This window comes from Oncorhynchus kisutch, linkage group LG21, assembly GCF_002021735.2.
Source record: "Oncorhynchus kisutch isolate 150728-3 linkage group LG21, Okis_V2, whole genome shotgun sequence".
Classification (NCBI taxonomy): domain Eukaryota; kingdom Metazoa; phylum Chordata; class Actinopteri; order Salmoniformes; family Salmonidae; genus Oncorhynchus; species Oncorhynchus kisutch.
In genome coordinates this window covers 26,458,127-26,729,845 of record NC_034194.2, presented here as the reverse complement: position 1 = coordinate 26,729,845, position 271,719 = coordinate 26,458,127, and the positions used below count along the sequence as shown (strand labels likewise).

Sequence of the window (271,719 nt, the reverse complement as noted above, 5' to 3'; positions counted from 1 at the left end):
ATCATTTGAGTCAATTGGAGGTGTACCTGTGAATGTATTTCAAGGCCTACCTTCAAACTCAGTGCCTCTTTGCTTGACATCATAGGAAATTCAAAAGAAATCAGCCAAGAACTCAGAAAAATAATTATAGACCTCCACAAGTCTGGTTCGTCCTTAGGAGCAATTTCCAAACGCCTGAAGGTACCACGTTCATCTGTACAAACAATAGTACACAAGTATAAACACCATGGGACCATGCAGCCGTCATACCACTCAGGAAGGAGATGCGTTCTGTCTCCTAGAGATGAACGCACTTTAGTGCGAAAAGTGCAAATCAATCCCAGAACAACAGCAAAGGACCTTGTGAAGATGCTGGAGGAAACAGGTACAAAAGTATCTATATCCACAGTAAAACAAGTCCTACGTCGACATAACCTGAAAGGCCGCTCAGCAAGGAAGAAGCCACTGCTGCAAAACCGCCATAAAAAAGTCAGACTACGGTTTGCAACTGCACATGGGGACAAAGACCCTAATCTTTGGAGAAATGTCCTCTGGTCTGATGAAACAAAAATAGAACTGTTTGGCCATATTGATGATCGTTGTTTGGAGAAAAAAGGGGGAGGCTGCAAGCCGAAGATCACCATCCCAACCGTGAAGCATGGGAGTGGCAGCATCATGTTGTGGGGGTGCTTTGCTGCATGGGGGACTGGTGCACTTCACAAAATAGATGGCATCATGAGGTAGGAAAATTATGGGGTTATATTGAAGCAACATCTCAAGACATTAAGTTAGAGAAGTTAGAGCTTGGTCGCAAATGGGTCTTCCAAATGGACAATGACCCCAAGCATACTTCCAAAGGCAAAATGGGTTAAGGACAACAAAGTCAAGGTATTGGAGTGGCCATCACAAAGCCCTGACCTCAATCCTATAGAACATTTGTGGGCAGAACTGAAAAAGCATGTGCGAGCAAGGAGGCCTACAAACCTGACTCAGTTACACCAGCTCTGTCAGGAGGAATGGGCCAAAATTCACCCATCTTATTGTGGGAAGCTTGTGGAAGGCTACCCGAAACGTTTGACCCAAGTTAAACAATTTAAAGGCAATGCTACCAAATACTAATTGAGTGTATGTAAACTTCTAACCCACTGGGAATGTGATGAAAATAATAAAAGCTGAAATAAATCATTCTCTCTACTATTATTCTGACATTTCACATTCTTAAAATAAAGTGGTGATCCTAAGTGACCTAAGACAGGTCATTTTTACTAGCATTAAATTTCAGGAATTGTGAAAAACTGAGTTTAAATGTATTTGACTAAGGTGTATGTAAACTTCCGACTTCAACTGTACATTGTACACTTTCTGCCTGTGGACATCTGTTCTACAATGTGCAAGCAAAAGTGAGAAAGAGTGTGGTGTTCCTTTCACCTCTACAGTTAGGTAGGACATTAGAATGAGTCAAAATTCACCCAAGGCTGAAATCGGCAAAAGAACGTTGGCTAAGCTGGATAACTTTCGCGAGCCCACAGCAAATGAATGGAATCCAACGTTCGCAGAGCCTGTTTTCACTGGAGTGATGCTTAGAATTCCATTTCACCTAAATGGCACCAAAAAATGTATCCCTTTTTATTTTACCACTACAATCTGTTCTTAGGACAAAACTCAAAAATAAAAACCTGTGTAGAAAGTTAACATCCTCACCTTGATGGTGCCAAGTGTGCTTATGTCTGCATAACGAGGAAGATGGAAAAAATGGCAACTTCAGACTATTTCTGGTCTGGTGTTTGATGAAAAATTTTTAAATTTAAAAAATGTTGTGTGTCCAGCCTACTATAGTGGCATCCAGTTTAAACCAGGCCCATCTCCAACTACACTTGATCCCTGAATCCACTTGTTTAACAAGCAACGCCTCATTTTCACCTAATTCTGTTATTCTGAAAATGAACCACATACTGTAGAGGGAAAACAGTTAACAGATATTGCTTAGTTCGTTAGCTAGTTAACATTTCACACAGATTGCCAGGGTCCAGTATAACTTGAGGAACGGCAAGGAGACGTATACCAGTTAATACTATAGTGAATTGGTTAGGTTACTAATGTTAGCTGATCTGGTGTTGTAATGTTAGCTAGCTAACGTTAGCTGTTTGACTCTATTAGCAAGCAAATTTTCACGCCATAAACTCAATTATTTGATCAGATAAGTTGGCTAATGTCGCTCAACATTTCTCTGGCTAGATACGGATCATTCGATCGATCGATACTTAACAATGCTAATACTTGTTCCACCACACTTTCTCCCTCACCTCAAACTTTCCAAATGCCAGTAGTTTTTCGGTTACAGCTCATAAAGTATGATTCATCACCTTCTCACCCCTGTCTCCGTGGTCAGGCTTCTCCCCTAACGTTACCTCTTCGTTATCGTTCAGGGGACGCGCTGCTGTAACTGTTAAGCTGCCTTTCCAGAGCACGCTGATTCTGTAACTAGTAAATTGGTTCTCTTCTTTCTTCAGTCGCGTGTTGTGCTGCATTCTGTTGTTATGTGAACGATTGGGTGGGCCTTGGATACAGCAGCCAGAATCACGTAGGTCACCTATTTGGATTAAAATGGCAAATTTTGCCAAACGGTGACTAGTCTGCATCCCTGATCTCTTTCCTGTTTCAGCTTGTTAGCCTCTTTTCCTTCCCTTTTCCCCATTCTGTCCCTCCCCCCTAATACTCTTCATTCTCTCTATTCCTAAATGTGTTGAGTCCATCCCTCCCTCTTTCCACTGTTGTGTTGTGCTCAGCAAGTGAGCGAGATGGAGAACAGGGCAGTGCTGGCACTGCGGGCCCTGGTTCCTCTGTCTCCCATGGCCCTGGTTCCTCTGTCTCCCACGGCCCTGGTTCCTCTGTCTCCCACGGCCCTGGTTCCTCTGTCTCCCACGGCCCTGGTTCCTCTGTCTCCCACGGCCCTGGTTCCTCTGTCTCCCACGGCCCTGGTTCCTCTGTCTCCCACGCCCTGGGGCCTCTGTCTCCCACGGCCCTGGTTCCTCTGTCTCCCACGGCCCTGGTTCCTCTGTAAGACTCACTATCTGGAGGTGGACATGTAGCTCCCTGCAGCTACTGTTCTGCCTGGATAGAGCTGCTGACAACATCCATTGCAAGGCCCTGGAACTGGGAGGGAGGATGCTCTGTATAAGGAGTAAGGTATGGGTGTATAATGACACTGGGTGAAGCTACAGGCGCAGGTGGATAGATAGCTCATTTGAATCATTATGTAGTCATGACGGACTGAGGTTCCTAAATGAATCTGAGCGAGAGAGAAACAGAGATGAGAGGGAGAGATATTGTGTGTGTATCTGTCTACATACAGTTCGTTGTTGATCTTTGCTTGACAGCCATTTTCATGTCTTTGTCACGTTCTGACCTTTATTTCCTTTGTTTTGTATTTATTTAGTATGGTCAGGGCGTGAGTTGGGTGGGCAGTCTATGTTTGTTTTTCTATGATTTGGGGATTTGTATGTTTCGGCCTAGTATGGTTCTCAATCAGTGGCAGGTGTCATTAGTTGTCTCTGATTGAGAATCATACTTAGGTAGCCTGGGTTGCACTGTTTGTTTGTGGGTGATTGTCTATGTTAGTTGCTTGTGTCAGCACAGGTCTCATTTATAGCTTCACGGTCGTTATTTGTTTTTGTATTCAGTGTTCAGTACTTTATTTAATTAAATATTCATCATGAACACATACCACGCCGCATTTTGGTCCTCCGATCCTTCTCGCCTCTCCTCTTCAGATGAAGAGGAGGACGACCGTGACAGTCTTGCCTTACATTTTCAAGACAATTTAAATCAAAACTCTAACTAGGCCACTCAGAAACATTCAATGTCGTTTTGGTAAGCAACTCTAGCACAGGCTGCTGAGGGAAGGACGGCTCATAATAATGGCAGGAATGGTGCAAATGGAATGGCATCAAACACATGGAAACCAGGTTACCATTACACCAATTCCGCTCCAGTCATTACCACAAGCCCGTTCTCCCTAGTTAAGGTGCCACCAACCTCCTGTGAACTCCAGTGTAGAGTTGGCCTTGTGTTTTAGGTTATTGTCCTGCTGAAAGGTGAATTTGTCTCCTGGTGTCTGTTGGAAAGCAGACTGAACCAGGTTTTCTTCTAGGATTTTGCCTGTGCTTAACTCTATACCATTTAATTTTACCCTGAAAAACTCCCCAGTCCTTGCTAATGACAAGGATAGCCATAACATGATGCAGCCACCACCATGCTTGAAAACCTGAAGGGTGGATTTGCCCAAAAAATAACACTTTTTAATTTAGGACATAAAGTACATTCTTTGCTTTTTTATGTACAGGCTTCCTTTTTTAAAAACTTTATAGTGACTGGATGTATTGATACATCATCCAAAGTGTAATTAATACATTCACCAAAGTCCAGGCTGTAACACAACAAGCCAAGGGATGTAAATACTTTCTGACGGCACTGCTTGCTTGATTGTGTGTGAAAGTGTTTGTGTGTGTGCGTGCACAGTACATGTGTTTTATTGTGCACTGTGTTGGCATGCTGCATTCCTCCCCCCTCCCCCTCCCTCTTTCCTCTCCTGGGCACAGATACAGAGACAGAGACTGCGTCCCAAATGGCACCCTATTCCTTTTAAAGTCCACTACTTTTGACTAGGGCCCAGTAGTGCACTACCAAGGGAATATGATGCTATTTGGGAAGCCGCCAGGGACACATAGACAAAGAAGAGCCTCAGCAGCAGGCTCAGATTCTTTCATCACTGTGATCCTCACATCTGCTGGCCTGGCTTTACCCACAATGCTTTAGGATGCACAACGCCTCTAGATGGGGAACACAAAGGCTGGCTGAGCAAACAGACTCACAGAAACACACAGACAGACATATCTAGCATAGCATGTCTTTGTAGTGTGCATGTCACCCAGAAATCTGATACAGCACACTGTGCTGCTTGTATGTTTGTGTCACTGACTGTGCAACTGTGTATGTGTGTCATTATGTGAGCATCCAAGTGTGTGTGTGTGCACGCACGTTTGTGTGTGTTGGTTGGTTCTTCTATCCTTGTAGGGACCTAAAATCCCCAAAGGTCCTCACAAGGATAGTAAAACAAGAAAAATACTCCCCCGTGGGGACATTCCCCACGTTCACATGAGGACAATGGCTATTTTAAGCTTAGAGGTTAAGGCTACAATTAGGGTTAGGTTTAGGGGTCAGGGGTTAGGTTTAGGGTTAGGAGTTTGGTTTAGGAGTCGATCATTAGAAAAACCATTTGAAATTATGTTAGCATAGCTGAAAACTGTTGTCCTGATTAAAGAAGCAATAAAACTGGCCTTCTTTAGACTAGTTGAGTATCTGGAGCATCAGCATTTGTGGGTTCGATTACAGGCTCAAAATGGCCCAAAAGTTTTTATTTCACCTTTATTTAACCAGGTAGGCTAGTTGAGAACACCTTTATTTAACCAGGTAGGCTAGTTGAGAACACCTTTATTTAACCAGGTAGGCAAGTTGAGAACAAGTTCTCATTTACAATTGCGACCTGGCCAAGATAAAGCAAAGCAGTTCGACACATACAACAACACAGAGTTACACATGGAGTAAAACAAACATACAGTCAATAATACAGTAGAAAACTAAGTCTATATACAATGTGAGCAAGTGAGGTGAGATAAGGGAGGTAAAGGCAAAAAAAGGCCATGGTAGCGAAGTAAAAACAATATAGCAAGTAAATCACTGGAATGGTTGATTTGCGTTGCTTGCTCCTCCCAAGTCCAATCCTCCTGGCCACGCTGCTTGGTCCATTTGTGGTGGGATCTTCTGTCATGCTCGTTATAAGGATGAGACCAAGGTGCAGCGTGGTAGGCGTACAATTATTACTTTTAATGAATGAACACCGAACAAAAACAACAAAACGAAGTGTTCAGCTATACAACTAGTTCTGACAGGCAACTAAACATAGACAAGATCCCACAACTAACAATGGGGTAAATGGCTACCTAAATATGATCCCCAATCAGAGACAACGATAAACAGCTGTCTCTGATTGGGAACCATATCAGGCCAACATAGAAATACAAATTCACCTAGATGACCCACCCAACTCACCATCCAACCAACACAGAGAAAAACCAGCTTACTATAGTCAGGGCGTGACATACTGGTGTGCAAAAGTGCAGAGAAGTAAATAAATATAGTCTCCAGCTTAAGCGATTTTTGCAATTCGTTCCAGTCACTGGCAGCAGAGAACTGGAAGGAAAGGCGGCCAAATGAGGTGTTGGCTTTGGGGATGATCAGTGAGATATACCTGCTGGAACGTGTGCTATGGGTGGGTGTTGTTATCGTGACCAGTGAACTAAGATAAGGCGGAGCTTTACCTAGCATAGGCTTATAGATGACCTGGAGCCAGTGAGTCTGGCGACAAATATGTAGCAAGGGCCAGCCAACTGGAGCAAACAGGTCGCAGTGGTGTGTGGTATAAGGTGATTTGGTAACAAAACGGATGGCACTGTGATAGAATGCATCCTGTTTGCTGAGTAGAGTATTGGAAGCTATTTTGTAGATGACATCGCCGAAGTCGAGGATCGGTAAGATAGTCAGTTTTACTAGGGTAATTTTGGCGGCGTGAGTGAAGGAGGCTTTGTTGCAAAATAGAAAGCCGATGGCAACTGCTCTTAAATGCTAGTCAAACTACAGTGCGGCAAAAAAGTATTTAGTCAGCCACCAATTGTGCAAGTCCTCCCACTTAAAAAGATGAGAGAGGCCTGTAATTTTCATCATAGGTACACTTCAACTATGACAGACAAAATGAGGGAAAAAAATCCAGAAAATCACATTGTAGGATTTTTTATTAATTTATTTGCAAATTATGGTGGAAAGTAAGTATTAGGTCACCTACAAACAAGCAAGATTTCTGGCTCTCACAGACCTGTAACTTCTTCTTTAAGAGGCTCCTCTGTCCTCCACTCGTTACCTATATTAATGGCACCTGTTTGAACTTGTTATCAGTATAAAAGACACCTGTCCACAACCTCAAACAGTCACACCAAAGAGACACCAAAGAGCCAAAGAGACCAAAGAGCTGTCAAAGGACACCAGAAACAAAATTGTAGACCTGCACCAGGCTGGGAAGACTGAATCTGCAATAGGTAAGCAGCTTGGTTTGAAGAAATCAACTGATCTGGGGCTCCACGCAAGATCTCACCCCGTCGGGTCAAAATGATTACAAGAACGGTGAGCAAAAATCCCAGAACCACACGGGGGGACCTAGTGAATGACCTGCAGAGAGCTGGGACCAAAGTAACAAAGCCTACCATCAGTAACACACTACACCGCCAGGGACTCAAATCCTGCAGTGCCAGACGTGTTCCCCTGCTTAAGCCAGTACATGTCCAGGCCCGTCTGAAGTTTGCTAGAGAGCATTTGGATGATCCAGAAGAAGATTGGGAGAATGTCATATGGTCAGATGAAACCAAAATATAACTTTTTGGTAAAAACTCGACTCGTCGTGTTTGGAGGACAAAGAATGCTGAGTTGCATCCAAAGAACACCATACCTACTGTGAAGCATGGGGGTGGAAACATCATGCTTTGGGGCTGTTTTTCTGCAAAGGGACCAGGACGACTGATCCGTGTAAAGGAAAGAATGAATGGGGCCATGTATCGTGAGATTTTGAGTGAAAACCTCCTTCCATCAGCAAGGGCATTGAAGATGAAACGTGGCTGGGTCTTTCAGCATGACAATGATCCCAAACACACCGCCCGGGCAACGAAGGAGTGGCCAAAAGGAATGGGCCAAAATACCAGCAACAGTGTGTGAAAACCTTGTGAAGGCTTACAGAAAACGTTTGACCTCTGTCATTTCCAACAAAGGGTATATAACAAAGTATTGAGAAACTTTTGTTATTGACCAAATACTTATTTTCCACCATAATTTGCAAATAAAGTCATAAAAAATCCTACAATGTGATTTTCTGGATTTTTCCCCCTAATTTTGTCTGTCATAGTTGAAGTGTACCTATGCTGAAAATTACAGGCCTCTCTCATCTTTTTAAGTGGGAGAACTTGCACAATTGGTGGTTGACTAAATACTTTTTGCCCCACTGTAAATGCATGCTCTTCAACCAATCGCTGCCCGCACCTGCCCGCCTGACTAGCATCACTACTCTGGATGGTTCCGTCTTAGAATATGTGGACAACTACAAATACCTAGGTGTCTGGTTAGACTGTAAACTCTCCTTCCAGACTCACATTAAGCATCTCCAATCCAACATTAAATATAGAATCGGCTTCCTATTTCGCAAAAAAGCCTTCTTCACTCATGCTGCCAAACATACCCTCGTAAAACTGACTATCCTACCGATCCTTGACTTCGCCGTTCTCATTTACAAAATAGCTTCCAACACTCTACTCAGCAAATTGGATGTAGTCTATAACAGTGCCATCTGTTTTGTCACCAAAGCCCCATATACCACCCACCACTGCGACCTGTATGCTCTTGTTGGCTGGCCCTCACTATATATCCGTCGCCAAACCCACTGGCTTCAGGTCATCCATCTAAGCCTTTGCTTGGTAAAGCTCCTGCCGTATCTCAGCTCACTGGTCACCATAGCAACACCCACCCATAGCACATGCTCCAGCAGGTATATTGCACTGGTCGTCCCCAAAGCCAACACCTCCTTTGGCCGCCTTTCCTTACAGTTCTCTGCTGCCAATGACTGGAACGAACTGCAAAAGTCACTGAAGCTAGAGACTTATATCTCCCTCACTAACTATAAGCATCAGCTGTCAGAGCAGCTTACCGATCACTGCACCTGTACACAGACCATCTATAAATAGCCCATCCAACTACCTCATCCCCATATTGTTATTATAATTTTTTTGCTCTTTTGCACACCAGTGTCTCTACTTGCACATCATCATCTGCACATCTATCACTCCAGTGTTTAATTGCTAAATTGTAATTATTTTGCCGCTATGGCCTATTTATTGCCTTACCTCCCTAATCTTACTACATTTGCACACACTGTATATAGACTTTTCTATTGTGTTATTGTGTTATGTAGGTTTGTCTATCCCATGCGTAACTCTGCGTTGTTGTTTTTGTCGCACTGCTCTGCTTTATCTTGGCCAGGTTTCAGTTGTAAATGAGAACTTGTTCTCAACTGGCCTACCTGGTTAAATAAAGGTGAAAATAATAAAAAAATTAAATAAGGTTTAGGGTAGGGATTAGGGAAAATAGGATGGACATTTATTTTAGGTCCCCAAGAGGATAGAATAATGTGTGTGTGTGTGTGTGTGTGTGTATGTGTGTGTGTGTGTGTGTATATGGGCTTAGGGAAAGCAGTGTTTTTAAACCAGTACCCCTCAATTCCCACTCAGTCCCAAGTGGCTTCCCTGATTGAGACGTCAACAGAAAAAACTAAAAACTCTTTATTTTTATCTCTCTAAGCAACTATCCCTCCTCACCAGCTGTCTGTGGTTAGAGTAGACCATTAAAGACTGCTTCATTAAAAACAGCTATCATGGGATAATGAGGGAGCATGGTGCTAAAACAAAGAAAATACACAGAGAGTGAAGAGTGAACACAGTAAACAAAGAAGGTTGTTTGTTTGAAAGAGAGAGAGAGAGAGAGTGTAAGAGAGAGAGAGTGTAAGTGTGTGTAAGAGAGAGAGAGAGAGTGTAAGAGAGAGAGAGAGAAAGTGTGTGTAAGAGAGAGAGAGAGAGTGTAAGAGAGAGAGAGTTCAAGAGAGAGAGTGTAAGAGAGAGAGAGTGTGTGTAAGAGAGAGAGAAAGAGAGAGAGAGAGTGTAAGAGAGAGAGAGAGAGTGTAAGAGAGAGAGAGAGAGTGTAAGAGAGAGAGAGAGAAAGTGTGTGTAAGAGAGAGAGAAAGAGAGTGTAAGAGAGAGAGAGTTCAAGAGAGAGAGTGTAAGAGAGAGAGAGTGTGTGTAAGAGAGAGAGAAAGAGAGAGAGAGAATGTAAGAGAGAGAGAGTGTAAGAGAGAGAGGGAGTGTGTGTAAGAGAGAGAGAGTGTAAGAGAGAGAGAGAGTGTAAGAGAGAGAGGGAGTGTGTGTAAGAGAGAGAGAGAGTGTAAGAGAGAGAGAGTGTAAGAGAGAGAGGGAGTGTGTGTAAGAGAGAGAGAGAGTGTAAGAGAGAGAGAGAGTGTAAGAGAGAGAGGGAGTGTGTGTAAGAGAGAGAGAAAGTGTAAGAGAGAGAGAGAGTGTGTGAGAGAGAGAGAGTGTAAGAGAGAGAGAAAGTGTAAGAGAGAGAGAGTGTGTAAGAGAGAGAGAGAGAGTGTGAGAGAGAGAGAGAGAGAGTGTGTAAGCGAGAGAGAGAGTGTGTGTAAGAGAGAGAGAAAGTGTGTGTGTAAGAGAGAGAGAGTGTGTAAGAGAGAGAGAGAGTCTGTGTGTAAGAGAGAGAGAGAGAGAGAGAGAGACAGATTGTGTAAGAGAGAGAGTGTGTAAAAGAGAGTGTGTGAGAGAGAGATAGAGTGTGTGTGTCAGAGAGAGTGTGTGTGTAAGAGAGAGAGGGGGGGGTGTAAGAGAGAGATAGAGAGAGTGTGTGTAACAGAGATAGTGTGTAAGAGAGAGAGAGTGTAAGAGAGAGTGTGTAAGAGAGAGAGAGAAAGAGTGTGTAAAAGAGAGAGAGAGTGTGTAAGAGAGAGAGAACGTGTGTGTAAGAGAGAGAGTGTAAGAGAGAGAGAAAGAGTGTGTGTGCAAGAGAGAGAGAGAGTGTGTGTAAGAGAGAGAGAAACAGAGTGTGTGTGCAAGAGAGAGAGAACGTGTGTGTAAGAGAGAGCGTGTAAGAGAGAGAGAAAGAGTGTGTGTGCAAGAGAGAGAGAGAGAGAGTGTGTGTAAGAGAGAGAGAAACAGAGTGTGTGTGTGCAAGAGAGAGAGAGTGTGTAAGAGAGAGAGAAAGAGAGTGTGTGTAAGAGCGAGAGTGTGTAAGAGAGAGAAAGAGAGTGTGTGTGTAAGAGAGAGAGAGAGAAGCAGAGACAGATCCTTACCAAGTACAGGCTGAGTGACCACCGATTGGCAATAGAAACCGGCAGACATAAAAAGACATGGCTACCCAAAGAGGAGCGTATATGTGGTCACTGCACGACAGGGGAGGTAGAGACAGACATAAAAAGACATGGCTACCCAAAGAGGAGTGTGTATGTGGTCACTGTACGACTACGGAGGTAGAGACAGACATAAAAAGACATGGCTACCCAAAGAGGAGTGTGTATGTGGTCACTGTACGACTACGGAGGTAGAGACAGACATAAAAAGACATGGCTACCCAAAGAGGAGTGTGTATGTGGTCACTGTACGACTACGGAGGTAGAGACAGAGATGTAAAGACATGGCTACCCAAAGAGGAGTGTGTATGTGGTCACTGTACAACAGGGGAGGTAGAGACAGAGATGTAAAGACATGGCTACCCAAAGAGGAGTGTGTATGTGGTCACTGTACGACTACGGAGGTAGAGACAGAGATGTAAAGACATGGCTACCCAAAGAGGAGTGTGTATGTGGTCACTGTACGACTACGGAGGTAGAGACAGAGATGTAAAGACATGGCTACCCAAAGAGGAGTGTGTATGTGGTCACTGTACGACTACGGAGGTAGAGACAGAGATGTAAAGACATGGCTACCCAAAGAGGAGTGTGTATGTGGTCACTGTACGACAGGGGAGGTAGAGACAGAGATGTAAAGACATGGCTACCCAAAGAGGAGTGTGTATGTGGTCACTGTACAACAGGGGAGGTAGAGACAGAGATGTAAAGACATGGCTACCCAAAGAGGAGTGTGTATGTGGTCACTGTACGACTACGGAGGTAGAGACAGAGATGTAAAGACATGGCTACCCAAAGAGGAGTGTGTATGTGGTCACTGTACAACAGGGGAGGTAGAGACAGAGATGTAAAGACATGGCTACCCAAAGAGGAGTGTGTATGTGGTCACTGTACGACTACGGAGGTAGAGACAGAGATGTAAAGACATGGCTACCCAAAGAGGAGTGTGTATGTGGTCACTGTACAACAGGGGAGGTAGAGACAGAGATGTAAAGACATGGCTACCCAAAGAGGAGTGTGTATGTGGTCACTGTACGACTACGGAGGTAGAGACAGAGATGTAAAGACATGGCTACCCAAAGAGGAGTGTGTATGTGGTCACTGTACGACTACGGAGGTAGAGACAGAGATGTAAAGACATGGCTACCCAAAGAGGAGTGTGTATGTGGTCACTGTACGACTACGGAGGTAGAGACAGAGATGTAAAGACATGGCTACCCAAAGAGGAGTGTGTATGTGGTCACTGTACAACAGGGGAGGTAGAGACAGAGATGTAAAGACATGGCTACCCAAAGAGGAGTGTGTATGTGGTCACTGTACAACAGGGGAGGTAGAGACAGAGATGTAAAGACATGGCTACCCAAAGAGGAGTGTGTATGTGGTCACTGCACGACAAGTGAGGTAGAGACAGAGATGCACTTTCTCCTTTACTGTGACAAATATTCCTCACAAAGAGACTCATTATTCACAGAATTGATGACATTTATTCCAAATTTGAATTTATTAAACCCAGAGGAAAAACTAAGAATACTCATGGGCGAAGGAGCAATGGCTCCTCTTGCAGCCAAATATGTATTTTCCTGCCACAGCCTGAGGGACACTGAATAATAACATCTGCATAGTAAACAGTAACTTACTTATTATTACTATTATTGTTATTACTATTATTATTGTTGTTTATCATTCCAAATAGTAGTGGTAATAATGATGGTAGTTGTAGTTGTAGTAGTAGTAATGATAATGGTAGTTGTAGTAGTAGTAGTAGTAATGATGATGGTAGTTGTAGTAGTAGTAATGATGATGGTAGTTGTAGTTGTAGTAGTAGTAATGATGATGGTAGTTGTAGTAGTAGCAGTAGTAATGATGATGGTAGTTGTAGTTGTAGTAGTAGTAATGATGATGGTAGTTGTAGTAGTAGTAGTAGTAATGATGATGGTAGTTGTAGTTGTAGTAGTAGTAATGATGATGGTAGTTGTAGTAGTAGTAGTAGTAATGATGATGGTAGTTGTAGTTGTAGTAGTAGTAATGATGATGGTAGTTGTAGTAGTAGTAGTAGTAGTAATGATGATGCTAGTTGGAGTAGTAGTAGTAGTAATAATGATGGTAGTTGTAGTTGTAGTAGTAGTAATGATGATGGTAGTTGGAGTAGTAGTAGTGGTAATGATGATGGTAGTTGTAGTAGTAGTAGTAGTAATGATGATGCTAGTTGTAGTAGTAATGATGATGCTAGTTGTAGTAGTAATGATGATGCTAGTTGTAGTAGTAGCAGTAGTAATGATGATGGTAGTTGTAGTAGTAGTAGTAGTAGTAGTACTGATGATGGTAGTTGTAGTAGTGGTAATGATGATTGGTAGTTGCAGTGGTAATGATGATGGTAGTTGTAGTAGTAGTAGTGATGATGGTAGTTGTAGTAATGTTAGTGGTAATGATGATGGTAGTAGTAGTAGTGGTAATGATGATGGTAGTTGTAGTAGTAGTGGTAATGATGATGGTAGTTGTAGCAGTAGTAATGATGATGGTAGTTGTAGTAATGATGATGGTAGTAGTAGTAGTAATGATGATGGTAGTTGTAGTAATGATGATGGTAGTAGTAGTAGTAATGATGATGGTAGTTGTAGCAGTAGTAATGATGATGGTAGTTGTAGTAATGATGATGGTAGTAGTAGTAGTAATGATGATGGTAGTTGTAGTAATGATGATGGTAGTAGTAGTAGTAATGATGATGGTAGTTGTAGTAATGATGATGGTAGTTGTAGTAATGATGATGGTAGTAGTAGTAGTAATGATGATGGTAGTTGTAGTAATGATGATGGTAGTAGTAGTAATGATGATGGTAGTAGTAGTAGTAATGATGATGGTAGTTGTAGTAATGATGATGGTAGTTGTAGTAATGATGATGGTAGTAGTAGTAGTAATGATGATGGTAGTTGTAGTAATGATGATGGTAGTAGTAGTAGTAATGATGATGGTAGTTGTAGTAGTAGTAGTGATGATGGTAGTTGTAGTAATGTTAGTGGTAATGATGATGGTAGTAGTAGTAGTGGTAATGATGATGGTAGTTGTAGTAGTAGTGGTAATGATGATGGTAGTTGTAGCAGTAGTAATGATGATGGTAGTTGTAGTAATGATGATGGTAGTAGTAGTAGTAATGATGATGGTAGTTGTAGTAATGATGATGGTAGTAGTAGTAGTAATGATGATGGTAGTTGTAGTAATGATGATGGTAGTTGTAGTAGTAGTAGTAGTAGTAGTACTGATGATGGTAGTTGTAGTAGTGGTAATGATGATTGGTAGTTGTAGTGGTAATGATGATGGTAGTTGTAGTAGTAGTAGTGATGATGGTAGTTGTAGTAATGTTAGTGGTAATGATGATGGTAGTAGTAGTAGTGGTAATGATGATGGTAGTAGTAGTGGTAATGATGATGGTAGTTGTAGCAGTAGTAATGATGATGGTAGTTGTAGTAATGATGATGGTAGTAGTAGTAGTAATGATGATGGTAGTTGTAGTAATGATGATGGTAGTAGTAGTAGTAATGATGATGGTAGTTGTAGTAGTAATTTTGTATTATTATTTACTACAATTTTATATTGTTATTTGTTAGAGAGAGAGAGAGAGAGAGAGAGAGAGAGAGAGAGAGAGAGAGAGAGAGAGAGAGAGAGAGAGAGAGAGAGAGAGAGATGTAATGATGATGGTAGTTGTAGTAGTAGTAGTAGTAATGATGATGGTAGTTGTAGTTGTAGTAGTAGTAATGATGATGGTAGTTGTAGTAGTAGTAGTAGTAGTAATGATGATGCTAGTTGGAGTAGTAGTAAGTTGAAACTTATGTATGTGTAATGTTTACTGTTCATTTTTGTTGTTTTTCACTTTATATATTCACTTTGTATGTTGTCTACCTCACTTGCTTTGGCAATGTTAACACATGTTTCCCATGCCAATAAAGCCCTTGAATTGAATTGAATTGAATTGAGAGAGAGAGAGAGAGAGAGAGAGAGAGAGAGAGAGAGAGACAAAATGCAGTGCTATATGGCCCTAAATCGACAGTACACCGTGGCTAAATATTTGACCATGGTTACTGATCAAAACTTTAGAAAAACAAAGTGAGACTGGTCAGGCTGATAGCAGGGCCATTAGGTTGTCTGGTCAGGCTGATAGCAGGGCCATTAGGTTGTCTGGTCAGGCTGATAGCAGGACCATTAGGTTGTCTGGTCAGGCTGATAGCAGGGCCATTAGGTTGTCTGGTCAGGCTGATAGCAGGACCATTAGGTTGTCTGGTCAGGCTGATTGCAGGGCCATTAGGTTGTCTGGTCAGGCTGATAGCAGGGCCATTAGGTTGTCTGGTCAGGCTGATAGCAGGGCCATTAGGTTGTCTGGTCAGGCTGATAGCGGGGCCATTAGGTTGTCTGGTCAGGCTGATAGCAGGGCCATTAGGTTGTCTGGTCAGGCTGATTGCAGGACCATTAGGTTGTCTGGTCAGGCTGATAGCAGGGCCATTAGGTTGTCTGGTCAGCCTGATAGCAGGGCCATTAGGTTGTCTGGTCAGGCTGATTGCAGGGCCATTAGGTTGTCTGGTCAGGCTGATAGCAGGGGCCTGACAGCACACAGAGAAGATGGAGGGAGAGGGGAGATCAATCAGGTGGAGGAGGACAGCAAAAGAGATATGGACTACAGGGAGGGAGGAGGGGAGCGAGGGAGGAAGGCAGAGAGGACAGAAATAAGGCCTTAAGGGCAGTCTGAAGGACGACCTTATAAGGTGTAGGCTGTCAGTGTGTGTGTGTGTGTGTGTTTTGTGCGTATGTGTGTGTGTGTGTTTTGTGTGTGTGTGTGTGTTTTGTGTGTGTATGTGTGTGTGTGTGTGTGTGTGTGTGTGTGTGTGTGTGTGTGTGTGTGTGTGTGTGTGTGTAATCCTGTGAAGATGCTTATGCACCTGGCTAGAACACATTTCCTCTCCACTCCTAACCCCAGCAGTGATGCTGCTACATACATCCCAGCAGTATCCTTTCTCTCCCTTCTCTACACCTGACCTAGTTATACCCTTCATCCTGCCTCTCTTTACATAGCTTACCCACATACAACCACTCTACCATACTCCAATCTGAATGCACACACACACAACTAACCCTAACACACACACATTCCCAACACAGCCACAACACAGTCACACACCAGGGTTTCAGTTAGGAAAATGTGTGGCAGACATTTGACCGGAAGCATTTTCATTTACAGGACATTTGAGAACTTTCCCGGACCCCTATGCATTAGGGCGTCCACCCATGTTGTTCAGAATGACAGAAATCACATTTAGATTATGGTCATGCATATTAACAGAACATGCTAGTCAAGGATGCAACGATGTGCTGTCCTTTTTAGCAAATTCTGATGTGCACTTCGACCATGTTAGAATAACTGTCCACATGTACTTTTCCTCAGCCAACAAGATGAGTAACGAACAGGAAAATCACTAGCCTATGTCAATCCACTATAGTAGAGAAGTTTAGTCTACCTATTCTATTGGTCAGCTTGCTGAGAAAGAAATAGCCTATTCCAAACAGACTCTGGGACAGTTGTGGGACGATAGATCCCAATTTCATACAACCAGTAGGCCTAGGATACATAAAATCAACTTTTAAAAGCCATTAGTCTGATGCTACAGATCAGAACGTTCAACTTAAAATGTTGATAAATGATTATTTATTCACATGATAAACACAGCAATGCACACAAGGCAGTAGGCTACGTGTGAATGTTCTTTCCATGATGCAATTAGCGGGACAACACTGTTGTCAAAAGGGCATCGCACATGCAGGCGGTTTCATGTGACAGGAAACTAAATATCTGCTAGAACTGTAGAAAGAGGGAGATCTGAACATGCAACAACTAGCATGGGTTGATAATATGACTAGGATTGTGCCTTTGGCTACTGGACAATGAAAGAAAGTTGATATAAAATAATTGCCTCCACGGACATGGTCTGATTTTGGCTATTTTGAAGCAAGGGAAGACATGCCTCATAATATGTATTAAAACATTTATGTTTAAAACAATGAAATATATGTTTTCAAAATGCATACTGCCTCCAGCTCACTGCAAAGCGGTGTGTGACACACTGATGAACCCTGCCGTCAGTTGCCTATGCATTTGCTATTTGAGATGCGGTAGCAGCAGCTCTCACGCTGTCTGACAGACTATCTGTGTGCTATACGCGCGTGATAAATAAGATACACTACATGACCAAAAGTCATGACCAAAAGCTCTCTCATCCATTTATATGCAGATGATACAGTATACTCAGATGGTCGTTTTAAATGCTCTACAACAAATCTTTCTTAGTGTCCAACAAGCTTTCTTTACCCTTAACCTTGTTCTGAACACCTCCAAAGCAAAGGTAATGTGGTTTGGTAAGAAGAATGCCCCTCTTCCCACAGGTATGATTACTACCTCTGAGGGTTTAGAGCTTGAGGTAGTCACCTAATACAAGTACTTGGGAGTATGACTAGACAGTATGTTGTCCTTCTCTCAGCACATATCAAAGCTGCAGGCTGAAGTTAAATCTAGACTTGGTTTCCTCTGTCGTAATCACTCCTCTTTCACCCCAGCTGCCAGACTAACCCTGATTCAGATCGGCAGGTAAGGCTGCTCTCGAGCGGCTAGATGTTCTTTACCATTCGGCCATCAGATTATCCACCAATGCTCCTTATAGGACACATCACTGCACTCTATACTCCTCTGTAAACTGGTCATCTCTATATACCTGTTGATTGATACTTATTTATAAAACCCTCTTAGGCCTCACTCACCCTTATCTGAGATACCTACTGCAGCCTTCATCCTCCACATACAACACCAGTTCAACCAGTCACATTCTGTTGAATGTCCCCAAAGCGCACACATCCCTGGGTCGCTCCTCTTTTCAGTTCGCTGCAGCTAGCGACTGGAACGAGCTGCAACAAACACTCAAACTGGACAGTTTTATCTCAATCTCTTCATTCAAAGACTCAATCATGGACACTCTTACTGACAATTGTGGCTGCTATGTGTGATGTATTGTTGTCTCTCCCTTGTTGACATTTGTGCTGTCTACTGTGCCCAATCATGTTTGTACCATGTTTTATCCTGCTACCATGTTGTCTTGCTACCATGTTGTCATGTTGTGTTGATACCATTCTGTGTTGTCATGTGTTGCTGCCTTGCTATGTTCTTGTCTTAGGTCTCTCTTTATGTAGTGTTGTGTTGTCTCTCTTGTTGTGATGTGTGTTGTGTCCTATATTTATATTGTATTTATTTATTTAAATCCCAGCCCCCGTCCCCGCAGGAGGCCTTTTGCCATTTGGTAGGCCGTCATTGTAAATAAGAATTTGTTCTTAACTGACTTGCCTAGTTAAATATAGGTTAAATAAAAAAGTAGAAAATAATTTTAAAAAATTGCTGTGGGGACTTGCTTCCATTCAGCCACAAGAGCATTAGGGAGGTCTGGCACTGACATCACCTCAAATTTGATTTGATTTGACGTTGGGCGGTTAGGCCTGGCTCACAGTCGGCCTTCCAATTCATCACAAAGGTATTCAATGGGGTTGAGGTCAGGACTGTGGGCAGACCAGTCAAGTTCTTCAACACCATTCTTGACAAAACATTTCTGTATGGACCTTGCTTTGTGCACAGGGTCATTGTCATGCTGAAACAGGAAAGGGTTTTCCCCAAACTGTTGCCACAAATTTGGAAGCACAAAATTGTCTACAATGTCATTGTATGCTGTAGCGTTAAGATTTCCCTTCACTGGAACTAAAGAGCCTAGTTTAAGCCAAGAAAAACAACCCCAGACCATTATTCCACCTCCACCAAACTTGACAGTTGGCAGTATGCATTCGGCAGGCAGTGTTCTCCTGTCATCTGCTAAACCCAGATTCGTCCGTCGGATTCATCACTTCACTGTCCAATGGCGAGTCCAATGGCGGCGAGCTTTACACCAATCCAGCCGATGCTTGGCATTGTGCATGGTGATCTTAGGCTTGTGTGCGGCTGCTAGGCCATGGAAACCCTTTTCATGAAGTTCCCGACGAACAGTTCTTGAGGTTGCACGGTAGTGAGTGTTGTAACCGAGGACAGACCATTTTAATGCGCTACGCACTTCAGCACTCAGCAGTCCTGTTCTGTGAGCTTGTGTGGCCTACCACTTCACGGCTGAGCCATTGTTGCTCCTAGATGTTTACACTTCACAATAACTGAACTGACAGTTGACCGGGGCAGCTCTAGCAGGGCAGAAATTTGACGAACTGACTTGATGGAAAGGTGGCATCCTATGACGGTGCCACGTTGAAATTCATTGAGCTCTTCAGTAAGGCCATTTAAAAAAAAAAGTAACCTTTATTTAACTAGGCAAGTCAGTTGAGAACAAATTCTTATTTACAATGACGGTCTACACCGGCCAAACCCAGACAACGCTGGGCCAACTGTGCGCCACCCTATGAGAGGGCGCACAGTCGGTTGTGATACAGCCTGGAATCGAACCAGGGTTTCTGTAGTGACGCCTCAAGCTCCGACATGCAGTGCCTTAGACTGCTGCATCACTCGGCAGCCCCTACTGCCAATGTTTGTCTATAGAGATTGCATGGCTGTGTGCTTGATCTTATACACCTGTCAGCCAGAAGTATGGCTGAAAGAGTTTCAGGGCTTTCTACATACTTTTGTATATATAGTGTACATAGTGAATATACTTCACACACGCACCAATTTAATTCCACTAAATTATACAAATGTACCTATAGACCAATTAGCATGACCAGTCAAATGTATTTCCATCAATGAATGGGCTAAAAAGCATTATGGATTTTTTATTTCTCCTGGACAACTGGCTATTTTTACACACACACACCCTTCCTAACCTTGTGTTGATGTAAATCCTCAATGGTTCTATTCCTTTGAGACCCCTCTATCTTCTACGTCCCCTCCTCCTCTCAGTGACCTCTCTCTATCTCCTCCCCCCCGCCGTGGCGCCGCCTTCACTCATTCCCTCTCATCCCCCTCTCCTTCTCTCACTCTACAGACTCCTCTCTGTCTCTCTCACTGACAACACACCCACACAGACCACTACCCAGCATTACTGCGGTGGAGAGGTTGTGTGTGTGTGTAGTGGGGGATGAAACATACCTCTTGCAGGAAACAAATCTTTAGCCACTCCTATTACCATCTTTAGCCACTCCTATAACCATCTTTAGCCACTCTTATAACCATCTTTAGCCACTCCTATAACCATCTTTAGCCACTCCTATAACCATCTTTAGCCACTCCTATAACCATCTTTAGCCACTCCTATAACCATCTTTAGCCACTCCTATAACCATCTTTAGCCACTCCTATAACCATCTTTAGCCACTCCTATAACCATCTTTAGCCACTCCTATAACCATCTTTCTTTATTCAATTGTTTTTATTAGGATCCCCATTAGGCGACGCCAATGCCAGCAGCCAGTCTTAGAGGATCCTAGTAAATCTAATTACATCAAATCCTAGAACCGTCCATCTCTGTCACCTCTCTTCTGCTCTTTTTACTACTTCTCCATTTACCACCACTTCTACTTCTCTCTCCATTTCCCTATTTCATTGCTGTATTATCACAGTAAATCCTGCTTTTCTGTGATGATTATATTGTCTTTTAATGATTATTGTGTGGAGTCTAACAGCAAATACTGCAACTCTCTGCAGCTGGAGAACTAACCTGCAAACAGTTGGGCCATTTTAACCTCTGCTCAGACAGTCTGACTGGAGTCTAACAGTCTAACAAAGTCCTAACACTCCACTACTTTTACTGTAGTGCCCAGTTTTCTTCAGGATAGCCCCCCCCCCCCCCCCCCCCCCCCCCCCCCCCCAAGGTGAGATAATGCCATGCTACTCGCCCTTTCAATGTATGTATGTGTGTGTGTGTGTGTGTGTGGTGTGTGTGTGTGTGTGTGTGGGTTATTCTATCCTTGTAGGGACCTAAAATCCCCAAAGGTCCACACAAGGATAGTAAAACAAGGACAATCATCCCTCGTGGGGACATTTACCACATCCACATGAGGACAAAGGCTATTTTAAGCTTAGGGTTTAGGGTTAGTGGTTAGGAGTTAGGTTTATGGTTAGTGTAAGGGGTTAGTGGTTAGGAGTTAGGTTTAGGGTTAGTCTAAGGGGTTGGTGGTTAGGAGTTAGGTTTAGGGTTAGTCTAAGGGGTTAGTGGTTAGGAGTTAGGTTTATGGTTAGTGTAAGGGGTTAGTGGTTAGGAGTTAGGTTTAGGGTTAGTCTAAGGGGTTAGTGGTTAGGAGTTAGGTTTATGGTTAGTCTAAGGGGTTAGTGGTTAGGAGTTAGGTTTAGGGTTAGTCTAAGGGGTTAGTGGTTAGGAGTTAGGTTTAGTGTTAGTGTAAGGGGTTAGTGGTTAGGAGTTAGGTTTATGGTTAGTGTAAGGGGTTAGTGGTTAGGAGTTAGGTTTATGGTTAGTGTAAGGGGTTAGTGGTTAGGAGTTAGGTTTAGGGTTAGTGTAAGGGGTTAGTGCTTAGGAGTTAGGTTTATGGTTAGTGTAAGGGGTTAGTGGTTAGGAGTTAGGTTTATGGTTAGTGTAAGGGGTTAGTGGTTAGGAGTTAGGTTTAGGGTTAGTCTAAGGGGTTAGTGGTTAGGAGTTAGGTTTAGGGTTAGTCTAAGGGGTTAGTGGTTAGGAGTTAGGTTTAGGGTTAGTCTAAGGGGTTAGTGGTTAGGAGTTAGGGTTAGTCTAAGGGGTTAGTGGTTAGGAGTTAGGGTTAGTCTAAGGGGTTAGTGGTTAGGAGTTAGGGTTAGTCTAAGGGGTTAGTGGTTAGGAGTTAGGGTTAGTGATTAGGAGTTAGGGTTAGTGTAAGGGGTTAGTGATTAGGAGTTAGGGTTAGTGTAAGGGGTTAGTGGTTAGGAGTTAGGGTTAGTGTAAGGGGTTAGTGGTTAGGAGTTAGGGTTAGTGTAAGGGGTTAGTGGTTAGGAGTTAGGGTTAGTGTAAGGGGTTAGTGGTTAGGAGTTAGGGTTAGTGTAAGGGGTTAGTGGTTAGGAGTTAGGGTTAGTGTAAGGGGTTAGTGGTTAGGAGTTAGGGTTAGTGTAAGGGGTTAGTGGTTAGGAGTTAGGTTTAGGGTTAGTGTAAGGGGTTAGTGGTTAGGAGTTAGGTTTAGGGTTAGTGTAAGGGGTTAGGAGTTAGGAGTTAGGGTTAGTCTAAGGGGTTAGTGGTTAGGAGTTAGGTTTAGGGTTAGTCTAAGGGGTTAGTGGTTAGGGGTTAGGTTTAGGGTTAGTCTAAGGGGTTAGTGGTTAGGAGTTAGGTTTAGGGTTAGTGTAAGGGGTTAGTGGTTAGGAGTTAGGTTTAGTCTAAGGGGTTAGTGGTTAGGAGTTAGGTTTAGGGTTAGTCTAAGGGGTTAGTGGTTAGGAGTTAGGTTTATGGTTAGTCTAAGGGGTTTGTGGTTAGGAGTTAGGTTTAGGGTTAGTCTAAGGGGTTAGTGGTTAGGAGTTAGGTTTAGGGTTAGTGTAAGGGGTTAGTGGTTAGGAGTTAGGTTTAGGGTTAGTCTAAGGGGTTAGTGGTTAGGAGTTAGGTTTAGGGTTAGTCTAAGGGGTTAGTGGTTAGGAGTTAGGTTTAGGGTTAGTCTAAGGGGTTAGTGGTTAGGAGTTAGGTTTATGGTTAGTCTAAGGGGTTAGTGGTTAGGAGTTAGGTTTAGGGTTAGTCTAAGGGGTTAGTGGTTAGGAGTTAGGTTTAGGGTTAGTCTAAGGGGTTAGTGGTTAGGAGTTAGGTTTAGGGTTAGTCTAAGGGGTTAGTGGTTAGGAGTTAGGTTTATGGTTAGTCTAAGGGGTTAGTGGTTAGGAGTTAGGTTTAGGGTTAGTCTAAGGGGTTAGTGGTTAAATCAAATCAATCAAATCAAATTTTATTTGTCACATACATGGTTAGCAGATGTTAATGCGAGTGTAGCGAAATGCTTGTGCTTCTAGTTCCGACAATGCAGTAATAACGAACAAGTAATCTAACTAACAATTCCAAAAAAACTACTGTCTTATACACAGTGTAAGGGGATAAAGAATATGTACATAAGGATATATGAATGAGTGATGGTACAGAGCAGCATAGGCAAGATACAGTAGATGATATCGAGTACAGTATATACATATGAGATGAGTATGTAAACCAAGTGGCGTAGTTAAAGTGGCTAGTGATACATGTATTACATAAGGATGCAGTCGATGATATAGAGTACAGTATCTACGTATGCATATGAGATGAATAATGTAGGGTAGGTAACATTATATAAGGTAGCATTGTTTAAAGTGGCTAGTGATATATTTACATCATTTCCCATCAATTCCCATGATTAAAGTGGCTGGAGTAGAGTCAGTGTCATTGACAGTGTGTTGGCAGTAGCCATTCAATGTTAGTGGTGGCTGTTTAACAGTCTGATGGCCTTGAGATAGAAGCTGTTTTTCAGTCTCTCGGTCCCAGCTTTGATGCACCTGTACTGACCTCGCCTTCTGGATGACAGCGGGGTGAACAGGCAGTGGCTCGGGTGGTTGATGTCCTTGATGATCTTTATGGCCTTCCTGTAGCATCGGGTGGTGTAGGTGTCCTGGAGGGAAGGTAGTTTGCCCCCGGTGATGCGTTGTGCAGACCTCACTACCCTCTGGAGAGCCTTACGGTTGAGGGCGGTGCAGTTGCCATACCAGGCGGTGATACAGCCCGCCAGGATGCTCTCGATTGTGCATCTGTAGAAGTTTGTGAGTGCTTTTGGTGACAAGCCGAATTTCTTCAGCCTCCTGAGGTTGAAGAGGCGCTGCTGCGCCTTCCTCACGATGCTGTCTGTGTGAGTGGACCAATTCAGTTTGTCTGTGATGTGTATGCCGAGGAACTTAAAACTTGCTACCCTCTCCACTACTGTTCCATCGATGTGGATGGGGGGGTGTTCCCTCTGCTGTTTCCTGAAGTCCACAATCATCTCCTTAGTTTTGTTGACGTTGAGTATGAGGTTATTTTCCTGACACCACACTCCGAGGGCCCTCACCTCCTCCCTGTAGGCCGTCTCGTCGTTATTGGTAATCAAGCCTACCACTGTTGTGTCGTCCGCAAACTTGATGATTGAGTTGGAGGCGTGCATGGCCACGCAGTCGTGGGTGAACAGGGAGTACAGGAGAGGGCTCAGAACGCACCCTTGTGGGGCCCCAGTGTTGAGGATCAGCGGGGAGGAGATGTTGTTGCCTACCCTCACCACCTGGGGGCGGCCCGTCAGGAAGTCCAGTACCCAGTTGCACAGTGCGGGGTCGAGACCCAGGGTCTCGAGCTTGATGACGAGCTTGGAGGGTACTATGGTGTTGAATGCCGAGCTGTAGTCGATGAACAGCATTCTCACATAGGTATTCCTCTTGTCCAGATGGGTTAGGGCAGTGTGCAGTGTGGTTGAGATTGCATCGTCTGTGGACCTATTTGGGCGGTAAGCAAATTGGAGTGGGTCAAGGGTGTCAGGTAGGGTGGAGGTGATATGGTCCTTGACTAGTCTCTCAAAGCACTTCATGATGACGGATGTGAGTGCTACGGGGCGGTAGTCGTTTAGCTCAGTTACCTTAGCTTTCTTGGGAACAGGAACAATGGTGGCCCTCTTGAAGCATGTGGGAACAGCAGACTGGTATAGGGATTGATTGAATATGTCCGTAAACACACCGGCCAGCTGGTCTGCGCATGCTCTGAGGGCGCGGCTGGGGATGCCGTCTGGGCCTGCAGCCTTGCGAGGGTTAACACGTCTAAATGTCTTACTCACTTCGGCTGCAGTGAAGGAGAGACCGCATGTTTTCGTTGCAGGCCGTGTCAGTGGCACTGTATTGTCCTCAAAGCGGGCATAAAAGTTATTTAGTCTGCCTGGGAGCAAGACATCCTGGTCCGTGACTGGGCTGGGTTTCTTCCTGTAGTCCGTGATTGACTGTAGACCCTGCCACATGCCTCTTGTGTCTGAGCCGTTGAATTGAGATTCTACTTTGTCTCTGTACTGGCGCTTAGCTTGTTTGATAGCCTTGCGGAGGGAATAGCTGCACTGTTTGTATTCAGTCATGTCACCAGACACTTTGCCCTGATTAAAAGCAGTGGTTCGCGCCTTCAGTTCCACACGAATGCTTCCATCAATCCACGGTTTCTGGTTAGGGAATGTTTTAATCGTTGCTGTGGGAACGACATCTTCAACGCACGTTCTAATGAACTCGCACACCGAATCAGCGTATTCGTCAATGTTGTTATCTGACGCAATACGAAACATCTCCCAGTCCACGTGATGGAAGCAGTCTTGGAGTGTGGAGTCAGCTTGGTCGGACCAGCGTTGGACAGACCTCAGCGTGGGAGCTTCTTGTTTTAGTTTCTGTCTGTAGGCAGGGATCAACAAAATGGAGTCGTGGTCAGCTTTTCCGAAAGGGGGGCGGGGCAGGGCCTTATATGCGTCGCGGAAGTTAGAGTAACAATGATCCAGGGTCTTTCCACCCCTGGTTGCGCAATCGATATGCTGATAAAATTTAGGGAGTCTTGTTTTCAGATTAGCCTTGTTAAAATCCCCAGCTACAATGAATGCAGCCTCCGGATAAATCGTTTCCAGTTTGCAGAGAGTTAAATAAAGTTCGTTCAGAGCCATCGATGTGTCTGCTTGGGGGGGGATATATACGGCTGTGATTATAATCGAAGAGAATTCTCTTGGTAGATAATGCGGTCTACATTTGATTGTGAGGAATTCTAAATCAGGTGAACAGAAGGATTTGAGTTCCTGTATGTTTCTTTCATCACACCATGTCACGTTGGCCATAAGGCATACGCCCCCGCCCCTCTTCTTACCAGAAAGATGTTTGTTTCTGTCGGCGCGATGCGTGGAGAAACCCGCTGGCTGCACCGCTTCGGATTGCGGATTGCGGTTAGGAGTTAGGTTTAGGGTTAGTGTAAGGGGTTAGTGGTTAGGAGTTAGGGTTAGTGTAAGGGGTTAGTGGTTAGGAGTTAGGTTTAGGGTTAGTCTAAGGGGTTAGTGGTTAGGAGTTAGGTTTAGGGTTAGTCTAAGGGGTTAGTGGTTAGGAGTTAGGTTTAGGGTTAGTCTAAGGGGTTAGGAGTTAGGTTTAGGGTTAGTCTAAGGGGTTAGTGGTTAGGAGTTAGGTTTAGGGTTACGGGTTACAGAAAGTGTTAGGTTTGGGGAAAATAGGATTTTATTTTAGGTCCCCACAAGGATTAATGTAAATGAATTTTATGTCCCCATGAGGATAGACAAAAATAATGTGTGTGTGTGTGTGTGTGTGTGTGAAATAGAGATATTAATTGTAGTGTTATTGTTCTCATTCTCATTATTTGTTGTAAAACTATTAAAATTATCATTATTATTTCCTTATTACTAACTAGTATATTCCTGTATATTCTATTGTATTGTATTGTATAACAGTCTAGTATATTCCTGTATTGGACCATCATTGTTATGTTACTTTGACAATGGAAGTGTTTTACTTTCCATATCAATAAAGTAGATTAAATTGACATTTGAATTTGAAAGAGGAAGTGTGTGTGTTGTTCCAGCCTGTAACCCATGGAGGAGGTGTATGACAGGGTGAATCCTTACCAGTCCCAGACAGTGTGGAGTCCCAGCATGGAGGGAGTGTATGACAGGGTGAATCCTTACCAGTCCCAGACAGTGTGGAGTCCCAGCATGGAGGGAGTGTATGACAGGGTGAATCCTTACCAGTCCCAGACAGTGTGGAGTCACAGCATGGAGGGAGTGTATGACAGGGTGAATCCTTACCAGTCCCAGACAGTGTGGAGTCCCAGCATGGAGGGAGTGTATGACAGGGTGAATCCTTACCAGTCCCAGACAGTGTGGAGTCACAGCATGGAGGGAGTGTATGACAGGGTGAATCCTTACCAGTCCCAGACAGTGTGGAGTCACAGCATGGAGGGAGTGTATGACAGGGTGAATCCCTCTAAAGCAGACTGGATTATTAGATCACCCCCAGCATTACATTAGCACAAATATATGGAGGAGGAGAGGGAAGAGGGGGAGAGGAAAGAGAAGGATGAAGATGAGGGGAAAGTAGAAGTGGAGGAGGAGGAGAATGTGTGGAAGGTTTTAGGATATCTATAGGTAGGTCACTAATACAGCTATAGCTAAAGTGAATACAAGAACAACTGCAAGAAGGCAACACCTCCACACACAGCACTGATACATGGCATGCTTAAATATTTAAGTTAAGGGACCTTTAAGTCATGCTCGGGAATTTTGGCGACTACTAAGTATTAATTAAACCTCCCGCTTTGGGCTGGGTGTGTCAATGTGTAGTTCATACATGCATTATCTATGAATATAAACACTGTCTAGCTTGAAAGCATCAGTTTTTCTGGAAGCTGTGCGGCGCCATTTCCCCTACATTTTCACCCACGTGGACCAGCCCCCTAGCAATTAGAGTTCTAGCCAATGAGCTTCAGCCCCTCGCCATTTGAGTGACAGCTAGCAAGATGCACACACAGCAGAGCGAGAGAGAGAGCAATGATGTGGTGCAAATATGTGACGTTGTACCCAATTTTCGGGGACCATTTTTGGCTTGTGAGTGATGCTTTCTGAACTCCTGTCTAAAAAGTATACAAAGGCACCAGAGAATCTCTTTAAGTATTGGTCTGTAAACGAATAAACATTATTGTCTCTTACCTTTAAGTTACAATCTCTACTACACCCCCCTCCTCCATTGCATGGGTAACGGTCTATTGTGTTAACAGGCTACCCCCCCCTCCCCCTACGCGCGCACACACACACACACACACACACACACACACACACACACACACACACACACACACACACACACACACACACACACACACACACACACACACACACACACACACACACACACACACACACACACACACACACACACACACACACAGATCTTCCATACAAACTCAGAGTTTTACAGCTTTATTATCTAAGACACAGTGCAGAGGACAGTCCAGTGTACTTCATCTATAGACCTCTAGCGCTCCAATCCAAGCTAGAAACACCCCGTTGGCCCATGGGAAATCGATGCCTCAGAAGAGTGGTATTAGCTTACTACTACACTCCTTCTCTCTCTATCTGTCCCTCTCTCTCTCACGTTCTCTGTCCCTCTTCCTCACTCTCTCTCTCTCTGTCCATCTCTCTCTCGCGTTCTCTGTCCCTCTTCCTCTCTCTCTCTATCCCTCTCTCTCTCATGTTCTCTATCCCTCTCTCTCTGTCCCTCTCTCTCACATTCTCTGTCCCTCTTCCTCACTCTCTCTCTATCTGTCCCTCTCTCTCTCACATTCTCTGTCCCTCTCCCTCTCTCTCTCTCTGTCCCTCTCTCTCTCACATTCTCTGTCCCTCTTCCTCTCTCTCTCTATCCCTCTCTCTCTCTCACGTTCTCTGTCCCTCTTCCTCTCTCTCTCTCTGTCCCTCTCTCTCACGTTCTCTGTCCCTCTTCCTCGCTCTCTCTCTGTCCCTCTTTCTCTCTCTGTCCCTCTCTCTCTCACGTTCTCTGTCCCTCTTCCTCGCTCTCTCTCTGTCCCTCTTTCTCTCTCTGTCCCTCTCTCTCTCACGTTCTCTGTCCCTCTTCCTCGCTCTCTCTCTATCCCTCCCTCTCTCACATTCTCTGTCCCTCTTCCTCGCTCTCTCTCTCTGTCCCTCTCTCTCTTGCGTTCTCTGTTCCTCTTCCTCGCTCTCTCTCTATCCCTCCCTCTCTCACATTCTCTGTCCCTCTTCCTCGCTCTCTCTCTCTGTCCCTCTTCCTCGCTCTCTCTCTCTCTCTGTCCCTCTCTCTCTCATGTTCTCTGTCCGTCTTCCTTGCTCTCTCTCTCTGTCCCTCTCTCTCTCACATTCTCTGTCCCTCTCTCTCTCACATTCTCTGTCCCTCTTCCTCACTCTCTCTCTCTGTCACTCTCTCTCTCATCCACTCTCTTTGTATCCCTTTATCTCTCTCCCTCTCTCTAGAACCTGTTTTACCTGACATACCTACCCATGCCCCCCGACAGACAGACAGACAGGCATTATCCCTCTCCTTTTTATTATGCCACTATAACATAGCACATATACCTGGATATCTGGTTTCCCCACAAAGCCAGGCCATTGTGTGAGGCAGGGCTAAGTGAAACAGTGGAGGCTGGTAAGAATGCCTATCATGGGGGCTTATTGCGCCTGCCGAGGAGGGCAGCGGAGCGGAACGAAGGGTTGGTTAGTACAGTGTGGACTGTGGAGCTGCTGGGATGAAAAATGACACTGTCTCACTGCGGCCTGTTCATCTAATAAGGTCATTAAGACTGGATGGGGCTGGCAATGGTTCACACGCACGCACGCACACACACACACACACACACACACACACACACACACACACACACACACACACACACACACACACACACACAAAGAGAGGACTGGAAACTGGAAGGAATGAATTTACCCTGATGAGGAAGAATCAATGGTGGATGTGTAAAGAAAGGTGTGTCAAGACTGAGTGTCTACGTGTAAGGACTACTGTATGAGTGTGTGTGTGTGTGTGTGTGTGTGTGCGCGGTACTCACGCTCCTCCTCTTTAGGATCTAGCTGTGTGACGCTGATAGAGAGGCGGTCCACGCGCTCCTGCAGGGAGTTGACCCGGAAGGAGAAGGAGTGGGCCTCGTTGAATAGCTCCCCAAACAGGTCCTCTGCATACTTACCTGTTACAACACACACACACTTATTACACACACTTAAATATAATAGAGTAATAGAGTCAGGCATAATGAAACCTGCTTATCAGCAGAGAGGAAAGAGAGAGGTAGCATGATTACCTAACAGAAACATGTGTGGGCGTGTGCGACAACATGTTTTCTGTGTGTGTGCGTGCGTGCATGTGTGCTGTTTAGCTGTGTATGTGTGCAGTGTGTGTGACTCACTGAGGCTGCTGAGCTGTCGTATGACGTTAGCTAGGGACACATTGGTCACACACTCCAGCTCATTCTTAATGGCCCGCGGCAGCACTGTGTGGCACAGGTGCCTGGGCTCGATACTCCTCTTCACCAACGGCATCCTGGGAGACCACGGCTACCACACCTGGAAAAAGGAGGGAGGGAGAGAGAGAGGGGGGGGTTTGAGTTATAACATCCTGAATACCTCCACTACACAGAGAGAGAGAGAGAGAGCAAGTTTTTGTTGTTTTTCACTTTATATATTCACTTTGTATGTTGTCTACCTCACTTGCTTTGGCAATGTTAACACATGTTTCCCATGCCAATAAAGCCCTTGAATTGAATTGAATTGAGAGAGAGAGAGAGAGAGAGAGAGAGAGAGAGAGAGAGAGAGAGAGAGAGAGAGAGAGAGAGAGAGAGAGCTCCTTCATTTTGTCAGGAACATATACAGGATGCTACCCTCTGCAACTTCAAATAAAAACTCAAAACCTACAACCTGATTTTGGACGGAATTACAGAATCATCTGGAATGTTTACAACTACCAAGGATTATTATTCTATACAGCAAATTCTCTGGAAAAGAACAGAAACCTGAAAACACCATCCAACCTGGAACTGAGTGAGTAATGTTTAGTCTGAAACTATATTTTAAGTCCAAAAGCCAAGAAGAAAAATACACTACATTACTTTATAAGGACTGAATTCTAACATCATTCTGCCGAGCTTGATACAGCTTCAAATAGCACTGACATGTCAAGTGAGAGGTGTCAAAGCCCTTTAGCCCAACAATGGCAGGAGAGTCAAACAGTCTACTCCAACCAAATGGAGAGGCCTTAGAAGCTTCCTCCCGCTGTTCAGAGGTAATTAAAATACAGTACCCTGTGTATGTAAAGAATGATAAGGCAAAAAAAGATTACAAAATGAAGCTCCTTATGGAAAATCAAGAGACACTTTTTGCTGACAATTACAAAAATGGGAACATTAGCAGCCTCATCTTCCACACAAACCATCCCCTGGTATGGCACAGTGCTATATTAGCACACTACCCCCTTGTTAAGAGAGGGGGGGTTAACGAGGGGTGGAAACTCAGGATACTTGACAACGAGGACTCTGACTCTGAGCTAATATAAATCTCTATAAGTCTGGAACATGATGGTACAGGGTAACCCCAAACAGTTTCAGCTGGACTTTCACCTAATTAAAGAATTAGCCCAGCAGGAGAAGCTCTCCCTTGAGAAAGATACCCCAACCCCGGGCGGGTCAGACCAGACCTCTTCATTATATAACTCCACAGACGAGCCACCCCCAGCGGAAAGTCAACCTCCCAGCACAGAGTACTACCCTCTCATTGAAATCAAGGATAAATTCACCCAGCTGGAGGTAAGGCAGGTGGAGCTGGAACAGCAGGTGATTACACTTCAGTCAGCACAGACCCAGACAACAGTCCAGCACAACAACACCCCCTCAACCAGACCCGGAGAGCTGGAGGTAGAGAGAGACATATCTGCACTATGGACAGTGGTGAGACAACTTCAACAGGAGAAAGAGCAGGAGCAGGAGCAGGAGCAGAACAGAGCACTAGAGGAGAGGATCAGACTGCTGGAGGAGAGGTTGAGGGGGATGGAGGAGAGGGTGAGGGGGACGGAGGAGAGGTTGAGGGGGATGGCGTGTGACAGAGAACAACCCACTAGAGAGGTGGCCACCCCCACAGAGAAGCTAGCAGAACAGCCCACCTCAGCACCAGACAAAAGTCTCGACACCATAGCAGAACAGTCCACACCAGAACTTACCATAGTGTCGACATCACAGCAGAACAGACAAATGAAGAACCCCAAGCCCAGCGGCTCTCACCCCCTCTGAGCACCCCACCCTGTCAGCCACCCTGATAGCCCTTCTGACAACCCCCCAACACCCACTGAGGGCATACACAAGACACAGATTGTACTCCTTATGGACTCAAATGGGAAATATATATATAATAATTTTTCCTTCTTCTCCCAAACCCAGTGTGTCTAAACTCTGGTGTCCAAACACCCAGCGCGCCCTAGACCTTCTGTCTGAGGACCAACTAGGTTCACCTAGCCACATAATAATACACACAGGCACAAACGACCTGAAAGCACAGCAGGAAAGGGTGGCCACAGCACTGAAGGGAATGATTGATTAAGCTTCTTCTACTTTCCCCAAAGCACAAGTGGTTATCTCTACCCTGCTACCACGAAAAGACATCCACCCTGCCACAATACAGCGGGTAAACGCAAGTATATCCCGTGACTGTGCCTCAAAACCAAATGTTTTCCTGGCCCACCACTCCACCCTGGACTTGAACAGCCTCTATGACCAGGTCCACCTCTAAAAGGCAACAGTGCCCACCTTTGCCCGAACTCTAAAGGGCATCACTCTCAAACGCAGCCCAAACACTTCACACAGGAGGAACAGATCAATAGACACCCTCCCAGACCTGCGGGACCCCCCCCCCCCCTCCCAGACCTGCGGGACCCCCCCCCCTCCCAGACCTGCGGGACCCCCCCCCCCTCCCAGACCTGCGGGACCCCCCCCCTCCCAGACCTGCGGGACCCCCCCCCTCCCAGACCTGCGGGACCCCCCCCCCTCCCAGACCTGCGGGACCCCCCCCCTCCCAGACCTGCGGGACCCCCCCCCCCTCCCAGACCTGCGGGACCCCCCCCCCCCTCCCAGACCTGCGGGACCCCCCCCCCTCCCAGACCTGCGGGACCCCCCCCCCCTCCCAGACCTGCGGGACCCCCCCCCCTCCCAGACCTGCGGGACCCCCCCCCCCTCCCAGACCTGCGGGACCCCCCTCCCAGACCTGCGGGACCCCCCCCCCCCTCCCAGACCTGCGGGACCCCCCCCTCCCAGACCTGCGGGACCACCCCCCCTCCCAGACCTGCGGGACCCCCCCCCCCTCCCAGACCTGCGGGACCCCCCCCCCCCCCTCCCAGACCTGCGGGACCCCCCCCCTCAACATCCCCCACACCCCCCCCTCCCAGACCTGCGGGACCCCCCCCCTCAACACCCCCCCCCCCCCTCAACATGGAAGTCACACATACGCCCAGGTAGTGAGCGGGCAAACAGGCCCAACCCTCACACTTACACTAGCCCAAGCCAATGGCATGTAAGCAGATGCTCAGCTGGCTCTGCTCCCACTTACTGGCCTGAGGCCAAACCACAACCAACAACATTGGACACTTTATGGAACACAAAGGCTTCACTATATCATCCTGGAATATCCAAGGCCTGAGGTCATCTGCCTTTGCCCTAAAGTGCAGGAACCTCGACTTCACCAAAGAAATCGGTAATACAGACATTGTCATCTTGCAAGAAACCTGGTATAGAGGAGACGGACCCACTGGTTGCCCTCTAGGTTACAGAGAGCTGGTAGTCCCATCCACCAAACTACCAGGTGTGAAACAGGGGACTCAGGGGGTATGCTAATTTGGTATAGAGCAGACCTAACTCACTCCATTAAATGAATCAAAACAGGAACATTTTACATTTGTCTAGAAATTCAAAAGGAAATTCTTAACAGAGAAAAATGTCCTCCTGTGTGCTACCTATATCCCCCCCACTACAATCCCCATACTTTAATGAAGACAGCTTCTCCATCCTGGAGGGGGAAATCAATCATTTCCAGGCCCAGGGACATGCACTAGTCTGTGGCAACCTAAATGCCAGAACCGGGCAAGACCCTGACACCCTCAGCACACAGGGGGACAAACACCTGCCTGCAGGTGACAGCATTCCCTCCCACATATGCCCCCCTAGGCACAACTACAACAACATAACCAACAAAAACGGGTCACAACTCCTGCAGCTCTGTCGCACGCTGGGTATGTACATAGTCAATGGTGGGCTTCGAGGGGACTCCTATGGTAGGTACACCTATAGCTCTGTCGCATGCTGGGTATGAACATAGTCAATGGTGGGCTTCGAGGGGACTCCTATGGTAGGTACACCTGCAGCTCTGTCGCATGCTGGGTATGAACATAGTCAATGGCAGGCTTCGAGGGGACTCCTATGGTAGGTACACCTATAGCTCTGTCGCATGCTGGGTATGAACATAGTCAATGGTGGGCTTCGAGGGGACTCCTATGGTAGGTACACCTATAGCTCTGTCGCATGCTGGGTATGAACATAGTCAATGGTGGGCTTCGAGGGGACTCCTATGGTAGGTACACCTATAGCTCTGTCGCATGCTGGGTATGAACATAGTCAATGGTGGGCTTCGAGGGGACTCCTATAGTAGGTACACCTATAGCTCTGTGGCATGCTGGGTATGAACATAGTCAATGGTGGGCTTCGAGGGGACTCCTATGGTAGGTACACCTATAGCTCTGTCGCATGCTGGGTATGAACATAGTCAATGGTGGGCTTCGAGGGGACTCCTATGGTAGGTACACCTATAGCTCTGTCGCATGCTGGGTATGAACATAGTCAATGGTGGGCTTCGAGGGGACTCCTATAGTAGGTACACCTATAGCTCTGTCGCATGCTGGGTATGAACATATTCAATGGTAGGCTTCGAGGGGACTCCTATGGTAGGTACACCTATAGCTCTGTCGCATGCTGGGTATGAACATAGTCAATGGTGGGCTTCGAGGGGACTCCTATGGTAGGTACACCTATAGCTCTGTCGCATGCTGGGTATGAACATAGTCAATGGTGGGCTTCGAGGGGACTCCTATGGTAGGTACACCTATAGCTCTGTCGCATGCTGGGTATGAACATAGTCAATGGTGGGCTTCGAGGGGACTCCTATAGTAGGTACACCTATAGCTCTGTCGCATGCTGGGTATGAACATAGTCAATGGTGGGCTTCGAGGGGACTCCTATGGTAGGTACACCTGTAGCTCTGTCGCATGCTGGGTATGAACATAGTCAATGGTGGGCTTCGAGGGGACTCCTATGGTAGGTACACCTATAGCTCTGTCGCATGCTGGGTATGAACATAGTCAATGGTGGGCTTCGAGGGGACTCCTATGGTAGGTACACCTGCAGCTCTGTCGCATGCTGGGTATGAACATAGTCAATGGTAGGCTTCGAGGGGACTCCTATGGTAGGTACACCTATAGCTCTGTCGCATGCTGGGTATGAACATAGTCAATGGTGGGCTTCGAGGGGACTCCTATGGTAGGTACACCTATAGCTCTGTCGCATGCTGGGTATGAACATAGTCAATGGTGGGCTTCGAGGGGACTCCTATGGTAGGTACACCTATAGCTCTGTCGCATGCTGGGTATGAACATAGTCAATGGTGGGCTTCGAGGGGACTCCTATGGTAGGTACACCTATAGCTCTGTCGCATGCTGGGTATGAACATAGTCAATGGTGGGCTTCGAGGGGACTCCTATAGTAGGTACACCTATAGCTCTGTCGCATGCTGGGTATGAACATAGTCAATGGTGGGCTTCGAGGGGACTCCTATGGTAGGTACACCTATAGCTCTGTCGCATGCTGGGTATGAACATAGTCAATGGTGGGCTTCGAGGGGACTCCTATAGTAGGTACACCTATAGCTCTGTCGCATGCTGGGTATGAACATAGTCAATGGTGGGCTTCGAGGGGACTCCTATGGTAGGTACACCTATAGCTCTGTCGCATGCTGGGTATGAACATAGTCAATGGTGGGCTTCGAGGGGACTCCTATGGTAGGTACACCTGCAGCTCTGTCGCATGCTGGGTATGAACATAGTCAATGGTAGGCTTCGAGGGGACTCCTATGGTAGGTACACCTATAGCTCTGTCGCATGCTGGGTATGAACATAGTCAATGGTGGGCTTCGAGGGGACTCCTATGGTAGGTACACCTATAGCTCTGTCGCATGCTGGGTATGAACATAGTCAATGGTGGGCTTCGAGGGGACTCCTATGGTAGGTACACCTATAGCTCTGTCGCATGCTGGGTATGAACATAGTCAATGGTGGGCTTCGAGGGGACTCCTATAGTAGGTACACCTATAGCTCTGTCGCATGCTGGGTATGAACATAGTCAATGGTGGGCTTCGAGGGGACTCCTATGGTAGGTACACCTATAGCTCTGTCGCATGCTGGGTATGAACATAGTCAATGGTGGGCTTCGAGGGGACTCCTATAGTAGGTACACCTATAGCTCTGTCGCATGCTGGGTATGAACATAGTCAATGGTGGGCTTCGAGGGGACTCCTATGGTAGGTACACCTATAGCTCTGTCGCATGCTGGGTATGAACATAGTCAATGGTGGGCTTCGAGGGGACTCCTATGGTAGGTACACCTGCAGCTCTGTCGCATGCTGGGTATGAACATAGTCAATGGTAGGCTTCGAGGGGACTCCTATGGTAGGTACACCTATAGCTCTGTCGCATGCTGGGTATGAACATAGTCAATGGTGGGCTTCGAGGGGACTCCTATGGTAGGTACACCTATAGCTCTGTCGCATGCTGGGTATGAACATAGTCAATGGTGGGCTTCGAGGGGACTCCTATAGTAGGTACACCTATAGCTCTGTCGCATGCTGGGTATGAACATAGTCAATGGTGGGCTTCGAGGGGACTCCTATGGTAGGTACACCTATAGCTCTGTCGCATGCTGGGTATGAACATAGTCAATGGTGGGCTTCGAGGGGACTCCTATAGTAGGTACACCTATAGCTCTGTCGCATGCTGGGTATGAACATAGTCAATGGTGGGCTTCGAGGGGACTCCTATAGTAGGTACACCTATAGCTCTGTCGCATGCTGGGTATGAACATAGTCAATGGTGGGCTTCGAGGGGACTCCTATGGTAGGTACACCTATAGCTCTGTCGCATGCTGGGTATGAACATAGTCAATGGTGGGCTTCGAGGGGACTCCTATGGTAGGTACACCTGCAGCTCTGTCGCATGCTGGGTATGAACATAGTCAATGGTAGGCTTCGAGGGGACTCCTATGGTAGGTACACCTATAGCTCTGTCGCATGCTGGGTATGAACATAGTCAATGGTGGGCTTCGAGGGGACTCCTATGGTAGGTACACCTATAGCTCTGTCGCATGCTGGGTATGAACATAGTCAATGGTGGGCTTCGAGGGGACTCCTATAGTAGGTACACCTATAGCTCTGTCGCATGCTGGGTATGAACATAGTCAATGGTGGGCTTCGAGGGGACTCCTATGGTAGGTACACCTATAGCTCTGTCGCATGCTGGGTATGAACATAGTCAATGGTGGGCTTCGAGGGGACTCCTATGGTAGGTACACCTGCAGCTCTGTCGCATGCTGGGTATGAACATAGTCAATGGTAGGCTTCGAGGGGACTCCTATGGTAGGTACACCTATAGCTCTGTCGCATGCTGGGTATGAACATAGTCAATGGTGGGCTTCGAGGGGACTCCTATGGTAGGTACACCTATAGCTCTGTCGCATGCTGGGTATGAACATAGTCAATGGTGGGCTTCGAGGGGACTCCTATGGTAGGTACACCTATAGCTCTGTCGCATGCTGGGTATGAACATAGTCAATGGTGGGCTTCGAGGGGACTCCTATAGTAGGTACACCTATAGCTCTGTCGCATGCTGGGTATGAACATAGTCAATGGTGGGCTTCGAGGGGACTCCTATGGTAGGTACACCTATAGCTCTGTCGCATGCTGGGTATGAACATAGTCAATGGTGGGCTTCGAGGGGACTCCTATAGTAGGTACACCTATAGCTCTGTCGCATGCTGGGTATGAACATAGTCAATGGTGGGCTTCGAGGGGACTCCTATGGTAGGTACACCTATAGCTCTGTCGCATGCTGGGTATGAACATAGTCAATGGTGGGCTTCGAGGGGACTCCTATAGTCGGTACACCTATAGCTCATCTCTTGGCAGTAGTACTGTAGACTACTTTCTCACTGACCTCAACCCAAAGTCTCTCAGAGCGTTCACAATCAGCCCACTGATATCCCTATCAGACAGAAAATCTCAAATAGAAAACCGAAGAAAATGAGCAAAAATGACAAATGGTTTGATGAAGAATGCAAAAGAAGAAAGAAATTGAGAAACCTGTCCAACCAAAAACATAGTGACCCAGAAAACCTGAGTCTAAGCTTTCACTATGGTGAATCACTAAAACAATACAGAAATACACTATGGAAAAAGAAGGAACAGCACGTCAGAAATCAGCTCAATGAAATTGAAGAATCCATAGACTCTAACCACTTCTGGGAAAATGGGAAAACACTAAACAAACAACAACACAAAGAATTATCTATCCAATATGGAGATGTCTGGGTAAACCACTTCTCCAATCTTTTTGGCTCTATAACAAAGAATAAAGAGCAAAAACATATACAGGATCAAATACAAATCTTAGAATCAACTATTAAAGACCAGAACCCACTGGATTCTCCAACTACCTTGAATGAGTTACAGGACAAAATAAAAACCCTCCAACCCAAAAAGTAATGTGGTGTTGATGGTATCCTTAATGATACCATCAAATTCCAATTGGCTATACTAAAACTCTTTAACATCATCCTGGCATGTTCCCCAATATTTGGAACCAAGGACTGATCACCCCAATCCACAAAAGTAGAGACAAATTTGACCCCAATAACTACTGTGGAATATGCGTCAACAGTAACCTTGGGAAAATCCTCTGCATTATCATTAACAGCAGAATCGTACATTTCCTCAATGAAAACAATGTACTGAGCAAATGTCAAATAGGCTTTTTACCAAATTACTGTACAACAGACCATGTATTCACCCTGCACATCCTAATTGACAACCAAACAAACCAAAACAAAGGCAAAGTCTTCTCATGCTTTGTTGATTTCAAAAAAGCCTTCGACTCAATTTGGCATGAGGGTCTGCTATACAAACTGATGGAAAGTGGTGTTGGGGGTAAAACATACAACATTATAAAATCCAAGTACACAAACAACAAGTGTGCGGTTAAAATAGGCAAAAAACAAACACATTTCTTCTCACGGGGCCGTGTGGTGAGACAGGGATGCAGCTTAAGCCCCACCCTCTTCAACATATATATATCAATGAATTGGCGCGGGCACTAGACAGGTCTGCAGCACCCGGCCTCACCCTACTAGAATCTGAAGTCAAATATCTACTGTTTGCTGATGATCTAGTGCTTCTGCCACCAACCAAGGAGGGCCTACAGCAGCACCTAGATCTTCTGCACAGATTCTGTCAGACCTGGGCCCTGACAGTAAATCTCAGTAAGACCAAAATAATGGTGTTCCAAAAAAGGTCCAGTCGCCAGGACCACAAATACAAATCCCATCTAGACACCATTGCCCTAGAGCACACAAAAAACTATACATACCTTGGCCTAAACATCAGCGCCACAGGTAACTTCCACAAAGCTGTGAACGATCTGAGAGACAAGGCAAGAAGGGCATTCTATGCCATCAAAAGGAACATAAAATTCAACATACCCTAAAAATACTTGAATCAGTCATAGAGCCCATTTCCCTTTATGGTTGTGAGGTGTGGGGTTCGCTCACCAGACTTCACAAAATGGGACAAACACCAAATTGAGACTCTGCATGCAGAATTCTGCAAAAAAATATCCTCTGTGTACAACGTAGAACACCAAATAATGCATGCAGAGCAGAATTAGGCCGATATCCATTAATGATCAAAATCCAGAAAAGAGCCGTTAAATTCTACAACCACCTTAAAGGAAGCGATTCCCAAACCTTCCATAACAAAGCCATCACCTACAGAGAGATAAACCTGGAGAAGAGTCCCCTAAGCAAGCTGGTCCTGGGGCTCTGTTCACAAACACAAACACACCCCACAGAGCCCCAGGACAGCAGCACAATTCGACTCAACCAAATCATGAGAAAACAAAAAGATAATTACTTGACACATTGGAAAGAATTAACAAAAAACAGAGCAAACTAGAATGTTATTTGGCCCTAAACAGAGAGTACACAGTGTCAGAATACCTGACCACTGTGACTGACACAAACTTAAGGAAAGCTTTGACTATGTACAGACTCAGTGAGCATAGCCTTGCTATTGAGAAAGGCCGCCGTAGGCAGACATGGCTCTCAAGAGAAGACAGGCTACGTGTATCTGCACACTGACCACAAAATGAGGTGGAAACTGAGCTGCACTTCCTAACCTCCTGCCCAATGTATGACCATATTAGAGACACATATTTCCCTCAGATTACACAGATCCACAAAGAAGTTGAAAACAAACCTAATTTTGATAAACTTCCATATCTACTGGGTGAAATACCACGGTGTGCCATCACAGCAGCAAGATTTGTGACCTGTTGCCACGAGAAAAGGGCAACCAGTGAAGAATACACACCATTGTAAATACAACCCATATTTATGCATATTTATTTTCCCTTGTGTACCCTTAACCATTTGTACATCGTTGCAACACTGTATATATACGTAATATGACAATTGTAATGTCTTTATTGTTTTGAAACTTCTGTATGTGTAATGTTTACTGTTCATTTTTATTGTTTATTTCACTTTTGTATATTATCTACCTCACTTGCTTTGGCAATGTTAACACGTTTCCCATGCCAATAAAGCCCCTTGAATTGAATTGAGAGAGAGAGGGAGGGAGGGAGGGATGGAGGGAGGGGGGAAAGGGGGGGTTGAGTTATAACTGGGCTGGACAATATGCTCCCCTCTCTCTCTCTCTCTCTCTGCCTGCTCAGCCATGCTAATGTCATTAAGCCTGGTAGCCCCAATTCACACAAACACACACTGCCAGACACATGCTGCAGAAAACAATTCACCCCCACACACACCGCTGAAGACAATTCACCCCACACACACCGCTGAAGACAATTCACCCCACACACACCGCTGAAGACAATTCACCCCACACACACCGCTGAAGACAATTCACCCCACACACACCGCCAAAGACAATTCACCCCACACACACCGCTGAAGACAATTCACCCCACACACACCGCCAAAGACAATTCACCCCACACACACCGCCAAAGACAATTCACCCCACACACACCGCTGAAGACAATTCACCCCACACACACCGCCAAAGACAATTCACCCCACACACACCGCTGAAGACAATTCACCCCCCCCCACACACTGCCAAAGACAATTCACCCCCACAAACACCGCCAAAGACAATTCACCCCACACACACCGCTGAAGACAATTCACCCCCCCCCACACACTGCCAAAGACAATTCACCCCCCCACACACCGCCAAAGACAATTCACCCCACACACACCGCCAAAGACAATTCACCCCACACATACCGCCAAAGACAATTCACCCCACACACACCGCTGAAGAGAAATCACCCCCCCACACACTGCCAAAGACAATTCACCCCCACAAACACCGCCAAAGACAATTCACCCCACACACACCGCTGAAGACAATTCACCCCCCCACACACTGCCAAAGACAATTCACCCCCCCACACACCGCCAAAGACAATTCACCCCACACACACCGCTGAAGACAATTCACCCCCCCCCCCCCCCCCCCCCCCCCCCCGACACACTGCCAAAGACAATTCACCCCCACACACACCGCTGAAGACAATTCACCCCACACACTGCCAAAGACAATTCACCCCCACACACACCGCTGAAGACAATTCACCCCCCCCACACACTGCCAGGGACAATTCACCCCCCCTACCTTCCCACACACTGCCAGGGACAATTCCCCCCCACACACTGCCAGACACACCAGTGGGCAGCATGGCTACCAGGATAGACACTTCCACTGTCTGTCACCTCTCCATGGCTACCAGGATAGACACTTCCCCTGTCTGTCACCTCTCCATGGCTACCAGGTTAGACACTTCCACTGTCTGTCATCTCTCCATGGCTACCAGGTTAGACACTTCCCCTGTCTGTCATCTCTCCATGGCTAACAGGTTAGACACTTCCCCTGTCTGTCATCTCTCCATGGTTACCAGAATAGACACTTCCCCTGTCTGTCATCTCTCCATGGCTACCAGGATAGACACTTCCCCTGTCTGTCATCTCTCCATGGCTACCAGGTTAGACACTTCCCCTGTCTGTCATCTCTCCATTGCTACTAGGATAGACACTTCCACTGTCTGTCATCTCTCCATGGCTACCAGGTTAGACACTTCCCCTGTCTGTCACCTCTCCATGGCTACCAGGTTAGACACTTCCCCTGTCTGTCACCTCTCCATGGCTACCAGGTTAGACACTTCCACTGTCTGTCATCTCTCCATGGCTACCAGGTTAGACACTTCCCCTGTCTGTCATCTCTCCATGGCTACCAGGTTAGACACTTCCACTGTCTGTCATCTCTCCATGGCTACCAGGATAGACACTTCCCCTGTCTGTCATCTCTCCATGGCTACCAGGATAGACACTTCCCCTGTCTGTCATCTCTCCATGGCTACCAGGTTAGACACTTCCCCTGTCTGTCATCTCTCCATGGCTACCAGGTTAGACACTTCCACTGTCTGTCATCTCTCCATGGCTACCAGGATAGACACTTCCCCTGTCTGTCATCTCTCCATGGCTACCAGGATAGACACTTCCCCTGTCTGTCATCTCTCCATGGCTAACAGGTTAGACACTTCCCCTGTCTGTCATCTCTCCATGGCTAACAGGTTAGACACTTCCCCTGTCTGTCATCTCTCCATGGCTAACAGGTTAGACACTTCCACTGTCTGTCATCTCTCCATGGCTACCAGGTTAGATACTTCCACTGTCTGTCACCTCTCCATGGCTACCAGGTTAGACACTTCCCCTGTCTGTCATCTCTCCATGGCTACCAGGTTAGACACTTCCCCTGTCTGTCATCTCTCCATGGCTACCAGGTTAGACACTTCCCCTGTCTGTCATCTCTCCATGGCTACCATGCTGCTGCTAAAACCCCAACTCAAACACGTGCATGCAGAAAACATGCCCACTAGATACCTAGAACCCAACTGGCTACTCTTACAGAGCATTTACTCAGGTAGGGATGTAGGATCTTAATTTAAGCCAGTTTGCTATTATGTGGATTATAATGAATCGTCATTTTTGTAGGAGACAATACATTTTTCTTAAAGGAAAAGCCATTTTAATCTCAAAAACACTACAAGTTTTACATTTCCTGCATTGCATGAAAGTTCTCCTACGACAGGACTAGTCTTACACTGCATTTTCCCCCTCTGACACAGTTCTCTTCAATCAAGAATCCCCATGTAACTAAATGGGTAAATAATTACACCAAAACAGAGGGAGGAACATGGAGAGAGGGGGAAGGAAGAAAGGTCCAAACTTAGAAAAGGAAGAATAGATCCATTTACAAGCAAAGTGCCGGCTACATTTAAAGTAAGGGAACCTAGAGGACAGGCATTTGAACAGCAGACTCTCTCTGTGACAATGGTAGTCTATCATGTCCAACCAGCCATCCTCTCCCTCCCTGACATGAATACATCATAATGACATTAATGAATGAATCAGCTCTGTAATCAAGGCAGACACACATGTGTGATAGAGTGGAGAGCAGGTGCAATGGAAATCTGAAAGACCCGCTAGTACAGAAACACACGTTAGTACCAACCATTATTCGATGTATTTGAATATACTTTAATTCAACGCTGATGCATTTCTGTAGAACTCTGTAATGATGTTACAGCCATGGAGCAAAGGAATATCACTGAGCGCCTCCCCACAAAGTAGGCCAGAAGAAGCCATAGAAGCAATAGCAACTAAGCACACAGTTTATGGGCTAGTGGGAAGTTAAATGGTTTGTTGATGTGAGTCACGTTAGAATCCTCTTAATATAACTCCACCGCCTCCATATAGGGTAATGATAAACCCTCGTATTTCTCTAAGAGGGCTTTAAGCTCCATCAGATGTACTTCAAACTATACTGTGAGTGACGTATTCTTTAAAACTATCAAACCCGCACGAGAGCACCATATTAGCTCAATCTCCACTCAACTACAAGGCTACACCTCCTCTACCCTCCTCTCATCAATACCCCTCCGTCTCGCCCTCTTGATTGCTTACACACACACGCGCACACACACTTCCTGTTGTGCCACCCGTTGACCCTGTGACCTTTTCCAGGACCCTGCTGCCAAGGTGTTTTTGGTTACAGATGCTAAGAGACCATTTTCTGCTCCGTCAACCTCCATATACTATATCTGCTACTGCATTTCCTAATGTAATGTACGACCAACACATAGCACAGTGAAGGTCGCTCATACACACACACACATACACACACACACACACACACACACACAAGAACAGGGTGACTAATGTGCCTGCTAATGTATATCCTATCTCTCTTCTTGTCCTCTCCTCCCAGTCCCTCCATCTCTCCTTCTCCTTTCTCTCTTCTTGTCTCCTCCTCTCCTCCCAGTCCCTCCATCTCTCCTTCTCCTTTCTCTCTTCTTGTCTCCTCCTCTCCTCCCAGTCCCTCCATCTCTCCTTCTCCTTTCTCTCTTCTTGTCTCCTCCTCTCCTCCCAGTCCCTCCATCTCTCCTTCTCCTTTCTCTCTTCTTGTCTCCTCCTCTCCTCCCAGTCCCTCCATCTCTCCTTCTCCTTTCTCTCTTCTTGTCTCCTCCTCTCCTCCCAGTCCCTCCATCTCTCCTTCTCCTCTATAAAGGAAAGCAATGGTTGATGGTGTGTTATTGTACTCAAGAGGATGACAGCAGAGAGGATGACAGCAGAGAGGATGGAGAAAACATACATAAAGGCTGTCAGATAGAGCGGGAGAATGTGGACACAAATACAGAAACACCCGGGATGCGATGGATGGACCTTTCAACAGAGATTAGAGAAGCTTTATCCCAGTTCTTACTAACTAGAGAGAGAGAGAGAAGGAAAGAGAGGTAGAGAGAAATTAAAGGTGGGGAGAGGGGGGGGGGCTTGAGGAGAGATAGACATTGTATGTGATGATTTCTGCATCAATGCTGGCTCTTTGGTTGGACAGCAATTGACTGATGGTGACTCATATATCCTCAGGTAGGGAAAGCTGACAATTTCTCACACACATCACATGTCATATTGCTCCACTAGGACAAACACACACACACATGCACAGACAGACACACACACACACAGACATATACACACAGACATATACACACAGACATACACACACAGATATATACACACAGACATATACACACACACACACACACACACACACAGACAAACACACACAGACATATACACACATACATATACACACAGACAGACAGACACACACAGACATATACACACGGACAGACACACACAGACATATACACACAGACATATACACACATGTATACACACAGACATATACACACGTATACACACAGACAGACATATACACAAATGTACACACACCGACAGACATATACACAGACATACTGTATACACACGTACACACACAGACATATACACACACGTACACACACAGACAGACATATACACACAGACTAGAGGTCGACCGATTATGATTTTTCAACGCCGATACCGATACTGATTATTGGAGGACAAAAAAGGCAGATTCCGATTAATCGGCCGATTTAATTTAAAAAATATATATTTTTAAATGTGTGTACACAATTACAACAATACTGAATGAACAATGAACACTTTTATTTTAACTTAATATAATACATATTATGGGCTTTTGGATGGGTGTTCTTAAGGTGATTCCACAGGTTGGTGGTATTTTTTGATTTAGCCGTTGCTGACCGATCTTTGTCACAAATAAGACGTTGCTGACTGATCTTTATCACAAATAAGACACCTTGCTTTCCCTGGTGCCAATTCCATGTAATAGTCCCCACACTGGTGCTCTGCTTTTCTCTGCCATCTGTAAAACACACACACAGCTCTGAAGTGACAAATACTCTCAACTGTTTGAATAAAAATAGAGTTTAAGTTACCCGTTGTCACGCCCTGGCCTTAGTATTCTGTGTTTTCTTTATTATTTGTGGTTAGGCCAGGGTGTGACATGGGTGATTGTCTTTGTCTTGTCTAGGGGTTTTGTAGATTGATGGGGTTGTGTTCAGTGTAGTATTCTAGGTAAGTCTATGGTTGCCTAGAGTGGTTCTCAATCAGAGGCAGGTGTTTATCGTTGTCTCTGATTGGGAACCATATTTAGGCAGCCATATTCTTTGGGTATTTTGTGGGTGACTGTTTCCTGTCTCTGTGTTTTGGACCAGTTAGGACTGTTTTGGTTTTTCCACGGGTTCTTATTTTGTATATGTATATTGTTCACGTTATCATCTTTATTAAAGATGTTCAATCATAACCACGCTGCATTTTGGTCCTCTTCTCCTTCCCAGGAAGAAAACCGTAACACCTGTGATGAATGTTGAAAACAAAAACTGTAATTTCTATATGCAGGAAATCCTATTTTAATAATGGACATGGTAAGAATTGACTACCAAAGTGCGAGTCATAATTCCCATGACACCTAGCAAAATCTGAAAGGCGGTTCCTTCATTCATTTATTCCATAGGATATTTTTGGATTCACTTAAAATAAGGTCTGTGTGTTTCGTGTAGGCTTACACCACCTTGACAATTTTATAACTGTAGATATCCATAGGAAAAGGTAACTCTGATCAATATTGGCTAAATATAAGCGAAGATCTTTTTTTTTGTAGAGTGGATTTATGAAAATATTTTGACAAACGTTACCTTATCCTAGTGAGATTTACACGGGTATCAAAACGCAGAGGCGGTTTAAGCCTGAACGAAACACAGACCTTATTGGAAGTAGATCAAGACATTCTGTATGGAAGACATGAACAAAGGCAGTTTAAGCCTGCACGAAACACAGACCTTATTTGAAGTAGATCAAGACATTCTGTATGGAAGACAAAATAAAACGAAGGAACCCCTTTCAAGTTCAGCAGCAAGTTATTACAGGAATTAGAACGCGTCAACTATTTCTCTCTAAATCATATACCTTTGACTATTACGAGCCTGCTGCTGCCTACCACCCCTCAGTCAGACTGCTCTATCAAATATCAAATCATAGACTTAACTATAATAAACACACAGAAATACGAGCCTTAGGTCAAATCCGGAAACTATCACCTCGAAAACAAAACGTTTATTCCGTTCCGTATTTTATCTAACGGGTGGCATCCATGAGTCTAAATATTCCTGTTACATTTCACAACCTTCAATGTTATGTCATAATTACGTAAATTCTGGAAAATTAGTTTGCAAAGAGCCAGGCGGCCCAAACTGTTGCATATACCCTGACTCTGCGTGCAATGAACGCAAGAGAAGTGACACAATTTCACCTGGTTAATATTGCCTGCTAACCTGGATTTATTTGAGCTAAATATGCAGGCTTAAAAATAAATACTTCTGTGTATTGATTTTAAGAAAGGCATTGATGTTAATGGTTAAGTACACATTGGAGCAACGACAGTCGTTGATTGATTGTTTTTTATAAGATAAGTTTAATGCTAGCTAGCAACTTACCATGGTTTACTGCATTCGCGTAACAGGCAGGCTCCTCGTGAGGCAGGTGGTTAGAGCGTTGGACTAGTTAATTGTAAGGTTGCAAGATTAGATCCCCCGAGCTGACAAGGTAAAAATCTGTCGTTCTGCCTCGTTCCTATGCTGTCATTGAAAATAAAAATGTGTTCTTAACTGACTTGCCTAGTTAAATAAAGATTAAATAAAGGTGGAAAAAAAAATGTAATCGGCAAAATCGGAGCCCAAAACTACAGATTTCCGATTATTATGAAAACTTGAAATCGGCCCTAATTAATCGTCCATTCCGATTAACCGGTCGACCTCTAACACAGACAGACATATACACACACGTATACACACACACACAGACAGACATATACACAAACGTACACACACAGACAGACATATACACATGTATGCAGACATATACACACACGTATACACAGACACAGTGCTCCTCTGAGACACCCCCCCCTTTGACAGCTCTGTCATGGGTTCACATGAGAAATTATTGATTCATCTCCTATCTCATCTGCTCTCTGAGAGGAGGAGGGGGAGGGAGGGAAAAGAGGGGGGGAAGGAGGAGGAGGAAGGGAAAGGCAGAGGGGGGAAGGAGGATGGTAGGAATGAGGAGGGAAGGAGAGGGAGGAGGGTGGGAATGAGAAGGAGGGGATGGAGGATGAGGAGGGAAAGGAGGAGGTGGCAGACTAAATCACTTTTTTGCCCGCTTTGAGGACAATACAGTGCCACTGAGACGGCCTGCAACCAAAACATGCAGCCTCTCCTTCACTGCAGCCAAGGTGAGTAAAACATTTAAACGTGTTAACCCTCGCAAGGCTGCAGGCCCAGACGGCATCCCCAGCCGCGCCCTCAGAGCATGTGCAGACCAGCTGGCTGATGTGTTTACGGACATATTCAATCAATCCCTATCCCAGTCTGCTGTTCCCACATGCTTCAAGAGGGCCACCATTGTTCCTGTTCCCAAGAAAGGTAAGGTAACTGAGCTAAACGACTACCGCCCCGTAGCACTCACTTCCGTCATCATGAAGTGCTTTGAGAGACTAGTCAAGGACCATATCACCTCCACCCTACCTGACACCCTAGACCCACTCCAATTTGCTTACCGCCCAAGTAGGTCCACAGACGATGCAATCTCAACCACACTGCACACTGCCCTAACCCATCTGGACAAGAGGAATACCTATGTGAGAATGCTGTTCATCGACTACAGCTCGGCATTTAACACCATAGTACCCTCCAAGCTCGTCATCAAGCTCGAGACCCAGGGTCTCGACCCCGCCCTGTGCAACTGGGTACTGGACTTCCTGACGGGCCGCCCCCAGGTGGTGAGGGTAGGCAATAACATCTCCACCCCACTGATCCTCAACACTGGGGCCCCACAAGGGTGCGTTCTGAGCCCTCTCCTGTACTCCCTGTTCACCCACGACTGCGTGGCCACGCACGCCTCCAACTCAATCATCAAGTTTGCGGACGACACAACAGTGGTAGGCTTGATTACCAACAACGACGAGACGGCCTACAGGGAGGAGGTGAGGGCCCTCGGAGGGTGGTGTCAGGAAAATAACCTCACACTCAACATCAACAAAACTAAGGAGATGATTGTGGACTTCAGGAAACAGCAGAGGGAACACCCCCCTATCCACATCGATGGAACAGCAGTGGAGAGGGTAGTAAGTTTTAAGTTCCTCGGCATACACATCACAGACAAACTGAATTGGTCCACCCACACAGACAGCATCGTGAAGAAGGCGCAGCAGCGCCTCTTCAACCTCAGGAGGCTGAAGAAATTTGGCTTGTCACCAAAAGCACTCACAAACTTCTACAGATGCACAATCGAGAGCATCCTGGCGGGCTGTATCACCGCCTGGTACGGCAACTGCTGCGCCCACAACCGTAAGGCTCTCCAGAGGGTAGTGAGGTCTGCATAACGCATCACCGGGGGCAAACTACCTGCCCTCCAGGACACCTACACCACCCGATGTTACAGGAAGGCCATAAAGATCATCAAGGACAACAACCACCCGAGCCACTGCCTGTTCACCACGCTATCATCCAGAAGGCGAGTGCATCAAAGCTGGGACCGAGAGACTGAAAACCAGCTTCTATCTCAAGGCCATCAGACTGTTAAACAGCCACCACTAACATTGAGTGGCTGCTGCCAACACACTGACTCAACTCCAGCCACTTTAATAATGGGAATTGATGGGAAATGATGTAAAATATATCACTAGCCACTTTAAACAATGCTACCTAATATAATGTTTACATACCCTACATTATTCATCTCATATGTATACGTATATACTGTACTCTATATCATCTACTGGATCTTTATGTAATACATGTATCACTAGCCACTTTAACTATGCCACTTTGTTTACATATTCATCTCATATGTATATACTGTACTCGATACCATCTACTGTATCTTGCCTATGCCGCTCTGTACCATCACTCATTCATATATCTTTATGTACATATTCTTTATCCCCCTCCACTTGTGTGTATAAGACAGTAGTATTGGAATTGTTAGTTAGATTACTTGGTTATTACTGCATTGTCAGAACTAGAAGCACAAGCATTTCGCTACACTCGCATTAACATCTGCTAACTATGTGTATGTGACAAATAAAATTTGATTTGACATAGGAATAGAGATGAGAGCCTTTAAAGGACTAATCAGGGTTGATTCATTACAACTGCAATCACCATTTCTAATGTCTCCTTCCTTCTTCTTGCTCTTCTTCAATCTGCAGTCTTTCCCTAGTGCCCCAACCTCCCACTCCCCATCTACCTCCCACTCCCCATCTACCTCCCACTCCCCATCTACCTCCCAATCCCCATCTACCTCCCACTCCCCGTCTACCTCCCACTCCCCATCTACCTCCCACTCCCCATCTACCCCCCACTCCCCATCTACCTCCCACTCCCCATCTACCTCCCACTCCCCATCAACCTCCCACTCCCCATCTACCTCCCACTCTCTATCTACCTCCCACTCCCCATCTACCTCCCACTCCCCATCTACCTCCCACTCCCTATCTACCTCCTACTCCCCGTCTACCTCCCACTCCCCATTTACCTCCCACTCCCCATCTACCTCCCACTCCCCATCTACCTCCCACTCTCTATCTACCTCCCACTCCCCATCTACCTCCCACTCTCTATCTACCTCCCACTCCCCATCTACCTCCAACTCCCCATCTACCTCCCAATCCCCATCTACCTCCCACTCTCTATCTACCTCCCACTCCCCATCTACCTCCCACTCCCCATCTACCTCCCACTCTCTATCTACCTCCCACTCCCCATCTACCTCCAACTCCCCATCTACCTCCCACTCCCCGTCCACCTCCCACTCCCCATTTACATCCCACTCCCCGTCTCGTCTACCTCCCACTCCCCATCTACCTCCCACTCCCCATTTACCTCCCACCCTCTATCTACCTCCCACTCCCCATCTACCTCCTACTCCCACTCCCCATCTGCCTCCCACTCCCCATCTACCTCCCACTCCCCATCTACCTCCCAGTCTCCATTTACCTCCCACACCCCATCTACCTCCCCGCACCCCACCCCATCCACCTCCCAATCCCCATCTACCTCCCAATCCCCACCTACCCCCTACAGCGCGTCTGTAGAGTGCAGGGCCCTCCTCTCTCTCGGCTCATTGCACTCTGCACAATATGGCAACAAGGGGAGCACAATATGGCAACAAGAGGAGCTAATGAATCCTAATGGAGTATTAACTCACACACATGGCAGCACAATGGAACATGGGGCCACACATAAGGGGCCAGGTCAAGGGCCATTATACAGGGCCGACACAGAACACAGAGACAAGCGTCCCTCATGCCTCTGCGCCCCTTATGTCCATATTAACCACATTTACATTTGAGTTATTTAGCAGATGCTCTTATCCAGAGCGATTTACAGAAGCAATTAGGTTTAAGTGCCTTGCTCAAGGGCACACTGACAGAACGTTTCACCTTGTCGGCTCTGGGATTTGATTACTGGCCCAACGCTCTTAACCACTAGGCTACCTGCCACCCCCAGAAGCATGAGGTAACCAAGTATCTGTAGCTCAGCTCCTTGGAGTGGCCTGTTCAGCACCCATACTGTGTGGAATGGGAGACAGGGGTACAGAGGGGGGTAGAGATGGGGGTAGATAGGTTGGTAGAGAGGGGGGTAGTTAGGGGGATAGATAGGGGGGTGAAGATGGGGGGTAGAGAGAGGCAATAGAACACAGAGCTGTGGATTTACAGGCTAGCAAGGGATTGAACTTCGCTCTGTCTGCTAAATTAGAAAATAACTCAAATCTAAAATGTTGTTTCTGATGCTAAAAATAGCAGGCCAATCACAACACAAAAAGCACCATGGTAACCAATCACAAATCCCAGTAGAACAGCAGCAGCCAATCGCAGGGGTTGAGATCAAAACCATGAACAGTCCCACAGCTGGTTAAGATTAGTAAGAGATCCTCAGCGGAGGTCACCCACAGCTCCAGAACAAAATAAAAGAAAATGAAAAGAAACCCTGTTTCTCTTTCAGACTTTTCTGAAAGTCAAAACTTTTTGAGAGGGACAAGTCAGACCCGTATGTCCTTTGGCTGCTTCAAGATGAGATCTATTTCATGTGGAAACTCAGGGGACCAGTTTGGGGAAAAAATGATTCTGGTGGTGCAACTTCTTTTTTGTTATTCTAATGAAGAAAAACTACATCTCTAAGCTGCTATTTGTATCTCATTTTCTCTCTCATTAGAACTTCGGCTCTTAAAACTGTTTTTTTCTGCTCCTTCAGAACTTCATCTGTTTTTCTCTCTTCCATAGGAGATAAGAAAGTGCTTGAGCTGGTCTGTCTGTCTGCCTCCCTGGCTCTGCCTCTCAGATTGATTCGCAGTGATCCGTCCTTGAGAAGGTTGAAAGACACATTGATGTGTCAAAGACATAAATAAGTAAATAACGGGAGGAAGGTCTGGTATCAGAGCAGAGCCCTTAGTCCTCAGAGAAGACAAGCATTCTTATCAGAGCCCACACCTGACTCTCTGACACATTTGTGTGTGTGTGTCTGTGTGTGTATGCCTCCCCCACTCCCCTCCCGCGGCGGACCATGATGCTTTGCTACGGCTGCTGCTGGTGAGGATGAGCTGTCAAGAGTTGGATCCGCTTGACTGGAGTCCTGATGCCTCTGACAGAATAGAGCACAGTCCCGCATGGTGAGGGGTCCCACACACACACACACACACACACACACATATTACTTGCATCACACACACATGCACGCATGCTCGCACAAAAACACAGGCATCACTTGCAACATGTACGCATGCACACACTCATACACTATCTGAGCCCACTCCCCACTCCAAAAACCTAACCTAGCCAAACCTAGCCTAGCCAAATCTAACCTAGCCTAACCTAGTCAAACATAACCTAGCCAAACATAACGTTGCCTAGCCAAACCTAAAGTAGCCTAGCCAAACCTAGCCAAATTTAACCTAGCCAAACCTAGCCTAGCCAAACCTAACCAAACCTAGCCAAACCTAGCCTAGCCAAACCTAACGTAGCCTAGCCAAACCTAACCAAACCTAGCCAAATCAAACCTAACATAACCTAGCCTAACCAAAACTAACCTAACCAAACCTAGCCAAACCTAACCAAATCTAACCTAACCAAACCTAGGCTAACCTAGCCTAACCAAACCAAACCTAGCCAAACCAAACCTAGCCTAACCAAACCGAGCCAAACCTATCCTAGCCTAACCTAACCAAATCTAGGCTAACCTAGCCTAGCCTAACCAAACCTAACCAAACCTAGCCTAACCAAACCTAACCTAACCTAGCCAAACCTAACCAAATCTAAGCTAACCAAACCTAGCCAAACCTATCCTAGCCAAACCTAACCTAACCTAACCTAACCAAACCTAACCCTATTGTCCACTTCCCTTCAGGAGACTGCAGATCACATTGGAAGCAGTTAGCATGTGGCATGTGCCAGACTGCCTACCAATTAACATGCCACACCAGTCGCCCCTTCAGCGGTGAGATGGCACCTTGCAGGCCCTCGACAGTGAGGTGCTAAAACACACAACCAACCTCTGCTGTCAGTCAGACTCAAAATAGGGCCTACACTCTGGCTAGCGACAGCACAGTGACAGCCTGGCAGTTAGCTAGGCCTGCTGTCTCAGACACAGCTACAGTGAGACTCTGGGTATCTCTACCCCCCATGGAGGAATATGGAATACCTACAGAGGCACTGGTCTTAATTAGACCCACATTATAATTAAGCTTATTTGCGAGACAGTCAGTGCTCTTGCAAAAGCTCTGATTAGATGCTCAGAAAATAGCTATCTTTAAGATGTAAAATCTTCCTGCCAATGAAACTGAAGGGCAACTGCTGAAGTTGAACAGATATCAAGCAGCTCCTGGCATCCAGAATGTTCCCCTGACCCTTTCTCTCCCAATAACCATTTCTCACATACAGTGAGCGTGATAGGCGATACTAGAGACAGTGATCAGTCTAGATACCTGTGCTGCTGCTCCAGTTTCAACTGTTCTGCCTTATTATTATTCGACCATGCTGGTCATTTATGAACATTTGAACATCCTGGCCATGTTCTGTTATAATCTCCACCCGGCACAGCCAGAAGAGGACTGGCCACCCCACATAGCCTGGTTCCTCTCTAGGTTTCTTCCTAGGTTTTGGCCTTTCTAGGGAGTTTTTCCTAGCCACCGTGCTTCTACACCTGCATTGCTTGCTGTTTGGGGTTTTAGGCTGGGTTTCTGTACAGCACTTTGAGATATCAGCTGATGTACGAAGGGCTATATAAATACATTTGATTTTGATTTGATTTGATTTTGAATGATACGCAGCGTTTCAGCCTTTTAACATGAAACGGGATCAGTCGAGGCAAAGCCATTAAGAAACATACATTTTCCCCACTTTGAGATCTTCCACTAATTATTCACAGAGTAGTTGTGTCAACACCAGTGGTGAATATGTCTAATGAACATGTCACACCCTGATCTGTTTCACCTGTCTTTGTGCTTGTCTCCATCCCCCTCCAGGTGTCGCCCATCATCCCCATTATCCCTTGTGTATTTATACCTGTGTTCTCTGTTTGTCTGTTGCCAGTTGGTTTTGTTTGTAGAATCTACCATCGTTTTGTTTCCCTTTTCCTTGCGCCTGTTTTCTAGTTTCCCGGTTCTGACCGTTCTGCCTGCCCTGACCCTGAGCCTGCCTGTCGTCCTGTACCTTTGCTCCACTACTCTGAATTACCGACCTCTGCCTGACCTGACCCTGAGCCCACCCGCTGTTCCGGTGCCTTACACCGTATCTGGATTATTGACTCGACCTGTCGTTTGCCTGACCCTGTTTAAAGAATAAACTTCAGTTTCTTCAACACTGTCTACACCTGGGTCATACCTTAAAACGTGATAGAACAGAGTAGTTGTGCCAACACCAGTGGTGAATATGTCTAATGAACAAACAGACTGGGAGAGTATCTGCTGCATGAACAAAAACCCCAACATCATAAATAATGAAGGTCCTGGTCTTCAATAATAGAAGCAGTATGATGCTCAGCCTCTGACTGCGCGTGCACACGCATACGCACACGCACGCACACACAGTATGATGCTCAGAGTCTCAGTGTTTAGCTGTACTTGTTCCTCTGTGGGGAAACTTCATTATATCCCTTGTAGTCTCCTTTACTGTTCACACACACAATCACACTCAAGTGAAGCAGCAACCCTCCTCCCAACACACACACACAATCACACTCAAGTGAAGCAGCAACCCTCCTCCCAACACACACACACACACAATCACACTCAAGTGAAGCAGCAACCCTCCTCCCAACACACACACACAATCACACTCAAGTGAAGCAGCAACCCTCCTCCCAACACACACACACAATCACACTCAAGTGAAGCAGCAACCCTCCTCCCAACACACACACACACACACAATCACACTCAAGTGAAGCAGCAACCCTCCTCCCAACACACACACACACAATCACACTCAAGTGAAGCCAGCAACCCTCCTCCCAACACACACACACAATCAAACTCAAGTGAAGCAACAACCCTCCTCCCAACACACACACACAATTACACACAAGTGAAGCAGCAACACTCCTCCCAACACACACACACACAATCACACACAAGTGCAGACACACACATACTTAAGAATGCACGCATATACACACGAGTGCAACCCCCCACCCCCCCGCACTCTGAGGACAGAAGTGCTGTGTAAGCCAGCATAGCTCTTATGAAGGCAAAACACCTTGGCGTGAAACAGACCCTGGCCAAACGAAGCTCTGGCACTGACTCTGTTCCGCTCATCGCCCCTCATCCAGCTGATTCAATAGAGATGGAAAAGAATAAGACAATATGGTTCCTCTGCTGCAGCACAAAAGATGGAGAGGAGACAAAGATGGATTCAGTTTATCTTTTTAGGCCAATATTCTGTCCAAATGCAATACAAAACATTCTCTCTTTAGCCAATACACTTCACACACATCATTGAGAAATGTTGCCTCACTGTGTGTGTGTGTGTGTGTGTGTGTGTGTGTGTGTGTGTGTGTGTGTGTGTGTGTGTGTGTGTGTGTGTGTGTGTGTGTGTGTGTGTGTGTGTGTGTGTGTGTGTGTGTGTGTGTGTGTGTGTGTGTGTGTGTGTATGCTTCGCTATTCTGATTTAAAGCTCTTCTCTAGATGAAAGTAGAAGGAGCTGTGAGTTTTGACCTTGAGAGAACAGACCTCAGGCTGCTGCAGTACTGTTGTGAACAACTCTTCCCTGCTGCTGAGCTTATCAGGGGGTCACCCTGAGCCAAGCTACAATAAAAACAGAGAGGGAGAACAACCTGGTCTCTCCATTTAGTATGATATGTTACGTTTCGTATGGTATGCATTCATTTGTCGGTGTCCATCACCTATTTTGTATGATGTTACGAATTACAATTGGTATTATATGTAACCAATTAGCAAAACGTACAATATGTTACGAATTTGCTAAATTATATATGTTACAAATTCTAGCTAGGTGGCTAGCATTAGCTGGCTGGCTAACGTTAGCTAGGTTAAGGGTTAGGGCTAAGTTAAGGAGTTAGGTTAAAGGGTTAGGGGGAGGTTAGCTAAAAGGGTTAAGGTTAGGGTTAGGGGAAGGGTTAGCTAACATGCTCGCAACCTTTGGGTTGCCAGATGTTCGCGTTATAGGCCCACCCATCCACTCTGACCAACCACCAACTCTTGTTTTTTCCTTAAGTAACCATCTGTCTTATGTAACCATACCAAACATAACATATCATACTAACTTGAGTGTCCCGAATTTACGTCTATGTTACATCTAGTCTATGATGCCAGGCTGGGGAGAAGGGAGGGCCAGAGCTCCAATCACACTAGAGGTAGGGGAGAGCGAGCGAGCAAGCGAGCGAGAGAGAGACAGAGCGTAGAGCCTCATCGCCTCGACACATTGAGATCAATGCCTGATTCCACATCAGGAACACCAGAGAGAAAGAGACAGAGCGTAGAGCCTCATCACCTCGACACATTGAGATCAATGCCTGATTCCACATCAGGAACTCCAGAGAGAAAGAGACAGAGCGTAGAGCCTCATCACCTCGACACATTGAGATCAATGCCTGATTCCACATCAGGAACTCCAGAGAGAAAGACGACGTGGATGACGTATACATCTGCATTGTCATAGCACACCTGTGACTGATCTAGACCTGGCAAATCAGGTGATGAGCATCATGAAGGAAGGTTGAAGGTGAAATCAGAACAGGATATCACACACATCAGCACCTGGCTGCCCAAGCCAAGCTGTAGAGAAAATAACAAGATGCTACAGTGTTAGCTTCTGGTCAATTACATCTGAATCACGAATTCATTAAAGATCTACTTAGAACATCGTGGGCAATTCAGTGGAAACTGGCTCTACTCTTGGGACAGACGTGGAGAATGATGAGAGGAAGTGGATGTGTGGCTAAAATAACCAAAAGAGCCGTGAAGGCTGCAGCTGGGGGCTAGCTTCTCATAGACTGCCTCTGTGCTCTGAGTGAAGAGGGAAACTGGCATCCATTTTGTGCCCACTCATTGAATGAATGGGCCAATTCTGGGCCTACAATACTGGCAGGCACCAATGGTTACTGATAGTGCCCCCAATGCGTGGTGCACCGTGGCAGTGCCAACGGGCAGAGAATGCAAGGAAGGCAGAATAGAGCAGTGGAACAAGGTTGACCAGCATTTCATTATGGACTCCCTGTCTCCAATCGATGAAGGGATTCCATTGAAATTAGCATAAGAGAAAGGCCACACACACACACACACACTGAATCTTGGATTGGAGTCCATTTGCTCCACAGGGCCCTTTCCTCCTGTAAATGGCATGTTTTCACAGGGGTCAGAGGTCATAGTATGGGCATCATGTGACTTGTGTTTCATGACATCTGAAGCCCCCCTGGGCCCTCCCTCATATTTAAGAGTACAGTAACAGTATGTACTGAAACCACACTGCTATGCTAAATGCTGGATGGACATTCTCTGCATTCATACTGTACATGTGGAGAAAGAGAGAGAGAGAGAGAGAGAGAGAGAGAGAGAGAGAGAGAGAGAGAGATAGTGTGTGAAAGAGGGAGAAAGAAAGAGAGAGAGAAAGGAAGAGAGAGAGAGGATGGTGGGGTAGGGAGGTAATGCAAAAGAGAGGAGGATGGGGAAGAGAGCGATGTGGAAAGAAAGTGAGAGTGTAAAGAAAGAGAGAATGTGAGTGTGTGAGAGAAAGAGAGCAGATTCAGAAAGCATCTGCGTCACTATGACTACCTTGCGTTAGTACTCCATTAGATTGACTCAGTTGAGGCGTGGGCCACCCACTTATTCTGATATTATATTGAACAATAATAAGGCCATTGATTTGTAATGCCTGCCAAGAACCTCTGCCAGCCCAGGGAACTGGATGAGATTTCATTGATTAAGGTATCCTACCTATCCTATTTTATTTTATTTACCTTTATTTAACAAGGCAAGTCAGTTAAGAACAATTATTTTCAATGACGGCCTAGGAACAGTGGGTTAACTGCCTGTTCAGGAGCAGAACGACAGATTTGTACCTTGTCAGCTCGGGGATTTGAACTTGCAACCTTCCGGTTACTAGCCCAACGCTCTAACCACTAGGCTACCCTGTTTACTTCACTTGATTTAGATTAAGGATGACTGTGTCTGCCTGCCTGCCTGAGGGTCCTATCTAACTCCAGCATCACAGTGGCCCTGCACAGTCCCTCTCTCTCTCTCTCACACACCTACCACACACACACACACACATACCACACACACACACACATATATAAAATAACATGTCTAATGTTACGACTGCATAAATGTTTGTAATGACCTATCAAACACACCCCGATAATGGCTGGAATGGGCTCAATGGGATACATTGGCTTTCCGTTTAGTTTATAGGGACGTTGTGAATTTAACGCACTATCATCACAAGAAAGACAAGTAAGACAACTTTATTTTGTGTGTACATTTTTTGTGGAATTGAAAAAGTAATGATTTAAAACAGTTGAAATGCTTACAAAATGAGATGCTCTGAAATGAAAGCAATTTACCAAAATGAACACTTGGATTATAGTGGTATAACATTTAATCACGCAGACAATGTAAAGTACATTTAGATAGGTGTTATCTGGAGTTTGAATCCGAGGGTATCCTGCTATTGACACACTTATTGAATTATGCAAGAGAACGTGACAACAGTAATTAATGAGGCAGTCTAGTGTTTGGTTGTTACAGCCCTGTTCCTCCTCTTTATGGTAATGTATTCATATAAGCAAATACACCGAATATGTTTATGCAAATGAGGCACATCTAATTTTCTTTATTTGAACACAAAATATAAAAGAAAAAATATATAAAAGATTACCAGAAATAATAATGTATATATGAGTGCATTCTAAGAACAAAAGTTAATGACATTTTACAATAAATTGATTAACTGAATTCCCACCAAAAACACTGAACTACATTATAAACATTTAAACTCAGCAAAAAAAGAAACAGGACCCTGTCATTCAGAGATAATTCATAAAAATCCAAATAACTTCACAGATCTTCAATGTAAAGGGTTTAAACACTGTTTCCCAGGCTTGTTCAATGATCCATAAACAATTCATGAACATGCACCTGTGGAACGGACGTTAAGACACTAACAGCTTACAGACGGTAGGCAATTAAGGTCACAGTTATGAAAACTTAGGACACTAAAGAGGCCTTTGTACTGACTCTGAAAAACATCAAAAGAACGATGCCCAGGGTCCCTGCTCATCTGCAAGAATGTGCCTGTCACGTTCATCGTAAGAATTATTGGACCAAGGCGCAGCGTGATATGGTTTCCACATCTTTATTTTATGAAATGCACAAAAACAATAAAGAATGAACGAAACGTGAAGACAATGGAGTGCTCACAGGCAACTAAACATAAACAAGATCCCACAAACACAGGTGGGAAAAATAACTACTTAAGTATGATCCCCAATTAGAGACAACTATTACCAGCTGCCTCTAATTGGGAATCATACAAAACACCAACATAGAAAAAGAAACTAGAACACAACATAGACATAGATATACTAGATCACGCCCTGACCTACTACACCATAGAGAAACAATGGCTCTCTATGGTCAGGGTGTGACAGTGCCTTAGGCATGCTGCAAGGAGGCATGAGGACTGGAGATGTGGCCAGGGAAATGCATTGCAATGTCCGTACTGTGAGACGCCTAAGACAATGCTACAGGGAGACAGGACGGACAGCTGATCGTCCTCGCAGTGGCAGACCATGTGTAACAACACCTGCACAGGATCGGTACATCTGAACATCACACCTGTGGGACAGGAACAGGAAGGCAACACCAACTGCCCGAGTTACACCAGGAACGCACAATCCCTCCATCAGTGCTCAGACTGTCTGCAATAGGCTGAGAGAGGCTGGACTGAGGGCTTGTAGGCCTGTTGTAAGGCAGGTCTCCACCAGACATCACCAGCAACAACGTCGCCTATGGGCACAAACCCACCATCGCTGGACCAGACAGGACTGGCAAAGTGCTCTTCACTGACGAGTCGCGGTTTTGTTTCACCAGGGGTGATGGTCGAATTCGCATTTATCGTTGAAGGAATGAGCGTTACACCGAGGCCTGCACTCTGGAGCAGGATCTATTTGGAGGTGGAGGGTCCGTCATGGTCTGGGGCGATGTGTCAGAGCATCATCGGACTGAGCTTGTTGTCATTGCAGGCAATTTCAACGCTTTGCGTTACAGGGAAGACATCCTCCTCCCTCATGTGGTACCCTTCCTGCAGGCTCATCCTGACATGACCCTCCAGCATGACAATGCCACCAGCCATACTGCACGTTCTGTGTATAATTTCCTGCAAGACAGGAATGTCAGTGTTCTGCCATGGCCAGTGAAGAGCTCGGATCTCAATCTAATTGAGCACGTCTGGGACCTGTTAGATCGGAGGGTGAGGGCTAGGACTATTTCCCCCAGAAATGTCAGGGACCTTGCAGGTGCCTTGGTGGAAGAGTGGGGTAACATCTCACAGCAAGAACGGGCAAATCTGGTGCAGTCCATGAGGAGGAGATGCACTTCAGTGCTTAATTCAGCTGGGGGCCACACCAGATACTGACTTTTGATTTTGATTTTGACCCCGCCTTTGTTCAGGGACACATTATTCCATTTATGTTAGTCACATATCTGTGGAACTTGTTCAGTTTATGTCTCAGTTGTTGCTGAAAATAAATGCAGTTGACAGTGAGAGGACGTTTATTTTTTTGCTGAGTTTATGTTCATCCATTGTCTAACTGTTGCATTTCTTAGAATAAAAAAACAACCTTTTAACACTTTCGATGACCGTTGCTCTATAAACAACGACAGTATAGGTGGCTTTAGATCAGTCGTTAGATTCATGTATGGTGATGAAGACAAGATGTCTCCTCTCTCTTCTCTCTCTCCATCTCGGTGCTCTGTCAGAAGGCATTGTGTGTATCCCTGCTCGCCTCCAATCGACACATCTTGAAAAGGATGTCTCGTTTTCTCTGTCCCATTCTCTCTCTCTCTCTCTCACTCCCTCCCCCTTCCTCTCATTTTTTATCAGCGGGCATATTTCAAGGCCTGGGCATTCCCTTGATTGTTTGGTGGGGAAGGCTAGCAGGCCAGCCAGGGAGTGTGTGTGTCTGTGTGTGAGACATTGTGTGTTACTGTGTGTGAGTGTTTCAGGGCTGTTAAGGAGGAGAGGGTCCAGGTTCTTATCGCCAGTCCCAGGCGATGTCCTTTATCTTTTCCCAGAGTTCCGTCCCTGCCCCTCGCCGATGCTCTTCTGCCGGAGTGCGTGAGCCGCGGATGTCTGAGTCGTCATTATACCGCTGTCACGTCAGCCGTCGCTTCTCTGGCCGTTATCTCCCCAACGCAGATATATGTGAACCTCAAACAAATATGTTCGGCGCTACACTGGGTCGAGCTGTTTCTGAGTAGAGGTACTGTGACTCACCTCACTGTTTCTGAGTAGGGGTACTGTGTGTCTCACCTCACTGTTTCTGAGTAGGGGTACTGTGTCTCACCTCACTGTTTCTGAGTAGGGGTACTGTGTCTCACCTCACTGATTCTGAGTAGAGGTACTGTTTGAGTCTCACCTCACTGTTTCTGAGTAGAGGTACTGTGTCTCACCTCACTGTTTCTGAGTAGAGGTACTGTTTGAGTCTCACCTCACTGTTTCTGAGTAGAGGTACTGTGTCTCACCTCACTGTTTCTGAGTAGAGGTACTGTGTCTCACCTCACTGTTTCTGAGTAGAGGTGCTGTGTCTCACTAAAGCAGAACATGTACGGATAGGGATGTTTTGTATCACCATCGTCATTGTCATCTCTCTCTGATGGTTGTGCTTCGGTCCGTTTAGTGTTAGGAGATGGAATGGAGGCTGACTGCTGAAAGGCTAAATGTAAACCTGATACCACAGTACCAACCATTCACACAAAATGTTATTCTGGTAGAGATTAATAGAAGATGAATGGTGGAGAAAAGGAACAGAGTCTGAGTCTTTCCCAGACTGCTCTAACATGATTCAAGTCTGACCGTTTATTCAAATTCTTTGGTTGAACAGTTTTTTTCTGGCACTCAGGGATATGTCATGTCAGACTTTAAAAAAATGTGTTTCTCTGCTTCATTACGCATTGCTTCAACACAGCCACACTGTAATGCAGTCTAAACCAATCTAAAGTGATAGGTCTACATCTAAACCAATCTAAAGTGATAGGTCTACATCTAAACCAATCTAAAGTGATAGGTCTACATCTAAACCAATCTAAAGTAATAGGCCTACATCTAAACCAATCTAAAGTGATAGGCCTACATCTAAACCAATCTAAAGTGATAGGCCTACATCTAAACCAATCTAAAGTGATAGGCCTACATCTAAACCAATCTAAAGTGATAGGCCAACATCTAAACCAATCTAAAGTGATAGGTCTACATCTAAACCAATCTAAAGTGATAGGCCAACATCTAAACCAATCTAAAGTGATAGGTCTACATCTAAACCAATCTAAAGTGATAGGCCAACATCTAAACCAATCTAAAGTGATAGGTCTACATCTAAACCAATCTAAAGTGATAGGCCAACATCTAAACAAATCTAAAGTGATAGGTCTACATCTAAACCAATCTAAAGTGATAGGCCTACATCTAAACCAATCTAAAGTATTAGGCCAACATCTAAACCAATCTAAAGTGATAGGTCTACATCTAAACCAATCTAAAGTGATAGGCCTACATCTAAACCAATCTAAAGTAATAGGCCAACATCTAAACCAATCTAAAGTGATAGGTATACATCTAAACCAATCTAAAGTGATAGGCCTACATCTAAACCAATCAAGCATCATATTTGTCATAATGAGAGATCATAATGTCTAGTAGGCTGTTATGTGACCATGTGGAGACAGAAGAGAGAGAGACAGCAGCATCAGCCACAGACGCCTGCCTGTCAGGACCTATCGTTCCTCTTCAGATTGACACACAAATGAGGGCTCTGGTGATGGTCGCCCTGAGCCTTCGCTAACATTTACATAACCATGGTGCTCCGCTCTGACCCCTGACCTTAGGGGACCACAGGACGCCAACAGTTAATGTATTTAATTTTGCTTTATTTATAAAAATCCAAAGGGTTTGTATTCCTGATTCCATATATGATCATGAGTCTTATAATACCTGATGAGAGCACAATCACAAATACCAACACACATCTTAAAGATGCACTATGCAGGAATCTCTCTGCCATTTCCTGTTTGCTAAAATGATAATAGTTAGCCTAATTTCAGTTTATGTGACAAAACAAGAGAGTATAGCATAGAGCAGGGGTTCTTAAACATTTTCAGCCTGGGACCCAAATTAGAAACCATGTGTTTTCCTGGGAGCCAAGTTTATGAAAACATGTGTTTTACATGTATACGTAAATATTGGTACATTTCATTGCCCTTATGCCAGCCTAAAACAAATGCCATATAGACAAAAACAATTAAATTAAATACCAATATAAATAGCAATTCATATTTATTTTTCCCATTAAAAACTCTTACACATTTGTCTAGGTTGTTGGTCAAATACAATACATCATTTTCATTCTGAACTAAATAAATAAACTGATTGATCACATCACACAGACATTTAAAAACACACACACACACACGCGCACGCACACACACACACGCGCACGCACACGCGCGCACACACACACACACACACACACACACACACACACACACACACACACACATACACACACACACACAGGCTCAGTTTTTGATAGTGCAACCCTAAGTAACAGTACAGATGAAAAATTATCAGGCCTAATGTACATCTTACTGTAGGAAGTATTGTTGATAGAAGGTCTAGGTTGGAACTGTTGCTGTTAAAATAAATATTTTTTTATTCAGAACTGGAATAAACTGATTGATCACCTAACACAGAGGTAGCCCAGAAAACACACACACACACACAGTCCTAATGAGAGGTGTGTGGCTGGTTGAAGATTCAACAAGCAGGTCTATTCTGGGATCAGTTTGACAGTACAACACTGATGTCATTCTCAGCATTCAGTCTGTTTCTGTACTTGTTTTGAAGTATTCCAGAGTTGAGAACCCCGACTAACGTAGGTATGTGGTGCCAAACTGGATCAGGACATCTACTGCTTTCTCCGGCATGCAGGAGACTGCTTCCTGCTGTAGATGAGCAACCCAGAAGAGTAACTCAGTTTATTCCAGTTCAGAAATAAATTACTACTTGTATTTTAACAGCAACAGTTCCAACCTATACTTGTTTACAACAATAATTTATACAGTAAGAGAGACAATAGGCCTGATCATCCTCATCTGTAATGTTACATAGGGTTGCACTATCAGTAGCTAGCTAGCGTGCTTGGCTAACATTAGCTAGCTAGCATGCTTTGGCTAACATTAGCTAGCTAGCTTTTAGCTGTTTACAAGGGGATTGTTTGAAAGAGAAATTCACATCTACTTCTATGAGAGATAGTACTCCTTATTTCTGCTTATCATCATCAGCTGTTATAAAATGACAACTTTCTTTTCCGCTGCCGAAACACTGTTTCCTGAAGCATTCTGCCCTGTTCTGAAAGAACTCCCTGACCCTGGGTTTACATGCTGTGGATGTTTGGTAAACATTTTTTCATTTTGAGAGACAAATCACTAAGCACTTCTCCGCACAAAACACATTGTGGGCGCTCCTCGTTATTTCTCAAAGTTAGTATGCAACCAAGAGAGAGGAACTTGTTGCTTGATGATTGAACTCAGTCAGAACTTGTGGCTAGCTTGAGTCGATTTGATGACAGCAGTGAGTGGTGGCGAGTGGGTCAGTGGCAGATGCCACGTTCAAAACAACCGGAACTCGCACTGAACAGAGAGTGCACTGAACAGAGAGCGCACTGAACAGGGAGCGCACTGAACAGAGAGCGCACTGAACAGAGAGCGCACTGAACAGAGAGCGCACTGAACAGGGAGCGCACTGAACAGGGAGCGCACTGAACAGAGAGCGCACTGAACAGAGAGCGCACTGAACAGAGAGCGCACTGAACAGAGACTGCACTGAACAAGGAGCGCACTGAACAGGGAGCGCACTGAACAGAGACTGCACTGAACAGAGAGCGCAGATGCACTTGGCCAAATCAATTCCTGTAATTCATTAAATAATTATACATTTACTCTGACACGTCGCAACACACCATTAACATGTGGGTCGTGACCCATACTTTATGAAAGGCTGGTGTAGAGAACCATTTTGCCATCTAAACCGCTGGGAAATATATTTTCCATAACCAAAAGTATTGTATTTTCAGCTGGTGTACAAAACCGAAAGTAAAAGATGCAAAAAGCTAAACTTAAGAACGGGAAGCATTGAAACAGCTTGGCTATGAAAAGCCAACTGACATTTACTCCTGAGGTGCTGGCCTGTTGCACCTACTACAACCACATTATTTGACCCTGCTGGTCAACTATGAACATTTGAACATCTTGGCCATGTTCTGTTATAATCTCCACCCAGCACAGACAGAAGAGGACTGGCCACCCCTCATAGCCTGGTTCCTCTCTAGGTTTCTTCCTAGGTTCCGACCATTCTAGGGAGTTTTTCCTAGCCACCGTGCTTCAACACCTGCATTGCTTGCTGTTTGGGGTTTTAGGCTGGGTTTCTGTACAGCACTTTGTGACATCAGCTGATGTAAGAAAGGCTTTATAATACATTTGATTGATTGACATAGAACAGATCTACCGCTTTTTAGACACGATTTCAATGAGAATTACAGATCTATAACACACATTTCTATGTACATTTGGTTCAGCCTCCCAAAAAGTTACATATTGCAGCTTTAAATGAAGACACACGATTACTCATCATTAAACTTATCTTATAAAAAACAATCAATCAATCAGAATCACTAGTTATAAATACACATGGTTGATGATATTACTAGTTTATCTAACGTGTCCTGCGTTGCATATAATTGATGCGGTGCGCATTCGCGAAAAAGGACTGTCGTTGCTCCAACCTATACCTAACCATAAACATCAATGCCTTTCTTAAAATCAATACACAGAAGTATATATTTTTAAACCTGCATATTTAGCTAAAAGAAATCCAGGTTAGCAGGCAATATTAACCAGGTGAAATTGTGTCACTTCTCTTGCGTTCATTGCAAGCAGAGTCAGGGTATATGCAACAGTTTGGGCCGCCTGGCTCGTTGCGAACTAATTTGCCAGAATTTTACGTAATTATGACATAACATTGAAGGTTGTGCAATGTAACAGCAATATTTAGACTTAGGGATGCCATCGTTAGATAAAATACGGAACGGTTCCGTATTTCACTGAAAGAAAACATTTTGTTGTCGAAATGAGTTTCCGGATTCGACCATATTATTGACCTAAGGCTCGTATTTCTGTGTGTTATTATGTTATAATTAGGTCCATGATTTGATAGAGCAGTCTGACTGAGCGATGGTAGGCACCAGCAGGCTCGTAAGCATTCATTCAAACAGCACTATTGGGCGTTTTGCCAGCAGCTCTTCGCTGTGCTTCAAGCATTGCGCAGTTTATGACTTCAAGCCTATCAACTCCCGAGATTAGGCTGGTGTAACCAATCTGAAATGGCTAGCTAGTTAGCTGGGTGCGCGCTAATAGCGTTTCAAACGTCACTCGCTCTGCGACTTGGAGTAGTTGTTCCCCTTGCTCTGCATGGGGAAAGCTGCTTCAAGGGTGGCTGTTGTCGATGTGTTCCTGGTTCAAGCCCAGGTAGGAGCGAGGATAGGGACGGAAGCTATACTGTTACACTAGCAATACTAAAGTGCCTATAAGAACATCCAATAGTCAAAGGTTAATGAAATACAAATCGTATAGAGAGAAATAGTCCTATAATTCCTATAATAACTACAACCTAAAACTTCTTACCTGGGAATATTGAAGACTCATGTTAAAAGGAACCACCAGCTTTCATATGTTCTCATGTTCTGAGCAAGGAACTTAAACGTTAGCTTTCTTACATTGCACATATTGCACTTTTACTTTCTTCTACAACACTTTGTTGTTGCATTATTTAAATCAAATTGAACATGTTTCATTTTATTTTAAGCTAAATTGATTTTATTGATGTATTATATTAAGTTAAAATAAGTGTTCGTTCAGTATTGTTGCAATTGTCACAAATAAATAAGTAAAATCGGCTGATTAATCGGTATCGGCCTTTTTTTGGTCCTCCAATAATTGGTATCGGTATCGGAGTTGAAAAAAAAATCATAATCGGTCGACCTCTAGCGGGTACTACCGGTTTGCTGAAATTAGTCCTTAGGGGCTAAATTCGTTATGTGGCTTGAGCACTTTCCCCCTATTCTTCTCAACCAACGACAATCAGCGCATATCCACGGCACCGCGGCTATAAACATACCTATCACTCTTGTAATGTCTTTGGCCCGGTCAGAATCAGCTGCGAAGGGCTGCTTGAATGCAGAAAGAAGATGTTGTGTTGTTGTTTCTTTGTGTTCAGCTCCGGTGGTAGGAATGCTGGGGTGATGTCAGTGTAAATGTGTCAACATGTGTGAGGTGTTGGCAGCTGCATAGGCTATTCCCGTTGAGCAGTGGCGACACTCTCTCCATCCATTGTCGTTGTAATCTACTAGGAAGCCAAAATGTTCCCAAACTGGAGAATTTCATTACAATTCACTGTGCTAAAAGCCTTACTTTGGTTGTGAGAGATACCGCCTGGCCTCACTGTAATAGGTCATACCAGTCAAACACACACACCCCAACATGCACGCACGCACACAATTGCCAGAAGCTGCCGTGCCTGTGTGGCTTGGAGCACAGGAGCCAAAATGTCACCATGCTCGGTGTCTCGGAGCGGGATTCCGGACAGCTGCCCGCAGAGGGAAAGGTTGGGATCAATCGGAACACTCACCTAATAAAAAGATCGGAATGGCATAGCGCCTCTTACCCCTCCTCCTCCCTTCTCTTCTGCTCTTTCCTCTCCACGGTCCCTTGCTTCGCTCTAGGAACAGCACTTGCTCCTGAATAAAATAACCTACCGAGCAGAAGACTGATTATACTGCTGCAATCCATCTGTCAGCTTCACAGTCCTCACATTCCAACACCTTTGCTTGTGAGTGCGTACGTGTGTGTATCGTGTATGTGAGTGTGTGTGCATGTGTGTGTGTGTGTGTGCGTGCGTGCGTGCATGCGTGTGTGTGTGTGTGTGCGTGCGTGCGTGCATGCGTGCGTGCGTGCATGCGTGTGTGTGTGTGTGTGAGAAAGGCTTGCATATTTTTTATTTTAATGTAGAACCATAGAACAGAATCTAAAGAGGGAAAGAGATGGTTTGGAACACCTGCTGGGATAAAACCACACAAAAGAATCCATGTGAAACTGACGCACAGCATACTTCCTTGTCAACTCAATACCCATCAGAAAAAACAAGGGAGGGGGCAAACCTTGATCTCAATGTCTACTAATCCTACAGCAGGGTCGCATTCACGCAGAATTCAGCATTTTTCACACAACAACAACACACATCTAAAATGCTTCATATTTTCATTTCTATACGGCTTCAGTCACGGTTCGCTTCAAATCATTAATAAAAAGACACATTTGTGCTTCAGTTGCACTTCTCCACATGGATGAGAAATATTTGCTATCGTCTTGATAAATCCGCTTCCTGCATTGACGAATAGCAGACAGAGCTCTGACTGCTGTACTTTTCTCCGGTGGAGTTTTTAAAATGGCAAAACATTAGGAAATGTAGCTGGCTACATTCTTTCTATGATAAACATGAGAAATCTGATGGCCATGCATAAAAATACTTCACTTTTCATTGTAAGCTAATTTACTTGTGTGGTTGCTAGCCAAATAGTGTTGCACTTGTGTTATCATCTGATTAAAACTATTTTATGACAAATGTATTTTGTGTGAAGAAGAACTACAGTTGCACGTTCCTGATCACTCTATTGAAGGGTTAGGGTTCACGCAGGTGAAATGGTTTAAAACACTTTTTTTTACGGTCTGCATTTTGAAAATGCAGATTTCTTAAAGCTAATCTGACCCCTGTACAGGCATCCACAAAACAATATCAAGTAGCTTCAACTCAATTGAACTCAGTTCACCTCACTGGGTCTGCACTGGGTCCATGTTGTTAGCGGTTAGCGCTCTCTCCATTGACTGGCATTGACTGCGTAAGCACCAACTCTCATCCAGACGCCAACAGCGGTAGGCTTAGCTCTGTGGTTTTCTGTGGCTGTGGACTGGATGATGGTCCCCAGTCACAGCCAGTCAAAGTCCACTGGCTGCCTGACCACATGTGCCCTCATGGGCAATACATCAGATTCACTAGCTATTCTATGAAGTTGAATCCAATGTATTACAGAGACCAGGACAACAACAACAACAATTCTGAAATGCTAAATGACTGTGATGTTTATGCTACAGAACATCACTGTTTTGATTTCATCCTCTATTGCATGTATGTAATGGTATACACTCACACCGGGTTTGTAGGCATGGAGTCTATAAATTGAAGAAGAAGCTTGCATAAGGGGAGCCCTTGTCTTAGCAACACAGTATTACAGTATATGCCCTGCCCTTAAGATACTCCTCAAGATAGTGTACACTTCCTTAACTATAGGCTATATTGCAGTGGCACGCGACCCTAAAGAAACCTCTACAGAAATAGAAACCAAATCAACTGTCGCCACACCTCCCCGGCAGCTCCTCTGGCCCTGCCTGCCTGATAGAGGAGCTTTTAATCATTCTAAACTTCCTGTGAACGACTTCCTCTCTTCCTCCTCCTTATCCTTCTCCTCCTCCTCTCCTCCTGGCTCTGCAGATATTTCCTATCTATTCCGCCTATTTTTTTCGTACAGCTCCTAAGTGCCATAGAATCCCCTTTACCCTCTGTGTGACCTCTACTCTAAACCAGTGCTTTCACGCCCCTGTGTATTCCATGGACTGATATGAATTGCTCATACTGTTGGAACCAGTAATTGATATTTACAGTATGCATTATATGTTTCTAAGCAGAGGCTTTGGTGGTTGGCTGGCTGGAATATTCTGTGAAAACATAAAAGACAACGGAGGAGAGTGGAGAGTGGAGACTGGCCTGCCTCTGCTGCCTGTCTGCCCATCCGGATGCCAGGGTGGGAGGGTGTCTGCCTGGGCCGGGCCCCGTTCCAAACCAAATTGATACAAGGCTGTGTCTGGGCTGAGCCTGGCCGCATGTAAATCCAACGAGAGACGCCTCCTCACAGTGAGACGTAATTAAAACAGCTAAATATTGGCTTCTAATTGGCAGGCAGTAGTGTGTGTGTGTGTGTGTGTGTGTGTGTGTGTGTGTGTGTGTGTGTGTGTGTGTGTGTGTGTGTGTGTGTGTGTGTGTGTGTGTGTGTGTGTGTGTGTCATCCTGCTGAGGGATTGGGGTCAAACACATTGAGATGCTAAACGGCTACCTCCTTTCCTTTCTTCTTTCTCACTACAGTATCTCTTCCTACCTCTCTCCCTTCATCTCTCACTTTCTCTAACTCATTCTAACCTCACTATTTTCTTTGCTATCCATCACTTTTCTTTTCCTTCCTTTCCCTTCATCCCCTACTATCTTGTTCTCTTACTCCTTCTCAGACTCCCTCCTTCATTCCTCCATCTGAGGGGAATAAATACAGGAATAACGGTGTTTATGAAAATGCTCATACGCTCCTCTGTGGCTGTAATTGAATACAGGCAACTGAATCGTGACGTGGGGGATTCAACTGCCCGGGCATGATTAACACACCTCACCTCCCGCCACTCTGCCCCTCCATCAATCAACACACATCACCACGGAGACCAGGGTATCAGGGCGTTCCACCTCAATGCCACCACCATCAGGGAGTGTGTGTGTGTGTGTGTGTGTGTGTGTGTGTGTGTGTGTGTGTGTGTGAGTGACAGAGACTGGGAGAGAGAGAGAAAAAGAGAGAGAATCCCCATACTCTTAAGGTATAGGGGGCAGCATTTTCACTTTTGGACTTTCTGCTACTCATGCCAGGAATATAAGATATGCATATTATTAGTAGATGTGGATAGAAAACACTCTGAAGTTTCTAAAACTGTTTGAATCGTGTCTGTGAGTATAACAGAACTTATGTAGCAGCCAAAACCCAGAGGACTAACTGTTCAGATTTTTTTTGTTTTTTGCCTCTGACTGTTCCCTGAGTTGTCTTTGCCAAGGGATATTTCTTAGGAGCCGGTTTTCAGTTCCTACCGCTTCCACTGGATGTCACCAGCCTTTGGAATTTGGTTGAGGTTATTCATTTGTGCAACGAAGAAGAAGCACATCCTGGAACAACATTACACTATTGAGAGTTGCGCAAGACGTAAAAAGGAGCATGGTTTGTTAACTTCCTGTATTGAACACAGATTGCCCCGTCTACAATTTGATCGATTATTAACATTTAAAAAATACCTAAAGTTGTATTACAAAAGTAGTTTGAAATATTTTGGCCAAATTTATAGGCAACTTTTTAAATGTTTTGTAGTGATGTTGCGTTTTTTGGCAGCTGTTTTTTTTCTGGATCAAACGCATCAAATAAATGGACATTTGGATATATATGGACGGAATTAATCGAACAAAAGGACCAATTGTGATGTTTATGGGACATATTGGAGTGCCAACAAAAGAAGCTCGTCAAAGGTAATGCATGTTTTATATTTTATTTCAGCGTTTTGTGTAGCGCCTGCAGGGTTGAAATATGCTACTCTCTTTGTTGACATTGTGCTATCATCAGATAATAGCTTCTTATGCTTTCGCCGAAAAGCTTTTTAAAATCTGACATGTTGGCCGGATTCACAACGAGTGTAGCTTTAATTGTGTCAGGATTTGGCCAGGATTGTTCCGGTTTTGGCCACTAGATGCCCCCATTGTGCTGTTTTGACCCTTTTGTTTTCCCCTGTTTCCAGATTATTATTTGCACCTGTGCCTCGATTCCCTTGAATGTATTTAAACCCTTAGTTTTCCTCAGTTCTTTGCTCTGTGTTTGAATGTTAGCACCCAGCCCCAGCGATGCTGTGAACATTTGTTACTCCAGTTGGACTCTCTTGAGGTACTCTGTTTTTGTTCTCGTTTATTTACTTTTTATTATCTTTTGAGGCTTTTTCCTGCTGTACCTACCACCTTGTGGATTTACCTTTTGACTTGGAGGATTACCTTTTTCTCTTGGAATTACTTTTGACGTTGTGGATTTATATTTTTGCCTGAAGTACTTTCCTTTTACTTTATTAAAACACTGTCTCTAGTACTGCTGTGTCTGCCTCATCTTCTGGGTTCTGCCCACTATTAGTGGCTCAGTTTGCTAAGTGACTGTTTCTCACACAGGAGACCTGAGTTTGCCGCGCTGCATTTTCCCTGTTTTTTTCCCAAGTGGGACGCAAACGTCCCCTATACCATAAGAAGTTAATGAAGAAGGCTTTTCCATCTTGGAGGGGGAAATCAATCATTTCCAGGCCCAGAGACATGTACTCGTCTGTGGCGACCTAAATGCCAGAACCTGGAGGTGACAGCATTCCCTCCCCCATATGCCCTCGAGGCACAACTACGACAACATAACCAACAAAATGGATCAAAACTCCTGCCGCTCAGTCGCACGCTGGGTATGAACATAGTCAATGGTGGGCTTCGAGGGGACTCCTATGGTAGGTACACCTATAGCTCTGTCGCATGCTGGGTATGAACATAGTCAATGGTGGGCTTCGAGGGGACTCCTATGGTAGGTACACCTATAGCTCTGTCGCATACTGGGTATGTACATAGTCAATGGTGGGCTTCGAGGGGACTCCTATGGTAGGTACACCTATAGCTCTGTCGCATGCTGGGTATGAACATAGTCAATGGTGGGCTTCAATGGTGTACCTCCTATGGTAGGTACACCTATAGCTCATCTCTTGGCAGTAGTACTGTAGACTACTTTCTCACTGACCTCAACCCAAAGTCTCTCAGAGCATTCACAATCAGCCCACTGACACCCCTATCAGATCACAGCAAAATCACAGTCTACTTGAACAGAGCAATTCTCAATCATGAGGCATCAAAGCCAAAGGAAATTAATAATATTAATAAATGCTATAGATGGAAGGAATGTAGTGTGGAAACCTAGCAAAAAACAATTAGGCAACAACAAATTCAATCCCTTTTAGACATCTTCCTGAACAAAACGTTTCACTGTAATAGTGAAGGTATAAACTTGTCAGTAGAAAACCTAAACAGTATATTTGACCTCTCAGCTTCCCTATCAAATCAAAAAAATTTAAACAGAAAGCCGAAGAAAATTAACAACAATAACAAATGGTTTGATGAAGAACGCAAAAACCTAGGAAATAAAATGAGAAACCTGTCCAACAAAAAACATATAGACGCAGAAAACCTGAACATACGCCTTCACTATGGTGAATACACTACGGAGAAAAAAGGAACAGCACGTCAGAAATCAGCTCAATGTAATTGAAGAATCCATAGACAATCCAAAATGGAGATGTATGGGTAAACCACACATGTATGGGTAAACCCTATAACAAATAATAAACAGCAAAAACATATACATGATCAAATACAAATCTTAGAATCAACTATTAAAGACCAGAACCCACTGGATTCTCCAATTACCTTGAATGAGCTACAGGACAAAATACAAACCCTCCAACCCAAAAAGGCCTGTGGTGTTGATGATATCCTCAATGAAATTATAAAATATACAGACCACAAATTCCAATTGGCTTACCTAAACACTTTAACATCATCCTTAGCTCTGGCATCTTCCCCAATGTTTGGAACCAAGAACTGATCACCCCAATCCACAAAAGTGGAGACAAATTTGACCCCAATAACTACCGTGGAATATGCATCAACAGCAACCTTGGGGAAATCCTCTGCATTATCATTAACAGCAGGCTTGTATATTTCCTCAGTGAAAACGTAAATGTAATGGCGCAAATGTCAAATTGGCCTTTTACCAAATTATCGTACGACAGACCACATATTTACCCTGGACACCCCAATTTACAAACTAACAAACCACAACAAAGGCATACTTTGTTGATTTCAAAAAAGCTTTTGACTCAATTTGGGATGTGGGTCTGCTATACAAATTGATGGAAGGTGGTGTTGGGGGAAAAACATACAACATTATAAAACCCATGTACACAAACAAGTGTGCGATTTAAAATAGGCAAAAAACACATTTCTTTCCACAGGGCCGTGGGGTGAGACAGGGATGCATCTTAAGCCCCACCCTCTTCAACATATATATCAATGAATTGGCGAGGGCACTAGAACAATCTGCAGCACCCGGCCTCACCCTACTAGAATCTGAAGTCAAATATCAACTGTTTGCTGATGATCTGGTGCTTCTCTCCCCAACCAAGGAGGTCCTACAGCAGCACCTAGATCTTCTGCACAGATTCTGTCAGACCTGGGCCATGACAGTAAATCGCAGTAAGACCAAAATAATGGTGTTCCAAAAAAGGTCCAGTCGCCAGGACCACAAATACAAATTCCATCTAGACACTGTTGCCCTAGAGCACACAAAAAAACTATACATACCTCAGCCTAAACATCAGCAGCACAGGTAACTTCCATAAAGCTGTCTTAGAGACAAGGCAAGAAGGGCATTCTATGCAATCAAAAGGAACATAAAATTTGACATACCAATTAGGATCTGGCTAAAAAATACTTGAATCCGTTATAGAACCCATTGCCCTTTATGGTTGTACGGTCTGGGTTCCACTCACCAACCAAGAATTCACAAAATGGGACAAACACCAAATGGAGACTCCGCATGCAGAATTCTGCAAAAATATCCCCCGTGTACAATGTAAAACACCAAATACTGCATGCAGAGCAGAGTTAGGCCGATACCCACTAATTATTCAAATCCATAAAAGAGACGTTAGATTCTACAACCACCTAAAAGGAAGCGATTCCCAAACCTTCCATAACAAAGCCATCACCTACAGAGAGATGAACCTGGAGAAGAGTCCCCTAAGCAAGCTGGTCCTGGGGCTCTGTTCACAAACACAAACAGAACCAACAGAGCCCCAGGACAGCAGCACAATTAGACCCAACCAAATCATGAGAAAACAAAAAGATAATTACACATTGGAAAGAATTAACAAAAAACTGAGCAAACTAGAATGTTATTTGGCCCTAAACAGAGAGTACACAGTGGCAGAATACCTGACCACTGTGACTGACCCAAACTTAAGGAAAGCTTTGACTATGTAGACTCAGTGTGTAACGGCTTTCTTCCGTTGAAGGAGAGTCGGACCAAAATGCAGCGTGGCTATTGCAATCCATGTTTATTAAATAACGAAACACGAACTTTACAAAAAAAACTATAAACGTAATGTGAAAACCGAAACAGCCCTATCTGGTGCAAACACAAAGACAGGAACAATCACCCACAAAATACACAGTGAAACCCCGGCTACCTAAATATGGTTCCCAATCAGAGACAACGAGAATCACCTGACTCTGATTGAGAACCGCCTCAGGCAGCCAAACCTATGCTACACCCCTACTCAGCCGCAATCCCAATGCCTACAAAACCCCAATACGAAACACAACAAAATAAACCCATGTCACACCCTGGCCTGACCAAATATATAATGAAAACACAAAATACTATGACCAAGGCGTGACACAGTGAACATAGTCTTGCTATTGAGAAAGGTTGCCATAGGAAGAACTGGCTCTCAAGAGAAGACAGGCTATGTGCACACTGCCCACAAAATGAGGTGGAAACTGAGCTGCACTCCTGCCAAATGTATGACCATATTAGAGACACATATTTGTCACGCCCTGATCTGTTTCACCTGTCTTTGTGATTGTCTCCACCCACCTCCAGGTGTCACCTGTTTTCCCCATTAGTCCCTGGTGTATTTATTCCTGTTTCCTATTTCTATGTGCCCCTATTTTTCCCAGTCTCTGTTTTTCCTAGCCCTCCTGGTTGTGACACTTGTCTATCCTGAAACCGAATCTGCCTGCCTGACCACTCTGCCTGTTCTGACCACTCTGCCTGTTCTGACCACTCTGCCTGTTCTGACCACTCTGCCTGTCCTGACCTCAGCCTATCGCCTGGTACTGTTTGGACTTTTACCTGGTTAATGAACTCTCACCTGTCCCCGACTTGCCTTTGGCCTACCCCGTTGTTATAATAAATATCGGAGCTCAACCATCTGCCTCCTGTGTCTGCATTTGGGTCTCGCCTTGTGCCCTTATTGTATTTCCCTCAGTTTACACAGATCCACAAATAATTTGATTAGGTGAAATACCAGTGTGCCATCACAGCAGCAAGATGTATGACCTGTTGCCAAAAGAAAAGGGCAACCAGTGAAGAAGAAACACCATTGTAAATACAACCCATATTTATGCTTATTTTCCCTTTTGTACTTGAACTATTTCCACATAATATGACATTTGTCTTTATTCTTTTGGAACTTCTGTGAGTGTAATATTTACTGTTCATTTTGATTGTTTCTTTCACTTTTGTTGATCTAGTTCACTTGCTTTGGCAATGTTACCATATGTGTCCCATGCCAATAAAGCCCTTAAATTGAAATTGAATTTTGAGAGAGAGATGAGGCTTGTCGTGCAGCCAGTGATCCCATCTTGCATAGACACAGAGACAGAGAACGGTGTATGTCAGCTGCCGAGTCTCTGTGCTTTAGGTAACTTTGCATATTCAAATCTATTACCCAGAAATAAACATGTACTGCCGCTGTGATGTATTGTTGCCTATGGTGCTGGTTTGGTCCTGTTTGATTCATCTATAGTCTAAGTGAGGAGCAGAGCAGACGCCTAAAAAACAGCTCAAATCTAATGTGTGTAACTATGGTCCCACTTTAACAAATTCACCTGGTTAGATAATATGACCACAAAGGAATGTGCACAAAGACACACAGTATCCAGTGGACGCTGAGGGGGACTCAAGCTGCTGCATTGTGCTGTGTAAGGTATCAGACTACGTTTACCATCCAAACAAACACACGACACCGCAGGAGGGGCCTCCTGCCTGCACACACACACATATACACACACATGCAGTCTCCCTACCTTACCTGACCCCATTGTGTCACAGTGCTTGGGTCCTTGCCTGGAGAGAGAGACTGAGAGAAAGGAGCAGGCCAACCATGCAACAGAAAGCAGCTCTGGTTCCAGGCCTGATCATGTATTACTGATTACTGACTGACTGACTGTAGTCCTCAGGGTCCTCCTGAACTCTTTACATTCACAGCCACAGCACAGGGTTAGCCTACCTAGGAGAAGCACTTCCACAAACAAACTACGTTACTAGTGGTTATTGTGTATCAGTAACCTGTTAGGCTAGTTACCCTATTACTACACAACAGCTAATACTCTGAAGGCTTCCGTTCCTCCCTATAGGCAGTTGAAGTACATATGGTTACTAGAGGTTGTGGGGCTTCAAAACAAGACATTACCTCTTACTCAATGACCACATACGGTTCTGAAACTTCCCTGCACCATCATGTGAGCCATTACGAGAGATATCATACATGGAACACCTGCAGTTTACAGTTTACACACCACGGAAAGAGGGAAGGAGGGCGGAGATGTGGAGGGAGACAGAGAGGGAGACAGAGAGAGAGACAGAGAGGGAGATAGAGAGACAGACAGAGAGAGAGACAGAGAGACAGACAGAGAGAGAGACAGAGAGAGAGACAGAGAGACAGACAGAGAGCGTCTTTGGTTTATCCTTAACCTTATTGAGGCAGAGAGAGAGGGAGGAGAGAGACAAAGGGAGGGAATAAAAGAGGTGGAGAGGAGAGAAACAGAAAGATATCATACTGTGAGCACCTGCTGTCTACTGTAGAGAGGAAGACAGAAGGAGGGAGGGAGGGAAAGAGAAGTGAGAGAACAATCTGGGTTAAAAAGGGTTGGAAAGGTGAATGATGGGGTGAGAGAGGGCAGGGTTAAGTTGCCACCCAGACTCTCTCTGACTGTAGTGAATGGGGGGCACTTCTGCTCCAATGGGAGCAGTAGGAAGAGAGAAGAGGTTCTGGTTGGGGGTGGGGGGTGGGAGAAAGACAGAGGACAGGGATGAAGGGTGGTGATACACAAGAGGCACCAGTCAGTCAGTGAGACAGGATCAGGACAGAGACAGCATTATGGAGCCCTGAGCCCAGTAGGGCAGGCAGAGGAGGAACAATGGCCCCAGTGTGTGACGCCTCTGCCACCCAACAGCTGGGACATATAGAATCTAGACAGACAGACAGACCAAATAGCAGGTTCGCTTTTGGGGATTCACACACACAACCCCTGGCTTCATTTTACTGTCTTCTCTCTCCACATTCTCCTTTTCCAGTTTTTCTAACCAATCTCCTATTGCTCCCTCTTTTTCTCCCTGTCTACTCTCTCTCTGTCTCTCTCTCTCTGTGCCTCTCTGTGTTTCTCTCTCTCTCTCTCACTCTCTGACTCTCTCTCTCTGTCTCTCACTCTGTCTCTCTCTCTCTCTGTGCCTCTCTGTGTTTCTCTCTCTCTCTCTGTGCCTCTCTGTGTTTCTCTCTCTCTCACTCTCTGTCTCTCTCTCTCTCGGTGCCTCTGTGTTTCTCTCTCTCTCTCACTCTGTCTCTCTCACTCTCTGTCTCTCTCTCTCTCTCTCAATTCAATTTGCTTTATTGGCATGACGTAACAATGTCCATATTGCCAAAGCTTACTTTGGATATTTACAAGAAGAATCAAAATTGTCTACGGGACAACAGTAATAACAATAAGCAAGGGTCAAAATTACCATACATTGAACAATAACAACAAGCATAGAGGACATGTTGTTCTGTCAGACACTGTCCCTCATCTTATGTTAGGCAGCAATGTAGTGCACTGCCAACCCACAGCTCTCTGCGTCTTCCCCCAACAGGACCGGTAGCCTATTCACATCAGAGAGGTCTTTGAAACCTTGAATAAGGGTTTCAAATTTGGGGAAATGACACTCTCTAACTGTTTTATATTTTGTCTCTCTCTCTCTCCCCCCCTCTCTGTCTCTCTCTCTCTCCCCCTCTCTGTCTCTCTCTGTCCCCCTCTCTATCTCTCTCCCCCCTCTCTCTGTCTCTCCCCCTCTCTGTCTCTCCCCCCCCCCTCTCTGTCTCTCCTCCTCTCTCCCCTCTCTCCCCCTCTCTGTCTCTCTCTGTCTCCCTCTCTATCTCTCTCCCCCCTCTCTGTCTCTCTCTCTCCCCCTCTCTGTCTCTCTCTGTACCCCTCTCTATCTCTCTCCCCCCCTCTCTCTGTCTCTCCCCCTCTCTGTCTCCCCCCCCCCTCTCTGTCTCTCCCCTCTCTGTCTCTCTCTGTCCCCCTCTCTATCTCTCTCCCCCCTCTCTGTCTCTCTCTCTCCCCCCTCTCTGTCTCTCTCTCTCCCCCTCTCTGTCTCTCTCTGTCCCCCTCTCTATCTCTCTCCCCCCTCTCTCTGTCTCTCCCCCTCTCTGTCTCTCCCCCCCCCTCTCTGTCTCTCCTCCTCTCTCCCCTCTCTCCCTCTCTCTCTCTCCCCCCCTCTCTGTCTCTCCTCCTCTCTCCCCCTCTCTGTCTCTCTCTCTCCCCCCATCTCTGTCTCTCTCTGTCCCCCTCTCTATCTCTCTCCCCCCTCTCTCTGTCTCTCCCCCTCTCTGTCTCTCTCCCCCCCCCTCTCTGTCTCTCCTCCTCTCTCCCCCTCTCTGTCTCTCTCTCTCTCCCCCTCTCTGTCTCTCTCTCCCCCTCTCTGTCTCTCTCTCTCTCCCCCTCTCTGTCTCTCTCTCTGTCTCTCTCTCTCTCTGTCCCTCCGTGCCGTACATCCCTTGCTTCTCTCCACTTCTTCTGCAGGCAGCAGAAGCAGAGATAGATTCACCAGGCAGGCAGAAGAGAAGGCTACAGGCTGGCAACAGATCAAAGCAACCACAACAAACAGAAGAGAGAGGAAAGGAGAGAAGAAAGCCTCTGGATGAGACTGAGTGATGCCAAAGCACTTTTAAAAGTGAACATCTCACAAGAGAGGAATAAGAAATGCAGTTATTACTTTATTACTAGCCTAACAGAGCAAACCTGCAGACATGACACTTCTACTGACATTATTTCTCTAATATAAAGAATATACTACTGTAATGTTTACAGTAATGTACTGTTAAACCAAAGTGTCTTTGGAATTTAAGTTACATACTGTACCTTTATTTACAGTAACAGGTAACTAACTGGCTGTAGTAACTTACCGTAAAAACAGTGTAGGCTTAGGTAGAACTTACACAAAGGGCAGTATGGAAAAAAGGCATGGAAGACTGGGCAATAGGCTATTTATGTCCACCTCTATTTATCGCCCCCATCTGGTTCTGTGATTCTCTCCACTGGGCCTGTTTCGGTCCACAGCACGTGTGTAAAGGGAAGATAACACAAATCCAGAAGATAAGGAAATCCCACTTGGGCGATAAGTCCACACTTGAAAGATAACAAGGACACACTTCTAAAGTGGTTTGGGACAGGGCCATGGGTGGACTGGACCACAGCTAGCAGAGCATCTGTTGGTGTATGTATGTGTGTGTGTATGTGTGTGTGTTTGTGTGTGTGTGTGAGACCGAGAGAGAGAGAGAGAGAGAGAGAGAGAGAGAGAGAGAGAGAGAGAGAGAGAGAGAGAGAGAGAGAGAGAGAGAGAGAGAAAGCACCCACATTTATCTCCTGAAAATCAATCTCCTTTAACGGAGTGATTTTCAGTTTATGTCTCCATGTGTGTTGGCGTGAAATACGTGTCTGTCCTGTACCATCTAACTCCTCTACACTGCAAAGGAACTTAAAGCACTATGTATGGAAAATGGCCAGTCATGCCATGTTTGAATGCCTTTGCTTAGGACTGATAAACTCAACAGCTGCCAGACGCCAAAGTCAGCCTAGTTGGTGAACCCACTCCGCCTTGTTATGCTATAGGAAAGCCTTTCTTAAAGTATTGGTTGGGTCGCGGACATGTTAATGGTGTCAGAGTAAATGTATAATTATTTAATGAATTACAGGAATTGATTTGGCCGTACACCTGCGCTCTCTGTTCAGTGCACTTTCTGTTCAGTGCGCTCTCTGTTCAGTGCGCTCTCTGTTCAGTGCGCTCTCAGTTCAGTGCGCTCTCTGTTCAGTGCGCTCTCCGTTCAGTGCGCTGTCTGTTCAGTGCGCTCTCTGTTCAGTGCGCTCCCTGTTCAGTGCGCTCTCTGTTCAGTGCGCTCTCTGTTCAGTGCTCTCTCTGTTCAGTGCTCTCTCTGTTCAGTTCACTCTCTGTTCAGTGCTCTCCCTGTTCAGTGCGCTCTCTGTTCAGTGCGCTCTCTGTTCAGTGCTCTCTCTGTTCAGTGCTCTCTCTGTTCAGTTCACTCTCTGTTCAGTTCGCTCTCTGTTCAGTGCGCTCTCTGTTCAGTTCGCTTCCTGTTCAGTGCGCTCTCTGTTCAGTTCGCTCTCTGTTCAGTTCGCTCTCTGTTCAGTTCGCTCTCTGTTCAGTGCCCTCTCTGTTCAGTGCACTCTCTGTTCAGTGCGCTCTCTGTTCAGTGCGCTCTCTGTTCAGTTCGCTCTCTGTTCAGTTCGCTCTCTGTTCAGTTCGCTCTCTGTTCAGTTCGCTCTCTGTATAGCAGCAGTATCTCTGCTCATGGCAGCAGCGCGAGTGGGAGGGAAATGCAGATCTTTTTTCTGCAGTTTTCTTGAAGATCACTCCGTGGCCCAAATTTTGCAGTGCTGTCGTTCAGCAGCAGATGATGCACTCTCATGCCGCGTTCAAAACAACTGGGAACTCGAAAAAATACATGGTCAAATCATTACGTCAGTGATCTTGAGGTCGGAAAGTCTGAGCTCTAGAAAGAGGCCAGAGATCCCGAATTGGAATTCTGAGTTGGAGATTTTTCCAGAGTTCACAGGTGGGTTTGAACACACTGAAGTCGGAGATTTCCGAGTTCCGGTTGTTTTGAACGTGGCATCTGCCACTGACCCACTCGCCACCACTCACCACTGTCATCAAATCGACTCAAGCTAGCCACAAGTTCTGACTGAGTTCAATCATCAAGCAACGAGTTTCTCTCTCTTGGTTGCATACTAACTTTGAGAAATAACGAGGAGCGCCCACAATGTGTTTTGTGCAGAAAAGTGCTTAGTGATGAGTCTCTCAAAATAAAAAAATGTCGACCAAACATCCACAGCATGTAAACCCAGGGTCAGGGAGTTCTTTCAGAACAGGGCAGAATGCTTCAGGAAACAGTGCTTTGACAGTGGAAAAGTAAGTTGTCATTTCATAACAGCTGATGATGATAAGCAGAAATAAGGAGTACTATCTCTCATAGAAGTAGATGTGAATTTCTCTTTCAAACAATCCCCTTGTAAACAGCTAATAGCTAGCTAGCTAATGTTAGCCAAAGCACACTAGCTAGCTAATGTTAGCCAAGCACGCTAGCTAGCTACTGATAGTGCAACCCTATGTAACATTACAGATGAGGATGATCAGGCCTATTGTCTCTCTTACTGTAGAAATTATTGTTGTAAACAAGTCTAGGTTGGAACTGTTGCTGTTAAAATATAAGTAGTAATTTATTTCTGAACTGGAATAAACTGAGATGCTCATCTACAGCAGGAAGCAGTCTCCTGCATGCCGGAGAAAGCAGTAGATGTCCTGATCCAGTTTGGCACCACATACCTACGTTAGTCGGGGTTCTCAACTCTGGAATACTTCAAAACAAGTACAGAAACAGACTGAATGCTCAAACTGAACATTGTACCAATTGTCTATCTTAGGGTCGGGTTTCCGAGACTAGATAACCATTGCTATCATGATCTGTTATCTAGAGGTTATCTGAACCTAACAGTGGGTTTGATCAGAGGCGCCTCCTCTTTACATTACTTCGCTCCAAAGCTTTGCTTTGCTTGACATTTGCATAAAGCAGAGCTCAACTTTACTTTCTGCTAGGAGGGTTCTCGCCGCTCACCTTCCCACAATCCCCTGCACATTTCTGAGCATTTAAAATAAATGTGGGGGGTGGGCCTTTCCTCTTTGTTCTCTATTGTTCCTCAAGCAAGGTGGCCGATGACATCACGATTCACTTCAGACCAGCTCCTCGATTGCCCTACTCCTAAATTTGCAGTTGTGTAAAAAAAAACACTATTTTGCAGAAAACGTTTGTTACCCTTTAGTGTGTGTACTTTACTGTAAGTTATACTTGGGATATCACTTTTCAACAGTAAAAGTTCAAAAATCTCTGGAGGTTGTCTTTAAAAATGGTAAAAAAACACCCAAAACCACAGCTATCTCATTTTCAGAACACGAGTTGTGATTCAGGTTCGTGTATAGTCACTGTAAAATAAAGATGCTTTTGCCACCAAATGAACTCAAGACGATCGAGAAAAAAACATTTCCGATTTCACAAAGCTTCTTGCAAGATGATTTTCCCTGAATGTGTCTTTCCCTTCCCCCATGCCCCATAGACAACTTCATTTGAAACGAATTGAAGCTAGATCGAAGACTACCCTAACCCTTCTTCACCGAAAAGTCAATGCATTCTTCGTGGGGAAATTAAATCAGTGCCGTGCCCGTGCTTGCTCGCGCACTACCGGTGTTATCGCCGTTATCGTGCTCTTGTTGAAAAAATTATCCATTAGCTATCTAGCTAATAAATAACGACAATGTTAACCTGGGTATGACACAAATGTAAATACAGGGTTGTGATAATGCATTGACAAGATGCCAGATGTATATTTTCACACCAACCCTTCACAATTACAATGTGGTGTGATAGTTAGCATGCAGCTTGCTAACCATTTATCCTAATTTACAACGCGAGTTCGTGCAGATGTGAAACCTTGATCCCTTACCCCCATCTAATTTCAAACCATGACCATTGACAAGTAACGTTAGCTAGCTAGGTGTTCTTTCTCTCCGGTGTATACAGTATGCATAATGTGACCCCATTTGTACAACAAACTGACAAGTTAAAAACACTGAATTATATTTTCCTCACACCTGTCACCTGGCTAGATGGTTACAAATGTTAGTTAGTACAGACATTGATGGCTTATCATGGCTAACCAGCATTCAATTAGTATTACCACACAGAAAGAAAGTCGTTGACCAGCCGTTGCGCATGGACCTGTGCTTATTTTAACAGTTAATTGTGTAAAGTAAATGGTACCAACTTTACTACATTTCAGAATCCTCAAATGTTCTTGTTGTTAGGTAAAAGTTTAGAATGAAACAATTCAGTCATGAGAAAATGTCATACCTTAAATGTTGGTTCAATTCCTCCTATGTTCTTGTCATCTCTACTGCAGTAGTGCAATTCGCTGTTTCAATCAATTCAAATATCCAGCCTCATTCCATGCTGTGGTTATCATATAGCCGGGGCAAAATGAATCCCGTTAGAAAGGTAGCAGCGAAGGATCAAGGCACAATGCCCCTTCAAAAAGGGATCCCGGGGGCACAATCTAATGCAACGGACAGTACAACGGGCGAAGTTGAGTTGACGACAGATTTTCAGATGAATTCATCCACATATATTAATCCACACGCGAAGAAACTGTGTTTTATAAATGCAAAGTAGAAATGATCATCTTTGACTTCGTAGGGAAATGTACCTATCGTAGAGACCATGATGGTACATACCACTTTCTATTGTTTGAGAGCCAACCCACGCATCAGAGCGAGGAGCCACAAAACTGACCCGGACTAAATCTGATTACCTGATTGGCCCATTTTCTCCAAACCACTCCCGGTCTTGACTGTAATGGCCAATCGATAGCAAGGAGGTGGGTATCAATTTGATGCGTTCTGACTGCCCCTACTGCACTGTTTAAATTGATTCATTTAATTTATTACATGCTTATTATCTAGTTATTACATACCTGTATCACAGTTACACATACAGCTGTTAAGAGTCTTTTGGTCCAAGACTTGGCGCTGCGGTAGCATTTGCCGTGCGATAGCAGAGAGAACAGTGCTCTCTGCTACCTCAAGTCTAGGACCAAAAGGCTCCTTAACAGCTTCTACCCCCAAGCCATACGACTGCTGAACAATTAATCAAATTGCCACCCGGACTATTTACACTGCTGCTACTCCCTGTTGATTATCTATGCATACACACAAATGACCTCGACTAACCTGTACCACCGCACATTGACTCGGTACTGCCTGTATATAGCCTCGTTATTGTTATGTACTTTTCATGTGTTACTTTTTTAAATCGTTTTTGTTTTAGTTTTTCACTTTAGTTTATTTATTCAATATTTCCTTAACTGTTTCTTAAACTGCATTGTTGGTTAAGGGCTTGTATTTAAGCATTTCATGGTAATGTTGTATTCCGCACATGTGATTAATCAAATTTGATTTGATTTGTTTATTTATTTATTTCACTGTTCAAAATCAGCTGATTGATATAGGTAACCAATGTAATTAATTTATAAGGGGTCTAATTATGATCAAATAATCATCCTGTGGGTTATAATCATATTGCTCATCCGATTGATTTTCACGCACTCAATACAAGCTAGTCTTATTGGCTAATTGATTTAAATCACAAAGAATATTGGCCAATCATGGGCTTGCCCAACCGATCATAGTGAGAATTCATAGACATTAATGCCAGGCATACACTACACGATTTTGCAACGAATTCGCCAGGTTTTTGCCGTCCAAGAGAATGTTCATGATAGGGGTGAATGCCTATGAACTTGGGCTAGGATCAGTACGCCGGACTCATCAGACCAAAGGACAGATTTCCACCAGTCTAATGTCCCTCGCTTATGTTTCTTGGTCCAAGCAAGTCTCTTCTTATTATTGGTGTCCTTTAGTAGTGGTTTCTTTGCAGGAATTCAACCATGAAGGCCTGATTCACACAATCTCCTCGGAACAGTTGATGTTGAGATGTGTCTGTTACTTGAACTCTGTGAAGCATTTATTTGGGCTGCAATTTCTGAGGCTGGTAACTCTAATGAAGCAGCAGAGGTAACTCTGGGTCTTCCTTTCCTGTGGCAGTCTTCATGAGAGCCAGTTTCATCATATCACTTGATGGTTTTTGTGACTGCACATTAAAACACTTTCAAAGTTCTTGAAGTTTTCCAGATTGACTGACCTTCATATCTTAAATTAATGATGGACTGTTCATTTCTCTTTGCTTATTTGAGATGTTCTTTCCATAATATGGACTTGGTCTTTTACCAAATATGGCTATCTTCTGTATACCAACCCACCTTGTCACAACACAACTGATTGTCTTTAATGCATTAAGGAAAGAAATTCCACAAATTAACTTTTAACAAGGCACACCTGTTAATTGAAATTCATTCCAGGTGACTACTTCATGAAGCTGGTTGAGAGAATGCCAAGAGTTTGCAAACCTGTCATCAAGGCAAAGGGTGGCTACATTGAGAAATCTCAAATATATTTTGGATTTGTTTAACACTTTTTGGTTACTACATGATTCCATATGTGTTATTTCATAGTTTGGATGTTTTCACTATATTTCTACAATGTAGAAAATAGTAAAAATAAAGAAAACCCCTTGAATGAGTAGGTGTGTTCAAACTTTTGACTGGTACTGTACGTTTCCCATTATAAACCAGACCTGTCATAAAACTATGCACACGTTAGTTAACAAGCTTTGAATCTCTGCATGGAAAACTCCTCCATTCACCTTTTATGGTGAAAATAACACCCTTTTATTGCCCCATAAATTGGAACTATTGGCATTATTAGGCCATGACATGCAAAATACGAATTGTTGTTCAATATTTAGTTTATCAATAGATTATTGGGTTTATATGTCCTGCCTTGGTATTGGCTCTGAGATCAAATAGGCAATGATGTTGTGCTCCTATCGCACGCGCAGAAATACTGTAGCTTACCCATACTGTCAAATATTGTACATAAACTATCTGTCTTTTTACTGTGTTGGCAGAACGTTTTAATCGTTAGCAGTAATTTATGCTGTATCTGGAAAATGACTGTGTCAGTTTCTGAACTAAAAAAACTATGGCAAGTAGTTGTGGACCTGTCAGCAGAAGGTTTGAATTCAACAATGTTTTATATAGACTTTTCCCCCAACCTAAATATGGACTGCCTGAGAATTCTGAAACATTGTCAATTCGACTATATGATATTGCAAAACTTGAAATACATATAACCTGTCTATTTACCAGGCAACTCAGTCCAATTAAATTAGGTATGCACGTGGTCATTTGTTATATTGCTCCTTCGAGAATATGAACCCATCAAGGCCAGAAAAGGTGAGGAATACTTTCTGCAATGGTTATGAAAATAAATTAAATATGAAAAAGATTCCTATGTCTAATTATTTAAGATTGAAAAATAAAACACAGACTTTCACTCTTCTCACTATTGGCAAATGGTTGCATTCTTGTTAATATGTTTTCCTGATTTTAGTTTTGTATTTATAAGCTTTTCATGATATCCCTAAACAAACGAATTACTTTCCAGCTGGCAATTATTTCAACCACTAGCAGATGTGCATAAGCATGGTCTAAAGTTTGCAGGCAGGTGAGCATATTCTCACGTCAAGTTAAACGTTTATAAATCTGTCTCGCGTACATTTTGGGGTATACTTTGTATGCACGGTTTATAAATGAAGACCCTGACCCCTGTCGGATGTCCAGATAATTTTCTAATATGTCAGACATTTTGGTAATGCATCTTGTAGTATGAGCAGTGCTAAAACACGATTGGGAAAGGACTGCTGCCAATAGCCAATGAGCATTCAGCATGTGAGACCAAAACAATGATGGCGAAGAGGAAGCAACAACACGCGATGTGTGTACGGTGTGATGGAAGACAGATTGGTGGAGCTATGGAGAAAAGAAGCGGCCTTTTCAATGGGTTTGTTCGTTTTACATGACCGGGTGCCCCGGTTGAACGGAGTTTGATTATTTTATACAATTCCATTGGTCTTTAAATTAAATCTACACCCACCAGGGGCACCTTGGCATACAAAACGAACTCCGCCTATATTACACGACAGAAACCAAAATTATAATTTAATATTAAGTCTACATCAACTAGGGAGTCATCGTGTAATATGAGCACCAACGTCCTGGGGTTGAGGATGGACGGAATTAAAGATTTGGGGACAAGAAAATCTGAAAGTATGCCCAGTGAGAATTATATCCTTAAAGGTGTATAAAATGTATTTGTATCCGTTGATCACTCATCTGTTGAAATAACAGTGACTTACAATATGTTATTCCAAAATGTATCATTATAAAATTCAACTAAACGATTAATCTCTCCCAATTTTGATGTTTTGATATAATTATTTTCACTTTAATGTCAAGACTATATATACACAAAATAAACACTCACACACCACACAAAACCCACACACATTTACATAGGGCAACACTACAAACAAACCGACACAACACAACACACACACTGCTACTATTTTACTGTTATTATTACATATCCTGATGCCTAGACATTTTACCCTGCTTTCATGTACCCTGCACATTGATCTGGTTCTGGTACTCCCTGTATATAGCTCCACATTGATCTGGTTCTGGTACTCCCTGTATATAGCTCCATTCTTGTATATTTTATTCAAGTCATTTTTGTTTTTATTGCATCGTTAGGAAGGGCTCGTAAGCAAGTCTTTCACTGTAAATTGTACACCCGTTGTATTCGGCGCATGTTACAAATAAAATGTGATTTGATTTGAAAGTAAATACCTACTTTTAGGACATTTCCGGTTGGGCATTCACAACATTCAAGATGGCTGCCACCGTGGAGTCCCTCGTTTCGTACGGGACCGATTCCGATTCAGATAATGAGACAAAATCTAATGCTAGTCCCGAAAAAGTTGACCCTGATGCCCTAGCACACCTCCAACCGTTGAAATCTGGGCAAACAATGTCTTTAGCTCTCCTTAATTCAGCTCCCGAGGTCGCCGTAAAGGTAAGCGAGCTAGCGAGGCAGAGTAGCTGGTTGCTAATTAAGATAGCTAATGTACGCTAGCGAACTAGCTAGGGATATACGCAACGCTTGCTAGCTGCTAGTGCTATCCAGCCAGAGTCGGCTTGTCACCTAGAAAGCAATTTAGGAATGTAATCGCTAACTTTACTTATCTAGCTACACTAACGGTAGGTGGATAGTGAAAGCACATATATAACCATTACAGATCCTATTCAATTCATAATTATATGGATAGAACAATGAGTTAAGTTACTTACACCAAATATTTGTATAACTAAGTAGCTAAAACAGGAAGTTTCAATAGAAATGTGATGTGCTTGCTTAGTAGGCTGAAAGTATTAATAATTTTAGTGGAAGAAGTGAAGACTAAATTAATGTTAGCAAACGATTTTAAACTAGGGAAACTGTCACTTATCTTGCGTTCATTGCACCCAGAGTCAGAGTATATGCAACAGTTTGGGCCGCCTGGCTCGTTGCGAACTAATTTTCCAGAATTTTACGTAATTGTGACAACATTGAAGGCTGTGTAATGTAACAGCAATATTTAGACTTCGGGATGCCACCCGTTAAATAAAATACGGAACGGTTCCATATTTCACTGAAAGAATAAACGTTTTGTTTTCGAAATGATACTTTCCGGATTTGACCATATTAATGACCTACGGCTCGTATTTCTGTGTGTTATAATTAAGTCTATGATTTGATAGAGCAGTCTGACTGAGCGGTGGTAGGCAGCAGCAGGCTCGTAAGCATTCATTCAAACAGCACTTGACTGCGTTTGCCAGTAGCTCATTGCGCTGTTTATGACTTCAAGTTTATCAACTCCCGAGATTAGACTGGCAATACTAAAGTAACTATTACAACATCCAATAGTCAAAGGTATATGAAATACAAATGATATAGAGAGAAATAGTCCTATAATAATTACAACCTAAAACTTCCTACCTGGGAATATTGAAGACTCACGTTAAAAGGAACCATCAGCTTCATTATTTAAACCAAATTGAACATGTTTCATTATTTATTTGAGACTATATTGCTTTTATTGATGTATTATATTAAGTTAAAATAAAAATGTTCATTCAATATTGTTCTAATTGTCATTATTGCAAATATATATATAAAAATCGGCCGATTAATCTTTATCAGCTTTTTTTGTTCTCCAATAATCGGTATCGGCGTTGAAAAATCATAATCGGTCGACCTCTAAATTCCTCCCACTTTTCCCCAAATAGTCTCCTGACGTCACAAACCCCGCTGCTGTGCTTATTTGATGGCATTGGTATTGGTATGTTCTTAAAAGAGAGGATGCAGTAAGGAGAGCGATAATGTAGCCTAAAGTACTGAAAACAGGCCTTTTACAAGATTACATCATGACAGGAGCATTTGATTCCTATTAAAGAGATGATGTCCAGACAGACTACATTAGGAAACTTTCTGAATGGGCATATGAGCCTATAGAGAGAATCAGCAAACTCACACCCCCATAAAAGCACCCGTCAATCAAAGCCACTAGCGTATGTCAGACACAAGCAAATATTTCTCCTTTCCATTAAAAGTATTTAAAAAATGTAGGCTATAAGATAATGAAAGTGTGACGGGGACAGCTATGCTATAGTATGAAGATGAAATTGACAATAATTAAAATAGAAATTAATACACACATGTCCATAGCCTATTTATCTGTGACGCTGATTATCGAGGCGGAGAGTATTGAAAGGATTTTTCAAAAACTGTGAGGAACTATTATAATTTGAATGGATGAACAATAAAATGCGTTGTACTCCGAATTGTCCCATTATCCCAACTGTTACACTGAAAAGATTAAACGACTGCTAATGGGACAATTCGGCGTACAACGCATTTCTCATCGCTGGATTGAGGTACGTTTTCCTAGACCTATCTCGCGCTGGCTCCGCAGTGTCTTAATCTACATAAGAAGGCTGTCCAACCATAGTGCAGCTGTAAGCAAGCAGGTTGGAAAATGAATAACTAGCTAACTAGATATATTGGATCAAGCTGGCTGATTTCTTATCAAGGTAGGTAATGAGTTTATATATAAAATCAACCAGGGCCGCCCTTAACAGAACACAATGGTATGTAAAGTTTGATTAATTGGAAACAGTACTGTTCTGAACGACAAGTTGAAGAACATTGTGACTATCGTGGCCCAGAGGGCAATTGTCTACGGTGGGCTGCATGAATTTTTGCCTTTTTTAAAATTTATATATATTTTTTTAAATAAATGCTCACACCCATATTGATCAGGCTACACCCACCAAACAGAAGCAAACACACCTCAGACTGGTGAAGAACAGCGTGCTATGTTTGGAGGAAACATGTTGTTCAGTACAGAGCCATCGCGCAACTTAGCATAACGTTTAACCTTTCTGGCGCAGGCATTCCGCTAGCGACCCACCTCGACAACATCCGGTGAAATTGCAGAGTGCCACATTCAAAATACAGAAATAGTCATAATAAACATTCATAAAAAAATACAAGTGTTATACATCGGCTTAAAGATGAACTTCTTGTTAATCCAGTCGCAGATTTCAAAAAGGCTTTACGGCGAAAGCATACCATGCGATTATCTGAGGACAGCGCCCCGCATACAAAAGCATGAAAAACATTTTCCAACCAAACAGATGCACCACGAAAGTCAGAAATAGTGATAAAATAAATCGCTTAGCTTTGAAGATCTTAATCGTTTTGCAATCCCAAACGTCTCAGTTACACAATGAATGGTCGTTTTGTTCGGTAAAGTCCTTAAGTTACCTGTATACTTGGTCCAAACATTTCAAACAAAGTTTCTAATCCAACCTCGGGTACCCTAAAATGTAAATAATCGATTAAATTTAAGACTGAATAAACTGTTTCCAAAACCGTAGAAAAACAATGAGGAGCACGCTCTCATCCACGCACACCAAAAGACTGGAGTCCAACTGAGTGACACTTAGAAAGAATACAACTACTTCTTCATTTAAAAAAATAAAAAACATCGAACAATTTCTAAAGACTGTTGACATCTAGTGGAAGCCATAGGAACTGCAAACTGGGTCCTAATAATTTGGCTTCCCCATAGAAAAGCATTGGAAAATCCAATGACCTCAAACATTTTTTTTCCCTGGATGGATTGTTATCGGGGTTTCGCCTGCCAAATCAGTTCTGTTATACTCACATATATTATTTTACCAGTTTTAGAAACTTTAGAGTGTTTTCTATCCAATACTACCATGCATATCCTAGCTTCTGGGCCTGAGTAACAGGCAGTTTACTTTGAGCACCTCAGGCATCCAAACTTCCGAATACTGCCCCCTATCCCTAAGAAGTTTTTAATGAACGGAACGCATCCCAGGATAGGTGTGTGACAATTAACATCAAGCCCCTTTAATCTGTAGTGACACCCCATCCCGTGAACGGGACCGTTGTCATCATCTGACACTAATTAGCATAACGCAACGGACATACATTTTCCTAGAAAATCTTCCTATTCATGAAAATCACAAGTGAAATATATTGGAACACAGCTTTGCCTTTTGTTAATCACCCTGTCATCTCAGATTTTCAAAATATGCTTTACAGCCAACGCTAGACAAGCATTTGTGTAAGTTTAGCATAGCCTAGCATAGCATTATACCTTGCTAGCAGCAGGCAACCTTGTCACGGAAATCAGAAAAGCAATCAAATTAAATCGTTTACCTTTGATGAACTTCGGATGTTTTCACTCACGAGACTCCCAGGTAGACAGCCCAAGTTCATTGTTTCCCAAAATATTATTTTTTGTTGGCGAAATAGCTCCGTTTGTTCTTTACGTTTGGCTGAGAAATCGCCTGGAAATTGCGGTCACCACAACGCCAAAAAATATTCCAAATTAGCTCCATAATATCGACAGAAACATGGCAAACGTTGTTTAGAATCTATCCTCAAGGTGTTTTTCTAATATCTATTCGATAATATATCCGTCGGGACAATTCGTTTTTCACTCGAACCGATTGGAATAATGGTTACCTCTGTATTTTACGCGAGAATCTCTTTCGGAGCCACCATGTGACCACTTACGCAATGTGGCCGCCTATGGCTATTCTTCAACAGAAATGCGTAAAACTACGTCACAATGCTGTAGACACCTTGGGGAATACGTGGAAAGCGTATGCTCGTTGATGGTACATTCACAGCTGAATAGGGAGTCATTGGAACGCAGCGCTTTCAAAACCCGGGGCACTTCCGGATTGGATTTTTCTCAGGCTTTCGCCTGCAACATCAGTTCTGTTATACTCACAGACAATATCTTTACAGTTTTGGAAATGTTACGATTGTTTTCTATCCAAAGCTGTCAATTATATGCATATTCTAGCATCTTTTCCTGACAAAATATCCCGTTTGAAACGGGAACGTTTTTTTCCCCAAAAATGAAAATACTGCCCCCGAACACCAAGAGGTTTTAACTCAAGTGCCTTCATAGCCTGATGACTGACCAAAATGATGAACAGTAGAAAACCTGTAAAGTTTATTCTCCCCACAGGAGGCTGTGGAGACTGGTGTGCATCTGGACCCCTCTCTCAAAGAGGTCACCTACAACCCCACATATGAAACCATGTTTGCACCAGAGGTAAAATGTTTCATAGTAACATTTTACTCAAGAAACTGACATGCATCATTCGAATGAATCTACCTACCTAACTGTACCCACATAACATCTATTTTGCACTGTGTTTACTCTTACATATTTATTTTCTCCTAGTTTGGTCCTGTCAACCCATATAGAAGTCAACAGATGGCTGCTCCCAGGAATATGCTGTCTGGCTATGCAGAGCCTGCTCACGTCAATGACTTCATGTTTGAACAGCAGCGGAGGACCTTCTCCACCTTTGGTAAGTTAGTGTAGGAGTGTCTGGGACTGTAGCCTATGTCCCCAGTATAGACCTTATTCACACCACGGCCATTGTCTATGATAGAATGTTCAACTGTGAATAAGGTCTAGTGAAGAGGTTAACCTTCCTTTCACCTTGAATCTAACGTTTTGGGTCTTTAAGGTAATTTAGCATCTTGGTTATTTTATTCACTTGTCATTTGCTTTTGCTTTCAGGCTATGCTCTGGATCCATCTGTGGACACAACAAGCCAGAATTCCTCCAATAGCTACATTGGTGCAGTGGATGAGGCAGAGAAAAAGAAAGGTAATGCTTCATTTCCTACTATTTGTGTTTTGCTTGCGGTGTATTGCTAGCCGGTAAGAGGGATGTTTTGAAACTTAATGGAAAGCTGTTGTAGTCATTGTTCTCCATAAAACTTTGTGAAAGAAATAACATAGTGTAACAGTTTCTCTTGTGTTTCTCCTCTCCTAGGGTTGACTGTGTTTGAGGTTGGACCAAAAAAACATGACAAGAGGAAAAAGGTGCAAGGAGGTGAATCGGATGACATTGACAATTACCTTGGGCCCTGGGCGAAATACGTGGACGAAAAGGACGGCGCCAAACCATCAGAGGTAATCGATCAATAATTCAATATCGTGTGAAGTTCCTCAAAGCAATATGGATGTTTGTATTATATAGGAGCGTGTTTTAGACTTAACCATTTTTCCTCCTGTATAGAGATGGTTCTAACTGATTGTTGTCTGCTGATTGGTCTGTAGGAGGAACAGAAGGAGCTGGATGAGATCACAGCCAAGAGGCAGAAGAAGGGAAGGAATGAGGAAGAGGCTCCGGCGGAGGAGAAGACCATTCTCCATGGTAACTAACACAATCATCTCAACCATTACTAATTACATAACTGAACTGTTCAGCATTCACTCAGATGAGAAGAACATTTGCTGCAACCCTGTATGTAGGAAGTCCTAAGTCTTACTGTATACACCATCTCCTCTGTGTCTCCAGTTAAAGACGCGTATGACTACCAAGGGAGGTCTTACCTCCACGTACCTCAAGACGTGGGTATTAACCTGCGTACTGCAGACATACCAGACAAGTGTTACCTGCCCAAGAAACAGATCCACGTCTGGACTGGACACACCAAGGTGAGTTGTCAGTGGACACCTTCCGACTCCAGTGTTTGCCCTAGGATTTGCCCTAGGAATTACAGTTGAAGTCGGAAGGTTACATACACTTAGGTTGGAGTCATTAAAACTCGTTTTTTCAACCACTCCACAAATTTCTTGTTAACAAACTATAGTTTTGGCAAGTCAGTTAGGACATCTACTTTGTGCATGACACAAGTAATTTTTACAACAATTGTTTACAGACAGATTATTTCACTTATACTTCACTGTATCACAATTCCAGTGGGTCAGAAGTTTACATAAACTAAGTTGACTGCGCCTTTAAACAGCTTGGGAAATTCCAGAAAATGATGTCATAGCTTTAGATGCTTCTGATAGGCTAATTGACATCATTTGAGTCAATTGGAGGTGTACCTGTGGATGTATTTCAAGGCCTACCTTCAAACTCATTGCCTCTTTGCTTGACATCATGGGTAAATCAAAAGAAATTTACCAAGCCACTGCTCCAAAACCACCATAAAAAAGCCAGACTACGGTTTGCAACTGGGGGACAAAGATTGTATTTTTGGAAAAAATGTCCTCTGGTCTGATGAAACAACAATAGAACTGTTTGGCCATAATTACCATCATTATGTTAGGAGGAAAAGGGGGGGTGCTTGCAAGCCGAAGAAAACCATCCCAACCGTGAAGCACGGGGGTGGCAGCATCATGTTGTGGGGGTGCTTTGCTGCAGGAGGGACTGGTGCACTTCACAAAATAGATGGCATCATGAGGCAGGGAAATTATGTGGATATATTGAAGCAACATCTCAAGACATCAGTCAGGAAGTTAACCTGTAGTGACGCCCAGCCCGTGAACGGGACCGTTATCATCATCTGACACTAATTAGCATAACGCAACGGACATAAATCTTCCTAGAAATCAGAAAAGCAATCAAATTAAATTGTTTACCTTTGAACTTCGGATGTTTTCACTCACGAGACTCCCAGGTAGATAGTCAAAGTTAATTTGTTCCCAAAATATTATTTTTGTAGGCGAAATAGCTCCGTTTGTTCTTTACGTTTGGTTGAGAAATCGCCCGGAAATTGCGGTCACCACAACGCCGAAAAATATTCCAAATTAGCTCCATAATATCGACAGAAACATGGCAAACCTTGTTTAGAATCCATCCTCAAGGTGTTTTTCTAATATCTATTCGATAATATATCCGTCGGGACAATTCCTTTTTCTCTAGGACCGATTGGAGTATTGCACTTTACGCGAGAATCTCTCTCGGAGCCACCATGTGACCACTTACGCAATGTGCCCCCATACGGCTATTCTTCAACAGAAATGCGTAAAACTACATCACAATGCTGTAGACACCTTGGGGAATACGTAGAAAGCATAAGCTCGTTGATGGTACATTCACAGCCATATAGGGAGTCATTAGAACGCAGCGCTTTCAAAACCTGGGGCACTTCCGGATTGGATTTTTCTCAGGCTTTCGCCTGCAACATCAGTTCTGTTATACTCACAGACAATATCTTTACAGTTTTGGAAACGTTACGAGTGTTTTCTATCCAAAGCTGTCAATTATATGCATATTCTAGCATCTTTTCCTGACAAAATATCCCGTTTGAAACGGGAACGTTTTTTTTCCAAAAATGAAAATACTGCCCCCTAACACCAAGAGGTTTTAAAGCTTGGTCGCAAATGGGTCTTCCAAATGGACAATGACCCCAAGCATACTTCCAAAGTTGTGGCAAAATGGCTTAAGGACAACAAAGTCAAGGTATTGGAGTGGCCATCACAAAGCCCTGACCTCAACCCTATAGAAAATGTGTGGGCAGAACTTAGAAAGCATGTGTGCGAGCAAGGAGGCCTACAAACCTGACTCGGTTACACCAGCTCTGTCAGGAGGAACGGGCCAAAATTCACCCAACTTATTGTGGGACGCTTGTGGAAGGCTACCCAAAACGTTTGACCCAAGTTAAACAATTTAAAGGCAATGCTACCAAATACTAATTGAGTGTGTGTAAACTTCTGACCCACTGGGAATGTGATGAAATAAATACATTCTGAAATAAATCTCTCTACTATTATTCTGACATTTCACATTCTTACAATACAGTGATGAATTTTTACTAGGATTAAACGTCAGGAATTGTAAAAACTGAGTTTAAATGTATTTGGCTAAGGTGTATGTAAACTTCCGACTTCAACTGTAAGTGGGGGGGGGGGGGGGTATTCCTGCGGGGTTGTGGTGGGATCTTCCTGGGGCATATATCTATACATCTACATAATGCAGTGGCAGCCGCAATTTAGCAAATGCATATAGGGGAAACACTGGATTCAGGTGAGTGAGGGAACACTCATCATCGGTCACGCTGGGTTAGCTATTGGATGACTGATACACACTTTACAGTGTCCGTCATCTTTACATGAGGAAAATGTGTGTGAGCGACAGATGGAGAGGAAAAACGTGCTGGTTCAGCAGACGGAGTGTGGAGAATATGTGATCAGGCCTTTGGTTCTGTCTGTCTGCAGTAGCGAGAGAGGGGAGAATCGCAAAGGCCTAAAATGAACAGGGCTTCCATCCCACTTATACTGGAACAGTTTCATACCAAGAGCCTAATTGAAAAGCTAGAGGGATGATTAAAAAAAGAAGCATGCTTGTGATGGAAAGATAGTGGATGGCAGGCTGGTAGATGTTTTGATAGTTTAGAGACGTGTTCTGTTAACATTGGGATTTGAGGAATATCCTGCACGGTGAATGCCATGAGCAATGTCTTGGTACAAATGAGTGTGCAGCAAGGCATGAAAGCCTGATTTCTGCCGCTATAGAATTAGCATTCAAAGAGGATGTCCTCTTACTGCTGCGCTGCTAGCCATAGGGCAGGCTAAGTGTAATCTCTCTCTCACACACACACACACACACTGAACTGTCGATGGGTAGGGGATCAGTGCTGTCAAGACAAGTTGTTGGTGGGTATTATCACGTGCGCACACACGCGGTGTGTCAGTGAGGTGTTGATGTTGCCAGAGGGGTGATTGTGCCCTTGATGAAATGTTAACAAACTCCCAAAGACCAAGGGATAATTATGACCAGAGGCAAATATTAAAGACACACACACACAGCGGTCTACTGCTCATTAAGTGGTGTCGAACTGCACTGTACCACAACACCTGCTGTTTCTGAAAATGGATAATAATAAGGATTGTTCTGGCTCTATGGGAATACAGACGAGAGATAAGACACCACGTTAAGCAGGGGTGTCGTACTCATTCCATGTAGGGCCTAGTGTCTGCAGGTTTTTCTTTTCAATTAAGACCTAGACAATCAGGTGAGGGGAGTTCCTTACTAGTTAGTGACCTTAATTCGTCAATCAAGTACGAGGAAGGAGTGAAAACCCTCAGCCGCTCGTCCTCGTTGGAATGAGTTTGACACCTGTGCTGTTAAAGTGGAACTGACAGCGTTAACTGCTTTGCAGATATGAAACAGACAATCATAATATCAGTCAAAAATATCACATTCCCGGCTTATGGTACAAAACCAACTTCATAAGAGGTTTTAAAAATAGGTTCTATGTAGACATGGACCGATTATGATTTTTCAGCGCCGATACCGATTTATTGGAGGGCCCAAAAAAACATATACCGATCAATTGGACGATTTGTTTTTATTTTTTTTGTAATAATGACAATTACAACAATACTGAATTAACATTTATTTTAACTTATAATATAATACATCAATAAAATCAATTTAGCCTCAAATAACATGAAACATGTTCAATAATAATGCAAAAACAAAGTGTTGAGGCCTCCCAGGTGGCACAGTGGTTAAGGGCGCTGTACTGCAGCGCCAGCTGTGCCACCAGAGACTCTGGGTTCGCGCCCAGGCTCTGTCGTAACCGGTCCAAGTATCAGAGCGAGTGACGTTTGAAACGCTATTAGCGCGCACCACTCTAACTAGCTAGCCATTTCACATCGGTTACACCAGCCTAATCTCGGGAGTTGATAGGCTTGAAGTCATAAACAGCTCAATGCTTGAAGCACAGCGACGAGCTGCTGGCAAAACGCACGAAAGTGCTGTTTTAAATGAATGCTTACGAGCCTGCTGGTGCCTACCATCGCTCAGTCAGACTGCTCTATCAAATCATAGACTTAATTATAACATAATTGCACAAACTTCAATGTTATGTCATAATTACGTAAAAGCCAGGCTGCCCAAACTGTTGCATATACACTGACTCTGCGTGCAATTAACGCAAGAGAAGTGACACAATTTCACCTGGTTAATATTGCCTGCGAACCTGGATTTCTTTTAGCAAAATATGCAGGTTTAGAAATATATACTTTATAGATTTTTAGAAAGGCATTGATGTTTATGGTTAGGTACAGTCGTGCAACGATTTTGCCTTTTTCGCAAATGCGCTTTTGTTAAATCATGCCCCGTTTGGCGAATACGCACCACATCGATTATATGCAACGCAGGACACAATATCATCAACTAGTGATTATGATTGATTTATTTTCATAAGATAAGTTTAATGCTATCTAGCAACTTACCTTGGCTTCTTACTACATTTGCGTAACAGGCAGTCTCCTCGTGGAGTGCAATGTAATCAGGTGGTTAGAGCGTTGGACTAGTTAACTGTAAGGTTGCAAGATTGAATCTGTCATTCTGCCCCTGAACAAGGCAGTTAACCCACCGTTCCTAGGCCGTCATTAAAAATAAGAACGTGTTCTTAACTGACATGCCAAATTAAATAAATGATAAATAAAATATATTTTTAAAAATCGGCCAAATCGGTGTCCAAAAATCCAGATTTCCGTTTGTTATGTAAACTTGAAATCGGCCCTAATTAATCGGCCATTCTGATTAATCGGTCGACCTGTAGTTCTATGTGACTCAATGTTCCATGATGTACACTAAGACATTGTTGTCTAAATAGATGGATGCAGTTCAATGATTAATATAATTCACCAATACTTTTCTTTGGAGTCCAAAACATATTACTATCAGGTTGTAAACCACAGCTGGCCTGCTACATTGTTTGCTGCCTCCATTCTGCATACACTGTTTCAGTTTCAATTACTCAATATTTTTGACGAACGGACACTTTAGCCAGTTAGCTCGGGTGCTTGGTTGGGACAAGCATGCATTGGCAGGCAAATTGCAGAAAGCCGAACAGGCTACAACTCACCATCGTTTATCAGTGCAATTATGATGGCCAACTAGCTGAAAACTTTTGCTGGCTAGCATTTGTTGTTCTTGTTGATGTGCATAACTGATGGAAAGATAGCCTACCTTACCATGGTTGTTTGATCAAAAGGACTAAAGTTCCCGAATGTAAGAGGACTCCCGTGTCCTTCAGATATTTGTAGAAATCATTTAGGTGAATTTTGTGTCTTTTGGTGAATGGTTTCCAATGGTCTGAAGTCATGCTGTTGCTACTGCCTGTAAACACACAGTAACATTCAAAGTGAATGATGGCAGGCCCGTGTGGCAAATGACTTGTTTGTATAAAGGTCTATAGCCCACTGGTCGGTGTAGACTGGTCCTGGACGTGACAGATGTTTTATTCACTGTCTATTAAATGTCCAAATGCACCTCCACTTTCTATATTGCTTTGAAATGTTCACAAATGCCTAGGTATACGTATTTCCCAAACATTCAAAGAATTTATGAAAACGTGAAATACCATATCTAAGTGCTCGCTTGTCCGATTTAAAAAAAAAAAAGGTGTCACATTCTTTCTGGGGGTGTATATGAACAGATTTATAAGATTTCATGTTGCTAAAATGCTTTCAGTTCCACTTTAAGAGTTCTATAAGATGGTATAGGGTTATAATACTACTGCTGTGCTGAATGCTCCTTACCTTGCTCTCATCTCTCCTTATCTAATTCCTTGAGACAATTAGCCTTCTATATAAGAGGATTTATAGCAATACCATACACACCTGTGTGTTCATAGACAGGCTGATTGTTATATTATGTCCACTCATTAACCCCTCTCTCTCTCTCTGCAGGGGGTCAGTGCTATCCGTCTGTTTCCTGTATCAGGTCACCTGCTGCTCTCCTGCTCTATGGACTGTAAGATCAAGGTAAGGAACGCTCCTGCCACGCTGACACCAGACCTGCCAGCATGCACGCATTTTGCGTTTAGTTTAGAAGACTGAATAATGAATGAGTGTCCGGTATTAGCTATATAGGCAATGCTTCTAAAAATGACTTTGCACTAGATTTGAGATTTTATCAATTCTAAAATCTGAAATGATGAATGCGCTGCAAAGAAATCCAATAGGCACATTATTTAGGCTGAAACAGCGGTCATATTCCCTTTGAGAGAGCCTACTGAACAGCGGTCATATTCCCTTTGCGGTAGCCTACTGAACAGCGGTCATATTCCCTTTGCGGTAGCCTACTGAACAGCGGTCATATTCCCTTTGCGGTAGCCTACTGAACAGCGGTCATATTCCCTTTGCGGTAGCCTACTGAACAGCGGTCATATTCCCTTTGCGGTAGCCTACTGAACAGCGGTCATATTCCCTTTGCGGTAGCCTACTGAACAGCGGTCATATTCCCTTTGCGGTAGCCTACTGAACAGCGGTCATATTCCCTTTGCGGTAGCCTACTGAACAGCGGTCATATTCCCTTTGCGGTAGCCTACTGAACAGCGGTCATATTCCCTTTGCGGTAGCCTACTGAACAGCGGTCATATTCCCTTTGCGGTAGCCTACTGAACAGCGGTCATATTCCCTTTGCGGTAGCCTACTGAACAGCGGTCATATTCCCTTTGCGGTAGCCTACTGAACAGCGGTCATATTCCCTTTGCGGTAGCCTACTGAACAGCGGTCATATTCCCTTTGCGGTAGCCTACTGAACAGCGGTCATATTCCCTTTGCGGTAGCCTACTGAACAGCGGTCATATTCCCTTTGCGGTAGCCTACTGGACAGCGGTCATATTCCCTTTGCGGTAGCCTACTGGACAGCGGTCATATTCCCTTTGCGGTAGCCTACTGGACAGCGGTCATATTCCCTTTGCGGTAGCCTACTGGACAGCGGTCATATTCCCTTTGCGGTAGCCTACTGGACAGCGGTCATATTCCCTTTGCGGTAGCCTACTGGACAGCGGTCATATTCCCTTTGCGGTAGCCTACTGGACAGCGGTCATATTCCCTTTGCGGTAGCCTACTGGACAGCGGTCATATTCCCTTTGCGGTAGCCTACTGGACAGCGGTCATATTCCCTTTGCGGTAGCCTACTGGACAGCGGTCATATTCCCTTTGCGGTAGCCTACTGGACAGCGGTCATATTCCCTTTGCGGTAGCCTACTGGACAGCGGTCATATTCCCTTTGCGGTAGCCTACTGGACAGCGGTCATATTCCCTTTGCGGTAGCCTACTGGACAGCGGTCATATTCCCTTTGCGGTAGCCTACTGGACAGCGGTCATATTCCCTTTGCGGTAGCCTACTGGACAGCGGTCATATTCCCTTTGCGGTAGCCTACTGGACAGCGGTCATATTCCCTTTGCGGTAGCCTACTGGACAGCGGTCATATTCCCTTTGCGGTAGCCTACTGGACAGCGGTCATATTCCCTTTGCGGTAGCCTACTGGACAGCGGTCATATTCCCTTTGCGGTAGCCTACTGGACAGCGGTCATATTCCCTTTGCGGTAGCCTACTGGACAGCGGTCATATTCCCTTTGCGGTAGCCTACTGGACAGCGGTCATATTCCCTTTGCGGTAGCCTACTGGACAGCGGTCATATTCCCTTTGCGGTAGCCTACTGGACAGCGGTCATATTCCCTTTGCGGTAGCCTACTGGACAGCGGTCCGATTCCCTTTGCGGTAGCCTACTGAACAGCGGTCCGATTCCCTTTGAGGTAGCCTACTGAACAGCGGTCCAATTCCCTTTGCGGTAGTCTACTGAACAGCGGTCCGATTCCCTTTGCGGTAGTCTACTTAAGCTTTGTGTAACCAGTTTGCGATCTGTGTCGATGCGATTATTTGTTTTTGTTTTTATGTTTTCAAAATAAGTTCGCTTTTAGTGTTGATTAGGAACTGTGTTTAAAAAGCCAATACTTGTGAGCGGCCCTGGTGATTGGCCCTGTTTGAGAGGTGACAAGCGTTCCTCTACTATAGAGACTAAAACGACTAAAAACGTTATAGATAATTATCTCCATTCTACACTGTCCATTTAATGGATTTGATTTGGTACAATTCTATAATTGCGATCAGACTCCAACAGCGTGCGTACGGGGGGGAACAACCCCAATTCGGCACGTGCTATTTGCGCAAGTTACTCTAAAAAGTTGGACAGGGTTGGCAGGTCTGTGAAACGCTCCTGCCACGCTCCTGCCGCACCTGACACGCTCCTGCCGCACCTGACACGCTCCTGCCGCACCTGACACGCTCCTGCCGCACCTGACACGCTCCTGCCACGCTGACACGCTCCTGACACACCTGCCACGCTGACACGCTCCTGACACACTTGCCACGCTCCTGCCACACCATTAAGTTCTCACTGAGGCGGGGATTTAGTCCTGGGTTATTTATGTCTTCTTCTGTAGCTCTTCTCATTTCCCCTTTCCTCAGCATGAATTTCTTTTCATATTAAGTTAAACAATCTCTCTCTGCTCTATCCATCTTTTCTCCCGCCTTGACTGAGACAAACTAACTTGTTTTGAAGGAGCCTCTTCTCTTTCCCTCTGTTCCTTCTCTTTATCTTTCCATTTCTCTCTCCTTGGCTTAGCTGAGAGTGATTCTATCCTGTGGACTTAGAAATAAACATGTCTTTGGTCTCTCTTCCTCTCTGTGTGTTCCTGGTAGAACCAGGGGCCTATTGGTTTTTAATTAGGACTTAGCCGTCTCAGATGAGCCCTGCGCTGGTTTCTGATGGGACTGGTGCTTGATACACTGACCCATGCTGGTCAAAGCAAGTCAAAGGGTCACTGTTTTTGGCAGAATCTGTTTTAATCTTCTCTCATTCCTCTCTCCTCAGTTGTGGGAGGTGTATAATGAGAGGAGGTGTGTACGGACGTTTATCGGTAAGTGGACTAAGTCTGTTTCCTGTTTCGCACTCTGTTTCTGTTATTCATGTGTTGTGCTACAAGGATTCCAATGCCGATTGGATTAAGAGGATAAGACCTTAGCTAAAACCACTAACAAGTCTAAGTGCTGTCATCTCTTAAGGGTATACAAAACCAATTGTGTTTCTTAATCAATCAAGCACATGACTTCAATATTCAATCTATACACCAGTACAACTTAGTTAGATTGCAATCTGTCATACTCCTCTCCCTTGGCACATCTGATTACTCTGTTTCTGCCTATAGCTGCATTCTCTAAATTAAGATTGAACACTAATTCAACGCTGAGTGAAGCTGAACAGTGCGAGGTCGGAACAGTGCGAGGTCGGAACAGTGCGAGGTCGGATCAGTGCGAGGTCGGATCAGTGCGAGGTCGGATCAGTGCGAGGTCGGATCAGTGCGAGGTCGGATCAGTGCGAGGTCGGAACAGTGCGAGGTCGGAACAGTGCGAGGTCGGAACAGTGCGAGGTCGGAACAGTGCGAGGTCGGAACAGTGCGAGGTCGGAACAGTGCGAGGTCGGAACAGTGCGAGGTCGGAACAGTGCGAGGTCGGAACAGTGCGAGGTCGGAACAGTGCGAGGTCGGAACAGTGCGAGGTCGGAACAGTGCGAGGTCGGAACAGTGCGAGGTCGGAACATAGGGTAGCTGTAAGATGGTGTAACATCCCATTACCCTGTTTCCAACTATTCCTCAACTCTTGATGTTGAGTCAGAACGTTAATTCAGCATTAATAGAACATTAATGGATTGTGAGCTGACACTGTTTGGGGCGGATGGGGTTTAAGACATGGAGTAGATTTAAAATGGCATCAGACTTCTGGGAAACGTTCTGAATGGAAATGGAATGTTAAAGGGATACCTCCCTCCAGGCTGGGTATTGGGACCCTCCCTCCCTCCAGGCTGGGTATTGGGACCCTCCCTCCCTCCAGGCTGGGTATTGGGACCCTCCCTCCCTCCAGGCTGGGTATTGGGACCCTCCCTCCCTCCAGGCTGGGTATTGGGACCCTCCCTCCCTCCAGGCTGGGTATTGAGACCCTCCCTCCCTCCAGGCTGGGTATTGGGACCCTCCCTCCCTCCAGGCTGGGTATTGGGACCCTCCCTCCCTCCAGGCTGGGTATTGGGAAAGACCCTCCCTCCCTCCAGGCTGGGTATTGGGAAAGACCCTCCCTCCCTCCAGGCTGGGTATTGGGAAAGACCCTCCCTCCCTCCAGGCTGGGTATTGGGAAAGACCCTCCCTCCCTCCAGGCTGGGTATTGGGAAAGACCCTCCCTCCCTCCAGGCTGGGTATTGGGAAAGACCCTCCCTCCCTCCAGGCTGGGTATTGGGAAAATCCCTCCCTTCCTCCAGGCTGGGTGTTGGGAAAATCCCTCCCTTCCTCCCTCGCTCCAGGCTGGGTGGGTGTTGGGAGCCTCCCTCCCTCCCTCCCTCCAGTATGAGCTGTCAGAGGAGATTGTTTTCCCTCAGTCGGGGTTCTGCCTGTCAGTTCCCTCAAACCCCATGTATAATTCAACAGCTTTGGGATGTAGAGGGAGGGAATGGAGGGTGAGAAAGAGTTGAAATAGAGGTATGGAGAGTGCGTGTGTTTTAGGAATGGAGCCTGTGTGAGTGCCAGGTCTGTACAGTGCCTGTGGGGTTTAGACTAGGAGTCTGCTGTCACGGTACTGAATCAGACTCATTATCAACATGCTGCCCAATATATTCTTTACTTATTTAATACAAGGGACTACGCTCTTTCTCTCTCTCATTCCATCACTTCTCTCTTTCCCTCTTTTTCTCTCATTGATTTCAAGGGGGGACATTTTTAATGTTTCCCCTTATTGCAAATCGAAACCCAATTCACTGTGCCTGCCCTTGTCTTATCTTACTCATTGTGATCTCAGTAAAGCAGCATAATGAAAAACATAGCCTTTTAACATTGTTGGGATTTGTGCCACAGTCACTAAAACTCTTGAGAGCGAGGAGGGAGGGAGGTGTGTGTGCTTGAGCCAGGCAGCTCGAGCCATGGAAAGGCCTGGATAGAGCTGGCTGGTGGACAGGCAGACTAGCCTCGACGGACCATGTTATCGCCACGGTAACAGTGTAGCGCTGATAAAAGGCGGTCTTAAAGGGTCATCTCGAACACACGAAGGGGAGGGAATCAGAGAGAGGGATAGAGGTAGAAATAGGTGGAGACCACTGGGAAGAGAGGAGTTGTAGAGAGAGGGATGAAGAGGATAGAGGTAGAAATAGGTGGAGACCACGGGGAAGAGAGGAATTGTTGACAGGGATGGAGAGGATAGATGGGCCTGTTTCATCTTCTTCCTTGATCCTCCCCCTCTTCGCCACTTTGCTTTCTCTTTCTTACCCTTTATTTTTTCCGTCTGTGATTTTGATATTCCAACAATGAATGTGATATGACAGGCAGTGGGATCAGGGGGCCAAGACAGAATAACAGAACAGGAAGAATATGTGCATATGTAATGTCTAAGTGTTTCTCTCTTGTCTCTCTCCCTTTAGGCCACAGTAAAGCAGTGCGGGATATCTGCTTCAACAACACTGGGACTCAGTACATGAGTGCAGCCTACGACCGCTACCTCAAACTCTGGGACACAGAGACAGGTCGGTCCAGCCGCGGTTGTGGTGACAAGGATAGAAATGCCACGAACGTTCCTCAACGTTGCGCCCTTCTGAACGTAGTTCAGGCCTGGGGACTCACTGAACAGCACACTCGTGGTCATGATATAAATGCCAGAAATAGAGCCATGATTACTTGCTCAGAGAATCATGTCAGTTGTTGTGCCTTACTGAAGGTGGCCAGCGTTGTGGGACATTTAGATTGAAATGTGTTGTGTAGATGTTGGTTCTACCATAAGGACCATGGAGGGTCTCTGCTCCCCCAGGAGATGGAAATGTGTTGTGTAGATGTTGGTTCTACCATAAGGACCATGGAGGGTCTCTGCTCCCCCAGGAGATGGAAATGTGTTGTGTAGATGTTGGTTCTACCATAAGGACCATGGAGGGTCTCTGCTCCCCCAGGAGATGGAAATGTGTTGTGTAGATGTTGGTTCCACCATAAGGACCATGGAGGGTCTCTGCTCCCCCAGGAGATGGAAATGTGTTGTGTATGTCAGTGGAGGCTGCTAAGGGGAGGACGGCTCATGAAGATGGCTGGAATGGAGTCAGTGGACAGCACATATGTGATGTGTTTGATACCATTTGATTGACTCCATTCCAGACATTATGAGCCGTCCTCCCCTCAGCAGCCTCCACTTGTATATGTTGGTTCTACCACAAGGAGCAGGGAGGGTCTCTTCCCCCCCCAGCAGGGGGCAGTACAGAAACAAATCCTCTACTTGTTGCTCTGCAGGACCACTGACTTGTCATAGCACCTTGTTTACTAGTCACTGAGCTGTAGGGTTAGGGCCCATTCCATTTACATGTAGTCAACTTGTATTGGCCTATTGTAATGAGGATTCTTGATATTGTCAATTGCATTGACAGAGTTGGATTTGACAAAACTGATTTGATTGACAGAATGGCACACCGGCAAGTTATGGCTGGCTGCAGGTGGTGGTCCTCCCACAGAGATTCTATTCATGAATATGTCATTCTATGGTTTCTGTACTATATTGAAGACGTGCGTTGCAGACGGTCAGTGTGGGTTGTTCTGAAACATGTAAACTCTCACTCCGCAGGCCAGTGCATTTCCCGCTTCACAAACCGGAAGGTGCCCTACTGCGTCAAGTTCAACCCAGATGAGGACAAGCAGAACCTTTTCGTGGCCGGCATGTCTGATAAGAAGATCGTTCAGGTACTGTCATTACACACACACACACACACACACACTACCTAGAGGCTGATCAATATGAGACAGGAGTGCATTTCATGCTCCGTGGGCTCCAGTGGAGCATGTGAGAGACCGGAGCAACAGGACTAGAGCAAGTTATTCATCTTGGGAAATGTAGAGAGCGAGGACAGAGCAGAGAAAGACAGAAAGAGAGATCTGTGAAAGACAACAACCTACTGAGACCAGTCCCTTCTCTGGAAAAGCAATTAAAAACTGCTCCTGGGAGTCTGTAAACGGGCAATCGTCTGCCCCCTAATTACATTGCATACATTACACTGTACATTTTGTTGTGTGTGTTCTAGTGTTTGTCTGTGACAGGAGTGTGTGTTGTGTAATTATTTTTCCCATAGCTAATCTACCTGTGTGTGTGTGTGTGTGTGTAACCTGTTTCAATTTGTATAAATGTAATAATTTTTTCTCTCTTTCTATCTCACCCCCCCCCTCTCTCAGTGGGACGCAAGGACAGGGGAGGTGGTTCAGGAGTATGACCGTCACCTGGGCGCGGTCAACACCATCACGTTTGTGGATGAGAACCGCCGTTTTGTCAGCACGTCAGATGACAAGTCCCTCCGCGTGTGGGAGTGGTGAGTGACTGCTGAGCTTTTTACCGGTACCCTACCACTGTGTTGGCCTGAATCAGCATAGTTATGAAATGAGGAGGATTCAACAACATTGTTGGTGAGTAGCATCAAGCATCACTCCTGGTATTATGCTTCATTTCCATATTATACTGTATCTCCGGCATGTACATTAGAGCCAACAGCTTGTCCTGACAGTCTTCTAGATACCTCTGCAAACTGAACTCATTGCCAAAGAGTGTTTAACAAGTGATGAAGTGCAAATGAGAGTGGTGGAGGAATGTATTTGGTTGACTGGGTTGGGGTGCTATGGGTGGGCAGGTCATGAGAAGTTTAAGTACCGTTAATTTTGATGTAAAGTCTTCTAGCTTGTCATTTCAGGGTCTTACCTACCAGCTCTTATTCCTCTGTCATATTTATTTATTCGCTTATGATTTGTTTAGCTAGATTATTTTGTCAGGAAAAATAAGTATTTTCAATCGCCAAGCCCGGCGAGAATGACTTGCAAATTAGCTTAGTTCCCAAGGCGATTAACAAATGCTGTTGTTTACCTCGCTAACTTGATAAATATTTAAGACCCGGTGACTAAGGACAGAAGTTTCACAGGGTTTCTTAGAGGGAATGTTTTATTAGAAGAACACATATTAAATGAAATGCCCTCCTTTTCCCATCATTTGTGTTCCTTTCTGTAATATCCAGTTGGTGTGTGTTTAAGCAGTAGGATAGACTGGTAAGTAGACGGTGCCAGGGATGCCAGCTGTGGCTTTAGTAGTGTAGTCTGGAGTGGGCTTGGTCGGTGTGAAGGGAGCATTATGCACTCTTGCTAGTATGCCTAATAAGGCTATATGTGAGTGAAGGGGTTGAATGCACCGCCATCTGTTAGGTCTCTGTTGCAGTTTTTACAGTTTATTAGAGACACTGTACTGGTTAGCTTTTACGATAGAATGTGCTCGTTAGTGTTGTCACAATACTATAATTTTTACTTCGATGCCAGGTTTAGTATCACGAGACTCGATACCAAAACGATCCCACATCAAAAACAAAGGTCTATTAGCCAAAGTCCCAGTTCCAGACATATAAACTCTGCTACTGCTGTGTTCACTGGATCCAGACATATAAACTCAGCTACTGCTCTGTTCACTGGATCCAGACATATAAACTCTGCTACTGCTGTGTTCACTGGATCCAGACATATAAACTCTGCTACTGCTCTGTTCACTGGATCCAGACATATAAACTCTGCTACTGCTCTGTTCACTGGATCCAGACATATAAACTCAGCTACTGCTCTGTTCACTGGATCCAGACATATAAACTCTGCTACTGCTCTGTTCACTGGATCCAGACATATAAACTCTGCTACTGCTGTGTTCACTGGATCCAGACATATAAACTCTGCTACTGCTCTGTTCACTGGATCCAGACATATAAACTCAGCTACTGCTCTGTTCACTGGATCCAGACATATAAACTCTGCTACTGCTCTGTTCACTGGATCCAGACATATAAACTCTGCTACTGCTCTGTTCACTGGATCCAGACATATAAACTCAGCTACTGCTGTGTTCACTGGATCCAGACATATAAACTCAGCTACTGCTGTGTTCACTGGATCCAGACATATAAACTCTGCTACTGCTCTGTTCACTGGATCCAGACATATAAACTCAGCTACTGCTGTGTTCACTGGATCCAGACATATAAACTCTGCTACTGCTCTGTTCACTGGATCCAGACATATAAACTCTGCTACTGCTCTGTTCACTGGATCCAGACATATAAACTCAGCTACTGCTGTGTTCACTGGATCCAGACATATAAACTCAGCTACTGCTCTGTTCACTGGATCCAGACATATAAACTCAGCTACTGCTGTGTTTCACTGGATCCGGACATATAAACTCAGCTACTGCTGTGTTTCACTGGATCCAGACATATAAACTCAGCTACTGCTCTGTTCAATCGTTGGCCATCTTTTGAGTTCAATGTCATTACATTTAAAAATGTGTATTTACATGTTTTTTATAGACTGCCATGTATGCAATAATAAATCAATTATACTATCATACAAGCAATTTGACTTTGGTAAAAACAATCTAACTACAAAACAACAATGGTAATAATTTATTTGAATGGTGAATCTTTATGATAAACAAGATGTAGGTCTATTCACAATACAGATGAATACATATTATTCAATAGGGGTGTGTGCATGCATTGAGTTATTGAGCTTGTTTTAGTTGGTTTCATGGAGCTACAGATGACAAACAATCCCTCCCATTTTGGATTTATTTTACTGGCAACTGCTAGGATTATTTTATTGTACTGATTTAACAACATTTGCATAAAAGAAGCAATCTCTTATTTTATAAAGGTGTGCACTGTCTCTAAGAAAGTAATGACGTCATTCACTGAGGCAGAACATGGCGGTGTAATCTGCCTTTGGCTATGTAATCTAGTGGAAACCAGACTGGAGGCGAGGGAGACAAAGAAGTTCATTTGTTTTTGGTGGCGAGGGAGACAAAGTGAATTAATAAAGTTTTCGGTGACAATCAGCTTTGAAATCAGCATTTTTTAAGTTCCAGTTTGCATATGATCACAAACAAAGTACCAGGGTAGTGAATTGATGTTTGCTTCAGCTGTAAGCTGGCAAGGAAAGTTAGCCTACAATTAATGCTGGAAGCTACCCGTATTGTCTTACATTGTAAAAGTGTTCAAGCCTGTCTGGACATTGTTTTCCAAACAGTAAGGAACCGTTTCAATATTTCTACATGCCATTCCATTATTCAAGTGTGTTAACCCTATCAGTCCCAAGCCCTCAGCAAAAATCAGCTTTTCATTTATCTGACTATAATTTATCTGCATTTCCTGCCCTTATATTTAGCCTCACAATGAAGTAGTTTACCATGTTCTTGGCTGTGTGTTTTTGGCTGTGTATGGCTGTGTGTGTTTTTGTGACTAGGCTCTGACCTAACATAATCATATGGTGTGCTTTCGCTGTAAAGCCTTTTGGAAATTGGACATTATGGGTAGATTAACAAGAAGTTAAGCTTTAATTTGGTATATTGCACTTGTGAATGTATGAAAGTTACATATTTCTCCCAAAAAATATTTAGAAAGTTAGCGGAACCCCTAGCTGTAAGAATTTTAATAACCAATTATTAGTCATCAAAGTCAGTGCTGAGTGCCCTTCTCTCTGTGCATGGTGAACGTCAGTAGTTAACTTGTTCTCTGAACAATAGCGTTATCCTTTCGGAAAAGCTGACCACGACTCCATTTTGTTGCTCCCTGCCTACAGACAGAAACTAAAACAAGAAGCTCCCAAGCTCAGTTCTGTTCAATGCTGGTCCGACCAGTCTGATTCCACACTTCAAGACTGCTTCGATCACGCGGACTGGGATATGTTCCTCATTACTTCCAACAACAACACTGACGAATATGCTGATTCGGTGAGCGAGTTCATTAGAACGTGCATTGAAGATGTCGTTCCCATAGCAACGATTAAAACATTCCCAAACCAGAAACCGTGGATTGATGGCAGCATTCGCGTGAAACTGAAAGCGCGAACCACTGCTTTTAACCACGGCAAGGTGACCGGAAACATGACCGAATACAAACAGTGTAGCTATTCCCTCCGCAAGGCAATCAAACAAGCTAAGCGTCAGTATAGAGAAAAAGTAGAGTCACAATTCAACGGCTCAGACACAAGGTATGTGGCAGGATCTACAGTCAATCACGGATTACAAAAGGAAAACCAGCCCTGTCACGGACCAGGATGTCTTGCTCCCAGGCAGATTAACTTTTTTTTCCTGCTTTGAGGACAATACAGTGCCACTGACACGGCCTGCAACCAAAACATGCGGCCTCTCGTTCACTGCAGCCGAGGTGAGTAAAACATTTAAACGTGTTAACCCTCGCAAGGCTGCAGGCCCAGACGGTCCACAGACGATGCAATCTCAACCACACTGCCCTAACCCATCCGGACAAGAGGAATACCTATGTGAGAATGTTGTTCATCGACTACAGCTCAGCATTTAACACCATAGACCCCGGGTCTCGACCCCGCCCTGTGCAACTGGGTACTGGACTTCCTGACGGGCCGCCCCCAGGTGTTGAGGGTAGGTAACAACATCTCCACCCCGCTGATCCTCAACACTGGGGCCCCACAAGGGTGCGTTCTGAGCCCTCTCCTATACTCCCTGTTCACCCACGACTGCATGGCCATGCACGCCTCCAACTCAATCATCAAGTTTGCGGATGACACTACAGTGGTAGGCTTGATTACCAACAATGACGAGACGGCCTACAGGGAGGAGGTGAGGGCCCTCGGAGTGTGGTGTCAGGAAAATAACCTCACACTCAACGTCAACAAAACAAAGGAGATGATTGTGGACTTCAGGAAACAGCAGAGGGAGCTACCCCATATCCACATCGATGGGACAGTAGTGGAGAGGGTAGTAAGTATTAAGTTCCTCGGCGTACACATCATGGACAAACTGAATTGGTCCACCCACACAGACAGCGTCGTGAAGAAGGCGCAGCAGCGCCTCTTCAACCTCAGAAATTCGGCTTGTCACCAAAAGCACTCACAAACTTCTACAGATGCACAATCGAGAGCATCCTGTCGGGCTGTATCACCGCCTGGTATGGCAACTGCACCGCCCACAACCGTAAAGCTCTCCAGAGGGTAGTGAGGTCTGCACAACGCATCACCGGGGGCAAACTACCTACCCTCCAGGACACCTACACCACCCTATGTCACAGGAAGGCCATAAAGATCATCAAGGACAACAACCACCCGAGCCACTGCCTGTTCACCCCGCTATCATCCAGAAGGCGAAGTCAGTACAGGTGCATCAAAGCAGGGACCGAGAGACTGAAAAACAGCTTCTATCTCAATGCCATCAGACTGTTAAACAGCCACCATTAACATTGAGTGGCTGCTGCCAACACACCGACACATCTCCAGCCACTTTAATAATGGGAATTTATGTAAAATATATCACTAGCCACTTTAAACAATTCTACTTAATATAATGTTTACATACCCTACATTACTCATCTCATATGTATATGTATATACTGTACTCTATCATCTACTGCATCTTTATGTAACACATGTATCACTAGCCACTTTAACTATGCCACTTTGTTTACATACTCATCTCATATGTATATACTGTACTCGATACCATCTACTGCATCTTGCCTATGCCGCTCTGTACCATCACTCATTAATATATCTTTATGTACATATTCTTTATCCCTTTACACTTGTGTGTATATGGTAGTAGTTTTGGAATTGTTAGGTTAGATTACTCGTTAGCTATTACTGCATTGTCGGAAGTAGAAGCACAAGCATTTCACTACACTCGCATTAACATCTGCTAACTGTGTATATGTAACAAATAAATTTGATTTGATATTTGGTCAAATTAAATTCTCTCCATCGTTTTTACTAAGAACAGCAGCTAACTGATTGGGCGGCTCAGCAGAGAGGGCTTTACTATTTTTAGGCAGTGGAATTACTTGAGCTTCCTTCCATGCCTGTGGACACACTCCTTTAGGTTTTGGTTAAATATATAGCAAATAGGGGTGGCAATACCTTCTGCTACCATTCTCAATAGTTTCCTATTAAGGTTGTCTATATCTGGTGGGTTATCATTATTGATGGATAACAATACTTTCCTATTCAAGTTGTCTATATCTGGTGGGTTATCATTATTGATGGATAACAATAGTTTCCTATTCAAGTTGTCTATATCTGGTGGGTTATCATTATTGATGGATAACAATAGTTTCCTATTAAGGTTGTCTATATCTGGTGGGTTATCATTATTGATGGATAACAAAAGTTTTTCCATCTGTCCCAAACTAATGACCAAATTCAAAACTGTGATCTCTTTCATTATTAGATCTTTTATACAAAAATATATGTTCACTGTTGTCATTTCACTGATCTTTCTTATCTCTTAGATATAGGACAGACACTTCAGTACAAACTTGCTTTAGAATTTTTTTCATGCTTAACAGTTTCCCGTGTGTATCAAGAATGGTCCACCACCCAAAGGACATTCAGCCAACTTGACTGAAGGAAGCATTGGCATCAACATGGGCCAGCATCCCTGTGGAACGCTTTCGACACCTTGTAGAGTCATGCCCCGATGAATTGAGGCTGTTCTGGGGTCAAAAGGTAGGGGAGGTGCAACTCAATATTAGGAAGGTGTTCCTAATGGTTGTTATACTCCGGGCTAAGAATAGTCCATATTAATATATACGGACTATTCTTAGCCCTTTCTCAGCCCTGGGATGGTAAACAATGCCCCCACGCTTTCATAGCTGGGATAAGTTCTTTCCACCTCTTGCGCACAGCTTCAGCGAAGTACTCGTTGAGAAAGGTGTTGATTGCTCTCAAATTCTTGGCTGTCTCCAGAACAGCCATCTTGTCCTTGAACCTTAAATGTAACTACTGTCAGCCTGGGTCTGCCACCTGGGCGGGTTACATGTTTTTCCAGTCCTGTGAGTACGCTCCACCTCTGATCCATCTGCAGCTTTTCGCTGATCATTTTTCTCACTTTCTCCTCAGACTCTGTCCAGGTCTCATGAGAAGACTCTGGTATGCCATCCACGACAATGTTATTCCTTCTGGATTATCCCTCTAGATCAGGGATCATCAACTAGATTTCTTGAGGGAATGACCAGGGGGACAGAAATTAATTACAAATCATTTGTAGACTGCACAGGAGGTTGGTGGCACCTTAATTCATTGGGGAGAACAGGCAGGCTCGTGGTAATGGCTGGAGCAGAACCGGTGCAATAGTATCAAATACATCAAACACATGGTTACCATGTGTCTGATGCCTTTTCATTCGCTCTGTTCCAGCCATTTATTGTGAGCCGTCCTCTCCTGAGCAGCCTCCACTGATAGATTCCAAATTGATCGCAAGAAACCCAAACCGATATAACGTTTGACTAAAACATCATCATTTCAAATCTTGCTTACATTTGTATATGATCACATATATCTCTCCTTTATACGCAAGAATACTTTGGAATAGATTTCAAAAATTAAAATCACTTGGACCTGATTTGCTGGTGTTTTTACAGTCTTATAGCCAACTATTAAAAAATATATAACAGTTGTTTTTTGCTCAGGGAACTTTGGGGACCAAATAAAATCATCCGTGGGCTGAATGGCCACCCGTTGGGGAACCTTGCGCTAGTCATTTTTCCCAGTCATCTGTAATAATGATTGACAGACAGTGCTGATGTCATCCCCCGTGGACATAGTTTGTTGTCATCTTGCAGCACGTCTCTTTCAGGACATCCACCTCTCCCTGGGAGAACTGCAAACTGTTCTTTAGGTCTTGGGCGATCTGATCAGAGGTCCATTCTTTTGTTAGTTGAGTCCACCAGTATTTTGACAAAGCTCTTTTAAGCCATTGTAACAATAGCTTGTAGGCATCTTTTTGTTGATTCCAGCAAGCACAGCACATCGTGGCAATGAAAACAGCAACAAACAGCAGGGATTTAAACAGCCACAAGCCAGGGGCTATCTGCAGTCCCAGCCACAAGGGCTAAATGCATCGTGGGCTGTGTTCAAACTGTCAAGGAATTCTGGCTAGCATGATAGCTAGCAGTTAGGCAGGCTGCTTCGCCAAGCAGCAGCTCTTCAGACTTTTAGGGTTTGGCACTGTCCCAGCAACTTAGGCTAACTGTGTTGCGGGACCCAAATGAAACGAGTAGCTCTCCCTCGTTCCGTATTCGACATGCGTCGCTCTATGAAGCATGATTGTTTGCGTGAGTGGAGAGCTAACAATGCTGCCCAGACAGCTCTAGCAATGAATGAGTGATGGCCGAGATCCTTTTAACGCGTACATTTTGATATCTGCACTTGCTTCGCCCTTATGTTGGTGTTAGCAAGCAGTCTATATAGTGCTAGGTATCAACAGCCAATCCAGTTCGGGCTGGAAACTATAGTGAGCTTCGATTGGTCAATAGCAACTCGATGCCACGGTGTATGCGACAAAAGTTCAGCTTTCCCTGTTCACGCTCCCTTGTTTAATCTTCCCAACGTGCTCAATGGATTTCCAGTGGAAGTGACGCAGGGAAGGCATTTTGCTCTTGGGGCTATGAAGTGGCTGCACTGATAGGCGGTGTTGATCCTCTCTATCATGTGAGACACTTTTGAGAATGTTGAGTATTTGAGTGGATTGCACACTCATTAGGAGTCCTCCCAGGGGCTTTAGGAGTGTAATGTGGGAGCTGGAGGGGTTTGTTATGGTGGAGAGAAGACGCTGGGCCAACGAGAGGCTTTACTGTCCTCTCCCCCTGTGACAGCTCAGATGGTAGGATTAAGGAGAGCTCAACCACCAATCTCAGCTGAATTAGGCAGAAATAAACATGGAGTCACATCACTGACACAAAGATGGAGAGGGAGGGTAAGCTGAGGGATTTGGAACTACAGACGGACTCCTTGTTAGTCACACACAAACACAGCACATGCACTCTGTTGTGGCCCTTTTGTGCGCACACACATACACAGAATGAAGAGCTCTCTAGGTGGTTGGCTGTCAGCAGCTGAGGTATATTAGTTGAGGATGTGGAGACTGAGTGTATGGGCTGTGCTGTGCACGGTTTAGAATCAATACAATGTAACACACACACACACGAGAGAGTTAGTCCTAACCTTCCCCTTGTGGCTACAGTCTCTGCACCCCCTTATGGATCCATTAGACAAGACACTGGTGAGGGGGTAAGATAAAAACCAGGCACAATTTCATTAGTGCACACTGTAGCAAAACAGTGCAATTTTGCAATGGCAAATGACCAGTTCTCATTGGACAAATCCACATAGTCCCTTCCTATTTCAACCCGTTTTCTTACGTTTGATGCGTAAATTAATACGACCCAGGCCTGTTGAATTAGGACTGACTGGGACAGGTCAAGGTATTCAGAAACAACTGCAGCTTCATTATGGGCTTCATTAACGTACTGGGAGGAAATAACAGCAGTCTACTCCAAACTATCTGCTTTGTTCTCTCTTTCCCAGCCACGCAGACACATTGAGTTATTTTTAGAGTTCTGAGGGGGGATTTGATGCATTTTGTTTGTGTTTAGAGTTAGTTTGGCCTGACTCTGCTCTGCTGTGGACGTCAGTCAGGGCTTGCTCGGGGGGCCCTTTTGGTGTGTGTGTGTTTTAATCCTACCACTGTCTTCAGGTACAGTAGTTGACTCATGCTTCATGCATTGTAAGTTAGTTGTTTCCTGTAATTCACTCTGGTTTAGGGATGGAGGGTGTCCCTTTCCTTCTGGCCCTGGTTAGGTATAAGTCTAGCTGGTGTTTATGGGATAGAGCTGTTAGCGCTGTGGCTCTAAACCAGTCCAGCTGTGTGCTATCTGAGAAAGGAAGAGAGGAGTGAGAGATGGCCTCAGTCCAGATAGATAGCCTGCAACTGAGAGTGAGGAGGATCAACTCTTACGCGGCCAACACACCCTCAACACAACAACATTATTCACAGTCATACACAATCTTCAGCCTGTCGCTGGTGTCTCTGTCACGGACACTCATCCAGTTAGATCTGCCAGCTGCTCTGTTCACGAGTGTGTGAGAAGACCATAGAGTTGGATGACGCCATAAAGACCCTAGAACAAAATGCATGATTGATCTCCATTTCACTATCAAACTCAGAGGGCAGGGTTGAGAAAGTAGGGAGAGGGGGAAAAGAACACAGAAAGGGAGAGATTGGATTTAATTGGATGTAATTCATAACTTCACCATGCTTAAAGGAATATTCCATGTCTGCTTTTGTTTTACCCCTCTACAAATAGGTGCCCTTTTTGCGAGGCATTGGACAACCTTCCTGGTCTTTGGCTGAATCCGTGTTTGAAATTCAGTGTTTGCCTGCGGGGTCTTACAGACAATTGTATGTGTGGGGTACAGAGATGAGGTAGTCGTTCAAAAACCATGTTTAACACTTATTGCACACAGTGTGTAAATTATTTATGTGACGTGTTAAGCACATTTTTACTCCTGAACTTATTTAGAAAATGGATGTCTAACAAAGGGCTTTAATACTTACAAGACATTTCACATTTCATGTGTAATTAATGTGTAAACATTATTCCACATTATGGGATATTGTGTGTAGATCAGTGACAAAAATGTCTACATTTAACCCATTTGAAATTCAGGCTGTAAGACAATGTGGAAAAAGGGGGTGTGAATACTTTCTGAAGGCACTGTATCTGTAATGCCAACAGTGTCTGGATCTGAACTGTTTGGTCAACAGTATAGCTTTGATCCTCAGCTAGAATCACGTCTTTCCAGGCGCCAGCTGCATTGCGTGACTTTCAATGTTTCCAACGTGAGAGCATTAATGCTAGTTGTCAATACTGATGCCAGTAGTGTCATGGCTGACCTCTGGACTATTCTCGACCGTACCCTGACCGTACTCTAACCGTTTTGTGACCGTGCTGCGTTTGTGTTTTACAGGGACATTCCCGTGGACTTCAAATACATCGCAGAGCCCAGTATGCACTCTATGCCTGCTGTAACGCTTTCACCCAATGGTGAGTGGATACACACACATACACACACACACACACATACACACATACACACACACACACACACACACACACACACACACACACACACACACACACACACAGCTTTTTATTTGATCCATTCCCCTCCTTCATACCCTTCCCCTCCATCTCCCCCATTCTCTCTTCCCCATATCTCCCTCTGAGCTGTGTTCATATATTTGTCCTGTCATGAATTGTTTGTCATTAGTCTAAATAACAGATGAACTCTCACTGGGAGAGCAGCCCACTCCACTCTGTCCCCCACAGCAGCCCTAGCTGGGACTGCTGCGTATGGAGCTTTTCTTCCGCTCAACTCCTTATTTTCACTCCAGTTTTACAAAAGAGAGCCCAGTTGTATTTATCTGTTTCTCATCCACCTACAGCGGTTGGCATTTTGAGATAATGGCATCCCTTTATGTGGGTTTGTTTGGGAGGCACTTGGAAAGGGAGGACACACATGCACACAAACAGTGGAGCGGGTGTACACGCAGTGGAGCACACACTGTTACTGAGTCCTAGTGTCTGTGTAGAGAGACAGGAGGGTTGCTAGCTAACAGAATGTCTGTGAAGCTGACATCAAAGTTGTGTCCCAAATTGCACCCTATTGAACAGGGCCCAAAGTAGTGCACTATATACAGAGAAAAGGGTGCCACTTGGGACCTAGCCCAAGTCAGCACACGGTCATCAAAAGTATTTTCATTCTTTCCAAAGTGATTGTCTTCATCTTTCTCTCTCAGGCGGTTACAGAGAAGAGCTGCTAGTGTCTACTGGGGTGGTCCACTCCCACGGGCCTGAATAACACAGACCATAATACCTAGCTTTCCGTTCAGCTCAACCAACCTGTCTTGTATCACACGCTCAATCTGTTTTACGAGACATTTTTATAGTTTTATCCCGAGCCCCTTGATGCATTGGCTGCTTTTCACACTGTGAAAAAGGTTGATCAGAAAGGTGTTGTTTTGAAGTAACTTGGTCAAGGCCCACTGCTCACTGGAGAAGTCCTGTACCTGCAGGGTCAACCCCTAACATCAGCATGCTCTAACTAAAACTCAGAACTCAAATGTTATTGTATTTTCTCCCACTTTAGGTAAGTGGCTGGCCTGCCAGTCCATGGACAATCAGATCCTGATATTTGGAGCCCAGAACCGTTTCCGTCTGAACAAGAAGAAGATCTTCAAGGGCCACATGGTGGCTGGCTACGCCTGCCAGGTGGACTTCTCCCCAGACATGAGGTAAGACAAATCCATCCTATACAGTACAAACTCTAGCAAAATGGTTTGAAACGGAAACGAGGTGTTTTTTATTATTCATTTAAAAAAATGACCACAGAAACCATACATAGACAGAATGCAATAGATAGATGCACACAAATTCCAACAAACATCAATGACATCACACCTGCTCAAATGCACGTTTCCACCACATTCCATACCTGTTACGTTTCTCACTCCAACATTCCCTCTCATTCTTCATACCTGTTACGTTTCTCACTCCAACATTCCCTCTCATTCTTCATACCTGTTACGTTTCTCACTCCAACATTCCCTCTCATTCTTCATACCTGTTACGTTTCTCACTCCAACATTCCCTCTCATTCTTCATACCTGTTACGTTTCTCACTCCAACATTCCCTCTCATTCTTCATACCTGTTACGTTTCTCACTCCAACATTCCCTCTCATTCTTCATACCTGTTACGTTTCTCACTCCAACATTCCCTCTCATTCTTCATACCTGTTACGTTTCTCACTCCAACATTCCCTCTCATTCTTCATACCTGTTACGTTTCTCACTCCAACATTCCCTCTCATTCTTCATACCTGTTTACATTTCTCACTCCAACATTCCCTCTCATTCTTCATACCTGTTTACATTTCTCACTCCAACATTCCCTCTCATTCTTGGGCATTTCCAGTGCATGTAACACTGTCATATGGCCTCAAATTGTGCTATTCTATTTCTCTCTCTAGCCCAAATTTTTTCAATATTGAAATAATAATAATAATTCATCCACTGTCTTAACGATGGAGGATCATTTGATTTCCAGTTTTTAAGTAGAAGTTCTTTCAAACTGATTGAGAAAAGTATGGCCCAACCAATTGGGTATTTCACTGTACCCTCATATGCCATGTCTTGAAATACGCAGATAGATGGATTAAAAGTCATCTTAAATTGTAAAACTTCTGACAGCCAACTTCCCTCAACATTGCTCTGATGTCAAAGAAGATTTCAAATATACATTCCATGATATGATACTTAAGTTGCATGTATTTGAAAATATCTAAATTGTTCAATCGCTTTTTAATTCTGTGATGGAAATTATATTTTCTATTACCAAGTCAATTCCGTTTTCTATTACTTTAGTTTTCCATGTGGACCAATTTATTGGTGAATTCGGAAAAGCTACCCATGGATCGTTCCATAGGGGTGTGTTTTTGGGGAGTGGTATTTGTTCTTGTGTAATCCCAGAGATTTTCTTCCATATTATAGTGTTCTTAACTAAGGAGTTGTTCATGTTCTTAGCTTTATTCTTAGAAAATAGACACGTGAAAACATTTTCGGGGTGAGCATGTGCATCTTCAATATGAACCCATTGTTCCTCTTTAGTGCATTTAACTATATGTCACAAGTAAAAGCCTTGGGTGGAGAGTTGATACAATTCCGGGAAGGTTAAAACCACCCTCAGACTTAGAGATGAGTTTTATTTGCCCATACAAAGTCATTTATGAGTATAATTTTTTTAGAATGACTTCGGTGGGGTTATTGGTGTTACCGAGAATAAATGTAAAAACTTATGAGGCCTGCCATTCTGAAGAGGTTTAATTCAGTGCTGTGAAAAAATATTTGCGCACATTCAACATTTCTTGACTTTTGAATATTTTTGATACTGAATGTTATCAGATCTTCAACCAAAACACATCGCTGTGGAGGGATTTTGTCCCACTCTTCCATACAGAACTGCTTTAACTCAGAGACATTTGTGGGTTTTCAAGCATGAACTGTTTGTTTCAAGTCCTGCCACAACATCTCAATTGGGATTAGGTCTGGACTTTGACTAGTTCATTCCAAAACTTCAAATGTTGCATTTTAGCCACTTTCATGTAGACTTGATTGTGTTTTGGATCATTGTCTTGCTGCATGAACCAGCTGTGGACTGATGGCCTGGCATTCTCCTGTAGAATTATTTGACACAGAGCAGATTTCATGGTTCCTTCTATTAAGGCAAGTTGTCCAGGTCCTGAGGCAGCAAAGCATCCCCAAACCATCACACTACCACCACCATGCTTGATCGTTGGTATAAGGTTCTTACTGTGGTTGGTTTTTGAAGGGTTTTTGAAGGGTTTTTGACAGGCATAATGGGACCCATGTTGAGAAAGGCGGCAAACACTTTTTCACAAAGCTGTAACTAAGATTTATGGGAAGATGGTTCCATTTAATTAGATCTGCTTTCATATTGTTGAGTAATGAGAAAGCTATGTTTATATATTTAGTTTTTTTGTTCTTTATTAAGCATCCTATGTAGAAAATATTTTTGGGGGGTCCACTTAAAATTATTGCTTTAGATCATGAGCTATTCTTTTTTACATTTTTCCTATTGACATTATTTCAGTTTTTCCACAAAGTTTATATCCTGAGATTTTAGAGTATTCAGAAAATATTTTTAACAAGGGGGGGGGTTGAGTTGGCACTTTAAATGACCAATATTGCAGTCAGAAACTATTCATACCCCTTGACTTTTTCCACATTTTGTTGTGTTAAAGCCTGAATTTAAAATTGATACAATTTAGATTGTCACGCAATACTTCATAATGTCAAAGTAGAATTATATTTTTAGAAATGTTACAAATGAATTCAAATGAAAAGCTGACATGTCTTGAGTCAATAAGTATTCAACCCCTTTGTTTATGGCAAGCATGCACGTGAGTTGCATGGACTCTCTGTGTGCAATAATAGTGTTTAGCGTGATTTTTTGAATGACTCCATCTCTGTACCCTACACGTACAATTTATCTGTTAGTCAAGCAGATAAGCAAAGACCAGGGGGATGCCTCATAAATAAGGGTACCTATTCGTAGACATCACATATCCCTTTGAGCATGGTGCCGTTATTACACTTTGAATTGTGTATCGATACACCTGTTACTGTAATTTAATTATACCAATATGTTTTCATTAATTGAATTCCCTTAATCTATTTTATGAGAATTTGTAAGATTCTTGTTTGCATAAAATAGACGGAGACCAGTCTTTTCAATAATAGGTAACAGAATTTATTCTCGGAGCGCGCTGCCACGTTACCACGAGCAACAGTTGATATACTGTAACATGACGTCATTTAATTGCTTAACAGAATCCCCTCTCGACCGGGACAAAGGGAACTTTAAAAGTTCATTCTGACCCCCCCTAACACATACACAGGACACACAACACAACTGAATTAACTTTTGACCCCTCAACATTATCGATCACCACTTAGCTGACAGTTCTAATTAACAGAAAACCTAGGAATGCACTCACTGTCTTATCTAAAACACCCCAGAGCTAAGTTTTGTCAGTTCAACCATAGGTTAACTACCTTATCTGTTTACTTAATCCACAACCCATTTCTTTCTTCCTAGTTGGAATGGTGTTCATTGACTTGAATTACTCCTTGTCCGTGTCACACAATCCCTTCTTATGAACTCATATTCTTAATCAGATATAATAAAACAGAGTATAAGTTGACTTAGTTACAGTTCCATTTAAAATCATTTGTTCAGTCATTTAATCATAATTTTCCTAACACCCAAGACAAAGATACAAGCGTCCTTCCTAACTCAGTTGCCAGAGAGGAAAAAAGCCCAGGGACTTCACCATGAGGCGAATGGTGACTTTTAAAATAGTTTGAGTTTAATGGCCGTGATAGGAGAACACTGAGGGTGGATCAACAACATTGTAATTACTCCACAATACTAACCTAAATGACAGAGTGAAAATAATACAAATATTCCAAAATATGCATCCTATTTTGCAATAAGGCACTAAAGTAAAATTGCAAAACATGTGGCAAAGAAATTAACTTTGTCCCGAGTACAAAGCATTATGTTTGGGGCAAATCCAACACATCACTGTGTACCACTCGTCATATTTTCAAGCATGGAGGTGGCTACGCCAAGTTATGGGTATGCATGTCATCTGCAAGGACTAGGGAGTTTTTTAGAATAAGAAGAAATGGAATAAAGCTAAGCACAGGCAAAATCCTAGAGGAAAACCTGGTTCAGTCTGCTTTCCAACAGACACAGAGACAAATTCACCTTTCAGCAGGACAATATCCTAAAACACAAGGCCAAATATACACTGGAGTTGCTTACCAAAATGACAGAATGTTCCTGAGTGTCCCAGTTACAGTTTTGACTTAAATGGGCTTGAAAATCTATGGCAAGAAAATGCCTGTCTACTTATGTAATCAATATATTTTAGTGTTTAGTTTTTCATATATAGATATAGATATAGATATAGATATATAGATATAGATATATAGATATATAGATATAGATATATAGATATCTATCTCCCACCTAGTGTGTGTGTGTGTGTGTGTGTGTGTGTATATACACTGCTCAAAAAAATAAAGGGGACACTAAAATAACACATCCTAGATCTGAATGAATGAAATATTCTTATTAAATAGTTTTTTCTTTACATAGTTGAATGCGCTGACAAGGAAATCACACAAATTATCAATGGAAATCAAATTTATCAACCCATGGAGGTCTGGATTTGGAGTCACACTCAAATTTAAAGTGGAAAAACACACTACAGTTAGACACTACGCTGATCCAACATTGATGTAATCTCCTTAAAACAAGTCAAAATGAGGCTCAGTAGTGTGTGTGGCCTCCATGTGCCTGTATGACCTCCCTACAATGCCTGGGCATGCTCCTGGCGAGGTGGCGGATGGTCTCCTGAGGGATCTCCTCCCAGACCTGGACTAAAGTATCCGCCAACTCCTGGACAGTCTGTGGATGGAGCGAGACATGATGTCCCAGATGTGCTCAATTGGATTCAGGTCTGGGGAACGGGCGTGCCAGTCCATAGCATCAATGCCTTCCTCTTGCAGGAACTGCTGACACACTCCAGCCACATGAGGTCTAGCATTGTCTTGCATTAGGAGGAACCCAGGGCCAACCGCACCAGCATATGGTCTCACAAGGGGTCTGAGGATCTCATCTCGATACCTAATGGCAGTCAGGCTACCTCTGGCGAGCACATGGAGGGCTGTGCGGTCCCCCAAAGAAATGGTGTGCATGACTGACCCACCGCCAACCCGGTCATGCTGGAGGATGTTGCAGGCAGCAGAACGTTCTCCACGGCGTCTCCAGACTGTCACGTCTGTCACATGTGCTCAGTGTGAACCTGCTTTCATCTGTGAAGAGCACAGGGCGCCAGTGGCGAATTTGCCAATCTTGGTGTTCTCTGGCAAATGCCAAACATCCTGCAAGCACAACCCCCACCTGTGGACGTCGGGCCCTCATAACCACCCTCATGGAGTCTGTTTCTGACCGTTTGAGCAGACACATGCACATTTGTGGCCTGCTGGAGGTCATTTTGCAGGGCTCTGGCAGTGCTCCTCCTTGCACAAAGGCGGAGGTAGCGGTCCTGCTGCTGGATTGTTGCCCTCCTACGGCCTCCTCCACATCTCCTGATGTACTGGACTGTCTCCTGGTAGCGCCTCCATGCTCTGGACACTACGCTGACAGACACAGCAAACCTTCTTGCCACAGCTCGCATTGATGTGCCATCCTGGATGAGCTGCACTACCTGAGCTAATTGTGTGGGTTGTAGACTCCGTCTCATGTGTGATTGACTTAGAGTTACATTGTGTTGTTTAAGTGTTCCCTTTATTTTTTTTGAGCAGTGTGTGTGTAATATATATATATATTACACCATTTCACAGTATTTTATGTAGATTGTTAATGAAAAAAGACTAATAAATTTTAATCCCACCATGTAACACAACAAAATGTGGAAAATGTTCTGGGGTGTGAATACTTTCTGAAGGCACGATCAGGAGATCGTCGGCAAATACATTTTTTATATTTGTGTTTACCAATACTAATACCTGATGATAAGTTTGGGTCCTGTCTAATTATTTCTGCAGTAGGTTCAATTGCCAGAGCAAAGTGGAGGGGGGAGAGAAGACCTCCCTGTCTTGTGCCCATTTCTAATGCAATTTCATCGGATATATTATTTGTGTATATTTTTGCTTTAGGATATTTATATAGTATTTTTATGATGTATTATTTCAGCTGGAAAGTTGAAGGCTTCCAAAGTTTTGAATCGAAACACAAACAAGATGTTCTTATTGGATAAATGCAGGTAGTCCCTCCCCGTTTTCTTCCATTTGCTTTTCTAGTGAATACGACCTAGGGCTTCAGGGACATGAACCCCTAGGGGTTCACCTGGTGTTTGTCTGAATAGGATGCATGATACAGTAATGGTACAAGCCTTTCAAACAGAAGATGCACCCTTTCTTTAGTTTTCCAATTTACATTTTTAAATGTAATTTAATTTACTTACTGGATTCAACCCAGGGGTTTATGTTAGCAAAGGGTTTTGAGGAAGACATTTTGGAAACTTCAGCGGCAGAGAGAAGGGGAGCGAGAAGTAGCATCCCCCTACCAGGTAATATTGTGTTTATTTACAAACTGACTCATCTCTACTTCCTTCTGAAACAAGTCCTTCAGTCAGTTAGTGTTTCTGAAGACGTCCTGTACGTAAAGCGCTAACCAGGCCATTTACAGGCACTAATTTTAGCACATACCCCAATTAAGAACCCACTCACCCCTATCAGCAGGTGCCTCCACTTACCTCCTCTCTTAGTAACCATGGCAACAGTAAGTAACCCCTCCTTTGAGCAGAGACCCAAATTCACACCATCTCATGTGAAATGGAACATGAGTCATTTTTAGCAGGGAGCCTAACCTCCCTCTCTCTCTCCTCCCATCTCTCCATCCCTCTCTCTCTCCTGTAGCTATGTGGTGTCTGGCGATGCGGATGGGAAGCTGAATATCTGGGACTGGAAGACAACCAAGCTGTACCACCGGATCAAGGCCCACGATAAGGTGTGCATCAGTGCCTTGTGGCACCCCCACGAGACCTCCAAGGTCATCACCTGTGGCTGGGACGGACTGATCAAACTCTGGGACTAGAGACATGGGGTGGGGGCTGCAAAGGGACTCCCTCTTTTTAGGGGGAGAGGTGGTCTTTCTGTTATGTACTTTCCCTAATTTAGTGGCAGGCTAAAAGCCATAGGGCTGGTATCTAGTCCTTTTGTAACAGTGTATATTTCTATCCCATCTGAAGAGGACAGCGACGTATACATAGAAAGATAAACATTTTCTCCGTGTGTTGTGTTTATAGGGTTCTCATCCCTCACATGCGCTCTCTTAATTTCATGTTTTCTGGCTTCTGTTTTAATCAGTGATGTCTATCATTCACACAAGATTTTTTATCTTGGAAAATATTCTGTTTTCCAATGTATGTCCCTTTGTGAAATTAAATTTTTATAAACTTTGCCTGTCAAATTGCTTTCTTTTGGTCAGATATTTCGTCAAGTTTATTAGGATTTCTTATTTTTAGTAACGGTTCCCTTCTCACCATTAAATCCAAACAAACCCATCTGAAGAGAGAAGTGTAGCCAAGTTGCTATTTCCCTTGAGTTTGAGTTTGAGTTTATTTTGTTTTTACAGGGACAGTGCACATTAATCAACATTTCAGTAAAAGTGCCGGTTTTAGCCAACCGGCTAATTTTCAACCGCAGTCCCTGGGCAGGTTATTAAAAACAATTACAATATAGACAATAGCAACATAGAACAAGCAAGACATAGCATACAGACAGAGCAACATAGGACAAGCAAGATGTAGCATACAGACAGAGCAGCATAAAACAAAAAGCAGCAAGACAAAATTCATAAAAGCAACAAAGTGTTTCCACACCTCACAAGCTACAGACAACATGGGGTGGCAACACACAGCTAGGGACCATGTTCACAAATCTGATTGACCTTTAGCCATGTCTTCAAGCATTTTGTAAAAGTGTGATATGTGGTGCAGTTATGTGTGTCTGATGGCAGTGTATTCCAGACATGGGAAGCTCTCACAGAGAATGCAGATTTACTAAAGGTGCTTTTCCTTAGGGGAACTATACAGTCACCTCTCATGGCAGACCTTGTGGATCTGCTGCCATATGTCTGGGTTTTCTGTTTAACAAAAATATTGAGTGGAGGGGGAGCCAGGCCATTGAGGATCTTGAATACAAGACATGCATCGGTGTATTGCACAAGATTTTCCCAAGGATGTGACAATGATGATGGCTATTGGGCTTCCTATCAAGCACTTTGAGAGCCTGTTTGTAGACACACTGAATAGGTTTTAATGTTGTACAGCAAGCTTGGGCCCAACTAGTCAAGCAGTATGTTAAGTGGGGGAGTATCATAGATTTGAAGTACAGTTTTGCTACCTCTGTAGTCAAACAATTTCGTATAAATCGGAAATTAGCTAGGTTGAATTTGGTTATTTGAATTACCTTTTTCACATGCTTTTTAAAAGAGAGGTTGGAATCAAGTATGATGCCATGTATGACATTTCACATTAAACTGGGACTTTGAAAATACTTAAGGAAACAATGTACGCCAAGTTGTAAGGAGACCGAGTTTTCCTGAGCAAATGTTGAATCAGGATGATTCGGATAGTGAATACCAAAGATGGTGAAATGTGTTAGTGTGTAGCCTTAGTGTCTTTATAGACATATCAAAAAATCAGGGGTATACATTTTTAATTTCAAGAGTTTTCAGAATGTATTAATCCTTCAAATGTAAGCCTGAACCGAGTCTAGAATTGTGTAACAAATTTGGTGACAAAGTAGTTAGATCTGAAGCGAGAGGTAAAGGGAGACGGCGAGAGGTAAAGGGAGATGGCGATTGAGTCAATCTCAACCTTTCTGACTCAATTGTTCTTTCTCTCTGCAGCTCTCCCAACTACTTTGTCACCAAATGTATTACACAATTCTAAACTGGGTTCAGGCTTACATTTTAAGGATTAATACATTCTGAAAACTTTCAATTAGAAATGAATACCCCTGATCTTTTGATGCTGCTATGAAGGCACTTAGAGAAGTAGCGACTTGGCAACACTACTCTTTTCAGAGGGGGTTTATGTGGATTTAATGCTGAGAAGAGAACCGTTACTAAAGAGATTAAGCTGGAAAGGGTTTGAGAGAGTGGGAAAACAAACAGCAGAAGTTGTGGTGGCTGGATTGACATTTTCTATTATTAAAATTGTGAAGAGGGAGAGCCCATACTATTGCCTCGGAATCTGCTCATTATAGCTGCAGTTAAGGCTACACACTAACACATTTCACCATCTTTGGTATTCACTATCCGAATCATCCTGATTCAACATTTGCTCAGGCAAACTCGGTCTCCTTACAACTTGGCGTACATTGTTTCCTTAAGTATTTTCAAAGTCCCAGTTTAATGTGAAATGTCATACATGTTAAATGTGTATTGACCTAAGACGAGTGATTGAGGCGATTCTTCACATCCTTGATAGTAGTTTTCCCTACAGTACTAGTCAAAAGTTTGGACACACCTACACATAAAAAAATATATATATTGTCATTTGAGGAGTTTTGAGCCAAGCAGTTGTGTTGTGACAAGGTAGGGTTGATATACAGAATATAGTCCTATTTAGTAAAAGACCAAGTCCATATTATGGCAAGAACAGCTCAAATAAGCAAAGAGAAACAAGTCGATCATTACTTTAATACGTGAAGGTCAATCAATCCAGAAAATTTCAGGCAGTCTGATGAGTCGAAATGTGAGATTATTGGTTCCAATCACTGTCTTTGTGAGACGCAGAGTAGGTGAATGGATGAGCTCCGCATGTGTGGTTCCCACCATGAATCATGGAGGAGGAGGTGTGATGGTGTGTGGATGCTTTGCTGGTGGCACTGATTTATTTAGAATTCAAGCCACATTTAACCAGCAAGGCTACAAAAGCATTCTGCAGTGATACACCATCCCATCTGGTTTGCACCTAGTGGGACTATCATTTGTTTTTCAACACGACAATGACCCAACACACCTCCAGGCTGTGTAAGGGCTATTTGACCAATAAGGAGAGTGATGGAGTGCTGCATCAGATGACCTGGCCTCCACAACCACAAACCAATTGAGATGGTTTGAGATGAGTTGGACCACGGATTGAAGGAAAAGCAGCCAACAAGTGCTCAGCATATGTGGGAGCTCCTTCAAGACAGTTGGAAAAGCTTTTCAGGTGAGTACTGAAGCTGTTTGAGAGAATGCCAAGAGTGTGCAAAGCTGTCATCAAAGCAAACGGGTGGCTACTTTGAAGAATATAAAACAAATTTTTGGGTTACTACATGATTCCATATGTGTTATTTCATAGTTTTGATGTCTTCACTATTATTCTACAATGTATAAAATAGTAAAAATAAAAATAAACCCTTGAATGAGTAGGTGTGTCTGTTGAAACCCAGGTATGGTCATTCTCTGGGTAGACGTTCATGTCTTTGTCTCTCTTCAGGAGGTATATTGACTGTCCTCCCAGGCAAGCGTTTGAGCCTTTACCTTAACTACCTCCAGCCCCCCCGCCTCGTAAGTAGCCTCCCACAGAAACTCATCCCTGGGCTAAATGAGGCATGCTCAGCCTCAGTCTGACAGCTACTTTCCCAGCCCTATGTACTCTTTTTAATGCAGAAGATCCTGAGGACAAATTGTGGCTATTAGTTTGGGCTGTGGTCTTACCTCACTATTCATTACCCATGCCTCTGAGGATAATTCTCCAGGAGGGGGTGGATGCATCTGTTAGGGGTGGCTGGCTCAGGGCCAAGCCCAGATGAGGCCATGATGACAGAGATGGCTGCCGCAATGCTTGCCGGCTGACCTCCAGCCAACACAGCCACTTTAAAGCAGCTCTGACCGACAGATGGACTTTGGGCCCTTGAGGCAATTACCTCACCATGTCTAAGGTCATATCAGGGAAGGGTAGGGGAGTAGTGATTCAAAATGCTGAAATGATAGGAGCTTGTTAGGAGTACAGTATAGCTCACAAAACGTTACATTAACCTCCATAGATTTGAGACAATCCTTTTCTGGATTACAGTACTTTGGTTAGCGTGATGAATCTGGTATTGGTCAGAAATAAATATCCAAAGTGAAACATCCCATGGGATTGACTTTCCCATCGTAGCTGAACTATATTTCCCAGATCTCCCCTTCTCATTGGCCAGAGCCCTGTCCATCAGTCAGTCAGCTCTCAGGGCTTCCACTGGGTATTGACCCAGCCCAGTGTATAGGCACTGGTGGCGTTCAGAATGTTCCGGTGCAGGAAGAGGCGGGGCTTTGCTGGGTCGCTGTGGTAATGGAAGAGGCGGAAGTGAGCACGCTCCAGCTCCTTCAGTAGGCTGAACCAATAGCGCACCACAGATGGGTCGTCCCCGCCCACCTCGAAGCCCGCCCAGTGGAGGTGGATTTCTAGTAGTAGCTGACCCACAGAGCTCAGAACCCCTTCTAGAACCAGGTTCTCTAGAATCTTCCACTCCGCACTCTCCATGTCTGCCTTCAGAACATCCACCTGGAACAGAGAGGGAGAGAGACTCAACAATGATAATATCTCGCAGTAGGGCGAGACATAAGATGGAGAGAGGGGAAAAGGACTTATGATGGAGGTGAGGGAGAGTCAGTGCAAAGAGGGAGAGAGAAGGTCGGTTGAAGGACAAGTAGAAGAAAGGATGTGTCTGAGTAGAGGAGGAGGGAGGATATGCCGGGGAGAGGCTGAATGTGGTATAAGGTCTGTGAAGAGGAGAAAGAGAGGTCCATTAACATTAATGTTAATAATGGCCTCAGGATATGATCTTACTGAGTCATCATATGCATGGGCTACTTTCAATGCACATACTGTATATTAGGCCTTGGGCCGCCATTTAAAGGTCTAATGCAGCTGTTTTTATCTCAATATTAAATCACTTCTGTGTGATTTTTATTTCTCAATTAAAATGTTCAAAAAGAAACCAAAATAGCTTCTTAGCAGAGCATTTTCTCAAGCAATAATTTTTATAGGACTGTCAGGGAGTGGTTTTGAGTGGGGAGCGAAAAACTGAAAATGATATGTTATTGGCAGAGAGGATTGGAACTTTCTTTCATATTGGTCTGTATGGTGATGTCACCATGGAAGGCCAAAACTCCCACCAAAAGAAGCTGAAATTTCAGGCGGTCTTTTCAAACAGCAATTACACTAAAATGGCATTGTCATCATTTCACAGTATTATTCCAACCTCATAGTATGGAAATACTGTATATATGTATATAATACTGAAAATCATGTTCTGGAATGTGCTGTAATGTTTCATGTCAACTCCTTGAACCCATACTGTTTCACAGCCTTATTAATGAAAGAGCTTTTCTTTGCTTTTGACATTTTATTTCACCAATTTATTCTCTCCTCTGTAACTTACTACCCTCTCATTGGCAGATTGCCTCGTGGCCTCATGACATCACCATTGGCAACTTCCAATGCTGCCAATAATATTTGTCAATAGTTGACTCAAACTTTCCACAAACCAATCATATTTATCTTCCAGCACACTAGTGTTAACGCTAATGCAAGTGTTGAGTATCTGACCTGTCGAACAGAAAAACACTTCTTCAATGACTAGAGTAAAATAACAACTTTAACTGGCTGGCTCTCTGACAGCCCATATCCCATAGCCACTCCATTCCTCTAAACAAAGGGCAGCAAGACTTTACACAACCTTTATATTTCTTTAGTGACTGCAGAAATCCCTTTTCTCCCCACATTCCAAGCCTTCCTAAAAGCAGCTATCTCCCAGATAGAACTAGTCAAAATGAAGTACTTTCTGTCTCTGGGTCTCCCAATGGATACGATCCCTCCCCAAGGCAATATATTGTTTCTAATTGGACAGACATGTCATAAAATGGGAACTGCCCTAACCAACAGGGATGTTATGACCCATGACCCCCCCCCCCCCCCCCAATGCTTGTGTGCAGGCTATGAAGGTCTTACAAATCCCAGAATGATTCTGCTCAATATATACTTTTCTCAGGGTGTGTATTGAATGGGCTACTTTCAATAACTTCATTCTATTTGACAGTTTTCTTCTCCCTGATGTGTCATCAGCTGGCATGCAAGGCAAATCCCAAGGACTTCACAACATATCCCTCTCGATGTCCCCTAAGCCCACACCACCGGAAGCTCGTCTGCCCTTCGCTTCCCTAGTATGAGAAATTGTGAGCTGCAGTCTTGCGTGAGCATCTCCATATGGCCCCACACATCTCTGAAGAGATTTCCGATCACCGCAGTGCAGAAGTGTCTGTGTGTGTGTGTGTGTGTGTGTGTGTGTGTGTGTGTGAGAGTGAGTGAGTGAGTGAGTGAGTGAGTGAGTGAGTGAGTGAGTGAGTGAGTGAGTGAGTGAGTGAGTGAGTGAGTGAGAGGAATAGAGATATGCAGACAGAAACTACTTTGACAGGGAGGATTGGAAGTAGGGCAATAACTAATGGATTTGGGGAGGGAGGGTAGGTGGGTGCATGGTGATTTGGCCTGAATTGTGGTCTACTGAGGGAGGTTCAGTGAGGCCGATGGGTGTTGGAGCTTTTATTTAGTTGTTTAGTGAGGCTATGCCTCAGTCTCCCTTCTCCCAAGGTCAGCAGTAGCCTTGTCTTGTTCCTAGTGTTGTGTCTTAAACACTGTAGTCTTAAAGCATTGCTATAAGGCAACGAGAAAATATGTCTACCATCGCCTTTTACTTTTGGGCCACACACTCAGCCCAGACTTTTAGTTGTGAAGTCACACTCAGCCAGACCTTTAGTTGTGAAGTCTGTCACAGCCCAGACCTTTAGTTGTGAAGTTTCTCTCAGCCAAGACCTTCAGTTGTGAAGTGTCTCTCAGCCAAGACCTTTAGTTGTGAAGTTTCTCTCAGCCCAGACCTTTAGTTGTGCAATTTCTCTCAGCCAAGACCTTTAGTTGTGAAGTCTCTCTCAGCCCAGACCTTTAGTTGTGAAGTGTCTCTCAGCCAAGACCTTTAGTTGTGAAGTTTCTCTCAGCCCAGACCTTTAGTTGTGAAATTTCTCTCAGCCAAGACCTTCAGTTGTGAAGTGTCTCTCAGCCAAGACCTTTAGTTGTGAAGTTTCTCTCAGCCAAGACCTTCAGTTGTGAAGTGTCTCTCAGCCCAGCCCTTTAGTTGTGAAGTCTCTCTCAGCCCAGACCTTTACTTGTGAAGTGTCTCTCAGCCCAGACCTTTAGTTGTGAAGTCTCTCTCAGCCCAGACCTTTAGTTGTGAAGTGTCTCTCAGCCAAGACCTTTAGTTGTGAAGTGTCTCTCAGCCCAGACCTTTAGTTGTGAAGTCTCTCTCAGCCCAGACCTTTAGTTGTGAAGTGTCTCTCAGCCAAGACCTTTAGTTGTGAAGTCTCTCTCAGCCCAGACCTTTAGTTGTGAAGTGTCGCTCAGCCCAGACCTTTAGTTGTGAAGTATCTGTCAGGCAGTAAAGTAATTGTGGTCCCTCGGGCTCAAGAGGGAGGAGGTCAGACTCACTCCATATTTCTAATGAGGAAAAACAGAGAGCATGTTCACTGTTCACAGCCTGCTGGCTCAACGTGTGTGTGTTTACCTAACCCCTACTGGTTCAAGCCGATAAATGCACAGCCACCTACACACTATTTTTAACCACCGCCAAGGTGATGTCCTCAACAGAATCACTGAAAACCCAGATACCCTGTTATCTCTTTGTGATAAGAGAGGAACTTTACATCCCAGTCAGAGAGACACTGCAGACAATATTCAATGAGTTGAGTCGGCCTTCTGCTGGAATGAATTCCATTCAGCCATCAAACAGAAGCAGATTAGGGATAAAACAATTTGTTTTTATGAATTCATTTCTAAATGCTTTTGAGGAAAGCTGATCGTTTGGTGTGAACAAACATGTTAGCTGACCTCTGATGAACCTTTATAAATAGAAACTGACACTTGAGTCTAACTAATAGGCCCATAATTATTTATTTCAGCGGCTAATTGCAGTTTTTGAGGAACTTATTGTGGCGTCCTTCATAGCCCAAAATACCAGCAACTTCATCAAGAGGCTCGAACCTCTTGGTATAACGGTTTAAAGCTGTTTGGCTGATTAATACAAGATAACAAGTTTGAGCCCAAATATGTCACAATGCTTACATGTGTTTATGACAATTTTGATACAACACAGTACACATGTTGGAAGCTGTGTGTCCCTCTTGTGACAGTGTGGATGTGAGACATTAAGAAGTGACCTGATTGTCAGAAAGAGTGTCTCTGATTGTTGTTCTATTGTGCATTAGGAGAAAGCAAATCAATTTGCATGATATCTGAAGGACTGTTGAATTGGTGTGTTCATCCCCATGGAGACAGCCTCTGATGGTGACCAGAGCGGGTATGACTCATTTATGAGCTGTGTAATCACCGATAAGGAACACAAACTAATGCATATTTTGACCTTTAGAAGCGACTCATCAGTTCTCCGTGCTATTCTTCTGTCACAAAGCCAGAGAGAAGAAAGATAAACCGTTGTTTCTGTAGCACGCTGTGTACTCACATTTAAAAAATCCCAGTATGGAGATGTGTGTGTTGCTTTGCATCTAAAGCAGGTACAGGGATGGGGTCTGTTCTTTATCTGTCACACACACAGACACAGACACACACGAACACGCACCCACACGTCTTAATTATTTCTCCCACACTAATTTGTATGGTATAGTGAGCTTTGTTTCTGGTTCCAAAAGAGGAATTAATGGCTGACGCCTCTAAGCATGGACTTGCTAATGCTAGGCGCCGGTGCGTGGCTTGTTGGCATTCTGCTCAAGAGCCTGATTTAAATTTGCACTGATTAAACTGTTGCTCATGCTAAAAAGGAGAGAAAAAACAGAGTGATGAATTAGACTGAGGTACCCTGCCTTCTGGAACATGCAGTGAGAGGTTAGAATTCACAAAACGAGAGCAGCACAAATAAATTAAGTCAGATGAATTCTGTTGAGGTAGATTGATTATCTGTGTGGGAGTATCAACCCAAACCTCCTTTTTACAGCACTGATCTCGCATCAACTGTAAACTCCTTTCCACTATACAACTTCCACAAACTTGAATTATCACCGTCTTCAAGTCCTCATCAAAGACTAACTCCTTCCACAGGATGTATAGCTGGGATCTCGCCCGAATATTTTTTATTAAATAATAAAACATTTTTTTAGCCCCTTTTCTCCCCAATTTTGTGGTATCCAATTGGTAGTTAGTCTTGTCCCATCACTGAAACTCCCATACAGACTCGGGAGAGGAGAAGGTCGAGAGCAGTGTGACCTCCGAAACACAACCCAGCTGAGCCGCACTGCTTCTTGACACAATGCCCACTTAACCCGGAAGCCAGCGGCACCAATTTGTTGGAGAAAACACCGTACATCTGGCGACCGTGTCAGCGTTCATTGGGCCCTGCCCGCCACAGGAGTCTCTAGAGCGGACAAGAACATCCCTACCCGCCACAGGAGTCTCTAGAGCGGACAAGAACATCCCTGCCCGCCACAGGAGTCTCTAGAGCGGACAAGAACATCCCTGCCCGCCACAGGAGTCTCTAGAGCGGACAAGAACATCCCTGCCCGCCACAGGAGTCTCTAGAGCGGACAAGAACATCCCTGCCAGCCAAACCCTCCCCTAAACGGGTCGACGCTGGGCCAATTGTGTGCCGCACCATGGGTCTCCAGGTTGCGGCCAGCTGCGACAGAGCCTGGACTCTAACCAGTATCTCTAGTGGCACAGCTTTTGACCACTGTGCCACTCGGTAGGCCCTCGTCTGAATGCTTCTATTCTCACCCGAATGCTATGCATACTTTTGCTGTATTTAGGGAAGGTCCCCGTTCTACACACGCACCGCTGGCTTGTTGTTTGTTTGTGTGTGTGTGTGTGTGTGTGTGTGTGTGTGTGTGTGTGTGTGTGTGTGTGTGTGTGTGTGTGTGTGTGTGTGTGTGTGGATGTCGTTGATCTTGTATGCAGATCCATATCTGATGAGGCAGAACACAGAGCCCTGGGGGACTTAATATTCTGAATTCTAATGTTTAAAGGAGGAAAGCCATAACTATAAGTGAGTTTTCTGCCCTCCAGCGCAAGATGAGACATTGGAGGAATGAATGATGAGCAGTAGAGTTTCAGGAGTCAACAAGCCATACTAAAGTTCAACCTCTCAGCTCATAAGGAGAGAACAGATCCATTTTCTTATAGCCTTTTCTGGTTGAGGTGAGAAAAATAAGTAATTTTGGTTTGTTTTTATGGTGACTTTTGTAGTGACTATTGCATGGGTTGTGTGTATTGTGGTCAAGTATAGGATTTACTGTAATAGACAGGTCCTGTACATTGAGTGCTGGGTGCTGGTAGTGGAGTATGTTGTTACTGTATTATGTACATAGAGTGCCATCTGTCATTATTGGGATAATTACTCTATACTCCAAAAGATTAGACTGGCAGCTTTAATTTGAGGCTATTTTTATCTATAATGGGTGAACGGTTTAGAATTTACAGCACTTTTTGTACATAGTCCCCACATTTTAGGGGAGCAAAAGTATTGAGCAAATTCAAATATACTGTATGTCTATTAAAGTAGACAAAGGTTAAGTATTTAGTCTGATATTGATAGCACGAAATGACTCTACAAATTTGTTGGATTTATTTTCTGTTTATTTTGTGTTTCAGATTAATTTATGCCCAATAGAAATTAATGGTAAATAATGTATTGTGCCATTTTGGAGTCACTTTTATTGTAAATGAGAATAGAATATGTTTCTGAACACTTCTACATGAATGTGGATGCTACCATGATTACGGATAATCCTGAAGGAATTGTGAATAATGTACAAAAAGACAATGAACAGAAAGTGCTGTAATTTCTCAATGGTTCACTCAAAATATATGAAAATACACTCAAATTAAAGCAGACAGTCAACACTTTAACCCTATAGCTATCGTTTGAATCCAAACTTTTGAAGTATAGAGCCAAACATTTTTTTAAATGCTTCACTGTCCCAATAAATACGGAGGGCACTGTGTACTCTCTGGGTATAATCCCATATATGAGTTATTCGTTATGTCTGACTCAGGCCACATAGGCCCATTTGTAATCTCCCTTTACCCATAAACCCCTTCTCCTCTCTCTGTGCATTCTGACCTGTCTGTGTCCAAAGTCATTGAGAATGGTGGCCAGTTTCTTGGTGTTGCTGTGCTGTCGTTGGGCGGGGATGGCTGGGTTGGGGTCCCTCCAGTCTACGGAGAGACGATGGAGCCACATGTCTGACTCCTGTAGGTGGGCCTGCCTAAGGCTGGGGTCAAAACAGTGCACCTCACAGCCCGCCCTGGCCAGAGAGCGCTCCACAGTCTTATCCTCCATACCCAACCTATGGTAGAGAGAGAGGGGAGAGGGAGGAAGAGAGAGAGACCGAGAGAAAAGGTTATATACAGCATATTTGATGGATGGTTGAGTGGATGGCTACAGATAGAATTATATATGGCATATCGTATAAGGACTTCTGTTTGTACATCTGATGGAGCTGAAAAGTATTGCTCACTTCAGCAGCTCAATTAATAATTCAGAGGAAGGCTGAAAGTATGGGAGGATATGAGCAGAAACATATTTGATTTCTTCTTGATTGTTTTCAAGACTGACAAAGGCTTGTTTTGCCCCTCTCTCTCTTCCCTCTTTTCCAACTGGGCACAAACATCATTTCAATGTCCATTCCACATTGGTTCAATGTAATTTCATTGAAATGCCTTGGAAACAACGTTGATTCAACTGGTGTGTGTCAAATCAAATGTTATTTGTCAGGTGCTTTGAAAAATAAATCGGTGTAGACTAACAATGAAATACTTACTTACTGGCTCTTCCCAACAATGCAGAGAGAAAGAAAATAGAGAAACAATATAAAACTAATGACACGTAATAATACAAGCAATAATAAACCCACAATAAGTAACGTTAACTTGGCTATGACTTGGGTGGCTGGAGTCTTTGAAAATGTTTAGGGCCTTCCTCTGACACCGCCTGGTATAGAGGTCCTGGATGGCAGGGAGCTCGACCCGGGCGATGCACTGGGCAGTACACACTACCCTCTGTAGCGCCTTGCAGCCGGATGCCAAGCAGTCCCCATACCAAGCGGTGATGCAGACAGTCAAGATGCTCTCAATGGTGCAGCTGTAGAATTATTTGAGTATTTGAGGCCCCATGCCAAATCTTTTCAGCCTCCTGAGGGGGAAGAGGTGTTGTCGTGGCCTCTTCACGATTGTGTTGGTGTGTGTGGAGCATGACAGATCCTTAGTGATGTGGACACCAAGGAACTTGAAGCTCTTGATTCACTCCACTACAGACCTGTCGACGTGCATGGGGGTGTGCTCAGTCCTCCGTTTCCAGTTGTCCACGATCAGCTCCTTTATCTTGCAGACGTTGAAGAAGAGGTTGTTGTCCTAGCACCACACTGCCAGGTCTCTGACCTCCTCCCTTTATGCTGTCTCATTGTCATCAGTGATCAGGCCTATCACCGTCAGCAAACTTAATGATGGTGTTGGAGTCATGCGTGGCCACGCAGTCATGGGTGAACAGGGAGTACACCCATGAGTACACACATGCACATCCCATCAGGAAGTTCTGGATCCAGTTGCAGAGGCTGGTGTTCAGTCCCAAGGTCCTGAGCTTAGTGATGAGCTTAAAGGGCACTATAATGTTGAACGTGGAGCTGTAGTCAATGAACAGCATTCTCACATAGGTTCCTTTTGTCCAGGTGGGAAAGGTCAGTGTGGAGTGCAATGGAGATTGTGTCATCTGTGATTCTGTTGGGGTGGTATGCGAATTGGAGTGGGTCCAGGGCGTCTGGGATGATGGTGTTGATGTGAGCCATGACCAGCCTTTCAAAGAATTTCATGGCTACAGATGTGCGTGCTTGGTGTTCTTGGGTACAGGGACTATGGTGGTCTGCTTGAAACATGTAGGTACTACAGACTGAGTCAGGGAGAGGTTGAAAATGTCAGTGAAGACACTTGCCAGTTGGTCAGCGCATACTCTGAGTATGCGTTCTGATAATCCATCTGGCCCAGCGGCCTTGTGAATGTTAACCTGTTTAAGGTCTTACATTGGCTACGGAGAGCGTGATCACACAGTCGTCCGGGATAGCTGGTGCTCTCATGCATGGTTCAATGTTGCTTACCTCAAAGTGAGCATAGAAAGCATTTACCTTGTCTGGTACACTCTAAGGAAAAATTATGCCAAAATAGTTATTTGTGGAGGGATAGAGTTCTACCAAGAACCCTTTTGATCAGAAGAACCCTTTTTGGAAGACAAGGGTTCTTTGTAAGGCAAATGGTTCTATCTAGAACCTTTAACATCCTAAGAACCGTTTTTGGAAGAAAGGGTTCCTTGTTGATTCTTTGGAAGGAAATAAGGGTTCTTCACAGAACCATATATAATATTTCCCAGCATGTTTTATTGCAGGGAGATTTTCAGAATTGTTTGTTTTACTTTAATATCTGTGATTTTGCATTTACATTGATTGGTTAATAACTGTAATGCTATACAAAGACAAATAACACACTTTTCTAAACTAATCCAATCTGTTGGATTTATTGCAACCGTTACTGAGATGGTTGTTCCAGTTTAGATGATTGAGGTCGTCTCAGTATTCAATTTCCACTACCCTGGCAGTCATACTGAATGGAAGTTGTGGGTGATTAACAATTCCTCTTTTGGATATCCTGGCTGGAACTCTGGCTGGATTCCAATAGGAATTGCCCATCACTTTGCAAACCAGCATAATGGGACTTGCAGGCCTGATGTGGCTTGTAACCAGGAGATAACTAGGCCATCAAATAAAGGCATTATGATATATGTAATATATTGTCATAAATAATACAATTTTAAAGGCTAATAAGGCTGGTGGAACCGTTCATAGAGGGTTCTAGGAAGAACCGTTAGATTATAAAATGGTTCTTGGTAGAACCCTTCAGAGTGTTCTAGGCAGAACCCTTCATAGAGGGTTCCAGGTAGAACAATATACAGGGGGTTCTTTGAAGAACCCTACATAGAGGATTCTCTTTCTCTCCTCTCCTCTCCTCTCCTCTCCTCTCCTCTCCTCTCCTCTCCTCTCCTCTCCTCTCCTCTCCTCTCCTCTCCTCTCCTCTCCTCTCCTCTCCTCTCCTCTCCTCTCCTCTCCTCTCCTCTCCTCTCCTCTCCTCTCCTCTCCTCTCCTCTCCTCTCCTCTCCTCTCCTCTCCTCTCCTCTCCTCTCCTCTCCTCTCCTCTCCTCTCCTCTCCCTCTGTGTATCTGAGTGTGTTGTTCATGATGTGGCTCGCTGTATCTCTGTACAGTAATTGTGGCTCAGGGAGTATCTCTCAAAGCTAATTTCTCATGGATGAGCTACTCTGGTCCCCCATAGACAATCATGCGTTTAGGAGGGGGATGCAGGGATGAGATGAGAGAGGTAAAGGCAGGGAAGGAAATGCTGCCTTCAGACATCTCTGTTACTCTCTCTGCTAAATGATTCAGTTAACACAACCACTAATGGTATCATAGCTGGCCCTACCAGGAGAATGGCTTGTTCTTCGCTATCGTTTTAGTCAAAAGATACTTCAGATGACAGGGCTTGCTGTTTTGATGAGAGGATGGGGGAAAAGACCAAGTACCTTCATGGTGACTCTGTGTGCGTCCCAAATGGCTCCCTATTCCCTTTTTAATATATAATCATCTATATTTTTTTTAATTTTATTTAACTCAGCAAGTCAGTTAAGAACAAATTCTTATTTTCAATGATGGCCTAGGAACAGTGGGTTAACTGCCTTGTTCAGGGGCACAACGACAGGTTAAGGTCCCTAAGGGCAATGGTCAAAAGTAGTGCACTATACAGAGAATAGGGTGCCATTTGGGATGCAGGCCATGTCTGTCTGTCTGCTTCCCTGGAGTACATGTCTGATAGAAGAGGGTGGTTATCACACAGTGTCTGCAGGTAGTTATCCTCTGTCCCACAAGACTGTGTGGTGAAAGCAGGGAAAGACAGAACCGCTGCTGTCAGAGAGAACAGTTCTTCAAACATGGGGATTATAGCGGATTCCCTGTTGACCGTGGTGTCATGACAACATGTGTGTGTGTGTGTGTGTGTGTGTCGGGGGTGGGGGTTATGACACAAGGGTGGACTATGGTCATTTTAGCTTTATCAACACCATCACCACTTCTAATGATCCCTGATCCCATGTAGGATCACATATTCTGGGTAATAAGTGATCCTCTATCTTATCCCCCCTCTCTCTGCCCCTCTCTCTCTCCATCTACCATCCATATCTCCTCCAACCTGTTAAACCATATCCACTATCCAGTTACAAGGAGCACAAATGTGATGGTGAGTTAAGGTCTCTGAAAGTCAAAGAAGAACACTTCTTCCTTTCTGCACTACTTAAGATATGGAGACTATGAGACTGGGGATGAGGACTATGAGACTGGGGATGAGGACTATGAGACTGGGGATGAGGACTATGAGACTGGGGATGAGGACTATGGGACTGAAGATGAGGACTATGAGACTGGGGATGAGGACTATGAGACTGGGGATGAGGACTACGAGACTGGGGATGAGGACTACGAGACTGGGGATGAGGACTATGAGACTGGGGATGAGGACTATGAGACTGGGGATGAGGACTATGGGACTGAAGATGAGGACTATGAGACTGGGGATGAGGACTATGAGACTGGGGATGAGGACTATGAGACTGGGGATGAGGACTATGAGACTGGGGATGAGGACTATGAGACTGGGGATGAGGACTATGAGACTGAAGATGAGGACTATGAGACTGAAGATGAGGACTATGAGACTGAAGATGAGGACTATGAGACTGGGGATGAGGACTATGAGACTGGGGATGAGGACTATGAGACTGGGGATGAGGACTATGAGACTGGGGATGAGGACTATGAGACTGGGGATGAGGACTATGAGACTGGGGATGAGGACTATGAGACTGGGGATGAGGACTATGAGACTGGGGATGAGGACTATGAGACTGGGGATGAGGACTATGAGACTGAAGATGAGGACTATGAGACTGGGGATGAGGACTATGAGACTGGGGATGAGGACTATGAGACTGGGGATGAGGACTATGAGACTGGGGATGAGGACTATGAGACTGGGGATGAGGACTATGAGAATGAAGATGAGGACTATGAGACTGAAGATGAGGACTATGAGACTGAAGATGAGGACTATGAGACTGAAGATGAGGACTATGAGACTGAAGATGAGGACTATGAGACTGGGGATGAGGACTATGAGACTGAAGATGAGGACTATGAGACTGGGGATGAGGACTATGATACTGGGGATGAGGACTATGGGACTGGGGATGAGGACTATGAGACTGGGGATGAGGACTATGAGACTGAAGATGAGGACTATGAGACTGAAGATGAGGACTATGAGACTGGGGATGAGGACTATGGGACTGGGGATGAGGACTATGAGACTGGGGATGAGGACTATGGGACTGGGGATGAGGATCGTGGGACTGAGGATGAGGACTATGAGACTGGGGATGAGGACTATGGGACTGGGGATGAGGACTATGGGACTGGGGATGAGGACTATGAGACTGGGGATGAGGACTATGAGACTGGGGATGAGGACTATGAGACTGAAGATGAGGACTATGAGACTGAAGATGAGGACTATGAGACTGAAGATGAGGACTATGAGACTGGGGATGAGGACTATGAGACTGGGGATGAGGACTATGAGACTGGGGATGAGGACTATGAGACTGGGGATGAGGACTATGATACTGGGGATGAGGACTATGAGACTGGGGATGAGGACTATGAGACTGGGGATGAGGACTATGAGACTGGGGATGAGGACTATGAGACTGGGGATGAGGACTATGAGACTGAAGATGAGGACTATGAGACTGAAGATGAGGACTATGAGACTGAAGATGAGGACTATGAGACTGAAGATGAGGACTATGAGACTGAAGATGAGGACTATGAGACTGAAGATGAGGACTATGAGACTGAAGATGAGGACTATGAGACTGAGGAGGAGGACTATGAGACTGAAGATGAGGACTATGAGACTGGGGATGAGGACTATGAGACTGGGGATGAGGACTATGAGACTGGGGATGAGGACTATGATACTGGGGATGAGGACTATGGGACTGGGGATGAGGACTATGGGACTGGGGATGAGGACTATGAGACTGGGGATGAGGACTATGAGACTGAAGATGAGGACTATGAGACTGAAGATGAGGACTATGAGACTGGGGATGAGGACTATGGGACTGGGGATGAGGACTATGAGACTGAAGATGAGGACTATGAGACTGGGGATGAGGACTATGAGACTGGGGATGAGGACTATGGGACTGGGGATGAGGATCGTGGGACTGAGGATGAGGACTATGAGACTGGGGATGAGGACTATGAGACTGAGGATGAGGACTATGAGACTGAAGATGAGGACTATGAGACTGAAGATGAGGACTATGAGACTGGGGATGAGGACTATGGGACTGGGGATGAGGACTATGAGACTGAAGATGAGGACTATGAGACTGAAGATGAGGACTATGAGACTGGGGATGAGGACTATGGGACTGGGGATGAGGACTATGAGACTGAAGATGAGGACTATGAGACTGGGGATGAGGACTATGAGACTGGGGATGAGGACTATGGGACTGGGGATGAGGATCGTGGGACTGAGGATGAGGACTATGATACTGGGGATGAGGACTATGGGACTGGGGATGAGGACTATGGGACTGGGGATGAGGACTATGGGACTGGGGATGAGGATCGTGGGACTGAGGATGAGGACAATAAGGGCTTGGGAATGATGACCGTGGGACTGGGGATGAGGACTGGGGATGAGGACCGTAGGACTGGGGATGAGGACAATAAGGGCTTGGAAATGACGACCGTGGGACTGGGGATGAGGGCCGTGGGACTGGGGATGAGGACCATGGGACTGGGGATGAGGACTATGGGATTTGGGATGAGGACCATGGGACTGGTGATTAAGGCTATGGAACTGGGGATGAGTACTATGGGACTGGGGATGAGGGCTATGGGACTGGGGATGAGGACTATGGGACTGGGGAGGAGGGCTATGGAACTGGGGATGAAGGCTATGGGACTGGGGATGAGGGCTATGGGACTGGGGATGAGGGCTATGGGACTGGGGATGAGGGCCGTGGGACTGGGGATGAGGACCATGGGACTGGGGATGAGGGCTATGGGACTGGGGGTGAGGACTATGGGACTGGGGATGAGGGCTATGGGACTGGGGATGAGGGCTATGGAACTGGGGACTGCATTAGGGGAATTTCTGAGTGACTCCATTAACACACAGCAGTTCTGCTCTGTGTGCTACACCTCCAGGGCAGGAATAGAGGGAGAGAAAAGGAGACAGAGAAACAGAAAGAGAGTGAAAGACAGACAGAAAACTAGAGTGGTGGGAGGGAGGAAAGGGATGGATAGAATGAGAAAAAGGAAGTAGAGATGGGGGTAAAGTATGGGTCCTTGGTATTTCATGTGTGAAATCACACCATGGTCCCCCATGCGATGCGCCTGGCCAATGAAAGAACATCTGCTCATCCTGCCTGGGCACCGCCACTCACGCCTCGTTTAACAGCACGCACGTAGCGCACGCATAGACACACTATGATATTTAACATTTGTGTTTGACAGATCTTAATTTGCAGCAGTGGAGCATAGTGTTGGGTGGACTTGGGTGGGGGGGGGGTTATTAGGTAAAGAAGGACACAATTCTCCTGGGGATAAAATACCAGACATTCCTGGCTACAGCATGACAACCAACTATCCACAGACGTGTGTGTGTGTGTGTGTGTGTGTGTGTGTGTGTGTGTGTGTGTGTGTGTGTGTGTGTGTGTGTGTGTGTGTGTGTGTGTGTGTGTGTGTGTGTGTGTGTGTGTGTGTGTGAGATAGATAGAGAGACACAGACACAGACAGAGAAGGAAAGAGAGAAATCTAGGCCACGGACAGGGGACAGGAAAGAGAGAAATCTAGGCCACGGACAGGGGACAGGAAAGAGGGAGAGATACTCAGGGGTATAACTTCTAATGTCATTTTAATGACCTCTCCTGAAATATTTCTTTTCAGAACACGACCCTGGTTGATTTACTTTATTACCCGCAGTTTCCTCTGCTGATGTGGGCTGTTTGCTATTATTGTATTCGTCAGAGCTTGGTTGGAGGAGCTTAGATATGATCCTGGCTCGTCTTCAGATGATAATATACAGTATATAAACAAAAGTATGTGGACACCCCTTCAAATTAGTGGAATCGGCAATTTCAGCCATAACCTGACTGGTGTATAAAATCGAGCACACAGCCATGCAATCACCATAGACAAACATTGGCAGTAGAATGGCCCATAGAGCTCAGTGACTTTCAATGTGGCACCGTCATAGGATACCACCTTTCCAACAAGTCAGTTCATTCAATTTCTGCCCTGCTAGAACTGTCCCGGTCAACTGCCAAAGGGAACAACAGCTCAACCGCGAAGTGGTAGGCCACACAGGCTCACAGAACAGGATCGCCAGGTGCTGAAGTGCGTAGTGCGTAGAAATCGCCTGTCCTTGGTTGCAACACTCACTACTATGTTCCAAATTGCCTCAACACAATAACTGTTTGTCGGGAGCTTCATGAAATGGGTTTCCATGGCCGAGCAGCTGCACCCAAGCCTAAAATCACCAAGTGCAAAGTGTCGGCTGGAGTGGTATAAAGTTTGGTGGAGGAGGAATAATTGTCTGGGGCTGTTTTTCATGGTTCGGGCTAGGCCGTTTAGTTCCAGTGAACGGAAATCTTAACGTTACAGCATACAATGACATTCTAGACAATTCTGTTCTTCCCTTTCTTGTTTCAGCATGACAATGCCCCGTGCATAAAGGGAGGTCCATACAGAAATAGATTTTTGAGATCAGTGTGGAAGAACTTGACTGGCCTGCAAAGAGCCCTGACCTCAACCCCAATGAACACCTTTGGGATGAATTGGAACGCCGACTGCGAGCCAGGCCTAATCGCCCAACATCAGTGCCCGACTTCACTAATGCTCTTGTGGCTGAATGGAAGTCCACACAGCAATGTTCCAACATCTAGTGGAAAGCCTTCCCAGAAGAATGGAGGCTGTTATAGCAGCAAAGGGGAGGACCAACTCAATATTAATGCCCATGATTTTGGAATGAGATGTTCAATGAGCAGGTGTCCACATACTTGAGTGTACAAAACATTAGGAACATCTGATATTTCCATGACGCAGAATGACCAGGTGAATTATTTTGGTCATGTAGTGTATCAAGTGCTCTAAAAGGATGGTCATGATTTATGACTTATTTTATGAAGGATGCAGGTTGTGTGAGGTCACATATAAAGAACTGTTGAAGATTGGACCTGTGTGCATCTTCAAAATGCCCCCTTAGTGAAATTAACCTATTTATATTGTTTCCCTAATCTCTCTCTCTCCCTCTCTCCCCCTCTCCCTCTCTCTCCCTCTCTCTCTCCCTCTCCCTCCCTCCAATACTTTCCAGATGTGTGGCAAGGTCCCATTGGTTTCATGGTGCAATAGCTTCGTGGCTGTCTCTCTCTCCACTATAAAATACTCTTGTCCACAGTTTGTATCCTCAAATATCACTGGAACTGGTAGTTCCGTACATATGGGACCAAAGGTTATGTGAACAGCCATGCTGAAAGGAACAAACCAGATTTCATCATGGTTGGCTTGACCTTTTCCTGACCAAGACCAAATCTGGGCACCAGTTACAGGTCTGTTAGTCTCTGGTCGATTAGAGGGAAAACGCGCTTAATGATGTTCTGTACTTCCTATCTCTCTCTCACTCTCATCCCCCCCCCCTCTCTCTCTCTCTCTCTCATCCCCCCTCTCTCTCACTAACCCATCTCTCTCTCTCTCTCTCTCTCTCTCTCTCTCTCTCTCTCACTCTCATCCCCCCTCTCTCTTGCTAACCCATCTCTCTCTCTCTCTCACTCTCATCCCCCCTCTCTCTCACTAACCCATCTCTCTCTCTCTCTCTCTCTCACTCTCATCCCCCCTCTCTCTCACTAACCCATCTCTCTCTCTCTCACTCTCATCCCCCCTCTCTCTCGCTAACCCATCTCTCTCTCTCTCTCTCTCTCTCTCTCTCTCTCTCTCTCTCACTCTCATCCCCCTCTCTCTCACTAACCCATCTCTCTCTCTCTCTGTCTCACTCTCATCCCCCCTCTCTCTCACTAACCCATCTCGCTCTCTCTCTTTCTCTCTCTCTCTCACTCTCATCCCCCCTCTCTCTCGCTAACCCATCTCTCTCTCTCTCTCTCTCTCTCTCTTTCTCTCTCTCTCTCATCCCCCCTCTCTCTCGCTAACCCATCTCTCTCTCTCTCTCTCTCTCACTCTCATCCCCCCTCTCTCTCACTAACCCATCTCTCTCTCTCTCTCTTTCCCTCTCTCTCTCTCTCTCTCTCTCTCTCTCTCTCTCTCTCTCTCTCTCTCTCTCTCTCTCTCTCCTACAGTTGTGATGTGAGTGATAAGGGAGGTGATATACTCCTGTTGATCGGCTATTACAAGAGTCCATCAAACTAATGTGGCAGACAAAACCAACCCACAGATCATTAGATCAATACAGACAGGTATATATATATATACACAGTATATGATGTACTTTTATAGCGTACATTGACATGAGTGGGCATTACTAAAAGTAACATTATGAAAAGTGTCTGTTTTTGACAAAAGGATAAATAACTTTAGTAGATATGGTACGGACCGGTATTACTCTGGAGCTTTGTCATGTGTGTGTTTGTGCGTGTGTGTGTATATGTGTGTGCATTTCACTTGTATCTCTGTGTGTTCATCAGTCACCAATAACAAATCCGATACGTTTCCCTCCAACCAATTCATGTGACCTTTGACCCTGCTATAAACAGGCAGACAGCCAACAGTGAGGGGTAATCCCTAAAGGTTTACTGCCGCATTCCCACCCCTTTATTCCTGCTCCCCGCCCCCCCTCACCTCTACCCTCCTATACTGTCTTGTACTCTCCTCTACCATTCTCAACCCTTCTCTATCGTCCTCTACCCTCCACTATCCTCCCCTGCCCCCCCTTATCCTCCCCTACCCTCCCTTATCCTCCCCTACCGTCCTCTACCATCCTCTACGACCTCAACACTCCTCTACCGTCCTCTACCCTCCTCTACCGTCCTCTACCGACCTCAACACTCCTCTACCGACCTCTACCGTCCTCAACACTCCTCTACCGTCCTCTACCCTCCTCTACTGTCCTCTACTCTCCTCTACCATCCTCTACTCTCCTCTACCGTCCTCTACCCTCCTCTACCGTCCTCTACCCTCCTCTACCGTCTACCGTCCTCTACTCTCCTCTACCATCCTCAACCCTCCTCTACCGTCCTCTACCGTCCTCTACTCTCCTCTGCCGTCCTCTACCCTCCTCTACCGTCCTCTACTCTCCTCTGCCGTCCTCTACCCTCCTCTACCATCCTCTACTCTCCTCTACCGTCCTCTACTCTCCTCTACCATCCTCTACTCTCCTCTACCGTCCTCTACTCTCCTCTACCATCCTCCACCGTCCTCTAACCTCCTCTACTGTCTTCTACGGTCCTCCACCCCCCTCTTTATAGTCCTCTCCCTTCCTCTACCGTCCTTTACCATTCTCTACCCTCCTCTGCCATCTTGTACCCTCCTCTAATGTCCTGTACCCTCCTCTAACATCCTGTACCCTCCTCTACGCTCCTATACTGTCCTCTACACTCCTCTACCCTCCCCTACCGTTCTCCACCATCCTCTACCCCCATTTACCCTCCTCTACACTCCTCTACCCCCCCTTTACCGTCCTCTACCTTACTCTACCCTTCTCTAACGTCCTCTACTCTCCTCTACCTTCCTCTACCTTCCTTTACCATCCTCTGCCGTCCTCTACCCTCCTCTATGTCCTCAACTCTCCCCTGCCGTCCTCTACCCTCTCCTACCCTCCTCTACCATCCTCTACCCTCCTTACCGTACTATACCCTCCTCTACTGTCTTCTACCGTCATCTACCCTCCTCTACCGTCCTCTACCCTCCTCAACTGACTTCTACCATCCCTCAACCTCCTCTACCCTCCTCTCCAGTCCTCTACGCTTCTCTACCCTCCTCTACCCTCCTATACCGTCCTCTAGCCTCCTCTACCCTCGTCTAACTTCCTCTACCCTCCTCCTCCACCGTCCTCTACCCTCATATAACGTCCTCTACCCTCCTCTACTGTCTACCCTCCTCTACCGTCTTCTACTCTCCTCTACGCTCCTCTGCCGTCCTTTATGTCCTCAACCCTCCCCTGCCACCTTCTACCCTCCCCTACCGTCCTCTACTGTCCTCTACACTCCTCTACCCTCCTCTACATCCTCTACCCTCCTCTACGTTCCTCTACTGTCCTCTACCCTCCTCTACTGTCCACTACCCTCCTCTACCCTCTACTGTCCTCTAAGCTCCTCTACCCTTATCTATGCTCCTCTACCATCCTCTACCTTACTCTAACCTTCTCTTACGTCCTCTACTCTCGTCTACCTTCCTCTACCATCCTCTACCGTCCTATACCCTCATTTACACTCCTCTACCCTCCTCTGCCGTCCTCTACCCTCTATGTCCTCAACTCTCCCCTGCCGTCCTCTACCCTCCCCTACCCTCCTCTACCGTCCTGTACCCTCATTTACACTCCTCTACCCTCCTCTACCCTTCTCTAAAGTCCTCTACCATCCTCTACTGTCCTCTACCCTCCTCTACCATCCTCTACTCTCCTCTACCGTCCTCTACTCTCCTCTACCATCCTCTACTCTCCTCTACCGTCCTCTACTCTCCTCTACCATCCTCCACCGTCCTCTAACCTCCTCTACTGTCTTCTACGGTCCTCCACCCCCCTCTTTATAGTCCTCTCCCTTCCTCTACCGTCCTTTACCATTCTCTACCCTCCTCTGCCATCTTGTACCCTCCTCTAATGTCCTGTACCCTCCTCTAACATCCTGTACCCTCCTCTACGCTCCTATACTGTCCTCTACCCTCCTCTACCCTCCCCTACCGTTCTCCACCATCCTCTACCCCCATTTACCCTCCTCTACACTCCTCTACCCCCCTTTACCGTCCTCTACCTTACTCTACCCTTCTCTAACGTCCTCTACTCTCCTCTACCTTCCTCTACCTTCCTTTACCATCCTCTGCCGTCCTCTACCCTCCTCTATGTCCTCAACTCTCCCCTGCCGTCCTCTACCCTCCCCTACCCTCCTCTACCATCCTCTACCCTCCTTACCGTACTATACCCTCCTCTACTGTCTTCTACCGTCATCTACCCTCCTCTACCGTCCTCTACCCTCCTCAACTGACTTCTACCATCCCTCAACCTCCTCTACCCTCCTCTCCAGTCCTCTACGCTTCTCTACCCTCCTCTACCCTCCTATACCGTCCTCTAGCCTCCTCTACCCTCGTCTACCTTCCTCTACCCTCCTCCTCCACCGTCCTCTACCCTCATATAACGTCCTCTACCCTCCTCTACTGTCTACCCTCCTCTACCGTCTTCTACTCTCCTCTACGCTCCTCTGCCGTCCTTTATGTCCTCAACCCTCCCCTGCCACCTTCTACCCTCCCCTACCGTCCTCTACTGTCCTCTACACTCCTCTACCCTCCTCTACATCCTCTACCCTCCTCTACGTTCCTCTACTGTCCTCTACCCTCCTCTACTGTCCACTACCCTCCTCTACCCTCTACTGTCCTCTAAGCTCCTCTACCCTTATCTATGCTCCTCTACCATCCTCTACCTTACTCTAACCTTCTCTTACGTCCTCTACTCTCGTCTACCTTCCTCTACCATCCTCTACCGTCCTATACCCTCATTTACACTCCTCTACCCTCCTCTGCCGTCCTCTACCCTCTATGTCCTCAACTCTCCCCTGCCGTCCTCTACCCTCCCCTACCCTCCTCTACCGTCCTGTACCCTCATTTACACTCCTCTACCCTCCTCTACCCTTCTCTAAAGTCCTCTACCATCCTCTACTGTCCTCTACCCTCCTCTACCGTACTATACCCTCCTCTACTGTCTTCTTACCGTCATCTACCCTCCTCTACCGTCCTCTACTCCCCTCTACGCTCCTCTGCCGTCCTTTATGTCCTCAACCCTCCCCTACCACCTTCTACCCTCCCCTACCGTCCTCTACCCTCCTCTACGTCCTCTACCCTCCTCTACATTCCTCTACTGTCCTCTACCCTCCTCTACGTCCTCTACCCTTCCTCTACTGTCCACTACCCTCCTCTACGTCCTCTACCCTCTACTGTCCTCTAAGCTCCTCTACCCTTATCTATGCTCCTCTACCCTCCTCTATCCTCCCCTATAGTCCTCTACCCTCCTCTATCCTCCCCTATAGTCCTCTACCCTCACCTACAGTCCTCTACCCTCCCCTACAGTACCCTACTTTCCTCTACCGTCCTCTTCCCTCCTCTACCGTCCTCTACCCTCCTCTACAGTCCTCTTCCCTCCTCTACCCTCCCCTACAGTCCTCTACCCTCCCCTACAGTCCTCTACCTACCTCTACCGTCCTCTTCCCTCCTCTACCCTCCTCTACAGTCCTCTACAGTCCTCTTCCCTCCTCTACCCTCCCCTACAGTCCTCTACCCTCCTCTACAGTCCTCTACCCTCCTCTACAGTCCTCTACCCTCCTCTACCCTCTACCGTCCTCTTCCCTCCTCTACCCTCCCCTACAGTCCTCTACCCTCCTCTACCCTCCTCTACAGTCCTCTTCCCTCCTCTACCCTCCCCTACAGTCCTCTTCCCTCCTCTACCCTCCCCTACAGTCCTCTACCCTCCTCTACTGTCTACCCTCCTCTACCCTCCTCTACTGTCTACCCTCCTCTACCGTCCTCTACCCTTCTCTACCCTCCTTTATGTCCTCAACCCTCTCCTGCCACCTTCTACCCTCCCCTACCGTCCTCTACCCTCATTTACACCCCTCTACATCCTCTACCCTCCTCTACTGTCCTCTACCCTCCTCTACGTCCTCTACCCCCTACAGTCCTCTACCCTCCTTTATGTCCTCAACCCTCCCCTGCCACCTTCCCCTACCGTCCTCTACCCTCATTTACACTCCTCTACCTTCCTCTACTGTCCTCTACACTCCTCTACCCTCCTCTACATCCTCTACCCTCCTCTACACTCATCTACGTCCTCTACCCTCTACCGTCCTCTACGATCCTCTACCCTTGTCTATGCTCCTCTACCATCCTCTACCCTCCTCTACCCTCCTCTACTGTCCTTTACCGCCCTCTACCCTCCTCTACGTCCTCTACCCTCCTCTAAAGTCATCTTCCGCCTTCTACCCGCCTTCTACCCGCCTTCTACATGCCTTCAACCCGCCTTCTATCATCCTCCACTGTCCTCTACCCTCCTCTGCCATCCTCTACCGTCCTCTACCGTCCTCTACACTCCTCTACCCTCTTCTACATCCTCTACCCTCCTCTACGTCCTCTACCCTCCTCTACGTCCTCTACCCTCCTCTACTGTCCACTACCCTCCTCTACGTACTCTACCCTCTACTGTCCTCTACGCTCCTCTAAAGTCATCTTCCGCCTTCTACCCGCCTTCTACACGCCTTCAACCCGCCTTCTACCATCCTGCACCGTCCTCTACCCTCCTCTGCCGTCCACTACCATCCTCTACCATCCTCTACCGTCCTCTACCATCCTCTACCATCCTCTACCGTCCACTACCATCCTCTACCGTCCTCTACCGTCCACTACCATCCTCTACCATCCTCTACCGTCCTCTACCGTCCACTACCATCCTCTACCGTTCACTACCATCCTCTACCGTCCTCTACCATCCTCTACCGTCCACTACCATCCTCTACCATCCTCTACCGTCCACTACCATCCTCTACCATCCTCTACCATCCTCTACCGTCCTCTACCGTCCTCTACCATCCTCTACCGTCCTCTACCATCCTCTACCATCCTCTACCGTCATCTACCGTCCTCTACCGTCCACTACCGTCCTCTACCATCCACTACCGTCCTCTACCGTCCTCTACCGTCCACTACCGTCCTCTACCGTCCTCTACCATCCTCTACCGTCCTCTACCGTCCACTACCGTCCTCTACCGTTCACTACCATCCTCTACCATCCTCTACCGTCCTCTACCGTCCTCTACCGTCCACTACCGTCCTCTACCATCCTCTACCATCCTCTACCGTCCACTACCATCCTCTACCGTCCACTACCATCCTCTACCATCCTCTACCATCCTCTACCGTCCACTACCATCCTCTACCATCCTCTACCATCCTCTACCATCCTCTACCGTCCACTACCATCCTCTACCGTCCACTACCATCCTCTACCATCCTCTACCGTCCACTACCATCCTCTACCGTCCTCTACCGTCCACTACCGTCCTCTACCATCCTCTACCATCCTCTACCATCCTCTACCGTCCACTACCATCCTCTACCATCCTCTACCGTCCACTACCATCCTCTACCATCCTCTACCGTCCTCTACCGTCCTCTACCGTCCACTACCATCCTCTACCATCCTCTACCATCCTCTACCATCCTCTACCGTCCACTACCATCCTCTACCATCCTCTACCGTCCACTACCATCCTCTACCGTCCTCTACCGTCCACTACCATCCTCTACCATCCTCTACCATCCTCTACCGTCCACTACCATCCTCTACCATCCTCTACCATCCTCTACCGTCCACTACCGTCCTCTACCGTCCACTACCGTCCTCTACCATCCTCTACCATCCTCTACCGTCCACTACCGTCCTCTACCGTCCTCTACCGTCCACTACCATCCTCTACCATCCTCTACCGTCCTCTACCGTCCTCTACCGTCCACTACCATCCTCTACCATCCTCTACCATCCTCTTCCCTCCTATACTGTCCTTTACTTTCCCTCTTAGTGTCCAGAGCCTGCTTTACTGCCAACCCTGCAGCTGTCAGCACACCTGTGCGGTCTCTCAACACCCACATTAATAGGCCCTCCAGGGGTTTAATCTATTTAACCCTCCACTCTACCATGCTGCCACTGCCAAGCCCAGCCAGTCCAGCTCAGCCCTGGAAATACAGCAGGGACACAGCCTCTCCTGGAAGGTCAAATACCTTTATAACCTGCAATATAGCCACCAGATTACCTGACACTCACTCCAGAGATATGATGTGATTGGTTTGGGCCAGGCTGTTCCTATGTGTGTGCGTGCGTGCGTGTGTATGCCCGTGCTGTGTGTGTGTGCATGCGAAGGTGTGTATGCGTTCGTGTGCATGTTTGTGTGTGTGTGTGCGTGCCTGTGTGATTACTCACCCCAGAGAGTAGACCCGGCAGTGTTGGATGTGTATCCGTTGTGCCAGGCTGTACCTGCTGTCCAGACACACTGCCCAGCGCCCCTCTGGCCCCTCCTGACCTCCCTGTACCACGGGGCTCTCTGGGGAAGGGGGGGCACAAAACACCTGTAGGTAGACAGGGGTCCTTAATACACCTGTCCCCAAAAATAGCATTGTCATCATTATTATCATCGCCATCATTATCGTAATTGTGATCACCATCGTTGTCATTAGCGTAATCGTTATAATCATCGCCATCGTTACCATTATCGTAATTGGTATCATCATCACCATCGTTAACATTATCGTAATTGGTATCACCATCGTTATAATCATCCACGTCATATACCATAGTTATGCTTGTCCCTGTCCCATCACATGTTCACCACACACACCCACATACTGTACACACATTCTGAGATTCATTCACCAGGTGCCTTATTCCTATTTCAACATGTTTTTCTTTCTCATCTTGCAGCACTCTCTCAATTTCTCCTCCTCTACCCCTCGCCTTCTTTTCCTTTTGGATTCAGTAAAGGAGAAAAGCTTGGATTTAGTGTTAAGAAATGCATCCTCCATCCTTAACATGATTCTCCATCCCACAACAAGTGACAGGGCACCTTCATCTTGTCTTAATGTTCAAGGATTCCATTGACAAAGGAGAAAGAAAACGCTTCCCAAGGTGAATGACAGGTTCAGCTAGTGCCAGTCAACAATTCAATTGTGTGTGTGTGTGTGTGTGTGTGCGTGTGTGTGTGTGTGTGTGTGTGCGTGCGTGCGTGCGTGCGTGCGTGCGTGCGTTCGTGCGTGCGTGCGTGCGGGCGTGCGTGCGGGTGTGTGAGCGTCCTGAATGTCTGAGTGTGTGTGGGAGGTTTTGAAACAGACAGGATTTATGACTGTTTGCTGTCTGATTGCTTTATCTCTACTGTCTCCAGAGACTGTCTGAACTTGACTGGGCCAGCGGACATTGACAGAGACTGAGACTGATCATGTGCTGTAATCACAATGTCTTTCCCTTACAGACTGCAGCTTAGGCTGTGTGGCTCCCTGTGTGGGATACTGTCCAGTCCACTGCTCTGCAGAGACCGGTGACTAATCCTTCTCTTTCTGAACCTCATTGAACCATCATGTTAATAACGGTCTGACTAAAACCATGATTTGATCTGTGTTCTCTCCTGCATTGTATCATAGTGATCCTGTGCTAGACCCATATCCATGTCTGTTATTCGTCTCTTACAGCATTCATTAACCACTCCATCTGCCCTTTACAAAGTCTGTTGACATTTCTGCATTCTTTCCCATGCCACAAAAAATAATGGACAAATGTTTCCTATCTGTAAGGAGTCTAGAATCTTTAGGGGAGTTCTTTCTCTTTGTGATGTCATAAGGCTTTGGAATGTCTTGTTTCCGACTGCTTCAATCTTTAGAAGAGAAGCATTTATCCATAGAGATGAATATGCCATTTAGCCTCTCCTAACAGAGCTTATGACATAAAAGGAAGGCAGGACGTAACAAGAACATTGTAAAAAAGGGCCATACCAAAAACATAAAATACAGAATGGAATAGAATTTTAAACAGCCCTTTATCCATCCATGTATTGCTGTGGTAGTGATGATTCTGTCGTATTGGAAGATTTTTGCTGTTGAAGTTCATAATGTGGTTGGTTATGTGCTGTAGCGGTTCATAATTGCATAACCAGCAAAAGTGGGTGGTATAGGTAGCAACACATCTGCCACGCTGATCCTCAACACCAGGGGTGCATGCTCAGTCCCCTCCTGTACTCCCTGTTCACCCACAACTGCATTGCCTTGAGTGTTTCCATGACAACACAACAGTGGTAGGCCTGATCACCAACAACGATGAGACAGCCTTTAGGGAGGAAGTTAGAGACCTGGCCTGGTGCCTGAATAACAACCTTTCCCTCAACGTAACCAAGACTAAGGACATGATTGTGGACTACAGGAAAAGGAGGACCGAGCACACCCCCATTCTCATCGACGGGGCTGTAGTGGAGCAGTTTGAGAGCTTCAAGTTCCTTGGTGTCCACATCACCAACAAACTAGAATGGTCCAAACACACCAAGACAGTCGTGGAGAGGGCACAACAAAGCCTATTCCCCCTCAGGAAACTAAAAAGATCCTCAAAAGGTTTTACAACTGCAACATCGAGAGCATCCTGGTTGCATCACTGCCTGTTAAATGAATTGCTCAGCCTCTGGCCGCAAGAAACTACAGAGGGTAGTGCGTACGGCCCAGTACATCACTGGAGCTAAGCTGCCTGGCATCCAGGACCTCTACACCAGGCAGTGTCGGAGGAAGGCCCTAAAAATGGTCAAAGACCCCAGCCACCCCAGTCATAGACTGTTCTCTCTACTACCGCATGGCAAGCGGTGCAGGAGTGCTAAGTCTAGGACAAAAAGGCTTCTCAACAGTTTTTACCCCCAAGCCATAAGACTCCTGAACAGGTAATCAAATGGCTACCCGGACTATTTGCATTGTGTGGCCCCCCCCCCAACCCCTCTTTTACACTGCTGCTACTCTCTGTTTATCATATATGCATAGTCACTTTAACTATACATTCATGTACATACTACCTCAATTGGGCCGACCAACCAGTGCTCCCGCACATTGGCTAACCGGGCTATCTGCATTGTGTCCCACCACCCACCAACCCCTCTTTTACACGACTGCTACTCTCTGTTTATCATATGTGCATAGTCACTTTAACCATATCTACATGTACATACTACCTCAATCAGCCTGACAAACCGGTGTCTGTATGTAGCCTCGCTACTTTTATAGCCTCGCTACTGTATATAGCCTGTCTTTTTACTGTTGTTTTATTTCTTTACCTACCTATTGTTCACCTAATACCTTTTTTACACTATTGGTTAGAGCCTGGAAGTAAGCATTTCACTGTAAGGTCTACACCTGTTGTATCCAGCGCACTTGACAAATAAACTTTGATTTGGGTATTGAACAGTATTGGCCCATCATTGTTGTTCATCTGAACAAATGTTTTACTGCATCAGTATTCTTTCTATATCGTGAGCTATGATGAATCTACTCTGTACAGAGAGGTTGTGACACTTTGTTGTCATTTTGAATCCACTGCAACACTGCAATATGTTATATTTATCAATCGTGTGTGTGTGTGTGTGTGTGTGTGTGTGTGTGTGTGTGTGTGTGTGTGTTTGTTTGCTTGTTTGCTTGTGTGATTGTGTGCTTGTGTGTGTGTGTGTGTGTGTGTGTGTGTGTGTGTGTGTGTGTGTGTGTGTGTATATATATATATATATATATATATATATATATATATATATATATATATATATATATACTGAGTGAACAAAACATTAGGAACACCTTCCTAATATTAAGTTGCACCCCCCCCCCCCCCCGCTTTGCCCTCAGAACAGCCTCAATTCGTCAGGACATGGACTCTACAAGGTGCCAAAATCGTTCCACAGGGATGCTGGCCCATGTTGACTCCAATGCTTCTCACAGTTATGTCAAGTTGTCTGGATGTCCTTTGGGTGGGTTAGGGTTGCACACACACAATCCATGTCTCAATTGTCTCAAGGCTTAAAAATCCTTCTTTAACCCGTCTCCTCCTCTTCATCGACACTGATTGAAGTGGATTTAACAGGTGACATCAATAAGAGATCTTAGCTTTCACCTGGATTAACTTGGTCATGTCATGGAAAGAGAAGGTGTTCCTAATGTTTTGTACACTCAGTGTATATGTGTGTGTGTTTATACAGTATGTATGTGTGTGTAATTCTATTAATTGCACAATCCCAGTGCAGCGTGTCTCTCTCAGAGGCTGAGTTCTGCCAACCACGACGTCAGTCAGAATTACTGCTGAGGTACACTGTAATCTCCATGGCAACTCCCTCTCCGCCTGTCAGTGTAGATGATGGATGACTCACCCCCAACTACCCGCCTTCACGCACCCTTCCCTCCACCCACACGAACAACCACCCCTCCATCAACACACACACACACCCCTCCGCACACACACACACACACACACACACACACACACACACACACACACACACACACACACACACACACACACACACACACACACACACACACACACACACACACACACAGACACACACACACACACTCCCCCATAGGCTTCTTTATGAGCAGCATGCCTGCCATGCTAGATATAGAGTAGGTGTTTTATTATTAGAAGGGCTGTAGGCCCACAGTATATGAAAGACAAGATAATAAGTTGCCAATGTTTCTTAACTTAATTTGATTACGGAGGGACAATGCCTTCATTATCAGAAAATACTTGGACTGTTAGCAAGGATCCGATGTGCTTAACCATTGAAACACCTCCATCACACAGAGCATATTTTGCTGACTGTACGGCACAAGGACATAAAAGCCAAGTTTGTCTTTTCCTCTCAATCTTCATCCTCACACAACACAACAACGTTTCAACCGATTGGTTGTTATTTCCTATGGCACAGACAATCTAACAAGGCAAGATCCTCTCATTGATTTAGTAGGAACGAGACGAATCAGACAAATCAGAATGTCATCTCTATGGTAATCATTAGAGTAATGACCCATGTGTGAGCTGTCAAGCAAGACAACATCTTTTTCAATGAGCATAATATGAAAAGGGTGCTTTGTTTGCAGTTAGAGTTGGTTATTCTCTGTTTATTTACCAGTTAGACCTTTATGCAACTCTGACTGGCATGACAAAGTACTGTACTGAATCATCTATAGAAGCTTTAGTTCCAGTCAGACTCCACAGCAGCAGCTAATTTGAATAACCATTCAGTGTCCCAAATGGCACCCTATTCCCAACACAGTGCACCACTAAGTAGTGCACTACAGTGAATATGGTGCAATTTGAGAACAGGCTCCCTCCCCGATTCTAAACAGTGCAACGTTCTAGAACCAGGACACTCCATCTGGCTTTATAATCTAGATCAGATACAGTATCTACAATATTCATTCACTGCATTTGTATTATGTTAACATGTACACTGCATGTATCTGTGTATATCTGAATATTGTACAGATATGACATGTAATAACATTGTGTGAGTCCCAAATGGTACCCCAATCCCTATAAAGTGTAGTCCTTTTGACTAGAGCCCTGGTCCAAGGTAGAGAACTATATAGGAAGTAGGGTGCCATTTGAGACACAGGCATTGACTGAGTGTGACCCACCTGTGGTGTAGTGATGTAGCTGAGGAACCTCCGTGCTTCCTCCTCCAGGGAGTGGCTGTCACTGGCCCACGGCTCCAGCTCTATGTGCCACCTGGCAGACTGAGAGAAGGAACAGGGACACAGCCAAACAGCATCAGTGGGCCACGGAGATGACCAATCAGCAACAGTGTTACTATCAGTGTGAAATCCTAAGAATGACAACCATGAAAGTGACATTAGTGACGAACCTTGTGTTCTGTTACCAGTCTAACAGGCTACCCTATAGCTGCTGTCCAAGTCCGCTGCCCCAGTACACCTATATGAGGAATGCTTCTGTGTAATATTCCTCATGTTCCTGGCTGCTACACAGGCCCAGGCTCAATGACCTCATTTATCATCACATGCATTTGTCTGTGGGTTTAGAGCAGAGAGAGAGAGAGAGAGAGACCAGAGAGACCAGAGAGACCAGAGAGACAGAGAGAGAGAGACCAGAGAGAGAGTCCAGAAAGAGACCAGAGAGAGAGAAACACCAGAGAGAGGCCAGAGAAACTAGAGAGAGACTAGAGAAAAAAAACAGAAACCAGAGAGAGAACAGAGAGAGACCAGAGAAAACTGAGAGAGAGAGAGAGAGAGAGATCAGAGAGAGAGACCAGAGAGAGAGACCAGAAAGAGACCAGAGAGAGAGAAACACCAGAGAGAGGCCAGAGAAACTAGAGAGAGAGACTAGAGAAAAAAACAGAAACCAGAGAGAGAACAGAGAGAGACCAGAGAAAACTGAGAGAGAGAGAGAGAGAGAGAAAGAGAGGCCAGAAAGACCAGAGAGACCAGACAAGAGACCAGAGAGAGAGATACCAGAGAGACCAGAAAGACCAGGGAAACCAGAGTGAGAGAGAGACCAGAGAGGCCAGAGATAGAGACCAGTGAGAGAGACCAGAAAGACCAGAGAGAGAGACCAGAGACCAGAGAAAGACCAGAAAGACCAGAGAGAGAGACCAGAGAAACCAGAGAGAGAGAGAGAGAATCACTGTGCTGTGTTCCAGCAATCAATCCCCCACATTGGACAACTAGAGAAGTACATCCCATAGTGGGGTTGTGTTTGCTCTGTAATTGCATGGGTCAAACACTGTGACCAATGTTAATGACTGCTGGTGCTGGGTTATTTAACTATAATGTTAGGCTGATGATAACTGGATCATGTCATTGTCAATTGTCTGTGTTCCCTTCCTGTGTTTTCATGTGGACAGTATTAGAGTGTGCATGTGTTGTCATGTGTGGTAACTGCACACTAATACATGGTGATGTTGATGTTCTCCCCTCTCAGGCGCAGCTGGACCACAGGACTATGGGTTAGTCCCAAATGGCACCCTATACCCTACATAGTGCACTACTTTTGACCAGAACGTTATGGGCCTTGGTCAAAAGTAGTGCACTATAAAGGGAATAGCGTGCCATTTGGGTTAGACTGCTTAGGCCACATCTGTCAGACAGTCTGTGCAGAACCTCTCAATGACGTCAGGGGAGTGTTTAGATCAAAGTATGCAGTTCAGTGTTTTTCTCCTCTCTCTTCAATCCATATACATTTGCTCTGTCTCTTGCTCTGTCTCTTTCTAATCGTTTCTGTTTGCTTCTTACTTTCTCTCTCCCTGTCTGTCTCTCTTTCTGTTTCCTTTGCTCTACCCCTCATATGGCCCTAGCCTAGACCCATGTGTGTCTACTTTCCCCATCCCTCCTTATATTTTCCGCTCTTGTTCTTCCTATCTTTCTCTTCCTTCCTGACCCTTTTCCCTTCTCAAAGGGTTTCAACAGAACATGTTCCAGACACATTTGCTTACAATCCTCAACCTTGTCCCTTCTACAAAGAGAGAAAGACAGAACAACCCCGCTGGAATCCAATCCTTCACTCTAGTGCTGTACATTTGTAACGGGGAATGAGAATGAAATGTTTTCTGCCATTTCTCCTGTCAACCTAGACCAAGAGGTTGTTTATAACTCACCTCTGTGACAATTTCATTCGTCTCAGCTCAGCAACAGCTTTCTCTATGACAGGCCATCTTAGATATTCCTGCTGCTAGTTTAACCTAGTCTAGCAAATTGTGTCGACAGGCTCATGTTGAGTATAGAGGTTATTAACCCCTGCTGGTCTTCTCTGTTAGTAATTCAACGGATCATCGATTTCCTCTGTCAAACCATCAGAATTTCTGTCATGCCTCAATCCCCCCCCCCCCCCCCCCCTCTCAGATTGGAATGATTGCAGTAATGATGTGTGATCATAAATAATGTATGCAGGCCAGCAGATATTATTGGTGTGGCCGCCGTTCCTTCACCACCAGATTTCATTTTCTAGGTTTTTCTTTGTTTGTTTTTCATATCTGTTTCTCTTGTTTTTCTGCTTGTGATTTCCTCTGTCCCTGTGCGATAGTGTTTCATTAAGCAGAGCTCGGAGGGGAGAAAAGACACAAAAACAGAATTGGGCAATTAGTCAGAACAGGAGTAGAAGAGGGAGGGAGGGAGGTAGAGGGGGAGGCAGAGAGAGAGAGAGAGAGAGAGAGGGGGAGAAGAAGATTCAGAAAGAGGGAGAGACAGAAAGAAGAAGAGGAGGATGGGGGTTACAGTGGCTCAGGAGATTGCAGCCCCTCTCATCTCTGTCAAATCATATTGCCTTCACCCCCTGAGCTTTTCTACTGAAAATCCCTCACTTGTGATGCTGGGCTGGTGCTATGAAGCTTTCAGCATGCAAGGCTTTTAGCCCTGTCTGTGCAGTAAGCCATTCCTACTACTAGGCCTACCATTCGAAAGCATGACAATTACCATGGAGAAAAACAACACAGAAATCTGAGACCAGGCTACACTATACATCAACACAGAGATGTGAGACCAGACTACACTATACATCAACACAGAGATCTGAGACCAGGCTACACTATACATCAACACAGAGATCTGAGACCAGACTACACTATACATCAACACAGAGATCTGAGACCAGGCTACACTATACATCAACACAGAGATCTGAGACCAGACTACACTATACATCAACACAGAGATCTGAGACCAGACTACACTATACATCAACACAGAGATCTGAGACCAGACTACACTATACATCAACACAGAGATCTGAGACCAGACTACCCTATACATCAACACAGAGATCTGAGACCAGACTACACTATACATCAACACAGAGATCTGAGACCAGACTACACTATACATCAACACAGAGATCTGAGACCAGACTACACTATACATCAACACAGAGATCTGAGACCAGACTACACTATACATCAACACAGAGATCTGAGACCAGACTACACTATACATCAACACAGAGATCTGAGACCAGGCTACACTATACATCAACACAGAGATCTGAGACCAGACTACACTATACATCAACACAGAGATCTGAGACCAGACTACACTATACATCAACACAGAGATATTATAATCTCCACCCGGCACAGCCAGAAGAGGACTGGCCCCCCCTCAGAGCCTGATTCCTCTCTAGGTTTCTTCCTAGGTTCCAGCCTTTCTAGGGAGTTTTTCCTAGCCACCGTGCTTCTACACCTGCATTGCTTGCTGTTTGGGGTTTTAGGCTGGGTTTCTGTACAGCACTTTGTGACATTAGCTGATGTAAGAAGGGCTTTATAAATACATTTGATTGATTGATATAGCCCCTCCCTCAGCCTATAGCCCCTCCCTCAGTGTATAGCCCCTCCCTCAGTTTATAGCCCCTCTCTCAGCCTGTAGCCCCTGTGAAAGCCACCTGTCGTGGCCTGAACATCAGTTTGGATCAGGCCCTGACACCCACAGATTAACAGGGAAATATTTGGGTTGGGTATTTAACTGGGGATCAGGGATGGGTGGATTATGAGCCATTTGGCCAGGGGTGGAGGTGTGTGACTGCTTTCAGAGAATGAGAATCTGCCTTCGGTTTTAATTACCCTTCTGAGAAGAATTACCTTAGAGGACCAACACTGTGATATATTCCAGCCCCCCAGTAATGTCGTGTTCTGATTTCCTTCTTTCCCTTGTTCTTATTTGATGACGAAATATAATTGCTTGGGCAGGGAGTTTTCTCCTCACACACACCTGCTCTAAATCAGACAGAACATACCCCTGACAGACACAGAGAGACAGACACAGAGAGACAGACATAGAGAGACAGACATAGAGAGACAGACATAGAGAGACAGACACAGAGAGACAGACACAGAGAGACAGAGTGATTCCGTTGAGATGTGTACCTACAGTCTCTTCAGAAGGGGCTCCTGTAACAATAGAAGATATAATAGACACACCTGGTCACAGCATCAGATCCTGGCTTCAATGTGATGTTACCCAGGCTTGACGTTCTCAACTTGTTTCTGCCTGCAGGCTCGTGTGTGTGTTTGTGTGTGTGTGTGTGTGTGTGTGTGTGTGTGAGAGAGAGAGAGACTGCTGTGTGGTGATGGGATTACTGTTAGATCCGCTGATCAGTGGAGCAGCAACAAGCCATCAACACCTCCAGGACACCACAGTTAATCAGACTGAGGCAGAGTATCATCTGCTCTCTTTCTCTCTGCTCTCAGTCCTTAATCTCTATCTATCAGATCTTTCCCAGACCCACTACTGTGGTATAAATGTGTGCTGGTAGGCTAGCAGGCGTAGTTTGCAGGAAGAAAATGAAGACAGTCAAACTATACTACTCACAGATTTCAATTCACTCTGTAACTGAAGAAATGTTTGGGCACTCAGTTCCTCCTCAGGGAGGTAGTTCTCTGCCAGTGTGTTAGGTAACGTGGTGAAAGACTTCAACAGTCATGTTAGCTCAAGGTTGTCTTGGCAGGTTTACAATTGGTGAGTCATGAAGAGTGGGAGAAAAGGTTTTGCCTTTTTCAGTGCCCTGCCCTTCAGAGGTGTGAGCACTGAGCAGCGAGACAGACGGGCTAACCATAAATCATCCCTAGAACTGATAGAGGGGTGAAGAGGGGTAGGGTGGGTAGAGGGGTGAAGGGGTAGAGGAGTGAAGGGGTAGAAGGGTGGTGGGGTAGAGGGGGGGTAGAGGGGTGAAGGGGTAGAGGGGTGGTGGGTAGAGGAGTGAAGGGGTAGAAGGGTGGTGAGGTAGACAGTGAGGAGGTAGAGCATGAGGAGGTGGAGAGTGGAGGAACAATAATTTTAATCTACTCTTACTCCACAATGCCCTTTCCCACCTGGACAAAAGGAACACGTGAAAATGCTGTTCATCGACTACAGCTCAGTGTTCAACACCATAGTACCCACAAAGATCATCACTAAGCTAAGGACCCTGGGACTAAACACCTCCCTCTGCAACTGGATCCTGGACTTCCTGACGGGTCACCCCCAGGTGGTAAGGGTAGGCAACAATATGTCTGCCACGCTGATCCTCAACACTGGGGCCCCTAGGGGTGTGTACTTAGTCCCCTCCTGTACTCCCTGTTCACCCACAACTGTGTGGCCAAACACGACTCCAACACCATCATTAAGTTTGCTGACAACACAACAGTGGTATGCCTGATCACCGACAACGATGAGACAGCCTATAGGGAGGAGGTCAGAGACCTGGCAGTGTGGTGCCAGGAGAACAACCTCTCCCTCAATGTGATCAAGACAAATGAGCTGATCATGGACTACAGGAAAAGGCTGTAGTGGAGCGGGTCGAGAGTTTCAAGTTCCTTGGTGTCCACATCACCAATGAATTATCATGCTCTAAACACATCAATACAGTCGTGAAGAGGGCAAGACAACACCTTTTCCTCCTCAGGAGACTGAAAAGATTTGGCATGGGTTCCCAGAACCTCAAAAAGTTCAACAGCTGTACCATCGAGAGCATCCTGACCGGTTGCATCACCACCTGGTATGGCAACTGCTCAGCATCTGACCGTAAGGCGCTACAGAGGGTAGTGTGTACGGCCCAGTACATCACTGGGGCCAAGCTTCCTGCCATCCAGGACCTCTATACCAGGCGTGTCAGAGGAAAGCCCAAAATATTGTCAGAGACTCCAGTCACTCAAATCATTTACTGTTCTCTCTGCTACCGCATGGCAAGTGGTACCGGAGTGCCAAGTCTAGGACCAAAAGGCTCCTTAACAGCTTCTACCCCCAAGCCATAAGACAGCTGAACAATTAATCAGATGGCCACCAGAACTATTTACATTGACACACCCCCATTTGTTTTTACACAGCTGCTACTCGCTGTTTATTATCACTTCACCCCTACCTACATGTACAAATGACCTCTAACCTGTACCAGCACCCCCTGCATATAGACTCATTATTGTTATTTTATTGTGTTACTTTTTATCATTTTGTACTTCAGTTTATTTGGTAAATAAGGAAGCTTGTAAGTAAGCATTTCACGGTAAGGTCTACACTTGTTGTATTCGGCGCATGTGACAAATAAAGTTTGATTTGATTTGAGAGAGAGAGAAGGAGAAGTTTCTACATATCTGATATGGCCCACTGGGCACAAACTGGTTGCATTAACTGTTTCCACATCATATGAACAAAAAACAATCTATGTGATGATGTTGAATCAATGTGGAAAACTGATTGGATTTGCAGTAATACACTTAAAGGAGTTTAGGTCATTTGTGTGTGTTTTTTTTGTCATTTGTGTGTGTTTTTTTGGTCATTTGTGTGTGTTTTTTTGGTCATTTGTGTCACTCACATTTGACCCTAAATCCAATGAGATGGTTACATTTTTTTCTTGAAAAGTAAATCAAAACTAGACTCTGAACTGATGTCTGTGCCCAGAGGGGAACTGAACAGAAATCAGAAGGTCTGTGTCTGCTGTACAGTATAAGTGAAAGCTAAAGGTAAACTGTCTGCATAGCTGTAGACACCATGATACATACAGGCACTGAGATGCCAAGTCTGCCCTGTCTGTCTGCTGGACATGGTCCAGGTCTGGTACCTGCTGTTACACTGCCTGGCATCTTCAACAGAACAGGTGGGATAACAAGTCCCCCCCCCCCCCTCTCTTTGGGTTGTGCAAATTGGTTTAGTACGGAGGGAGGTTTTGGGTGGGCATTATAGCCAATCCTAAACATGCGGTGTGGGACATCATCTCTCCCACAGCCTATTAGCTGCCTCCATCCACCTGTTAAAACTTCAACTCACCGGGTGTCTCTTTTCAACAAAACATTTGGTTTAAATGAGTTTGGGGTGCCTGCTGATGTTGAAATTTCATTCAGGAAATATATTATTACAAACACACCCCAGCCTGTTGTTTTTCAGTACAGTATTTAGCCTTGCTTAGCGCTCTGGGCCAATGTCACACACACTGTTATTATCTTCTGTTGATTTATCCCTCTTTATTGTTTACAAGTAGGAGATCATCCATCTCGATCACTCTCTCTCCCTCCCTTCCCCCTCCCTCCACCCTCCCTCCCTCCCCCCTCCCTCCCTTCCCCTTCCCTCCCTCCCTTCCCCCTCCCTCCCTCCCCCCTCCCTCCCTCCCCCCTCCCTCCCTCCCTTCCCCTTCCCTCCCTTCCCTCCCTCCCTTCCCCCTCCCTCCCCCCTCCCTCCCTCCCTCCCTTCCCCTTCCCTCCCTCCCTTCCCCCTCCCTCCCCCCTCCCTCCCCCCTCCCTCCCTCCCTTCCTCCTCCCTCCCTCCCTCCCTTCCCCCTCCCTCCCCCCTCCCTCCCTCCCCCCTCCCTCCCTACCCCTTCCCTCCCTCCCTCCCTCCCTCCCTCCCTCCCTCCCTCCCTCCCTCCCTCCCTCCCTTCCCCCTCCCTCCCTCCCCTTCCCTCCCTCCCTTCCCCCTCCCTCCCTTCCCCCTCCCTCCCTTTCCCCCCCCCCCCCCCCTCTTTTCTTTATCATGCAGTTTGAGAGAGGGATTATAGCTATGAATATGATTATTACTGTTGCGGCAGCTATTCCATCACTCATTTGGGTGGCAACAGCAAGCTTGTTGAGTTACGCTGTTAGGTTGTATGGACTTCCAGACTACAATCTTAGGAAAAAAGGTGCTATCTAGAACCTATAAAAGGGTTCTTCGGCTGTCCCCATTGGCAAACCCTTTAAAGAACCCTTTTTGGTTCCAGGTAGAAGCCTATTAGGTTCCATGTAGAATCCTCTCTAAATGGAACCCAAAAGAGTTCTACCTGGAACCAAAAAGGTTCTACCTGGAACCAAAAATAGTTATCCTATGGGGACAGCCGAAGAAACATTTTGGAACCTAGGGGGCTTCTGCTCTCGATGGGAATCTACTTCTGGTAGCATGACTTTATGTTAGGTCCTTGGAGGTCAAGGGGTTAAGGCTATTATAAGATTAGAGCAAAATAGAGCCAAAGTGGTGGTCTTATTGAGGACCCACCCATAGAAAATGGAATTCCATAGATATCATCAAAAACCAATATGGGTTCATAAATTAAAATGGATTGAGGTGAATTGTTCTGCTCATAATGGTAAGACAATGGTAGGCAAATATACAGTAATAGGCCAACTGCAGGAATGATTAATATGCCAGCCACACTTAATCCATGTATTACAGCCTTGAGGTTTAATTTAGGTATGGCTGGTCTCGTCTCAACAATCCCAGCTCAGAGCTGGTGTATAGCTCAGTGTACAGGGAGAATATAACCAAATTAAAGTGGGAGGATTACGCTAGTCCTTTTAATAAAGACCATAATCTGACTGGGATTAAGCTAGGTTTAAAGGAAAAGTGACGGAGGGAGAGAGGGAGAAGGGGATAGAGGGAGGGAGAGAGGGAGAAGGGGATAGAGGGAGGGAGAGAGGGAGAAGGGGATAGAGGGAGGGAGAGAGGGAGAAGGGGAGAGAGGGAGAAGGGGATAGAGGGAGGGAGAGAGGGAGAAGGGGATAGAGCGAGGGAGAGAGGGAGAAGGGGATAGAGGGAGGGAGAGAGGGAGAAGGGGATAGAGGGAGGGAGAGAGGGAGAAGGGTATAGAGGGAGGGAGTTAGGGAGAAGGGTATAGAGGGAGGGAGAGAGGGAGAAGGGGATAGAGGGAGGGAGAGAGGGAGAAGGGGATAGAGAGAGGGAGAAGGTAATAGAGAGGGAGAAGGGGAGGGAGAGAAGGAGAAGGGGATAGAGGGAGGGAGGGAGAGAGGGAGAAGGATATAGAGGGAGGGAGTTAGGGGGAAGGGTATAGAGGGAGGGAGAGAGGGAGAAGGGGAATAGAGGGAGGGAGTTAGGGAGAAGGGGATAGAGGGAGGGAGGGAGGGAGAGAGGGAGGGAGAGAGGGAGAAAGGGGATAGAGGGAGGGAGAAGGGGATAGAGGAGATAGTCTGTATGGCAGGGACAGGGGGAAGGAGAGAGTGAGGGAGTCTGCAGGGAGGGAGAAGGGGGATAATGGAGGGTCTGTAGGAGTGTTGGATGGCGGGAGGCACCGTTTCCATTTCTGTTCTCTGCAGAGCGGATTTAAAAGTAAAAACATACTGTACTCTCCCTAAGTAACATCTGGGCAACATTTACTATGTAGCTGTGTGTATGGGGGCAGGAGGGCGGGGGATTCTTCAAAGGATTAAAAGGATTCTTCAGAATGTGTTTAGTGTAAAGTGGAGATGGGAGATTGGGGGGATTACAGCCTATGTGTTTATGTTTCTCAACAACATCATAACAATACGATAATCATATTGTTGAGCAGTTTTCTCATGGCAGTAACATTGAATTCTATCCATCTAGATCTACAATAAAGCTGCTCTGAGAACTGTGTTTGTTCTGACCTTTAATAAAGCTGCTCTGAGAACTGTGTTTGTTCTGGCCTTTAATAAAGCTGCTCTGAGAACTGTGTTTGTTCTGGCCTTTAATAAAGCTGCTCTGAGAACTGTGTTTGTTCTGACCTTTAATAAAGCTGCTCTGAGAACTGTGTTTGTTCTGACCTTTAATAAAGCTGCTCTGAGAACTGTGTTTGTTCTGACCTTTAATAAAGCTGCTCTGAGAACTGTGTTTGTTCTGACCTTTAATAAAGCTGCTCTGAGAACTGTGTTTGTTCTGACCTTTAATAAAGCTGCTCTGAGAACTGTGTTTGTTCTGACCTTTAATAAAGCTGCTCTGAGAACTGTGTTTGTTCTGACCTTTAATAAAGCTGCTCTGAGAACTGTGTTTGTTCTGGCCTTTAATAAAGCTGCTCTGAGAACTGTGTTTGTTCTGACCTTTAATAAAGCTGCTCTGAGAACTGTGTTTGTTCTGACCTTTAATAAAGCTGCTCTGAGAACTGTGTTTGTTCTGGCCTTTAATAAAGCTGCTCTGAGAACTGTGTTTGTTCTGGCCTTTAATAAAGCTGCTCTGAGAACTGTGTTTGTTCTGGCCTTTAATAAAGCTGCTCTGAGAACTGTGTTTGTTCTGACCTTTAATAAAGCTGCTCTGAGAACTGTGTTTGTTCTGGCCTTTAATAAAGCTGCTCTGAGAACTGTGTTTGTTCTGGCCTTTAATAAAGCTTCCTTCTGAAGCAGTCACTGATCCTAGTCATGTTTTCACAGGTACTCCTCATTTAGGGCCCCTAAAATATCCATATAAGGGAACGCCCCTTTTGCGCCCAAAATGCTGCACCTCTGTGTTCTGTTCCATTAGCTTGCCATGCAATGAATACGAGACATAATCGTAGCAAAATTGACTGAGAGGCGATTGATTGCTCTGCAATGAATACTCATTCTAAAGAGTTGAGCTTGACTGGTGCATCCTGAGTAAAGAAGTGGGCTTCTACAGCGTCATTGCTGTGAATTGCTATATGAAACCATTTGGCCGAAACTCCTCTAAAAGTATTGGACGAGGGAGAGAAATAAAGCAGGTAGGAAAAACTCCATTAGACAGAGGGGGATCAAGACAAGCTGCCCATAACAAGGACTGAATCCGGAAGTACTCCTGTTGATGAGGACATCAATTCCAAAAGCCTCTACGGCACAAAAACTACTTTACCACATGAAAAGCTTTTTTCCCTTCATAAAAATAACACAAGTTTCTATTACAGCTTTTACACAGAGCTCTTTAATCTCTTGTCTGTATCTTCTGATCACGGTTGGTTGCGTTATCACTTTACTGTAAAAGTATTTGATTTGCATATGCTTTTTACAGTAGCTTGTTTTTTTTCTCCAGCATATGCTGATATGTAGGCCTACATTACATGGGCTGTTATTTATCGATTCATGTGTTATCTATAAGATGTGTGGAGGGGGTTGACTGTTCCAGAATCCCCTGCCTACCTTCGTAACACACACCCAGAGAGCCACACCCCTCAGCCCGCCTTTGAAAGACTAGGGTGGTGTGTGTGAATCACTGTCCCTCTCTCTGCGTTCAATTTCAATTCAAATGGCTTTATTGACATGGGAAATATAATACTGTTCAAAAGTTTGGGTTCACTTAGAATTTTTTTGTCTATTAAAATAACATCAAATTGATCAGAAATACAGTGTAGACATTGTTAATGTTATTAAGGACTATTGTAGCTGGAAACGGCTGATTTTTCATGGAATATCTACATAGAGGGCCTTTATCAGCAACCATCACTCCTGTGCTACAATGGCACGTTGTGTTAGCTAATCCAAGTTTATCATTTTAAAAGGCTAATTGATCATTAGAAAACCCTTTTGCAATTATGTTAGCACAGATGAAAACTGTTGTTCTGATTAAAGAAGCATTAAAACTGGCCTTCTTTAGACTAGTTGAGTATCTGGAGCATCAGCATTTGTGGGCTCGATTACAGGCTCAAAATGGCCAGAAACAAAGCACTTTCTTCTGAAACTTGTCAGTCTATTCTTGTTCTGTGAAATGAAGGCTATTCCATGCGAGAAATTGCCAAGAAACTGAAGATCTCGTACAATGCTGTGTACTACCCTCTTCACAGAACAGCGAAAACTGTCTCTAACAGAATAGAAAGAGGAGTGGGAGGCCCAGATGCACAACTAAGCAAAAGCACAAGTGCATTAGAGTGTCTAGTTTGAGAAACAGACGCCTCACAAGTCCTCAACTGGCAGCTTCATGAAATAGTACCCTCAAAACACCAGTCTCAACGTCAACAGTGAAGAGGCAACTCCGGGATGCTGGCATTCTGCTCTGCATATATTATTTGGTGTTTTACATTGTTTTTGCAGAATTCTGCATGGTGTTTGTCCCTTTTTGTGAATTTGTGGTTGGTGAGTGGACCCCAAACCTCACAACCATAAAAGGCAATGGGTTCTATAACTGATTCAAGTATTTTTGAGCCAGATCTTAATTGAGATTTTGAATATTATGTTCCTTTTGATGGCATATAAGGCCCTTCTTGCCTTGTCTCTCAGATCGTTCACAGCTTTGTGGATGTTACCTGTGGTGCTGATGTTTAGGCAGAGGTATGTATAGTTTTTTGTGTGCTCTAGGGCAACAGTGTTCAGATGGAATTTGTATTAATGGTCCTGGCAACTGGACCTTTGTTGGAACACCATTATTTTTGTCTTACTGAGATGTACTGTCAGTGCCCAGGTCTGACAGAATCTGTGCAGAAGAGCCGCTCAGCAAGGAAGAAGCCACTGCTCCAAAACCACCATAAATAAGCCAGACTACTGTTTGCAACTGCACATGTGGGCAAAGATTGTACTTTTTGGAGAAATGTCCTCTGGTCTGATGAAACAAAAATAGAACTGTTTTGCGGGCCAAAATTCACCCAACTTATTGTGGGAAGCTTGTGAAAGGCTACCCGAAATGTCTGACACAAGTTAAACAATTTAAAGGCAATGCTACCAAATACTAATTGAGTGTATGTAAACTTTTGACCCACTGGGAATATGATGAAAGAAATAAAAGCTGAAATAAATAGTTCTCTGTACTATCATTCTGACATTTCACATTCTTGAAATTAAGTAGTGATCCTAACTGACCTAAAACAGGGAATTATTACTGTAATTAAATGTCAGGAATTGTGAAAAACTGAGTTTAAATGTACTTGGCTAAGGTGTATGTAAACTGCATGCACTCTCTCTCTCACACACACACACACACACACACACACACACACACACACACACACACACACACACACACACACACACACACACACACACACACACACACACACACACACACACACACACACACACACACACACACACGAGTATGGGGAGTATGTGTTGTGCCCTCCTAAATACATTTTCCTAGGAACTACAGAATTACCTTTCCAGAGTCAAATGATTATTTCTTCCCCTTTTGCTGCTCAATAGACAGCAGGCCTCATTCCATATAGGGTGACAGTGGTTGTTTGTTTGAGTGTGTGAGAGAGACTCGGGGAGTTTAGAGTGTGTGCTTGTGGTTGTGTTTAACAGTGTGCATTTCAGGGAGTGTGGCAATGTCTGTATGGCTCTACTTGTGCGCCCAGCTGTGTGTTTTAGTGTGTGTATGTGCATGGGTTATGTACCAGCAAATCTATGTCATTAGTCAATAAGAACCGTTGAAGTGTTCTGGGACTGAATTGATGCCATATTCCGTTCAGTGTGTGTGTGTGTGTGTGTGTGTGTGTGTGTGTGTGTGTGTGTGTGTGTGTGTGTGTGTGTGTGTGTGTGTGTGTGCTCCCTGGCTGACTATCTGGCTGAATATCTGGCTGCCTCCCTCCCTGCCTCCCTGCCTGCCTACCTCCCTGCCTGCCGCCTTCCCTGCCTCCCTGGCTTCCTACCTGCCTGCCTGCCTCCCTGACTGCCTGCCTACCTCCCTGCCTGCCGCCCTCACTGCCTCCCTGGCTTCCTACCTCCCTGCCTCCCTGGCTTCCTACCTCCCTGCCTCCCTGGCTTCCTACCTCCCCGCCTCCCTGGCTTCCTACCTCCCTGCCTCCCTGGCTTCCTACCTCCCTGCCTCCCTGGCTTCCTACCTCCCTGCCTCCCTGGCTTCCTACCTCCCTGCCTCCCTGGCTGCCTACCTCCCTCCCTGCCTCCCTGCCTCCCTGACTCCCTGCGTGCCTCCCTCCATGCCTACCTCCCTCCCTGACTCCCTGCCTCCCTGCGTGCCTCCCTCCCTGCCTACCTGACTCCCTGCCTGCCTGCCTACCTCCCTGCCTGGCTCCCTGGCTTCCTACCTGCCTGCCTGCGGCCCTCCTTGCCTCCCTGGCTTCCTACCTCCCTGCCTCCCTGGCTTCCTACCTCCCTGCCACCCTGCCTGCCTCCCTGACTGCCTGCCTGCCTACCTCCCTGCCTGCCGCCCTCACTGCCTCCCTGGCTCCCTGTCTCCCTGGCTTCCTACCTCCCTGCCTCCCTGGCTTCCTACCTCCCCGCCTCCCTGGCTTCCTACCTCCCTGCCTGGCTCCCTCCCTGCCTAGCTCCCTGGCTGTCTGCCTGGACCAAAGCCCAGATATGACATCTGTGTTGGATTTCTTATGGACAGTACTGCTGAGTGCCATATGACACAGACAGAGATGGAGAGAGAGGGATAGATGGGTTTGTGTGTAGAGAGAGAGAGAAAGAGAGAGAGAGAGAGAGGGTTTGTTAGATCTGAGATATATGAACATCTTGTTCAATTTCTTCACCACTACTCTACTATGCACTTTGACATTTTAAATTCTCTTCATCGCACCTCTACTTCACACTACAAGACAAGACAAGTGCCCTGTTAGATTCTCTGTGCATGACACCTCTGCTCTCTCTCCCTCTCATCTTCTCTCTATTCCTTTCTTTTCTCTACCAGCCAAGCACTTGCCTCTTCAAATCTTCAAGCAGACAAACCCCACAGAAGACAAGAGAGAGTAAGAAAGCCTTCCTAACAAAGAAAAAATGACTGACTGTTTCAACACAGCGAGCTTATACCAACAACAAAACTCTCTCCTTGTCTGCTGTGCTACTCAGGTCTCTAATAGTGTCTACATAACCACAACCTAACCACAACCGTAGAAGTGGTGGCTGTATTCTGGCACCTCTACAACAAAGGACCCGACACTCTACAGTCACTAAGTCACTTTGGCCGTCCTCGTAGGAGAACTCTTTTTGGTTCCAGGTAGAACCCTTTCGGGTTCCAAGTGGAACCATCTGTGGAAAGGATTCTACATGGAACCCAAAAGGGTTTTACTTGGAATCAAAAATGGTTATTCAAATGGCTCTCCTATGGGGACAGCAGAAGAACCATTTCAGACTCTAGATAGCACCTTTCTTTCTGAAAGTGTAGCGTGATGTTTCAGCTGTAAAAGATTACCTTTGGTGACCTGGTGTGCCTTCCTGTGTCTGTGGAGGACTTAAAGTCCACAGTTCACTGTGGAGGAGGGAGCTGGGGGTTGGGGTTGGTTGCCGGGGGGGGAGGGCAGCTAGCCTTTTGGTAGGTCAATGGCGCCCATTCACCTCAGTTTTCTCTGTAGGAGGTTGAGAACTAATGGAATGTCCCAAACAAAATGAGCATGTCTGAGAGGGACCATTGTGTGAGCTGCCCTCAACCCTAACCCCAACCCTAACCCCAACCCTCAGGACGTGGCAGTTTTAGACGTTTAGTGGGAGCCTTTGTCTGATAAGAGTCACTGTACAACAGACAGTGAATTTGGTTCAATAATCAACCTCTTCATAGTCTATTACATGGGTTGGAGCAAAATGCTTTGGAGATGACATCGTTAATAGAATAGCCCTCTATTCAAAAGTCCATCTGGAATCCATTTGCTCACATGATGTTATGTTATGGAAATTCTTAACTATCTTTTGCATTACTGCAATCCATATGCTACCAAATCAACCTCCATCCTATCATTTATTTTACTCTCTATCTATGCTGAACAAAAATATACACGCAACATGCAACAATTTAAAATATTTTACTGAGTTACAGTTCATATAAGGAAATCAGTCAATTGAAATAAATAATAATACATTTCACATGACTGGGCAGGGGAGCAGCCATGGGCCTTGGAGGACATAGGTACACCCACTTGGCAGTCAGGCCCACCAACTGGGGAGCCAGGCTCAGCCAATCAGATTGAGTTCTTCACCACAAAAGGGCATTATTACAGACATAATTACTCCTCAGCAACCCCCCCCCCCCCCCCCCCCCCCCCCCCAGACGATCCCGCAGGTGAAGAAGCCGGATGTAGAGGTTCTGAGGTGGCCTGGTTACACATGGTCTGCAGTTGTGAGGCCAGTTGGGCGTACTGCCAAATTCTATAAAACAAAGTTGGAGGCAACTTATGGTAGAGAAATTAACATTCCATTCTCTGGCAACAGCTATGGTGGACATTCCTGCAGTCAGCATTTCAATTGCACACTCCCTCAAAACTTGAGACATCTGTGGCATTGTGTTACGTGACAAAACTGCACATTTTAGAGTGGCCTTTTATTGTCCCCAGCACAAGGTGCACCTGTGTAATGATTATGCCGTTTAATTAGCTTCTTGATATGCCACACCTGTCAGGTGGATGGATTATCTTGACAAAGGAGAAATGCTCACTAACAGGGATTCTAAACAAATTTGTGCACAAAATTTGAAAGAAATATGCTTTTTGTGCATATGGAACATTTCTGGGATTTTGGATTTTAGCTCATGAAACATGGGACCAACACTACATGTTGCATATATACAGTGGGGAGAACAAGTATTTGATACACTGCCGATTTTGCAGGTTTTCCTACTTACCAAGCATGTAGAGGTCTGTAATTTTTATCATAGGTACACTTCAACTGTGAGAGACGGAATCTAAAAAAATCCAGAAAATCACATTGTAGGATTTTAAGTAATTAATTTGCATTTTATTGCATGACATAAGTATTTGATCACCTACCAACCAGTAAGAATTCCAGCTCTCACAGACCTGTTAGTTTTTTCTTTAAGAAGCCCTCCTGTCCTCCACTCATTACCTGTATTAACTGCACCTGTTTGAACTCGTTACCTGTATAAAAGACACCTGTCCACACACTCAATCAAACAGACTCCAACCTCTCCACAATGGCCAAAACTAGAGAGCTGTGTAAAGGGACATCAGGGATAAAATTGTAGACCTGCACAAGGCTGGCATGGGCTACAGGACAATAGGCAAGCAGCTTGGTAAGAAGGCAACAACTGTTGGCGCAATTATTAGAAAATGGAAGAAGTTCAAGATGACGGTCAATCACCCTCGGTCTGGGGCTCCATGCAAGATCTCACCTCGTGGGGCATCAATGATCATGAGGAAGGTGAGGGATCAGCCCAGAACTACACGGCAGGACCTGGTCAATGACCTGAAGAGAGCTGGGACCACAGTCTCAAAGAAAACCATTAGTAACACACTACGCCGTCATGGATTAAAATCCTGCAGCGCACGCAAGGTCCCCCTGCTCAAGCCAGCGCAAGTCAAGGCCCGTCTGAAGTTTGCCAATGACCATCTGAATGATCCAGAGGAGGAATGGGAGAAGGTCATGTGGTCTGATAAGACAAAAATAGAGCTTTTTGGTCTAAACTCCACTCTCCGTATTTGGAGGAAGAAGAAGGATAAGTACAACCCCAAGAACACCATCCCAACCATGAAGCATGGAGGTGGAAACATCATTCTTTGGGGATGCTTTTCTGCAAAGGGGACAGGACGACTGCACCATATTGAGGGGAAGATGGATGGGGCCATGTATCGCGAGATCTTGGCCAACAACCTCCTTCCCTCAGTAAGAGCATTGAAGATGGGTCGTGGCTGGGTCTTCCAGCACGACAACGACCCGAAACACACAGCCAAGGCAACTAAGGAGTGGCTCCGTAAGAAGCATCTCAAGGTCCTGGAGTGGTCTAGCCAGTCTCCAGACCTGAACCCAATAGAAAATCTTTGGAGGGAGCTGAAAGTCCGTATTGCCCAGCGACAGCCCCAAAACCTGAAGGATCTGGAGAAGGTCTGTATGGAGGAGTGGGCCATAATCCCTGCTGCAGTGTGTGCAAACCTGGTCAAGAACTACAGGAAACGTATGATCTCTGTAATTGCAAACAAAGGTTTCTGTACCAAATATTAAGTTATGCTTTTCTGATGTATCAAATACTTATGTCATGCAAATTAATTTCTTAAAAATCATACAATGTGATTTTCTGAATGTTTGTTTTAGATTCCGCCTCTCACAGTTTAAGTGTACCTATGATAAAAAATTACAGACCTCTACATGCTTTGTAAGTAGGAAAACCTGCAAAATCGGCAGTGTATCAAATACTTGTTCTACCCACTGTATGTGTGTTCAGTATAATATGTTGCCTTCATACAGATCAAATGAATTTAGTAACAACTGGTAAAGCCAGTCATGGTAGTGTGTCTGTGACTCTATGGGGCATTCCAGCTGCAGCTCCAGCCTCAACCCCAGGGAGGGGAGAACAGACATGGTGTGACCCCAGGTGACATGTCACTTTTTCACCCAGCGATCTGCTGTGACTCCCTTGTCCCTGGTTCCCTCAGCTCTGAGTTTAAAGCTGTCTGAGAAACTCAGTCACACCTATGGGATTAAAAAGTCTACTTCTCCTTCTCTTCTTTCTTTCTTTCTTTCTTTCTTTCTTTCTTTCTTTCTTTCTTTCTTTCTTTCTTTCTTTCTTTCTTTCTTTCTTTCTTTCTTTCTTTCTTTCTTTCTTTCTTTCTTTCTTTCTTTCTTTCTTTCTTTCTTTCTTTCTCTCTCTCTGTGTCCTCCCTCTCTGTCCTCCTCTCCCCCCATTTCTAGACTGCTAAGAGAACCAGGGTCACTTTAGTTTCTTTGCCAAACCCATTTGTACCCCACTTGCTGTTCGTGAGTTTCGTTAAACTCAGTGACTAAGCTCACAAATAGAGGCTTCGCTGGGAAATGAACCAGACCAAATGGATTGTTATTGAGTGAGGGCAGCGTTCATTTAGAGTCATGTTGATGCTAATTTCAACAAACGTCATCGCTCTCTGGGTGAACAGAATAGCTTAATTGAAATAGGTGTTTATTTCTCTCTTTCTACTCATTTAAATAAAGGGTTGTCTAATTGAAATTCAGGCCATTCTGGCTGACGAGGCAAACTGCTAGAGTGAATGAACCAAAGACTGCAGTGGGCTAAATCAGGGTCACATCAGGGATTGGTTCTTGGAAGTCTTAAATAAATCTACTTTGAAACTTAAGTATACACCTCAAACATATGGTTATGGGCTTACAAAAACAGGTAAAGATATAGAGTTGAAATATACTCCATAAAAATTACGATGATTTATTATGAAATTAAGAAAATAATTAATTATTAACATTCAACCCATGAGGCCACTAGGTTATTTTACTGCAGGAAAAGGCTTTGATGTGGGACAATATTTGTGATTCTTTTTTATTACCAATGCATGCTAGGCCGTCATTGTAAATTAGAATTTGTTCTTAACTGACTTGCCTAGTTAAATAAAGGTTAAATAAAAACTAAAAACTAGGCAAGCTGAAGGAAAAGTACACACCAGAAGACAGGATTGTGAACGTATCAGCTAACTCAGACATTCTGTGTGAAAGCTCTATGTTGTGCTGTGTGCTGTGCAGTGCTATTTGTCGACACGTGTATATTATGAGTTGTTATGTGTACATGAACAGTATATGACCAACTCAGTTGCTCATGATAAGGGTGAGTGTTGTTTTGTTATACACCCCAGTGTGTTTTTTCTGCTGAGTTTGTGATCCGGATTAGGGACAGCTGGTCCATCAGTGATGAGGGATCTGTGGCTGTGGTGCAGAATTCCTCAGATAAGCACCATGGCTCATAGATAACTCACTCGATGTCCTCTGAGAGAAGAGATAGAGAGACTGAGGGAGAGGGAAATAGAGAGAGAACTATGGAGTTTGATGGAGAGATTAATGGAGGATATTGTTTGTGTGTGTGTGTGTGTGTACATGTGTGTGTGTTTGTCTACATGTGTGTGTGTGTGTGTGTGTGTGTACCTGTGTGTGTAGGGTTATAACTCTTTGTCTTCACCCTAGCCTATTCTAATCCAGTTTTGGGCCTACGACCTGCTTATCTCAAGAGATCACTGGTTCTCATGCCTCCCCCCGCCCCCGTCCACGCCCCCGCCCCCGTCCTCGCCCTGTCCCCGTCCCCGCCCCCGCCCCCGTCCCTGTGACCGCCCCCGTCCCCATCCCCACCCCTGTCCCCGCCCCCGTCCCCGTCCCCATCTCTGTCTCTTAGGTGCTGTTTGTCTTGTCAAAGTTGATGTTTCTAAGTGGTTTAATGCATTCTGTTTCTCTATCATTTGTGATAATGCCTTCTCCTCCACCCCTCCATACTTCTATCCCTTTACTTAGAAATGAAAAAGTCAAGCAGAAGAAATAAAAGAAGGCTTGAAAAGGAAAATGATTAAATAAAAGATGGGGTGTTTGCACTAGCAGGAGACTTGACAGCTGAGAGATAGATCTCCTTTGGTTTGTTAATTATCCAAACAAACCTCAAACAAACCCTTAGGCTGTCCTGTCTACTCCACACACTTAAACACACACACACACACATTTATAGACCACTATAAGAACCTGTGGGCTCAGCTGTGGGCTCATTAAATGTTCCAATCCATTCAGCAGTACGTCATGTCAAACAGACAGAACAGGCATGGTTCATGGATTGTCATTACATTGGACACACATGCTATGATCTGCTATGTGTTTCTCTCTATACAGCTTTCGGTAATCCACTTCACACTGCTTCAAACTCCGTATCCCTTTTAGAAGTGTATACTGATAAGAGTGAAGTGTGCCACGATAGCACAGAGCGTTCCTGTGTGCGTCTCACTGCTCATGAAGGTCATCTGTTTCCCATTTGGCTCTTCATCCTCAACATCTCTGTCAGAAACACTGAGCCTTCGTCTGCCTTCCAAACCCATGTCATTCATCTGTTATGTGAAAACACGTCTCCATGAGAGAGAGATAGAGAGAGGGGAGAGAGAGAGGGGAGAGAGAGAGAGAGAGGAGAGAGAGAGGAGAGAGAGGGGAGAGAGAAGGGAGAGAGAGAGAGAGATAGAGAGAGGGGAGAGAGAGAGGAGAAAGAGAGGGGCGAGAGAGAGGAGACAGAGAGAGGGGAGAGAGAGGGGAGAGAGAGAGAGGGGAGAGAGAGGGGAGAGAGAGAGGGGAGAGAGATGGGAGAGAGAAGGGAGGAGAGAGAGGGGAGAGAGAGAGGGGAGAGAGAGGGGAGAGAGAGAGGGGAGAGAGAGGGGAGAGAGAGAGGGGGAGAGAGAGAGGGGGGAGGTAAAGCGATGGAAAGACTTTGAGAGAAAGATGAACACATGCCAATGTAAGAGGAAGTAAGGGAGAGAGCACAGGGAGAGAACACATAACAAAATGTATTCTGCTCCTCTAAGGCATTGTTTCCCAACTCCAGTCCTTCAGCACCCCCAGCAGTGTTTCCCAAGTCCAGTCCTTCAGCACCCCCAGAAGTGTTTCCCAAGTCCAGTCCTTCAGCACCCCCAGCAGTGTTTCCCAAGTCCAGTCCTTCAGCAACCCAAGCAGTGTTTCCCAAGTCCAGTCCTTCAGCACCCCCAGCAGTGTTTCCCAACTCCAGTCCTTCAGCACCCCCAGCAGTGTTTCCCAAGTCCAGTCCTTCAGCACCCCCAGCAGTGTTTCCCAAGTCCAGTCCTTCAGCACCCCCAGCATTGTTTCCCAAGTACAGTCCTTCAGCACCCCCAGCAGTGTTTCCCAAGTCCTTCAGCACCCCCAGCAGTGTTTCCCAAGTCCTTCAGCACCCCCAGCAGTGTTTCCCAAGTCCAGTCCTTCAGCACCCCCAGCAGTGTTTCCCAAGTCCAGTCCTTCAGCACTACCAGCAGTGTTTCCCAAGTCCAGTCCTTCAGCACCCCCAGCAGTGTTTCCCAAGTCCAGTCCTTCAGCACCCCCAGCAGTGTTTCCCAAGTACAGTACTTCAGCACCCCAAGCAGTGTTTCCCAACTCCAGTCTTTCAGCACCCCCAGCAGTGTTTCCCAACTCCAGTCCTTCAGCACCCCCAGCAGTGTTTCCCAACCCCAGTCCTTCAGTACCCCCAGCAGTGTTTCCCAAGTGCTTCAGCACCCCCAGCAGTGTTTCCCAACTCCAGTCCTTCAGTACCCCCATCAGTGTTTCCCAACCCCAGTCCTTCAGTACCCCCAGCAGTGTTTCCCAAGTGCTTCAGCACCCCCAGCAGTGTTTCCCAACTCCAGTCCTTCAGCACCCCCAGCAGTGTTTCCCAAGTCCAGTCCTTCAGCACCCCTAGCAGTGTTTCCCAAGTCCTTCAGCACCCCCAGCAGTGTTTCCCAAGTCCAGTTATTCAGCACCCCCAGCAGTGTTTTCCAAGTCCTTCAGCACTCCCAGCAGTGTTTCCCAAGTCCAGTCCTTCAGCACCCCAGCAGTGTTTCCCAACTCCAGTCCTTCAGCACCCCCAGCAGTGTTCCCCAAGTCCAGTCCTTCAGCACCCCCAGCAGTTTTTCCCAAGTCCTTCAGCACCCCCAGCATTGTTTCCCAAGTCCAGTACTTCAGCACCCCCAAGCATTGTTTCCCAAGTCCAGTCCTTCAGCACCCCCAGCAGTGTTTCCCAAGTCCTTCAGCACCCCCAGCCGTGTTTCCCAAGTCCAGTCCTTCAGCACCCCCAGCAATGTTCCCCAACTCCAGTCCCCAAACAGTGTTTCCCAAGTCCAGTCCTCCAGTACCCCAAACAATGTTTCCCAACTCCAGTCCTCCAGTACACCAAACAATGTTCCCCAACTCCAGTCCCCCAAACAGTGTTTCCCAACTCCAGTCCCCCAGTACCCCAAACAATGTTCCCCAACTCCAGTCCCCCAAACAGTGTTTCCCAACTCCAGTCCTCCAGTACCCCAAACAATGTTTCCCAACTCCAGTCCTCCAAACAATGTTTCCCAACTCCAGTCCTCACAAGAAGAAAGCATAATCAGCAGTACAATGGGGGGGGGATTTGTCAGACAAAATAGAGATAGGAAACACTGTTGGGACTGTTGGAGGACTGGGGATAGGAAACACTGTTGGAACTGTTGGAGGACTGGGGATAGGAAACACTGTTGGAACTGTTGGAGGACCGGGGATAGGAAACACTGTTGGAACTGTTGGAGGACTGGGGATAGGAAACACTGTTGGGACTGTTGGAGGACTGGAGATAGGAAACACTGTTGGGACTGTTGGAGGACTGGGGATAGGAAACACTGTTGGAACTGTTGGAGGACTGGGGATAGGAAACACTGTTGGAACTGTTGGAGGACCGGGGATAGGAAACACTGTTGGAACTGTTGGAGGACCGGGGATAGGAAACACTGTTGGGACTGTTGGAGGACTGGGGATAGGAAACACTGTTGGGACTGTTGGAGGACTGGAGATAGGAAACACTGTTGGGACTGTTGGAGGACTGGGGATAGGAAACACTGTTGGGACTGTTGGAGGACTGGAGATAGGAAACACTGTTGGGACTGTTGGAGGACTGGGTATAGGAAACACTGTTGAGACTGTTGGAGGACTGGAGATAGGAAACACTGCTCTAGGACAGCTTATGTGACAAATGTGTGTTAAAAACCAGAGAGCGCCAGGCAACATATGGTGCTATCTGTTATTGATGTCACACCAGGAGCCAACTAGCTCTTGGTGCTCAGGGCGGGGGTGATGTGGCATAACAAGCCTGCAGTGATTTTCAAGAAGCCTCGGTTGAGACATGCTGAGGTGATTGGAGTTTTGTCGCTCTTTAAAGATACAGAGATGAGAGAGGTGGTAGCTATTGAGCAGCATGGCTCCCTGAGTTGAGAGACTAAGACAGGAGAGAGAAGAAGACAGGAGAGAGAAGAAGACAGGAGAGAGAAGAAGACAGGAGAGACTGAGACAGGAGAGAGAAGAAGAATGGAGAGAGACTGAGACAGGAGAGAGAAGAAGACAGGAGAGAGAAGAAGACAGGAGAGAGAAGAAGAATGGAGAGAGACTGAGACAGGAGAGAGAAGAAGACAGGAGAGAGAAGAAGACAGGAGAGATACTGAGACAGGAGAGAGAAGAAGACAGGAGAGAGACTGAGACAGGAGATAGAAGAAGACAGGAGAGAGAAGAAGACAGGAGAGAGAAGAAGACAGGAGAGAGACTAAGACAGGAGAGAGAAGAAGACAGGAGAGAGAATACAGGAGAGAGAAGAAGACAGGAGAGGGAAGAAGACAGGAGAGAGACTGAGACAGGACAGAGAAGAAGACAGGAGAGAGACTGAGACAGGAGAGAGAAGAAGACAGGAGAGGGAAGAAGACAGGAGAGAGAAGAAGAGAGGAGAGAGAAGAAGACAGGAGAGAGACTGAGACAGGAGAGAGAAGAAGAATGGAGAGAGACTGAGACAGGAGAGAGAAGAAGACAGGAGAGGGAAGAAGACAGGAGAGAGAAGAAGAGAGGAGAGAGAAGAAGACAGGAGAGAGACTGAGACAGGAGAGGGAAGAAGAATGGAGAGAGACTGAGACAGGAGAGAGAAGAAGACAGGAGAGAGACTAAGACAGGAGAGAGAAGAAGACAGAAGAGAGAAGAAGACAGGAGAGAGAAGAAGAATGGAGAGAGAGAAGAAGAATGGAGAGAGAAGAAGACAGGAGAGAGACTGAGACAGGAGAGAGAAGAAGACAGGAGAGAGACTGAGACAGGAGAGAGAAGAAGACAGGAGAGAGAAGAAGACAGGAGAGAGAAGAAGACAGGAGAGAGAAGAAGAATGGAGAGAGACTGAGACAGGAGAGAGAAGAAGACAGGAGAGAGACTGAGACAGGAGAGAGAAGAAGACAGGAGAGAGAATGAGACAGGAGAGAGACTGAGACAGGAGAGAGAAGAAGACAGGAGAGAGAAGAAGAATAGAGAGAGACAGGAGAGAGAAGAAGACAGGAGAGAGACTGAGACAGGAGAGAGAAGAAGACAGGAGAGAGACTGAGACAGGAGAGAGACTGAGACAGGAGAGAGAAGAAGACAGGAGAGAGAAGAAGACAGGAGAGATACTGAGACAGGAGAGAGAAGAAGACAGGAGAGAGACTGAGACAGGAGATAGAAGAAGACAGGAGAGAGAAGAAGACAGGAGAGAGAAGAAGACAGGAGAGAGACTAAGACAGGAGAGAGAATACAGGAGAGAGAAGAAGACAGGAGAGGGAAGAAGACAGGAGAGAGACTGAGACAGGACAGAGAAGAAGACAGGAGAGAGACTGAGACAGGAGAGAGAAGAAGACAGGAGAGGGAAGAAGACAGGAGAGAGAATGAGACAGGAGAGAGACTGAGACAGGAGAGAGAAGAAGACAGGAGAGAGAAGAAGAATAGAGAGAGACTGAGACAGGAGAGAGAAGAAGACAGGAGAGAGACTGAGACAGGAGAGAGAAGAAGAAAGGAGAGAGACTGAGACAGGAGAGAGACTGAGACAGGAGAGAGAAGAAGACAGGAGAGAGAAGAAGACAGGAGAGATACTGAGACAGGAGAGAGAAGAAGACAGGAGAGAGACTGAGACAGGAGATAGAAGAAGACAGGAGAGAGAAGAAGACAGGAGAGAGAAGAAGACAGGAGAGAGACTAAGACAGGAGAGAGAAGAAGACAGGAGAGAGAATACAGGAGAGAGAAGAAGACAGGAGAGGGAAGAAGACAGGAGAGAGACTGAGACAGGACAGAGAAGAAGACAGGAGAGAGACTGAGACAGGAGAGAGAAGAAGACAGGAGAGGGAAGAAGACAGGAGAGAGAAGAAGAGAGGAGAGAGAAGAAGACAGGAGAGAGACTGAGACAGGAGAGAGAAGAAGAATGGAGAGAGACTGAGACAGGAGAGAGACTAAGACAGGAGAGAGAAGAAGACAGAAGAGAGAAGAAGACAGGAGAGAGAAGAAGGACAGGAGAGAGAAGAAGAATGGAGAGAGACTGAGACAGGAGAGAGACTAAGACAGGAGTGAGAAGAAGACAGGAGAAAGACTGAGAAGGAGAGAGAAGAAGACAAGAGAGAGAAGAAGACAAGATAGAGACTGATACAGGAGAGAGACTGAGACAGGAGAGCGAGGACGACAGGAGAGAGAAGAGGACAGGAGAGAGAAGAAGACAGGAGAAAGACTGAGACAGGAGAGAGACTGAGACAGGAGAGAGACTGAGACAGGAGAGAGACTGAGACAGGAGTGAGACTGAGACAGGAGAGAGACAGACAGGAGAGAGAAGCAGACAGGATAGAGACTGATACAAGATAGAGACTGAGACAGGAGAAAGACCCTAGACAGGAGAGAGACTGAGACAGGAGAGAGATTGAGACAGGAGAGAGATTGAGACAGGAGAGGGAAGAAGACAGGAGAGAGACTGAGACAGGAGAGAGACTGAGACAGGAGAGAGACTGAGACAGGAGAGAGACTGAGACAGGGAGAGAGGAGAGAGACTGAGACAGGAGAGAGTCTGAGACAGGAGAGAGACTGAGACAGGAGAGAGAAGGAGAGAGACTGAGACAGGATAGAGACAGACAGGAGAGAGAAGAAGACAGGAGAGAGACTGAGACAGGAGAGAGAAGAAGACAGGAGAGAGACTGAGACAGGAGAGAGACTGAGACAGGAGAGAGACTGAGACAGGAGAAAGACCCTAGACAGGAGAGAGACTGAGACAGGAGAGAGATTGAGACAGGAGAGAGATTGAGATGGGAGAGGGAAGAAGACAGGAGAGAGACTGAGACAGGAGAGAGACTGAGACAGGAGAGAGTCTGAGACAGGAGAGAGACTGAGACAGGAGAGAGAAGGAGAGAGACTGAGACAGGACAGAGACAGAGACAGGATAGAGACAGACAGGAGAGAGAAGAAGAATGGAGAGAGACTGAGACAGGAGAGAGAAGAAGACAGGAGAGAGACTAAGACAGGAGAGAGAAGAAGACAGAAGAGAGAAGAAGACAGGAGAGAGAAGAAGAATGGAGAGAGAAGAAGAATGGAGAGAGAAGAAGACAGGAGAGAGACTGAGACAGGAGAGAGAAGAAGACAGGAGAGAGACTGAGACAGGAGAGAGAAGAAGACAGGAGAGAGAAGAAGACAGGAGAGAGAAGAAGACAGGAGAGAGAAGAAGAATGGAGAGAGACTGAGACAGGAGAGAGAAGAAGACAGGAGAGAGACTGAGACAGGAGAGAGAAGAAGACAGGAGAGAGAATGAGACAGGAGAGAGACTGAGACAGGAGAGAGAAGAAGACAGGAGAGAGAAGAAGAATAGAGAGAGACAGGAGAGAGAAGAAGACAGGAGAGAGACTGAGACAGGAGAGAGAAGAAGACAGGAGAGAGACTGAGACAGGAGAGAGACTGAGACAGGAGAGAGAAGAAGACAGGAGAGAGAAGAAGACAGGAGAGATACTGAGACAGGAGAGAGAAGAAGACAGGAGAGAGACTGAGACAGGAGATAGAAGAAGACAGGAGAGAGAAGAAGACAGGAGAGAGAAGAAGACAGGAGAGAGACTAAGACAGGAGAGAGAATACAGGAGAGAGAAGAAGACAGGAGAGGGAAGAAGACAGGAGAGAGACTGAGACAGGACAGAGAAGAAGACAGGAGAGAGACTGAGACAGGAGAGAGAAGAAGACAGGAGAGGGAAGAAGACAGGAGAGAGAATGAGACAGGAGAGAGACTGAGACAGGAGAGAGAAGAAGACAGGAGAGAGAGAAGAAGAATAGAGAGAGACTGAGACAGGAGAGAGAAGAAGACAGGAGAGAGACTGAGACAGGAGAGAGAAGAAGAAAGGAGAGAGACTGAGACAGGAGAGAGACTGAGACAGGAGAGAGAAGAAGACAGGAGAGAGAAGAAGACAGGAGAGATACTGAGACAGGAGAGAGAAGAAGACAGGAGAGAGACTGAGACAGGAGATAGAAGAAGACAGGAGAGAGAAGAAGACAGGAGAGAGAAGAAGACAGGAGAGAGACTAAGACAGGAGAGAGAAGAAGACAGGAGAGAGAATACAGGAGAGAGAAGAAGACAGGAGAGGGAAGAAGACAGGAGAGAGACTGAGACAGGAGAGAGAAGAAGACAGGAGAGGGAAGAAGACAGGAGAGAGAAGAAGAGAGGAGAGAGAAGAAGACAGGAGAGAGACTGAGACAGGAGAGAGAAGAAGAATGGAGAGAGACTGAGACAGGAGAGAGACTAAGACAGGAGAGAGAAGAAGACAGAAGAGAGAAGAAGACAGGAGAGAGAAGAAGGACAGGAGAGAGAAGAAGAATGGAGAGAGACTGAGACAGGAGAGAGACTAAGACAGGAGTGAGAAGAAGACAGGAGAAAGACTGAGAAGGAGAGAGAAGAAGACAAGAGAGAGAAGAAGACAAGATAGAGACTGATACAGGAGAGAGACTGAGACAGGAGAGCGAGGACGACAGGAGAGAGAAGAGGACAGGAGAGAGAAGAAGACAGGAGAAAGACTGAGACAGGAGAGAGACTGAGACAGGAGAGAGACTGAGACAGGAGAGAGACTGAGACAGGAGTGAGACTGAGACAGGAGAGAGACAGACAGGAGAGAGAAGCAGACAGGATAGAGACTGATACAGGATAGAGACTGAGACAGGAGAAAGACCCTAGACAGGAGAGAGACTGAGACAGGAGAGAGATTGAGACAGGAGAGAGATTGAGACAGGAGAGGGAAGAAGACAGGAGAGAGACTGAGACAGGAGAGAGACTGAGACAGGAGAGAGACTGAGACAGGAGAGAGACTGAGACAGGAGAGAGTCTGAGACAGGAGAGAGACTGAGACAGGAGAGAGAAGGAGAGAGACTGAGACAGGATAGAGACAGACAGGAGAGAGAAGAAGACAGGAGAGAGACTGAGACAGGAGAGAGAAGAAGACAGGAGAGAGACTGAGACAGGAGAGAGACTGAGACAGGAGAGAGACTGAGACAGGAGAAAGACCCTAGACAGGAGAGAGACTGAGACAGGAGAGAGATTGAGACAGGAGAGAGATTGAGATGGGAGAGGGAAGAAGACAGGAGAGAGACTGAGACAGGAGAGAGACTGAGACAGGAGAGAGTCTGAGACAGGAGAGAGACTGAGACAGGAGAGAGAAGGAGAGAGACTGAGACAGGACAGAGACAGAGACAGGATAGAGACAGACAGGAGAGAGAAGAAGACAGGAGAGAGACTGAGACAGGAGAGAGAAGAAGACAGGAGAGAGACTGAGACAGGAGAAATATGGTGGAGTGGAAGGAGATATGTGTGTCTTTGTCTCTCTGTTGGACATTGTTACTTTGTAGCAAATCTTTACACCCCTGGTTCAAACAGTGAGTCATCTTTGGCCCACCCACCTTCACACGTTAACATCTAATAGCATATCAACTATTTAACCAACTAATGCTGGTTATTTCACTCAATGCACATTTCAGTGTTCTCAGGTTTTTCTGCACAGTCAGAAGTTTCTGCATAAGAGTCTTTCAGTTTGAGAGTATCTTTCTCAGTCTCAGAGTCTATCAGATAAAGTATTTCCGCTGAGTGGTGTGTCTGTTGCCTTTAGTACAGTAAAACAGCTCAGCTCGACCACACAGGAGTCCTTTCCCTCTCTGTAACCTAAGGAACGCCAGTCCCTCTGCCGCTCCTCTCTCTCCCCTCTTCAGCCTACAGCTCTAGAGACTGCACTCCATTCCTCTATTGATCCCACTGCCCTTCTCCTCTTCTGTCTGTCAGCCTCAAAGGATTAAGCAGCTTTGTGCCAACAGTGAGTGAACGAGCGCTCCTGAACGTCCCCTTATCAACTCTCCCTCAGTGACTCACTGCTCCAGGTGGGTATCATCCACTAAGCTCTGCTCTCGGATCAGATAATACTTATACAGTTCCACAAATATAAACAATTCAACAGCAGATACTGACTTCTGATCAGATAAGTGCCTAGTGGTCACATCATCCTACAGCAGGTATAATCGCTCTCACTCACCTTTCTGTTCGGGCGTAGAGGTGGGCAGCATGTGGAGGGGTCCTCCCCGCCCACTGTCTTCCCTGCTACAGAGTCCTTCTTCGGCGTGCGTACGTAGGACACCCTTCTCTTCACAGCTCTGTCCCCAACCCGGCTCTCCGTGGGATCTGCGGCCCCCAGTTTCCTTTCCCCGCTGTCCAGTAGCACCTGGCTGGTCTGTGTGGGACGTCCCAAGGTGAGGGGCGAAGGTGCCCCCCTCCTTTCCCCCAGTTCCAGGTAAACATGTAGACAGACACAGAGAGTGGTGAGGAGAAGACACAGGCGCAGAGCCAGTCCTCTAGTCAGTCTGTCTCTCCACATGCCTGGATACACTGTTTATCTAACTTTTCCCTGTTTCTCTCTTTCTCGCCTCCTAAACAATGAGATTGTTGATCTCGCTCTCTTTCTCTATCCCATTCTTCTTCTCCTGATCCTTTGAGTGGTGTGTCTCTCTCTTGTCTTCCTTCTCTCCTTCTTTTCCTCCTAAGTCCACAGTTGGATCAAGATAAGTATGAGCATTACTGAAGGTTTGTGAGACAGGAGGACACCTGTTCATCACAAAACAACTACGTCAGTGTGAGTGAGTGTGTGTGTGTGCCTGTGTGATTTAGTATGTGTGTGTGTGTTTGTGTCTCTCTCTCTCTCTCTGTATGTGTCAGTGTGTGTGAACCTCTGCACATTGACTCGGTGGAATAGAGTGTGCCGCTCTCTATGAAAAGTTTTGGAACTTCTCCCCTCCCTGTCCTAGCCCTCACACCCCTTTCTCACACACACCCCTCTCACTCCGTCTGACCCCTCCCTCTCTCCCTCCCTCCGTTCCCCTGTGTCTTGGGTTACTGTGTAACTCCACACCGGGCAGGGCCAACACATCCACAGCTAGCTGTCACCAAGGCCTCACATTCTCTCTCTACAGACACGGTTTCATACAGGAGATCATAGAGAGATGGAAGGAGAGAGACAGAGAGACAGAGAGAGAAGGAAGGAGAGAAGGTGTGAGAGACAGAGAGAGAGAGAGAGAGAGAGAGAGAGAGAGAGAGAGAGAGAGAGGGAGAAGGAAGGAGAGAAGGTGTGAGAGACTGAGAGAGAGAGAGAGAGAGAGAGAGAGAGAGAGAGGGAGAGAGAGAGAGAGAGAGAGGGAGAGAGAGGGAGAGAGGGACAAGGAGACAGGGAAGTGCAGTCTTGGAGAGTGAAGAACTGTATGACCTGTGTGTTTGTGCAGTCTATCACAGAAAGAGAGGAGAGAGGGAAAAGAAAACAAACATGAAGAATGGAGAAGAGAGGGATACAGAGGTCCAGAAGAAAGTGTTTCAGTGTTTGAAATGAAGGGCTGAGTGAGTGTTCTTCATCTACCTTAGCTCTCTCTCTCTCTTTCTCTCTCTCTTTCTTTCTTTCTCTCTCTCTCTCTCGTTCTCTCTCTGTCATTCTCTCTCCATCTCTCTCTCTCTCTTTCTCTCTCTATTTCTTGTGCTTTTGCTCTCTCTCTCTCTCTCTCTCTCTTTCTCTCTATTTCTCATTCTCTGTCCCTCTCTTCCTCATTCTCTCTCTTTTTCTCTTTCTCTCTCACTCCATCTCTCTCTGTCTCTCTCTCTTTCTGCTCGCTGCAATCTGAAAACTCGGGCTATAAACATGATTAATCTATAAACCATTAGTACTGAAGTCCTATGAAATCACTTTGAAACACTCTATACCTCCTCCTGCCTCTATCTAAAACCTACTCCTTCATTGATTTCCCCCTGAAGCATCCCAATCGCTCCTTTATTCAGAAATAAAATAATTACAATTCCCCTACTGCAGCTCCCATCTATTAACTCTATTATTGACATTGCAGAGGGCAACGAAATGTAGGAAATTGTAGATTATGTCAGAGTAAGAACAGTGGATTTTTAGCCTGCTGGGGAAACTTTATCCATTCGACTTTTGGGGACGTTATTAATTTATGTCAGTGAAGATGTGGGTGGAATGATTGAGGATTTACACAGGCTTTATGAAGAGAATAATATGGAGGCAATCAGACAGTGCACTCTTTATTTATGAAAACAGGCTGTGATTGTCTGGAGGCACAGGGCTCTACTGCCACCTGTATGTAGAGAGAAGTAGCACACAGACACACAGGCAATTACACAGGGTAATTTTCCCAAGTCAATAATGGAGGATGTTAGTTAAAGATTAAATGACTTTCAATGAGGGATACAATGAGATGAAGTCTTCTTCTGCTGTGTTTTTACTGGACTGTTTCACTCCAATTCTAAGTGGTTTCCAGGGCCAGCTAGCTTCTATCCTGAGGCGGTCAAGGTAGAGTTTTATGTGTATCTGTTTGTGCATGTGTGTGTGCACACAGTGTGTTTGCACGTTACACCCCATGAATGTGACTCACATTGACATATGGCACACGCCTGCGTAATACCTGCTTTACCGCAGAGTACATGTCTATAGGTATTAGTATATTGTATAAAGTTTGTTTGTGTAGGCCTACAACCAGCCAGACAGTATACACCCAACTGCATTAGAGCACATCTCATAGTATACCATCTAAGGAGAGGAAAGTGGAGAAATGATAACTATATTTCATTCCTTCATCCCTCCAGTTGTCCCCCCCACCGCCCACCTCTGAAAACCCCAGTTATGTAAGTGTGTAATGGTAGAAGACAAGCACAGAGCCATACAGGGACATGATGGATTAAACCCTCACAGCAACACCATCCAGCTATTAGCTCTAACAGGTAGCACTCTATGGCACCACCATATGGTCAGTTAGTGGTACAACATTCAGAATACAGCTCACTGGGGTGAGGAGAGGGAACGGGAACAAGGAAGGGGAGAAGGAATCCCCATGAGGGGACACTGTGAAGCATGTCTAGCTGGACTGACTGAGAGAGAGATTTCTCTGTCAGCCCCCGGATTCAAACTGGCAACCCTACGGTCACTGTCTGCTACCACCACCCATTCATTCAAGTACCAGACCAATTGTAAAAGGAGTATGTTTCTGATCTAGCTTGGAATGGAACATACTGTGGGTGGAAGTCTTTTTCCACAGAGTTCACATGCCACGTTTTGCTTTGCTTGTACATCATTGGCACCATACTATTGCAAAATGACATGTTTGCAGAGGGAAAGCCAGTCTCCATTCCCCTCTCTGCGCTGTGTGTGACGGCTTGAGACTTGATGAAGTAACAGGGAAGAATCAGATGTAGTTGATAAAGGAGACAGTGACTCTACGCTTCACCCTGGGTTCTGTTACATCCACTCCAGTTGGCCATGCAGAGCAGAAGTCAATAATGACAACCATAGAGTGCTTCAGAGAGATTGAGTGTCGAACGACTTCACCACAATAATGATGCTTCATTTGACACTCTCACAAGGTAGAGGCTTTACTCCTGTTTTTTGGTGAGAAAGCTCTTGGTAGCTGGGAAATTAGTGACTGTGTGACAGATGTTTGGGTTCTCACAGTGGAAGAAGGCAGAACCTCTTGTTCTTTCTCAGCTGTTCTAGGGTCTAGAGAGGTGAGAAGAACATCTCAGCCCTCTCCATCGTTCTGTCCACATCTCCATGAAAACCTGGTCATCTTGTAGAAGAAATCAAGTTGGGTGCATGGAGTAGGACAGGGAAAGCCACAATGAGAAAATACAAGGAAAGGAAGATGGAGTGAGTGTGTTTGTGTGGTAGAAAACTGGACTGACAGAGAGAGGAAAATGGTCAATTGACTCCACATGTGAGTATGAGAGGGGAGAAAAGAGGAAGAGAGGGGAGATTTGCCCCAATAATGAGTGTCTGGGCTGGAACCAGTAGCAGGGTGTGCGTGTGTGTAGATGTGTGTGTGCATGCATACATGCAGGCATTTTTGTATGCTTATGTGTGTATAGCACAGGAGCACATGTGTACAAGCTCAGTGTGTGTGGTTAGATTGGTGTTTGAGGCTTTGCGAGTGCGTGAATGTAGATGCGCAGCAGGGTCAGAATTTCTCTGGTTGTGATTGGACATAGAGTTGGGAGGACACTAACAGGTGGGGGATTGTTGGAGGGGGTGTGGTTGGCTGGCTCGGGGGACTACGGGGGGGGGGGGGGGGGGTTGGCTGGCTCGGGGGACTACTGGAGGGGGTGGGGTTGGCTGGCTCGGGGGACTACTGGAGGGGGGATTGGCTGGCTCGGGGGACTACTGGAGGGGGGGGTTGGCTGGCTCAGGGGACTACTGGAGGGGGGGGGTTGGCTGGCTCGGGGGACTACTGGAGGGGGGGGGGTTGGCTGGCTGGGGGGACTACTGGGTGGGGTGGGGGGGTTGGCTGGCTGGGGAACTGTTGTGTTACTACCAACCTTATATCTCCACATCAGATTTCTGTCTGTTTCTGTGGAATTCATGAATGATTTACTTGTTGAAGATCTTTGTAATGATAAGCACACTGTTTCAGTCAGGCAGATAGATGGTAATAACCAGACAACACATGGAGTCATAGAGCCTATGGAAGTGACATTGAGGCATGTTGATATAAATTAAAGAAATATCCATGCTGTGGATATGGAGAGAAAGGTCTATAGTAATTGGTTGGGAATGCTTTTCAGACATTTTCATCATAAACCAGTAGTCCAGTATATCAGGTTAAGTGCCTATCAGAAAGGCTACACAGTTTACAGATTTTGTGTGATTCTAGAATTCGATTGGTCCTTTTCTGTCCTATGCTTTAGCTGCAGGTGGTCAGTCAGTTGAATTTCACTCGGAACACAAACAGGTGCACCTGTTGTAGCCAGTCAAGGCAGGTTGGAGAGATACAGTAAGTCAACAGAACCACCAATACCTCTGTCCTCTGCTTTCCCCCTGCTGCCTTACTATGGCAGGTAGAGTCAACAGAGCCATGCTCCACCTGACGATCATTCATTAATAGGTGCTATCGACTTTCATAACATATTATAGTGAGAAATGGCCAAAAACATGTAGCAGACACACACAAGCATACAGTACACCCACCCACACATGCACGTACAAACACCTCAGCTATCCCCTCTGTGTGCGTACCGTGACACATGCTTCCTGAGTCTCCTGGGGAGGTCTGACAGTCTTGAACAATGCACCACAGGTGTCTTGCTGGGGTCACCACACACACACACACACACACACACACACACACACACACACACACACACACACACACACACACACACACACACACACACACACACACACACACACACACACACACACACACACACACACACACACACACACACACACACTGGCTCCAGGTCATCTATAAGTCTTTGCTAGGTAAAGCTCCGCCTTATCTCAGCTCACTGTTCATGATAACAACACCGACCCGTAGCACGTGCTCCAGCAGGTATATCTCACTGGTCGTACCCAAAGCCAACACCTCCTTTGGCCGTCTTTCCTTCCAGTTCTCTGCTGCCAATGACTGGAACGAATTGCAAAAATCGCTGAAGCTGGAGACTTATATTTCCTTTACTAACTTTAAACATCAGCTATCTGAGCAGCTAACCGATCGCTGCAGCTGTACATAGTCCATCTGTAAATAGCCCATCCAATCTACCTACCTCATCCCCATATTGTTTTTATGTACTTTTCTGCTCTTTTGCACACCACCATCTCTACTAGCACATCATCATCTGCTCATCTATCACTCCAGTGTTAATCTGCTAAACTGTAATTACTTCGCTACTATGGCCTATTTATTGCCCTACCTCCTCATGCCATTTGAACACACTGTATATATACTTTATTTTTTCTATTGTATTATTGACTGTATGTTTGTTTATCCGATGTGTAACTCAGTGTTGTTGTTTGTGTCACACTGCTTTGCTGTATCTTGGCCAGGTCGCAGTTGTAAATGAGAACTTGTTCTCAACTAGCCTACCTGGTTAAATAAAGGTGAAATATATCACAATAAATAAACAGACATAGGACAGCCAGTGAAAGTTTGTGCCAGTTACAAAAAAGCATTAAGCACAAGCTTGGAAAGAGTGACTGTGTGTGTCTGAGAGAGCGGAAGAGATGTACAAAGAGAGAGAGAGAGAGAGAGAGAGAGAGAGAGAGAGAGAGAGAGAGAGAATGGAGAGAGAGAAAGAGAGAGAATGGGGAGAGAGAGAGAATGGAGAGAGAGAGAGAATGGAGAGAGAGAATGGAGAGAAAGAATGGAGCGAGAGAGAGAATGGAGAGAGAGAGAGAGAATGGAGAGAATCGCAGGGTTGCTTTAAAATCATAGACTTTAAAGTCATAGACAGAACTCAGGTTCAAGTGGTGAGTCAGACAGTCCACACCTGATATCACTGTTCCTGTCTGTCTGACTCACCACCTGAACCTGAGTCTGTCCACACCTGATATCACTGTCCCTGTCTGTCTGACTCACCACCTGAACCTGAGTCTGTCCACACCTGATATCACTGTCCCTGTCTGTCTGACTCACCACCTGAACCTGAGTCTGTCCACACCTGATATCACTGTCCCTGTCTGTCTGACTCACCACCTGAACCTGAGTCTGTCCACACCTGATATCACTGTCGCTGTCTGTCTGACTCACCATCGTAGGATTACAGTATATTCACATTGCATTGTTATGCCTAACATGGTGATGTCTGAGACAACAAACGTTTCACATTTTGATTGATTTCCTGTGTTAAGATAATAGATTTAGTGGATGTGACATCTTTCAGCAGAGAAAACAGCGTCTATTGTTTTGGAGAAGAAGATAGAAGGATGAATCAATCACTGGATCTCTGAAAGCAGTGCATTGATGAGGCCATAGATCTTGTTTGACTGATCAAATGGAAAGTGATGGCTAGGACTAATAGTCTTTATCCAAATTGCAGTGACTGAAAAAAAAAGAACACTAGTCTGCACAATCGTTTATCAACTTCTACAGTAGTTGCCTAGCCTACAATTGCATTGTTGGGGTGTTAAATTCAGGCTCCGACACACTTCTCACCATAATTGAAAAGTTTTTATCCCTGTTCGTCGCACTAAGTGGAAATTTCCCCTAAGCGTGCCCCTCCTACCCGCGTCCAGTAAAAGCCAACATTGACAAATTGTCAGTGGCGAGTCGATGCAGAATCCGCTACACACTGGAGCGAGAGGCGCGCGAAATACCTGTCAAGGAATTATGAGCGTGGATCGTCTATTCGATGAGCTTGGACACTTCAAAAGGTATCCAGAACAATAATGTAATTTCCACTTAAATTGCATTAAATTAACATAACTAATATCATAAACTTAATTTGTCCAGAGACTCTTTCATGTTTACTCGACAACCCTCCCTGGGCATATGATGACCTTACCCCTCTTGTAGACAACATGGTTATTTTTTATAGAAATACGGTGATTATTGTTCTATTGATGTTTAGTTAACCTACATAGTATGTATTGTAGCCCTTATAGTAAATGGTTCTTTATTTCTCTCTGCTAACAAAAGTCAGCAGCTTTCTTCCTTCAAGTTGGTCACATTGCATCATTGGCGCATTAAAATCGGATAAACATTCTCCATTAGAATAGCCCACAGTTCTTTGTTTCATTCTCACCATGTTCAAAACACTTGATGTAGACCTATATTCAATGTTTGTCTTTTTTGTACATGGAGAATATTCTGTTTTTGTTAGGCTACTTTATAAAGAAAAATAACTAATTGTTTTTATATTACAGTAGGCTATCATAAATTATTGGGTGTCATTTTACTTCATTGTGCATTTAAATATTTCTATGTGTTGGATAGTAAAGGGTTTCATTCCTTTGATGCAACTTCCTCATGTTGTCCTTTTATTGAACCCCTCGATTCCAGAACAGAACTCTCCCCTCATCTCCTACCCCTCATCTCTCATCCCCTCATCTCATCTCCCCTCATCTCTCCTCCCCTCATCTCCCCTCCCCTCATCTCTCCTCCCCTCCCCTCATCTCTCCTCCCCTCATCTCCCCTCCCCTCCCCTCATCTCATCTCATCTCCCCTCATCTCTCCTCCCCTCATCTCATCTCCCCTCATCTCTCCTCCCCTCATCTCCCCTCCCCTCATCTCTCCTCCCCTCATCTCATCTCCCCTCATCTCTCCTCCCCTCATCTCATCTCCCCTCATCTCATCTCCCCTCATCTCATCTCCCCTTATCTCCCCTCCCCTCATCTCTTCTCCTCCTCCTAGGTTCCAGGCATGTCTGTACTTTGCTGCTGTCTTCCAGGCCATAGCATGTGGAATCCACTACCTGGCCTCTGTGTTCCTTGTGGAGAGGCCAAGCTTTGTCTGCGCCCCGCCCGGTAACGTAACTGACGTCCTGTATGGGAACTACACAGGTGCTTCCCTGGAGGAGGTGCTACCGTTCTTTAAACCGGCGAATGGGCCCATGGTGGTGCGGACGGCGGAGGGCAAACAGTGGGAGCTCAGCACCTGCCAGCGAACCCAGAGGATGAACCCCACAGACTTTACCTACGAGCAGCTCGTCAACAGGACGACAGAGAAGTGTGACAGCAACTACCATTACGTGTACGACCACAGTGAGGTGTATCAGAGCATCGTGACAGACTGGGACCTAGTGTGTGACAGGGAATGGCTGGCCAAGCTGTGTCAGCCCACTTTTATGATGGGTGTGCTGGTCGGAGCGCTGGTGTTCGGGGACATCGCTGATAGGTAAGAGGAGCTTTCCTCACCTACCTATTCCCAAATATGGGGAATGTGTCTGCCCCCTGCGGTGCCCCTGTGCCCCTCCCCAGCTGTGCCCCTGTACCCTGTCCCTCCCCAGCTGTGCCCCTGTACCCTGTCCCTCCCCAGCTGTGCCCCTGTACCCTGTCCCTCCCCAGCTGTGCCCCTGTACCCTGTCCCTCCCCAGCTGTGCCCCTGTACCCTGTCCCTCCCTGGCTGTGCCCATGTGTCCCTCCCCAGCTGTGCCCCTGTACCCTGTCCCTCCCTGTCTGTGCCCCTGTACCCTGTCCTGCCCTGTCTGTGCCCCTGTACCCTGTCCCTCCCTGTCTGTGCCCCTGTACCCTGTCCCTCCCTGTCTGTGCCCCTGTACCCTGTCCCTCCCTGTCTGTGCCCCTGTACTCTGTCCCTCCCTGTCTGTGCCCCTGTACCCTGTCCCTCCCTGGCTGTGCCCCTGGGCCCTGTCCCTCCCTGTCTGTGCCCCTGTACCCTGTCCCTCCCTGTCTGTGCCCCTGTGTCCCTCTCTGTCTGTGCCCCTGTACCCTGTCCCTCCCTGTCTGTGCCCCTGTGTCCCTCCCTGTCTGTGCCCCTGTGTCCCTCTCTGTCTGTGCCCCTGTACCCTGTCCCTCCCTGTCTGTGCCCCTGTACCCTGTCCCTCCCTGTCTGTGCCCCTGTACCCTGTCCCTCCCTGTCTGTGCCCCTGTACCCTGTCCCTCCCTGTCTGTGCCCCTGTACCCTGTCCCTCCCTGTCTGTGCCCCTGTACCCTGTCCCTCCCTGTCTGTGTCCCTGTACCCTGTCCCTCCCTGGCTGTGCCCCTGGGCCCTGTCCCTCCCTGTCTGTGCCCCTGTACCCTGTCCCTCCCTGTCTGTGCCCTTGTACCCTGTCCCTCCCTGGCTGTGCCCCTGTGCCCTGTCCCTCCCTGGCTGTGCCCCTGTACCCCTGTGCCTCCCTGGCTGTGCCCCTGTGCCCTGTCCCTCCCTGGCTGTGCCCCTGTACCCCTGTGCCTCCCTGGCTGTGCCGCTGTGCCCTGTCGCTCCCTGGCTGTGCCCCTGTGCCTCCCTGGCTGTGCCGCTGTGCCCTGTCCCTCCCTGGCTGTGCCGCTGTCCCTCCCTGGCTGTGCCCCTGTCCCTCCCTGGCTGTCCCTGGCTGTGCCCCTGTACCTCCCTGGCTGTGCCCCTGTGCCCTGTCCCTCCCTGGCTGTGCCCTTGTGCCCTGTCCCTCCCTGGCTGTGCCCCTGTCCCTCCCTGGCTGTGCCCCTGTCCCTCCCTGGCTGTGCCCCTGTCCCTTCCTGGCTGTGCCCCTGTCCCTCCTGGTGTTAGGGGTGAGGGTTTATGCCAGGTGTGAGGGTTTATGGGCCTGGTGTGAGGGTTTATGGGCCTGGTGTTAGGGGTGAGGGTTTATGGCCCTGGTGTGAGGGGTGAGGGTTTATGGGCCTGGTGTTAGTGGTGAGTGTTTATGGGTCTGATGTGAGGGTTTATGGGCCTGATATGATGGTTTATGGGCCTGGTGTTAGGTGTGAGGGTTTAAGGGCCTGGTGTTAGGGGTGAGGGTTTATGGGCCTGGTGTTAGGGGTGAGGGTTTATGGGCCGGATGTGAGGGTTTATGGGCCTGGTGTTAGGGGTGAGGGTTTATGGGCCGGATGTGAGGGTTTATGGGCCTGGTGTTAGGGGTGAGGGTTTATGGGCCTGATGTGAGGGGTGAGGGTTTATGGGCCTGATGTGAGGGTTTATGGGCCTGGTGTGAGGGTTTATGGGCCTGGTGTGAGGGGTGAGGGTTTATGGGCCTGATGTGAGGGTTTATGGGTCTGGTGTGAGGGTTTATGGGCCTGGTGTTAGGGGTGACGGTATATGGGCCTGGTGTTAGGGGTGAGGGTTAATGGGCCTGGTGTTAGGGGTGAGGGTTTATGGGCCTGGTGTGAGTGGTGAGGGTTAATGGGCCTGGTGTTAGGGGTGAGGGTTTATGGGCCTGATGTGAGGGTTTATGGGCCTGGTGTTAGGGGTGAGGGTTTATGGGCCTGGTGTGAGGGTTTATGGGCCTGATGTGAGGGTTTATGGGCCTGATGTGAGGGTTTATGGGCCTGGTGTTAGGTGTGAGGGTTTATGGGCCTGGTGTTAGGGGTGAGGGTTTATGGGCCTGGTGTTAGGGGTGAGGGTTTATGGGCCTGATGTGAGGGGTGAGGGTTTATGGGCCTGGTGTGAGGGTTTATGGGCCTGATGTGAGGGTTTATGGGCCTGATGTGAGGGTTTATGGGCCTGGTGTGAGGGTTTATGGGCCTGGTGTTAGGTGTGAGGGTTTATGGGCCTGGTGTTAGGGGTGAGGGTTTATGGGCCTGGTTTTAGGGGTGAGGGTTTATGGGCCTGATGTGAGGGTTTATGGGCCTGATATGATGGTTTATGGGCCTGGTGTTAGGTGTGAGGGTTTATGGGCCTGGTGTTAGGGGTGAGGGTTTATGGGCCTGGTGTTAGGGGGGAGGGTTTATGGGGCTGGTGTTAGGGGTGAGGGTTTATGGGCCTGATGTGAGGGTTTATGGGCCTGGTGTTAGGGGTGAGGGTTTATGGGCCTGATGTGAGGGTTTATGGGCCTGGTGTGAGTGTTTATGGGCCTGGTGTTAGGGGTGAGGGTTTATGGGCCTGGTGTTAGGAGTGAGGGTTAATGGACCTGGTGTTAGGGGTGAGGGTTTATGGGCCTGGTGTGAGGGTTTATGGGCCTGGTCTTAGGGGTGAGGGTTTATGGGCCTGATGTGAGGGTTTATGGGCCTGGTGTGAGGGTTTATGGGCCTGGTGTGAGGGGTGAGGGTTTATGGGCCTGGTTTTAGGGGTGAGGGTTTATGGGCCTGGTGTGGGGCCTGGTGTGAGGGTTTATGGGCCTGGTGTGAATGGTGAGGGTTTATGGACCTTGTGTTAGGGGTGAGGGTTTATGGGCCTGGTGTTAGGGGTGAGGGTTTATGGGCCTGGTGTGAGGGGTGAGGGTTCATGGGCCTGATGTGAGGGGTGAGGGTTTATGGGCCTGGTGTGAGGGTTTATGGGCCTGGTGTGAGGGGTGAGGGTTTATGGGCCTGATGTGAGGGTTTATGGGCCTGGTGTGAGGGTTTATGGGCCTGGTGTTAGGGGTGAGGGTTTATGGGCCTGGTGTGAGGGTTTATGGGCCTGGTGTTAGGGGTGAGGTTTTATGGGCCTGGTGTGAGGGCTTAAGGGCCTGGTGTGAGGGTTTATGGGCCTAACGTGAGGGTTTATGGGCCTAATGTGAGGGTTTATGGGCCTGGTGTTAGGGTTTATGGGCCTGGTGTGAGGGTTTATGGGCCTGGTGTGAGGGTGTATGGGCCTGATATGAGGGTTTATGGGCCTGGTGTGAGGGTTTATGGGCCTGGTGTTAAGGGTGAGGGTTTATTCTCAGCGGGTCCTTAGAACCACCCTCCTCATCTCTCAAACCTATCAGTCTTCATGTCACCTCTTTCTCAGGCCAGAACAGAAAAACAGTATGAAAGTGTGTGTTTGGGTAACAGTGTGTGTGTGGGTTCAGAGAGGCTTTTCCGTGAGTGAACCTGATACTACGGGGTAACTGCCAGTCGACAGCCAGAGAGACAGTTTAAGACTCTTGGTACAGTGTGAACATACAAGACTCCTGGCAGGATAACGCCCAGTTGTCCAGACAGGACAGGAGAGTACTGCCAAAGCCAGAAGAGGCACCTGGATCCAGCTACAGCTAGGTCCCTAGCCTGAGTCATGGTCTAGGTGTCCACTATTTAGAGAATGGGGCACTCAGTTGAACCCTCATGCCCACAAACCCAAGGCTTGAGCTGGGACTGAGGGGTGAGGGTGTGCCTACCTGGGCTATATCGTTATGGGCTGTTGGATAGTTTTTGAGATTCTAAAAAGGCATTTTAGCCTCTTATTTGTGACTGATAGTGATGACCCATGCAGAAGAGTGGCCTGTGGTGTTGTGAAACTGTAGTGTTGTGAAACTGTGGTGTTGTGAAACTGTGGTGTTGTGGACTGGAACCTATATATTACCAGTTCAAAGTTCCATCGTGTGTTCACTACCAGTCAATATGGTGGGGTATAGGACAGCATGGCATTAAGAGATCACATCTTATTCAGTGAAGGGGAAGATGACGAGTTAGATTGTTTCGTAGTTAGACTACTAGACTACTTCCATGCTCATACACTGGGGCAGTATGAATGTGTCATTAGCCAACTTGTTCATTGATTTTGTTCCATCTAGTCTGGCGGCCTTGAGTCACATGCAGGCACGTACACACACAAACAAACACACAACCTACACACCTATGAACTCAGCCACTACTGTTGTATAGCGATGTACAATTTCAACCCAAACTGCTGCTCTGTGGCTGACCCTGTGGCTGACCCTGTGCTGCTCCCAACTTGTTGTCTGTCTAACAAAAATTTTACCAATATTTGTTCTGTTCTAGATCAATGCCTTGAGTCACATGAAGTCACGTACTATCACAACAAACAAACCGACTCAATCACAACTACTGTGTGGCGATGTGCAATTCCCAGTCAGCAATACAATACTTATTATTTTGCGCTCACATCATATGAGCTTGTGTGACGTTGAATAGTTTTCTCTCAACTCTTCCCATGTCGTCAGATACAGTAGATAGCAGAGGGCCTTTTTTGTAAATACATGAAGTATGTCTCTTCCTCTACAACAGGGCTGTCAAACAGACGAACAAGCGGGCGGTTTCAGTAAAAGTGTACTCAAAATGAGTAAATCCAAACTGTGTAGAAATGATAATTGACCTACATTCACACAGTGTTGAGTGTGACCAGCTCGCTAATATTAACTAATATGACAGTCCGGGAGCATTGAAAAGTCCTAAAACGATGGATAAAGGACTGTTTTCTGACAGAATGTGGCCCCCATGGCAACATTAGTTTGACAACCCTGCTCTAGAACTTATGGCTCAGTCAGGATGACAGTCAGCCACAACACAGGACTTGGTGCAACTATTTAACTGTACACCCTAACAAGTAATCCTAACTTTTCACATTCTCTCTCTCCCCCCTCCTCTGTCTCTCAGGGTTGGCAGACGGAGGATCCTGATGATCACCAGCCTGTGCCAGTTTGTGTTTGGTGTAAGCGTGGCATTTACGGGGAACTACTACCTATTTATGTTCATACGCTTCCTGCTCGCCATGGTGAGTGTGTGTGTAATGTAAGGCATGCAGTAAGAAGACACTCAATAAAATATTCTCTTATGGAGAAACTTTACTTGACATTTCAAACTAATCTCCCATAGATATACTGTGAGTTCTTGATTTATGCAGAAGTCAAGTTCAGGAATGCAGTTCTATTCAATACATTAGTTAGTATTCATACAGTATTTGTATTTGTCAGTATTAGATTGTGTGTCTAAAAGGAATGGCAGGCTGTACTGGAGGGAAAGGGAGAGGGTCGTTAATATTTGCAGGCCACAAGGCTATAAAATGTTGCTTACATAGTAGGTCCAATGTTGTGCCCAGACACAAACCCTCCCTGTGCTGCTCATAACAGAACACATATACACACATTCTCAGTCTTACAGCCAGGTGTCTGTTCAACCGTACATTGTCTCTGACCATTGGGCATATTCTGTTGTTTGTATTGTGGTCTGTAAACCCTGTAATAGTTACAGATTTGAAAGGCCATTTTAGAAACCACAAGCACAACCAACAAGACTATTTCCTGTGTATATATGTTACCGTGTGTGTGCATGTTTATGCTAATGCTTGTATGTCTGTGGGCTAATATCTGGGTCATTCCCTGAGGATAAGGTCTAACCACAGTCTGCTCTCATGATCTATTTACTAAACACACATCAGAGACTTGCGTCAGGCATTAGATTTATGCATCAAGAGTGTATGTGTGTGTCTCTCTCTGTCTCTGTGTGTGTGTCTCTCTCTGTCTCTGTGTGTGTGTCTCTCTCTGTCTCTGTGTGTGTGTCTCTCTCTGTCTCTGTGTGTGTAGCCTATATGTGATTTGAGGCTCTGGTCCTGTGTTATGTTCTAATGCCCCCCCCTCCCTCTCGGCAGGTGTCTAGTGGCTACCTTGTGGTGGTGTTTGTGTACGTGACCGAGTTCACCGGCAACAAGGTGCGCACGTGGACCTCCATGCACGTGCACGCCGCCTTCGCCGTGGGCGTCATGATGGTAGCAGTCATGGGCTACCTGGTGCGGACCTGGCGGAGCTATCAGATCCTCCTCTCCACCTGCACCTCCCCCTTCCTCTTCTTCTGCTGGAAGTTCCCAGAGACGCCCTTCTACCTGATGGCTAAGGGGAGGCTCCAGGAGACCCAGGTCTTGCTGGACTCCATTGCCCGCTTCAACGGGCTGGAGCCTGGCCGCCTGAAGGCCGAGGACCTCCTGGAACCCGAGGAGGCTCTGCTGGAGAAGGAGGTGGCAGCGGGGGTAGCCCAGCCGGCAGAGCCCGAGAAGAAGCTGAGCATCCTGGACCTGTTTGGGACATGGAGGATGGGATGGAGGACAGTGACGGTGGGGGCCGTGTGGTTCATCAGCAGCCTGGGCTACTACGTCTTCTCCCTGGGCTCTGTTAACCTGGGGGGCAACCAGTACATCAACCTCTTCCTGGCTGGTGAGACTGGGATGGGGGTGTGTGTGGGTGGGGCATATGATGTGTATGTACTTTGTTAGGGGTGATTATAGGAGTGACCACCAAGCTGTATATATTTACTTCCCTATCAAGCAAAACTGTATACATATAGTACATGTAGATGGTCATGGACAGATGGGCATTCTATACACTGAACTACAGCTGCTGAACTCTACTACTGTATATGTGGCTGATGTTGATACCGAGACAGTATGGGCTGGCTGAGGTAGCTATAGACAGACAGACAGGGAGTGTTGTGTGGTGCTGCTGCTAGCTGGTGTTGCTGCTGCTAGCTGGTGTTGCTGCTGCTAGCTGGTGGTGCTGCTGGTAGCTGGTGCTGCTGCTAGTAGGTGTTGCTAATTCAGGCTCCTACAGCGACAGACAAAGGTGTGTTTATACAAACACAGCTGCTTTTGGACTTGTAAACACGGTCTGTGCCTGGTCTGTCCCATGGCTCCACCTGTTGACTATTCTGTGTTTACTATTACTATCCTACAGGAAGGATACTGGACAGAATACTGCTTTGGGCTTTAAGTTAATGTCTGGGCACCTTTACTGTAAACAGACAACTGTTTCAAACTGGATGTGCCGTTGGATATACACATAGTTTTAAAGTCATTACCTAATGTGTGTGTTGTGAGCAACATAACTAGTTTTCTCCAGTTCTGGTTTCATTAAGGGCAGATCAGGGCCATTTCCCAAAAACATCGTAAGCACTAAGATAATCTTTCGTACATTTAGTTTCAGTGGAATTACAATTATCTTCGTGCTACAATGCTTTTGGGACCTGCCCAGGTCAGGAAGATACTATGTCTTCTTTAACCATGACTCACTCTGTTAGACACAAAAATATCTCACTTCTGTACATTTCTAGGCTAGGTACTTGTGGGATGTAATGAGGGCAATGAGAATAATGTAATAAGCCTTTATTGTGTTTGGAAGATATGTGTTTGAAGAAAGAGCCACAAACCCCACTTCCTGCTCAGAGTAAGCCTAGCTGTCTGTGGCCCTCTTTTTGGCTGCACTTTAGATCAATTGTGAAACTCAGAGGAAGTGCCATCTAGCAAGCTGTTTTCTCTATGCTCTTAAGTATCAAAGATGAAACAGTCTCGTCACTAGGACTTTTCAGTCAAATTACAGGCACTGCTGGCCCAGTTCCAGATGTCACCGCACAGAATGTCACAATGCCAGCCATGCCCGCTGCCTTGCTCTGACTTCCTTTGTGATTGTCTGTTTCCAGGTGCGGTGGAGTTCCCCTCCTACCTGATTGGCTGTTATGCGATGGACCGGGTGGGCAGGAAGAGGACATGTGCCCCGGCTCTGCTGCTGGCAGGAATGGCCTGCATGCTCATCATTGTGGTGCCAAACGTATGTACAAGTAATCCCATGTGTGTGTGGGTGTATGGGAGGGTGTGTGAGCTAGAGAGCAATCAAAGGATAGGAGCAAGTGTGACAAATCCCTTAAAGCCACTATTATTAAAACAAGGAAAGGAGACAAGATTATACCACAGGGTCAGCCTACCCTGACTACCTGGTCTTATTTACCCAGAGTGTACAGTGATATGAATTGCTCCATTGAGCTAATCCAATCTGTCCCGTCCGTCTTAAGTCAGTCTTGTGGTAATGTGTGTGTTTTGACACATGCTACACATCCTCACTGCAGAACGTTTCAAACCTAACCCTGGAGAGCTGTCTGCGACAGATGGATGGGGGGGGGGTAACCATTCAGGATTCATTTTAGTAGAAATGGCCTGTGCACAGGAGTTTATATGCCCTGACCTAAACCCTTCACCTTAAACCTATCTCTAACAGTAACCTGACTAACACTGGCCAATGTGTGTGCATGTGCGCGTGCGTGTGTGTTTTTAAGTGGTGGGATTCAACAGGTTTGTTCCAGCAGCAGCCAATAGTTTTCTGCCCTCTGCAGGAAGGGATCTCCATATCTGTTACTAATGGGCCATAGCCAGGCACATACACAGATGGGCTCTATCTTTAGCCAAAGGGCCAAGAAATCAACCTGCTCCTCCAAACGCCAGTACACGGCCCTTTCCACAGCAGCCGCAGGCCACCAGAGAGAGAGAGAGGCCTGTTATAGTATAGTCTACTGTGGATTTGCTGCGTCATGGAAACAGCCTGAGTTATAGTACTGCAGGTGCACTAGGTCAGATTGGTTGAGCTGGAGGAGAGTTATACTGCCATACTCCAGCCCAGTGTTCATTTGGTACTATTTCTTTATTTTGTCATTTTGACTATAATACCATTAAAGTCTTAGTCACATTTTTGTAATTTGAATAATGATTTAGTCTAGTTATTGTCAAAATTATTTGAGTCACCTAACATTTGAGTCACCTAACATTTGAGTCACCTAACATTTGAGTCACCTAACATTTGAGTCACCTAACATTTGAGTCACCTAATGCCCTTTCTTTTTAGTCATAATTTGAGTCATAATTTGAGTCACATCACATTTGTATTGCCTCATTAACCTACAGAACAAATGAACCACTGACTTCCATGTTCCCAAACATACATAGCCTTGTCCTACCAACATATTTTTCTGCATAAAATCCTATCACATGATTCTCTTCCCAGAAGAACACATTAGTCTGCAGCAGATTAAAAACCACACCCCTTGACAGGGCTCTAACATTTCCCCCTGTACCACTCTTTCAGTTGGTGGCACCAGCCCATGATATGGTCTCCCCAGTTCTCTTTAGTGGGATAATGCAACAAAAAAAGTGTTATCATTCAAATCAAATCAAGAATGTATTTTTCACATGCGCCGAATACAACAGTTGTAGACCTTACTGTGAAATGCTTACTTACAAGCCCTTAAACAACAGTTGTAGACCTTACTGTGAAATGCTTACTTACAAGCCCTTAAACAACAGTTGTAGACCTTACTGTGAAATGCTTACTTACAAGCCCTTAAACAACAGATGTAGACCTTACTGTGAAATGCTTACTTACAAGCCCTTAAACAACAGTTGTAGACCTTACTGTGAAATGCTTACTTACAAGCCCTTAAACAACAGTTGTAGACCTTACTGTGAAATGCTTACTTACAAGCCCTTAAACAACAGTTGTAGACCTTACTGTGAAATGCTTACTTACAAGCCCTTAAACAACAGTTGTAGACCTTACTGTGAAATGCTTACTTACAAGCCCTTAAACAACAGTTGTAGACCTTACTGTGAAATGCTTACTTACAAGCCCTTAAACAACAGTTGTAGACCTTACTGTGAAATGCTTACTTACAAGCCCTTAAACAACAGTTGTAGACCTTACTGTGAAATGCTTACTTACAAGCCCTTAAACAACAGATGTAGACCTTACTGTGAAATGCTTACTTACAAGCCCTTAAACAACAGATGTAGACCTTACTGTGAAATGCTTACTTACAAGCCCTTAAACAACAGATGTAGACCTTACTGTGAAATGCTTACTTACAAGCCCTTAAACAACAGATGTAGACCTTACTGTGAAATGCTTACTTACAAGCCCTTAAACAACAGTTGTAGACCTTACTGTGAAATGCTTACTTACAAGCCCTTAAACAACAGTTGTAGACCTTACTGTGAAATGCTTACTTACAAGCCCTTAAACAACAGTTGTAGACCTTACTGTGAAATGCTTACTTACAAGCCCTTAAACAACAGTTGTAGACCTTACTGTGAAATGCTTACTTACAAGCCCTTAAACAACAGTTGTAGACCTTACTGTGAAATGCTTACTTACAAGCCCTTAAACAACAGTTGTAGACCTTACTGTGAAATGCTTACTTACAAGCCCTTAAACAACAGTTGTAGACCTTACTGTGAAATGCTTACTTACAAGCCCTTAAACAACAGTTGTAGACCTTACTGTGAAATGCTTACTTACAAGCCCTTAAACAACAGATGTAGACCTTACTGTGAAATGCTTACTTACAAGCCCTTAAACAACAGATGTAGACCTTACTGTGAAATGCTTACTTACAAGCCCTTAAACAACAGTTGTAGACCTTACTGTGAAATGCTTACTTACAAGCCCTTAAACAACAGATGTAGACCTTACTGTGAAATGCTTACTTACAAGCCCTTAAACAACAGATGTAGACCTTACTGTGAAATGCTTACTTACAAGCCCTTAAACAACAGATGTAGACCTTACTGTGAAATGCTTACTTACAAGCCCTTAAACAACAGTTGTAGACCTTACTGTGAAATGCTTACTTACAAGCCCTTAAACAACAGTTGTAGACCTTACTGTGAAATGCTTACTTACAAGCCCTTAAACAACAGATGTAGACCTTACTGTGAAATGCTTACTTACAAGCCCTTAAACAACAGTTGTAGACCTTACTGTGAAATGCTTACTTACAAGCCCTTAAACAACAGTTGTAGACCTTACTGTGAAATGCTTACTTACAAGCCCTTAAACAACAGTTGTAGACCTTACTGTGAAATGCTTACTTACAAGCCCTTAAACAACAGTTGTAGACCTTACTGTGAAATGCTTACTTACAAGCCCTTAAACAACAGTTGTAGACCTTACTGTGAAATGCTTACTTACAAGCCCTTAAACAACAGTTGTAGACCTTACTGTGAAATGCTTACTTACAAGCCCTTAAACAACAGTTGTAGACCTTACTGTGAAATGCTTACTTACAAGCCCTTAAACAACAGTTGTAGACCTTACTGTGAAATGCTTACTTACAAGCCCTTAAACAACAGATGTAGACCTTACTGTGAAATGCTTACTTACAAGCCCTTAAACAACAGTTGTAGACCTTACTGTGAAATGCTTACTTACAAGCCCTTAAACAACAGATGTAGACCTTACTGTGAAATGCTTACTTACAAGCCCTTAAACAACAGATGTAGACCTTACTGTGAAATGCTTACTTACAAGCCCTTAAACAACAGTTGTAGACCTTACTGTGAAATGCTTACTTACAAGCCCTTAAACAACAGTTGTAGACCTTACTGTGAAATGCTTACTTACAAGCCCTTAAACAACAGATGTAGACCTTACTGTGAAATGCTTACTTACAAGCCCTTAAACAACAGTTGTAGACCTTACTGTGAAATGCTTACTTACAAGCCCTTAAACAACAGTTGTAGACCTTACTGTGAAATGCTTACTTACAAGCCCTTAAACAACAGTTGTAGACCTTACTGTGAAATGCTTACTTACAAGCCCTTAAACAACAGTTGTAGACCTTACTGTGAAATGCTTACTTACAAGCCCTTAAACAACAGTTGTAGACCTTACTGTGAAATGCTTACTTACAAGCCCTTAAACAACAGTTGTAGACCTTACTGTGAAATGCTTACTTACAAGCCCTTAAACAACAGTTGTAGACCTTACTGTGAAATGCTTACTTACAAGCCCTTAAACAACAGTTGTAGACCTTACTGTGAAATGCTTACTTACAAGCCCTTAAACAACAGATGTAGACCTTACTGTGAAATGCTTACTTACAAGCCCTTAAACAACAGTTGTAGACCTTACTGTGAAATGCTTACTTACAAGCCCTTAAACAACAGTTGTAGACCTTACTGTGAAATGCTTACTTACAAGCCCTTAAACAACAGTTGTAGACCTTACTGTGAAATGCTTACTTACAAGCCCTTAAACAACAGTTGTAGACCTTACTGTGAAATGCTTACTTACAAGCCCTTAAACAACAGATGTAGACCTTACTGTGAAATGCTTACTTACAAGCCCTTAAACAACAGTTGTAGACCTTACTGTGAAATGCTTACTTACAAGCCCTTAAACAACAGTTGTAGACCTTACTGTGAAATGCTTACTTACAAGCCCTTAAACAACAGATGTAGACCTTACTGTGAAATGCTTACTTACAAGCCCTTAAACAACAGTTGTAGACCTTACTGTGAAATGCTTACTTACAAGCCCTTAAACAACAGATGTAGACCTTACTGTGAAATGCTTACTTACAAGCCCTTAAACAACAGTTGTAGACCTTACTGTGAAATGCTTACTTACAAGCCCTTAAACAACAGTTGTAGACCTTACTGTGAAATGCTTACTTACAAGCCCTTAAACAACAGATGTAGACCTTACTGTGAAATGCTTACTTACAAGCCCTTAAACAACAGTTGTAGACCTTACTGTGAAATGCTTACTTACAAGCCCTTAAACAACAGTTGTAGACCTTACTGTGAAATGCTTACTTACAAGCCCTTAAACAACAGATGTAGACCTTACTGTGAAATGCTTACTTACAAGCCCTTAAACAACAGTTGTAGACCTTACTGTGAAATGCTTACTTACAAGCCCTTAAACAACAGATGTAGACCTTACTGTGAAATGCTTACTTACAAGCCCTTAAACAACAGTTGTAGACCTTACTGTGAAATGCTTACTTACAAGCCCTTAAACAACAGTTGTAGACCTTACTGTGAAATGCTTACTTACAAGCCCTTAAACAACAGATGTAGACCTTACTGTGAAATGCTTACTTACAAGCCCTTAAACAACAGTTGTAGACCTTACTGTGAAATGCTTACTTACAAGCCCTTAAACAACAGATGTAGACCTTACTGTGAAATGCTTACTTACAAGCCCTTAAGCAACAGTTGTAGACCTTACTGTGAAATGCTTACTTACAAGCCCTTAAACAACAGTTGTAGACCTTACTGTGAAATGCTTACTTACAAGCCCTTAAACAACAGTTGTAGACCTTACTGTGAAATGCTTACTTACAAGCCCTTAAACAACAGATGTAGACCTTACCGTGAAATGCTTACTTACAAGCCCTTAAACAACAGTTGTAGACCTTACCGTGAAATGCTTACTTACAAGCCCTTAAACAACAGTTGTAGACCTTACTGTGAAATGCTGACTTACAAGCCCTTAAACAACAGTTGTAGACCTTACTGTGAAATGCTTACTTACAAGCCCTTAAACAACAGATGTAGACCTTACTGTGAAATGCTTACTTACAAGCCCTTAAACAACAGTTGTAGACCTTACTGTGAAATGCTTACTTACAAGCCCTTAAACAACAGTTGTAGACCTTACTGTGAAATGCTGACTTACAAGCCCTTAAACAACAGATGTAGACCTTACTGTGAAATGCTGACTTACAAGCCCTTAAACAACAGATGTAGACCTTACTGTGAAATGCTTACTTACAAGCCCTTAAACAACAGATGTAGACCTTACTGTGAAATGCTTACTTACAAGCCCTTAAACAACAGTTGTAGACCTTACTGTGAAATGCTTACTTACAAGCCCTTAAACAACAGTTGTAGACCTTACTGTGAAATGCTTACTTACAAGCCCTTAAACAACAGATGTAGACCTTACTGTGAAATGCTTACTTACAAGCCCTTAAACAACAGTTGTAGACCTTACTGTGAAATGCTTACTTACAAGCCCTTAAACAACAGATGTAGACCTTACTGTGAAATGCTTACTTACAAGCCCTTAAGCAACAGTTGTAGACCTTACTGTGAAATGCTTACTTACAAGCCCTTAAACAACAGTTGTAGACCTTACTGTGAAATGCTTACTTACAAGCCCTTAAACAACAGTTGTAGACCTTACTGTGAAATGCTTACTTACAAGCCCTTAAACAACAGATGTAGACCTTACCGTGAAATGCTTACTTACAAGCCCTTAAACAACAGTTGTAGACCTTACTGTGAAATGCTTACTTACAAGCCCTTGAACAACAGTTGTAGACCTTACTGTGAAATGCTTACTTACAAGCCCTTAAACAACAGTTGTAGACCTTACTGTGAAATGCTTACTTACAAGCCCTTAAACAACAGTTGTAGACCTTACTGTGAAATGCTTACTTACAAGCCCTTAAACAACAGTTGTAGACCTTACTGTGAAATGCTTACTTACAAGCCCTTAAACAACAGTTGTAGACCTTACTGTGAAATGCTGACTTACAAGCCCTTAAACAACAGATGTAGACCTTACTGTGAAATGCTGACTTACAAGCCCTTAAACAACAGATGTAGACCTTACTGTGAAATGCTTACTTACAAGCCCTTAAACAACAGATGTAGACCTTACCGTGAAATGCTTACTTACAAGCCCTTAAACAACAGTTGTAGACCTTACTGTGAAATGCTTACTTACAAGCCCTTAAACAACAGATGTAGACCTTACCGTGAAATGCTTACTTACAAGCCCTTAAACAACAGATGTAGACCTTACTGTGAAATGCTTACTTACAAGCCCTTAAACAACAGTTGTAGACCTTACTGTGAAATGCTTACTTACAAGCCCTTAAACAACAGTTGTAGACCTTACTGTGAAATGCTTACTTACAAGCCCTTAAACAACAGATGTAGACCTTACTGTGAAATGCTGACTTACAAGCCCTTAAACAACAGTTGTAGACCTTACTGTGAAATGCTTACTTACAAGCCCTTAAACAACAGATGTAGACCTTACTGTGAAATGCTTACTTACAAGTCCTTAAACAACAGTTGTAGACCTTACTGTGAAATGCTTACTTACAAGCCCTTAAACAACAGTTGTAGACCTTACTGTGAAATGCTTACTTACAAGCCCTTAAACAACAGTTGTAGACCTTACTGTGAAATGCTGACTTACAAGCCCTTAAACAACAGATGTAGACCTTACTGTGAAATGCTTACTTACAAGCCCTTAAACAACAGTTGCAGTTCAAGAAATCGAATCAAACAGAAAGTAACACAGGAAATGCACATATTATTCTGACATTTCACATCCTTAAAATACAGTGATGATCCTAACTGACTAAGACAGGTCATTTTTACTAGAATTAAATGTCAGGAATTGTGAAAAACTGAGTTGAAACTGAGTTTAAATGTATTTGGCTAAGGTGTATGTAAACTTCCGACTTCAACTGTGTGTGTGTATATATATATATATATATATATATATATATATACACACACACACAGTGTGATACTGTTTCAGTGCATGAGCAGATAGCTCAGCCAGGGAGGGATGCCAAAGACCGAGAGGAGTGAGGAAGAGGAGGAGAGAAAGAGGGGAGGGGTGGTGGGAACAAACAGAATTTCCTCCTTCACTGGGAGAAAAGCAAACTTTTAAAAAAAAAGATCACACGACTATTTCTCAGTTTAAAGATCACACTACTATTTCTCAGTTTAAAGATCACACTACTATTTCTCAGTTTAAAGATCACACTACTATTTCTCAGTTTAAAGATCATAGCTTATTTCCTCAGGTTGAAATTATGTATTCCAGCTCTAACTAGTTGTTAACTGATTCAGGGCTAAGGTAATGTGTTAGTGTCTGTGATGTGATTGGCTGAGTAATTAGGAAACAGATGTTTGGAATTGTTTACATTCTTATTGATTGCTCTCTTCTCACTCTCTATTGCTCACTCTCTGTCTATCTTCCTCCCCTCTCTTTCTCTGGTACTTCCTGTCTCCCCTCCATCTCCTTTGTTCTCCTTCTTTTTGTTCTTCAGGACATCGAGGTGTTAGCCATCTTCCTCAGTATGACAGGGAAGTTTGCTATTGCCATCGCCTTTGGCCTCATCTACTTGTACACCTGTGAGCTCTACCCAACCATCATCAGGTACAGTAAACACTGTGAGCTCCACCCAACAATCATCAGGTACAGACAGGACACACTGTGAGCTCCACCCAACAATCATCAGGTAGACAGGACACACTGTGAGCTCTACCCAACCATTATCAGGTACAGACAGGACACACTGTGAGCTCCACCCAACAATCATCAGGTAGACAGGACACACTGTGAGCTCTACCCAACCATTATCAGGTACAGACAGGACACACTGTGAGCTCCACCCAACAATCATCAGGTAGACAGGACACACTGTGAGCTCTACCCAACCATCATCAGGTACAGACAGGACACACTGTGAGCTCTACCCAACCATCATCAGGTACAGTAAACACTGTGAGCTCCACCCAACAATCATCAGGTACAGACAGGACACACTGTGAGCTCTACCCAACCATCATCAGGTACAGACAGGACACACTGTGAGCTCTACCCAACCATCATCAGGTACAGACAGGACACACTGTGAGCTCCACCCAACCATCATCAGGTACAGACAGGACACACTGTGAGCTCTGCCCAACCATCATCAGGTACAGACAGGACACACTGTGAGCTCCACCCAACCATCATCAGGTACAGACAGGACACACTGTGAGCTCTGCCCAACCATCATCAGGTACAGACAGGACACACTGTGAGCTCTGCCCAACCATCATCAGGTACAGACAGGACACACTGTGAGCTCTGCCCAACCATCATCAGGTACAGACAGGACACACTGTGAGCTCCACCCAACCATCATCAGGTACAGACAGGACACACTGTGAGCTCTACCCAACCATCATCAGGTACAGACAGGACACACTGTGAGCTCTACCCAACCATCATCAGGTAGACAGGACACACTGTGAGCTCTACCCAACCATCATCAGGTACAGACAGGACACACTGTGAGCTTATTCTATCCAACATACTTAATGTATCCTGACAGATGCTATCAATTGTATTAAAGTGTGTTCTCCCCTCAGGTCCCTGGCGGTGGGCAGTGGCAGTATGATGTGTCGTGTGGGCAGTGTGGTGGCTCCTTTCTGTGTCTACCTGGCTGACATTTGGCAATTCCTGCCACAGGTAAACAACAGATACAGATAGAGCATATATTATGATAACATGCCCTTACACATTGTTCTTCTTCAACTAACTCAATTTCCTTTTCTCCTGTCTTTCCTCTCCCATAGCTGATTGTGGGGATCCTGGCATTTATAATAGGTGTTCTGTCCCTGTGGTTACCAGAGACCCTGGGTGAGCCCCTGACCAGCACTATGGAGGAAGCTGAAGCCCTAGGCAGGAAGAAGAACCCCGAGGAGGACAAGAAAGACCCTGAGGAAGGGATGGAGATGAACCAGAGCAACTAGCTGGATGTCAAGACTTGAGGGACACACCTCTCCACCAACCAGAGAGAAGGAGTGGTCCACGAAAACAGAGAGAGGGAGAGGGAGAGACTCTGACTACTGTAAACGGTGCCAAGAAACCAACAAAAACCAACAACATCTAAATTAGAACAAGTAGGACTTTTTATAATAAAGTATTTTTTGACATTTTGTTCTGCAAAGTGACCCATTTCAGAGATGGTATCCTCTGGTTGAGCCAGCCAACTTCTGAGTGCCTTGGCTGCAGCTGTTACATAGAGACAGAGGGAAGTGAAGTTTATTCATCACATCTTAGTCTCCTGATGAGAGCCACATGAAAATGAGCTTCATGATCGGCATTGACGTAATGTGTGCCTTCCAATCACATCAACCAATGAATTTACACATAGCGAGACAATCTTAAGTGCTGTGTGTGCGCTGTGTGTGTGCGCTGTGTGTGTGCGCAAGAGATCAAGAGAGAGTGTGCATGTGTGTTTGTGCATGTGAAATGTGATATTTCACTGACTGAGACTGTGCTGTAGGGCTTAATTCAATTCGATCCGCTTTAGCCAACGGCGGTATCAGAGGTGGAACTGTGTTAAGTGCTGTCAAATCCACAAGTTGCTCCAGGCATTATCGGAGATACTTTTGAGAAGATGGGAAGCAACGAGAGCTCTCCTTCAAGGAGTGAATTGGAGTCATTTGGGCACTTGCTCAAAAACATTAGCAAGAAGTACAACACTCAAATGTTTTTTCCGATATGTGTGATAATTAACTTCTGTAATATTGTATAGCTTTGGTATCGTGACATTACGTACCTGCGAGGAAAATAGGCACGTTTCTCGGCTCATACCCTGACTGGGAAGGAATTTTGTGACGATTAGCTTAGCAACTGCTTGAAGCAACAACATTAACGCGATTGGTCAACAGTATGCTGGGTAGGGCGTTATACGTTCCTCCATTCATTGACCAATGGGATTGCTTTCTCCTCCTTTCTCCAATATCTCTGGTATTATGCCTAAAGCGGATATTGCCACTGGCTGCACAGAGTCACATTAACATAAATCCCATGCATCCTTGTTTACAAGTTGGAACAGTGGAATGTGAGATGTAATCTAGCCTACACCCTAGATTAGGTTGATACACATCCTCATTATTTACTTTAACGATTCTTCCATTTGAACATACATAGCCTACACTTTCTTGTTCGGAACTTATAACTTGAGTGGGGTGGGTGTGGATCTATGACACTTCCAAAACGTCCGCAATGTGAGTGACTGCTATCGCCGGTTAATGCTGAACTGATTGAATCTAGGCCTTGGTTTCCTCTATTCAAACCGATAATCATGTAGTGTAGCTGTTTTTGCTCATGTGTTACAGCCGATGCTGTTGTTTTGTCATTTTTATCTGAAGTCCTTACAAACAGACACACACACATTTGTTTTACTATCCTTGTGAGGACTTCTGGTCCCCGCAAGGATAGTAAAACCAAACGCACACGGAGAAGTGCATAGTGCACGTGTTTCCTAGACGTGCTTACTTTATATTGAATCTGAGCTCATTCAGGACCTCACTGTGATACTATGCCTATATGTTTTACTCTATAGATTTGCGTGATGTTTTCTTACATTTAAGTGTAATCATGGTCAAACCATTTAAATTATCATTATACCGGTCTCTAAAATCTTATGGCATCAATAATTATCTTAAAATAAACACATTCTTATTATTTTGAAAGCGTGTCAAATAATCTTGTCAAATGTGGGACACAGTGGAAAGATAGGCTACACATTTTACTACCATGTGTAGATGCAATGGCTTCAATGTGGGCACAATCAGAATGTGGATAAGATCAGGACAAAGGACGCATGTTAGCACCAGGTATAAACGAGGCCCTGTGTGTGTGTGTGCACACGTGTGTACTCGTGCATATGCTTCTTTGTGCGTGTTGGGATGCGATGGACTACCTAAAAGAAGTAAGGGATTGATTCAATCCGTAGAGCTGAAGACCCGCACTACAGCGCAACAGAAATTTAAAGGCAATGTTCCAGCGTTCGCATAGAAATTACCTTTACATTTCAGTCGTGCTACAGCTCTGATCTTCAGGCTTACGGATTGAATCGTGTGGGCGCATGTGACCGTGACTGTAAATGAAGCAAGCTGCATTCTAGTCTCCCGTCCAGAAATGTATCGAATAGACTTCTCTGTGTTGGGACTATAGGTGCTGGATGAAATGAAGAAAGACATTGCTGTAATTTATATAACAAACAATGGATTTTGTTAATGCTTTTTAAAAAACATTCTTACTCGTTTAACCTTTTACTGCAGTGGGCTAAATCAATGTCGCACAGAGTGTTTTTTGGTAGTCTTAAACAAATATACTTTCAAACTAAAGTATACACCTCACACACGTGCTTGTGGACTTCATAAAAAGACACCTGTACCATGTCAGGTACAGAGTTGAAATGTATTCCATTTGGATTTTGAATCCCAATATTACACTTTATATACATTGCAGAAGACTGAAATACAACAAAACTGTTTGACATAGAAACACTAGATTTTCAGTGGGTTTCTTTAGATAATGTTTATTAAGGAACATTCCACCCATGAGGCCACTAGGTCATTTGACTGCAGGAAAGGGGTACCATTATGTTTTTGACTAACTATGTGAGGATGAACCCTAGGATTGAAATATAGGCTACAAAATATACAAAGCACAATGTAATGAAAGCAACTAATGCAACTTTCAGGTAATGTTTTCTGAATCATTGAATTGATCGTTAATGTGTTTGTTTTTGTACAGAACTGTTACATGTTAGTATTCTTATTTTTCATTTATAGGAAATGTAAAAGGAGATCCATTCTTGCCTTTCTCCTAATTAATGTATGTAGGTTTTTAGCCTTCTTAATGTATGCATTAAGCCTTTATAAAGTCTGTACTACTGTACATGATAAAAACAGAAACTCCTTTCCCCAGCACTGTTGCTGCGGTCATCAAAACAACATTTTCCACGTTTAACATCAGCATTTGGCCTGGGACAGCCAAGAGATGAAATAATCATCCAAAAGTATCTCAAATGAATTGCGAAGCTCAACAAAGTCACTTATAGATGAGTTGAATATGATGTGCAAAAAAATGCTAATATCGGTAATATCTCTTGAAATGGGATTTGTGCCTCAATTCCTAAAACCTTTGCATTTGAAACCAGTGCCAGGGAAACTCAACCAAATCATGAATTGCTGTCTATAGACTGCTTACAGCGTAAGGAAACCAATGTGTCATTTTGTAATTTAGGTGAACTATCCCTTTAAGGATCATGCTACTGGAATGTCTACCATGGTCTACCACCATTAACACAATTTATAATTGATTATAGACCGTTGAAATAAAGTGGTACTTTTCTGAGGAAGTGTGATGAGCTGATGCATGGGCCCCGAGGGGAGAGAGAGAAATGTGTGAGTAGGAGTATGTAGCAGAAATAACAGCAACAGACATACTGAAGTCAGGCTAGCAGTTTGATCTACAGCCTACTGATACACACACGTCACACACCCATGGACACACGGACACAAACGCACGCACACAGGTGTACCTAAAATAGTTGTTCTGCTAACCCAGTAGCAGGAATAGTTTGGTCCCATGTCTGACAGTTTTATGGTTCATTTCCTGTAACTACACATTTTGCAAGAGGAGTAGAGAAAATGTTGCAGCTGTAAAGTTCTGTAGTTCTACACATTTTGCAAGAGGAGTAGAGAAAATGTTGCAGCTGTAAAGTTCTGTAGTTCTACACATTTTGCAAGAGGAGTAGAGAAAATGTTGCAGCTGTAAAGTTCTGTAGTTCTACACATTTTGCAAGAGGAGTAGAGAAAATGTTGCAGCTGTAAAGTTCTGTAGTTCTACACATTTTGCAAGAGGAGTAGAGAAAATGTTGCAGCTGTAAAGTTCTGTAGTTCTACACATTTTGCAAGAGGAGTAGAGAAAATGTTGCAGCTGTAAAGTTCTGTAGTTCTACACATTTTGCAAGAGGAGTAGAGAAAATGTTGCAGCTGTAAAGTTCTGTAGTTCTACACATTTTGCCATGGGGACGAGAGAAGTTAAGCAATTTTCAAATTCATATTCTACTCATTTTGGGGCAAAGAGAAACATTTCTTGCATTTCTACCCATTTTGCCACGGGGTGGAGAGAAACTTTGCTATGTTTTAAAGCTAATTTCCTTCAATTCTACACATTTTGCCAAGATTTATGCCACGTTAAAAATGTCTACATTGGACCTTTATCTCAATATCAAACCATTCTGGGTAATAATTAAGTACCTTATTGTGATTGTTTTCAATTAAAATGCAAAGAGAAATTTTTCAAGCATGAATTTTGCGGCCCGCGGGTGATTGTGTTTTGGCACCCCAAGTTTTCGGAGCAAATGTATTTTATATATAAAAAACTGTTTCCCTGAGGTGCCCTAGCGAGAGTTGAAGACTTGGGTGACCTGACCTGTCAGTCAAGCTGTGACATGGAGATACCACCACCTGCTGGTCAGTTTGGGAGTTACAGTCAAGTACATCGATGAGAATGCAATTTCTCTGTGGGCCAAACCCTTGAATAGCTTGACAACTGTATTCATGTTCAAATTCACAACATAACATACATAGGCATTTCATTATTAAGTCCTTTAGGAAATAACGTCTGGAGGGTGAAAATCCAAAAATATTATATTTTACTCAGAGTATTATTAATATCACCTCCCCTGTCTAATATCTTAACTTTCTCTATGCCACAAAATCTAAAGGTAGAAATGCCATGCTTTACGTAATTAAAATGTAATGCGACTGGATAATCCCTGTCGTTGCTCCTGATTGAACGTTTATGTTCCCTGATTTTCTGTTTGAGAGAGCGAGAGGTTTTACCTACACAGCACAGCCCTCATGGACATGTAATAATGTTAATAACATGGGTGGTGGAACACGTAATAATATCATTTATTTGGAACCGTTTTCCTGTATGTGGGTGGCAGAAATATTCACACTTCATCATGTTGTTGCACTGTGCGCATCCTCTGCATTTATAGTTACCATTTGGTAGAGGGCGTAAAAGGGTCTGGCTGATTTTATTTTGTGGCTGGCAGTTGGCATGAACCAATGTATCGAGTAAATTGCGACGTCTCCTATACACAATAAGTGGTGGATGTTTAAATTCAGCCGGCAAAGCTGGGTCCGATGATAAAATATGCCAGTGTTTCTTGACGGCATCTCCCACTTTTCGCGAGTTCAAAGTATATTTGGTTGTGAACCTTACGGAGTGTTCTTTAGCTTTAGCGGGTCTTTTTTTGTAGCAGTTCATCTCGTGTTTTTCCCAATGCCAAATTAAGAGCTTCATTCACACATTGTGGCGAATAGTCTCTTCCTAGAAACCTAATGCGCATCCCCGCTGCTTTTTCTAGATAATCCTCTGTGGAGTGGAAGTCTGAAAAACTGTCTTCTTGGAAGTCCTCTTTTTAATGGCTCAGGGTGGAAGCTGTTCCCCTGTAATAGATTATTTCTGTCCGTTTATTTTCTATACAGATTTGTAAACAGGGTTCAATTTGATTTCTCAATCCACATAGAGGTAATGAACACGCTGAGCGTCACATTCAATAGTGAATTTGAGATTGGAGTCAATGTCATTGAGTAGTGCCATAAAATCTGACAGCTCTTATTCAAAAATGGATTTTCGTTTTCATTATTAACAAAACGTTCTTCAAGAAGACCCATATATAGGTTAACATAACTCGGAGCAAATGTGGAGCCTATCGATGTTCCATTCGTTTGGAGGTAATATTCATCATCAAACCTGAAATAGTTCTACGTCAAAACATATACAGCCAGCTCTAGAATAAGGTGTGATGGTGGATATTCATTAGTATCTGTCTCCCAAATAGTGAGCTAGGGCTGCCCCCCCCCCCCCCCCCCCCTCTCGAAATAGACTCTCGAAATCTAATGTGACCAAAATACAGTCTTCTGTTAAACCCGTTACTGGTGAGATCTTGTTTATGAAGTCTATAGAGTCTTTCACATATGATGGCAGTGCTTGCACATGAGTTTTAATAAAATAGTCTACAAAGTTCGACAATGGCTCTAGCATTGAGCCTATTCCTGCAACCACTAGTCTGCCTGGATAATTGCCTTGTGTTTTAGGTTTGTGTAATTTCGGTCAAATGTACAGGCATGGACGTATGGCACATTTGCAGCAAAGATATTCATATTCAGGTTTTGAGATGAGGTGGTTTAATAGGGCCTCAGATTAGAGCATATTTCCCTTTGGAACACCTGTGTGTCTTCAACACTCAGTTTTCTATAGACACGTTCATTGCTCAGTTGTCTCTGAATTTCTTCTTTATATTTTTCATAGTCTAAAACAACCACCGCACCCCCCTTATCCGCAGGTTTAATAACCAGAGCTGATTCTTTCATTAATTCATTAAGTGCCTGTTTCTTCTGTTCTAGTGAGATTCTTCTGAATGTGGTTTGTTTGTCTCGTATACACTGACATGGCTTCTTGTTTGACTAACCTACAATAGGTATTCATCGAGGAGTTGTTAACCATGGGAAAAGCATTTGCTTTTGGGCTTAAAATGGGTACCAGTTCTTTGATGTGTTTCTAGGCCCGAAACAGTGTTTTGTGAAAACACATGCTTAAATGTAATCTTACGAAAGAATTTAAACAGATCTACTTTCGTATTGAATGGTTTATCTGTACATGTAGGTACAAAAGAGAGGCCTTTAGATAAGACTGTGCCCTTCCGCGTCACTATGGTCTTTTTTTGGAGAGGTTAATTACCGCGTCCTGTGTTCCAGGTCCCCTCTTCGACCGCTTGCCTCTCCTACATCGTTTCTTTTCTTTCGCGAAGCCTTGTGTTGCTTCCGGGCTAAAACCACCCCCGACTGTGTGCCATGGTAGATGGAGTCGCTGTCTGTAGGGAATTCGCTCTCAGTGGAGAGAAATGACAGGGATTATCCAGTCGTAGTACATTATAATGAACTAAAGCATGACATTTCTACCTTTTTAGATTTTGTGGCATAGAGCAAGTTAAGATATTAGACAGGGGAGGTGATATTAATAATACTCTGAGTAAAATATAATATTTTTGGATTTTCACCCTCCAGACATTATTTCCTAAAGGACTTAATAATGAAATGCCTATGTATGTTATGTTGTGAATTTGAACATGAATTATGCCCCTATATAAGATTACTCTGATGTTTTCGTACGATGTACCCAATGATTAACGAAAGACCTACCGAGCAAGTTATGTCCTCATTGTGGTTTTACAGACGTGTTTAATACGTTTTATGTACACACTTTATTCGTATATTTACGAAATGCATATTGTTATATTTGGTAGCACTTATTATTTGTTTTTTTCCTTCGCCTCCAAACCCTTTCGATGCGTGGAACGGATGTGGGTGGTGCTAGGTCTACATTTAAAAAACCAACAACCTTTATTTAACTAGGAAAGTCAGTTAAGAACAAATTGTTATTTTCAATGACGGCCTAGGAACAGTGGGTTAACTGCCTGTTCAGGGGCAGAACTACAGATTTTCACCTTGTCAACTCGGGGATTTGAACTTGCAACCTTCCGGTTACTAGCCCATACATAAGGGTGCTATTTATTTTTTTTACTCACAAAAGCCCTGACGAAGGCCGTGAGACCGATACTTAAGCTTATTAAAGATTAGTGATACTAGTGTGCGGTTTCCTTTTCCCCTTCATCTTGTTCAACTGTTACCATGCACCCATAAAACATATTGCTCAGATGTGCGAGAAATTAAGAATATAAAAAATATAGATTTTTCGGTTACATGATTCCATATGTGTTATTTCATAGTTTTGATGTCTTCACTATTATTCTACATTGTAGAAAATAGTAAAACTAATGAAAAACACTTGATGTGTCCAAACTTTTGACCGGTACTGTACGTTTTTTATTTCCTTGTCTCCGCATTGTCTCCCTCTTTGCTACAGGCTACGAGCCAGTTCGTAACACAATTTATAGATAAAATAAGTAGCATATTAATTTTAAATGTGAGCATGCTTTCCGCCTCCGACAAAAACAAAAGCTGACTCAAAGGGGGTTTGAAAACTCTTCCGCGAAGGACTCTGGTAGGATACGCATGATTATCCTCAATGAAAGGTGGCTATCGAGGAGTGGAGGACATGGTTCTATTCGCCTATTAAACGAATTGACATCCATTCACCACTTATCGGTTTCCGGGTCACGTAGGAGAGAGGACAGAGAAGAGCGGGTGGAGGACAGACTTTTTCCCAAAATACGTCTGGTGGAGGAGTACGCTTCCAACTCCACAACGGCGATAATGGCTGTTATCATCAGTCAGTCTCAATGGAAACTGATAGTGTTCTGACATAAACCTTCCCTTCCAGCCAGATTTGATCATTGCTCAATGGTTGAATTATCTATTTCTGTGGTAACAAACCAGCTGTTGGGGTCTTGGTTGTCCTCTTCCTGGGTCTCTAGGGTGTTGTGAACTGGGGCTTTCTCTCTTAGAAGGAGGCCTGGTGTTCAGGGGGTAGGGAGACACTTGAGGCCAATGTTCTTGTTCCTCAGGTGGAACTGGAACAGCACTTACATGAATAACCTAGTACTTGTTTATCAGGTTGTTAGCACATAACAGACTGCATTTCTTTCATGGATTCAGAGCTAGGTGGGTAAATGTACAATTAATGTATCCTCTTGGATTGGAAAACAATAGGCATGCACTGCTTTATTGTATAAAAAAAATCATTGTGAGGAAGCACAGACAGCAACTGCAATTGTTAGGTTTTTATTTAGAAAACTGCCTGGGGAGATTGAAATGAATGGATTCCATTTATTGTAAAACAGTTCAACCATTTCTTTAAAATGTTCATATAATTAGATTGGGGATCTAAGATGATATTTTACTCATCTTTAGATACTATGAATAGCTTGATTGTACAACTTATTTCAACGTTGTGAGAAATCTTTTTTTCCCTGAGAATCCTTTCTGGAATGAAAATGGATACATAATAATAAATTAAAATGTCAAAAAGAAAATCTACGCTGAAGGCAATGACAGTACAATGACTATGGCTTACAGATGTGGTCAAACATATTGGCACCCTTGCCCTTTTTTAATTGAGTGCAATGGAGCATTTAAAACTGGTTGAATTGCTCTTTTTACCCTGTAGGCACCTGGAACTTTCCACAGGTGAGATAAATTGCACAGTAAACCAGAATTAGAAACAAATTCATTTGAATTGTGAATCACTTAGTCAAGGCCATTTTTTACTTTGAAGTGAAAAGTCTGAATTTCAGTTAGGATTTTTTAACTTTCTTCTTGGTCCTGTGCAGTTGTAAATCAAACAGATACACATGAATATTTTTTTCCCAAATCTACTTATTTTAGAAGAAATAGTGAGGGTGCCAATATATTTGACCGCAACTATAGGTATGACTGCCAGGTAGGTGGTTGTGGCCATTTTCTTCTCTGGGTGTTGAGTTATCAGTAAATGGCCAAAGTACAACACCATGGCTGCTCTATGAAATACTGTAGCACTGAGAGTCAGGGGAGAGTTTGGAAACAAAGTTGTGGATTTAGACATTACAGTAACCAACAAGCCGAGGTTGAACAATCTCAAATAAGACTAAGTGCAGACTGTGAACACATTGTCATTTCATTTGGTGAGTTCAGGTAAAGCGTTGGATTAAAATGTTTCATCCTTCAGATTTATCTTTGAAATAATCTTTTTATTCGATTTTTGTTGTTGTTGAAGGATGTCAAACATCAATGGTCGGTCCAATGGAGATGTCAACATTTGAGGAAAAACACATTTTCACCAACCAACATCATACATTTCTTAATATTTCCCAAGTTATGTACCAACATATTCAACCTTTCTTCATACCTTATCAGTTTGACAAATGTTGTTGTCAAATCCAATCGTAGACACACAGTTGGAATTCTTTGAATTCATAGTTGGGTGCTCTTCCTGCCATTTGACCCTCTCATCATATCAACATCTATTAAACAAAGTAAACTGATTCTGTTATTCATAGACACTATCACATTTGGGCTAAACCAAGTCGCCCCCTCCCACTGTGAGCAGAGGATCCTCCCAAACAGGGTTTCTAGGAACAGAAGGTGTCTGACCCCACTTGGTTAGGTTTGGCACTTAGAGAAGTTTAAGACTATGACATACCATTTGACGGTTTGGCACTCTGAATAACACTTTGAAAACAAGGGCCCTTAAAACAGGCAGAGTGTGAGGGAGAGAGAGAAAATAAGGGCCCTTAAAACAGGCAGAGTGTGAGGGAGAAAGAGAAAACAAGGGCCCTTAAAACAGGCAGAGTGTGAGGGAGAGAGAGAAAACAAGGGCCCTTAAAACAGGCAGAGTGTGAGGGAGAGAGAGAAAACAAGGGCCCTTAAAACAGGCAGAGTGTGAGGGAGAGAGAGAAAACAAGGGCCCTTAAAACAGGCAGAGTGTGAGGGAGAGAGAGAAAATAAGGGCCCTTAAAACAGGCAGAGTGTGAGGGAGAGAGAGAAAACAAGGGCCCTTAAAACAGGCAGAGTATGAGGGAGAGAGAGAAAACAAGGGCCCTTAAAACAGGCAGAGTGTGAGGGAGAGAGAGAAAACAAGGGCCCTTAAAACAGGCAGAGTGTGAGGGAGAGAGAGAAAACAAGGGCCCTTAAAACAGGCAGAGTGTGAGGGAGAGAGAGAAAACAAGGGCCCTTAAAACAGGCAGAGTGTGAGGGAGAGAGAGAAAACAAGGGCCCTTAAAACAGGCAGAGTGTGAGGGAGAGAGAAAACAAGGGCCCTTAAAACAGGCAGAGTGTGAGGGAGAGAGAGAAAATAAGGGGAAAAGAAAGGGAGAAAAGGAGGCTGGGAGAGACAGGGAGAGACGGAGTGGTCAAGCACTAAAAGTAGACCTGTTACACAACCCCTCCAATTTCATCATCCCCGTCTCTTCCCTGTTCTCTCACACCTCAACACGCTCCTTCACCCCCATCATCCCTGCTCTCTCACACCTCAACACGCTCCTTCACCCCCATCATCCCTGCACCTATGTTGGTGTCTGAAATTTTCCTGATCCTAAGATGTAGCCCTCCCCTCAACATTTAAAATGTTCATAGGTCCAAATCCCTTTTGTCTTATCTCACCTGGAGATACCCCAAACAGGACGGCCTCAAACCAACAAAACAAAAATAAAACCTTAAAACAAGCAAAGTGAGCTTTTTAAAGCAACCCCCCCCCCATCCATTATTCTAGTCAATCTTTAAATATGTCAGTTCGTCCATTCATCCATCTGCCTACAACGAAGGGCCTCAGCGGTGAGCCGAGAGTCCGAGTCCACTCCCAAGGTCCTCAGTGGTAGCAGAGAGTCCGTGTCCACTCCCAAGGTCCTCAGTGGTAGCAGAGAGTCCGAGTCCACTCCCAAGGTCCTCAGTGGTAGCAGAGAGTCCGAGTCCACTCCCAAGGTCCTCAGTGGTAGCAGAGAGTCCGAGCCCACTCCTAAGGTCCTCAGTGGTAGCAGAGAGTCCGAGCCCACTCCCAAGGTCCTCAGTGGTAGCAGAGAGTCTGAGCCCACTCCTGAGGTCCTCAGCGGTAGCAGAGAGTCCGAGCCCGCTCCCAAGGTCCTCAGCGGTGAGCAGAGAGTCCGAGCCCACTCCCAAGGTCCTCAGTGGTAGCAGAGAGTCCGAGCCCACTCCCAAGGTCCTCAGTGGTAGCAGAGAATCAGAGCCCACTCCTAAGGTTCTCAGCGGTGAGTAGAGAGTCCAAGATGAACGGAATATGTAGCCCGTAAAAACACAGGCATCAGGATCCACACATCCCCAACCAATCGTCCTCCTGGGAATGCTGACAGACAGGGCACATCCCCCGCCCCTTTATCATGCCACCTCCAGCCAACCAGATGCAAGTAAAGTCCTCAGTCACCACGGCATTGGTCAGGGCTGGACCAACCAGCTGTTGGCATCCTCCAGGTCGGTCTCCAGCTCCTCATCTTCATCCAGGGGCTCTGGGGTTCGGAGGGAGAGGTCTCTTAGGAAGGAGGCCTGGTGGGAAGGTGGTCGGGGGACCGATTTGAGGCCAATCTTCTTCTTCATCAAGTGGAACTGGTCTCGGATGAAGTTGTAGAAGTCGTACTCGTAGCGCATGCGGTGGTACAGAACCTGAAGGGCCTCCAGAGTGGGTGTGTGTTTACGCACCGTACCAGTCATGTTCCCCATCTTCCTGTAGTCTGCGGAGACAGAGAAACAGACCAGGAAGTTATTCATGTATGGTTAAAATGTGAAGAAAATACATATTGTCATCCATCAAAAGGAGAGTTAGGCCTACTGTAGATCACTTTTGAGGTATGAAAATAAACTTAGGACAAAGTTTGTTTTTGGAGTGAAATATTCCTTGAATCATTTCAATGCAGTGTAACAGGCATATACAGTACCAGTCAAAAGTTTGGACACGCCTACTCACTCCAGGATTTTCTTTAGTTTGACTATTTTCTATATTGTAGACATCAAAACAATGAAATACATCAAAGACATCAAATGCATTAAGAAGGAAAGAAATACCACAAATTAACTCATGAAGCTGGTTGAGAGAATGCCAAGAGTGCGCAAAGCTGTCATCAAGGCAAAGGGTGCCTATTTGAAGAATCTCAAATAAAATATATTAACACTTTGGGTTACTACATGATTCCATAGTTTTGATGTCTTCACTATTATTCTACAATGTAGAAAACAGGAATAATAAAGAAAACCCTTGAATGAGTCGGTGTGTCAACTTTTGACTGGTTGTGTATGTACCAGTGTTTCCTGTGTAGCATTGGTGGGAAAAGGTTGCGGATCCCACCCTGGATCATTTCTATGTAGCAGGACTGAGATGCTCAGTTCTGGTGACTTTTTTAAAGGACACACTACTTCAAAATGAATGTAAAAAAAAACACCTTCTAAAATATAATTTCCACCTCCAGAAATGAGCCAAATAATCTTGGTAGAATTATTTTTACAATTATTTTAAAGTATGCTATTACTTTAAGTATGCTATTATCAAGTATGCTATTAAGAATAAACATTATCACCTGTAGCCCATACAGCATAGTGGCTATAAATAAATAGGCTGAAGCATGGGGTTTACCTATCTGCATTTACCCTATTGGGCTAATCATTAGTCGAGTAGCAGGTATATCAGCTAGCGGGTGAAATGAAAACATTCTTTCAACGCTTAGGTTGGCTAGTGGTTCAGAACAATTACATTGCGGGTCGTAAACATTTTTTATCAATATAATACTTTTTTTTTAAACCCACGAGCTTGCTGTATTCTTTGAGCCACGAGGCAGACATAAGGCTACCAGCCACGCACACGGTCTCTTATTTGTGTGGTGATAAAACGTTCTAATTTGTCCACTCGCAGAATTTATGCTCCCTCTCCACGTGAGAATACGACACGTTTCCAAGTTTACTTTCCATATATATAGCCTAGCTCACGCTAAAATGACTCATTTAGGCCTAACCAGATAAATAAAAGGAAAGGTGTACGATATGGGCAGGGGTGCAACTTTGGTTTTAGAAGTGGGGGCATAACTAATCATTTTTTCTTATTTTGATTCAGTAGGATAAACACTCCAAACAGTCTACCTGACCGCTCGGAGGCGTCCGTATGGTCCTAAAGCACACCATTGCCTCGTTTTGTAGCACATTCCAATTATAAACTGGGTGGGACAAAAATGCTATTTCAGAATGTGGAGCCGTCCCCAGAGAAAGTTGCTCATCTGATATGGGTATAGACTACAACACCATCGTGGAAACAGGTGCTGCGCGAGTGAAATCCCCAGTTTATAAGGACAACAACGTGGTAGATGGTTAGCCTGCACAAAGGGCAGTTCAAATCTGGTGTGTAGGCCTACCTGGGCTCTTGTAGATGTTGAGTACGTCAGTAAAGTAGTGAGGTAACAGTCTCTCTAGAAGAAGCAGAACATCTTCCAGCTCCTCTAGGATCCCCACGATAAGGAAGTTCTCTAGAACGTTCTGTTTGGCCCTCTCCAGTGCCCATTGTCCCGGCTCCCTGAAACACACAGAACAACAGGCACAGTCAGAGGAAAATATCAACCAACCCAGAGGGAATTATAACAAATAATACTTTAATAAACATTACCTTTTGAAAAAAGATTAATACCAGTCAGGATAATGTGTAACAAATGTGGAGCCTGATTCCCTGCAATACTGGTCTTATTACCTGCACTGGGGGTGCTGTCCACAGAAATATGGGATGATGTAGAAGAGTCTGGGGTTGGAGCATTCTGGGTAATTCTCCAAGATGCACACATTGATGTCCTGGACAGGAGGGAGACCGAAGAGACAGCCCATCAGAAAAACAGACAATCACCTTCAGGTTGTACAGGAAGTTGGCGGCACCTTAATTGGGGAGGATGGGCTCGTGGTAACGGCTGGAGCGGAATATGTGGAATGGTATCAAATATATGAAACACATGGTTTGATGCCATTCCATTCACGCCATTACAGCCGTTATTATGAGCCGTCCTCCCCTCAGCAGCCTCCAATGTCAGAAGACGCCTACTATTCTGCAAGAATAATGGGATTGAATGAAAAGTGCAATTGTACATTACTCTCACTAGGGGGAACCCTTCACCAAGTCTTCTGTCTTAAGGAACTCATACTACTTTTTGATGGTTAGCGTTGGGAAACCTATTATGGTGGACAAGAATCATTGACATTACCTAAGAATTATGGTGGTAAACAGTAACATTTGGAAGACAAGCTGCATTATGGCTATAACATAACTTTTTGGTTTGAACACTATTTTACATTGTATTTTAACAAATCAAAAAGGAACTAAAAAGAAGAAAAAAGATGAACTCCAGAAACTTCCACTATTAATATGTTTGATCTCTGGCCACTTAGTTAAATGGGATGTAGATCTCCCTGCACCACCCCTCCTCCTAGCAGGCAAAGAGGTGGGGGGCATAATTACATTTCTAAATCATGTTAGGTAATTATGAGTTAATATGAAGTTAATATGTATTTATTTGAATTATTTATGATTGTAAAATGTGAACATCTTAAATAAAGATAACCAAAAAAAGTAAACAGGCACTATCTTCAAACCATTCTCTGACAGCCTAAATAAGACATTCAGCTTCCTATAAGCAGTTATTAGCTAATCTGTTTCCTTCTCAGTGGAATATGTAGGGTATCTCAAGAGCAACATGTAGTGAGAGGTCAATGCTATTATTCTCTGACCAAAATGATGACTGTTTAGTAATGAAGACCAATATACTGAAACAAGGGTAACTTTTGGTCTCCTCCGCTAGCCACATTATTTTGGCCATGCTACAAACATCCCAATCCCACCATCTTCTCTCCCTCCTGACCCAGCCCCTATATGAAAAAGAAAGTGTCCAGAGGCAGGAGCCACTGGAGCAGAGCAGTGAAACACTAAACCACCTCTCTGTTTAACCAGTGGGCTGAACAAAGAAGGCCCACTGAGACCAAATTAAAAAAGAAAGAGATTAAAAACCCATAAAGGAGTGAAGTCACCCAGTCTTTTCTCTCTCTCTGCTACAAACCCAAGAGTCAAATCCATGTCATGTCAGGTGACGTAAGCTTTATTGACAGCAACGAGGCCTGGGCGACACAACACTCAAAAACACATGAAAGATACACACACACACACTCAAAACCCTTCACACACACAAGCAGGCACGCAAGCTCGCACACCCACATACTCAAGACACACACACACACACACACACACACACACACACACACACACACACACACACACACACACACACACACACACACACACACACACACACACACACACACACACACACACACACACGAAAACCCAGACCCATTTCTCTGAGTTGAAACAGGTGAAGAGAGAGTAGACATGAATAAAAAGAGCAGGAGGTCTTGTGTGATGTTGGTTTATTTCACTGTGGCCTACATGCTGATAGGTGAGAATGTCCTCAGTTTTACTTGGAAAATGGCAATTTGTCAAGTTAACAGCTGGAGCCTAGACGCCTCACCACAGAGGGTAACCCTTTCCTGTAGTCAATGGCCAAAAGCACCCTTTTTGGCTTCATGGGTGGAATGCTATTAATATTCATAATAAACATTATCTAAAGAAACTAAAATCTGGTGTTTCTATGTCAAACAGTTTTGTTATATTTCAGTCTTCTGTGATGTATATAAAGTGTAATATTGGGCTGCAAACTCAAAATTGAATACATTTAAACTCTATATCTGACATGGAGAAGGTCAGAGACACAATGCTAGGACAACAAGCTCTCCCTCAATGTGAGCAAGTCAAAGGAGCTGATCATGGACTACAGGAAAAGGTGGGCTGAACAGGCCCCCATTAACATCAACGGGGATGTAGTGGAGCGGGTCGAGAGCTTCAAGTTCCTTGGTGTCCACATGACCAACAAACTGTCATGGTCCAAACATACCAAGACAGTCATGAAGAGGACACATCACCAACAAACTGTCATGTTCCAAACACACCAAGACAGTCGTGAAGAGGACACATCACCAACAAACTATCATGGTCCAAACATACCAAGACAGTCGTGAAGAGGACACATCACCAACAAACTATCATGGTCCAAACACACCAAGACAGTCGTGAAGAGGACACATCACCAACAAACTGTCATGGTCCAAACATACCAAGACAGTTGTGAAGATGGCATGACAACACCCTTTCCCCCTCAGGAGACTAAAAAGATTTGTCATGGGTTACCAGATCTTTAAAAAGTTCTACAGCTGCACCATCGAGAGCGTTGGTATGGCAACTGCTCAGCATCTGACCGTAAAGGCGCTACAGAGGGTAGTGTGTACGGCCCAGTACATCAAATCAAATCAAATCAAATTTATTTATATAGCCCTTCGTACATCAGCTGATATCTCAAAGTGCTGTACAGAAACCCAGCCTAAAACCCCAAACAGCAAGCAATGCAGGTGGAGACATCACTGGGGCCATGCTTCCTGCCATCCAGGACCTCTATACCAGGCGTGTCAGAGGAAAGCCCAAAATATTGTCAGAGACTCCAGTCACCCAAGTCATAGACTGTTTTCTCTGCTACCTCATGGCAAGTGGTACCGGAGTGCCAAATCTAGGACCAAAAGGCTCCTTAACAGCTTCTACCCCCAAGCCATAAGACTGCTGAACAATGAATCAAATGGCCACCGGACTATTTACATTGAACCACCCATCCATTTATCTGTACACAGCTGCTACTCGCTGTTTATTATCTATGCATAGTCACTTCACCCCCACATACATGTACAAATGACCTCTAACCTGTACACCCGCACACTGACTTGGTACCGAGTCTGGGTTTGGGATAAAAGGAGAAGGGACAGGGGGTAAGAGCTAGGGTGAATGGATTTGAAAAGACACACACTGTGTGTCATAAATACACATAAATACTACACACACACACGCATACGCACACAATTTAGCAAAGTACTGTTCATTCTTGCACTTCTCCCATCAATTAGAACTATAACAGTCTAGAATAATTTATTCCTCCATCCAGGGAAGCAGGAAGGAGAGAGTGTGTGTGTAGTGGGAGTAGGACACTATGCAGTGCATTCAGAAAGTATTCAGACCCCTTGACATTTTCCACATTTTGTTACGTTACAGCCTTACTCTAAAATTAATTAAATAGCTTTTTCCCTCATCAATCTACACACAATACCCCATACTGAAAACGCAAAAACATGACATTTACATATTCCGACCCTTTACTTAGTACTTTGTTGAAGCACCGTTGTCAGCGATTACAACCTCGAGTCTTGTTGGGTATGACGCAACAAGCTTACCATGCCTGTATTTGGGGAGTTTCTTCCATTCTTCTTTGCAGATGCTCTCAAGCTCTGTCAGGTTGGATGGGGAGCGTTGCTGCACAGCGATTTTCAGGTTTTTCCAGAGACGTTCGATGGGGTTCAAGTCCGGGCTCTGTCTAGGCCACATTCAGAGACTTGTCCCGAAGCCACTCCTGCATTGTCTTTGCTGTCTGCTTAGAGTCATTGTCCTGTTGGAAGGTAAACCTTCAGTCTGAGGTCCTGAGTGCTCTGGAGCAGGTTTTCATCAAGGATCTCTCTGTACTTTGCTTAGTTCACATTTACCTCGATACTGACTAGTCTACCAGTCCCTGCCACTGACAAAACATCCCCACAGCATGATGCTGCCCCCACCATGCTACACAGTAGGGATGGTGCTTGGTTTCCTCCAGACGTGACGCTTGTCATTCAGGCCAAAGGGTTCAATCTTGGTTTCATCAGACCAGAGAATCTTGTTTCTCATGGTCTGAGAGTCTTTTGGTGCCTTTTGGCAAACTTCAAGCGAGCTGTCATGTGCCTTTTACTGAGGAGGGGATCCATCTGGCCATAAAGGTCTGATTGGTGGAGTGCTGCAGAGATGGTTGTCCTTCTGGAAGGTTCTCACATCTCCACAGTGGAACTCTGGAGCTCTGTCAGAGTGACCATCCGGTTCTTGGTCACCTCCCTGACAAATGCCCTTCTCCCCCGGATTGCTCAGTTTGGCCAGATGGCCAGCTTTAGGAAGAGTCTTGGTGGTTCCAAACTTCTTCTGTTTAAGAATGATGCAGTCCACTGCGTTCTTGGGGACCTTCAATGCTGCAGACATTTTTTGGTACACTTCTCCAGATCTGTGCCTCGATACAATCCTGTCTCGGATCTCTACGGACAATTCCTTTGACCTCATGCAGACAGATATGTACCTTTCCAAATCATGTCCAATCAATTGAATTTACCAGAGGTGGACTCCAATCAAGTTGTAGAAACATCTGAAGGATGATCAATGGAAACAGGATGTACCTGAGCTCAATTTCGAGTCTCATAGCAAAGGTTCTGAATACTTATGCATGTAAGGTATTTCTGTTTTTAACTTATAATAAATTTGCAAAAAATTCTAAAACCTGTTTTTGCTTTGTCATTATGGGGTATTGTGTGTAGATTGATGAGGAACATGTTTTATTTAATCCATTTTAGAATAAGACTGTAACGTAACAATATGTGGAAAAAGGGAAGGGGTCTGAATACTTTCTGAATGCACTGTATGTGTCCATTCTGGACCCACTCTCAGCCAGATCCCTGCAGTCCTTGTTTTCACACTTATCAACAATGTCGGCGCTGTGACTCACATGACATTTGCCTGTGACTTCACTGTGTTCCTCCCCCCTTATACACATAAAACATGACTTAATGTACCCACAAAAACAGAGAGGGAGTGGTAGGGTGAGGCGAGTGTGTGTGGTGTGTGAATTATGATATCACTAAGGTTGCAGGAAGTGTTAGGTTGCATTTCACATGCCCACTATTAAAGACTACACTCTGTCACCCAGCTCTGGTCCTGTCTGGGGTTCTGTGGTGTTAATTATACTGGGACACCTGGTGTACATTCAAGTCACAGCACAACACAGAGACCTGTCAGGAACATGACATATTAGCTTCATAAACCATTCATAAGCTTTGAGTGGGCCCCTGTACCCTCATAGGGCCCGACTGGGGCCACGCGACGATGGTAGAACTGGGGCTTTGATAACAGACCACCATTTCCCCTCTTTCTTGCTCTTCTTCTCTACTCCTCAATTTCTCAAACTCTCTATTCCTCTTACTAAAAAAACATAATGAATTCCTCTTAAACCCACGAACTCTGCGGGCAACACAAAATGAGAGAAAAGGACATGTGTCAGTTCCTATCTATGTAGATGATAGATTTAGAGAGGAGGACCTTATCCTTTCAGTCAGCCACCAAGGGGACATAAGGTTGTCTGACTGACTGACTTTCAGACTGACCTGTTAACACAGGGAGCAATATTCTTAAAGAGTTCAAGCTAAACTTTGAATCCCCAAAGAAATTCACACATACCACTCAGTGCTTTTTTAATCTGCTCTGCCTCTCAGATCCGCTGCTCTGCATTCTGACCGGGTACATACGTGTTGACTGACAACAGGGAATAGAACAACTGGAAGAGGCTTCAAAGGAACCATACGAATCCAAGAGAACCCAGAACCCTGGTAGAACATGCAGACATTGCCACTGTGTCTGTGTGTCTGGGACTGAGCTGTTCTGGCACTGTGTCTGTGTGTCTGGGACTGAGCTGTTCTGGCACTGTGTCTGGGACTGAGCTGTTCTGGCACTGTGTCTGGGACTGAGCTGTTCTGGCACTGTGTCTATGTGTCTGGGACTGAGCTGTTCTGGCACTGGCACTGTGTCTGGGACTGAGCTGTTCTGGCACTGTGTCTATGTGTCTGGGACTGAGCTGTTCTGGCAGTCGTCAGGACACTGAGCAGGACACACAGCAGGACACACAGCAGGACACAGAGCGGGACACACAGCGGCGGGACACAGAGTGGCGGGACACAGAGTGGCGGGACAGAGCTGCGGGACAGAGCTGCGGGACACAGAGCGGGACACAGAGTGGCGGGACACAGAGTGGCGGGACACAGAGTGGCGGGACACAGAGTGGCGGGACAGAGCTGCGGGACACAGAGCGGGACACAGAGTGGCGGGACACAGAGTGGCGGGACACAGAGTGGCGGGACAGAGCTGCGGGACACAGAGTGGCGGGACACAGAGTGGCGGGACACAGAGTGGCGGGACAGAGCTGCGGGACACAGAGTGGCGGGACACAGAGTGGCGGGACACAGAGTGGCGGGACACAGAGTGGCGGGACACACAGCGGCGGGACACAGAGTGGCGGGACACAGAGTGGCGGGACACAGAGCGGGAGACAGAGCGGGAGACAGAGACACTCTCAGGTGAGCCAGCGGCAGCTCCCCTTTACTGTAGGAGGGGCCCTCTTGTGCTATATACTTGAATAAGGCACATGCTGCGGTACTCCTGGGACCCTGAGCCAAACTGAATTACCCAGTTAGACTGAGCCACAATGACATTCACTTCACTGTGTTTTTGCTCATGTGGCTGGCTCAATGTGTGTTATGGTTATTGTGAGGGCCTCTGACAACGCACTGGTGTGTGTGTTCTATACTTTTTTATTATGTAACACAGTTGGTATGTAACTAACTCAGGATGTCTGTGTGTTTGTGTATGTACTGTATGTGTGTGCACGTGTGTGTGTGTGTCTACCAGCAAACATGCCTGATTGGAGGAGCAGAAAGGGGAATTCCTATTGCATGTTAGCTGACTCCATCTCTATACAGATTACACCAATCAAGACCAACACTAACAAAACTGCATGAATTCCCTTTTGAACCTTACTTAAATGGGACCTCCACTCAATAAAACACACACAAATCACATAGAAATGATAGTTTGAAAATAAAACGAAGCAGTAAATGCCATTAGAAAAGCGTGAGACGACCAACATCACCACAGAATATTGACTTCCAGATAGTTCTGGTCTCTAACTAACCATCAGATTTGTTCTAACTCATTCAGGTCTGTCATTGACTTCTAGGTAGTTGAGAGCAATGGAGGAATGGAGGAGTGGGAGAATGGAGGAATGGGAGAATAGACGAATGGAGGAATGGGAGAATAGACGAATGGAGGAATGGGAGAATGGAGGAATGGGAGAATGGAGGAATGGGAGAATAGACGAATGGAAGAATGGGAGAATGGAGGAATGGGAGAATAGACGAATGGAGGAATGGGAGAATGGAGGAATGGGAGAATAGACGAATGGAGGAATGGGAGAATAGACGAATGGAGGAATGGGAGAATGGAGGAATGGGAGAATGGAGGAATGGGAGAATAGACGAATGGAGGAATGGGAGAATGGAGGAATGGGAGAATAGACGAATGGAGGAATGGGAGAATGGGAGAATGGAGGAATGGGAGAATGGAGGAATGGGAGAATGGAGGAATGGGAGAAATGGATGAATGTAGGAATGGAGGAATGGGAGAATGGAGGAATGGGAGAAATGGACGAATGGAGGAATGGGAGAATGGAGGAATGGGAGAATGGAGGACTGGGAGAATGGAGGAATGGGAGAATGGAGGAATGGGAGAATGGAGGAATGGGAGAATGGAGGAATGGGTGAATGGAGGAATGGGAGAATGGAGGAATGGGAGAATGGAGGACTGGGAGAATGGAGGAATGGAGGAATGGGCGAATGTAGGATTGGGCGAATGGAGGAATGGAGGAATGGGAGAATGGAGGAATGGGAGAATGGAAGAATGGGAGAATGGGAGAATGGAGGAATGGGAGAATGTAGGAATGGGAGAATGGAGGAATGGGAGAATGGAGGGATGGGAGAATGGAGGAATGGGAGAATGGAGGAATGGGAGAATGGAGGAATGGGAGAATGGAGGAATGGAGGGATGGGAGAATGGAAAGATGGGAGAATGGAGGAATGGGAGAATGGAGGAATGGGACAATAGAGTAATGGAGGAATGGGAGAATGGAGGAATGGGAGAATGGAGGAATGGGAGAATGGAGGAATGGGAGAAATGGATGAATGTAGGAATGGAGGAATGGGAGAATGGAGGAATGGGAGAAATGGACGAATGGAGGAATGGGAGAATGGAGGAATGGGAGAATGGAGGACTGGGAGAATGGAGGAATGGGAGAATGGAGGAATGGGAGAATGGAGGAATGGGAGAATGGAGGAATGGGTGAATGGAGGAATGGGAGAATGGAGGAATGGGAGAATGGAGGACTGGGAGAATGGAGGAATGGAGGAATGGGCGAATGGAGAATGGGCGAATGGAGGAATGGAGGAATGGGAGAATGGAGGAATGGGAGAATGGAAGATGGGAGAATGGGAGAAATGGGAGGAATGGAGGAATGGGAGAATGGAGGAATGGGAGAATGGAGGAATGGGAGAATGGAGGGATGGGAGAATGGAGGAATGGGAGAATGGAGGAATGGGAGAATGGAGGAATGGGAGAATGGAGGAATGGAGGGATGGGAGAATGGAAAGATGGGAGAATGGAGGAATGGGAGAATGGAGGAATGGGACAATAGAGTAATGGAGGAATGGGAGAATGGAGGAATGGAGGGATGACAACAGCCCACAAGGGGCAAACACTCCGTTACCCTTCCTTTGTATGCCACACCACGTACCCTGTGTCTTCTAGGAGTAGACCTATGGTTTGTATTGTAGAACTGTTACAAGGAACTCTTTCAGGACTTCATACATTCAATACCTAACACAGTGTTATTATTACTATTACTACAGTATATGCTGAGCCTCACCTGATTATCTTTTCTCAAATGTGTCATTATGGTAAGAAAAAAAGGTGTTTGATGTTCCAGCATCTAAATCAGTTGAACCTAAGACACTCATGCAGAGTCAAAAACACTGTAAAATCTATATCATCCATATAATCTGAAACCTTCCAATTACGACTGAATTGTTAATCAATTTCCTTTTGTAGAATGTTTGAGAATGAGACATCTCATGTATAATTGTTTTTCAATAACGTGCCTTATTGCCAGAGAATAATGGAAGCATTACACAGCCATCCTGAAGCTGAAACAGATGGAGACAAGGAAGGACTGTGTACAATCTAATAACTCAGTCATCCAGTCAGTTACGGTTGAGGTCAGAATGATCCTCATACTACATTAATATCCTGGACCATTATCATTCAAACCAACACACTGATGCTGCTAATGGAACGAAGAAGTCTCACCAGGTATCTCTCGTCACCTTTCATCCCTGGTGTTCGGATGAGGTGATTCTGCTCCCCCCTCCAGTCCCCGAAACGTCGGAAGAAGTAGTTGGAGAGGAAACGGTTAATGGGGTCCCGTATGATGTTGATGTAGACGGGCTGCTCTATCCTGAACCTGACAGACAGAGGGACAGATGGACGGGCACATATTTATACAGGGCACATAGTACAGTTCTTCACAGTGGGGCAGTATTGGGGCCTAGTTGATAAGGAGATGGGCAACTGACTTACACTAAGTGTACAAAACATGAGGAACACCTTCTTAATATTCATTGCACCTCCCTTTCCCCTGAGAACAGCCTCAATTCGTCGGGGCATGGGCAAGGTATCGAAAACTTTCCACAGGGATGCTGGCCCATGTTGACTTCAATGCTTCCCACAGTTATGTCAACTAGGCTGGATGTCCTTTGGGTGGAGGACCATTCTTGATACACAGGAAACTGTTGAGTGTGAAAAACCCAACCGTGTTGCAGTTCTTGACACACTCAAACCGGTGCACATGGCACCTACTACAATACCCCGTTCAACGGCACCTCAATCACTTCTTCACCCTCTGATTGGCACACACAATCCATATCTCAACTGTCTCAAGGCAAGTCTCCTCCCCTTCCTCTACACCAGGGTTCCCCAGCTGGCGGGCCGCGGGTGATTTTATCTGTCCAAACAAGTTTGGGCTTCTTACGGTCAATTTGCTGTCTACAAATGATTTGTAATTATGTTCCGGCCCCCTGACCATCCGCTTAAGAAAAAAGAGGCCCGCGGCTGAATCTAGTTGATGATCCCTGATCTACATTGATTGAAGTTAAAGGATCATAACATTCACCTGGATTCACCTGGTCAGTCTATGTCATGCAAAGAGCAGGTGTTCTTAATGTTTTGTACACTCAGTGCATATTGCCATTGTTGGTAAAGACATTAAATCAAATGTCAAGACTTTTCAGAAAATGTAAACTATAGAGGCGGTTCTGATTAAAACATTGTCCAGTCATAGCTACAACAGTGAAACTCCACTGTTTCAGGTGGTTCTGTATGCCATTGAGACCTTAGCATCATAGACGGATGGATGGTGCCAGTTGTCATACGTGATGTGCTCTGCTGTAGTTACCGGGTGAAGTTGAGAAAGTGGACATGTCTGGTGTACAGGAAAGGCTGAGGGATGTTGCTGATGTTCCTCATAAGGTCCACCTGAAAGACACACATCAAGAGAAATGACTGTACTAGTCTATACTTGTATCAAAGACAGTATGTCTCCCCAGGATGGAAGCAGAAACAAACAGAAAGTTCATTTAGAACCATTTTCAGGCAATGATGGAATATCTGTAATTAATGACACATTCATTTCACATGTTCTGGCATCAGCAGAGAAATCGATTAAGAGGTTGTGGAGACCCCTTGTCCACTGTGTCAGAACCTGACAACATCATCATGTTGGTGACCCCTTGTCCACTGTGTCAGAACCTGACAACATCATCATGTTGGAGACTCCCTGTCCACTGTGTCAGAACCTGACAACATCATCATGTTGGAGACCCCCTGTCCACTGTGTCAGAACCTGACAACATCATCATGTTGGTGACCCCCTGTCCACTGTGTCAGAACCTGACAACATCATCATGTTGGAGACCCCCTGTCCACTGTGTCAGAACCTGACAACATCATCATGTTGGAGACCCCCTGTCCACTGTGTCAGAACCTGACAACATCATCATGTTGGAGACCCCCTGTCCACTGTGTCAGAACCTGACAACATCATCATGTTGGAGACCCCCTGTCCACTGTGTCAGAACCTGACAACATCATCATGTTGGAGACCCCCTGTCCACTGTGTCAGAACCTGACAACATCATCATGTTGGGAACCTGACAACATCATCATGTTGGGAACCTGACAACATCATCATGTTGGAGACTCCCTGTCCACTGTGTCAGAACCTGACAACATCATCATGTTGGAGACCCCCTGTCCACTGTGTCAGAACCTGACAACATCATCATGTTGGAGACCCCCTGTCCACTGTGTCAGAACCTGACAACATCATCATGTTGGGAACCTGACAACATCATCATGTTGGGAACCTGACAACATCATCATGTTGGAGACTCCCTGTCCACTGTGTCAGAACCTGACAACATCATCATGTTGGAGACCCCTTGTCCACTGTGTCAGAACCTGACAACATCATCATGTTGGAGACTCCCTGTCCACTGTGTCAGAACCTGACAACATCATCATGTTGGAGACCCCCTGTCCACTGTGTCAGAACCTGACAACATCATCATGTTGGTGACCCCCTGTCCACTGTGTCAGAACCTGACAACATCATCATGTTGGAGACCCCCTGTCCACTGTGTCAGAACCTGACAACATCATCATGTTGGAGACTCCCTGTCCACTGTGTCAGAACCTGACAACATCATCATGTTGGAGACCCCCTGTCCACTGTGTCAGAACCTGACAACATCATCATGTTGGTGACCCCCTGTCCACTGTGTCAGAACCTGACAACATCATCATGTTGGAGACCCCCTGTCCACTGTGTCAGAACCTGACAACATCATCATGTTGGAGACCCCCTGTCCACTGTGTCAGAACCTGACAACATCATCATGTTGGAGACCCCCTGTCCACTGTGTCAGAACCTGACAACATCATCATGTTGGAGACCCCCTGTCCACTGTGTCAGAACCTGACAACATCATCATGTTGGAGACCCCCTGTCCACTGTGTCAGAACCTGACAACATCATCATGTTGGGAACCTGACAACATCATCATGTTGGGAACCTGACAACATCATCATGTTGGAGACTCCCTGTCCACTGTGTCAGAACCTGACAACATCATCATGTTGGAGACCCCCTGTCCACTGTGTCAGAACCTGACAACATCATCATGTTGGAGACCCCCTGTCCACTGTGTCAGAACCTGACAACATCATCATGTTGGGAACCTGACAACATCATCATGTTGGGAACCTGACAACATCATCATGTTGGAGACTCCCTGTCCACTGTGTCAGAACCTGACAACATCATCATGTTGGAGACCCCTTGTCCACTGTGTCAGAACCTGACAACATCATCATGTTGGAGACTCCCTGTCCACTGTGTCAGAACCTGACAACATCATCATGTTGGAGACCCCCTGTCCACTGTGTCAGAACCTGACAACATCATCATGTTGGTGACCCCCTGTCCACTGTGTCAGAACCTGACAACATCATCATGTTGGAGACCCCCTGTCCACTGTGTCAGAACCTGACAACATCATCATGTTGGGAACCTGACAACATCATCATGTTGGGAACCTGACAACATCATCATGTTGGAGACTCCCTGTCCACTGTGTCAGAACCTGACAACATCATCATGTTGGAGACCCCCTGTCCACTGTGTCAGAACCTGACAACATCATCATGTTGGAGACCCCCTGTCCACTGTGTCAGAACCTGACAACATCATCATGTTGGGAACCTGACAACATCATCATGTTGGGAACCTGACAACATCATCATGTTGGAGACTCCCTGTCCACTGTGTCAGAACCTGACAACATCATCATGTTGGAGACCCCCTGTCCACTGTGTCAGAACCTGACAACATCATCATGTTGGAGACCCCCTGTCCACTGTGTCAGAACCTGACAACATCATCATGTTGGAGACCCCCTGTCCACTGTGTCAGAACCTGACAACATCATCATGTTGGTGACCCCCTGTCCACTGTGTCAGAACCTGACAACATCATCATGTTGGAGACCCCCTGTCCACTGTGTCAGAACCTGACAACATCATCATGGTGGAGACCCCCTGTCCACTGTGTCAGAACCTGACAACATCATCATGGTGGAGACCCCCTGTCCACAGTGTCAGAACCTGACAACATCATCATGTTGGGAACCTGACAACATCATCATGGTGGAGACCCCCTGTCCACTGTGTCAGAACCTGACAACATCATCATGTTGGGAACCTGACAACATCATCATGTTGGAGACCCCCTGTCCACTGTGTCAGAACCTGACAACATCATCATGTTGGAGACCCCCTGTCCACTGTGTCAGAACCTGACCTCATACAGGCTGGAGCGAGATCCCCAATCCCCTCATCTCCCATTATTACATTAATGAGAGCAGCTAAACCACACCACATGTCATCCCTGTTGATGAAGCCCATCTGGTTCTAGTGTGCTGGTCATAGCCAGGACATCTACCCAGAACACTGTCCTCAGGTTTCATTCTGTGAAACGACTAGCAGAGAAAACTGATTGGAACAATGAAATGTTTGCATTGTGTACTGTTCATAATCATATGTAAAACATGATCATTCACAGTTTTGTGTTCCAGATCATCCCAGCCTAGGTGGATGTTCTCCACCTCTGTGGTTCCCCAGGCCTGCATCAAGAGACAGGTTGGGACCTGTACCCCAGGTGAGCTCCATGGTGGGGGTCACACCTGGCCCTGACCCCTGGGGGTGGAGATGGGACAGGTGGGACAGGGAAATGAAGGTGGGGTGACGAACAACCCTCTAAATACTGAGGGCTGACCCTGTCATAACCTTGGCTGAGCTCACCAGCATTAGTCAATAAACTGAAGGAAAAACATGGAGGCCTTGATATTTATTGCGACTTGTTATATAGCCATTTGTTATCTAGTGTGATAGCATTATGGTTCATATGCCTATAATCAACAGTTATAAATCTTTTGGGACATATTTTGACACTGTGTTAGGCATGAAACAAGTGCTGCTGCTCCATAAACATCAATGAGAAACTGTGACGTCACTGCTATCTGAGGCCCCAGTCACATGAGAATTTGACAGTCTCTCTCTCTCTCTCTCTCTCTCTCTCTCTCTCTCTCTCTCTCTCTCTCCATACAGAAAAAGCTCAATTCTGCTGACTTCCAGACCAATTAGCCCAAAGCTTATACCCCCTACTACACCCCATCCCCTCTCTCTGCACCCTAAACACGTTTGGGTTGATTTAACGGGAATAGGGAAGGCCAAACACACACACACACACACACACACACACACACACACACACACACACACACACACACACACACACACACACACACACACACACACACACACACACACACACACACAACCCCCCTCTCATTCAGGAAGGGAGGTGAGTAGAGGAAGAAGGGGAAGACGAGGGAGAGGAAGAAAGACTGAAAGAGGAGGATAGTCTGGGATTCCAGAAATATTTGATGCCCCCCTCCCCTCCCTCTCTTCCTGATTGAAGGCTGTGCCTTAAACGCTTCCTGGTTGGGCTCCGCAGACCACTGGGACCGGGCTAGTGTAAACAGACTAGAATTTTCTGCTATTGCTACTCCATATGTCCCTCAACATCCCACCCCCACTCCCCTCCCCTCTCCCTTCAATCTCTCCACATCCCCCTCACTTCTCCCTTAAAACCTTCCACCTATTTAAAGTCTGCTACTCCAAGCCAGGGGCGGACTATTTCAATGTTTTAATATCCGAGGTAGCTAGTATTCAGGAACATGGGGTCCATGGCAGAGCTGCATTTGTTTGCTGTGTAACATATTTGGTGAGAGAGAGAACATAGCACCACCCAGCAACACAGAGAAACTCACAGAAAAGCTGTGTTGCTATTTCTGACCAAGCCAAAATAAAGCCATCTCTCTCTCAGGTCTTGTAGTCTGGCTATAGAGAGACAGACAGGTCTCAGATGTGGGTACATAGGGCTCCACAAGGCTCCAAACGGTAGGGGACCTTAATCTGTTTGGCTAGCTGACTCCACACTCCAAGACTGCTTCCATCACGTGGACTGGGAGATGTTTCGCATTGCGTCAGATAACAACATTGACGAATACGCTGATTCGGTGTGCGAGTTCATTAGAACGTGCGTTGAAGATGTCGTTCCCATAGCAACGATTAAAACATTCCCTAACCAGAAACCGTGGATTGATGGCAGCATTCGTGTGAAACTGAAAGCGCGAACCACTGCTTTTAATCAGGGCAAGGTGTCTGGTAACATGACCGAATACAAACAGTGCAGCTATTCCCTCCGCAAGGCTATCAAACAAGCTAAGCGCCAGTACAGAGACAAAGTAGAATCTCAATTCAACGGCTCAGACACAAGAGGTATGTGGCAGGGTCTACAGTCAATCACGGACTACAGGAAGAAATCCAGCCCAGTCACGGACCAGGATGTCTTGCTCCCAGGCAGACTAAATAACTTTTTTGCCCGCTTTGAGGACAATACAGTGCCACTGACACGGCCTGCAACGAAAACATGCGGTCTCTCCTTCACTGCAACCGAGGTGAGTAAGACATTTAAACGTGTTAACCCTCGCAAGGCTGCAGGCCCAGACGGCATCCCCAGCCGCGCCCTCAGAGCATGCGCAGACCAGCTGGCCGGTGTGTTTACGGACATATTCAATCAATCCCTATACCAGTCTGCTGTTCCCACATGCTTCAAGAGGGCCACCATTGTTCCTGTTCCCAAGAAAGCTAAGGTAACTGAGCTAAACGACTACCGCCCCGTAGCACTCACATCCGTCATCATAAAGTGCTTTGAGAGACTAGTCAAGGACCATATCACCTCCACCCTACCTGACACCCTAGACCCACTCAAATTTGCTTACCGCCCAAATAGGTCCACAGACGATGCAATCTCAACCACACTGCACACTGCCCTAACCCATCTGGACAAGAGGAATACCTATGTGAGAATGCTGTTCATCGACTACAGCTCGGCATTCAACACCATAGTACCCTCCAAGCTCGTCATCAAGCTCGAGACCCTGGGTCTCGACCCCGCCCTGTGCAACTGGGTACTGGACTTCCTGACGGGCCGCCCCCAGGTGGTGAGGGTAGGCAACAACATCTCCTCCCCGCTGATCCTCAACACTGGGGCCCCACAAGGGTGCGTTCTGAGCCCTCTCCTGTACTCCCTGTTCACCCACGACTGCGTGGCCACGCACGCCTCCAACTCAATCATCAAGTTTGCGGACGACACAACAGTGGTAGGCTTGATTACCAACAACGACGAGACGGCCTACAGGGAGGAGGTGAGGGCCCTCGGAGTGTGGTGTCAGGAAAATAACCTCACACTCAGCGTCAACAAAACTAAGGAGATGATTGTGGACTTCAGGAAACAGCAGAAGGAACACCCCCCTATCCACATCGATGGAACAGTAGTGGAGAGGGTAGCAAGTTTTAAGTTCCTCGGCATACACATCACAGACAAACTGAATTGGTCCACTCACACAGACAGCATCGTGAAGAAGGCGCAGCAGCGCCTCTTCAACCTCAGGAGTCTGAAGAAATTCGGCTTGTCACCAAAAGCACTCACAAACTTCTACAGATGCACAATCGAGAGCATCCTGGCGGGCTGTATCACCGCCTGGTACGGCAACTGCACCGCCCTCAACCGTAAGGCTCTCCAGAGGGTAGTGAGGTCTGCACAACGCATCACCGGGGGCAAACTACCTGCCCTCCAGGACACCTACACCACCCGATGCTACAGGAAGGCCATAAAGATCATCAAGGACATCAACCACCCGAGCCACTGCCTGTTCACCCCGCTGTCATCCAGAAGGTGAGGTCAGTACAGGTGCATCAAAGCTGGGCCCGAGAGACTGAAAAACAGCTTCTATCTCAAGGCCATCAGACTGTTAAACAGCCACCACTAACATTGAGTGGCTGCTGCCAACACACTGTCAATGACACTGACTCAACTCCAGCCACTTTAATAATGGGAATTGATGGGAAATGATGTAAATATATCACTAGCCACTTTAAACAATGCTACCTTATATAATGTTACTTACCCTACATTATTCATCTCATATGCATACGTATATATTGTACTCTATATCATCGACTGCATCCTTATGTAATACATGTATCACTAGCCACTTTAACTATGCCACTTTGTTTACATACTCAACTCATATGTTATACTGTACTCGATATCATCTACTGTATCTTGCCTATGCCGCTCTGTACCATCACTCATTCATATATCCTTATGTACATATTCTTTATCCCCTTACACTGTGTATAAGACAGTAGTTTTTTGGAATTGTTAGTTAGATTACTTGTTCGTTATTACTGCATTGTCGGAACTAGAAGCACAAGCATTTCGCTACACTCGCATTAACATCTGCTAACCATGTGTATGTGACAAATAAAATTTGATTTGATTTGATTTGATACCCTGGCTGGGACACTCGGTTCTGGGCAAACGCATTAGCAGGCCACTGGCTGAGCCAAAGGATAATGGTCCAACACTCTAGCCCCAGCCAGACTGGAGCTAAGGAGACCAGCATCTCTAAACTTAGACAGCATGCATCTGGATCTGCATAAGTCAACACACACACACACACACAGCTACTCTAAGAGGACGTGTTAGTAGACCATAGACAGAGGTGTTTTATGTCTCTCTCTCTCTCTCTTTTCCAGATGCTTAATGATTCTAGTACAGCCAAGCGTTCAGGCTTGATGAATGTTTAAACTACCTGTTTCAATATTAGCTTTAATTAAATATTTACTTCAAATCCAGTAATGGTTATGAATATTTAGCATCTACTGACCATTCAAACATAAAAAGATTTCTACAGCACGCTTTCACACTGATAAAAAAGGCCTATGAGGATATGAAACATTACCACATAGATTATGACACAGAAATACACCATTATTCTCTTCCTCCATGAAGAGTCTGAGAGTCTGTTTACGTTGGTGTTAGGTGGCAGGAAGTGTCATTTATACAAGGGCATATGAGGGCATATTTTATTGGTCTGGCACTGATGGAAGATGCCTGATAGGGGTCCTACCACAAGACAGGTGTGCCTAGTTAACTCCAGTCAGTACAGTCAGCTTTCTAATTAAAATGTTCCCCAAATATCACTAGAATAACGGAAGATGAAGAGAGGGAGAGAGACAGTCAGAGAGAGAGAGAGATTGAGAGAGAAAGACAGAGCGAGAGAGAAAGAGAGAGAGAGAGACAGAGACAGAGATAGAAAGAAAGAGAGAGAGAGAGAGAGACACAAAGAGAGAGAAAGGCAGAGCGAGAAAGACAGAGAGAGAGAGAGAGAGAAATAAATACCTATTTTTGATCATGCAGAATGACTAGCGTTCAGTAATGTTTTAATTTGTGTTGGCATTTCCCATGACACAGCCTGTCATTTCAACATGTTTCTAAGGGATGTGGTTTTAAACACACGCAGCACTTCCTCTATAAATGCTGTGTTGATGTCTTTCAAATGCTCTTGGAAATCATAAAAATACATTTCCCATCATTTCAGCCTCTTCTTAGAAAGACTGAAGGACAATACAGTAGTAGCTTGCTGTGTTACAGCTTTAAGTGATAGCATTAGGACATCACTACCACTTCTTGTGGTAGTGATGTCCTAATGACATGGTGCAGAGAGAAAAATGTGCTCTTTTATAATGCTATTCTAAACATTTTGCCATGATAAAATATGGCAATTTTAAAGCTAATTTCCAGCAATTGTACAGTTTTTGCCATAGGGCAGGGGGAAACATTTGCTGTTTTATAGCTCATTTCATGCTTTTGTTCACATTTTGCAATGAGGCTGAGATAAAATTTTGCAGTTGTAAAGCTAATTTCCTGCTATTCAACACATTTTGACATGAGGCTGAGAGAAAATTTTGCAGTTTTAAAATTAATTTCCTGCAATTCCACACATTTTGCTATAATGTGCTATCAAACATTAAAAAAATGGGATGTGGGCCCCCTGGAGGTTGGGGGCCCCGGGGCACGTGCCCCTGCGTTCCAATTCTGTAATCGGGCCCTGCTTCCGGTCATCATACAACCAGGCAACGCTCCCCACTCCTCCCATCTCTGACACTTAAAGCACACCCCCTCAACCACCACCGATATCTCTCCTTATCTCCCTCCCTTTCTCCATCTTTACCCGTTCATGCTTGGTGATGCGTGTCATACCTGTTCATGTTTGGTGAGGCGTGTCTTGTTGTGGATGTCTGAGGAGACCAGGTTGAACTGGTGTCTCTCTGCCAGTAACCTTAGTAGGATGACTACCGTCCTGCTGCCACACTTCCCCACGCGATTATACACCACCTGACTGGGAAACGGCAGCACCTGAATGGGAGAACAACAGAACACACACTGCAGAGGAGACAGCAACAATTGTCTCATCAAATAACAATTAGCTAATCAAAGACATGATTATTGCCTTCTGGAGGTAACATAAGGCTAAGATAAGGGTAAGAATGATGGTGGGTACAGCTGAAAGATGACACCAGGTAAGTGAGGATGAATTCAAATATGGTTAGGACGAAAGGAAAGAAGAAAAGATAGTGAAGAAGGGGAACACTGCCAAAGGGATTGGACCACTCCTTCTCGTAACTCTTACTCTGTCCTTCCTCTCTGATCTCTGACCTGTCTTTTGTGTCTATTTTTCCAGGGGGCTGTTCTCACTCAACCCCCGATGCCCTGCCATCCTGCAGATAAACTCCACACGAAGTGCTTTATCAGACACACACACACACACACACACACATACACGCACACACATACACGCACACACATACACGCGCGCACACACACACACACACACACCCTCAAACATCCCTCGATTCCATCTGATAGCAGAAGGATCACTGAAATAAGGACAAAGCTATTAGCAGTTGAATAACATCTGAAAGGTGTCATTATTGATGCTCCTAACCTTTTTCCCTGTCATGACTTCAATGAAGCCTTTTTTATTAGAAATACAAAGAGTGAAGAATTCAGCGGCGGGAAATTCCTGCCGGCATTCCCAGTCTGGAATGGTAACTGAGATTCCCCTTGGGGGAAATTCCTGCCGGCATTCCCAGTCTGGAATGGTAACTGAGATTCCCCTTGGGGGGAATTCCTGCCGGCATTCCCAGTCTGGAATGGTAACTGAGATTCCCCTTGGGGGAAATTCCTGCCGGCATTCCCAGTCTGGAATGGTAACTGAGATTCCCCTTGGGGGAAATTCCTGCCGGCATTCCCAGTCTGGAATGGTAACTGAGATTCCCCTTGGGGGAAATTCCTGCCGGCATTCCCAGTCTGGAATGGTAACTGAGATTCCCCTTGGGGGAAATTCTACACATCTGACAGGGACACTAAAGACACATCTACTACAGTACAACTCAGGATTAGGGGATGGTGCTGAACCCCATGACAGGCATTTTAGTGTAGTGGTCCACATTTTTGTGCCTTTGTGTGTGTGTGTGAGTGTGTCTATATGTGTATGTTTTTCTCCATGTTTACCCCTACAACTCCTGTATCCCAGTCCACAGTGTTTTGTATGATGAAGCCCAGAGCGGTTAGGGCCACACACACCACTTCATTTTGCTCCTCTATCCTGACCTGTATCCCTGCCTGCCTCGCCCCAGCAGCACAGTAAACACAGGGCCTGTCACGTATCAATTTGAGGACAGCCCGTCACTTTATCAACAATGTATTTCCTGTTTTTCCAGAATACTGGGGTTACAGGAAATCATCAGAGGATAAAATGCTTTGGCAGCGGTTGGAAACAGAAATATGTGTGTTGTTTGGCCTGGGCTTGAAAGAGGGTGGGATGATGACCATCCCCTGTGATAACTTTGTTTGCACTTGTGTTGATATGCATGAGTCTGCCTGTGTCGTGTCACATGGTTTACACCCTTAACTCCCCTTTGATAAAACATCATCAACACTGTATGAGGTCGTTCTAGACATAAAGTGGGTTTGTTTAATAGAAAAAGGTCTGGAAAAGAGGGCTGTATTCAATCAAAACCTATGGCCAGAAGAGTCCGGTTCTAGAAAAAACAAAAATATTCCTCTTGCACATCCTGACAGCGGAATTCGATCCAACTAAGAAATGAAACAATTCTGAAAGTGTGAAACAATAAGACAGTCAAATCTGTGTCAATTCTCACAGCACAGAAAGACATTGGGTTCTAGGGAGTCAGTGCACGTCAATTGTGTTTCTCTTAAAAAGGCCTACCATGTCTCTGTTTTTGTAGTAATGCCAGACCTCTTAGCTTATCACATTCTAATGGCAGTGATAACATATCTGCTGTGTTTGCATGAAGAACAAAAACATCTGGGTTTGTTAGAATTAGCTCACAGAGGGCAAGGAACCTTAGGGCCTAGCCACCCCAGTACAACCCCTCTGATGTGGTTGCTAATGGTAGCTAGCTGTGGCAAAACTTTGATCTGAAAGGAGGGAAGAAAAATAGTGGGGAAAACCACAAATAGTAGCCAGGCAGCCAGTATAGCTTACACAAGAGCATAGCGCTTTACAGTAGCCTATTAGTCACCCACTAAGCGTAGAGCACAGCGCTTTACAGTAGCCTATTAGTCACCCACTAAGCATAGAGCACAGCGCTTTACAGTAGCCTATAAGTCACCCACTAAGCGTAGAGCACAGCGCTTTACAGTAGCCTATAAGTCACCCACTAAGCGTAGAGCACAGCGCTTTACAGTAGCCTATTAGTCACCCACTAAGCGTAGAGCACAGCGCTTTACAGTAGCCTATTAGTCACCCACTAAGCATAGAGCACAGCGCTTTACAGTAGCCTATAAGTCACCCACTAAGCGTAGAGCACAGCACTTTACAGTAGCCTATAAGTCACCCACTAAGCGTAGAGCACAGCGCTTTACAGTAGCCTATTAGTCACCCACTAAGCGTAGAGCACAGCGCTTTACAGTAGCCTATTAGTCACCCAATAAGCGTAGAGCACAGCGCTTTACAGTAGCCTATAAGTCACCCACTAAGCGTAGAGCACAGCGCTTTACAGTAGCCTATAAGTCACCCACTAAGCGCAGAGCACAGCGCTTTACAGTAGTCTATAAGTCACCCACTAAGTGTAGAGCACAGCGCTTTACAGTAGCCTATAAATCACCCACTAAACGTAGGGCACAGCGCTTTACAGTAGCCTATAAGTCACCCACTAAGCGTAGAGCACAGCGCTTTACAGTAGCCTATAAGTCACCCACTAAGCGCAGAGCACAGCGCTTTACAGTAGCCTATAAGTCACCCACTAAGCGTAGAGCACAGCGCTTTACAGTAGCCTATAAGTCACCCACTAAGTGCAGAGCACAGCGCTTTACAGTAGCCTATAAGTCACCCACTAAGCGCAGAGCATAGCGCTTTACAGCAGCCTATTAGTCACCCACTAAGCATTTAGGCCTCTTTTTTTGGTCCTGTTGGGATGTCTTTTTTTTGTTGCAGTTTGGACTGGCCTTGATTTCAACGTCCAAGGACAAAGATTTTTGGTTGGGTCCGGACCAGACCTGAACCAATCATCGACGTCTATTTTTGGTTCAGATTTTGTCCGGTCTGGACCGGCCTTTATTTCAACGTCCTCAAGACGTTCGGTCGGTACCGGCCTATATTTGGCCCAATCATAGTCACTACAGTACCAGTCAACAGTTTGGACAAACTGTTGACTGGTTTGGACAAAGATTTTTCTTTATTTTTCACTATTTTCTACATTGTAGAATAATTGTGAAAACATCAAAACTATAAAATAACACATATGGAATCATGTAGTAACCAAAAAAGTGTTAAACAAATCAAAATATATTTGATCTTTGATATTCTTAAAAGTAGCCACCCTTTGCCTTGATGACAGCTTCGCACACTCTTGGCATTCTCTCAACCAGCTTCACCTGGAATGCTTGTCCAACAGTCTTGAAGAAGTTCCCACATATGCTGAGTACTTGTTGGCTGCTTTTCCTTCACTCTGCTGTCCAACTCATCCCAAACCATCTCAATTGGGTTGAGGTCGGATGATTGTGAAGGCCAGGTCATCTGATGCAGCACTCCATCACTTGCCTTCTTGTTAAAATAGCCTTTACACAGCCTGGAACAAATGATAGTCCCACTAAGCGCAAACCAGATGGAATGGCGTATCGTTGCAGAATGCTATGGTAGCAATGTTGGTTAAGTGAGCCTTGAATTCTAAACAAATCACTGACCGTGTCACCAACAAAACACCCCCACACCATAACACCTCCTCTTCCATACTTCACGGTGGGAGCCACACATGCAGAGATAAGTTGTTCACCGACTCGGCGTGTCACGAAGACACAGCGGTTGGAACCAAAAATCTCAAATTTGGACTCATCAGACCAAGGACAGATTTCCACCAGTCTAATGTCCATTGTTAATGTTTCTTGGCTCACGCAAGTCTGTTCTTCTTATTGGTGTCCTTTAGTAGTGGTTTCTTTGCAGCAATTCGACCAGTGAAGTATTTATTTGGACTGCAATCTGAGGCTGGTAACTCTAATGAACTTATCCTCTGCAGCAGAGGTAACTTCCGGTCTTCTTACCCTGTGTCGGGCCTCATGAGAGCCAGTTTCATCATAGAGCTTGATGCTTTTTGCGACTGCCCTTGAAGAAACTTTCAAAGTTCTTGAAATTTTCCGGATTGACTGACCTTCATGTCTTAAAGTAATGATGGACTGTCATTTCTCTTTGCTTATTTGAACTGTTCTTGCCATAATATGGACTTGGTATTTTACCAACTAGGGCTATCTTCTGTATACCACCCCTACCTTGTAACAACATAACTGATTGGCTCACACGCATTAGGAAGGAAAGAAATGAAAGAAATTCACTTTTAACAAAGCACCCCTGTTAATTTAAATGCATTTCAGGTGATTACCACATGAAGCTGGTTGAGAGAATACCAAGTGTGTGCAAAGCTGTCAAAGGGTGGCTACTTTGAAGAATCTCAAATATTTGTTTCTAACACTTCTTTGGTTACTACATTATTCTATATCTTTTATTTCATAGTTTTGATGTCTTCACTATTATGTAGAAAATGGTAGAAAGAAAAATCCTTGAATGAGTAGGTGTGTCCAAACCTTTGACTGGTACTGTATGTTTCACAAGTTTGAACAGCACAGTACAGCACAATACAGTACTGTAGAGCACAGCAGAGCACAGTACATTACAGTAAAGTACAAAGTACAGTAAAGGAAAATGCTTTGCAAGTGTTTGTTTTTACATTTTAATTTGGATTATTCAGCAGACGCTCTTATTCAGAGCGACTTACATTCGTTGCATTCAACCAGTGGCGTGCCGTGGGCCTGGGGCCTGGGCCTTCAGTGAGGTCCTACACAGTCCCACCCCACCTCTTATTACCATCATTGTGATGCCATGCCTCTAGACACTATACATTTAGACAGAAACGCAGTATAACCAGGCGTTGCGTTACCTTGAAATTTTTATTCAGAGAATTGCAGGGGAAGAGTACAATACAGTACAGTTCAACTAATAGGCAAGAACATAGTCGAGTGCAACAGAGTTATATTAATATTCTTCTTCTATCCATTTCTGGTCCACAAACTTTGAGCTTTAAGTCCCCCCCCCAAAATACAGTTCCTGTTTACCCAAAAACACAATCAATGAGTCTTTTCAACATTTCCCTATTTTTCTTCACCTTTTCATTGTGCAGCTCCGTTGCCCTGCGCTTGTTCGTTGAGCTGTAGATCCACCCGGGTGTCCCCAAAAGTTTTCAAAAGCACCATTGCTTGTAAGTGCCCAGCCGTACTTTGGTGACTCGTTGCTGCCTTGCTTAGACAACTCAAGTTTGCAAAGCCAGTGTGGCTCCAAACACCAAATCGATCACTTGCAAATAATAGGCATTCCCAGCAGTACAGTTTGCAGTGCTTCTCGGAGCCTGTGAGCCATTGATAGCGCTCGTAGTTGGAACTTTGAAAGTAGCGAACGAACCCCTTTCGAACGAACCCCTTTCAGGCTTTGTAGCGTCGGCATCGGGCGACCTCTCCTGACAATGTCTAACTTTTCTTGAAAAGTTCGTCTTGAGAATGGCGTTATAATTATATCCTCGACCAAATCGATATCTTCTCCTCTTTCCGCCATTGTGGGTTGAAAAAACAGCTTAGTAGTATGCGAATGAATTTGTTTATCAAATTCAGTTTCCTAGTTCTGAGACCTGCCCATATAGGACCTGCCTCTCAATATTGGTAATCCAATCAAAAGACGTGCAGGCACTACGCCTGCTAGCTGGCTCCTGTGTAACACTGGAGCCAGCCAGCAGGCGTACAATAGCCAACTCTAAAGCTGATTGGTTGACACTAAATTTGAATTTCCATTCACTTTAAGCTACACGCACCCGCACTGTTGATTCTGAAGGCCTGAGGGCAGATTTTAGACCCCTGGCAACACATGATGGCTGAATATGATTGGATAAAAGATCTAACATAAAGACCAGCCCTCCAAATCTCAACCTGGGACTGGAAGCAGTGCAACCAAGAGGAAAGCTATGAAATGAAGAGTATAACTCTTACTCTGGGGAATAATTTAATACATATTTGTGGGAAAATATATTTAAAAAAAATTATATTCTGATGATGTTAGGCCAGCAGAGAAGGCCTTGCTGGCCCTGACGGCCCACCACTGCATTCAACTAAGGTAAATAATCAACAGACTAAATACAGGCACACATTCAAACATGCGTAACAGACATGCAGCGGCCTGAACATGCATATAGACTAGTGTCTGTAACCGTTACTGAGAATGTTATTGTAGCTGAAGTGGTCTTTTAGTTTATTCTGTGGATTGGACTACTATGTACATCATTGCTGCCAGATGTAAGGCTTTTGAATGAACATATTGTAAGTGTGACAGAAGGAACAATATTAGATGGAACACATTGTTGTGATTGAATGCTTACTTCATAGAAAATGTATGTGCAGATGAAATTTGGTCATAGAATCAATGACTGAAAAATAAGTATTTTTCAACATCTGTAAATTATATATTTTCAACACCCAGAAAATACGTATTTCTGATGTCTGGAAAATACGTCTTTTCACCTTTCATTCAGCACCTAAATGCACCTGATTTCAATGTCCGGTAGTTAGTGCTTTTTGAGGTTGGTTCAGTTTCGGTTTGATTATGACAGAATAATCACGATTTTGGTTTCGATCATTTTTTACAACATGAAATGCACTATGCATTATGTGGGTTGAATGCTGTATCAACACAGAATAAAATAATGAATAAAAGTCCCATGACGATAATGACTGCCCATTACAACTTATCACCTATTAACCATCATGTATTCACATTACTTTACTTTAATAAAACAATTAGTTGTGTATATTACATTTGTTATATTAGATTACTTTATTAATTCATTCCAAGTCATCACCTCATCTCTACAGAGCTGCTGCCTTTGCTGACTGACAAAAATCACCTTTTAGGTAGTTCTTCCAAGGAAATAAGGCATACTTTTATGACCTCTGAATACCAACTATCAATCACTTAGATCATGTATTTTGTGAAGCAACTGCTCTATCCCGCTCGATTGTGCTTCTGTGTCTTTTATGTAGCCCACATAAAGGAAACACATATCGGACAAGTAGGGGCGCAATGTATTATAGTCATTGTAGTTAATTACCACATTTTTTAATAGTAAGTAGTTGCAAAGTTAGCTAAAATGCTAAAGTTGTCTGTGATGAGATCTGAACATGCAACCTTTGCACTAAGAAAGTTGCTGGCTATGGGGAATTCATTTAAAGTCGAACTTGAATATATAGAATATTGGACTGTTGGAAACTACATCTCACAGTTCAGGCTTGATCTGATTTACCTCTACAGAAACTTTGCAATGTGCACAGAAAAATAATAACTAGATTAGTTGTTTAAAACGGAAAAATAACCGAAATGTCAGGTTAATCTCTCAGCCCTAAAGGCCGGAAAATACGTATTTTCAACCTCCGGGAAATACATATTTGTACCTTTTATTCAGCACCTAAACAGGGAGTACTGGGCTTCGGAGACGCACAGGAAGCAACTTGGAGGGGGGGGGGGGTACTGTCCCGTTCTGACCCTAGTTCTTGTGTTATTTCTTTGTTTTAGTTGGTCAGGACGTGAGTTGGGTGGGTATTCTATGTTTTGTGTTTCTAGGTTGGGTTTCTTGTTTGGCCTGATATGGTTCTCAATCAGAGGCAGGTGTCAGTCATTGTCTCTGATTGGGAACCATATTTAGGTAGCCTGTTTTCTGTTGGGGTTTGTGGATGGTTATTTTCAGTCTTTGTGTGTCTGCACCAGATAGAACTGTTTCGGTTGTCACTTTGTTGTTTTGTGTTTTTGAAGTGTTCAGTTTTCCATTAAAAAGATGAACACTAACCACGCTGCGCTTTGGTCCTCTCTATCTCCAGATGACAACCGTTACAGAACCACCCACCAAAAAAGGACCAAGCTGCGTGGTAACAGGCAACAGCAGCAGGAGCAGCGCGATAAGGAGGACATTCTAGATGGCAATGTGATTGCTACACATGGGAGGAGATCCTGGCTGGAAGGGATCGCCTCCCATGGGAACAGGTGGAGGCAGCCAGGAGAGCGGAGGCAGCAGCTAAAGGGAGCCAGCGCTTTGAGGGAACACGGCTGGCAAGGAAGCCCGAGAGGCAGCCCCAAAAATGTATTGGGGGGGAACACGGGGAGTGTGGCTAAGGCACCGGAGGAGACCTGAGCCAACTCCCCGCGCTTATCGTGGAGAGAGAAGGGGTTGTACCGGGCAGGCACTGTGTTATGCGGTGGAGCGCACGGTGTCCCCGGTGCGTGTACATAGCCCGGTGCGGTACATTCCAGCTCCTTGTATCGGCCGGGCTAGAGTGGGCATCGAGCCAGGTGCCATGAAGCACTGGTCTCCAGTGCGTCTCCTCGGGCCGGCATACATGGCACCAGCCTTACGCATGGTGTCCCCGGTTCGCCAGCACAGCCCAGTGCGGGCTATTCCACCTCGTCGCACTGGCCTGGCTATGGGGAGCATTCAACCAGGTAAGGTTGGGCAGGCTCGGTGCTCCAGATCTCCAGTGCGCCTTCTCGGTCCGGTCTATCCGGTGCCATCTCCACGCACCAGCCCCCCGCACCAGGCTTCCTGTGCGTCTCCGAAGCCCAGTACTCCCTGTTCCTGCTCCTCGCACAGTGGGCCTTGCCTGTCCTGAGCCGCTAGAGTCTCCCGTCTATCCTGAGCAGCCAGAGTCTCCAGTCTGTCCTGAGCCACCAGAGTCTCCCGTCTGTCCTGAGCCGCCAGAGTCTCCTGTCTGTCCTGAGCCACCAGAGTCTTCCGTCTGTCCTGAGCCGCCAGAGTCTCCCATCAGTCCTGAGCCGCCAGCGTCTCCCGTCTGTCCTGAGCCGCCAGCGTCTCCCGTCTGTCCTGAGCCGCCAGAGTCTCCTGTCTGTCCTGAGCCACCAGAGTCTCCCGTCTGTCCTGAGCCGCCAGTCTGTCCTGAAACGCCAGAGCCGCCAATCTGTCCTGAGCTGCCAGAGCCACCTGTCTGTCCTGAGCCGCTAGTCTGTCTTGAGCCGCCAGAGAAGCCAGTCTGTCCTGAGCCGCCAGAGCCGCCAGTCTGTCCGGAGCCGCCAGAGCCGCTAGTCTGTCCAGAGCCGCCAGTCAGCCAGGAGCCACCAGTCAGCCAGGAGCCTCCAGAGCCGTCAGTCAGCCAGGAGCCTCCAGAGCTGCCAGTCAGCCAGGAGCCTCCAGAGCTGTCAGCCAGCCAGGAGCCATCAGAGCCGTCAGTCAGCCAGGAGCCGCCAGAGCCGCCAGCCAGCCAGGAGCCGCCAGCCAGCCAGTAGCCGCCAGAGCTGTCAGCCAGCCAGGAGTTGCCAGAGCCGTCAGTCAGCCAGGAGCCGCCTGAGCTGTCAGTCAGCCAGGACCTGCCAGAGCCGTCAGTCAGCCAGGAGCTGCCAGAGCCGCCTGTCACGCCAGCGATGCCGGAATTGCTCCTCAGTCCTGAGCTACCCCTCAGTCCGGAGCTGCCCCTCAGTCCTGAGCTACCCCTCAGTCCGGAGCTGCCCCTCAGTCCGGAGCTGCCCCTCAGTCCAGTGGGAACCTTTAGTCGGGTTGCCAGTCCTAGGTTGGCGGCAAGGGTCACCGTTCCTAGGAGGCCACAGAAGCGGACTAAGACTATGGTGGAGCCGCCACCAGACCCAGAGCCCCGCCCAGACCCTCCCCTTTAGGTTCAGGTTTAGTGGCCGGAGTCCGCAACTTGGAGGGGGGGGGGGGGGTGCTGTCACGTTCTGACCCTAGTTCTTGTGTTATTTCTTTGTTTTAGTTGGTCAGGACGTGAGTTGGGTGGGTATTCTATGTTTTGTGTTTCTAGGTTGGGTTTCTTGTTTGGTCTGATATGGTTCTCAATCAGAGGCAGGTGTTAGTCATTGTCTCTGATTGGGAACCATATTTAGGTAGCCTGTTTTCTGTTGGGGTTTGTGGGTGGTTATTTTCAGTCTTTGTGTGTCTGCACCAGATAGAACTGTTTCAGTTGTCACTTTGTAGTTTTGTGTTTTTGAAGTGTTCAGTTTTCCATTTAAAAAAATATGAACACTAACCACGCTGCGCTTTGGTCCTCTCTATCTCCAGACGACAACCGTTACAAAATGACAACAGAAAAGAGGCCAAAAAGAGGCCAAAAAGGCAGAACAAGGATTTGGGATAATAACCAATTAGAAGTGTATTGAACTATTGAACTCCTATGTTCAAATGAGTGCCCAATTAAAAGTGCTTTGAACTATGCTGAAAACAGAGACAGGAAAGAGGCACTACCAGTCATTTCTCTACTTTGTAAACCCACTGATCAGTGAGTTTTAACAAATTGCAGTGTTACTGTTATTACATTTTTTACTTAACCTTTATTTAACCAGGAAAAGCCCATTGAGACCCAGAGTCTCTTTTTCAAGGGAGACCTGGCCAAGAAGGCAGCAACAATCAATACATTACAGAATTAAAACATACAACAACATGATCCAGACTAAAATAGCATTTACACTCCTCTGTAACAGAGTCTCCCATCAATATTTTAAATTCATTCAGTGGCACTAACATATCTAGAAGCATGGATTGTAGACTATTCCATGCCTCTGGTGCACAAGAAGAGAAGGCAGTCTTGCCTAATACTGTGAATGTCCTGGGGACTTTAAGTAGCAACACCTAGCAGACCAGGTATGGTAACTGCTGGTGGTGAAGGAGACCAGACTACAGAGGTAAAGAGGGAGTTTACCCAAAAGGGCTTTGTAGATGAACACATAGAAATGTAGCGTTCTGAGCATATAAAGTGAGGTCCAATCTACCATTTGGTACAATGTGCAATGGTGGGGGAGTGACTTGGCATTTGTGATAAAGCGCAAGGACGCATGATAAACAGAGTCCAGTCTCTGTCAGACAGAGGAGGCTGCATGATAAACAGAGTCTCTGTAAGACAGAGGAGGCTGCATGATAAACAGAGTCCAGTCTCTGTAAGACAGAGGAGGCTGCATGATAAACAGAGTCTCTGTAAGACAGAGGAGGCTGCATGATAAACAGAGTCTCTGTAAGACAGAGGAGGCTGCATGATAAACAGAGTCCAGTCTCTGTAAGACAGAGGAGGCTGCATGATAAACAGAGTCTCTGTAAGACAGAGGAGGCTGCATGATAAACAGAGTCCAGTCTCTGTCAGACAGAGGAGGCTGCATGATAAACAGAGTCTCTGTAAGACAGAGGAGGCTGCATGATAAACAGAGTCCAGTCTCTGTCAGACAGAGGAGGCTGCATGATAAACAGAGTCTCTGTCAGACAGAGGATGCTGCATGATAAACAGAGTCTCTGTCAGACAGAGGAGGCTGCATGATAAACAGAGTCTCTGTCAGACAGAGGAGGCTGCATGATAAACAGAGTCTCTGTCAGACAGAGGAGGCTGCATGATAAACAGAGTCTCTATTAGACAGAGGAGGCTGCATGATAAACAGAGTCCAGTCTCTGTAAAACAGAGGAGGCTGCATGATAAACAGAGTCCAGTCTCTGTAAGACAGAGGAGGCTGAATGATAAACAGAGTCCAGTCTCTGAAAGACAGAGGAGGCTGCATGATAAACAGAGTCCAGTCTCTGTAAGACAGAGAAGGCTGCATGATAAACAGAGTCCAGTCTCTGTAAGACAGAGGAGGCTGCATGATAAACAGAGTCCAGTCTCTGTAAGACAGAGGAGGCTGCATGATAAACAGAGTCTCTGTAAGAGAGGAGGCTGCATGATAAACAGAGTCCAGTCTCTGTAAGACAGAGGAGGCTGCATGATAAACAGAGTCCAGTCTCTGTCAGACAGAGGAGGCTGCATGATAAACAGAGTCTCTGTCAGACAGAGGAGGCTGCATGATAAACAGAGTCTCTGTCAGACAGAGGAGGCTGCATGATAAACAGAGTCTCTGTCAGACAGAGGAGGCTGCATGATAAACAGAGTCTCTGTCAGACAAGAGGAGGCTGCATGATAAACAGAGTCTCTGTCAGACAGAGGAGGCTGCATGATAAACAGAGTCTCTGTCAGACAGAGGAGGCTGCATGATAAACAGAGTCTCTGTCAGACAGAAGAGGCTGCATGATAAACAGAGTCTCTGTCAGACAGAGGAGGCTACATGATAAACAGAGTCTCTGTAAGACAGAGGAGGCTGCATGATAAACAGAGTCTCTGTAAGACAGAGGAGGATGCATGATAAACAGAGTCTCTGTCAGACAGAGGAGGATGCATGATAAACAGAGTCTCTGTTAGACAGAGGAGGCTGCATGATAAACAGAGTCCAGTCTCTGTAAGACAGAGGAGGCTGCATGATAAACAGAGTCCAGTCTCTGTAAGACAGAGGAGGCTGCATGATAAACAGAGTCCAGTCTCTGTAAGACAGAGGAGGCTGCATGATAAACAGAGTCCAGTCTCTGTAAGACAGAGAAGGCTGCATGATAAACAGAGTCCAGTCTCTGTAAGACAGAGGAGGCTGCATGATAAACAGAGTCCAGTCTCTGTAAGACAGAGGAGGCTGCATGATAAACAGAGTCTCTGTAAGACAGAGGAGGCTGCATGATAAACAGAGTCCAGTCTCTGTAAGACAGAGGAGGCTGCATGATAAACAGAGTCTCTGTAAGACAGAGGAGGCTGCATGATAAACAGAGTCCAGTCTCTGTAAGACAGAGGAGGTTACATGATAAACAGAGTCTCTGTAAGACAGAGGAGGCTGCATGATAAACAGAGTCTCTGTAAGACAGAGGAGGCTGCATGATAAACAGTCTCTGTAAGACAGAGGAGGCTGCATGATAAACAGAGTCTCTGTAAGACAGAGGAGGCTGCATGATAAACAGAGTCTCTGTAAGACAGAGGAGGCTGCATGATAAACAGAGTCTCTGTAAGACAGAGGAGGCTGCATGATAAACAGAGTCTCTGTAAGACAGAGGAGGATGCATGATAAACAGAGTCTCTGTAAGACAGAGGAGGCTGCATGATAAACAGAGTCTCTGTAAGACAGAGGAGGCTACATGATAAACAGAGTCTCTGTAAGACAGAGGAGGCTGCATGATAAACAGAGTCTCTGTAAGACAGAGGAGGATGCATGATAAACAGAGTCTCTGTAAGACAGAGGAGGATGCATGATAAACAGAGTCTCTGTAAGACAGAGGAGGCTGCATGATAAACAGAGTCTCTGTAAGACAGAGGAGGATGCATGATAAACAGAGTCTCTGTAAGACAGAGGAGGTTACATGATAAACAGAGTCTCTGTAAGACAGAGGAGGCTACATGATAAACAGAGTCTCTGTAAGACAGAGGAGGCTGCATGATAAACAGAGTCTCTGTAAGACAGAGGAGGCTGCATGATAAACAGAGTCCAGTCTCTGTAAGACAGAGGAGGCTGCATGATAAACAGAGTCTCTGTAAGACAGAGGAGGCTACATGATAAACAGAGTCTCTGTAAGACAGAGGAGGTTACATGCATGTACAACAAGTCACCATAATCCATTACAGAGATAAAAGTGGCCTGAACAAGCTTCTTTCTAGCCATAAGCGGGAAGCTTTATTACAAAAATAAAAACCCAATTTCAATGTCAGCTTTGTCATAAGATTATCCACATGAACTTTAAAGGACAACTTGTCCTTATACCTAGATACCAAATTCTAAAAGCCCTAGTTCCTAAACCAATTTACTGCTCCTCCACTGAGGATGACACTTTTTCAATGGATAAGCCACCAGATGTGACACAGCTCTGGCAGAGTTCTAGCTCTGGTAAAGGTCATGAATTTAGTGTGTTGTACATTCAAGACCAGTTTGAGACCATAAAGGGAGGCCTGCAGTGACTGAAAAGCAGTCTGGAGCTCTTCAACAGCCTGAACCAGAGAAGGAGCACATGAATATATGACTGCATCATCTGCATATAGATGGAACTTTGCTGGTTGCATCCCATTTCCCAAATCATTAATACAAATTGAGAACAACACAGGGGCTAAAATAAAACTCTGTGGCACACCACTATTAACCTCAAGAAAGCTAGACATGTGACTGTCAGTATATACACATTGTGTTCTGGCAGAATGTTCCTAAACCAATTTACTGCCCCTTCACTGAGACCAATGTTTCTGAGTCTAGCTACAGTAGCAACAATTCATGGTGAACTGAATAAAAGGCCTTTGATAAATCCACAAACAGAGCAGCACAATGTTGCTTTTTATCAAGTGCATTAATGATGTCGTTTGCCACTGCTATAGCTGCAGTTGTGGTGCTGTGCCCCGATCTAAAGCCAGACTGAACCCCACTCTGTATGTTCTTTTCAATTAAGACGTTTTTTAAACTGGGAGCTCACTAGGGATTCATAAACTTAGCATCTGAGGGATCTCCATTCTTTAGCAGTGGGAGGACATTAGCTGATTTCCAAATGCTGGGTATGGAATTGGTCAAGTGACTCATGTTGAAAATGTGTGCCACAGGTTCAGGAATAATACCAGCTGCTATCTAAGAGGTAGGGGGCCAGGCTGTCTGGACCTGCAGACTTTTTAGTGTCTATAGCCTTTAGTGCTTTATAGACCTCAGTATAAGAAACAGGCTCAAAGTTAAAATGGTTGACATTAGAGATCGACCAATTATGATTTTTCAACACCGATACCGATACCGATTATTGGAGGACAAAAAAAGACGCTACCGATTAATCGGACGTTTTTTTACATTTATTTGTAATAATGACAATTACAACAATACTGAATTGACACTTATTTTAACTTAATATAATACATCAATAAAATCAATTTAGCCTCAAATAAATAATGAAACATGTTCAATTTGGTTTAAATAATGCAAAAACAAAGTGTTGGAGAAGAAAGTAAAAGTGCAATATGTGCTTTGTAAGAAAGCTAAAGTTTAAGTTCCTTGCTCAGAACATGAGAACATATGAAAGCTGGTGGTTCCTTTTAACATGAGTCTTCAATATTCCCAGGTAATAAGTTTTAGGTTGTAGTTATTATAGAATTATAGGACTATTTCCCTCTATACCATTTGTATTTCATATAGCTTTGACTATTGGATGTTCTTATAGGCACTTTAGTATTGCCAGTGTAACAGTATAGCTTCCATCCCTCTCCTCGCTCCTCCCTGGGCTCGAACCAGGAACACAACGACAACAGCCACCCTCGAAGCAGCGTTACCCATGCAGAGCAAGGGGAACAACCACTCCAAGTCTCAGAGCGAGTGACGTTTGAAACGCTATTAGCGCGCACCCCGCTAACTAGCTAGCCATTTCACATCACATTGTTACACCAGCCTAATCTCGGGAGTTGATAGGCTTGAAGTTATAAACAGCAGAGCTGCTGGCAAAACGCACGAAAGTGCTGTTTGAATGAATGTTTATGAGCCTGCTGGTGCCTACCATCGCTCAGTTAGACTGCTCTATCCATTCATAGGCTTAATTATAACATAATAACACACAGAAATGCTTAGGTAATTAATATGGTAGAATCCGGAAACTATCATCTCGAAAACAAGACGTTTATTCTTTCAGCGAAACACGGAACCGTTCCGTATTTTATCTAACGGGAGGCATCCATCAGTCTAAATATTCTTGTTACATTGCACAACCTTCAATGTTATGTCATAATTACGTAAAATTCTGGCAAATTAGTTCTCAATGAGCTAGGCTGCCCGAACTGTTGCATATACCCTGACTCTGCGTGCAATGAACACAAGAGAAGTGACACAATTTCAGCTGGTTAATATTGACTGCTAACCTGGATTTATTTTAGCTAAATATGCAGGTTTAAAAATATATACTTCTGTATATTGATTTTAAGAAAGGTATTGGTGTTTATGGTTAGGTACACGTTGGAGCAACGACAGTCCTTTTTCGCGAATACGCACTGCATCGATTATGTGCAACGCAGGACAGGCTAGATAAACTAGTAATAACATCAACCATGTGTAGTTCTAACTAGTGATTATGATTGATTAAGTTTAATGCTAGCTAGCAACTTACCTTCGCTTCCTACTGCATTCGCGTGACAGGCAGGCTCCTCGTGAGGCAGGTGGTTAGAGGTGGTTGGACTAGTTAACCGTAAGGTTGCAAGATTGAATCCCTGAGCTGACAAGATAAAAATCTGTCATTCTTCCCCTGAACAAGGCAGTTAACCCACCATTCCTAGAGATATTTATTTCTCTTTCTAATTAATTCGGCCAAGTTATCTGACAACCATGGATTGTCCTTTCCACTGATTCTACATTTCTTCACAGGGTCATGCTTATCACAAATCGACACAAATGTCATATAAAAATAGTCCCAGGCAGTGTCAACATGGAGAATCAGACTTACTCTGTCAATATTATGGTACAGATCAAGTAAGAACGCTTGCTCAACAAATTGTCTAAAATGTCATTTAAAAATCTAACAGGGTTTAGCTTTGGTCATTTTTGTATTTCTAACACAAGCAATTGCACAGTGATCACTGGCATCATTACAGAATATCCCAGTCGATGTGTATTTGTGAGGGTTATTCATTAGAATAATGTCCAATAGCGTTGATTTGTTAGGTGCTCTGGGATTCGGTCATGTAGGAGCATTAATTAATTGAGCGAGATTCAGAGAGTCACACAGTTCTTCAAAAGAGTCCGAGACAGATGTAAGCATGTCCCAGTTCAAATCTCCTACAATAATGAATTCAGAGTCATTTAGCTTGTGCAGGACATCAGAAAGATAGTTAAGTGTGTCTCCTGAAGACGAAGGCGTCTGTAGCAGCCGACTACAGTGATGTGGGAGTCCTTATATATGTTCACTTTAACCGCAAGCAATTCAAAATGTTTGGCTTTGGTGTCGAGAGAATTTCAGAGGTGTTAAACTCGGATTTCACATAAATTGCAACCCCTCCTTTACTCATCTGATCCATTGTAAAACAACGTGTAGCCATCAATAGTACACAGTGTTTGTGTTCTGTGGTAAACAAGCTGTTCCTGGCTGCCTTTGGCAGACTATTGGCCATTTGAAGACCAGTGAGCCTGTCCAGATGACCAAAAGCCTCTCTGTTGAACCCTAGCAGTACAAAAACAAGATTGGTATGAGCCAGGCACCAGGTCTCTCATCAACAGTCTTTCCTGTCAATGTGAACATATGCCTCATCTTGGTGAAGGGGTCAGGAAAAACTCCTGGCCCAACTCAGAGCGACTTTTAACCACAGTTCAGACCATTCCACCCCAGTTCAGACCATTCCACCACAGTTCAGACCAGCCCCTGTTCAGACAGATAATTCTCTGGCTTGTACTTTACCTCAAAGTTAGCCTGGGTTAATAGCATGCACTTCAACAGGCCTCTCCAAGTCAACTTAATAACATATAAACATCGGCCAGATGTTACCAGGCTTAATTAGGACAGCCAGACCTTCAGATCAGCTCCAAAGAGACACGTAGCCAGACTCCTCACACAGACACGTGAACAAACACATGCGGACACACGTCAGATAAACTCTGAACACGTAGCCAAAGCTAGCTTGCCTAGCTACATTTACGAAGGCCACAGAAATATGCGTCTCACCCACAGAGAGAAGGGGGAATGTGAGACAGGAAAAAGAGACTGAAAGAGGTAGATCTAAGAGAGAAGAGATAATGATGTATACTAAACAAAAATATAAACGCAATATGTAAATAAAAGATCCCAGAAATGTTCCATATGCACAAAAAGCTTACCTCCCTGTTAGGGAGCATTTCTCCTTTGCCAAGATAATCCATCCACCTGACAGGTGTGGCATGTCAAGCAGCTGATTAAACAGCATGATCATTACACATGTGCACCTTGTGCTGGGGAAAATCAAATGGGCAGTTTTGTCACACAACACAATGTCACATATGTTTGCAATTGGCATGCTGACTGCAGGAATATCCACCAGAGCTATTGTCAGAGAATTGAATGTTAATTTCTCTACCATAAGCTGCTTCCTACGTTGTTTTGAGAATTTGGAAGTACATCCAACCGGCATCACAACCGCAGACACCGTGTAACTAGGCCAGCCCAGGACCCCCAGGTCCGGCTTCTTCACCTGCGGGGTCGTCTGATGAAACTGAGGAGTATCTCTGTCTGTAATAATTCGGATTGGCTGAGCCTTGCTCCCCAATGAGTGGGCCGAGCTCCAACGTGGGACCCAGGCCCACCCATGGCTGCGCCCCTGCCCAGTCTTGTGAAATCCACAGAGTAGGGCCTAATGTATTTATTTGAATTGACTGATTCCCTTATATGATCTGTAACTCTGTAACTCTGTAAAATCTTTGAAATTGTTGCACGTCGTGTTTATATTTTTGTTCAGTATAGATAAAAGGGTGATAGGTAGAAGGGTAGAAATAGGGGATCAAAGAAAGTGTGGATGAGGGTTGGTAGAAAGGGAGAGATAGAGAGGGCCAGAGGGGTAGAAGTGAGATAGAGGCAGACAGATGCAGCTGGCCAGACACAAGGCCCAGTGTGTGTGTGCGGGCATGTGTGTGTGTTAGTGTGTGTGTGTGTCAGTATTTGGTATTTAGAGTATGTTCACACACAGCTTCTCCAGACATAGACCTCACCCTTATCCTGCATGGACTGGACTGTCACACTCACATACACAGGGCAGCACATCAGAGAGAGATGGAGAAAAGAAAGGGGAGTGTGAAAGAAAAAATGAAAACAAGAAGTGGGATAGGGTGGAAAGAGAAGGATCAGAGGAAGTGGGATAGGGTGGAAAGAGAAGGATCAGAGGAAGTGGGATAGGGTGGAAAGAGAAGGATCAGAGGAAGTGGGATAGGGTGGAAAGAGAAGGATCAGAGGAAGTGGGATAGGGTGGAAAGAGAAGGATCAGAGGAAGTGGGATAGGGTGGAAAGAGAAGGATCAGAGAAAGTAGGATAGGGTGGAAAGAGAAGGATCAGAGGAAGTGGGATAGGGTGGAAAGAGAAGGATCAGAGGAAGTGGGATAGGGTGGAAAGAGAAGGATCAGAGGAAGTGGGATAGGGTGGAAAGAGAGGGATCAGAGGAAGTGGGATAGGGTGGAAAGAGAGGGATCAGAGGAAGTGGGATAGGATGGAAAGAGAGGGATCAGAGGAAGTGGGATAGGGTGGAAAGAGAGGGATCAGAGGAAGTGGGATAGGGTGGAAAGAGAGGGATCAGAGGAAGTGGGATAGGGTGGAAAGAGAGGGATCAGAGGAAGTGGGATAGGGTGGAAAGAGAAGGATCAGAGGAAGTGGGATAGGGTGGAAAGAGAAGGATCAGAGGAAGTGGGATAGGGTGGAAAGAGAGGGATCAGAGGAAGTGGGATAGGGTGGAAAGAGAAGGATCAGAGGAAGTGGGATAGGGTGGAAAGAGAAGGATCAGAGGAAGTGGGATAGGGTGGAAAGAGAGGGATCAGAGGAAGTGGGATAGGGTGGAAAGAGAGGGATCAGAGGAAGTGGGATAGGGTGGAAAGAGAGGGATCAGAGGAAGTGGGATAGGGTGGAAAGAGAGGGATCAGAGGAAGTGGGATAGGGTGGAAAGAGAGGGATCAGAGGAAGTGGGATAGGGTGGAAAGAGAGGGATCAGAGGAAGTGGGATAGGGTGGAAAGAGAAGGATCAGAGGAAGTGGGATAGGGTGGAAAGAGAAGGATCAGAGGAAGTGGGATAGGGTGGAAAGAGAGGGATCAGAGGAAGTGGGATAGGGTGGAAAGAGAAGGATCAGAGGAAGTGGGATAGGGTGGAAAGAGAAGGATCAGAGGAAGTGGGATAGGGTGGAAAGAGAGGGATCAGAGGAAGTGGGATAGGGTGGAAAGAGAAGGATCAGAGGAAGTGGGATAGGGTGGAAAGAGAGGGATCAGAGGAAGTGGGATAGGGTGGAAAGAGAGGGATCAGAGGAAGTGGGATAGGGTGGAAAGAGAGGGATCAGAGGAAGTGGGATAGGGTGGAAAGAGAGGGATCAGAGGAAGTGGGATAGGGTGGAAAGAGAAGGATCAGAGGAAGTGGGATAGGGTGGAAAGAGAAGGATCAGAGGAAGTGGGATAGGGTGGAAAGAGAAGGATCAGAGGAAGTGGGATAGGGTGGAAAGAGAAGGATCAGAGGAAGTGGGATAGGGTGGAAAGAGAAGGATCAGAGTAAGTGGGATAGGGTGGAAAGAGAAGGATCAGAGGAAGTAGGATAGGGTGGAAAGAGAGGGATCAGAGGAAGTGGGATAGGGTGGAAAGAGAAGGATCAGAGGAAGTGGGATAGGGTGGAAAGAGAGGGATCAGAGGAAGTGGGATAGGGTGGAAAGAGAGGGATCAGAGGAAGTTGGATAGGGTGGAAAGAGAGGGATCAGAGGAAGTTGGATAGGGTGGAAAGAGAGGGATCAGAGGAAGTGGGATAGGGTGGAAAGAGAGGGATCAGAGGAAGTGGGATAGGGTGGAAAGAGAGGGATCAGAGGAAGTGGGATAGGGTGGAAAGAGAGGGATCAGAGGAAGTGGGATAGGGTGGAAAGAGAAGGATCAGAGGAAGTGGGATAGGGTGGAAAGAGAAGGATCAGAGGAAGTGGGATAGGGTGGAAAGAGAGGGATCAGAGGAAGTGGGATAGGGTGGAAAGAAAAGGATCAGAGGAAGTGGGATAGGGTGGAAAGAGAAGGATCAGAGGAAGTGGGATAGGGTGGAAAGAGAGGGATCAGAGGAAGTGGGATAGGGTGGAAAGAGAGGGATCAGAGGAAGTGGGATAGGGTGGAAAGAGAGGGATCAGAGGAAGTGGGATAGGGTGGAAAGAGAGGGATCAGAGGAAGTGGGATAGGGTGGAAAGAGAG

At 45.1% G+C, this 271,719-nt stretch overlaps 5 protein-coding genes across 5 annotated transcripts in view; 2 read left to right on the top strand and 3 right to left on the bottom strand.

The window, feature by feature from the left end:
• Positions 1 to 29,518: 29,518 nt before the first annotated feature.
• On the bottom strand, positions 29,519 to 85,103 carry LOC109866223 (wiskott-Aldrich syndrome protein family member 1-like). Its single transcript, XM_031800609.1, has 3 exons — positions 84,721 to 85,103; positions 29,938 to 30,094; positions 29,519 to 29,718 (listed from the first exon to the last, which is right to left on the bottom strand). The coding sequence occupies exons 2-3, from the start codon at positions 30,068 to 30,070 to the stop codon at positions 29,534 to 29,536; spliced, it is 318 nt and encodes a 105-aa protein (XP_031656469.1). The 5' UTR covers positions 30,071 to 30,094; positions 84,721 to 85,103; the 3' UTR covers positions 29,519 to 29,533.
• Positions 85,104 to 89,178: 4,075 nt separating this feature from the next.
• Positions 89,179 to 128,041, top strand: cdc40 (cell division cycle 40 homolog (S. cerevisiae)). Its single transcript, XM_020455026.2, has 15 exons — positions 89,179 to 89,399; positions 93,940 to 94,026; positions 94,159 to 94,288; positions 94,504 to 94,593; positions 94,762 to 94,901; positions 95,049 to 95,145; positions 95,290 to 95,429; positions 101,430 to 101,504; positions 104,405 to 104,450; positions 106,988 to 107,089; positions 108,166 to 108,281; positions 108,768 to 108,901; positions 119,391 to 119,467; positions 120,573 to 120,717; positions 127,498 to 128,041. Exons 1-15 carry the CDS (start codon positions 89,217 to 89,219, stop codon positions 127,673 to 127,675), a joined length of 1,740 nt encoding a protein of 579 aa, XP_020310615.1. The 5' UTR covers positions 89,179 to 89,216; the 3' UTR covers positions 127,676 to 128,041.
• A 2,875-nt stretch (positions 128,042 to 130,916) lies between these two features.
• Positions 130,917 to 191,551, bottom strand: LOC109866118 (methyltransferase-like protein 24). The gene is made up of 5 exons (XM_020454659.2): positions 190,826 to 191,551; positions 161,185 to 161,283; positions 155,963 to 156,108; positions 138,736 to 138,961; positions 130,917 to 132,122 (listed from the first exon to the last, which is right to left on the bottom strand). Exons 1-5 carry the CDS (start codon positions 191,162 to 191,164, stop codon positions 131,805 to 131,807), a joined length of 1,128 nt encoding a protein of 375 aa, XP_020310248.1. The 5' UTR covers positions 191,165 to 191,551; the 3' UTR covers positions 130,917 to 131,804.
• A 6,328-nt stretch (positions 191,552 to 197,879) lies between these two features.
• LOC109866764 (solute carrier family 22 member 16) lies at positions 197,880 to 218,729 on the top strand. Its single transcript, XM_031800883.1, has 8 exons — positions 197,880 to 197,986; positions 198,966 to 199,448; positions 204,503 to 204,620; positions 205,494 to 206,052; positions 207,311 to 207,438; positions 215,522 to 215,631; positions 216,615 to 216,714; positions 216,822 to 218,729. Exons 1-8 carry the CDS (start codon positions 197,886 to 197,888, stop codon positions 216,996 to 216,998), a joined length of 1,776 nt encoding a protein of 591 aa, XP_031656743.1. The 5' UTR covers positions 197,880 to 197,885; the 3' UTR covers positions 216,999 to 218,729.
• Positions 218,730 to 225,793: 7,064 nt separating this feature from the next.
• LOC109866214 (uronyl 2-sulfotransferase-like) overlaps positions 225,794 to 271,719 on the bottom strand; it is a 130,351-nt gene continuing 84,425 nt past the window's right edge. Inside the window, exons 3-8 of the mRNA XM_020454766.2 lie at positions 250,643 to 250,798; positions 241,805 to 241,884; positions 240,661 to 240,814; positions 231,238 to 231,335; positions 230,909 to 231,066; positions 225,794 to 229,243 (exon numbers count right to left, since the gene is read on the bottom strand). Of these exons, the coding sequence (XP_020310355.2) occupies positions 228,951 to 229,243; positions 230,909 to 231,066; positions 231,238 to 231,335; positions 240,661 to 240,814; positions 241,805 to 241,884; positions 250,643 to 250,798 (939 nt within the window). The 3' untranslated portion in view covers positions 225,794 to 228,950. The remainder of the gene's footprint in view (positions 229,244 to 230,908; positions 231,067 to 231,237; positions 231,336 to 240,660; positions 240,815 to 241,804; positions 241,885 to 250,642; positions 250,799 to 271,719) is intronic.

Bases quoted from the DNA above. Each gene is read 5' to 3' on its own strand.
- LOC109866223 (XM_031800609.1), bottom strand. From the start codon at position 30,070: ATGCCGTTGGTGAAGAGGAGTATCGAGCCCAGGCACCTGTGCCACACA. The intron at 29,719-29,937 runs GTGAGTCACACA...GTGTTGTAACAG, and splicing joins ACGACAGCTCAGCAGCCTCA to GTAAGTATGCAGAGGACCTG.
- LOC109866764 (XM_031800883.1), top strand. From the start codon at position 197,886: ATGCAGAATCCGCTACACACTGGAGCGAGAGGCGCGCGAAATACCTGT. The intron at 199,449-204,502 runs GTAAGAGGAGCT...TCTGTCTCTCAG, and splicing joins TTCGGGGACATCGCTGATAG to GGTTGGCAGACGGAGGATCC. The intron at 215,632-216,614 runs GTACAGTAAACA...TTCTCCCCTCAG, and splicing joins CTCTACCCAACCATCATCAG to GTCCCTGGCGGTGGGCAGTG.
- LOC109866118 (XM_020454659.2), bottom strand. From the start codon at position 191,164: ATGTGGAGAGACAGACTGACTAGAGGACTGGCTCTGCGCCTGTGTCTT. The intron at 161,284-190,825 runs GTGAGTGAGAGC...TCCTTCTCTCAG, and splicing joins CTCTACGCCCGAACAGAAAG to TCTGCCAGGTGGCACATAGA. The intron at 138,962-155,962 runs GTGAGTAATCAC...TCTCTACCATAG, and splicing joins TGCCGGGTCTACTCTCTGGG to GTTGGGTATGGAGGATAAGA.
- cdc40 (XM_020455026.2), top strand. From the start codon at position 89,217: ATGGCTGCCACCGTGGAGTCCCTCGTTTCGTACGGGACCGATTCCGAT. The intron at 94,289-94,503 runs GTAAGTTAGTGT...TTTTGCTTTCAG, and splicing joins GAGGACCTTCTCCACCTTTG to GCTATGCTCTGGATCCATCT. The intron at 95,430-101,429 runs GTGAGTTGTCAG...CTCTCTCTGCAG, and splicing joins TCTGGACTGGACACACCAAG to GGGGTCAGTGCTATCCGTCT.